A 282,599-nucleotide genomic window follows, 5' to 3' on the forward strand; every position below is an offset into this window, starting at 1 on the left:
GAATTGTTAATGTAATTACGCCTGAAAGCCTCCGTCTTTTGCGTGGAGACTGGGTCAATGCACATATATGTATGTTCATATATATGGGAATGAGCGACGACTCGTAAGGTTGCCAAGCAGGTTAATCAAGTCAAGCCAAAGACAACTCAAGTCGATAAGCATGTGTGAGAATGTGAGTGTGATAACATGTGTGTGAGTTTAAAACCAAATTCGCACTGTCATTGGAGAGCATGTTGGCAATTTGCCTAATTGCTGTTTTGGACCCATTCGACAGAGAGAGAGAGACTGAGAAAAAAATACAGAAACAGAGACCGAGAGAAAGCGACAGAGAGAGCCTTCATCAGCATGCACATTTTCTAATCAAGTGACGAGTTTTTCTTCATTTTCACACTGTATAAAATAACTTTGCAGACAACAGCAGAGCGTGCGGAAAATTCATCAACCCAAAGGCAATGAACGAACGTTGTAGCAACTAAATCGAGGCAAATGCCGCGTTCCAGGGGCAAGCAGCAAGCAAGAAAGTATTCGCTTTGTGTGTGCGTGTGAGTGACATGGAAAAATGGTTACAAAATGGCGGCAGCTGGCTTAACAAACACATGCATGCCAATGCGTATGCGTGAGAACATGTGTGTATGTGTGTGTTGGACATATACAACGTATTGGCCTTGATGCAAACTGTCGTTTGTCTTTCGCGCTTTCACTTGGCCTTTTGCTTTGACATTTTATTTGTGTCCTCTCCATGTGGCTTAAATTCAACTTGTTGGCTTCAAAACTTGGCAATTTCGTATACGCTATCGAAGTTTACCCATGAGTATTTAATTTGTTTTAGCATTTCAAATATCACTTCTTCTAATTAGAGCACTTTTCAAATAGCTTAATATGTTTTAGTTTGGCTGCACGCTTAAAGAAAGCGTATTAAAATAGCGCAGAGTTTTCATTTACGCCGAGTTGGCCCCAAACTTAACCTCGCAACCATGCCGCGTGCAGCAAAAACACAGACATATAGTATATACGTATAATTTCGTTGCGTCTTTCGGCTTGTTTGCAAATTTTCAACTTGAAACGTCAGCGCCAGACTGAAAACCGAGCGCAACGAGCGCAATTTTCTTTATTTTTTTTTCTCTCCCTCAGTTCTCAAAAGTAAAAGTTTCGCTGCGTTTGGCAGCAGCTTGCAGTTGTCACCGTGTAAGTGAATGTGAATGTGAATATGATTGTGTGTGTGTGTGAGCATATTAACATGTATGTGTGACACGATTTACCAACAGCAGCCACCACAACAACAACTGCTGTTAAGCTGTTTTGTTGCTTTGCCATTTGCAGCCACTTCATAAAATAATGTTGCATACTTGGAGGGGTCGCAATTGCACTAAAAACTAATTAAATGCTAAACGCACACACAAAAGCAAACAAAGTAAATGTACATAATTCGCTTCCATACACACATGTTGTTAACAGTGTTAACAAATAATCAACACGTGCATTTCTAGAGAAATTAATTACATTTAATCAACTGCCAGCGGTCAATGTCAACATTAATTTGCAAAAGTTATTGGACCAAATCTGCTACACCAACTGAAGCTACATCCAGATCCGACACAATACTAGAAGACATATGCTCATATCCATTTGTGTATGTGTGTGTGTGCTTAAGTGAGTGTGCGTTTGCGGCATCTGGGCAAACATTCGCTGGCAAACTGGCATCTCTCTCCCTTTCTCCCTTGCTCTCGTTCTCTTTTAGTGGCGTGTGTGGGTGACAGGCGGAACAGCAGGTGAATTGCTGGACAGCACGTTTAATACCAAAATTGACATTAAATTGCTTGTGACCTGCACCCAACAGCAACGGCAGCAGTAGCAGCAACCGTCTCGGCTCCAGCTGCTGGCTCTCTGTTATCGACTTTTACGACAATTCCAATAAAGAAACAGCCCAGACGACATTGTGATTGTGCAGGCCGCGATGTAACGAGCAGCGACCCCTCACCAGGGAGTTAGGGGCATGGGTAGAACGTGTCCTCAAAATGACAAAACGACTTTTGGGCAAATTATTGAAAGATTTCTATTGCAGCCAGTTTTGCGAAGGCGTCAGCAAAATAGTGTGACCACAAACCAAGGCCAATAAAATCTTGAATTCAATCAGCGCAATTTTTGGTGAATTATAAAAATTAAAATTAGGAAATATTTGCAGTTTTTGAGTTCATAAAATCAGAATGATATTACTTTTCAATAAAATGTTGTGAATTGATAAACCTGGCCACACTCTGCACAACTGGGGCATGGACTGACAGGTGGTCCAAGTGTGTTACGCACTTTGACGATGTTATTTTATTATTACTTTTTGTGACATGCACAACAATTGTCAACAATTGGATGAGACTCCCAGACTCAACAGCCATTAATTTTCGCATTTTGGTCCAGCTTTTAGGCAAAATGAAGTTGTTGATATTCTCAGACACTCGAGCACGTGGACCTCAGACCTTCTTCCTGTTCGTCTTCAACTCACTATATATACTATACATATTGGCATGTCATCCTGAGTGGCGCATTCCCATCGCCAAATCGAAGATGGCATGAGTAAGCTGTTCTGTTGACCAGTTGAGAGCAGCATGAGTTGAGATTACTTTGGCATTGCGTATATAAGCTGGCTTCTCGGTTCACTTACGTGACGCAAATGTGTTACGTAATTGTCATAACAGCCACACTCGACGCATAAGCAATATTTTCACACAAACAAACACACACACTTATACACTCGCGCCAAGCGCAATTCCCTGGATAAACATTGTCAAATACTCGTATACGTAACTAAAGCCCAAAGCCTCAACAGTCGTCCACAAGCTGGCGGAAAATGTAGTCGTAGTAACTGAAAACGTTGCCAAGAAACAAAAGAAAAAATAAAATACCAAAAACTAATTTAAAATGACCTTCCCAGGCTGCACAATGGACATGATGCCGCATTACAAGTGCGGCTGTGTGGGTGCGGCCATGTTTGCTGGCCACACACATACTTAACTTCATTTGTTAACGCGAGGGTTGGTCAACAAAGTTCCGAGTGGTGTGAATGATGAAATACTTATGAATTTAAACTCAAACTCTTCGATTTATTATTATATTTATCTAATTTTCAGCTGTAGTAACTATATCCCACGTTACTTGCCAGTACTCAATCAGCTCACAACATATTTTTGTTGCCTACTTTTGGGTGGTAGTCGTATATTGCAGTTGTTGCTTTCATTCATAGCTTGGCCAACTGACCGCCTTGATGAAAAACTGTTTAACTTTAACTAAAACTAAATTATTTAAATATTAATGTATTTATCTAATTTTGAATATATAAATAAAATATTCCTACTTACAACCACTTCTCAATATACCCGCATTTTTATAACAGCGATTTTTCGTTGCCTACTTTTGGGCGGCGGTCGTATATTGCAGTTGTTGCTTTCATTCATAGTTTGGCCGCCTTGATGAAACACTTTTTAACTTTAACTAAATCTAAATTATTTAAATATTAATGTATTTATCTAATTTTGAATATATAAATAAAATATTCCTACTTACAACCACTACACAATCAACCCGCATTTTTATAACAGCGAATTTTCGTTGCCTACTTTTGGGCGGCAGTCGTATATTGCAGTTGCTGCTTTCATTTATAGCTTGGCTTAATGAAAAACTGTTTAACTTTAACTAAAACTAAATTATTTAAATTTAATGTAATTATCTAATTTTGAATATATAAATAAAATATTCCTACTTACAACCACTTCTGAATATACCCGCATTTTTATAACAGCGAATTTTCGTTGCCTACTTTTGGGCGGCGGTCGTATATTGCAGTTGTTGCTTTCATTCATAGTTTGGCCAACTGACCGACTTGATCTTAGCTTTAAGGCTCTCATACGGCTGACCGTCTGACTGCTGATAGGTGCTGAGGTCTGAGGGCTCTAGTATTTTTTTCTTATTTTTTTTTTTTTTGGGGCAAATGGCAGCGACGGTCTACATTTAATGTTTTTGCAGCCATTGCCATTGCTATAATTTTTTTTTTTGGTTTTTTCGCTATGCTTTTTCGCCTCGCCTTACTTTGCTTTGCATTGCGTTGGCTTGGTTTTGGCTTGTTGTACTTTGGTTGCCTCTGCTTTGCTTTGCTCATATTCTTTTTGCTATTTTAGTTTTCTAACCAACAAAACAAATTGAATCACGTTCGCCTGGGAAAGAAACGTGAGTATTTTATTTTTCCCGTTAAACATTTTCATTTTTCTTTGCCAGCCAGTGAGCAGCCAGTCCAAAAACAAAAACAGCAAAAAAAAAGCGGCAGCAGCAGTAGACGAAGAAGAGGAAAAGACCATTCCAGCTTGCAATGCAAGTTGTTTTGTCTGATAATGATGCCGTGGGGTCATCTCAGCTGTTGTTTGTGTATTTGTTGTTGCTCCCAGTGGCTGTTGAGTGTTGGCTAGTGAACCATGGCCAACACAATCATTTGGCCCATATATTCTAGTTGCCACTCTCTCTTTCTCTTTCTCTCTCGCCGTGTCTCTCTTTCTTTCCCCAGTGTATGTATTTTGTTTATTAAAAAGAGATTGGCGAGCGTAGAAAGATTTTGTCATGACCAATAAGAGATTCTGTGGGCACCACAAAACGGCCTAACCAAACCATTCATCATCATTCCAGCCTGATGATTTTATTTTGATTTCGGAAGCGCAAACGTCTGGGGATTACCAGTCTAATGATTTTATTATAGTTCTCATACGACTTTCGGCCTTCGGTTTTGATTGATGGTTGCCAGCACCTCAGACGCCCTTTCGTATTCATATCATTGTCTATCATTTCGTTTTCATTCATTGTCTACTCAAGTGAGCCGCCATTTAAGTGTGCCTTCATTATATTAAAAGCACATTAATACGTCGGTCGTTTGTCAGTATATGGAAAGTCTTCTTAAAAATTGAAATAATCCCCCCTTCAGTGGGGGGTACTTGCTCCAAACAATGGCCATACACCAAAGCTGAAATGTCAAACAATGCAAGTCTAAAAATCAGAGCAAACCCTACAAAGTTTTATGTGTGAATATTTTTGTTATTGTCTCGGGTTAGTTTAGAAAGATGTCAGCCTAGCAGAAGTATGAATAAGCTGCACTTGCTTAAAGTTATTGAAACCGAAATGAAATAAAAAAAAAGCAAAAAATTTATAAAATAGATTTCCAATTAATTATATAAATTGAACTCAGATTAAACTTACAAAACTACAAACATTTTCCACTGGGAAATTTGAAATGTACCCGATACAACTGAGCGTAGGGTATCCAATACATAAACTAAACGAAGGCCCGCAGCGAGGTGTCGTTTTGACTGTCACCCCGAGCCTCCTCTCTCTCTCTCTCTCTCTCTCCCTTTGGAACTGGAGAAATTCTAGTTCAACTTCGTTCACACGCTGTGCCCGCACATAGTCGTAATTACGCGCAACTTTCGACAAGTGTCGCCTGAAAATCGCCAGTCCTTCGTGTCCCTGGAGCGGCTGCAAAGTTTTGCAATGGCGCCTTTTGATGTTGCCACCGTCACGGTGGCAAGGGGGTGCCGGGGCAAACTGAAGCGCACATGGCGACCAAGGCAGCTGCGGTTTAATCTTCTTTTAAATTGTCCCCCCGGTCCACAAACCCGGCTCAAAGCAGTACAACATCATGGGCAAAAAGTTTGCCGCCACTTGCGCTTGATAACTTAGAACAAAAGTGAACAGGAGTGAAGCAGCCCAAAAGCTGGAACAACAACAGGAACGGCAGGAGCAGCAGCGGTAACAGCAGTAGAAGGACCACAGCTTGAAATAGTTGAGAATTCTTTGTTGCAAAAGTCATTGTTACACTTGCGGCGCTGCTGTTATTTTTCACTCTAATTAGCCGTCATTGGTTTGTGATTTGTGGACATGGGCTGGAGAGACCAGTTGAACGGATGGAACACCTGCCTCAAAAATGTTTCTGTGCTTTTCGCCAAAAAAAAAAAAAAAAAAAAAAACAGAAAACTTTTACCAAATGCCACAAAATGGTACTAGTAATTTTGTGCAGATTTTGATTTACTTGCGAAGGCAAAAAGACAACGGTCAGCCTCATAAATCTTTGGTCCAGTAAATGGTCAGCACGCCTTTTGCCTATGTGGCATTTACTTAACCGATTTCCAGTTTAACTTCTGCTGCAGTCATTTTCGCCAGAAGCCAGAAATGGCCGCAAATAATTTACAGCAAATGAGTTTGCCACAAATTTATGCAGACCACATTAACCATTCAGCAGAGCCAAAGACCAAGTAAAGTATTTAATTAAATTAAATACAAAACAGCTATCTAGCCTTCGCTTCGCTTTGCTTTGCTTTGCTTCGGTTATGGCTTTTATGGTCGGTCTTTAAAACGTTCGTAAATCATTTAAGACCCAGTCCCCACAAATACGCTGCGAACAGCCAAACAGCTAATGGCCAATGCTTCCTGATGCTCATGATTCAGCTCATGGTCATACTCCTGCTCATTGTCCAAGCCGATCACGCCTGCCATTTGTGCGGCCACATTAAAATAGACTAAAATGTGCAGCAGCCTCTGTCTTTATGGCCACTTAATGTAAAACAGTTAATTAGCAACATACACCCACACTCACACACACACACAAGAACCCACACATACTCATAAGGAGCGACCACAAGAAAGAGAGCGAGAGCGAGAGGCATATAATGTCCGGTGGCCATGCAAAATGGCCGTCATTTTTACTGCCCCTGACATTTTTACCATCTTGGCCGGCAGGTGGCGCTCGATGGCCTTGCGAAAAGGCGGAAAATTACTTTTGATTAATGAAGCGCAATGAGGCATGTAGAATTTTGTTTTTAATTTTTAAGAAAATATAAAGGAAACCAATCAGAGGTCACATTTATGGAAAGCTTTAAGCAAAATACACTTCCATCGTTAAAATAATATATTAATTAATTAATTTACGCTAAAGTACCTAATCAAAATACTTTACAAAGCATAAATTAAGTTATAATTACAATAGTTTTTAGATTCAGTTAGATACCTCAAAATCTTGATTGTATATATGTATGTTATATAAATATATTAAATACTTTGAAATTACTTAAGCAATCATTCTATTAAACTTTAGAATTTTGTGTTTCAGTTTGAGCATGAAAGTTACAAACTTGTTTTGCAATTTTCATTTTTGGCTTCCTTAATTTTATTTTTTCAAATTCCTACTCAATACTTATAGTTTAAACTCATCAGACCGTCTAGAAAATTTAATGCAAAAGTTAAAGTACCTCTTATCAGATTCATGCAACATTCTGAGTATAAAAATGTTTACACCTTGCCTTCTCTATCGACATTCTTTCTCTGCTATTTCTCTCTTCGGGACAGCACTGATAAAAATTGCGCTGATTGCATGTAGCTACTCAGTGGCAATGGCAGGAATCACAGGACGTCAAAAATTAACTTGCTTTTGTCCATACAAAATGATGGCTGACATCCCATGACATTATTATCCTTGTTGTTGTTGCTGCTGCTACTGCTGCACTTTATTTTTAATGCTGATGGAGACGCAGATACAGAAGATAGGGAGACTGAGAAACAGAACACCAGAGAAAGAGAGATTGGAGGACAGTGTGGCACGCTCAAGGCATGCAATTTCTTTGGTATGCTACTTTTGTCGCCTTGTCCTTGCCGTAATTATGAACTTAACAGGCATCCCGGGCATGCCGCCTCCGGAAGTAGCGCCGTCAACGCCATCGGGGCCAAAGGCAATGTCATATTGTGTTAATATTTAATGGACGCCATCCAGCGTCGCGCTCAGATTTTTAATTGAGCAAATGTGCAGCGCACAGTATTATTTATTTACTTTTGCTTTGTTTGCATGTTCGTTGAACTTTATTACACTTAACAAACTTGTCTTAATATATGTGTACATGTTTGTGTCAATATTATGTATGTTTATTTAATCAAAATGCATTTCACTGCCGGAATTGGTTGATTAAATAAAATACTTGACATTTAAATAAGTGACCACTTCCTAAAAAATCTCTTTTTTCACACTATGAAGTTGAAAACAATTAATTTAATTGCAAAATATGGATACAAATTAATTCTTAAGTTTAATTGTAGTTACATACGTTTAAATAATTTATATTATATTTGCACAGCCAAGGCTTCTTTTGGCAAGTAAGAGCATAATTAAATTTAAACCAATTTCATTACTGACAAGTACAGACTATGTTACTACCGACATCCTTGATGTCCTTTGCGGTTAACTTGCTTATTAATGAAGAAACTGCAAATATATGGTTTCCGTGTCTGCCATGTTGAGCTTGACCTTAATGAAAACCCAATTAATTTGCAAGTAGCTTAAATAAACAAAATACGTCCTTACCTTTTACAAGGCCTATTCATTAAATTAAACCTATAATATTTAACATTTTAAATGTGCGCGCCAATTGCCGGACCGCATTTGGAAATGCTGATGCTGCCACATAGTTGTGCGTAAGACAGTTGGCAACATTGCTTAAGGGTGGCAACTCGTCGCGGCTAACTTGTGTAATAAATACAACATTCGACTTTAAATTATTGATAAAATTTGAATTCATGTAATTTACGACTTGGCGGTGTACACACAATCTGTGTTTGTACTGTCGCCGCTCTAAAGCATCCAGAAAACAACCAATGGTATGATAACAATGATCAGTTTTGTCACAGAGGGGTGTCAATAACCACCTGATTGGCCAAGGCCACAAGATGACAGCAAATAAAAATAAATTCAATTTGTTTATTGGCAGGGCGTAAACAAACAACATTGCAATCACTTGAAGCTTATTAAATTATTATCAAAGTGCTCCAAACTATAACCAAAAATGCTGCCTGCTATCGTTTTTCGGCAAATGCATGCCGGTGGATTGCACCATGGAGCCGCAACAACATTGAAGCACGTGCTGGGAGTAGGCGGCAACAGCTTTGTGAACTGTCTCAATCGCTACGCAGCTGCCACGGGCTTCATACGCATTTCGTTCTTGGACATCAATCAGCGTCGAAATTGGGATGTTGCCCGGTTACGATTGTATGCGGACGCCAAGAAGCAATCTTTGCATCTGCGTACGCTACAGGGTCGCGATCTCCTGCAGAATGCCATCGACAAACAACGCGCTGAATTCATTGAGCGCAAGAACTTCTTGGTCGATGACATACGTGAGGCACGACACAAAGTACAGGAGCGTGTGCGCGAGAAAATCGACGAGATTCGCGAAGAGCGTGAAAACATTATGACCATACCCAATATGTTGACCATAAGCCGTGCAATACTCTCGCCCTATATTGGCTACGTGATTGTGCAAGGTGACTACACGATGGGCATGAGTTTGCTGGTCATTGCCGGCATCACAGATCTGGTAAGCAAGTTTATTTGAATTATAATGGCAGTCGTTTGCTATAAAAGTCTTCCTTTGTAGTTAGATGGACAGATTGCGCGTCGTTGGCCATCGCAGGCCAGCAAGGCTGGTTCCTTTCTGGATCCCATGGCTGACAAGCTGTTAATGGGCTCCTTGGTCATTTCTTTATGTTACAGCGAACTGCTACCAATGTGGCTAACGGGTGTTGTTGTCTTCCGTGATGTCTTCCTCATTGGAGCTGGTTTTGTTATACGCTACATTAGTCTGCCACCGCCAGTGAGTATTTATAGATATACAAGATTTAAGTGTACAGTCTCCTAAATATATGTTTACAGAAAACGTTTTCGCGGTACTTTGATGCCACCCATGTGACTGCCCAGTTGGAACCAACATTCATCAGCAAGGTCAATACGGGAGTGCAGTTAGCCACCATTGGCATTAGTCTTGGTGCTCCCATATGGAACTATCTTGGTAAATATGCCTCATTTCCCTCAATGCTTGTACTAATAGAAACCCATCTGTAGACCACCCGGCTCTTCATGGACTTTGGTATCTAACAGGCGTCACAACCGTTGCCGCTGCGCTCAGCTACGTCATCAATAGACGTGACACTTTTAAAATTATACACAAAAAATGAACTGAAAACATTTACTATTTGCTATTACACAGAACCATAGTAATAGAACACCAATTGCAATGATTAGTATGTAACGACTTTTTGTAATTAAGTATACACAAAAACTGCTTGAATTAAAAATTCTTATTTGTTTATAAACGGCTTCTATTTATTTGAATACGCATGAGTTGCTCAACAGTTGAGCTCTATGAACGCATGTCTTGCGCATATATGATATATTGCTACATTCCCTTTTTTTAGAAACTACAACGTCAGATTTTATGCTCACAGTATTGTACATTTATTTAATTCATTTTCTTCAAAACTTTTTTTACTTTTACGTTTACGATATCACCATCAAGTTTCAATTATTATCGAAATATTTATCGATGTTAATGAAGAACAAAATTCACCATCGCAAGTGTTGTATAACGTTGGCATTCAAGTGACGCGCTTATTTGCTTGCATTTTTTTTTAAATGAGAGAACGCAATTAACAAAGGTGTATGCTACATAAATTGTCAAAAACATAGTGCTGCATTAAAATGTAAGTGTATCGAGTGACTAACAATTAAGTGAGTGCAAAGACAAATACTTTAATAATCATGGCATTTTTTTACAGGGCGAAATTAAGCGACAACACAATGCGCGAGTTGGACGACATCTTGAATGAGAGTGCCTCCTATGGGGATCGCTTGAATGAATTTCTTAAACTCAAAACGACCAACAAACCACAGAACGGAAATACTCCATTTGTGCTCGGAGGACCCAATTATTCTTTTAACATGGGCGATTTAGACGTTGACATGGTGAAATTGTCACCAAAACCGCAGCCCAAAGACGCAGAACAGAATTCGAAGGAGATTAAAAAAAATGCGCTACGCGACTCAACAAACAATGCTAATGCAGCGATACTTCAGTCACCACCAGTTGTCGAAGCGCCCGCCTCCCCATTATTTTCGGAGAATGCGCAGCCATCTCGCTCTCTTAGCAACTCGCCGAGGAGAAACCTGCGGCGAAGCGGAGGCATTCCAGGATCAGATCGTCTGCGACGCGTGGCAATACAACGGCGGTCCAGGAGCTGCGGTCGTGATCTGCTTAAAGAATTCAACGATGCGGAGCCTCGAACATCGAAAACCGTAAGTTCAAAGATATTTCCGGCCAATGAATTAGGTTTTAAAATTTAAATCTTTCCTTTAGCAGCAGCAGGAGGAAACTAGTTCTGAATCCAACACTTTGACTTTTGTAAGTTTTTAATTAGCTTCGAACATTTTGCATTTGTGTATTAAATATGCATTTATTTAGATACCTGCCATTAGCAGCACTCCAGCAATAGATGCACAGGCTAAAAATTCAACAGCAGCTTCTGCTGTTGCTGTCGCAACGGAGCAGGAGGAGCAGGTTGGCGCAAGCTTCAAGTACTCTCAACGACGCGAAGAGGTTCTGCTGTCTTCAACATCACAACGCTTCGCAAACGCAAATAATGGAACTGTTCAACGCACTTATTCTGTCGAAATGGGCCCCGAGCCAGGACAATTGCTGCTCTCGCCATCGCGTAAAAACAGCAACAGTCGTTTGCATCTATCGCCGTCGCACTCGGTTCATAATGCGTCGCACAGATTGTCCAACAGAACATATGCCCCTTCACCAGCTAGAGCCGAGATACTGGCGCCAGATACGCCACCACGAGTGCTGGCGCATTCGCTACGGGAGTCGGAGTTCACTGTGCCGGAAACGCAGCCACAAGATGGTATTCAGCAGCAAGTTCTGCAGACTATGACAAACAGTCCCAAAGCGGCTCCGTTCGTGGTCATACCATTAGCATGTCTCAGTCCAAAAACACAAAATTCAATAAAAGACCAACAACAATCAGCAGCAACTTCATCATCACCAGGAGCAGCTTTATCAGCAGCAGTTCCAAAAGTTGCCAGTCGTAGTATGCAAACTTCTGACAATTCACGTAACATGAAATACTTAAACGCGCTCTTGACTGACGACGACAGCGATGATCAGCGAGAATTGAATTCATTACTACCATTAAATTTAGCACCCCCGGGTGGCAATACAACACGACAGAGTCGTCTAAGAAAACGGGGGCAACGCGCAAAAAGTCCCAATATGCTGTTGGATTTGCAAACCTCACGGACGCAGCGTCAGAAACCTCTGAAAAAATCTGTGCTCAATAAACCATCGAAACGGCCCATTAATGGCGAAGAGTTTGCCGAGGAATTGGCCAGGATGAGCAACTATGAAATACTTGATTTACGCAAACGTAATTCCCTTGGCAAGTTGAATCCTCTGAACGGTCGGCGCCAGAATCCAAAGGAGCAACAGATCATTGAAGAACACATCAAGTGGGAACTAATGCGACGTGATCGGGATAATGTCAGTCCCAAGAAGTCGCTAAGTAAAGTGCCATTGCCAACAGCATCACCATGCGCCAAGTCACCAATTCCAAAATCGTTGACAACTGCAATCAGCAAACCGACCATGAATCCGTCGTTCAGAATGTCGCCAGCTGCAGCACCTGCTGGATTCAGGGATAGATCTATGCGCGAACGACGGCGTTTACGACGGGAAAGCGAGGAAAATGCATTGGGAAATGATTCCTTGGACAGCTCACCGGAAAATGCTTATCAACAGATATCAAAGCAACAAAGGAAACGTATCAGACGTCGTAAGTCAAGTGTGGTAAGTGACAATAGTCGTATAATCGTATATCCAATAACAATTTTTTTCATCATGCAGAGTGAGGACGAAATACTAGCTATTTGCACGCCACCAGCGCAGTTTAGACGCTCTAAGCATAAGCAAAAAGAGGAGCCAAGCACGACTTCATTGGCAGAGCCACCATCCGACTTTCGGCGTTCGAAGTCAATTGTGCAGCTACCAGATTCTCCAACGCAGTTGGGCAAATCCAAGTCCAGGCACACAGAAGAGTCGAATAAGACTGTGGTGGCAGAGCCGCCTCCAGACTTTAGATATAGATCTAGTCAAGGGATTGAAGATGACCACAGCGACGAAGATGCACTTCCACAACCAACAGCACAGCTTCGAAAGTCGCGACACTTAGAACAATTGGAGACCAATGAGACTGTTCTGCCAGAGCCGCCTGAGCAATTTAGAAAGTCTAAGTCCAGACATGTAGAGCAAGAACCTGAAGGTGTGTCGAACACTTCACCATTGCAAGAGTCAAGAATTTACAGATCTAGATTGCGCATTCGAGACAACGAATCCCCACCTCTAGAGCAATCTGTACAGCTCCGAAAGTCGCGGCACTTAGAGCAACTAGATATCATTCAGTTCAATGAAACTGTGATCTCAGAAAATCCCCAACAAATGCGAAAGTCAAAGTCGAGACGCTTTGAGCAGCTGGATATCGTAGAGTCAACCGGTCATTGCGAACATTCTAAGATCACACACTTTGAGATGCATACTGAGGAAGTATCTGCACTCCCAGAGCCACCCGAAGAGTTTAAGCGACATAAATCTAGACTACGCATTGAAGATAATGACTCCGATGAAGCTGCACCACCAATGCCAGCTTCGCCTGTACAGCTGCAAAAAGCCAAATCTAATGACAAGAAGAAGAATCACATATCTATACAGCGCATTGAAGATGACGATTCGGATGAGGCTGCAATGCCGGATCCGCCTGCACAATTGCAAAAGTCCAAAGCGAAGCATTTAGAACAAAATAATATAGTGGAATCTTATGAAACTGTACTGGCAGATCCTCCAGAACAGTTCAAAAAGTCCAAGTCGCGTCAGAGACATGTAACAATTGTGGAACCAGATACGAGTGATATGGAAAATACACAGCCGCAGCTTCAGCGTTCCATGACCCGGCAGGAAGAGCAGCTGGTGGTTCCAAAGTCAAACATAGATGAACTGGAAATGCCGTCGTTGCAATGTGTTGATGAAGTGAGATTGAATGACGTAGACACTGGTCCAGAGACAATCATTAATTCGCCACCAAAAACATTCAACAACAACACATCTCATATTAGTTCGCGGGAGGAAGTGATGCCGCCTTCGCTGCCCATTGAAACTGACTTGGATGAGATGCCAAGTACAAGCAATAATACGAGCAGTAATCGTCGCAGAGGTAAAAAGAAGAAGGCATCGAATAACGACGTCAAGATAAAAAAAAATGAAGCAGCAGTGTCGCGTGCAAAAAAAAGTCGCAGGGAAGAGGCCAAAAAAGAATTGGATAATCTTGCTATTAATCTGCCAAACCGGACGCTGCCTCCATCCGAACACGATGACGATCAAAACACAAGTAAGCAAAATAAACACTTTACCCTAGCATCATATGCTGAAAATATTATATTTATTTTTATTCAATTAGCTGGAGTTCGAAAGTCCAAACGGGGACACATTCCATTGTGCAACACCTGGGTGCACACAGTGGATGATCCTTTTTTCTTCCTATATAAAAAACCCTATCAACGCAAAGTTTATCCCCTACCACCGAAGCCAAAAAAGAAATTACAAATTAATAACACGGATTTATTTGTGGACAAACCGCCGTTGGCCAGTAGCACACCAAGCAACGAAGCCACCAACGTCACAAGCAGCGACACTAAAGCAGACAAACAGAATCGTAATAGAAAGCAATTAACCGGAATAACATTGAGTAGCATAGCTGAGCAACCAGAAGAACGTTCTATGGAATTTATGAGGCAGGAGCAACTGCAAGAGCAGCCAATTGAGACGAAAACCTCTAAGCGGGGACGACCAAAAAAAAATGATCCGATATCTTCCAAGGATATTGTCACACCGAAAACATTGGTCTCTTCAGCAACACAAACAGATTTTGAACCTGCGCTGGAATGTCATCCCACGGTCCAGTCAACAAACTCGTCGCAAAATGACGGATTTCCTCTGAATTGGCTACGAAATTTAAATGATCAACCCATTCCCAAAGATAACAGTACACATCAAGAATTTAAATCAATGAAGATTTGTAAGCTTCTTAACCGCATTCAATCCTATCATACAGATTCTTAATTTAGCATTCTTGTTTTGATTTCAGCTCGTGCATCCAATTTGCAGTACTCGAAAATAAGCGGACTCGACTATGCGTTTTATGGAGGAAGCGATAACACTATTGGGTTTATCCGTTTTCAACCCTTCCAAGTCCGAGGCATTAATAAAGCTAAAAGCAAATTGGTATGTATTTCAGAATAAAATTTTGATATAAGATTATTGATCTACTTTTGTATTGTATCACGCAGCAATTCGTTGTTTTTTATGGTGAATTCGAAATTGAAACTAACGATTTGGAAACCAAAACAGACCCGAAGAAAAGTGAACTACTTCCTACACGCGACACTATAAGCGCTGGCGATTTTTTGCTAATAAAGATTGGTAAGTTAATTTCTTATTAATTCCTTTTATTACAATTAACATTACTTACTAATTATTAATTAGGTACTCAATACAATATCAAAAACTGTTTAGATGCGGAAGGCGTTCTACTTATTAACCGCTGGTAAGCCAGTTAAAAATTCCGGCCATTTTAATCTTACTGATTTTAACTAATTATTTTTTTGTTTTCCAGTTCTTGAATACATACAGGCATGCTCCGGTTTTCACTTTTCGTTTTCGATTTGGGACCAAAACCGAGATTTTCGTTTTTAGGTGCTCCGGTTTTCACAAGTTTTTAGTTATCGTTTTGCTATCGAAACGTTTCATTTTTTACTGCTAAAACAGCTGACTTGTGTTTTGGTTAAAAGTAAACAACGCGAAAAAATGTCTTTTGTATGTCCAATTTCGTGCGTGGATTGAACTCACTCAGGATTTTTTTATCCTGCATAGTTTATTTATGCTTCCCATGAATGAAATATATTTGCCTTTTGTCTTTTTTGCAAAGAAAGATTTGAAACTTTCTTTAAAAAAATCAGTTGAACGGCCAATCAGCTGTTTCCCACAAAAAATGGGGATGCCACCTTTTTAATGCATTTCATTCCGGTTATTCCAACAATTTTTTTTATACACTTTTAGCACATAACTAATTAAATTAAATTAATTAATTTTTAAAAAACATATTTTACCCAACTTCAACAAATTTATCGCCATCCGTTTGATTATACAAGTATTTTTAACTTGCTTTTTCATTCTATCGAAAGTATGGCAGCTTAGGCGATAACTCATGGTGTCGGACCTATCGGTCGCTCACCAAAACGAAAATTGTTGTTGCCGACGGCAAAATTTGATATTCAAATTTGAGGTGGGGTCAGAAATTCGTTTTAAAAATAATTACAAGCCTAATTGATCTGCTGGCGGTCTTAAAAGAACGACAATAAACCAATGAGTCAACTACTTTTTTTCCTTTTGCAAATAAGATCCAATTTAATATAGAAAAAGGCATTTACTTTTCATTTCGGCAAGTCAAATTTTCTCGAATTGCAATTCGAAAAAATCTTGTGAAAGTGAAAACGGGAGCACCAATTTTGTCGTTTTCGATTTCAAAACGAAAACGAAAACCGAAAGTGAAAACCGGAGCATGCCTGATAGTGTTGTTTTATTCCCAATAAGTAAACAAAGATGAATTGATGTTTACGTTGTATTACATTTTTGATTATATTATGTTTTTATTTTCAATAAGAATCCAATGAAATGTAAATTTGTTCTTCAATATAATAATATTAAAATAAAGTGGCTAATATTTTTTGTTGTTAAATGAAGGTATTACTAAATGCTTAAAGAGTAACGGCTCTTTAAATGGGTCTTGTGGCATGTTTCAGTATTTTTATACCAACAAACACAAGAAACAGTATGGTCTCACTGTGCTGTTTTGTTAGTTCGCGGAAGGAAGTGATGCCGCCATCGCTGCCCATTGAAACTGAATTGGACGAGATGCCAAGTACAAGTAATAATACGAGCAGCAATGGTCGCAGAGGTGAAAAGAAGAAGGCATCGAATAACGACGTCAAGATAAAAAAAATGAAGCAGCAGTGTCGCGTGCAAAAAAAAGTCGCAGGGAAGAGGCAAAAAAAGAATTGGAAAATCTTGCTATTAATCTGCCAAACCGGACGCTGCCTCCATCCGAACACGATGACGATCAAAACACAAGTAAGCAAAATAAACACTTTACCCTAGCATCATATGCTGAAAATATTATGTTTATTTTTATTCAATTAGCTGGAGTTCGAAAGTCCAAACGGGCACACATTCCATTGTGCAACACCTGGGGGCACACAGTGGATGATCCTTTTTTCTTCCTATATAAAAAACCCTATCAACGCAAAGTTTATTCCCTACCACCGAAGCCAAAAAAGAAATTACAAATTAATAACACGGATTTATTTGTGGACAAACCGCCGTTGGCCAGTAGCACCCCAAGCAACGAAGCCACCAACGTCACAAGCAGCGACACTAAAGCAGACAAACAGAATCGTAAGAGAAAGCAATTAACCGGAATAACATTGAGTAGCATAGCCGAACAACCAGAAGAACGTTCTATGGAACTTATGAGGCAGGAGCAACTGCAAGAGCAGCCAATTGAGACGAAAACCTCTAAGCGGGGACGGCAAAAAAAAAATGATCCGATATCTTCCAAGGATATTGTCACACCGAAAACATTGGTCTCTTCAGCAACACAAACAGATTTTGAACCTGCGCTGGAATGTCATCCCACGGTCCAGTCAACAAACTCGTCGCAAAATGACGGATTTCCTCTGAATTGGCTACGAAATTTAAATGATCAACCCATTCCCAAAGATAACAGTACACATCAAGAATTTAAATCAATGAAGATTTGTAAGCTTCTTAACCGCATTCAATCCTATCATACAGATTCTTAATTTAGCATTCTTGTTTTGATTTCAGCTCGTGCATCCAATTTGCAGTACTCGAAAATAAGCGGACTCGACTATGTGTTTTATGGAGGAAGCGATAACACTATTGGGTTTATCCGTTTTCAACCCTTCCAAATCCGAGGCATTAATAAAGCTAAAAGCAAATTGGTATGTATTTCAGAATAACAATTTTGTTATAAGATTATTGATCGATCTACTTTTGTATTGTATCACGCAGCAATTCGTTGTTTTTTATGGTGAATTCGAAATTGAAACTAACGATTTCGAAACCAAAACAGACCCGAAGTCAAATGAACTACTTCCTACACGCGACACTATAAGCGCTGGCGATTTTTTGCTAATAAAGATTGGTAAGTTATTTTCTTAATTCCTTTTATTACAATTAACATTACTTACTAATTATTAATTAGGTACTCAATACAATATCAAAAACTGTTTAGATGCAGAGGGCGTTCTACTCATTAACCGCTGGTAGGCCAGCTAAAAATTCCTGCCATTTTAATCTTACTGATTTTAACTAATTATTTTTCTGTTTTCCAGTTCTTGAATACATAGTGTTGTTTTATTCCCAATAAGTAAACCAAGATAAATTAATGTTTACGTTGTATTACATTTTTGATTATATTATGTTTTTATTTTCAATAAGAATCCAATGAAATGAAAATTTGTTCTTACTTCAATATAATATTAAAATAAAGTGTAAGATTTTTTTGTTGTTAAATGAATGTATTACTAAATGTTTAAAGAGTAACGGCTCTTTAAATGGGTCTTGTGGCATTTTTCAGTATTTTTATCCAACAAACATACAAGAAACAGTTTGGTCTCACTGCGCTGTGTTGTTGCGTTGAGAATGGCGAACGCGCTTTGTGTTTTGACATGCCAGATCGTTTGATTAAAAAAAAACTTAGTGGCAACTCTGCGCGTGCTGTCAAACTGTCGCAATTGCTGTCATCTTTTCTTTCTTTTCCGGTCAGCGAACAGACCTGTAAGTTCGCGTATATTTTGTACACAAAATAAAATCGTAAAATTCTGGTGATTTAACAAGACAACCACAATTTTTTCAAGCGCAAAATGAATAAGAATAAAGTGAACTATTCGAGTAGACAAGTATTTCAAATGATGAACGAATTTTAAAACACTTGAACGGATTGTGAAAATCATACAAACAAATGCAAATATAATGCAATTGATTCAGTCGCATAGTTGAAACATTCGCGGTCAAATTTGTTGGAAGCTTGAAATCATAATATACAAAGAAGTTTTATTGATTTGTGCTAATTACAAATTTCTTCCATTTTTCATGCACCCTCGCTGTTTACGTCGACTGCGCTGTCAACATATCTCAACAACAACAACGACAACAATGAACTATAGCCGCCAAAATGAGGAAAATTATGAAACAAGGCAAGATCGTAATCGTCCTTAGTGGACGTTACGCTGGTCGCAAGGCCATCATCGTCAAGACCTCAGACGATGGCACCCCGGAGAAACCCTTCGGTCATGCGCTCGTCGCCGGCATCGACAGATACCCACGCAAGGTAACCAAGAAGATGGGCAAGAACAAGCTGAAGAAGAAGTCCAAGGTCAAGCCTTTCCTCAAGAGCTTGAACTACAACCACTTGATGCCGACTCGCTACACAGCGCACGACATCAGCTTCGAGAAGCTGTCGCCCAAGGACCTGAAGGATCCTGTCAAGCGCAAGACTCACCGTTTCCAGACCCGCGTCAAGTTTGAGTCGGTGTACAAGGAGGGCAAGAACAAGTGGTTCTTCCAGAAGCTGCGTTTCTAAACAGCTGGAGGACTCTTGATTTTTATGTCGCCGTTTTTTTAAGGTTAAATAAAAAAACTAAATTCTGATAAAATTGACCGAAATAACGTAAATTCTTTTTCATTTTAAATGGATAAGGCGATGCCAGAAATTGTGATTATTTTCTTGACAAAACTGTAGAGATGAGTTATAGGGAAACAATTTCTAGTAGAATGCAGCTATATTCCGAATAACATATAAATAATGTGTACAGAAGAAGCAAGAAAAAATTATCAAAAGAACTTTGGGAGATAGTTTCATATCATTCATTATTCATTGCAAAATCAAATTCTACTTAAATTAAGATACAAAGTATTGCATATTTGATTTAGATTAACTCAAATGAGATAAAAATGATCTTAATTGCGATTTATAATTCTTGTCTCAACAAAATGATATACGATTCCAAAAAAGAAAACGAACTCGGGCTTGTTTTGATTATTATTTCATCTTTTTTTTAATTTTCTAAATATTCGAACAGAATAATACATTTTGTTTGAATTCAGTTTTAATTTTACAATCGTTTGAAAATCAATTTACAATTCTATTGTTTATTGCTTCATTTGAACATAAAAATTCTTGATCTGAGGAGACATTGTACTTAATTCTGATTTAACGAATGAGTAATTTTATCTTTTTTGTCTTAGGATTTATGAATATCTAATGGGATAAGAAGTAAAGTCAAAGTAGGTCAAGAGTTCAAAGCATTCATAGGGACCAGGCAAGAAATCTGTGAAAGAAAAGTGGATAACACGCGTGTCAATAGATAGTTTATATCAACTTATTTAAAATAGATATCAATTTGATATGGGTTTAAGATTAAGTTTACCTGTGATTCAAAACTTTGGACATCGGAAGTGTGCACAGAACATATAACATTTAGCCGGGGCATAGGGAGAATATATATAATTGTTTTTTTTTTTTTTTGGTAAAGCAGCGCATAATTTTGACCAGCTTATAAATAAACTGATAGGTTTCAAATTGGTTCTTGACATCACAATAAACATGTTATGCATTTTGGCTTGTTGTTGGGGGAATCTAACACTTTGACTCTGATTGGCTTAGTTGTGTGTTAATATAATTTGATAGGAGTTTTTCTTTGCTTTGCTGTTTTTTTTCTTTTGGTTTAGTAAGGCTCTGTTTTTGCTTTGCCTAAGACTGGTTGAAATAGTTCCCATGTGGCCTGTTGTAAGCACCACGGTTAAGCATGGATTTGGGGGAGTAGAAAAATAGATGTAAACATATCGGTTAAATTTGAACATAAATAAATTGTTGAGTACAGTCAATTTCGAAATTGAATGGGCGACGCAGCTACATACGTACATACATGTTTGGTGTGTGTGTATTTTGGGTGTTTCTGTGTGCACTACGGGAATACTACAGATGTACTTACTATATATAAACAGATAATTCAACAAAATTCAACTTAATACAAACGTTAGTAACTGGGTGTGATTGTGGTACTTGTTTTGTGACGAGGGTTAAACACATTTTCGGTTATAACAGCAGCTAGTAAATAATATGTTACGAAATAAACACTTACAGTTCTGTTCAAGTTGAAGTGGAAACAAAAAATAATACAAAAGAGCACGAAATTATAGATAATACAAAAAAATATAGACAGCAGCAGTTGTGAAGTAAATAGAGGACAAGCAAAGAGACGATACAAAGTCTCTTTAAAGACTAATTTACAGCACTAATAGAAAAAGGAGACGATCTCAAAAACAAAGTAGGCTTAGCTTTAGGTTCATTGTCAATTATTTTACCAATTCACACGCTTGGCACTCAAAATCTTAAGGATGTTCTCAACCACATCGGTACTGGAGTGATTGCCGCCCAGATCTATATGGAAAAATAATGTAGTGAATAAATTATGTTCATCTTATTGCAATAATTTAATTTAGATTTACCTGGGGTACGAATGGCATCGTTAACAATGGTTTGGTATGTAGCATCATAGATGACCTTGGCGTGCTCGTTGTGTCCCAGATGGTTCAACATGTCAATGCTGGCATTTATCATAGCCACCGGATTGGCAATATTCTTGCCAGCAATGGCTGTGCCTGTGTTACGGGTACCGGGCTCGAAGATGGCATACTGCAAAGCAGAGAAAAGTTTAGAATTGGGAAGGATTAAGTTAAATAAATGCCACCTACGTGATCACCATAATTGCGTCCTGAAATAAGACCGGCTCCACCGATCAGACCACAAATCACATTCGACACAATTGTACCATATAAATTGGTCATGTTCATCACATCGAACTGGTGTGGATTGGAAACAGCTTGCATGCAGGTGTTGTCAATGATCATGTTGTTGTGCTCCAGCTCGGGATAATCCTTGTGTACACGATTCGCCACCTCCAAGAACAGGCCATCGGACAGCTTCATGATGTTCGCTTTGTGTATGGTCGTTACACGCTTGCGATTATTCTGACGCGCATACTCGAAGGCATAGCGTGCCACTCGCTCCGCGTTCTCCACGGTGACCACCTTCATACTCTCGACGACACCGCGCACCGACTCGTGCTCCAACATCGCGTACTCGCCATCAGTGTTCTGACGGATGAGCACAATATCGATATCCTTGTGGCGGGCAGGAATTCCCGGATAAGATTTGCAATGCACCACATTCACATAGAGATCCAGCTCATTACGAATGGCCACGTTGCGGGAGACTTCGCTTAGACTCTGCGATTTAGTTTCAATGTTGCCCTTGAGTGCGACACCGTTGCGTTTAATGGATGTGATGGCATACTCCAAATCTTCGTTGCCCTCAGTGGATGGATCAATGTCAATCACCTCAAAGTCAATGGGTGCTCCGCAATAACGAAAGATTTCACGCACATAGCCCATCAGCTCGGGACCGATGCCGCCACCCGGCAGCATGGTTACACCATGGCGGCCACCATACTGGGCCGAGGGTATGTCAGTTCCCTGGAATATTATTGATAGTTGGATATACATAAGTAAGAAAATGCCATATAACCTCAAATACGGACCGTTAATTTCTTTTGCAGAGCCGATTTCGTGTGAGCCACATCCTCTGTCTTCTCTTTGGTCACGAGCAGCGGATAACCCTGCAAAAAGTCCTTTTATTTAGCATATGTTGGCAAAACTGGTTGTTGTCACTCCATCCAAAGACGCATTAGCATTATGTAATTTGCTGTTTGCAACTGCTCCGTTGGCCACTTCAGAGCTGTTACCGCTCTCGGCATGAACTTACGCGGGTAAGGAACGGCGCCTGGGTCTGCAGCAATCTTTGCGTCAATCGAATGGCCATGTTTGCAATTTATTAATCTTTTCCGCTGCACTGCAAAATGTTTCAACCCTTTTATTGCTGCTGGCAAAGATTGTGGCCAAAACGCAAAATCATATGTTCGTGAACCGATAACGTTTTTCGATAACGTGCACTTATCGAGTTTTGCAGTCGAGTTGGCAGCTCTATTAGCGTAACATCGCTGTAATTGAGAGGGTATTATGGTTATTTAACAAACTTAATTTGTTTCAAAAACAAATTACAATATTACCTATAAATTAAATGATTATAATATATATTACGGTTATACAATTGTGTTTTTATCTTAAATAATTTTGCACTACACATATAAACTAATTGTGGAATGAGAAAAGGTTTCTAAATTCAAAGAGCATCCATATTTCGGTGTATCAGAAAATGTTTTTCCTTCTGTTGCTGTTACGTTAACAACCGCGTTCGTCTTGGGAGGTTTGTTTTGAAATAAAAACAACTGTCGTGCAGCATGTGGTCATAAGACAACTGGATTATTATTATTATTAAACATAAATAAAACCAATATCAAATGGCAGCAGATTTAGCACCAGCTGGGATTCCAGTGCAATCGGATGTTTATCATTCGCCGATTCCGAAGTTAAACTTTCTACACGCGCTTGTCGTAAGTCAAAGAATCAAATATTTATAGTGGAACTTGAAAAGCTAATGTACTTATGATCTTGTAGGCTGGCGGCGTGGCGGGTGTTGTAGTGGATATAGCTCTATTTCCTATTGATACGGTTAAGACACGCCTGCAAAGCGAATTGGGATTTTGGCGCGCCGGCGGCTTTCGCGGCATCTATAAAGGTCTTGCGCCTGCAGCTGCTGGCAGCGCACCCACAGCCGCCTTATTCTTTTGCACTTACGAGTGCGGAAAGCAGCTACTTAGCTCGGTGACCAATACCAAAGATTCTCCCTATGTGCACATGGCGGCAGCATCGGCAGCTGAAGTGGTAGGTTAAGGATACTAAGCAAGTTACCTAAACTAATCAATTAAACTTGGAACTTTAGCTTGCTTGCCTCATACGTGTGCCCGTGGAAATAGCCAAACAACGTTCGCAAACGTTGCTGGGGCACAAACAGCATCAGACTGCCCTTCAGATTCTGTTGCGCGCTTATCGCACTGAGGGATTGCGTCGTGGTCTCTATCGAGGCTTTGGATCCACAATTATGCGCGAGATTCCGTTTAGTTTAATACAGTTCCCCTTGTGGGAGTACTTTAAGCGTCAATGGACACCCATGACAGGCTATGAGTCGACACCGTTGACTGTGGCATTGTGTGGTGCCATTGCTGGTGGCATTTCGGCTGGACTGACAACGCCTTTGGATGTGGTCAAGACTCGTATCATGCTGGCAGAACGAGACAGCGCGACACGGCGTCGCAATGTGCCTAGCATCTTGCGTGGCATTTACGTTGAACGTGGCCTAAGCGGGTAATTTGCTTAACAACTAAAATGTATTACGAATTTCTACAGGGTATTAATGTATTATATTTGCAGTTTATTTGCGGGCTTTGTGCCGCGCGTGCTTTGGATTACGCTAGGCGGTGCGTTCTTCTTCGGATTCTATGATCTAACAACACGACTTTTGGGTGCTGCAAATCCCGACAACTAACATCAATGTAGTCATATAATCGTAATTGTAATGTACAAAAACGTAGACAATAAAATGAAAGTGTGCATGTAAACTTATATATACTATATATAAATGATATTGATAATTAGTCTTTTCTCTTCAACTTTTCCAACGACGTATCAAGCAAGTACGGCGACGTCTCTCGCAACTGTTTGTTGATTTCCCTGGTATCAAGTTATAATAATAAATTTACATATGTATAAGCAGTAAATAAACAAGTATACTAACTGGAGATATGTGCAGACGTGCATCAAGTAGATATGTGATGGAATTTCGTTCTCCAACCTCATCATTATCAGCTCCCATCATGGATACATCGGAGTCTTCTTCGTCGACATTGGTGTAACCGTTGCGCGTGGCAATATTGCGACGCTTGAAGTGCAAACAACGAATTCGTGACATTGCATAAACCTTCAATAGTTTTCATATGCAAATACACAAAAAGGGAAATGCAGTTGTACAAACATCAAAACAGATAAGAAAGTTAAGAGTGTGCTTAATTACCAGACCAGCGAGAATGACAACACCCACAAGTACCAAAAATGGAAGCCAAATGTATTCTGCGTCCTCCGGATGCAATAATTCGGGCGTTGCTGTTGTTGTTAGATTAACTTCCATTATTATTACTAATATTAGCTGCTGACTGAAGCGGGGTTTTGAACTGTGGGGATTTAAATGTCACAACATAAGCCGGTACCAGTGTGACCGCAGTGCGAACATTGTCGTTATCGATAATGTCGGACTAATGAACGATAGTCAGTTGGCTCTTGGGTGATCAGTGTCATTTGATTCAAATTTTTCGAATATTGTGAATTATTTATAAAAATCAGAAAAGTGCGAGGAAAAATGTTGAAATTCTTTGAAATCGCATAGAGAGGCAGTTTAAAAAGATTCTTAGAGATCTCTATAGGAGTGTAACTAGGTGGCAATTCTTGGCAGTTGTGTATTTGGTTTGGTATATCCCATCAGCGTTAAAATGTATGTTTTGAAAATGTTGTTTATGGTCACATCTTGACATGTAAACAAACAGTTTTTGAGAAACAAAACAAATTCGGTTAAAAGGGATATTTATTTCAATCTATCAATATAAAATGTAGTAAATAATATTATTGAAAGAGTCGAATCGACACTGTCGATGCTCACCTTAAAAAAATTGATGTTCGTACCGACTATGGCAACCATTACTGACATGCTGTTTGACAACTTGAGCAGCTATTCGCGTTTGTCTTAAAGAGCCGCATCGTGCCCAAATGGTGGACATGAATGAGATATAGGACTAGGAGGTTCAACTTACATACTGTGATTATCTGTGCTAGCATTGTGGCTGCCTTTTGAAAGCAGTGTGTGTCATCAAGGATTTCCGGCGCGATAAAAGTTGCTATATTTCTTTTTTTGTATTTCTTTTACTTTCTTTACTTGCATTGCAGACTTCGGTTACACGCACTACATAAGCACTCCTTGCAACTGACACTCGAGCAATTGGAGACAATGCGAAAATTTCATATAATGAATTCTGGCTAAATTTGAAACACAGCACAAAGAGAATACGGCAAATAATGTAACATAATGAATAAGTCTGCGATGAACTACGTACTCCTACTAATAAGTAGTTCAATAAAGTTAGCTCAATATAATATAAATATGAATATATTTGATATACTGAAGATATTCACATTAAGTTATATAGCAGATATATGTTTGTCAAAATTCCCTTCCTTTAAGTTGAGTTCAAATCTACAAATCCACTTTGTCCCCACTCCACGAATTAAAAATAAATCTGTTACAAATATCACAATGAATGTATTTCACGCTTTTGTTTGTTATGGTTAACAATGACTTGGATGCACATATAGACATATAGTACATACATACATTTATATCCACGTATACATGGACAGCATATAGACATAATAAATGAGGCCAAGCAATTATGACTTGACTTTGGCATACTGTATTCGACTATTCTCAGTGGCACTGATCACTGGCTCATGGTCAGCGATAATGGCATCGATTTGATGGCCGTTGTTGTGGTGCAATCATCCGGTTGCTGAGACGAACCCGTCGCCGTGCCCGTTGTGGTGGTGGCGGCATTACCATGTCCGGCATCGGTGCGTTTTCGTGATGTGATTTTCTTCCAGCCACGGAGCAGAATTTGATTGCGATACTTGGGCGTGGTGAAGGTGTAAAGCAGCGGATTGACAGCCGAGTTGAGGGGAAGAATGAAGACGACCAGCCAGGCATAGATGTCGTTCGATATATTGTACTGGAAGAATACCCAAATCTTCATGGCAATGATGGGTGCCCAGCACAGCACATCGGTTAGCACAATGAAGAAGAAACGCACCGCAAATTCGCAGTCCAGCAGCGAAAGGGGCGTGGCACTGCGCGTACGCCAAATGGAGATGAGCAGTGCCGTATACAATAGAGCAATCATAACGAGCAGTAGCAAATTAATGCCCAGAAACACAATGGCCGAGTACTGCCAGCCCAGCGAGAAGGCTTCCCGGATGTGCAGGGGAAAACAAGTGCCAGAGTTTTTGCCATAGAATTGTGTGCTCGAGCGCCAGATGAGCACGGGTGTAACGGCCAAGGCAACGCCAGTCAGCCAAATGCACAGCAGCGAGAGGTAAATGATGCGTATGCTGATGCTGCGATGCCCACGAAAGGGATCCGCGATGAGCAGGAAACGCTCCAGCGACATGAAGGCCAGTATGAGCATGGATACCTCCGAGGAGCTGACCGCCAGCGTTCCAGTTGCAATGCATTGCCACGAATTGGTCCAATCATGAGCCACTCTGCAGGAGTAACAATAATCAATAATCAAAAAATGCGGAAATGATTTCAACTCACCTGTGATACTCGTGCCTATAGCGATAGTCTTGCACTCCAATGATGGCCAAGTAAACGCCCATTAGCAAATCAGCCAATGCCAAATTCCGAATAACCATCGTGACAGCAACGTTCTCATCACGATAGATGAAGCGACCCCAGAGCACCATGAGATTGCCCACTATGGACAGCGATGCCATGAACCAGGTGGAGTAACGCAACGATGGCTTGGTCAGCAGATCCTCAAAGGAACTCACACCATCCGTTTTGGGGCTGCACATCAGCACTTTTGGGGTCATGGAGCAGTAGAAGAAGCGGTCAAATACAATGTACTTCAGGCTATGCATCTTATTCAGCGCCGTGAAATCAATGCGATCGAATTCTATGCCACTCAAATTCAAAAAGGATACGTTCAGAGACTCCACCAAATTGCGATCTATGGGCAGAGGCATGTGTGCCAGTGAGCTATTAAAGGAGAAGTTTTAGTTTTAATGTTTAAAGTGAAAATGAAATGTTTATTGTAAATTTAAACAAAATAAAGCTTCCCCTTGAGGTGAACTTATATCACGAAATTTACATTTAAGCAGCTTGTAATTTAAGTAAATGTTTTGGAAATAAACAAGCCGCACTAGGCACAAAACATATTTAAAGTCATAAACATAAATTTAAGTTAACATTTAACCCCAAAAGAGCTACCTTTTCTATTATTTTGTGGTTGTTGTTCTTTACTTACAGCGCTTCGAGGCGTTTGTTATACAGAAATATTTCGCCAGATAATTCCTTAATGGGATTGCCAATGAGGAGGCTGTGAAAGTAAAACAAAATGCATGAATACGTTGTACGAGAGTCGGCGCTGTGTTTAAGATTGCGTATACGCCGCATAAGCTCCAAATAATGGGGCTACGTTTTGTGCTGATAAAACAAACCCAAGGCGATGCTTTCAACAGGCACATTACATATGTATGTGGGTGTGTTCGTGTGTGTGTGCACTTAAATATTGCAAGTGTGTGTGTGCAAAGGATGCCTTTAAAAAGTTGTTTCTAGTGCTAATCGCATGACTTAAAAGTCGCACAATAAAAGCACACACTCCACAGCAATGTCAGACATAATAACGAAAATTCTTATTTAATAGCTGTGAGCATAATATAAATCACTGGAGCACAACCACTGCACAGTTGCTAGTTTTGCATGGAGGGGCGAGCACATAGTGGGGAGGGGATCTTGGGGGATGTTGTGGTATGTTTAGCTGGTCAGTCACAGGAAAAAGCGCATCATTCATGACAGCGTGCAGACAGCTGTGGATAGGGCCAAAAGGAAAGGTCCTGGCTCCAGTCATCTCCTTAGCATCCACTGTCCACCTTCACCGTCAACGTCTTCTCTCAACGCGTCTCCGTCTTCTTGTGAAGTGCAGCAGCTGATACAGATGCGACTGCGACTGCTTTTGCTGCTGTTGCTGTTTAGTTCCATTCGTTGCACTTGTCTGGTCAATCAATGCCAGCGCAAAGTGAAAACAGTTTGGTTTTATGGCATGCCGCACAAAGACAATACGCCACGCCCCCTTCCTCTCTGCGAACACTCTAGTTGGTAATTGCTTGCCAGCTATAAAGTTGCATTGTGTTCTCGTTGTCGTTGTCGTTGTCGTTGTCGGTGGGAGTAGCTTAGCCATAAAGTAAATGTTTTACTTAAAGCATAAATTGCTTTTTGATATGTCCCAAAATACTGACAGTTCTTCATCTCCATCTCCATCTCTCTCAACTGCCTTTTTCTCTAATGAGGCTTATCAAGCAATTTTATGTAAATTGCAATGGAATTTAATTCCACCAAAGCTGGCTTCATGCGGTATGCCCACGGCATAAATTCTTTACTTAATAAGTGTGTACATAAGGCCAGCCGGCCAGCCAGCTGTTGTTGTTCGTTTTGGGCCTTTGACAATTTCAGACGACAATTAACATATTTTCTCTGGCCATAGCGGCAACAAGTTGCTGGCACAATCTTCTTCAACATACATAAGTACCCAAATAAGCAGCAAATAATGTCTGTCCACTGCTTTAGTCTCGACACACACACACACACTCATACATAACACTCACACACACGTGTCACTCAATGCTTCAACTCGCTCTGTGGTTGCCTGCGCACGAAAGTAGGCAATGTAATGCGTCTGCAAAGCTTCAACGTTCGCGCTCACGCCCACGTTCAGTCCAGTCGCAAGCAAACAGCACAGAATATATAGATACATAGTAGGGTATAATACTGAGAGAGGGTCAATGCGCAGTTAACAACATGTCAAATAAATGTGCATAGTTGTATTAGGAGTGAACTGCGAATTGAAAGCAGAGCTTAGGCTTAAACGAACAAGTTTATGCTCTATAGTTAAATAAATAGTGTTAATTATTTGTATTTTATTAAATCACAAATGTTCGTCATATATTAAAGAATAAATCAATTTGATTTAATGGCATCTTAGGCATTCTTTTTAATATTTTTAATAGTCAATTTAACTGATGATTTTCTAATATTTAAATTAAGTCATCTATCACTCATTTCCCCTTTTAAACAAACGTTAGCGAGTTGGCTCAAATTATTGTCATTTTGCGCAATTAAAATGGTGGTATTAGGCAATCGTTGGAAATGGCACGTTCTGCTGTTCAATCCTTTCGAGCAATGTCCTCGCGTGCGTCATGTTTACAACGGGATTACAATCATTGGCCGCAATTAACGTCACCAACGGCAACCAGCGGAGACACCCTGTATGGCAGCAGCAGCAGCAGAAGTCGAAGTAAAAACAGCACTCAAATAGAAAGATGTCAGTGCGTTTTTGGCACAGAAATCAAATTAGTGCTGCGATTTTTTATGTGCCATTTAAGTAAGTAAGGAACACACACACACACGCTGGTCAAGCGAGTAAGCGAATAAACAACTCAGCAGAAATGTGAGTCGCATGACAAGGAAGAAAAGTACAAAGACACACATACGTAGATACACTTGCACACGCGCATCGTGTGAGCAGTATTAAGATGCGTAACTGAAAGATACAAAACGTAGTGCCATAAAGGTCACATTTGTTTTATGAACTCGACGCTGGTAGCTGCTCAAAAATTCACAGCACGCTTGCAGGCGCATTATTTGCATGCAAACACCCAACGACATACACACAACCACACACACACACAACACACAGCTGGACAGACGAAGAAAGTGGGTGTGCTTGTGCCCGGGAGGGTTAGAACATCATCAACATCAGAGCGTTGTGATTTCAAAGGATTTTACTTACAGCCAACAATGACTTTAGGGATAATAATGACCAAAGCAAGACCAAAGGCAGCAACAATTTCAATAAACTCCTTCATTATGGGCTCCGTCAACAGGATAAGCAGCAGGACCAGCAACATCAACAGCAACAGTGCCAAAGCCAGATTCATGGCGTACATCAGCGATGGCGAAGGCAAAGGCAAAGGCAAAAAAGCAGGCGCTGCTTTGTCGAAATTGTTTTCACATAAAATACAAATTTATTTGCATTTTTATTTGCCCATAATACGGTTTGTTTATTTGCTGTTGTTGCTGTTTCTGTTGCTGTTACTGTTGCTGTCATCGCCTGAAGGCGTCAATTTCCCCATGGCAAAAGTCAAAGGGGCAGACAGCGTCCCAAAAGATACAAATGCAGCAAATACCACATTTGCTTAAATATTTTGCGTGCCAATTTTGGTCAAGTGACAACAACAGCAACTGCTTGTGTGTGTGTTCACTTTGACATGCTGATGCTGATCTATGTATGTGTATCTTGTGTATGTGAGTTGGTAAAATTTATGAACGCCACAGCCTGATGCCAAGCAGACTCCGTGGATGGCATTGCCGGCGACGTCCTTTTATTAAATATGATATTGATATATGTATTTATGTGCAAGCACACCACTTTACTAGACTATATACTACATATATACTATGTGGCCACAACATGTAACCGTCATCCTTAAGAAATCGAAGCCATAAATTCTGCTGTGCGGACCGCAACTTTAAGAGGCTTCTTTGCTTCTCGAGAGCATAAACTACTCAACTTTAAAGTGCGCTGTTTCTAATAAGCGGAAAGCATTTATCATTTCAAACACACAAATTAGAATCTCATCTAGTTTATATTAAGCATACGCCACGGTGGTTTGTTGTCTTCATGGCTATTAACATTTTTATGAGCGACTGCAGAGTTTCAGCGCTTATAGATTGTCCGCTTAGTACTCATTTTTGTTTTCAGTTATCGCATATCTTACTTTTTATATTGTATATGACTGTCATAAAGGCAGAGCTAATAATTTATGCAATAAATACGCGAAATTAGTAGGCGTGGTTGCGATCATAAAATAGAAAATTGAAAGTTTAATCGATGTAGTTTATTGATCGACTATAAATCGATCTATTAGCTAACACTATTTACATATTCGCGAGGCCTCACTATTAAATAAGCTATAAAAGAAAGTTAGGAGTTTATTTTTATGATATGAGAAACTTTGTAGCTACTAATTTCATTGCAATTATATACATCAAGAAATGGTAGAAGTTTTATTCCAGTTCATTGCATTTTTAAGCTGATTATGCTAATTAGCATCGTGATTTAATAATTCTTACTTAGCGTCAGCTACAAATTAAAATTTATTCTTATACTCACATGTCTGATATGGCGGTTAGATTGGCAAAGGCTCTTAGATGAATGTGCGTAATTAAATTGTGCTGCAGGTCACTGAAATTAGAATATTAATAAAGCAAATTTTATTCTTTGCTAAACAAAGTTAAAGCATTTAAAAGATCAAAATATTAATCAATTTTAATTCTATACAAATTTAATATTTCGCTAGCAAGAGGTCATTCTTTATGCATATTTGAATGTTTTTTCAATCAATCGGCTCGCATAGATAAACTTACGAAATATTGCGTATACGCAGCGTGTCAGTTAAACAGTTTAGTCTTTGGCTTTGGCTCGTTTATTTTTTTGATCTGATCAGGGGAGGGCAAAGGGGAGGTGACCTAACACATTTATTTACGTGCGGCAATTTGGGATGCTGATTTATTTTCACTTACCAACGCGCCGGGTGCCCAGACGACCCATTGACTTATATTGTCAGCTATTGATGCATAAATTAATGATTATGTGCGCCGGGCAGACGAAGATGCCTGATAAATGTTTTCAAATTGCCACACATATATGACTAAAGCCTACACATCACACTCAGAGAGCGAGACACCCACACACACTCACTCACAAATACATAAGCAATTTACATGACTCGATTTACGTTTAAATATTTGCTTAGCATATGCCATGTGTAAACAATTGAAAGTCAAATTTATGCTTATTGGCGCATAAATTCAAGCGTCTAGGTGTCGAATTCAATATTATTTTGCCTGCAACTTGGAGTTGCCATGTCATGTCAACTGTGCGTATGTGCAATTTGTTTGAAGTTCCTCTCGTTTTGTATTTTGGTATTTTGTGTTTGTTGTTGTTATTGTTGTTGTATTTTCTGCTGACAATGTGCCACTGGGATTGAGGCAAATGTAACCCATATAAATCTTTGTAGAAGCGCAAATGATAGCGGCAGCTGAAAACGAAAGCAAAATGCACTCAAGAGTAAAAATTACGCATACGCACCATAAAACCTAAGTACAACATATTTCAATAGACTTTTCGACACTTTTGCGCCAAGAGTCAAGGGGGAGGCAATACCATTTACCATTTAAAAATAAAAATAACAAGAACACAAAAACAAACGCAAAGAGAAATGGCCAAATGTAATGGGAGGCTGCCTTGAAAAGTGGCGTGCACATCGCACATTGTCTGGGGATAGGGTAATATGTACAACTATGTGGGGGTGGGGTAAAGATAAAGGGGGGTATCTTCCTTTTACTTTACTTACAGAAACTCTAAATTATCCAATTGTGCAAAAGTTTTCTCGCCAATGTATTCGATTCGATTGTGATCCAAATAGCTGTAAAATAAAGTGCAGCAACGATGAGTACAAATAAAATGCATGAATTTAAAAGTCAATTACAATGCAACGAAACAAATATACTCTCAAGGGCGTTAAATCAAATATTCTGAGAATATTATTAACTTCTCAAACGGAATTGTTTTCTCTCTATCAATAATGCTTTTTGTTAATGCTAAAACTTATTCTTCACCCCATTTTTGCTTGTTTCGAATTGTAAATGTACTTATATACCCTTTAAAGAAATGAATTTTATAGAGTATAAAGATAACTGTAAACTCCAAGGATATGCTTGATGTATGTGCTGTAGCTAAGGAACTCAACTAAGCCCATTGTCTGCATCCTTGCATGCCTGAGCACGTAACTGATAGATGAAGGTTTTGAAAGTGGTTAGTTATTAGACTAGTAAGTTAGTTAGATTGATATTTAGTAGTTGCTGCTAGGCAATAAAATGCCAGATTAGCCAGTTATGTTGTCAAGAGATTTAAGCAATGCCTCATGAAGTATTTATTGCAGTTATTCGTATTAATTAACATGGTATTTTTAGCCAACGCTTTGCTTGAGCGTTTGCGTCAATTTCTTTATTAAGGTTGAAGTTGCTGTTTATTTTTTTTTGTGTTTGCTTTTTGGTTAAACGTTTTAAGCGTTTTTGGCTCGAGATGGTTATTATGCCATCCATGGCACATCGTAAGGGGGATAACTGCTGCCCCTCTACCTTGGCATTTATGTGTACAACACATGCCCAACTGCACTTGATAGTCGCCCCCGAACCGGAGAGGGTCCAGCCAGTGTTTCAGACAGACGAACAGACGGAGACGGACAGACACAGACACTGTAAAGCATTTTACGCTTGAATACATCAACTGAACGAGTACACAACCCATAAAGGAGGAGGGGAGGAAGGGGGACACTGTGTGCTACACTGGGCAGAGGTCCTTTTTTTTTAATCTAACAAATAGCAGCGACATTCTGCCCACTCCCAAAAAAAAAAACTAAACAGAACAGAGACCAGAAAACTTTACTTACATTTCACGAAGCTCGGGTGCCTTGGACAGCTGCTCGTTGTGTAGTGTGAGGCGATTATGGCTGAGGATGAGCCAATCCAGTTTGTGCATTGAAGCCAAATGCTCCATGGGAAAGTAGCGCAGTTGGTTCTTGACCAGAAACAGCCACTGCAGACCATGCAAATCCTTAAGGATGCCGTGCGGCAATTGGCTAAAATTGTTGTGGCTCAACTCGAGGCGTTCCAAATGTGGCAAGCCGCCAAAGCTGCCCGGTGGCACACGTGATATGTTGTTGTATTTGAGCGTGCTGTGTTTTATACAAAATCTATGTTGAAATGCCGCTGATGGATATGACGTGAGTGTAGGAAACTTACAGCTTTTGAAGTCGCGTCAGATTTGCAAATAGATTTTCTCGCAGTGTCAGGTTATTTCTGATGATAAACAGATTGGTTACCTCGGCGCTAATGCGCGGCATGCGACGCAGCTTGGCGTATTTGCCACAGTAGAGCATTGTGCCGCCACCGCATTGGCACTGGGGTCGAGGATATGTGAGGATAGCTGGAATATGTTTGAATAAAACAAATAAGATTGGCGCTGACATCACGACTATATCCGCATTAATATATTTGTAGTACTTGCCACACGGAATTGACGTGCTTTGATTTCTGTTGCTGTTACCCGCCGCCGCCGATGGCGATAACAAATCCCCGGCGCTTACATTTGACCCACCAACCATTGGGCGTTGATTTTGTTCCTTCTTTTTCGCAATCGCATTACGCACAAGTTTATCGGCAAACTCCCTGCTGCCATAGGTGTTGCCACATTCGACCGGATGCTCATCGCTGCCATCTGTGCAGTCGGGTTTCTTGTCGCATATTTGCCGCTGCGGCACGCACTGTATGCCATTGTTGCAGGCAAAGCTGCCCGTGGGGCACGGTCCTTGAGAAAGCGTAGAAAATAATTAATATCACAAGAGTTCGCTGCCACATAGACAACACAGACAACAACAACAACAACAACAACAACAACAACAACAACAACAACATGACCTCAATACCCTTAGCATAATAAAGTGTTGCGTTTATTTGTTTAAAGCTAAAAACTTTTCATTCAGCTACCAAAAAAAGAGGAATATTTTCGACTACACTGCGTATGAGTAATCTTAGCAGTGAGCGGAACTAAAACTGTTTATGTCTTTCATTTGTTCAATTCGATAACCAAAAAAGAGTTCAATAGAAGTCGAGCATAGAGAAATGGCCAAATCAATTAAAATTAATGTGCGCAAAACTTTTGATTGCTTTTATTTGGCTTGGAATCGCTTTTGTTCTGCATTCACTTATTTATGTATGTATCTATTTCCAATTCAAGTAATTCAATTCAATTCAAATCGATTCGAAAAACTTAACAAAAAACATGACAATAGCATATCAATTAGCATTTCTAAAGAACTGTCGCCTCAATGTCCTGCAGCAGACAATTCCTAATAGTTTTGGCAATTTCTTTGGCCCTTTATCATATTTATGATAAGTCGTCAACTGTTTTGATGTCCCAGCCGAGCACCTTGGCCAACTTATGTGCAAATTGCGTCACTATAAACAATCTTAGTCGCATCCTTGAACCTGTCCCGATCTAAATGAAATGAAAGCGCTCGGCTTTAGGAAACACTTTTCAACTTCAACTTCAATTTCAATTGCAATTTATCTTGGCGGCTGACGCTTACTCAATGTGCTTGGCTTAAGCTGGCAGATATACAAATTCTTTAATACAAATTTCTTGTTGCTTTGATAGTATTGTTTGTACGTGTTTATTGCAAATAAATACATCATACGCCGCGTTAAGCCAAAAAATGGCATTCATCAAGTATTTGTTTGGCGTTCCGCTCTCGTTTTATTCTCGATAGCAAATCAATAGGCAAATTGACCATAGACGCATAAGAAGCGAAATATAGATGTAAAAAACACGATGAAAATGTGTGTGGACCATAAAACAAAATACGTACATCAAGTATAGAAGCCTGCAAAAGCAGAAATAAATGTGCAAATTGTTTTCTTCCCTAGACAAAGTTTGCACATTTTTTTATGGTTTCGATTTGGTTTTTTTTTTTTGCTATCGTATTTTACAAGAAATTACTTTCAAATACTTTTGAACGCATCGATTTATGAGCGTTTGCTGTTTGCGATTTTATTTTCAATTTTAAAAAAGTTGTTTAAATGGATCAGGAATTTAATAAATACAGATTAAAACTGATTTGATTTTATTTTTAGACTCAACTGAGTTTTCGGAAGTAGCTTAATAAATATTAAAGTTTTATCCATTCTTTCGGACTTTAACTTACCTAAGCTTAGATAAAACATCAGCACTGAGTAGAGCACAACAATGGTCATCAGGCAAATGCCCACGGCTATGCTCCTTCCGTATACCATTTTGTCAGTAGTTCTGTTAACTTTATCTTATCCTTATCGGTGGACTCCTGTTTTTTTTTTGTAGGGTGTTTAATTACTCGACTGCCGTTGCAGGCACAGCCTCTGGGCGGAGTTGAATATTTGGACAGTTTTCCTTGGGCATGTCCACAGATTCACAATCCGCTGACTCATTGAGTTTTAGCTTAAGTTTGACACTTCATTGAGCTAATTTTGATTGCTTCAAAGTGATTAAAGCTACATCAAAAAATGCTATAAAAATATGAGCAGATAATACACTGAAGAACATAATAATTTTCTTCTCGAAATCGCTGTCTAAAAAATTACTAATTTTTCTCTATCGGCTTCTTTTTTTAATGAAAATTCTATATATATATACATATATCAATTTATTTAAAGAATACACCAAAATGCACATCCAACACATTGCTTAAGACTATTTATTTGGTTGATTAAATTCACAAATTGCGAAAAGCACAAGACAAAAATGTGTCTGCCTTATTAATAAACGTAAGTCCAAGGGCGAAAAGACATATTATAATTTCCGCAAAAGGTCGTCGACGGCACACATTTTTATTTGGAATGTATGCCAAAACGGTGGCTCATTATTTCAATCATCACAATAGGACAAGCATTTGGTGTGGAAAAGTGTCGTAAAAATGTAATATTTTTTTTGTGTGTTTTCTTGTTGTTGGGATTTTCGTATTCTGTTTGCTTTTGAGCACTTTACCGCTTTTGACCAAAAGTAAACGCACATTTACAGATTGTGTGAACGCGATAGGGGCCAAGCACAAGGCTAAAAACCGAGACCCCCAAACGACAAGTCAATTGTGCGGCAAATATTGTCAGTGCCCACAAAAGTAGGCAATGCAATCTTGAAACGCGTTTTAAAACGCACACAAAACGCGCGCGGCACGACCAAATTGTAGATAAGCCTTAAAAAGACAACTTAAGACAGAATAGGACTAGACAAGTCCGTGCACGGCGGCCAACTGAAGCTGTCAGCAGCAATTGTTGCTGATTTTGTTTAACCGCTGCACCGAAGTCCGTGCTTCGGGTATTGTTCGGCCTTGGCTGACCGTCGCGGCGCATTCATTCGTACGTATTGTGTGGTAAGAACTTTGGCAACACACGAGTTCGGCTCTGTACGACAATAGTTAGCACATATGTGGTTGGTTGAGTTAAGAAAAGACACGACAACTCTTTTAATATTCGGAGAAAAAAAACATAAAAAATGTGTTGTTTATTAGCTAATAGATAATAATGCAATTAGAATTTGTTCTAAAAATGTTTCTTTTAGTTAATTAAATAGTTATATATGTGTATTATATGTATATAATAAACATATGTATGTATATTGCTGTTGCTGTTTAGCCCGAGGCAACAAAATTAGTGCCATGCTTTCTTTGCTTAATTATTTTATTTTAAAATATTACTAAAGTGAAGAGAATGTCTTTCGTTTTGCTGCATTTTGCATTAAAAGCTACAAATATGCATAAGAACTAACTGTTTAACATTGTTTTTTCAATTGCATTCTATTGTTTTGTGTTTTCTAAACACATTCAAAACATTTGAAACATTTTCAACAAAGCATTGCTACGTTTGTTTTGCTAAAGCTGCGCTAAGTGCTAAGTACAATAGTTATAAGATAATCTAGTACAATAGTTCTTATTATCCAAAATGTATATTATTAGTTATTATGAAATGTGAAAAATATGATCACTAACAGCACAACTTAAATGTATTAAAAGGCATTTATAGTTTTCTAATATTCAATTATTGCAACAATTTACGTTTCGTTTCATTTCATTTAACAACTAATGGCGCATTGTGAATGATGATTGAAAACATTTTTTATAGACTAGCAACATAAAAAATTTGTTATAATAATAATATGCATATTTATGTTAAAATCAATAGATATAGCACACAATGTAAGTACATCAAAATTATTAGTAATTTGTGGAATGATTTTGTGGTTTAGATTTGATAACCGTGTGATATCGAAATTCATCTAGTCAAGTTAATAATATAAAAGTCTAATATAATTTGTGCTCTAGTTTGTAAATAAATGTGTGGAATGTGCGTAGGTGTACATAAATTTGTAACAATTAACATTGCTTTAGAGATCCATTAGGTATTTTGGAAGAATAAAATATGCATTCGTGTATCGTTGTAAATTTGTGTCTTTGTGTTTTTAAAAATTAAGATATATATAAGTAAGTACATATAGAGGCTATCAATCCGCGATTTCTATTCTGTTGCTCTGTGCATACAAGAGATATGTAAATCATTTCCTCGTCTTTGTTCCCCAAGTTTTGTTGTTAGAGTTAGAGTTACTTGTAGAAAAATACTTCGTTGCTTTGTAAATGTTTAGTTCAAACCCAAACGCCATGCGGATTCTTGCTGGTTGGCACAGCCGTTTCCAGTTGACGCGGAGAGCCAATGATACGGCGACTGCTACCCTGCTTATTGGGTCCTTCTAGCAAATGCTTAATTTCCTCGGTGGTAGTCACGGTCAGACTCTGTAAGTTCACCTCTTTCATCTCGTTGACCAACTGCTCAACTTGACGTTTCTTCTCTGCAATGGCATGTTCAATCATCAGCAGCTCCTTCTTCAGGTTATCGGCCGTTTTGTTCGATGAATCCGTATTGTGGAGCGCTTGATCTATATCGCTTTGTATGCGTTCCATTTCCATTAGAAAATCACGCTCCACAGTTTGCCTGCTTGAAATATAATACAATTGTTACAGGTGTCAATGTAATTGGGGCGTTAAAACTCACCTGTTAGTTTGCTGTTGCTGTTCTAGTTCTATGTCATCCATTAGCAAACGCATTTTGTTTTTGCATTGCAGTAATTCCGTCTCGCAGTTTGCCAGCTTTGATCGTAGCAGCGCAATCTCAGATTTAAGTGTCTTCTCCTGCTGTTTAACCAATTCATTTTCCTCCTCCACATATTGCAATGTTTGCAACTGCTCGCTGCCCTGTCGAAAGATTTGATCCGCCTTGGATATTTCACGTGATATGGCTTCCAATTCATGCGCATGATCTCGCTCCCTGCTCTCTAGGTAAACGATTTCCGTATCAAACTGCAAAAATAACAATGTATTACTATTAGATGCTCATTACACAGCATAGCTGAGTGTAATCTCTACCTTTTGCAGCTCCAATTGCTGTGCTGTGATTTTCTCGCGCTGAAACTTGATTAGCTGCAACAGATCATTATATTGCGTTGCCTGGAACATGCTTTCGCCTTCATCCATGCACTGATTATTAACGCTGTTGTTGCCACTATTGTTGTTGTTGTTGTTATTGTTAATGTTATGTTGTTCGTAGTCGCTGAGAAACGGATTTGTTGACGAAGATGCATTAGATATGGTCTCTGAATTGCTGCTGGGTGGCAAGCGTTGGCTCTGGCACATGGGACTGCCACGTGGAGGCGGCGGATCGCGATATGGTGGCGGTACTAAAGCTCCATTTGATGAAATCGTTGGTGTTTGTTTATACAACTCTGGCGAGTTATTATTGTTATTGTTGCTAATATTGCTATTGGCATAAATGTCACATAAATGCTCGCTGCTGTTGTTGTTAATATTATTGTTGTTACTATTATTGTTGTTGTAGCACAATTCATTTGGACTGGCTCGACGCAGTTCACTGCTGGATTTGCTCAGCTGACTATAGATGTGCTGATTGCTATTATTATTGCCATTGCTGCTGCTGCTGTTGTTGCTGCTGCTATTGTTGTTGTTGTAGAAATCGTTGTAGTCATTTAAAGCGGGCGCATTGCTGCTGCTGCTTGTCATATCCAATGGATTCGATAGCGATTTCTCATGCTTGGGTACCAACGGAGCCGCTTGACTTGGCGGCAACAGCTGCTGCTGCTGATGTTGTTGTTGCTGCAGCAGCAGTTGCTGCTGCTGTTGCTGTGGAATGCCTTTAACTATGCCAATATTATCGAATTGTTTGGCATCGTATCCGCTGGAAAAATCAGTTACACATTATTACAACAATTTCAATAATTAGTTCAATTTTTTCTACACACCCAAAACTTTTCTTCAATTCCTTTGTGCGATAGCTCAATTCCACGCTGGACTTTTGCTTTTGCAACGAGGGCATAGGTAATTTACTCTCATTATTGTTGTTGTTATTGTTGCTTGGGCCCAGCGGTTTTTTTGTGGTCATAACAGCATAATTGTTATTGTTGTTGTTGATCTGCTGCTGCTGTTGTGGCTGCTGCTGCTGCTGTTGTTGTTGCTGTGGCTGCGATGACTGCTGCTTGTTCTCGGAACGTTGCAATATAAATTGCACATCATTTGCATACTCGCCCCATTTAAGCAGCAGCTTCATAGGATTTTCATTGGGAGCCAAGTGTCGCTCATTATTGCGCCAACGTTCGATTAACGTGAATCGTCCCACTTTGCCAGTTGCATGGGCCAAGGCAAACACCACATCCTGTAATAAAACGTGGAATAATAGATATAAGGGCATTAAGTACTAAGTATAAAAATCAATAATCACTTACCTGACAGGTTGTATTCACAGTTACGCCGCACACAATACGCTGAATGCCCTCGACCCAAACTTTTAACTCCATTTTGACGAATGAATTAATTATGTCGAAGTCGCTGTCGATTTTTGATTTTTCTTCTCCGTTACCAGCAAATTACTACTAAATTGGTGTCTAATGATTTCAAACGCAGCGCGCAGCGATGTCGATGACTGAATTGCTGTCGCGACTCGCGAGGGCAGCGAAGCGTGCGGTTGCCGTTGTTGTTGCTGCTGTTGTTATTGTTATGTTGTCGTTGTTAGAGCTGCGCCATAGCGAGACTGCTGTTTTGTCGTTATTGCTGCTGCTGCTGCCGCTGCAACACCAAATTGGGGGTGGAGCTGCACTTCCACTTTTGCTTGTCGTTGTCGTTCTCGTTGTTGCGCTTTGTTCCCTTTCTTTCTGCAGCTTTGTTGCAGCTTTTTCCCAATTGCTGCTGCCTGCTTGCCGTTTTGTTGTTGCTGCTTCACTTGCACTTATTACTGGTTTCAGAGCGCGGTCGGGGTGCGACGGGTTGTACAGGTGTATGTGTGTGTGTCGAGGTTTTGGTATGTGTGCGTTCGTGTTCTGATTCACTTTTTATTTGCTTTTCGTTTAACAATAATGCTGCAGTTTCGACGCGCACATAGTTGATCACATGTACGCGTGCTTTTCGAGTATTTTTCGCTTTGTTTCGCGCACGAAAATTGTATTATTTATGGATTTTTTATAAGCGAAAAACAAATGCACAATGCGCGCATTGTTGTTGGCATGCACTTGTACTCGATACCTAAAGACAGGGCTGTAGCAATAGTTGCTTAACCAGGGATGGATATTCAATATTTACTACAGCTGGCGCGTGATTGTGAATACTTTTAAATACAAGATTCAAAAATATATAATCGACAAATTAAAAAGGTTGATTTTACATATAAATTACTTTTATTATAATATCTATCTTAGGCTGAGATATAATAAAAAAAAGGAAATAAATATAAAGCCAGTAATCGATATACTCTACAGCTGCTGCCAGTGTGTACACACTGATAATTCTCAAGCACACTGAGACCTATCGTGGTCAAGTAATCGACTTGGCTTATATATCGATATGATATCAACAATCCTATTCGCAAAGCTGAACGAAAACAACTGCAAGTGTCGCAGCGCAGCAGCAGCAGCAAGTAGCTCTCGAGAAAAAACTTTTCATACATTCGTATTGATTTTAGTGCATTCTCGTTGTGTGATTAACCAAAACCCAAAAAAAAGCAGAAAGCTAAGTGTTGTAAATCCGAATTGGCTGCGAGGCAACTCCAGCAATTGTTGCTCCAAAAAGGGGCCCCTTAAGTGTTTCCACATCGTGCCTATGTATGTGTGTCCGTGAGTGAGTGTGAGTGTGTGTGGAGCAGCAAAAATGGCCAGCGAATGTTTCACAGCTGCATAAACATGATGAACTCAAGTTAGTCGCAACTAAGATAAGCATCTGTTTTTGGGTGCAAGATATATATATAATACATATAACGCATATTACTCGTGGCTGATTTTTAGGGCGCGGCGTCAGCTGCTCCTCAGCAGAGTAGTTTGTGTCTGAGAGTGTGTGTGTGCGTGCGTGTAAACAAAACAAAAATTCAAAAAGTGGAGCGAAGAGGGGCAACAACAACTAGCACAATGGCCAGTCGCAGTCGCGCTATACTAAATGTTAATCTCGATACGGTCATGGCCAACGATCCGTTGCGTGAGCTGTTCGAGGCCTGTAAAACAGGTGAAATAGCCAAAGTGAAGAAGCTGATAACGCCACAAACGGTTAATGCTCGCGACACAGCAGGGCGCAAATCGACGCCATTGCACTTTGCAGCGGGTAAGTCACACACCAAGTTTAGTTTTAAGTATTTTCATATCCATCATCATCATTATCGTACACCGTTTCTCAACGGTTCTGTCTGTCTATACAAAAGTGTAGCAAGGTTGAAGGACTCGCTTGCAACCCCCTCGCATCATTCCCCTCCCCCTTCAAAAAACAGATACACAGTCAGTGTGTGCATTCGTTAGCTGGTAGTTGGTTCTGCTCTGGCCTTGATCTACTTTACACACTGGGTGTGTGTTGTGTGTGTCTGTGTGTATGTGTGTGTGACAAGCGTCATTGTGTTGCCTGGGTCTGGGTCTGGGCCTGGCCTAGGGTTGGGGTTGGAATGTGGGATGGAGGTTGGGGAGAAAACCCCTCCCTCCCCTCTCCTCACTTGCTCGCCATTCGGTCGGACACTCGCTGTTCGGTTCGAGTGACGGCGTCGAGAGTTGACCTACTTTTCTGCTCGGTTTGTTTCCGGAACCCTCCACACTCCTCGTTGCTCGACTGTTTTGCTATGTGTTGCACTTTTGCAACATGTTTTGCTATTTTCAAAATTTCACCCTGGTCAGCATCAAAGCCAAAGGGGTTGCAGCAGCAACATCATGCTGCGTTCGCTTTGCTGACGTCTTTGACAATCAAAATATTTTGCATCTTTTGCGCTGTTTCGGCCTTGTTTGCAACGGCAACGACAGAAACAGCAACAAAATGTTGTCGACTTGGGGCCCCAAATAAAGTTCAATTACAAATTTCACTTTTTTGTGCTTGAAGCTCTCCAAGCTTGTCGTCGCTGTCACGCCCAGCTGACAACACTGACAACGCTGCCAAAACCGTTTGCAACGCACTCCCCCAACTCCTTATCTAATTAAAAAAAACCTTTTGACTGCTTTTGACTTTGGAGGAAGTTTCACGCCCTTTGCATATCAATTTGTGGCTTTTTTTTATATTTTTTGTTTTTTGTTTTGTCGTCGTCTATGATTCATGCACCGTTTTTTTTGTCGTTGTTGTTGTTACTGCTGCTGTCTTTCTAAACTGGTTTGCCATCCATTTTGTCATGTCTTTTGTCACGTTCTGAAAAAAAAGTGAGATCTCCAAGAGGTCTGCTTTATTGCGACTACTATTGTTGTGTATTGACAGAGTTTTCACCTTGTTGTGCTAGCAATAGCTAACTGGCTTACAGGCCAGCTCACTCACCCCTCTCACCCTTCACCCCTCACCTGTTGCAAATTGCAACACGTTTCCCTACGAAAAAAGAATTCACATACTCACACTTACTATTCATTAAATTGTTTATCCGACTCGCTCGGTTATCTCTCTTAGCTATTTGCACAGCTTTCTCATTTATCTGGACGATAAGAAACTTGATAAATATTTCCAACACGTTCGAGTATGTGCTGATATAGTTTCAAGTCCCTCGCTCTTATACATGTTAACTCTAATCAAATACATAGCCCGACAAACATATGTCTGAAGTATAACAACTGTTGAGCTAATTAACCTTCAACATTATTATTAAAGTACGGGTATTTAAGCGTGTTGTTATATTAAGTTTATTGTTACCGAGTATAAAACAATCCTCAACAGCGCAAAACTATTTAAAGCAATACATATTCAATTGCTTAACAACTGAGTAGTTAATAACATTTTCCATTCTATTAATTTTCACACACAACTTTCGTAATTGTTTAACCAAAAGTGAACGGCAGCAAAAACAAAAACAACAACAACAAAAACAGAAACAGCAACAGAAAAAAGTGTTTGCATTGATTTCGTAAAAAGATTTCGGGGAAGAGTGCATAATACTAATTTCGATTCGGTTCTCATTGCTATTCAAGTCTTTGCTCTATATTTAAAGATAATTAATGAAGACTATTTTTAATTTTTGAGCTGTTTCTTTGTGGCCAGTAATTATTGCAATCGTTTCTTTGCCAGTATTATTCGTTTCCGTGTTGAGGATCAAGAGATCAAGAGCTAAGGCGAAATTTCATTAATTATTTTGCACGTTATAACATAATCAACAGTTTAACCATATTATATTTAGGTTAAATTCGTAAAGCAACTCAAAAATAATGCACTTTATGAACTTGATGAACTTAATGGCAATGTATTGTAAATACAAGCATGCTGGGAAACATTTACTGAAATGTGATTTGAGATCAGAGTAATCTTTAATATATAACGGGGTTTGACTTGATTTTTGAATGATAAATGAAGCTAGATGGAGAGGAGACTATCAGCATACTATGTATAAGATCACAGGCTAAAAGGTATCACCTAAAAAGAACATTCTTTCACATCAATTTGAAGTAAATTCCGATGGAAAATTGTCATAAACAAAATTTTTGTACAAATAAATATGTTTTAATTGAAACTGGATTGTAGTTTAAAAAATTAACACATTCTTAAAATAAAAACATTTGTTGATACGTGACTTAAGATTAAAAATAAAACCAAGTTCATATATTAAATGCAAAACTAATGTTTTTTAAATTAAAGCATTTTTAAATAAAAACGTTTGTTGATACGTGGTTTGAGATTAGAGTTAGTATAGAATACAGTTGATGAACCGAAACGAGTCGCGATTGAAGTCTTTTGATAATTTGTTTTAGTTTGAAACGAAACAATTAATCTTTTAGTTAACTTTACTCTTTTGTTAATTTATTTCTGCAATCTTTTCGGTTTATTTATTTTCGTTTGTCCTCAACACGTATTCAGAGATTCGCCAAAAATGTTAACTAGATCAAATAGGAAGTGATAATGGTTAAATCAGGGGGTGTGTGTTGACAGCTGCTTTCCTTCACTGCTTTTTATCTGAAGCATGTTTTGCTTGCTTTTATTGTTTAAACAATAAGCAAGGCAAAGATTTATGATGCCAACAAGGTCACTCGACTGCTATTAGAACCAATAAAATGCTGCAAGGTGCCGGACTGCCGGAAATTTATGTTAGCTTCCTCCCTCAAGGTCTCCTCCAAAGCATTCCCCTCACTTGTCGAACAATGGCAAAATGCAGATAACCAACGAAACAACCATGTGAGCCACTTTTAGGGCTTGCTGTCATTGCTGTTGTCACATTATTATTAGCATTGAGTCTAACACTGAGTACATGTTTCTTTCTTTCTTCTCTCTCCCCCTTTGACAACCTCACAGGTTATGGACGTCGCGAGGTGGTCGAGTTTCTGTTGAACAGCGGCGCCTCGATACAGGCCTGCGATGAAGGTGGACTGCATCCGCTGCACAACTGCTGCTCATTTGGCCATGCCGAGGTTGTGCGTCTGCTGCTCAAGGCCGGAGCCAGTCCGAATACCACCGACAACTGGAACTACACGCCGCTCCATGAGGCGGCCAGCAAGGGTAAAGTCGATGTTTGCCTCGCGCTGCTGCAGCATGGCGCCAATCACACCATTCGCAACTCGGAGCAGAAGACGCCACTGGAGCTGGCTGACGATGCCACACGTCCCGTGCTAACCGGGGAGTATCGCAAGGATGAGTTGCTCGAGGCTGCTCGTTCGGGTGCCGAGGATCGTCTGCTGGCGCTGCTCACACCTCTCAATGTCAATTGTCATGCTAGCGACGGACGTCGCTCGACTCCGCTGCACTTGGCTGCGGGCTACAATCGCATCGGCATCGTGGAAATACTGCTGGCCAATGGCGCCGATGTGCATGCCAAGGATAAGGGCGGCTTGGTGCCGTTGCACAATGCCTGTTCGTATGGACACTTTGATGTTACCAAGCTGCTGATACAGGCGGGTGCCAATGTCAATGCCAATGATCTGTGGGCCTTTACGCCGCTGCACGAGGCTGCCTCGAAGAGTCGAGTTGAGGTGTGTAGTCTGCTGCTGAGTCGCGGTGCTGATCCCACGCTCCTCAACTGCCACAACAAGTCGGCCATCGATGCGGCACCAACGCGAGAGCTGCGCGAACGCATTGCCTGTAAGTATCCCATGTATATCATCGAAAGAACTGCTTTCTCATTTGTTGTTTCCCATTTCAGTTGAGTACAAGGGACACTGCTTGCTGGACGCTTGTCGAAAGTGCGATTTGTCGCGTGCGAAGAAGCTCATCTGTGCCGAAATAGTTAACTTTGTGCATCCGTATACGGGTGACACTCCGCTGCATTTAGCCGTCGTCTGTCAGGATGCCAAACGCAAGCAGCTGGTCGAGCTGCTGACACGCAAGGGAGCGCTGCTCAACGAGAAGAACAAGGCGTTCCTTACGCCCCTCCACTTGGCAGCCGAGCTGTTGAACTATGATGCAATGGAGGCGTTGCTTAAGCAGGGCGCCAAGGTCAATGCCTTGGACAGTCTTGGCCAAACAGCACTGCATCGTTGTGCACGCGACGAGCAGGCGGTGAGATTGTTGCTCTCCTATGCTGTGGACAGCAATATTATCTCGCTGGAAGGCCTGACAGCCGCACAGCTGGCCTCCGATAATGTGCTAAAGCTGCTGAAGAATCCACCAGACAGCGAGACACATCTGCTGGAGGCAGCCAAGGCCGGAGATTTGGATGCAGTGCGACGCATAGTGCTTAACAATCCACATACAGTCAATTGTCGTGATCTGGATGGACGCCATTCGACGCCGTTGCACTTTGCTGCTGGCTTTAATCGTGTGCCTGTCGTTCAATTTCTGCTGGAACATGGCGCTGAGGTTTACGCCGCAGATAAGGGCGGTTTAGTGCCGTTGCACAATGCCTGCTCGTATGGACATTATGAGGTAACCGAGCTGCTCGTCAAGCATGGCGCCAATGTTAACGTATCCGATTTGTGGAAGTTTACGCCGCTGCATGAGGCAGCTGCCAAGGGAAAGTACGACATATGCAAGCTGCTGCTGAAGCATGGCGCTGATCCCATGAAGAAGAATCGTGATGGTGCCACACCGGCGGATCTTGTCAAGGATTCGGATCACGATGTTGCCGAGCTGCTACGTGGTCCATCGGCACTGCTGGATGCCGCCAAGAAGGGCAACTTGGCGCGTGTGCAACGTCTGGTGACGCCAGAGACGATCAATTGCCGGGATTTGAATGGACGCAATTCGACGCCACTGCATTTGGCCGCCGGCTACAATAACTTTGAGTGTGCCGAGTATTTGCTGGAGAATGGCGCCGATGTCAATGCTCAGGATAAGGGTGGCCTAATTCCGTTGCACAATGCCAGCTCCTATGGACACTTGGATATTGCGGCGCTGCTGATCAAGCACAAGACCGTGGTGAATGCCACCGATAAATGGGGCTTTACGCCATTGCATGAAGCTGCGCAAAAGGGACGCACACAGCTCTGTTCGCTGCTCTTGGCCCACGGTGCGGATGCTTATATGAAGAATCAGGAGGGTCAAACACCCATTGAGCTGGCCACAGCGGATGATGTGAAATGCCTGCTGCAGGATGCGATGGCCACGTCGCTGAGCCAACAGGCGCTTCGTGCTTCCACGCAATCCTTGAGCAGCACTTCGCCAGCACCAGATGCCGCCTGCAGTGCTGCAGCTGCAACAGCAACATGTTCATCGACATCAGCTGCAGCTGCCGCAGCATCAGCCTCGATGCTCTCACCCACCACGGAGACGGTGCTGCTGCCGTCGGGTGCTTCCATGACGCTTAGTGTACCAGTGCCACTGCCACTGAACAGTTGCGCCACTCGTATCAGTCCTGCGCAAGGCGCAGAGGCTCATGGCGCTGAGAATTCGGGCAGCGAGGATCTGCTCTCCGATCCGGAGTCCATTACAAATGTCTCTGGTTTCTTGAGCAGCCAGCAGTTGCATCATTTGATTGAGCTGTTCGAGCGGGAGCAGATCACACTGGACATACTGGCCGAGATGGGTCACGATGATCTCAAGCAGGTGGGCGTGTCCGCCTACGGTTTTCGACACAAGATACTCAAGGGCATTGCCCAGCTGCGCGCAACGACAGGTGAGTTGAATTAATGTGCTATTAAATGTGAGGCTATTATTAAACTTTTATTGTTGTTTAATATTCAGGCATTGGCAACAATGTGAATTTGTGCACGTTGCTCGTCGATCTGCTGCCGGATGACAAAGAGTTTGTGGCTGTCGAGGAGGAAATGCAGGCAACAATACGCGAGCATCGTGACAATGGACAAGCGGGTGGCTATTTTACACGCTACAACGTAGTGCGGGTAAGTGAAATTCGATCTTGAGATTTACATTTACTTTAATTGCCTTCCATTCGCAGGTACAAAAGGTACAGAATCGCAAATTGTGGGAGCGGTATGCTCATCGCCGCCAGGAGATTGCCGAGGAGAACTTCTTGCAGTCAAATGAGCGCATGCTTTTCCATGGCAGCCCCTTCATCAATGCGATTGTGCAGCGTGGATTTGACGAGCGTCACGCCTACATTGGCGGCATGTTTGGTGCGGGCATTTACTTCGCTGAGCACAGCTCCAAGAGTAATCAGTATGTGTATGGAATTGGCGGTGGCATCGGTTGTCCATCGCACAAGGATAAGTCATGCTATGCTTGCCCCAGGTAACTATTGCCTATGTTATTAAAAAACTTAAATTAATTACTTTTGTTTGCTTGCAGGCAATTGCTGTTGTGCCGGGTTGCACTGGGTAAATCGTTTTTGCAGTATAGCGCCATGAAGATGGCTCATGCGCCGCCCGGGCATCATTCAGTCATTGGACGCCCTTCGGCAGGCGGTCTGCACTTTGCTGAATACGTTGTCTATCGGGGTGAACAGGTAACTATTTCTGCTGCTATTTCATTGTATGTTTATTAATCATTGGTTTTGCGTTTGCAGTCTTATCCAGAGTACTTGATAACCTACCAAATTGTCAAGCCCGATGACAGTAATAGCGGTGCGGAGGAAACAAGATGATGGATGCCCTCTGTTGGCTCGACGCCTACAACGACATCGCCAGCACCGCAACCACAACAACAGACCTCAGCTCCAGCGCCGGCTATAGCTCCAGCTCCAGCTCTGGTTCCAGCTCTATCTCCGAATCCAGTTCCAGTTTCAGTTCCAGCCACAGTCACAGCCACAGCTCCAATTGCCAAGAGGCGGCATCGGCACGCCAAAACGAACCAGCAACAACAACACCAATACCAACAACAACCACAGCAGCGGCAACATCAGCCTCAACAGCTGCCATTGCAGTTGCAATATCAACATTATAAGCCGCAGCAATCGACGCCGATGGTGACCACGACACAGCCAACACCAGCGGGCGTCTTTACGCACAACAACAACAACCATAGCTATAATAGCATTAGTAATAACAATAATAGCAACAGCAGCAATAATAACAGTAACAACAACAATGATATGTCACCAATATCGAATAGCAATAGCTACTCATCGGTGGACACAAATCAAACGCTGCTCAATTCAATTGCCAATCAACGTGGTGGCGGCGGCGGCGGCGGTGGAGGTGGAGGTGGCGGTAACCAACGTCTAAATCATCATCAGAGCCGCAAATACAGTCAATTTATGATCATAACGCCCGCCGTTTCGATTGATCGTGACTTTGAGTATGAATCGCATTTGGATTTTGAGGACTTTGCCAATGCGGCGCACAACAATGGCAATCTCTTTCGCCTAGGACTGCGCCGAAGTGGCAGCAGTAGTGACGACAGCGGACACAGCAGCGACAGCAGCTTTAGATCTAATTACAATCCCTATTTACATCACAGTCGCCAGCATTTGCTGTCCAACAACAAAGGCAACAACAACAGCAGCAACGCTCGTCGCTTCTACACGTTCTCATCGTGGCGCTGGTGCACGTTGCTTTGTGCGGCAATGCGATGCTTTGGTGCTGGACATGGGAATCAGGCTCCATATAGCAGCTCCTTTGTGCAACATCATCGCTTGCGTCGTTGCTCATCGTACAACGGCGATACCGCCTATGATTATGAGCATTTTGCGGCACCGTTTAAGGCTCGAAAAACACGCGATCATATGAATAATATTACATACGAGTTGTGACGGTGGCCGCTTTGCAAATATGAACAGCATTTTGATCTCTTTGTCGCCGTTGTATTTGTTGGTCTACTCCTAAAACTTCTGCTCCTTATTAGACTTTTATTACAATTATTAGCTATAAATGTCGTGTACTGTGTGTCGTCGTCATTGTCGTCGTCGTTTATTCTATTAGCATGTAAGCGATATAAATTGATCGTCAAATCAAAAGAGCAGCACATTTTTTGAGTGATTTTAATTCGAAATACGAGTAATTATATAATAATAATAATAATATTAATAGCGATTATACACAAACGATTATACAGACGAGGAAAGTATAAATATGAAAATGAAATAATGCACGCGCGTTTACTTAAGTGTTTAAACTTTAAAGTTAGCTAATTAATTTAAATGACAACAATTCAAACTCCAATTAAATTTAAATATACATAAATATACAAAAAAAACAATATTGGTCTTTGAATTAATTGACTTAAGCAGTACAATGCAATTTTGCTATCAGCAAAATACTGATAGGTTTTTTTAATTTATAAATACAAAAATGTCGCATCGGCAATAAGCAAAAAAATGTGGAACGCTTCACGATTTTGCGTGTCATCCTTGCGCAGGGGCCATGCTAATCTTCTCTGTATCGTTCCAATTTTAGTATATGTTCTGCCGAAGCAAGAACGAATGTATCTCAACAAGCGCCCTATATAAATCATCATCCCCGAAAATAAGAACTTGGGAATTACAAGCAAAACAGAACAATTCCGTGATAGCGCCATCTATGTTCTAAGTTGTGTACGAGATAATACAAATCGGTTTGAGCATCGACTAAGCGGGAAATGGTTCTTTAACTGACTAAGGACTTTTTGAGGTTTTTTACAATAAGGTAATAAAATGAGATACATATTTTAATTTAAAGTTGAAAACACAAGTTTTTTTTATTTTTGGACTACAATCGAGAGTTAAGATTTAGAGGCACGACTAATAGAGTTTTTGGTTATGACCAATCAGGGTTTCTCAATAGGAATTATAAATACAATTTATACACATAACAAATACAAAAAATTGAGTGCAGCTTGTAAAAAAGTGTTTAGTGTTCAGTATGATTGTGCTGTTCGAGATTCAGATTTCCCGCTGTCCACGCTCTCGACATTACTCGTGCTTCAGCTCTGGTTGTAGATCGAACCAGGACTTCAGACCAGCCGGCGTGGTGATATCACTGTCATCCAAAGGTATCTTGAGCTGCAATAAAAATAAATAAAAATGTTAGTTGGGTCAACAAAAAAATGTGGAACGCTTCACGATTTTGCGTGTCATCCTTGCGCAGGGGCCATGCTAATCTTCTCTGTATCGTTCCAATTTTAGTATATGTTCTGCCGAAGCAAGAACGAAGTTAGCAAATTGCAGTCGCTATTTATACTGCACTCATGGCAAACTACAACTTGGGAATTACAAGCGCGTGTATGTCTGGCAAACCTCAGGTAGACGCTTTCTTAACTAGGGGTGGATTACTGAATGCTACTTACCATGCCAATGATGGGACTGCCACTGGATAGAAAACCCTTCTGTGTGCAGACGGTGACCTCGAGCTCGGTGTGTCGCAGCTCGGCAATTGAAATGAGGTACTCGAAGGACGCATCATAAGTGGGATTGCAGTTGTCCTTGATGACGCTGGTTTTGCGCTTCGACTCCTTGCTGCGGCCAGGTAGCAAATACAGCTTAACATATGGATCAGGTATGCTGCTGGGATCGCGCAGAGGTATATGACTTATTTTGTGTATGGTCACGTCGAGTTTTTGCCTTTGTGCTGAGTACGTGAGAGAGAGCTGAATGCGACCCAGACCATGTTCGCCAGCCGATGAAGTCGTTTCGGGTACGCGATGGGTTAGCACTTGGCTGACCACTTCACTGATGGGTTTCTCCATCGAAGCGGAGGCTGAAATAACTGGCGTTACTTTAGTGGGTTCTTCCTCGATAATGGGCGACTCTGTAGAGAGGCGCTTGTTGATGCCTTGAGTATCCTAAAATGAATAGAATAAGAAGTCTTTAACGTATTACTCTCAGTTAATAATATTTTACCTTAACAGCTGGAGGAGTCACCGTGGCTTCAGGTGTCTTAACGGAAGCGCTGCGTGCCAAGGCGGCAGCTTGTTCCAGAGTATCGGACTCCTCAATCTCACCGGCCTTCATAATGCGCAGAGATAGTGACATGTACAGCTTCGATTCAGGTCCAGACTTTTGCAACTGGAAGGGTTGCTGAATGACTTCCATGTTGAACTGTTTAAGAAGCGTGCTCAGAGTATAAGTGTATTGACCGATATCATTGCCAGTCTTCTGATCATAGATCTTAACATTCAAACACTCGTTGTCAGGATTTGTCACGAGGAAAGTGAATCCTTGCTCCCAAACAGGCGAATCATCACGCAAGATCATTGCAGTTTGCTTCTTTTGCTTGTTGACGCTGCAAACGAGGTAGGGATCAGGTTTGGAGTTGGCACGTGCTTGCTGTAAACAAATTTGGTTTAGTGAATAAAAAAATATAAAAATATCTATAGAGAACTCACCTTCAGATGTCTGGCGGAGTCGATGAAAACGCTGAGCACAGCAGAGCTCATGGTTGTCACGCGCAGCAATTGAGTTTCCAGAAGAATCTGTTGCAGATCATTGGGATCGGCTGTCAGCTTATACCATTGCAAACGCACATGGAGATCGCCATGCTTGGCCTCTTCCAATGGAAGCCACTGTGCAAAGATTAAGGGATTAATAATAAACTATTATTTTTTATTATAATACTCACAGTATCGAGCACGCCCTTTTTGATGACGCTGGATATATCGATGGAGGCTCTAAAGTTGATAAATATAGCATTTAGTGTTTGGATAAATATTTATCTAATTTATAAAAAAGTATATTTGTTAAGTGTTTTAAGCGGGGTTTGGGTCGAAAGTGGAGTTTGTTTTAGGGAGTTTTGAGTAGAGTGTGAACTGTTCAGAAGTTCGGGCTTGTTTGTTTTTAGTAGTAATTGTGTTTGGTTTATTGAAGACTCATGTTAATGTGTTATCGATTGCATTGCCTAACCTGCCGAGCGACTCATCATCACTTGTGCGATCCCAATCAAAGAGTCTAAGCACCAGTATGGCACGTTGTGAGACCTCAACCACCGCCTTCTCCGATTCAGGCAACATTAATTTATGGCAATATGGAAGATATTGTATTAATACTGTTAGTTTTGCGCAACGAGCTTGACAAAAGGCTCTACAGTTGGTTATTGTATTTACAGTTAATCTGTTATTATATCTACTAAATACGATTCTAGAAATTCTATACTATATACTTAGCATGCAGTGTTCAATACAGGGTGCTGCAACTGGTGGCGAGTGTTTGCGAGTATAGAATGTGTGTGTTTCAGGGCATGCAACAAGAATTAGTAATAGGCTGTAGTTAGTTCAATACATGGTGAGCATTTAGTCAGTCTCTTAATGTTGTTGTGAAAGCGTTCGATATCAAATGTGAGGTTACAAAGAGAGTCTACGGCAGTGACTAACTCACTTGAGTCACGACTTTACTTTATAGATAGGGGTATTTTATTGAGAATTATTCTAGAATTCATCATCATAAATATACTTTTCTATTTCGTTTAATGTTATGATTGATAGGATCAAATCTTTACTTGATTTCGCAGTTGGTTTCAGTAGAGTTTTAAGTCAGTAATTAGTTAAGGAGACGCAACTTGGGAACAGATAAAAACGCAACAAGAGCTCATAAAGCAGTAACAACTAGACGTTAGCAATTAGAACACAGTATCATGCCGCAATACAACCTGCCCAATATATCATCGGCCTGTACGCCTGGCATACTTTGATCATAGTCCCACAATGAAATACCAACCAAGTGGTTGATGGTGGTAAAAATACTCGCCTAGAAAAACAAGTGTGTGTCGTAAATACGTGAGAGAAAGATACAAAATACAGATATATAGAAAAGAGAGTGAAAGAGAGAGAGAGAGAGAGAAAGAGAAGATACCATATAACATATAAGTCTTTATTGGAGTTAGATCTTAACATGCAAGCAAGCAGTTGAAAGCCATCATTTCTAGTAAACAAACAATTAACTACGAGTATTACTCACATACTATTTGGGAGAAGAGGGAGAATTTTATGTTTGGATAGGGATTTGCAAGTTCATCGTGTTCAAGAATAACCCCAAGCCTGATTGATTGATTGATATAGTTGGGATATAGCTTACCTGCCGAGGTCTTCATCAGTTTTGTTATCATCCGAGTCCTTCAATATTATGTCGACCCATTGGCCCATTTCAATAAAAACTGCCGTCTATAGTTTTCAGTGGCGCGAGACGCACAAACAAAATACGAGTACATAATGTCAAGAAATATGCATGGAAATCAAAAAATGAAATGATAATAGAAAGATATAAACAGAACAACAAAAGGCTACGGCATCAACAAAGTAAGTGATATAAATATATATATGTGTGTGTGTGTATGTGTATGTGTGGCATGCAGCAATCGATTGGCAAACGGCAACAATAGACTACAAAAAAGCATACGCTGTGTTTTCTTTTTTTTTTTAATTTTCTTTTGCATTGCATTGCACTGCATTGCGTATACGCACCTCGCACCAATAATCCCACTTGGGATTCACATTATTATCAATGATTTGTGTTCTAAACTCCTGGGAGCCCACATTGATAATGGCATATGGATCAGATTTGCCCTTACCCAGCACACTGATGTCTTTCTTCATCAGGTTCTTGGCCTCGACCACATGAATGCGCAGCAGACCCTGTGGAAAAAACAAGAACATTAAAATACCATCTGTTTAGGTTCAATACCTATAACTCACCTCTGGCTCGGGCATCTTGAGTGCCACAGCGGGCACCTCGTCGCTGAGTGAAATGGGCAATTTGTTGGGCAACACCATCACATTGCCAATCTGCTCCACAATGATGCGACGCAATAGATCGGACAAACCAGGCATGTCCATAAAATCAATCACTCCCACCAGATTAAAATCGATATTGGGATTGTTGAGGAAAAAGATCTGCAGTCCACCAACCAGCGGCATGGAGCGAATCAATGGCTTCATCACCACACGCACCCAGCCGTGTATTTGGAAGTCCTTGATGCCACCCTTCATGCCACCCAAATAGAAATTGATGTCACAATCGCTGGCATAGAACAAGTCCAGATCCATGATAATCTCGTTGCGGTCCACATTCTTATCGTAGATCTTGACGCCACCAATGCGTGGCGGAATCGTGCCCAAGATGATGCGATCGAAGCGAAAGCCATTCATCTTGTATTGCGACAAAGCGAGCGCCACATTCGGTTCGATTGTCTCCTTGACCAGGGTGCGGGCAAAATGATTTGCATTCGGCCAGACTTGCTTCAATATCTGTACGAAATTTGTCAAGCATTGTGCAGTGTGCATAGATAGCTGAGTTTCTTACCTTATTCAGCCACTCGGCACGCTCCACATCCGGGAAATAAACCCAGGCGGGAAGCTCATCGATGCGTGCCAATATTACATCTTTCTCCGAGGCCAAGGCCGAGGCCTTGGCAATGTCACGTTTCTTCTCCGACGTCTTGGCCAGCTGATCGCGGGCCACAGACAGAATGACGGGTGCAATCAGCCAGGCCACGGACCAACCCATATAGCCGACCATATAAATGGAGCCCACAATTGCGATCTTTTTGCTCACCGAATACAGCACCGAGAATATGCTGTTGTCATCGCTGGTGCGTGCTTTTGCCACCGTTGTTGTTGTTGCAGTCGTTGTTGTGGCTGTGGTTGTTCCATTTGCCGTCGCTGGCGATGGCGACACTTCACTCATGTCGGCTAATTTTGCCAGAGGCACAATGGGTGTCTCCTGGTCTGGATCCGGTGGCACAATAAACTCAGCCAACGGCACAGTTGACCCTTCGGAAGTTGTATCACTGCAAACAACAAGCATAAAATGAGCACAAAGAATAATACATATACTATTTATTTTTATAGTTTTTAGCGCCGTTTGTTTAGCCGGGTGATAAAAAGTATTACACATAGGGCAGCTGATTCATTAGCGTTGAATGCCGCCTCATCTTGATGCGTCCCGGCATTCTGCTCGCTCGATTCTCGATGATGATGATGATGTCACTTTTCTACGTTTAGCAAAAAGATGATTCTAAATGTTTATGGTCTTTATATGGTATGTGTTAGTTATAAACTTTGCCGTCGTAATTCGTTTTTATACCGTATATTCACTTTTCACGTTACGAGCAATTTCTTTTATATGCCTTACGTATTACGCATACGTCGCGTGGGCTAGCGAAATTGACATACTTTCGTTTCGACGGGGGTCGTACAAGTGGCAACAACAACAAACACCTGTTGAGTTCAAAGCAAGTTAGCATCCATAATTCAGCTTTATGGTGTATATTTACTCTGTTGTGTTTGTAGTTTTTGATACTCTAACCCGCAGAATGGCATCATGATAAAATGTCTAAGGGTAGTAGCGAAGGAGACGAATGCCATAAAGTTTACATGCAAAGGCGAAAGCAATGTCGACACGACCCCAACATTCTACAAGTATTTTTATACACAAACAAAAACAAACAAACAAATTAATCCGACAGCTAGTGGAAACTTGATAGAGATGTTGCTCTTTGTTTAAAATAAAGTACATGCTCATGCTTGGGGTTTTTGCAATTAGTGGAGAAAAATAAATATTTAACATGCTAATAAAATGATGAAAATATTTGTGGTATTCTCTTTAACGATTTTTCAATTGCTAGAAACTAAATATTTGTATAACATAATTATTTATACAAATAATTAGCAACAGAATTCTCTTCCTTTGAAAGGAGAGCGTACAAATACTTCGCTTTGCCACAATTGGCCACAACATTCTGCCTTCTTTTGGTCTCATCTATAATTTAAAGCTCTTGGGCAAATTTACAAATTGCTCGCTGCCCTGTCGCCCCCTTGTTGGCACCGTCATTATTGCCATCATCATCATCGTCAGCGTCGCTGACTGTTGACTTTTCTTAACAAAATATTTTGTTTATGTTTTAATTCATTTTCGTTTCAAGTTGCTGCTGCCACGCCCCCATCTCCCACCTCCTAACGTCTTCAACAACCGAGTTATTTTGGAGCTCATCCCTTGACTTTAGCGTGTATAGAATAACTTTTTTGCCATTGTCTTAACCTGTTCATTGTTATGCCATAAAGTTGAAGTGAGCTTTTGTTTTAACGATAAAGTAATGAGTTCAGTTGATGGAAATGTAAGCGGGTGGTAAGTGGGTGGCTAAATGGTAGCTAGGCGTCGTCAATGTTGCCGTTACTAAGCTATGCTAATTTCCGTACGTTTTATTTTTCGAATTTACTCAAGAGCTCGGGACATTTGTCATGGCAAATGCGCTGCTTGGGATTGTGGGAATTTGTCTAGGTCTCTGGGCACCTGTTGAGTGCCTTCTAAAGCCAGCTCAAAATAAACAAAGAGCGAGGGGGAGATAGAGAGCGAGAGAGAGAGACTGAAAAGAGAGTCGAAACAGATGGGAGGTCATGTCTGACATAATTTTAGCTGTCTGCTGCCTTCAATTGGCATCCCAATGCCAGTCAAGCCAAGAACTTGAACTCACTTAACAACTATTCACATATGAATTTTGATATTTATTTCTCTCTCACTCTCTATTCTCACTCTATTGCTGGCTCTCAATCGGTCTCACTTATTCACTCGGCGTTTTTATAGAATGACGTAGTCGACTGATTGATGTAGTTGCTGTTGCTGATGTTGTTGCTGCTGTTAAATGTGCGATTTCAACATGTTATACGGGTGACCTGCTTGCTGGCCATGTGCTTAGTGTTTCTTTGATAGTGTAAATAATGTAATGAATATACAAAAAAAAAAAAAAATAGAATACGTTAATTGTTGCATCACCTCATCGTTTTGTTAGTGTTGTGCACGTCTCAGTGTTTTTTGTTTGTTGTTTATTTGAAGCTTCTGCCGTTTGTGTTGTCTGTGTGCGAGTGCTAAAAATGAAAATTGCAATAAATAAACAAACAGAAATTCAAAAAATATGTGCGAGCACAATAAATAAAATATTGATAAAGCACACAATAGGGGTAAAGTCTCTAAATTAGTTTAAATTGTTCATGACTCAAGTATAATTGAATTCCATTAAATGTATAATTGATTTATGACGATTAAATGTATGAGTTATTTGAACACTTTTACTTTTCGATTATAGTTCTATAGACATTGAAATGACAAATTATCAAATCAAATCAGCTGTGAAAACTTATCAGCTATAAAAATATTTTATTGAGCTGTCGCTGCATGTTTCCGCTGTTTCAATTTCACTGAAATACAATTTCTGACCTTTTTCAATTGCAATTGTTAATAAATTATGTGTATCTAGTACATTCTGCATATCTATAAATGTATTTTTAACCGCTCACACACAAAATGTTATTCATTTGAAATTCACAAACATTGCCACACACATACACACATTCACAAACAAATGTTTTCAAGTATCTGAAATTCTTAAATATATAGTATACAAAGTAGATATAAAAAGTTGCCAATATGGAATACTGTTTGTGTATTTTTGTCAAGTTCTATTTCTCGTTCGTTCTCCAAACAACAACAAGTAAACAAATCGCATTTGTCTTTGGTTTTTGCGGCTCATTTGTTGAATGTTTTATTTTGGTGCCTTAGAAACCGGATTCTCTGATTACGCATCAAACAGAAACCAAAGTTTGAGCAACAACAACAATTTCAGAAATCGTATTACGCACCCAAGAAAACAACACTTTATAAACTCTCTTTGGTTTTTCGTTTTTGTCGTTTTTTTCTTAGATTTTTTTTTTTTGAAATATTTTTTTTTATTTCTTGCTGATTGCGCGACGCGCTTGACGACTTGGCGCCGTCGACGACGTTTTGAAAACTGAACGGAAATTCTGAAGGCGGCAGCCAATAGAAGATGTTTGAGTAAAAGCTTCGCAGCGTTTGCCCGTTTTGAGCAAAAGCTCCCGCACAGCAGCCAGGCAATGCGGTTTCTACGGGTATTACCAGTAGATTCTTTGGCGCCATGCGGGGTCCGATTCAACAAGGCTGGGCGACACTGTACAGCAAATCAGCTTACAACACATAATGATACATAATTCCAATTAAAATTGAATTACAACTAAGCAACTAAGAATTGAATGATTTATGTAGTTGCCACATTGTGAATTATGTTGAAGAATTCTTAAAGTATTTTGTATTCTGCTTTGTACCACAAAGAAGCTTACTCATAATAATTCAAATTCAATTGAAATTGCTTTGTAATCTGTTTATTTACCACATTTTGATTCATTGAATTCACTGAAAAAAATCTGAATTAGGTTAAAGAAATAATAAAGTATTTTGTAATAAAACAAATCCGGTTTCCAAGACTAGCTTTAATTACTCTCTTTATGATGTTTGCTAATTACTCAACAAACAGCATAAAACTAAAACATTAAACGTAATTATTTCCCTTGAGCTTTCTTACTAAACTAAAAGAAAGAACGTAATAAAATTTCAACAGCTAAGCACACTCCAATTTATAGGCATTAAGAAGTTACATAACAGCCAGTAAACGTAATTATGTTGCATAGTGTAAGTGGCAGAACAATGGCTAAATGGCTAATTACATAGACAGGACCTAGATCAACGGTTAATTGTTAATTGTCACTATTTGTGGCTGTCAAGTTTTGCGGAAGCCGCAGAAGCTGCCTGATGTTGCAATTGATAGCTGTTTGTCGTTAGTTTGGGCAATTTGGCATATGCGTTGAGGGAACAGACCGCAATAAGTTGTGTCGGATTAAAGCTAGAGTAGCAGCCAGCATGTGCTTTTTCATAAATAACAAATGGGCGTGTAACACATGACGTATGAGTAATAATCGCATGGCGTATGCATTTTTAATGCCGCCAGCAGATTAAAAGGTAAACTGAGAGGAAGCGCCACAAAAAAAAAGCACAAATCAAACACAAACAAACCTACACCTGGTCCAGCTTTAATGTGGCCTTCAACACACACACACACACTTGCACACGCAACACACTTTAGTGCACATTGTTTGCCTGCAGGAGGGCTTGGCATGCATGCTGTTGAAGGACACTCGGCTGCTGCTGCTGATGTTGTTGCTGCTGCAGGCAATGCCAGTCAAATGCCTGCATGAAATTCCGCTCCTGGGGAATTTTGAAATTTGCCAAGCATTTGCCTTGTGCTTGCTCAGGATATGTTTAGTGCCTCCGGTCTCAAAATGATTATACGCCAATTAGAGACGACAATAACATGAATATTTACTGGACACAATTTCCTTGATTTTAATTCTTAATTACTTTGCAAATTTCTTATTATTGCTCATACAATTTCTACTAATTTTTTTTTTTTTGGCTGCTTACTCACGTATCACGTGTCACGCCTTCAGCTTTATTGTTCAGTGCATGTGATTTGATTTGTAGTAATTGTTCAATAAATATTTGATTTACCCTATTTTCATTTTGTTGTTTTTTTTTTAGTTTGAATTGAGCATACGGGTCGTATGTGTAATAAGGTCTGGGGCACAAGTTTTGCCCCTTAAACTTTAAGTGAAGCATTTGTATACTCATAGCTTTAACTGTGATGTTTGCATATTGATTGTCGTCAGTGTCGTAAACGCTTTTAAGCGCTGCCACGTCGACAATTGTGCCACAAGAACTTGCAACATCAATTGGGGTCATGAGGTTGAATGGTTGAAGCCGTCAACAGCGAACGTCAGCCAAGCAAACAAGTTGAAATTGTCCTTTAAGGCATCTAGGATGTTTGTTTGCTTGTTTTCTCTCATATTTTGCCAAGCACTGAGTTTTTTCGTGCTTGGATAAATGACGTCACGTTGCCGTAGTCGTTGATTTATTGGGTGTGCAGTAAAGCACAACGATTCGATTTGAATCGAAGCGTAAATGTAACAAATTGTCAGCCCATAGGTAAGAGAGAAGAAAATGGAGGCGATTGTGATTGTGAAACAAGACAGTTGCGCATTGATTGCATGCCACGCGCTCGTGCGACTCATAAATGAAACTAAATTGAGTTAATTAGCTGCATTAGCTTTACACATGTTGAATAGATTATTAACGGTGAACAGCATGTGATTAGGTTTCTCCTGTTGCTGGTGCGTTTGGTTCCCTTTTTATAATATAATAGTAATAAACAGGACACGCGCAGAAAACTCAATTAGTGCGCTGCAGCCAGCTGGGAATATTCCAAAAAGCACACACATAAATATGTAATGATTCAGGCAAAACTTATGCAAGATTGTCGCATGATTTCATGTTTGAATCTCAGCGAGTCTCGCTTGCCACACTTCATATGGAATTCACATACATACAGAGCGAAACATAAGTATTATATGCCTGACTTGCTCTCACTTCGTCAGTTCATTCAGCTCGCCAACTCGCAATACAATTTGCATCCACACATCGCATTCAATATTTAAACAAAGTTCTTTACAGTCGGCCGCAGAAGTGCTTAAATCCTTAAAGCCGTCGGCTATTAAAGCACAAGTTTTCCACCGGAAAAGCCATATGAAAATTTGACTCTGCCACAGCATGTACTCGAGTACTCGTTTCCTGATGATGTTTCCGTAAAATGGCCGCAGGGATACATATAAAGTAAGCAAAAACTCGATGGCAAATGAAAGCACACAGCCTCAGCCTCAACCTCAACCTTAATCTAATCCTCAACAAAAACTGAAACCTGAGCCAGACACTTATGTGGGCCATTAAATTAGCTAACAAATATGCCAGCTTACGAATATTGTGTATGTATTCACAATTTCTAGACCCCAAAAATCCAAATGTTTCTCTCCTCATTGCGGTTAAGTCAGGATGGGAACTATTAATAGACATTATTATCGCTTCAATCAGCCGCCTTTGCCGGACGGCAAAACACAAACCGACACCGAGAAAAACCCACTAAATGCACAATTCGAATGTTTGCTTATGAATTATACAGAAGTTGTGCCCCGACAAGTCCAATAAAAATGCCACAAACAAGGTAAGTAAAAACAGGACCACAACAAAACGGGCAGAAAAACAATTGCTTCCAAAAAATTCTCAACAACAACATGGAATAAAAATGAGAAAGAAACAAAAGGAAACACGCACGGAAATCGTCGGCGACCGAGGAAAGCAATTAAGCGGCTGATGGCTTTAAGAGATTGACTACAAGATATCCTCGAAAAAAATGTGATACCATATGGCAAGCAAGCACAGAATTTTAATCCAACTATAAAAAAAGTCTGGCCTAAGCAACCTACTGGACTTAATTATTAAACAAGTCCTCTTTAAGTTTGTCTTAAAAATCTTATTTAATATGCCATAAATTATGTCAGTTAAACTTGGGGAAAAGTCTGTTCTTAATTCCACTTAAAATTTCCAACACGTTTGCAGGTGGATTAGAATACACAATATATATTTTTAGTGCATCTTTTGTGCGCTGCTGATATAAAAACACATTTTGAAATCTATTCTTGATGTAGAAGTTGAAGAAATTTAAAATGAAGTGAAACATTTATTATATTTGTGTGCACATAACTTAATAACATTTATGTTTAATGACAAAGAAGTTGTTGTAATAAAAATTAAATTATATCTTAAGTAAAATAAAAAGTACATCCATAAACTAAGAATGTTTGAATTTGGGTACAAACAACATTAAAGCATTTAATTTGAAGTGAAGTGAAAATTCAAATATTTTTGTGAGGAATAAATACATTTTGTAAGAGTAAATAAAAAATGCATTTTCATTTTAAAATAATAATATTGAAATAATAATATTGTAATCTATAAACTATAAGTAGTGATACGATCCTTTAGCGTTGACTCTCAATTGCATAGAGTATTTATTTGCATTGCTAAAGTGTAAAGTGAAAATTCGCTGTAAGCTTTTCCTTTCCAACAGAGACGTCTGTCACAGTTGTCAGCTGTAAGCTGTAACCTGTGTGTGTGTGTGTGTGTGTGCGTGTGAGTTGTGAGTGTGTGCATTTATCATACCGAAAAAAGCAGCGTACGTGATCAACCACAACAGTAATAACAATAACTGTCACACAAAAGTACACCCGCCACCACGTGAGAGGCTTCTTCTGCCTTCTGTTGGTTGCCCCTGAATGTGGTTTTTACTTTAATTATCCTTGGCGTCAAGTGCAAAAAGCAGCCATAACAAAAAAGTTGTTATCCTTCAACGGGCTCGTCATAAATGTGTGGATACAACGAATTGTCTGTCCAGCTGTCTGCCTTTCTGTCTGTCTGTCTGTCTGTCTGTCTGTCTGTCTGTCTGTCTGTCTGTCCGTTGTCAGCTTTGCTGTTGGGTGACATCTCTGTTTGTGTGCGTTTTTGTTTGGTGGCGACACTTCAAAGCGTTGTCTCACTTGTGCGCTGACAACAAACGCACTGCGTGCCATAGTTTGCCACAATTTCCAGAGTATTACGCACACACAGACACTGTTACAGTATCCTGACAAGAGCAATAAACAGCAAACTAAAGCGATAACCAAAGGCTTGACCCTCCACCACTTACATCTACTGCATTTTTAATGTTGACTTGCAAATTTCGCATACAGTTTTGCAGTCCCAGTCCCAGCCTCAGATGCTTGCTGCTGCTGCCACTTGAGTAATGAAAGGCGGTCTCGCAAGGCGCGACACAGGGACACAAGAAGCCAACGAGTTTTGGCAGAGGTAAGAAACCCAACACCACAATTGCTGTGCCACACTTTTTTTTCCACTTTTTTCTCTTTGATCCTTTCACTTAGGCTATTGATTCGAAGCTGGCAAACCGGAATTTCCACAAAAGAGAAGCGCGCGCTTCGTTCTTGTTTGGTTAACGTCACAGTCAGCGACAACGACAGCGACAGCGTTTTTGTTTTTCGTTTTTTTTGGGCGACGTAAGGACGACCTTAACAGTTGCTCATCGCACGCGTCTCGCGCATAACTGACTGCCGCACAATGTCAGCCGCACAAATATCACTCATACGCAGCGTGTGACCCACATTTCGGGCAGCACAGAAACGACTCAAACAATCCCATTGTCAGAGAGTCGCCAAGCGAGAGAGAGAGAGAGAGAGCGAGCTTTGAGCACATTTGCGACACAGCAGCTTGACGTTTGTTTACATTTTATGCTATTTTTGGCGCCAAAATGTGGGAAACAACTGTTGCAGCAACTGTCAATTGGGGTGGCTGCCACAAATAGCAGCACATTAGGCGAAGTGCAGCCGCATCGCTGCGCTGTATTTATTTTCAATTTCGGTGGACATTTTAAAATTAGCAGAATGCACGCGAATAATCGTTTGGGCATTAAATGCTTAATAACATTTTATAAATTTATAGCTACATAAATTGTAAATTTGAGTTAGAACATTGCATTTAATCATTTATTTTCTTATTTTAAATGTGCTGCACAGTTGTTTCTTTTATTTTGTAAATATACTTAAATATGTTTACATTGTAATTTAATTGCAAGTTTCAATTTGAATGAAAGCTCAAGCATGCGCGCGGTTTGAGAAGCACTGTGCGCTGCTAAAATGGCGAAGCTCAAACCAATAGCGAATAGTTTTGCAGCCATTGAAGAAATGCTAAAGTTGCCTAAGCGATTATTTTTAAAACGCTTTTTGATTTTTAGAGAATTCAAAAACTTAAATAATAAATTTACAATAAGTTTTAAATATAATTAATTAGTTTATAATTTATTTAATTTATTTAAGTTATATTATGTATTCAAGTTATTTAACTTAAACAATACCTTTCCAACTATTTGTAGACATTTTTATGAAGTTTATACTGTATTTACTTTATAAAGAGCAAAAAAATAATTAAATATTTTGTTTATTTTTTTTATCCACTTCAGAGCAACATTGAGTTGTAGATTGACTGCCACATGTCGTCTTTTGTACACGTTGAAATGAAATAAAAAAAAAATCACACTCCAATTATTTTCTGTCTGAGGTAAAAACTATTTAATTTTTTGCGCATAAACTTCATGAAATGACTTTGTACATCACATCGGAGCGTTGATGGCATTACGAGTTAACTCTATGACAGCTACAGACTCTCAACAAGTCTGCCAATAAATTGTGTTTATTCTTACTTTATAACGCGTAGATAAAAACCTTTTAATAGCGCCATATTTTGCATGCCAGTTTAGTTGACACAAAAAATAAATCAAAATGCTGCACAGAAAATATTATATGACAAAAAAGACGAAAGCATAAACGAAAATAGAGAACAGGAGAAAAAAACACAGAAAAGAATGCAAAAGCAAAAGCGACAAAAAACAGTTCGCCATCAAAAATCTGACAGCTCACAATGTAGAACAAAAACTAAAAAGCAACAACAATAGAATCGTGTGATGAACAAATTTATGTGTTAGCCAATGGAATTTTATGTGCTTTTATATTAATAGACAGTTTTTTTCCTATAAAATGTATAATGATTTCGAAATGTTGGGCACAACTTTCATTTTCTTACAAATGAAATGTCAGTGAAATAAAATATATATTCCTTCAATATTTACGACACATTAAATGCAAAGCCAAATAAAGTGTAGCTCTCCTCATCCCTCCCATCAATGCGTCACGGCCATCATAAAGGGTTAAAATATGGTTTTTTCCTTTTTTTTGGCGACAGCGCACGCCATGCATAATAATAAATATGAGTGGAGACAACAACAATTCATATAATAATAATAATAATAAAAATATAACAAGAAATTCAGTTGGTAAAAACAACATGTGTATAACATCAGTCTCGAAGCGTTTGTTGTTTTTGTTCTTTTCGTACTCCCCTCCCCTCCCCTCGAGCGCAATTCCCAGTCAGACCCTCGCAGACTTACCCACTCTCTTTACTCTCTCTACTCCCTTCCATTGCGTTACAGACGGCAGCTAATGCAATAATAAGAACATCGGCAGTGCGGTTTGAGTATATATACACATGTTCATATATATATATGTATTTGAGAAGCTCAAGCGAAGCTCTAACAAGTTGAAGGCAATTTATCATATATAATTTTGTCAGTAAAAATACCCTGTCAACAAATTGAAATTAAATTGCCAGCTTTTAAAAAAATAATGCTTAAAATAATAACTACAAATTAGAAATATACTAAATTTGTATTTAACATAAGATTTTTACTTTACTGCCTCAACTAATATATCCTTACTCAACTTCAACACAGGGTATAAACAGCATGACGCCATTTTAAAGTGATGCCTTCCGCTTTTATTATATTGCAGACGTTCGAAGACTCAACGCTGAGCCACTTGCTGAAGGTTCGAGACACACACACACACACATAAAACACAGTCGACATATAAATAAGATTTATTGTAAGTGGAGAGCATATATTCATATATGCATAATATATATATACAGAAATCAGCATATATGCTTTGCAAATTGTGTAGGAGTGATTTCTTTAAGATCGACTAAAGAGAGATTTATGAGTAAAGGTTTCACCTATAACCAGATATCTTGCTTTATCTACATAAAGAAGCCAAGATAAATTGAATCGTTGGTTGTTAAGCTCTGGCAAATACTTGACATATCTGCTGCTTGTTGGCTAATCTAGTGCACTTTAAATAACTCGCAATCAGTCGGATTTCAAAAACACAATCTCTGCTCGCACTGCATGAGATCCTTTTTTTTCCTTTCCTCTGCCACAGCAACACACACACAAAGAGCACAGGGAGAACGATAAACCGGAAGTGCTTGACGCTTTTGCATATCCTCAAGTGCCACTAAGTGGTGCTATTGCTTTCATTTGTGGTGCTTATCGCACTCTCACTCAAAACAGAGAGCACCCTTATCCCCCCTCCGCAATCCCCGCACAACTCCTGCTGTGTCAAGTGCACATGTGTTTGTTACTATTCTATGTTAGTTTTTCCTGCTGGCAGCGTTCTATTCTTTCTCTCTCTCTCTCTCTCTTTGGTTTGTGCTTCTATTTTTGTATCGCTGACCATGACAGTTTTTAGTCGCAACCCCATGGCCCCCGCTCTCTCTCTTTGGCCCTTGTAGTCGTTGCAAAGCTGTCCAGAACATAAATGACATTTATATTGGTTATAGAACGTATTAGAAGAAATTGTTGCTGTTGTTCCCTCTCTTTTTGTTGCTGTTGTTATCGTGTACGTGCGGCCATTTTTGGTCATAAAAGCGTAACAATAACAAACAATTTTTACGACACAAACGTTGGCCAAAAAGGTCAAGTTATGAAAAATGACAAGAGCACCAACAACAACAACGAAAACAACAACAACATAAACGCTGCCAAGCCAAAAGTAATAGTTAAGATTTCTGCTGGGAAAAGCATTGAAAACTCTTGCACAATATTGGCAAAAACAACAAACAACAAACAGCAACTTTAATACCGAAAAAAGCAAAGAAAATAAAACGAAACAAAAATCATTAGTTGGTTGCATGGTCAAAGCACAGGTTAAGCGTTAAAAATTGCGTATACGACACGTGGCAAGCGAGCCAAACGCAAATGTCACAGCGAAAGGTGACGTTTCTATATGTGTGTGTGTGTGTGTTCGTGGCTTAGGCAATACGCGTGCTTTTGGCATATTTGTGTGCTCACTCGACTGACACACACACATAGAAACACACGCAATCACAAACACACGTAAACACGCAGGCTGACAAACACTTTGGGCATTTAAAGCGCACGTTGAGCGATTTAGCCCATAAATCCATCGCCGCAGCCAATACAAATAAACAAGGCAAATGGTATGTCGAGAGTGGGCGGGGCTGTTGGTGTTGTTGCCGTTGTTGCCGCTGCCTCAACGATAGTTGACTGGACAGATAACCACACTCACACACACTCACACTTGACTACTGCGCATAGCATTAAAAGCCTCATCCCTGCGCCTGACGCGTGCTGATTAAACTCTTTTTAATGTCCTTACATGGTACGTGATAAGTTTACGCTCAAATTGAGCACAACCACACACACACACACACACACACACGCACACATCGGTGTAGGCAGTTACACTGCGCAAAGATAGTGACATTGGATAGCAAGGATAATATATTGAGCTCATCAATAAATAAATCAATTGTTGTGTCGTATGTCAGACAGCTTTATAATTCTCTTGGTGTACTAATATATATCAACTATATATAAAGCTCTTTCTTCAAATGAACTTTCATCTTTGATTCACATTCATGAATAAATAAAGTTTACAGTTCTTCGATACTTCAATACAAATAATTGACAGCTTAATATTTACTTACTTCTATTTATTCCATTTTAGTTGAACTTTAAATGAACTTCAATATTTGATTTGCTTTCATGCATAATTAAAACTGTTTGTTGTGCAGTTTTTAGATACACTGAATGACAGCCTAATAAAATCCTTTTTTTTTATTTTTTTAGATCTATTTTATTTTAGGTTTCAAGTGAACTTTAGTTTGCTGCACAGCTTGGTTAAACCAAATAATTGTTAGCTTAATAAAATTGAAATATTCATTTCACTTCGTGCAATAATTGACCCAAGTATAGAAAGCTGTAGCTTCGTTATTTGATTAGGTTTCATAAATTAATAAACCATTTTTAGCAGCTTTATAATGTTAATTTATTGCTCTAATCGACACAATTATTAAACGCTTAGTTTTCCAATTGCTCATGTTTCAAGTGGTCTCTGCTTCGATCTTAAATTTGCTTTCATAAAAAAATGAATTCATTTATTGCGTAGCTATGATATAGTGAATAATTGCCAGCTTAATAATATAAAAAAAGATAGTTTGAGCTGCGAACTTTGATTATTGATATATGCACTTTATTTACAGTTCAATACTTATTTCATTTGTTGCTAAACTCAAAACAATTATTAAAAGTTTAAATTTATGATTGCTCAGGCTTCGTGTGTTATCTGATTTTTTCGATAATTAATGTGTTTAATATAAAATAAATTAATTTCGCTTTGTTCGATCTTCGATTATTGATTTCTGCAATAAATTGACAGTTCAATATTCATTTCATTTAGTACTATAATCGACCTGAGTTTCCACTTCATGTTGCCCATGCTTCAAGTGTATTTTCGTTCGATCTTTGATTTGTTGTCGTTATCCTTTTTGTGTGTTCTGTTAGTTCACCTTAACGTGACAGAATTGCCATAGATTTGAATTATTTTCGCTTTCATTTTTGAGTTTTTTTTTTTACTTTGCTTCAGCTTCGACTTCAGCTTCCACTTCGACCTTTGCCCTGGCCACAAAAAAGGGAAAAGGGTTGCCAAAAGTCAGTCATGCATGGGGCGTCGAGACCCAAACAAATACACATAAATAGCTTCCTTTTTTGTTGTTGTTGTTGTTGGGCCATGTTACCCTTTCGCCTTTGGCTGCCATCTTCTCAATGTTGTTGTTGTTGTTTTTGCGCTCGAGGGGCCTAAATCATATTAATGAATTTTCATTTGGCCATGTTATGGCCTGTAGTGCGACATTAATTATGCAAAATTAAATTTTATATCGTCGCATTAGGAGAAAACAAAAATACAGGAAAAAAGGGATGCACGGACGCCTCTCGACATTTTTGTCGTATTTTTTTTTATCCCATTCTGTTTTTTCTGTTGTTACTGGGCAGCGGCTTATTTAAATTTATGATTGAAAAAAAATTAAATGCCAACACAGTGAGGCGAAATCCGCTTTGGTCAGCATTTTTTTAACACAGACACAGACACAGAATGAGTGTGAGAGGCAGCTGTGACTCTTGGTTAAGCGGTTTTCATGTTTCATAGCACTTTTTCAATGGATTTACGAGGTATTTGAACCCCAACTGCACTACACTATATGTAAACTGGGCAACCTCAGAGCTCATTAGCACAGTTTCTCTGCAATAGTTTTTGGTTATATTTTTGCTGTTTATCGCATTCGCTTCATAAATCACATCAAGATGCAGCAGACAACAACGAAACCGGCGCCGTTGTGTCGCAAAATTCTGGGATGACTTTATCAGAGTAGCACACTAATTAGAGGCACACAAATATACATTTATATATGGAACGAGGCTGGTCGCTCTATTGACAATGGCAGTGCGTAAATAATGCTGCCAAATGTTGTGGCTAACAGGGCGTATGAGCGACAAAACAGGTAACAATTTAATGCAGCTGTTGCACACAAAATTTATGCATACTTGCATTGCAATACAATTTAATTTTGGGGAATTCGATTTATTTGAATTAGAGAATCAATGAACAAGTTTGGTTTTTGCAAATGTGAAATGTTTAGTGAGTGTTATTTTTATGAATACTTTATTCTCTTCAAAAATATATGTTTTGTTATGTTTACTCTTTGTAGAAATATTTTATTCTGCTAAAAGAAATATATTTTATTTAGTGTTTTTTGTTATTTTTTTCTGTATATTTTATTATGTTTTTTTCTTCTTAATTATGTTTTTTACTCAAAGGAAATCTATTTTATTATGTTTTTAGTAACCTCTGGTCAAGTATTTAATCTTATATTGTAATTTCAATTGATATTCACTTGTCAAATGTTTATATTTTTGATATTAGAAATTCTAAGTAAACAAATGCAACAACTAGCTGTAATTCCTAAAGTGAAATTGAGTCATTTTCTTTTTTAAAGAGCTTATTTTCCAATTCAGGAAAAAGTTCAATTAACGTTCAATTCATATCAGCTTCAGTTGCTTGCAGTAAAAGGGAAAGAGTCAGAGAGGAAAAGTCTGTAACATCTGCTAATTATGCCTACCAAGGCCTTCTAATCTTTGTGCAATTCTCTGGTGAAAGGTGCTAACTATTTTAGGCGTCTGACCTATTTTTGGAATTGGCAAAAGTCTATGGCTGCATTTGGCCAACACTTTACCAAAGTGTAGCCAATAAACCAATAGAACACCCACGACCACACACACACTGAGAGAAGTAGCCAAAATATCTAAGCTCTACCCCCAAATGGGAGCAATTTGAAGCTGTGTGGCAAGTACGCATCAGCCAGACAGTTAACTAAGAACTAAAGGTACGATGAGTATTAGAGAGCATTTTGGGGGGCACATGCAGTTGCGATTAAAACTTTTTTTGCTGTTGCCTGTCATTGGTAAAATGTCTGTGGCCAATCAATCTGCATGAGTGCATTCGTTGCCTCAGACAGGAGTTGCAACTGCTGCTGCCACAACCATTGCCACTGTAACTGCAACTTCAACTGTTACTGCCACACAGCAATTTTAGTTAGACATGCAATCTGGCCGCACATGTGTAGCGTTCGCAGCATCATTAACGGCCTCGATTCCGACTCCGACTCCTTTGACTGATTGCCTTAGCTGCTGCTGTCTTGTTGTCTTAGTTGATTGCTGTGGCTGTAGCTGTGGCTTAAATTGTAGACCTGTCAAAGGACCATCGACTGCAGCTGCTATGGCAGCCATTTCGAAATGCCTTTGACCTCAACCTTTGGCACGTTGCCTTAATTATTGTTATCAATATGCCAGCGAACTGTAGCTTGCAGCGGCATACGTTGCGTATGAGCAATGTGGTATTGCATTCCACTCTGTGTTAAAGTGTGTGTGTGTGTGTGTGTGGATAATATTGTGGGATATTCAATGTAGTAGTAATCTCTCATGCTTGCCTCATTGGCAGCTGAAAATCGCTTTATGCTAATTCAATTCAATAGCCCTAAAATATGAGTCCTGTCAATGCGTTTGTATATGTGTTTGACAGCGCACTTGTGTATGTAGAGTGTGTGTGTGTGTATGTGTGTGTGTATGTGTGTGTGTGCTTATCAAAGCCTGCATAATTCGATTGCAAATTAAATTGTTATTAGTTTGCGCAACAGGCAGCGAGGGCACAACTGGCAATTGAATGAATTTAGTACAGTCCGCTCCCAGATCTGGCCTGGCATAAAAGCTGCCTCATTAGCATAGTGCCCAGGCGACACGCCACACGCCGCACGCCGCAGCGTCAACGACGACGTCGAGATGCCGCACACACACAAATTTACATACAACACTAAAAATAACATAAATATTGCCAGGCGCAAGTCGCTGCGACAGCGTCGCGCAACAAGGCGACAAAATAAATGGAAAAAATAACAGATAAAAAAAAAACGAAATGTGAAACGCAGAAAAAAAATATACGACGCAGCCAAAGAGAGCGCAGAGGAAAAACTACAAAAAAATGAAATTCAAATAAACCTTAAAATTGACTTAGCGACAGCAGCGACGCCGGCGGCGACAGTGACAGCGACAGTGGCAGCGACGCTGCTTCTGCTTCGTGACAGCCGGCAGCACAAGAAATTAACACAAAATCAAAATACATAAAAAAAATATAGCAAAAAAAAATAAAAAGAAATAGGAGAAGAAACAACTAAAATGCTAAGCGAAAACGTCAGCATGGCTGTCGCCAAAGCCAAAAGCAAAACTCCACACAACAAATGTGGCACAACACTAGTGACTACGATATACTCTTTGAAAACTGTTGGATCAATTACTAAATTTTTCATCTCAGCTATGTAGCAAAACGTATTTGGAATTTAATTGACCCGAATTTACACTAAAACATGTCACATCTGTGCTCTTGTTGCTGTTGCTTGTGTCAGTGCCAACATGTAAACGTATCGTCGCAAATGCAGCGTATCGAACTCGAACATGTTGCAAGCAAACAAGCGAGAGTTGGCATTAAAGTTGTGCGACAGTGGTGCAACCCAATATAATCAGCAACAAATTATAACATCATTTTATTATCGTTGAACTTTATTTATTGAAATATATTTATATTATTGGATTTTTTTATAATTTATTTCAACTTATTTTATTAACAGCTCAATCAAGTTGCTTTGTTACACTGTGCCATGCGTATCCAAAAGCCACCCACTCACACACAAACAAACGTGCATACCAATACAGAAGCAGCAAACAAGTTCTCGTCCAAAGTTCAGACGCAACCTGGTTGGCGTTGGCTGCCGGCAATGATGGCGCTGACGCCGACGTTGACACGAACACAAACACAGACGCGGACGCCAATGCCAACGTCGAAGCTCAGTTTGTTTATAAACTTTGTGCTGTGCGGACGTCAGCGCATCTTTTTCTCGCATTCTCATTCACATTCTTATTTGTCGTCTTCGCTGTCTGTTCGTCAACGTCGCGCGTTTACTGCTGCTGGCTCAACCCAGCCAACTCCGTTGTGCTCCCCTCTACCCTTGGAGCTACGCACGTTTTGCCGCCTACGCCGAAGCAAGGCGCGCACGACAAGTGAAGCGCACAGGTTATACATACATATATGTATGCGTATGAATAAGAACGTGTGTGTGCGTGTTATGAGTGTTATGCCTCTATTTGTATTTGTGTATCGTGTTTGCCGTGTGTCGCGTTGATTTCTTTTGTTTGCTGGCCAATTGTTGGGCTTAATTAATTGCAAGTAGCATATGGCTTAACAGAAGCCGTAGCAGCAACAGCCACAGTACCAGCAACAACAACAACAACAACATTAACTTTAACGAGTGTATTTCGCAACCACTGGAAAAGTATTGAAAAAAAGTGCTTACTTCTCACTCAACCAATACCAACATATGTACAAGCAAGAAGAAGCAAGCATTCGAAGTACCACCAAAGACAACAAAAAAAACCAGTTTTGTCAACGCTGCAAGCAGCGCAGTCGCAGCGGCCACTGAGGTAAGTTTACATGTATTTGTGAGTATATGAGTTTTGTTGGCTTTGTCTGTCTTGCGTCTGCTGTAGACAGCCGTCGTTGTCGTTGTCGCTGACGCTGTCGCCGTCGTCGTCGGCATTGCCGCCTTTGTCGCCCACACGTCTTCGTCGTGATACCGAAACTGGCTTCAGCGCTTTGGCGCTCAGTACATGAAATGTAACTTTAATTTGATTGAACAACAGACTCGCGCTCTCCCCTCTCTTGCTCGCAGCCTCAAACTCCTTCGCTCTGAATATTTAGCGACAACTTGTTGAAAGAATTTTAATTTGTTAACTATTCAAACACATGGCATTCGTGGAGATCTGATGGCAAAACGAAAAGTTGCTAAAGGACAAAGCACAAAAGAGAAATAATTTAAATCATGCTAAATTAAAAACAAAACTAATTTGCACAGTTTTGCAGTTTTTGGCAGAACTTTGTCTGCGCTGCTTTGTTGACAGAAAAAAATACTCATTTAGACAGCCAGCAAGAAGAGCAGCAACAACAACAACAACAAACAACGATAGCGACAGCATCAACAACAAGAGTAAAAGCAACAGAATCACAGCAGCAAACTTTTTAATTGTCAACTTTTAGTCGAGTCGAACCCAGTTGAGTTGAGTCGAGTTTAGGCGCAGAGTTCGAGTTTGAGCAAAAGGAGACAGAGAGAAGTTCGGCAGTACTCTTTCTTTTTTTTGTTTTTTTGTATTATCTTTGTTGTGTTTTTTGGTGTACTCCCTAATTGAAATTTCGTTTGTTCATTTCTCTTATGCACTCTTCTTTTGAAGCAAACAAAGTTTACGTTCATTTTGAGTGGATTATTTATAAGCTCAATCAATACAAGCTCAAAGCAATGCAACTTGATATACTAGAAGAAATAACAGTCTGAAAAATAACTATGTACAATAGATTGATTCTCTTCTTATCAGCTGCAATCCGAATTGGAAATGTAATCATGCTATTATTAGTAGAACTGATTGTTATTGACACAATTTACATACTATATATAATTATAATCTTTTAATTGATGTTTGCATTTCATTTAAAAAAAATCAAATGACATCACACCCTCAAAGCAACAATGACTATGAATCAAGCTTTTAAACCACACAAAATTTACTCAGTTGCATTTATTTTCAACTGTTGCTTTTCGTTACGAACTTTTCTTGTTTTCAATTCATTTAGTTTCTCACATTTCATGCTTATTTTTTCTCCATTATATGGTCTCATTACGTGAAGTTATTTTTTTGGTGTCCAAACTAATCGGCTTTAATAGTCAAGCTCAGTTGATGGGATTCATTTACTTTTTTTTTTAGGGGAAATTAAAAGTTTCTGTAGATGAGGATGGCAAAACATACTTTTAATAGAGAAATGCATTGCTGTGTCGACTTAGACCAACTACAAATTGGACTTAATATGGGACAAAATGAAATTAAACATATATATTGTGGCAAACATACTCGAGTAACTCGTAGTATACTATAGTATATTTTATTAACGTTAGAAAAGAGCAACACAACTAGCGCAAAAACTTTGTCGTTGCCGAATATTTGATGCTTAGTATATTCTGGCTCATCCTTGCAATATATCCTTGCACATACATCCTGACACATCCTTGCTTTGCCTGAGGATCTCTCGACAAATATTCAACACTTTCGCCAGCCAAATATTTGGAATACATTTTGATGTGAGCTGTGGCACAGAGTTTTGCATAATTTATATGTGCAAAAATGCTAATAACATGCGAGGCCATCACTCAACTCAACTCTGAGCTCACCTTTCCTCTCAACTCCCCACCTCTCAAGTCACCCATTTCGTAGCATCTCTCATGTCATCTCATCTCGACCTGGCTCCGACAGTTTATATTTTCAATCAGTGTCACAGCCTCTGACAGCTCGATAACTTTTATTGCTCTTTATATTCCCCAGAGCATGGCATTCTTTAATTGCATGGAATTTCATTAGATGTAGCATTTTTGGACAACATGAAATAATTTGTGCAAAGATACAAAAACAAATGAAAATTCCCCAAGTTGTCTCTTTTACAGCATTTTAAATTGGAAAACGAATTTAAACTTGTTGTGTTTTTTTTTTTCTTTGATAGTAGCATCCAAATGTTTTCTTTAATTATTTCTCTTCAGTAAATGTGCAAAAATATTTTCATAAATTACTGCGTAAACTCTTTGAAAATGTTATCCAGGTGAGCTCGGTTGTAAATGACACTGCTCCATTGAGGTATTTCGGTTTTGCTGGCTTTGACTTTGGCTTTTCTCATCCCACTTTTGTCTGGCTTTAGATATATGTAGGTATGCTCTGTAGTTGCCATAAAGATGCAGATTGAAATGTAAATATACACTTAGTTACAAAATATGTACGTGAATTTGTAAAACTTGTGGCTTTTGCTGCTTCTTGGGAATTCAATGCGGTTGTTTGAAGTATTCGAGTTCGTTTTAAAGATATTTAACACGAAACTAAGACAGAAAGTTTGCAGCAATTGAAGTTGAATGAAGCTTAGATTGAAGTTAACGATCTTTGAAAGTGAAGTGAATTCATAGTATTAAAAATAAATAATGATAAATAAATGAACTGCTCATTATGAAATAGAATAGTCCTAGAAAGTAGCGTATTTCTCTCGCCAACAGTTGTCATATTTCATGGTCCGAAAACAATCTCAACCAAATTGCAGGCGAGCAAATGAAAAGCGGAGACTAAGAGCTGCACATTTTGCATAGCCATGGGAACAGAGCCCGCACAATGTGGCAAAAGGGGTACGTGCAACAAAGCCAGCACCAGTCACTTGCACGACTTGTACACAGGAGACAGACGGGACGACAAAGATAACCGACAACAAACCAACAGACTGGAAGCAGATATACAACAATAATGTATACTATATATATACATATGTCAGTTCGTTATATACAGATCCCCCGGTGAGCAGAACTCAACGCTGATTTCAGCTCACAAATATTCTCCGGCAGCTTGAAAAGATACAATATCTAGAAGTAAGCCTTAATGAATCATTGTAGCCAGACCGACAAAAAAAAACTAAGTAAATATTTATAAATTCGCAAATTAGAACAGAACGGAAATTAAATTTAAATAAATTTAAGTTTGAAGTTGTTCAGCCAAAAGCTGGGCCCACAAATTAACATAAAATATCAATTACCTGCTGCCATTTAATCGTTTTGTATCTTAAAGATACAATGTAAATTACGGCAGCTCATTTTCCCATTTTTCGCGTCATCGTTGTTGTTGTTGTCTCCCCGCTGGTTTTTATGTGCATATTTTAAAATGTTCAACATTTTTTTTTATCTCTGTCGCCACACCACAAGGTTGGTTGAAAAATAAAAATTGAGTTTTAAACGAGGCGTTGAAGCGAATTTATTTTATGACTCATGGCGGCGTTTTTGTTGGTGTTGTTGTTGTTGTTATGTCTTGCAGCTAACAGCAATGCAATTCAACATAAAAACAGCAACAACCGAAACAACAACAACAATAAAAGTAACTGCAACTTAATTGGCGCGCGTGTCGAAGAGGTGAGTTATAAACAAGCCCTTGGAAGAAGCTAAATAAAATTGCAACAAATTTTTTGAAGTGCTGAGCGACGGCTCGAGTAAAATGTCTAGCAATTTGGCTGCGAGGCATGCCACAAGTGGCCAGTGGCAGCAACACTAGCCAGCTCTTGTCTGTCTCGCTGTCTCTCTCTCTCTGCCGGTTGTTCCATGGCGCGTCATCAGGTGTGGGCAGAACGTGTCAGCAGCCGATGACAGTGTCTGGCAATTTTCTTATTTTTTCAATTATACCACGGAGTAAAAGAAGGTGAGGGATATGCCAGGCTATAAAGAAGTCGAAACTTATTTTCTTTTTGAAGAAAATAAAATTGAACACTCTTAAATTTATATGAATACCTTGCCGAATGTCAGAGCTATGAAATATTATAGAAACTCAAAAAATGTTAGCACGTTGCGTAGAGAAAATAGCAATACAACATTCAAAACAATATATTCTATAGTCTTTTTATTAATATTTAATAAATGAAAAACAAGTTTGAGAATGCTTAACTTGAGCTGAGAAAATTGAAATATGGTTGTGAATAAAAAATAATATTTACAATTCTTTAATTTAACTGATAAAATATTGATATAATAATAGTTTGCGATTAAGATAGAAAGCAGTTAAATGTATCGCATCCTGAGAAAATATTAAATTACGATACAAAAGCTGTTTCTAATATAAAATAATGATTAAATCACTTAACTTTAATTGATGAAATTTATTGAAATTGAATATTCTTTCAAATGCATTTGCAATATAGATAGAAAAAAAAACACTCAAATTCAGCTGATGAAATTTATATAGAATAATAATTGAATATTCTTTCAAATGCTTTTGCAATACAGATAAAAAAAAAACACTAGCTGATGAAATATATATAGAAGGATAGTTGAATAATATTTCAAAGGCATTTGCAATACTAATAGAAAACAGTGCAATCTATCACATTCACTCCCTGCAGATATTGAATTAATCTTAAACAATTGGTTATTATCATGTGGGTATTTTAAAGTCGAAAAACCGCAACAGAGAGTTCATTCTCTATTGTGTGGTTTGCTGCTGTTGTTGTTGCTGCTGTTGCCTGTCTGCGGCTTATTTTGTAAATTACGGCACGGACTTCAGAGAGCTTCGGGCGAGAGGCGAGATGAGGAGAGGAGAAGAGAGGAGGATAAGTGAGGCCGGGCAGAATGGAGAAATAAGCAGGAGGATTACAGCTGTCAGCTGGATGGAGGCGCCACAGGCCAGCGACGCCTTATAATGTAATATGTGAAAAGGGGAGTCGGGAATGGGGCGTGGCAAGGCAAAGCACAGACACAGAAGCAAAAGCAGGAGCAGAGGCTTGACTTTGGCCTGGGTAAGGTCAATGCTACACAGGCGATGTAATAGTCGAAAAGTCGAGAGAGTGCTCGACAATCGCATGAGCTTCGAAATTTACATTTAATTAGACATAATTGTAGCAATTTATACAGCAATTTGTTGTGTTGTTATTGTTGTCTTTGTTGTTATCTCTTTGGTTTGAGAAAATACTTTAAAGTGATTCATTGAAGTGTATTTTCTGCCCTGATTTCAAATGCCAGCCAAAGCCATGAAAATTGCTCTAAAATGTTTAACGCACTAAACAATTTCAATTGTGAGATGCATTCAACGATTTTATCCTATCGATTTAAGTAATTGCCTAATACATTTATTTATTGTATTTCATAATGCACATTGACAGCAATTTAATTACAAAATATTTCTTTAGCAAAACTATAATTTTGATAGCTTAAATTTTATAAGTTTACATCAATATTGCTAATTCAAGTTACCTCACAACTTTGCTTCGGTCCACAAGTTGCAGCTGACCTCAAGTCCGCAACTGACCTCCCCTCGTCTCCTCCTTTTCCCACTTTGCTAACTGCATGCCCATTATTCATTAAAGTTTGACTATGGCACACTCAAACACACACACACACACAGACACGCATGCACTTGGTCGTACATCATTAGAGATTTCCTGCCTTCCTCCCATCCATCGACTTGTGCAAAGTAATTTCCTAGCAAACTATTTTCGACTCTGAACTGAACTTTTGGTCTTACCCGAAGGTAACCGAAACCAACAAGAATAAAGAACAATAACAACAACGTGAACTGCAACGGCAATAGTCGAAAATTGAAGCACTCAGCAGCGATCGTTCACCTGAGTTCTCACCTTTCCACCTGCTGCTCTTCCCCTTCGATATTTGACTCTATTTAATTGCAATTCGATTTGAGTTTTAAATAAAATTTGAGCGAAAAAACCCCTAACAACAACGGCAGCAACAAATGTAGAATGTAGAAAAGGGGCGTGGCATTTTTTTTGTGTTTGTGTTTTGTTGCTTTAGTTTTTTTTTTGTTGTTTGAGTTTTTGGTCGAGTGCATTCTACAGATAGTCAGAGAGAGAGAGTGCTCGTTATCTGAAACGTTGCAAACTTTTTTTCGGGTAGTTATCCTTGAAATTGTTGTGACACGAGACAAGCTAGGAGTAAGGGCAACGAGTTGCACTAAAAGTTCTGCCACTGCAGAGCGAATAAAGGGGAGGAGATGAAGGGGGAGTGTCTGCCGGTGTGTGCACAGCCGAAGGCGGTGGCATTTGGGGGAAGGCCGTGCATTTAATATTTGATTACCTGTCATGCGGGGCTGCAATATGCCAACTGATTGCCAATGGCAAATACCAAAATGTCAGATGTTTATTTATGTCTATGTATGTGTGTGTGTGTGTGAGCGTGTGTCTGTGTTTAGTGTGTGTGTTTAAGTGTGCGACTCTATGCCATATATTAGCAGCCTGCATTGCATAACTTGAGGCGTAGCTGCAGCATCAATTTTGTGCCTTATTTTGCTACTTTTTCATTTTCACTTTCTGTGATGCTCAATTAATATTTTAGCTTCGCAAGACTGCAACAATCTATACCAATCTGTATGTTTTTTTTTTTCAATTTAATCTTTGTTTATTTAAATTCAAATGGCAATAGACTTGCCAAGTTTTCGAAAATAGAATTAAACTAATAAATAGAGTTTTGCATAATTTCTAGCAAACTGATTTTCTTTCAATGCTCTCAATGCAAACGCACTTTGTTTCTTCGTCTGTTCAAAACTTATTTAATACGCAATTTATTTAGCATTTATTTTCTCTTGTTGTGTGTTGTGTCCTGGCAATGCCATAAATAAATCAGTTACACTTGTACATTTTTAATCATAGCAAGCGGAGTTTATTTATGACTGCTTGACTATAAAATAAATAACTATCACAGTTATTTCTCTTGACATGTTGACCATTAAATCATTTATATGCTGGTGGATTATTTGAACGTCGGCTTGCATCAAAAATGCAATTACTTGCAAGTCACCACTCAGTATTGCACTTTACATTACACCAAGGATATGCTGTTGCCTTTGTCTATTCTCTCTCTCTCTCTCTCTATCTCTTATGTTCGACTGTCCAGTTTGCTTTGTCAATATCTTGGACAGCTTCTTTTTCTTGTTTCATCTGCTTCTCTTCTTCTAGTTTTCTACTTCTAAGTACCTTCCACCTAATGGCAAACATATTTGAGTACTTCCGGTCGTCGCTTCGCTCCATGCTTCATTGAAAGCTGTTTCTCCAACTTGAGCGATTTATTTGCTTTAACATGGTGTAGGAACTCAAACCAGAACCCCACATACCAACTCACACACACACACTTGGATGTTGCCATAAAACAAACCCAAAAGTCAATAGGAAAAAACGTATATATAAACCGAAAGCAAAACTCGTAAAAAATCATTTCTTATTTATTTGAGCGTTGAACGCGAAATGAAAAATTGCACAAGCAATGAAATTACATTTTTGTGGGCATCATTAGCGGAGTTCTCAGCGGAGAGGAGAGGAGAGCAGAGGAGAAGACGGCAACAGATTATGCCTGTCGATGCAGCGTAAATATTTGCACAAATCTAATGAGCACTTGGTGGTTTTTGTGGCTACGTTCAAGTGCTTGGCATTGCGAGTACTAAACTTAAAGTTGACGCTCAAAAATGTTTACAAAGCTAAGAAAAAAACGCCAAACGCAGAAAATATGAGTATCTTTTTTCCATTTTCGTTTGCCCATTCCCCAAAGGCATCTGCTTGCTCGCTCTCTTCCAGCAGGTCTCGATAAGAAGCTCAAGCACTTTGCCGCCTCTCGTTCCGCTCACTTCTGTTACCTTAGCTGCTGCTCCACCCACCCACACGTTGTCCTTTAGGCTACGCCAAGTCAGCCAGCCAGCCAGCTAACTTGGGCCATGGAGTGTTGTTCATGTGCGTTGTTCCATGGCAATATATAGAGTACTTCCCACTAGTGCCCATGCACAATACAAACACACACACACATATGTGTGTGCTTTTCCTTGTGGCCCTGTCCATTGTGTATGTGTGTGGCAGCTGCTGCTTGCTGCTCCATAATCTCAGTTATGAGCTTTATGCTTGTTGTCCTTGTCCGCCGCTTCGCCCTCTGACTCCAGATACAGCCAGATATAGAGAGAGATACAACAACACATTGAGAATGGGGCATGCCAACTTTGTCATGCTATAACTAGTTGCCAAGTTCGTGTAGTGTTGAGTTTGCTGTATCATCAACCGAGGACTGAATTCACCTGAGCCATTTCATAGAATTGAAATAAATTGGGGATTACGCACAATAAATAATCGAAGCAGCTTTAAGCTGGCAAATATGCTTTAAATGGTTTTGTGATTTTTCATATTTAGCTTAAGGATCATTTATAATACTTTAAGGATAGAATTTTTGATTTGTAGTTTAACGATTATTTATAATACTTTAAGAATTGAATCTCAACTTTTTTGCATGCATCATTAAGTAGTCAGAAAATTTGATATACTCACTCAACTCGTTTGCGCGCCTCCAATATCCTTTCGAATTCGATACGTTGTCTTGACCAAGGTCCGCGCTGCTATACGTTTATTGCGTTTTCTGTCCGCAGGGGCCATCCTGACATCCTTTTTCGCTGCAGTCCTTTTGCTTGTCGCTGCTGTTCCTCTTCATTGGCTTTTTTTATTATGCGTGTGTTGTGTGTGCGAGATGTACATTAAAAATTTACGTCTTTTTATCGCATTCCGCTGCCTCATCGTTGGCTGCATTATTTTCGCCTGATTAATTTTCAACTTGAAGTCGAAAAGCAAAGAAGATGAGGACGAGGAGGAGGACATTGCCTCCTTTTCTCACGCATACAGTTCTGTACTCTGGCATACTCCTTTTCTGGCCCTAATTGCGTATTTTGGCCTTAAACGTTGCGGTTATTATGCGGCGAACTGAACTTATTAATTGTGTAATTTAGTTTGGTGTTCGGGTGCCGGGTCAATATCAAAGCGGTCATAATAGCAGGCCAATTCAGGTTCATGCACAAATGCGTTTATGCCTCTTAAGATCCTCAAATGGACTTAAGGCCTTTTGTTGTTTGCCCTTTCGATGTGGCTGACCGGATGACGGTTGCCTGTTGCCGCTTAGCCGCAAAACATATTTCAAAGGCGATTCGGCTTGTTGAACCTTCTGGGCGTGTCTAGATTAATTTTAATGATAGTTATGGATTACAGTATGGCTTTTCGTGTCCGTTAAATGACCGTTAATGGCTTTTGGAGGCCCATGAAACAATATGTTCTAATGATGATCTTAATAAATAAACTTGGCACATTGTTAAAATGTCTTGATGTTAAGCATGTGAGCATCACATTTAAGTTCACGTTAATTTCTCTCTTTGAGCAAACTCAACTCTTGAAGCCTTTTGTTTTTCTTTAAAGAATCTTTAAGCCTACTTGGGCACAACTTCCGCAACGCGCACTCAACGCTTTTGTCGATGCTAAACAGAAATTATTGAATTTCTCGCCTAATTTACTTCGTTATGATGTAATTTTTATGTGTGCACGTATATGTATTGAGCCTTATACTTATTCATAAGCGAGCATTTTGTGCGCTTAACCACATTGCGTATACGTAACGTAATTTATAACTGCCAACACAGCCACCCACTTTTGCACATACACACACATATGCAGAGGGGGTAAAAGTTTGGCAGCATCCCAACACCAGATGAAATGAATGGGCTGCTCTTAAGGCTCAGCTTTTACCCCCGCTTAGCCCCCACCTCCCCCTCCCCCGCAAGACTTCAGCTTAACTCCGCCTGGGGGTAGCTTATTAGTCTTATGTTTTTATCGTTGTTGTTGTTGGTGCTGTTGTGCTTGCTGCTTGCTGCTTGGCGCTGCGGTTCGCGGCTCAAATTCAATTTGGAGTCGTTCGCATAAAACTTTTTTTGGCTGTGTTTTGTGCATTTGACGAGATGACAAGAACATAAAATCCGAGTACAATATCCATTGCAATCTATTTTGGACTTTTAATAAAGCAACTTTCGAGAACAGATTCATAACGAAACAGAAGAGAACTTTTTTTTTTGTTTTCAAATATGAGAGCTCTTCTGTATTCCGTGTGTAGCAGCAACATGGCAAACACTTATTAAGTGCCTGTGAACATGGTCACCAGAATGAATCTGCAAACAATTCTCATTCTCATTCCCAGTCTCAGTCTCAGTCTCATTCTCATTCCCATGCTCAGCATAAGCCACGCATTTCAGTCTTTCTTTCCCCTTCTCCTGCCCCTTCCCTCTGTCTGCTGCCAACGCAGGCTCAGAATATAAAAACTTGTTCTACAGCATTTTTTTAGTGGCAACTCGAGCCACTCGATATGGGCAAACGTGTCGGAAAGGAGCATTTACTAAACAGAACGCGAAACAGAAACAGAGCAAAAAGCAATGCATCGAATATGTGATGCTCTTTTTCTAGAACTTATCATTAAATGAAAATTGCAAGCAATTACTTTTAAGTAGCTGCATAAAAATTCACTTGACTTCTCACTCCACTTTCGTAATTTACTTGAAACTTTTGTTATTATTTAGAAAGTCTGCGATTCTCCATCGATAAGTAAATGAGCAAATGAGCTGTTAAATGCTGATTTCCTTTTTTTTCTTAGCTTGTCTACTCCTCCCTTGATTCCCTTGTTGCTTGAAAATCTTTTCATTTTGGTTTCTGGTTTCTGGTTTCGGTTTCAGTTTCTTGTTATGTTTTGACTTTGTTGTTTTTCTTTTTCTTGTTTTCACATCTGCCACGCCCTCGAACGCTCTGCTCTTATAATAAATGCATATTGGCGTACCATATGCCCAGTCACTGTGCAAATACAACACAGAATGAACACTGCAACTGCAACAACAACAACAACAACAACAGTAACAACTACAACAACTTTAACTCATGCGTTTTTCATGTCGAAGCCGGCAATTTTCGTAGAAATATTAAAAAATAAAAGAGAAAAGAGCATAAAAAAAAACACAGAGTCCGACATCTCGACGTGCTGACTGACCGATGTTGAAGTGCCCTTAAAAATTGTTGTATGGCAAATGCATTTCGGTTTTAACTGATTGGAATCGAACGGTGTTATCATCCCTTTCATTTTATTACATATGATATTTGCTCATATTTCCATTTACACATCGTGGATGGCAAAAGGTAAACGCTGCTTGAGCAAATAAAATTGTGCTTTATGGTTTTATTAAGTGAGTTACGCTTAACGTCCATTGAATACGGGAATGCAGCATCAAATTTACTTGCGAGGGGAAATTCGATTCATTTCCATTATTATTCGGATTTTTGTGGAATGAATAATTCAGTAATATCACAAGAAATTATTTAAATAGTGAGAAGCAAAACTGACAGAACTGTAAATACAATTTTTGAGCATTTAAATAATTCGAAAATGTAAAAACTATAGGAAAAGGAAAGAAGCAAGTCTGAAAAACTTGCTATTAAGACTTATTTTTTATTTGACTTTCTTAAAATTAAATATCTCAAAAATATAACATGATGAAAATGTAAAAACTATAGGAAAAGGAAAGAAGCAAGTCTGAAAAACTTGCTATTAAGACTTATTTTTTATTTGACTTTCTTGAAATTAAATATCTCAAAAATATAACATGATTCATAAAATTATTTAAGTTTTGAGACTCGCTGTTGCAATTGAAATTTACTTGCACGTAAAGATCGTTATATTTTCATTATTTCGCAGAATTAAATAACTCAAAAATATTACAAAGAGATGCGCGACTGACAAACTTGCAATTAAAGTTTAGCTCTTCACTTTCATTATACTCGCAGTTGATCTAATTACGAGTGAAACGCTGTCACTCCACTGACTTTAATACAAATTGACAACGCAGTTTTCTTCTTGCGAAATGACAGCATATTTTGCATATAAATGTATGTCTGTGTTTATTTCCTTTTGGCTTTATTGCGTAAAATGGCGCTTCAATAATTTAAATTTACATTTTGCAAACATAAACATAATTTTTAATTGCACACGGCGGACTCGTTCCAGCTGCAAGGATAATCGAGCAGCTAGACGAGCAGTTGAGTTCAGTTGAGGCTGACAATTATAACGCATACGCCACGTGTTTCACACGCCATTTTGTTTGTACATTTCAAATTATTGCCAACATCGTTTGCACAATAATTAGACACAAACAAATAAGCATAAACGAGTATGTACATTAAGATACACACACACACACACGCACACGTTGCATGCTTCTGACATTTGTATTAAACTGTTAAGCGTTTGCGGTTTTGCTCGACAGTCGCCGCCATTTTAGAGAATAAACGGCAAAAGCTTTAGACACAAGCATTTCATTTAAATTTTATATGAACAGTCACACACACACAACCCCACTCAAACACACGCACACACACTGGCACACACTTTGATATTCCACTCAAAGTGTGGAAAACTTTTGACCGAGATTGTGCAAAGATTTGTGCCCCGAAAAATTTAATTACTCTCTCTTTTTGTGTTGTTGGTATCAGTCTCATCGCAACATAGGGCCGAGCTCGGGACTGTCGGGGCAATAAAAAATTCAACTTTGCCAATTAATTTAATTTACATGCTGTTTAATTTGCACTTTAAGGACACTTTTAATTGCCACCCACCACTCACCATTTGATGTCCCGCAAATGTTTGCACTCTGCGGACATGAAATTCGCTTTCTGAGTGTGTGTGATATTCGTATCGTATATTTTACCCCCTTGCCACATTTTGTTGCATGTTAAAAGTGGAAGAAGGTGCTCGTCGTACACACGTATTCGGTGAATATGACAAAATTAACTTTATGGCTCGCTAAAATGACACTTTTGAGACCGGAGAGAAGGATCTTGTGAACGCCAACTTTGGGGACACCATAAGGGCACTTATTCATTTTCTTATGAATAGTTAAATGAGTGTACTCGTTGTGAGCAATAATTTCGGGGTATGTGATAAAATCAACACGCAAGTCTCCCAAGTATTTGCTTCATTTAATAGAATTTGTGCGCCATCATCACAAGTATTATAATCTAATTTTACTTTTAACACTTCTGAGGAAGACTTAATTGGATAGTATTTTCTTATTTGTTTTTTTCCCAGTTGCTTCATTCATTTCACTCATATTCTTTGTGTATAATTGCAATTAAAAGAAATATCTTTTCTTACTAGTCCAACTATAATTTTAGTTTGTGATTTATCTCTTCTCTCTGTACTAGCTTTGTTTCCCTTGCTGTGCTCAACTTCTTGAAAATGATTTACGCACTCTGTTTCAAAGACTATATACCTTAAAGAAAATCTTTCAACCTCATTTCCTGTCATCTCTTTGTCATCTCATTCACTTTTCTGTGCATCGTGAACGTGACCTAAGCGGCGCCCATTCATAGTGCGAAAGTAAATTACAAACTTTATCAACTTGGCAACACAGTATATTACTTTATTCTTTTCGTGTTTCCGTACTCATTATGTCAAATTTCATGAGAAAGATTACGTCTATGGGGACTATATGTAGTATATTATATATACGGTGGGATATGATGTGCTTTATAATACATACGTGTGCATGTTGATAATGTTACGCACTGACATTAATCATTCCTTGAGCCTGACGCTCAACTTTATAATTTCGGCAAGGCTTTATAACACACCCCAACAACCGACTCCAACTGCCGACTCCCGCTCCGATCTCTCTCTCTTTCTCCAACATTTCAGTATGTCTGTCTGTCTGTCTGTCTCACATGGTATATGCAGCTACGATTTTTCATACGAAATGATGTCATTAAACAAAGAACTGTAACGAACTGACGACAATAATGAGCCCGTGCTGCCGGAAACCGACGCATCGGTGCAGGACGACCAAAAATGAGAGAGGAGGAGCACGTAGGGAGGAGCGCAGTGAGGGGTGCATTCAGGAGTGGCGCCCAACTGGAGGTAGCACAAAAATTGTGCGACAAAATCCCAAAACAATTTATATGAACCAAGCGAAACGACACGCCAGCTACAACAGCAACAGCAACAATAATAATAAGAGAATTAACAACAACAACAACAGCAGCAATAAGAGTAAGCAAACAAATTCGGAGCAGAGAAAAGTGACATAAACTTGGTAATGCGGGGAGGCCATGTTCGTATAATGAAGCAACCGTGTGGCGAGCTAGTGAAGTTGTTGCAAAATAGGTTGCCCCTCTCTCTCTCCTTAGCGAGGGTTGCTTGGCAACAAAATAAAATAAAGAAAGACAAATATTAGTGTGCGAAAGAAAAATAAAATAAAAATCACAGACAATGAAAATAGCAAAAAAAAAAACAATGGAATACAAAATATTTAGAAAAGCATTATTTAAGTTAAGTTCTCTGTTTGAATTTTTACCCCCTAGGGTAGAAAGATATTATAACTTTCTGTTCACTTGGATTTCATACTATTAGAGTTAAAATTTCAATTTATTTTGTATCTAATTTCTGCTGCTCTTGGGTCTACATTTCTCGTATATTTTGTATGCTTTGATTTATTTTGAATGTAGTAGTATAACAGTATAGATTTCGGTATATTTTGGTAGTTTTCGTTACATTGATTTGGTATATTTTAACTGGTAATTATTGAAAAAGTGTAGTGTATATTCTTGTTGTTCTTGAACCTTTCTGTATACCTTGGTATATTTTGAATATAGTAGGTTATCAATATACTAAATACAGATTTCGGTATTCTTTAGAAGATTTCGCCATATTAATTTGCTATATTTGAACTGCTAATTAATGAAAACTGTATCTCGCAGATGCGCACACTCGACAATAGCTCTCTTACCTGTTATTTTAGATATAGAAGATATACATTCTTTGCAACAAGATCTTAATTAAACAGTCAAACAATATACAAAGTTTCTCTTAACGATCAACTTGTATCATAAACAATGCAATTTATTATTTATTTTAATTGTTTCCCTCGGAGTTTTGCTTTGACTTGTTCCCAAAAATGTTTTCAACAACTCTCGTCTATGGTGCTGCGCAAGCCAAAAAGTTGGCCAAAACGGATGCGTCAAGTTGAATGGCTATAAAAGCGTTGAATGATGTTGTGACCCGACGGCAGTCAGGCGATGACGACGATGGCGATGGTCACACAGGTGGCGGCACGAGGAGTTGAGTTGGCTACGATGCTTGGCACACTGCGTATTATGTATGCAAGTCGGCTACACAAAAACAAATACAGACACACACTCACACTCACACACATACATACATTATACGCTATACACGTACTTATAGAGGGCTTAACCGGGCCCAGTACACACCGACAACATTCCCCGTTTCCGTTCCGTTCTGCAACCCTCAACTTGAATCACGAGGCGCAAACATTTAGTCAACCAATGCCCAGCCCTGCCCCACTTTGGGGAGAGGGAGGGAGGCGGGAGCGTTGGCTCAGAATGAACCGGCGATGACGTTGAATGACGACGAATTTTGAATACGAATTTCATTATACGCAGCACTCAATTATTCAGTAATCTAGTTGCGACAACGGGGCCAACGAGGAGAGGAATGGCACAGGGATAAATGAAGAGGGGTGTCGAGGAGGAGTAGAGGGGAGAAGGGGAGGGTTAGCTGCCATGGAGCCATCAATGTCGATTGCTTCGTCGCCTCCCGCCTCTGCCTCCCCAAACAGTTGCGTTGTTGTGCTCGTTTTGAAATGTTAACAAAATGTTGCAGTTTCTGCTTCACGCAGCTAATTAACGTTGCCTACGTCGCAGTTGCTGTTGCTGTTGTTATTGTAGTGATTATTCCTGTTCCTACTGCTGGTGTTGTTGTTGTTGATGTATAACAGTGCTTATATAACACGAGCATGGCGCATATAAAACACAAATTGCCGCGTCGCAACCCGCACAAATTGCCAATTCTTTTGAATTTTGATGACTTTGTTGCTGTTGCTGTCGTTTTAGCTGCCACTATAATTGTTCGAGTTGTTGTTGTTGTTGCTTTCGTTTTTGTTATATGTTAGCTGTGTGACCATGTTTGGTTTAGCTTTTGGTTTAGGCAGCCGTTAGTCGCTGCCTCGTAATTATAATTATGCATGTGTACACTAATTAATTATGCATGCACCATATGAAGTTCGAGCTCATTTTGCTACCAACAACTCTGTACTCTGTATTCTGTACTCGGCTCTAGGGTTCTGTGGGTAGTTGGCAATGAACGAGGCCACACGTTTGTGTCACATCGTTTGATGATGTATCAACAGAGCTTATGGCGCATCGAGGCGAGCGACTCTCGTTGCAATCTGATTGCAAAAGCGCTCTAAGCGCTCTTTTGCAGCTTAAGCTATTGAGAGCTCACTTGCAAATAATATTTAAAACTAATGAGAAGGACTTCAGAATATGGTTGAATAATTCTAAAAGCGATTGCGTGTGTTCTGCACTTTCGAAGCAGAAATAAATAATTATTGCAAATATTTCTGCTAATTAGAAGAATATTAGAAAGTGAAAAATAAAATATGCTCTGGCATTAAATTAAATTTAATTATAGATTCATACGGTTCAGAATATGGTTGAATAAATAAGAATGCTGAAATATGCGCTTTCAAAGCAGAAATAAAAATTATTTCAAATGTGTATATCTGCCAATAAGAACAAAATTATAAATTAGAAAATTGAAACATATTCTAAACTGATATTCACTAAAATAATAAGATGAAATTAAATCAAATGAATTTATAATTTATACAAATGTCTTTCCCAACAACTTCATAAATTAAATTTTGTGTATAACACACTTTATTATTATGTGCCTTATTTATTATTTACACAAGTCTTGTCAGACAGCACACAGAGAGTACGACAACCAATTATTATGCAAAACTCAATCTTCTGCCCATTTAAATACTGTTTATATGGCCAAGTTTTCCTTCGCTTACTTATGCATACCTAGTTAAATGCGATTTGTTTATGGGGTAAATGCAAAAGCGCTTAAATTTATGAATCATAATTTCAGCAGTCATGCTGCCGCACCCCTCGCACTCCCTCCGCACCCTTTGTGGTGCATTGTGCAGCAGCCGTCGCTTTATTTGACTCTCGACTATTCCAACATTGGTAGCTCCAATTTCTTCCTTGAGTTTCCCAGTCGCAGTCCTGACGTCCTTTGCTTTCTCATTCATGGCTTGCGTGTGGCAACATTGCAGTTGCAGTTGCAGGAATATGCAAATGTAAATTATTGCAAATAATATGAGAAAACAGACTGCAGACTTCTGTGTTGTAATAAAGAGATAAACAGCGAGCAGCAATATGCAATATGCACATAAATAATATGTGCCATAAAGAGATGCAAAATGCCAAATACGATAAGTATTACGTATACGCACCGAGTATCTGTCTGTTTGTCTGTCAGGTGCAAGCAACAATTTAAGTGACTTTGTAAATATTAAGTTAAACATTACGACAGCCAATCGTCACACTATTTGAAAGTTGAATGCAGTTGCAACATTTATAAAATTGAAATAGTATACTTTTCCAACTTTGCATATTTCAACAATTTGCTTCATCTTTGTTGTTGTTGTTGTTGTTGTTGCTTTTTAATGGCACTCAACTAATTTCCGAAGTCAGTGCTAAGTAAAAATAAGTTGGTAACTTTTACTAACTTAAAGTTTGTTAAAGTTAAGGTCTAAAAGGAAAACTTTCTCGCCGTATTTTTTACTCTCTCTCTCTCTTTAAACATTCATTTGGTCTTTGTCAACTGTCACGTCTCGGAGGCTGCTGCGGCTGTTTCTCGTCTGGCAGTCGAAATAACTTGGCTCCAGTGCCAAGCTCTGGTTTCCATCGCCTGTCTGACTGACTGACGTGTGTGACAAATGACATTGGTAATTGGTACTAACAATTGTCAAATCGCATGCTTGCTATCAAAACTCACACCATTCAAGCAGTGTGTAACCATCACGTATACTTAATACGAGGCATTGTAGGAACATAACTATTAACTCTCTTAGCTAAGCCGCAAATTGTCATCATGTAGGCAATCGAAAGCCCAAACTGACAACAAGTTGATATCCTATGGGATATCCGATGGGGAATATATTTAGAGATGCATCCATTTGATTTATTCAAATACAATAGAATTTATTTACAAATCTAGCTAATCTGATGGTAGATAGTTTGTGAACGCAATGTTGTCCAGTTTTGATTAACGCTTTGTTTATTTGAATTGCATATGTTGCAAAATTTATGTTTTATAGTATTTTGGCGACAGTTAGCATTTAATTTAAATGCGGTTGTCAACGTTAAAATGATTTTTAATGAAATTAAATATCAACAGAGAACAATAGAAACAATGGCAAATTGTACAACAATGGCAGAGTGGCAAAAGTTTTAAATTACAATTTCCGCTAGCTGCTGACAAAAAGCCACAAAAACTACAAAAACATTTTACATTTTAATTTCTTTGATCATTTGAATTTTTAGTTCATCCCCTCCTGCGATTTTCATGGATTTTGAACTTTAAATATTCGTTCGTTTTTGGGAGGTGCCGCAGAAAAAAATAAAACCCGCTGCGGTCAACTAAATGGCCACCGAAAAAACAACCATGCAAATAAAATTATATTGTGTAAATAAAAAAACAAAAAAGTTGTGCAACAAAAACTGAATGGAAATTGATATCTGAATTTGAATGCAGCAGCAGGCAAATAAATTGTCGGGCCGGCAATTGAACTGGCAAATAAATCGCACTAAAGTCAATAGAATGCAAATAAAATGAACTGAATTTAAGGGAAAATTACAAATTAGGAAAGCGTGCAAAAACAAACAACAGCAACACAAAAAAAAACTATAATATTAAATAACAGTTTAGTTCTCACTCGAGCTAATTAGTTACAATTACATGTGGATGGCATGGAATTAAGACGAAACCAATTAATTAGCTTTGTGCATCTATAAAATATAAAGCAATAAATTAGATAATGCCAATTGCATTTGTAACAGTTGAAATTCTATTTCAATATTTAAATATTTTGTAATCTGCAATCCAAAAGAATGCCACAAAAAGAATGTCGAAAACAATTTGGATTTGCCAAGCGACATGATGAATCGTTCAAGATTATCCCAAATCAAATCAAATTGCAAAACGAAAAGAAAAAGAGATGGAAAAAAGAGAATTCTTTGCTACTTAACTCACCTCAATCAAATTTGGAATCGATGCCATCTCGCACTTACCATCAGCATCAACATAATGACCCCAAAAAAGAAGACAGCGCTTTGCTATTAATAGGCGCCAACAAAGTATAGCGGTAAATTGTCAGTGTGTGACACACCGAAGACCCCACTCTTCACTCCCCTCTTTGCTCTCCTATACCTCCCAAGTACGCCCACTTGGGCGTATGGCCAACGTAAAAACCCGTTGTCGCTGTGTGCAGCTTGTTTCGTAGCAATTTTCTGCTATCTGTATTGGATTTTTTCTAGCCCAAGTAGTCGAGCATCTTTCTTGACTCGCTCTAGACTAGGCAGCGTTTTCCTTTCTCCTCCCCCCTCTGCTCTTCCACTCAACGCTTATGTGTGTGTGTGTTTCTTTAGCGGCGTATGTCACCAAATGTCATTGACACGATTTGCTTTATGCTGCATTTCTTCTTCTACCATCACCACAAAGCAATGGGGCAGCCACAGCAACTACAACAACAGCAACAACAACTACAACATGTGTAAGCATTATATAGCTGGCTATATCTGTGCCGACGTTTTACATGCCGTTTACTTTGTGCTGGGCCACCTCAGCGTTTTTATTTCTCAGTGTTTGGCTTTCGTGTGTTTTTTTTTTCTTCCCTCTGCTTCATTCCATTCAAAGATAGCAAAAGTGAAAGGGGGAGGGGAAAGGTGCGCAACAACATGCGAGTAGATTGTTATCAGTGAGTGAGAAAAGTGCCGATACACGCAGCGACTCACACACACACTCACATACTAATGAGCAGCAAATGAAAGAGAAATGAGAAAACAAAATTTGTGGCTAAATTTGGCTAAAATTATTGGACCGCAATTGCGTAGCGAGAAAATGCACAGGTGCATTGGTAAATTAGCATTAAATAGCGACAAGAATGCCGTGAGAATGCAAAATGCAAATAACACATGCCAATCGATCAATCATCCATCAGTCAAGTCAATCAGTCAGTGAGTCAGAGTCAGAGTCAGTCAGGCATTGAGTCATTTGGTCACTTCAAGCAAATTAAAACTAAATATTTGATTTGCATTTTACGAAAACTGAGTGCATGTGTGTGTATGTCTGTGTGTGTATTTGTGGCCTGTGGCAATCGATTCATTCAACCATTTTGGCTTCGGCTTTACACTCTTTGTTGTTGATGCTGACCCCAGGCCGTGCGAAACAATTGCCGAAATGCACAATAATTGCATGTTCAAAGTTTACCATTTAAACATGACTGTAGTCACTTACCTACATGAATATTTCATGCATCGCAACAAATGTGAATGTCAAGCTTTAATCTACTAAAGCATTAAATATACATATATGCGAGTATCTGCCACAAAACCTCAAAGGAAGCTTAGAAATGTTTCCCACTTCCATTAAATATCCTTAGCTTAGCCATAAATATGTGCTTACTACATTTAAAAACAATTATGCCATTAATCATAGATGCAATTTGTAATTTTCAAGATGATTTAGAGTACATTGTTTGCTATAGTTTTCCATGCTTGTTATTGTTAAAGTTTCTACAAATTGCTGCAGCATTTAGTTAATAAAAATTAAACATTTATTATACGCAGAGCTGCCAGCACATTTTTTCAATTTATTAAATTTCATTAATTATTCAAAATAAAAGTGGTTTGCATTGTCGATATTAATTGTATACTCTACACAGAAGTGTGAGTAATTGAGTGTACAATTTTTTCCAACTGCTTCTGTGAATAATTTATAATCATCAAAAGAGTGGAGAAAAAATAAATTAATAAAAATGCCATTGCAAATATTAACTAAATCAAATTCAATCAAGACATAATCAAATTGTGATTTTAGTAGTTATTTTATATTACCAAAGAGTATTTGCAGGTGATCGTTTTTTACTTATTTCTCTTCCCTTTTGTTGTTACAAGCGATATTTTGTATAATTCAGGCTATTAAAAACGTTGCACGTCAAATTGATGACAAGGGCAATCGATTAAATTCGTTAACGAGACGTGTCAAATTGATTGACAGTCAATAAATGCTGATTATATGGAATGCCGAAACACACTTAACCCAATTTTTACTACGTTATAAATGCCTAATGAGTTACTTCGTGCATGCAAATTTTTGCTTTACTATTACTTTTGAGAAATGGTTGAGAACACATTTAAATGTCGTACATTTGTAGAACAGTTAAAAAACCATTTGCTCCTAATCACCGACCCAATGCGAAACTGTCAAAGCCAACCCGGTCGCCATCCGTTTTGTGGTTTATTTAAGGAACATCTACTACGTATGCGTTGCTCTTTGTATTTTGTATTAGAGCCGCGCGCAGAGTTCTGCAGACGGTAGAAGAAGCCTGCAGACAATCGTCGAACTCTCCACATAGGTACATAAGTTGTTCAGCATATACATATGCATACATATACATATACATACATTTATGTAAGTGTGTGGGCAGACACACATATCATGGTCTGTGAAATGTTTTGCATGTTTACTCATGTATTTGCATTCCGTGTGACATAAATCACGCACATGACACAACAGAACACAGCACGATGCGAGCAAGCCCAAGGCACAAAAGAGAAATGCCGAACCCGTAGCAGGCGAAGGGGGAGTGAGGGAGGCAGGAATGGAAGCCACCTACTCACACAAAAGGGAAGGCAAGTGGCAGAGAAAAGAGGGACGCCCACGCAACTCGCTCCCATTTTCATTTCAGGGCAACAGTCGCAGCAAAAGCAACAGCATCAGCAGCAACGGAAATGTCGCATTGCATTTTTCAATGAATGCGTTGATTATTCCACCAACCTTTAACCCCCACAGCCTCAGTTTGCCGCTGGCAGTCGTTCAACATTGCATTGCATTGCAGTCACCTTCAGCTCCAATGGCTGAGACAAAGCTTAAGAAATTAATTAAGCTGCCAATGGCGACAGCCTGTCAATTCAGAACTTCTCATTTTGCTTGTCGTGGGAGGCAATAGCTTGATAGAAAAGTTTGCTTAGCAGAAATAAGATGTAACCTTAATGCTGTGAGTGCAACTAAGTTATACGAATAGTAAATTACCTAAATGAAATACTATATAATGAACTCTACATAAGAAATACAGAAAATATAACTAGTATCTTATCAAATTTTGCAAAACATACACGCAACTTTGATTTAAGTTATGCAACATTGCGAGAGCATTGAGAATTCGACTTGCAGCATGATTTCTATCTGCATCATTGCCTTTAATTTTAACCTGAATCACTTTTCATTCCACCTCTGCTTCATTTTCATTTCGGGTGAGCTTGGAGTATATTAATCTTACATTTATACCATTTAATATCGTAAACGTTGCCGAACATATTTCCATTCACCTGACACTGATTGATGTGAGAGAATGTAAATTGAATTCAACTACAGCTTTTGGCAGTAGTAAGTCGAGCTTAATGCGAATATTTTCCCATTAGCAGCCGTAATCAGCTTTATTGGTAATGCAAGCTCAAGCAATTACCTAATGTGATGTTTTGAGGCTGTGACAACTAAGACCAGAGCTAATTTGAGCTTAGGACTTAGGCTTTCAACTGCAGCAAGGCATCAAATCATATGATGATGAACAATTTCATGGAGCTTTGCCTCTATTAACCAACTTACTTGGCTGCCTCTTCACTGCCCTCCCCCGACTAGGCACTTCATCAGCTAATCCTGCCCGCTGGCACTTGCAATTTAATTACAGCCAAAGCTTAATTGAAGTAAGTACAACGGCATTAGGTGCAGGCCAACGGCAGTTACATTTGGCCGGCTTCATCTGCATTTCTCTCATCCCCCACCCCAACTCAACTCAATGATCTGCAGCAATTGCGAGTAAACAATGAGAGAGGGATAGACGCACCTCTCAGGGTTTGCCTATGTAGGGTGAATCTAATCACAAAATCACGACCGCAACCCCAAGAGATCACGACCGAGCAAGAGACAGAGAGAGAGAAGGAAGAGAAACTGCACAGCCGCTAATTGAATTAGCGCCTCCAAATGTAACCCACTCACGAAATCGCTATTTGACTCCAACTTGTAACGGCTTGCGGCACTTATGTTAGCTCCCACCACGCAGCGCAGAGCAGCCGACAGTTCATGTAATTGGTTATAATGCGTGCATAAATCAAGGACAGACAGACAGAGAAGAGGCTGCTGAGAGTCTGCTACTGTAGTTACACTCTCATATAACGCATACCGTGCAATGCTACATGTCACACTAGGCAGCAAAGTTTAGTTATAAAAAGTGATTTGCAAGGGTGACGTATACGTAATATTGTTATGTACATACAATAAACGTTTCAGTTAATTGTAATATATATCAAATAGATATTTACGACCATATATACCAAATTAATATGCCGCATAAATACTAAATATATGCCAAAGGCTATATTTTGTTTATTGATATAGTACCACATTAAAAATATACCACAGAGTGCAAAATATACCAAATGCTATATTTTGTTTATTAATATAGTACCACATTAAAAATATACTATAGAGTGCAAAATATACCAAAGGCTATATATACCAAATGCTATATTTTGTTTATTAATATAGTACCACATTAAAAATATACCACAGAGTGCAAAATATGCCAAATGCTATATTTTGTTTATTAATATAGTACCACATTAAAAATATACCATAGAGTGCAAAATATACCAAAGGCTATATTTTGTTTATTGATATAGTACCACATTAAAAATATACCATAGAGTGCAAAATATACCAAAGGCTATATTTTGTTTATTGATATAGTACCACATTAAAAATATACCATAGAGTGCAAAATATACCAAAGGCTATATTTTGTTTATTGATATAGTACCACATTAAAAATATACCATAGAGTGCAAAATATACCAAAGGCTATATTTAGTTTATTGATATAGAACCACATTCAAAATATACCATAGAGTACAAAATATACCAGATTATCAGCCAAAGCAACTAACCATCGTAGTAATACGTACATTTCCTGGAGCCACAAAGTTATTACACCATTCTAAACAATGGGTAGCGGGTATAAAAATACTTTCTTTAAATATGTTAACGAGTATTACTTCTTTCCAAACAAACAAAAGTAGTTGTGCAACATTTCTCTAAGCACTTCCTTTGTCAGACAAATTTCAGTATATAAAAGTCTTAAATTTTTGTTGAACAGTTTGCATGAATCGTGGCAGCGAAATGCAAATTCAAATGCATGCAAATGCTTGCAACTGCTAATAATGGGCATTATCATTATGCTGATGGAGCGTGCGGTGGGGGAAGCCCGATAACTATTTCAGACAGGCAAGGCAGCCCAGCTTTTGCTGGTTACACAGCGGAGTGTCGGGAAAGTGTCAGTCACTTGGGCTTGGGTTTAGGTTACAATCTCACACACACACACACACACACACATATACACACAACCTCACACCCGCACACACACACACACTGACATAGACGCACACTAAAGTAGAGGAAAATCGGTTCGCGGCAACGCTCTGTCATGCATTTCTCATGATGCGAAATTTTGTTCACTTGACATTTTGACATTTGGCAGCTGGCTGCAAATTAACGCAACATCAGCGTCAGCCAACGCTTCGAGGGGTGTAGAAAAGGTGGTGGGAGGGGGTGAAAAGGAACCGCAGGGTTTTGTGGGTTGTGTTAAAAATGAAGTAATGCCATGGAGCTGTGTGCGCCAAAAAGAATGAATGACTTTTGTGCAAAGCAGCGAGTTGCTAACTAACACACACTAATTCATCATGTTCGACAGTTGTTATTGTTGACAATTTGACATGCAACTGGGCGTGGCCGGAATGCAGCAACAGAAGCAGGAAGACCAGACAATGACAATCCATTTAGTCATGTGTTAAATTTTTGTGACGTTGTACGAACAAGAAAACTTAATTGAAAGATAGCTACACACTGCCTGTGCTTTATTGAGCTATCGAAAGTGAATGCTAAGCCAGCAATTTAAATGAATAAAATATGAATAAAGGATTCAAACAGACAGACACACCGACAGGACTTAGGTATTCACAGACACACACGCTCAGAAAATCAATTTCTTGTCTTCTCTTGGACATGGTTTTCCAGTGTTTCAATTGATTGCACGAACAGCATGAGAACTTGATGAAATTGGAACGCAGTTTATAGGGTAAAATCTAAAGCAAGTAACCACTATATATGTATGTATGTATGTGTATATGAAGGGAGGTGGGAATTGTCAGAACCAGACCTAAATCCACCATAAAGCCGAACATAACGATGCTGGCGAGAACAACAATAGATAATGCATGTGGCATATGGACAGCAGAGACAGGACAGGCTCTCACAAAGAGCCAACCCACAAGCCGCATGCAAACTGCTTGCCATATAACAAAAGACGGACCCCAGACGGAGCCAGACTAACATGAAAGCCGAAAACAACAGCAGTATCTTCAAGATGAGCACGATTTATTGTTGCCACACAGAAGAAGCAACAACATGCCATACTCTATATCGAAGTCAAGCATATACTCTGTTTGCAGCTTTTTTCCATTAAAAGATGAAAAGCCGACCTGCAGAGAAGAAAAATCGAAAACGAAACAAAAATAAAAAAAAAAACATGTGGTATACTTTTAGGAGTGAAGAGGATTAATTCATTACCAGCTAATCAGAAGTTGAAGCGCAAAGTCATTGGAAAAGCGTCTTAAAATGTTTAGTATCAGCAAAGTGATAAGCTGAGAAAACGCAAAGCAAAGGCAAGTGTGATAATGAGCCAGGAAGTGATGCTGAGAACCCATCGTAACCTAATGTGCACTTATAGTTATCAACGCGATGGGAAAGAATGCTGTGGCTCGTCAACCTTATCGTTTACTTGCTGAGCACTACACAGGAATGATAAAAGTTTGCCATTCATTTACGCAATCAACGTTGCAGCTGCTCGCATGAACAGTGCCACACTTGGGAAAGAAAACAGGCAAGAGAGCTGCAGGCGAGTATGCTCGACTGTGAGATACCAGCTACCCATTTTAAATAAGAGGAAAACAGCACTGCGCTGCTCATAGAATATATATATTCTACTACATTTAAAATATGAAATAAAATGCAAGGAAATGTGCAGTCTAGACATCAGACTAAGTAACATAATATTAGACTACACCGAAGACTATATTTGGTATATTAATATACTAATATTTTCAAAATGTGCCATAGATTATCATAGTATATAGTATAAACTTTATGGTTACATAAATTTCCTGTAGGCACACAGTTATAATACTCTTCTGCCCTATGAGTAACGGGTAAAATATAAAGAAGGAAGTCCCGCAAACGTAGTTGTCGTTAATATCCGTGATGTGTCTAGCTGTCAACGTTGAGTTGTGCTCCACGCAAAAAGAAGTGAATCTCACTGGAGGACAAAGCTTCACTTGAACTTGACTTGCATCTCTCTAAATCTTTTTGTGCGAAACGTTGAGTGCATGTCAACTTTATACACATTTCATGCACTCATAAATTGGTTAGCCAGCAAGATGGAGAAAGTGAGAGAGAGAGAGAAAGAGAGAGAGAGAGATAGAGAGAGCTGCAAACGACAAATGGCCAATCCACAAACAAACCGCAAAAGCACAACGAATACTCTCGGCCAGTCGACGTGACGTATACGCAATGTGCCAGCCAACAGCACTTTGGCTAAGCACTTAATTTAAAGACGCCTTCATAAACAGGATGCAAACATGTTGCAGGCAGAACTAATAGCAGCCGCACACCCCGCTGCCCTTGCTGCTGTGCTCGCATTTCAATTAGGCTGCAGCTTTTCGTAAAATTTTCAGACAATTAGTTCCGACCATGAATTATGACTTGGCTTTTATAAGTAAATCATGGTCAGTGCAGGTCATAAAATAATTTAAAATAATAGCACTAAAGCAACCAGAACCAAAAATGAAAATGCTAACAAAAAAACATGCTCAAAATAAAGAGCAAGCAGAGAGGAGCTGTTGTGTGTGTGTGTGTGTGTGTGTGTGTGTGTATGTAGTTAACTATTATGGCTATGCCCAGGGCTAGCTTATGCTATGAAACTTTTGTGCTTCATTTCCGTTTCCGGCTGCACACACACACACACACATAGACTTTGGCACACATGCAGCTTGGCAGCTTGGCAGACTGGCGGCAAGTCAAAGGCTAAGAAGCAGCAGACATCGAATAGATGGCAAAATGAAAGCAAACGTGCCGAAAGTCAAAACTTTATGTCCAAAGACAATGGCAGCAACAAGAGAGTAAGAGATGGGCGGCAGCTGTGCAGCTGCTGCTTCTGCTCCTGCTGCTGTGGGCGTGGCAAACTGCAGCTCGTTTGTTTTGACTTTCAATTGGAGAGCTGTTGCTTCTGGCTGCCTGTCTGACTGCCTGGCTGCCTGCTTGCCTCCTGTCTCCTTGCCCGCCTGCTTCCTGTATCCTTGATTCTAGTTGCCCGCCGCCTGCTGTTAGCTGCCTTCTGCCTTGTGCTGTCTGGCTGGCTGGGCTGGCAGCTCCTTGCTCAACTTTGGCCATTTGTTTTGTGCCTTTTTCGAAATATAATAAAGACAGCACTGGGCACATAATGCATTTTGCTTGTTTACATAAATATTTGCACAGTATGAAAAGGACGACAGGATGCTCGCCCACTACGAAACACAATTTCAACCATTTTGTTTTGTTTTCATTCTTTCCCTATCCCTATTCTTTTTTTATTTTGTTGTCCTGCCCGTGATGGTCACATGTTTCCACTCTCCTATTTACAAGATTCCTATAAGTGCAGCAACATTAACCAAAAGGCGCATACATTGTGTGTGTGTGTGTGTGGCATGTTTGTTATTTTGTTATTTTCCATATTGTTCGCCGCTCAACTAGCTCAGTTTGCACATCTCGAATGCTTACCACAGTTTGTATATCTTTTGCGTTTATTGCTCTCGGTCTCCTTTTGCTGTTGCTGCTTATCAATTGCAAGTGTCTTCTATTCTTTTATTTTCTGTATTTCTGTATTTTGTATTTCTATTGCTATTTCGGTGTGCAGTTGTGTTACATTGTAGTCTGGCCAAGATAAGTCCAAGTCAAGTTGTTGCCATCTGCAGCAGCATATTATTTGTTTGCCCTCAAGAACCCTTGAGCTGAGTGGGACTTTTAACTGGGCAAATGTTGCTGGCCTTCGGATCTTAGGTCAGTTTTTGGATATTTATCGCAATTCTGTTTATTTTTTATGGAACTTTTTTATGTGACAGCAGCAGCAGCAACAGCAACAACAATAACTATAAGCCTTAAATGGGAAAAGTTTCATTTCATTTGAAGTGGGTGGGACGGTGTTAGACAGAAAGACAGCTCCCCAGAGAAAAAGACAGATGATAGCTTGTGTAGAAATGTGGACGAGTATAAATAGCAGCCTCAATGTCAAACTGAAAGTTGTTTGAAATAAATTAGAAATGCAAATATCTTGAGGACATTAATTGTATAAAACTTTTAAATAATTTATGGATTGCAGACAGAAATCAACTCAGAAGTGACAACTGAGAAGATGAAACTAAATTGCATTGCAAAAATAAACAAAACTCGTCTACATTAAACAACTTTTTAATGTAAATGTAATTTAAATTAAAACATTTTTAACTAACATTATTTTCATTATTTCTCATTACAGCAAAACGATTTGACTGCAAAGACGATTAAAGGAACGAAAAGAGCTCCATCAACACAACTTTTACTTAAGGTAAGGCAGCAGAAAAAGTATCCATTCATATATGAATCTGTCGAAGCAGTTAATTAATTACTCAAACAAGTCTGTCATGAAAATGAAAATATTCAATTTTATTTAATATCTGTCTGTGAATCAGGCCCACTGTCAATTACGCAGTCCCTTGGGGCTTAAGCAATCATGACAGCGGCATGCAGCACTTACGTTTCGCTAGAGAACTGAAAAGCACAGATAAATAAAAGATGGAAAAAGATGCAGCTCAAAGTCAGTTGCACTGTTTGGTTTCCACATCCGCAGTTCCAATTACGTTTTGTGGTCGCGAAGTGTTCGCTGACTGCCTGTGTGTGTGTGTGTGTGAGTGTATGTGAGGGAATCTGCTCATTACTTCAATCTGGCTTACAGGCATCCTTCGCAGTCGTCTGACACAGCCTTCACCCACATTGCACACAGATAAAGCCATGTCAGAGTCTCAATGATTTAATTACGCAAACATTCGGCTTGAACTGAGCAGATGGAAGAGACTGAGACGGAGTCAGAGACAGTTGCCAGCAAGTTGGGAATATGTCATAACAAACATAAAATTGCAAGTTGTAGCACTTGAGTGGAAAGTTGCTCATACGCCGCGTTGCCAGCCTGCTGGCTGTAAGGCGCATTCTCGGCAGCTCTGTTTGTCTATCTGTCTGTCTTGAGCCAAGTGCCTCAGTGAATACATACATCTCTCTCTCTCTCTCTCTCGCCTTTTGCAGTAACTTTAATCCCCTCTGCGACCCTTCATCAGTTGCCGTCTTGAGCGAAAAATGCAATTCAAGCAATTTTCAATTTTCGTTGTAGCTACTGCTGCTGCTGCCGTCGCGACCAGCTCAAGGCACAAGTTGTGCATAGTTCCCGACCCCATAGTGCTCTCTCCACCTCCCCTCCCCTCTACCTCACTCCGCTCAACTGTTGTCCGTCCCAGGCTGCTGCTTTACATCAAATTGAAAAAGCAAACTTGTCGCGCTAAAAATTTTTATCATTCCGCAGGTCTACTGCCAATTTTTTGCTTACAATCCCTTCCGCCTCCACTTCCACCTCCACCGCGCGCCCTTAGGCAAATTGCAGTTGGCGTTAGCTCTCTTGTGACCTGACTGGCATAGCATTTACATCCCTTTCTCCCCGCCCCTTTCCCAAGGCGGTACTTTTATGGCTTAAGCAGCGCTTTGCAATGCGTTAAAATCGTGCGAAAACTTTTTGCCCAAGATTTTATATATATATTTATTTTCTCTCTCTCTCTCACACTTTTTTTTTATTTTTTGTGTGCGCTCAAAAGTTGCTTGTTAGCCTCCGCTCAGCTTCTCGTCCCTTCTTCTCTTATAGTTGCCCTTGTGTGCTTACAACTTTCGCTGCTAAGCTTAAAATTAAGGCATTAATGTTGGTTTTTATGGATTTCTCTGAATTGGTTTCTCTTTCCTTTGGCACTGCTCGCAGCAGCAGCAGCAACAGTAACAGTCTTTGAGCTTGACAGTTAGTTAGGGAGCGGTTGGTGGCAGTATTTAAACTCCAGCAAACAGTTGCCAATGAGCTTGCTGAGTGTTGCAAGTGCATTCAAATAACAGTAAACTTAATGTTAATCCTCTTTCTCTCTCTCTACCTATAACACTTGCGTTCTTTTGCTCTCTTTCACTTCAATTGCGGGCTTTTGTGCTTAAAGTTGGCAACTCTTTGTTAAACGGAATGAAAACAATTTCAAACGGGGGGATAAGTATAAATATATATTTTCGAATAAATTGTGCTCAATGAAATGCAATTTATGATATCACCAAACATTTAGAAGCTTTAAATCGACAAATGAAGAAAAAAGCAAAACTTTATTTTAAAAGGAAATCTCAATTATTTTAAAGCAATGCTTTCCTCATCAAATGGCAGCATCCACTTTCGGTAAAAGCAAAGAGCATTTTGCATTATGGACCACAAAATTGATGCTGAGGAATGACAAAAAAAAATGGGAAAAACAAATGGAAAAGGCAGAAACTTTTCGCATTGCATAAATACACCTTCCTCCCCCTAGCTACCTACCTACGTCATGATTTTGGTCTGTCCGAAGCCTTCACACTCTTTTGAGCCCCAGAACACTTGTGAAACAAAAGCAATTTACAATGAGAGACCTCGACTGTGCCCTCCTCCTTCTCTTCCTCCCTGGAAATCCAATGCACAATTGCAATGCCAACGCATAGAAAGAAAAAAGAAAGAGAGAGAAAAAGAAAACAAACAGCAATAACAACAACAATAACAAAAGTAATACAAATGACTGCAAGTTGTAGAAGCAAAAAGCATAGAAACAAACAAAAGTAAAAACAAAAGCAAATGCGCACACAAAGCCCATAAAGAAATGAAAAAGATTTTCCAAAGTCGTTTGGCGAGCAAAACGAACAAAAAGCAACGAGATGCCGAACGCCGTGTGACGAGTGTCAAAGCAACGATAAAAGCGAGAAAGGAAGTAAGAAATTTCGTTTATGGCTTCACAACGAAAGCCAAGATTAATCAGAGAAAAATCGAGAGCAAATACAAAGTCATCTAAGAGACTGCATTTGCTATAAAGTAATTACTTCGATTTGCCCTCGATTATATGAGGTCATATGCCTAGATAAGTTGACTGACCCATGTACCAAACAAAAAAAAATAACTAAATTTTAGTTAGAGCGCAATGGACTCTTGGCATCCTTGGAGGCCAATCAATCTTCTGGCCGAATCCAACAGCCAAACTGGCAAACTAATCCAACTGCGTGAGTCTGAGCCTGAGCCCCTGACCATGTCCACATCCATGTCGATGTCCACATTCGAGTTTACTTTATGCTGCCTGCTCTAGTACTTCATCTTCATTCATCTCGCCAATTGCTCGGGCATTGCCTCTTTTTTTATTTCAATGACCTGTAATTGGAAAATGGAAAAGGGGTTAATAGAGAACTAGAATTTTTTGGTTATTAAAAATACTTTCTGTAAAGACTTTAATAATTTCAACAGTCATCCTTCAGATCATAGTTTATATCTTTAAATCATTTGCAGGATATCTTGCAGTCCTACATACCCTGCTGCACACTTGTGTTCACTCCGTCGATGTGTGTGTTTCGGCTATGGCGACAATTGCAAATATTTTGCAATTTTCCTATTTCTGCTCGCCGGCCATTTTTCTCTTGCCACTCTTTCTTTGTGCTTCTTCGGTTGGTTTTCATTTTTGGCTTTCGCTTTGCATTTCAGATTGAATGGGGAGGAAAATGGATGGGGTTGGCTTCCCTGTTGCTTGTTTGTTTCCTCTGACAAGGACATGCAAGCGCCTGAGGACAAGTCATGCTTCAGTTCCGCCTCTTGCAGCACCGAAAATATGTTGCAGCTGACTATACTTCCGCAGATTCTCGCAGCTCTTCCCTGCCTTCCCCTTCTACACCCCTTTTCACTTCCTTACCTTCTTTTGCCTGTTGGCGGCGACGGCGCTGGGCCGCCAACAATGAAGATTGATCACAGTTGGCGCAAGTTGAGCGCCGTTTTTACAGCCTCGACTGCAATTTTTATTTGTGCCACTTTCCGGCGACCTTCTGCTGGCCGTTTTACACTGCTGCCGCCACTTCCCACACCATTGCACATTGCCTGTCATTTAATATGAAAAATTGCGCCAAATATTTGCGAAGCGTGGAGCTCTAATTGCAAGAATTTGTCAGTATTGTTAAGAGGGTTAAATATTAATAGTGCTTCCGACGACTGCCAAGCAAGAAGGCGAAATAGTTTACACTTGGCTCCATAAATAATGCTAGTTAGGCGAGTGAAAAGAACTAAGAAGGATAAGCATTTGTCGCACTTTAATTAAATTTAAAAAATTGTGTATATATTTTGTACCAGAAATAATATTATTTTACTCAAATTGCTGCATAGTCAACAATTTAATGTTTGCTTTATCAACAGCTTGCCATATTACGTATACGCAATGTATAGCAAACGCACACTCATAAAAGGCGCAACAATAATGTGCAACGGCTGCTAGCAAACATTTTTCCAGCTACTAAAGCAACAACAACAAGGCACAACAATAAAGACAAGAGCGTGCACGTTGGCCACTTTGTTTGTGTGCTTCGAGCCTGACCAAATTGCCGTGTCGTCGCGGTTGTCATTCTGTTCTGTTTCTGCACGCTGGGTACCAAAAACCCTAAACGAGTGGCCAACCAACTGTTGCGTCCATTGCGAGCGACCATTGACTAACCGACTGCCACACTGACCCCGCCTGCCATCTGGCATCTACTTCTTCGTCTGCCGTTGCTGCTGCTTTAACCTTAAGTGCCGTTGGCATAGTTTTAGCAACTGTCAGACGACGACGTTCCCAAGGCGTCTGCTAGTATTTATAGCCATCTCACTTCGCCCACATTTTGCTATCTTATTGCAGTGCCGCTCAAAGGTATACTTTAGCTTCGTCGTTACCCTTTCGCAATGCCTAAAGGGTATGTTGTATTCATCATCAAGTTGAGATAGGCTGCAAAGATATTTCGACAAATTTATGTTCATGTTTGTTTATAGATTTGTAAAGTTGAGGTTACTTTTCAATTTTTCATTTTAATATATTTTAAAGCTGGCTTAATTTACGTTCATGTTTGTTTATAGATTTAATGAGTTGAAAATATGCTTTTCAATTTATATTTTTAAATCACGTTTAGCTTATGTTCATGTTTGCTTATAGATTTATAGAGTTGAGTTTTCAATTTCCTAATTTAATATTTTGAAAGCAAACGTTTCTGCAACTCATTTTTTAGAGTATTTCATGGTGTTTATCCTTCAGATTCGCCAGCTTCCTTCTTAGGAACCACTTGTCAACTGTTGACGCGCCTTTGTTGCTGCTGCTTCCACTTCTTGCTCTACTTCTAGCCATATTTGTTGACGTTGTTGTTGACTTTGCCTTGCCCACCCCCGTTGCATCCCCGCTTCCCCATTCGGGGTCTCACGGGTGCTGTCCATTTATCTGTTGGACAAAGAGCAAAAGCACACTGCAGACGTCTAAAAGCTAACAGCTAACAGTAAAAAAGAGCCTTGGACGAGCTACTCTACTTGGGCTTGGGCACCAAAGACGGGTCCGCGGAAGGCGGGGCATGCATGGCTATCCAATTATCATACGCCCCGTGGTAGAGACTCTCTAATTGGAAACAAACAGCTGAGAGTCAAAAGCCGAAAGCGCCAGCATAAAAACATTTGGCAGATTTACATTTCTCAAACAAACGCCCGAGTTTTGTACATTTCATATTATTTTTTCGTTTTTTTTTTCTCTCTTCGCTTTATTCCTTTTGCGTCGTTGTTTTTGTTTTATCAGCGCATCGAGCTTAAAAGCAAACTCAGCAGCAGCAGGAGCAGCAGCAGAGCCAGCTGGAAGTGGAGCTCGAGCTGCTGCACAAAATTTCAAATGCAAAATATGCCAAGTGAGTGTAAAAAACGAAAACCAAAAAAACAAAAGAAAAAAAACCTCTGATCCCTTGTAGTTGCACGCTTTTTACTCGAGCTGGCATTTATTAAAAATTCATTCATTCAGAGTTTTTATAGCGGGCAAATTGACGCCCAAGCTTGGGCAGCCGAAACACAAAAACCCATTTCCTGTCAACGATGAAATCGAAAATATTGTATTTGAGTGCCGGCTCCTCCAGCGTAACACACACAAAACCAAAAAAAAAAAGAAATAAAAAGAAACAAGAAAAGAATAAAAAAGAGGAGGAAAAACGCCAAAACAGTTTATACATTTCGAGTGGTTTTTTTAGGCAAGGAAAAAACGGAAAAATAGAAAAAAGCGGAGAGAGTGCAAAGTTTCCATTAGAAGCCACAACAGATGTGAAACTGTTTAGAGGGTCGATTGAAGGTTCTACAAGTTTAGACACCGTTTGGCCTTCTGCTCCACTCGAGTTGAAAGTGTTGCGAATTGAATGGGAGCAAAACACAGCTTAAAGCGTTATTTGTTATTCGCTAACAAGCAACAAAACGGCAAATAACATAATGAAGGTCGACGTCTGGCTGTTGAATGCACACATAAATCAATATTTGCAAAATGTTTTGTGTATTTAGTTTATTGCTCTCTGCGGCAGTTATATTTCAGCATATTTTGACTACATTTCAATGAGCATTAATTAAAACTGTTTTAATTGCCAGAGGCAAAAGTAATTAGCTTGATTTGGCAGGCACAGGGACTAAATCAATCTCGTTTTTCCATTTATTATGTGGAAAGCTTTCGCCCATCAAACTCAATCGAAATAGTTTTTTATTTAATGGAAGCTTTGTTCGCTCGCCGAAACTTGCAAAAGTTTTCAGCTTTTCAATTTGAATTGCGAGGCAATTCCCCTTAGTGCAGAAAGGACGTCTAAAAATATGCAAACGAAAAGCATTGCTGCCCTAAAACAACAACAACAACAACAAGAACCACAACAATAGAGAAGCAAAAACAAATATGTAATACAATATTCAGAGAGCTAAATGCTGTGTTTGCTTCCCAAAAAAGCAAAAGCGAATTCATGGCGCGAGTTTTTAATTCAACGCGGTCGCTTTTAATGCAATTTGTAAGTGTCGCCAGAGCGCGTTTGCCGCGTTTCAGGCATAAATTTTCCAAAACAAAAACGCGTGAGATGAAAAGTGATAGAGCGAGAGAGCGAGAGAGAGGGAAACAGTTGTCGGGTGCTGGGTGCAAGCGAGATGGCCGCAAGGCAACTGCATGTTGCTCTGTTTTGTTTCGATCTGCGAAAACGCTGTTTGGTCAGGCCAAGCAATTTGAAATTGTCGCCCACAACTGTTCCACCACATGCCCTTTTTCCCCCTCTCCCCTGACGTCGAGCATCGAATTTTTGACAACAATCGTGGAGTCTGGGAAAACGCGTCATGGATCAGAGCTGACAGCTGTCTGCCGGCTTCAGCTATAAATGCTGTTCAAAAACGGATTGCGAATGGCTGTCGTTTTTTTGTTCTTTTCCCTGTTGCAACACGTGCAACAGACACACACATACACAGGAATGTTACTACGTGTTTTTTGGGGTGCGGACATCAGAGTATTGCCAGTTGGTTGCTTGTTTGGCGTGAGATCCGTTTGTTGCGCTTTATTCCAATTACCAATTTGAATTCGATTTACGCTTTAAAACCGTGAGGCGTCATTTCATTGCATTCATGCCAGGTGGGCCAAATCGACCAACTGAGAACCCAACTGCCTTCCACTTGCTAAATGATTGGCAGGCAAGGGACATCGAGAATCAGGTGCAGATTGCTCTTCTACACATTTTAAAGTGTATTGCCATTGCATGCTCGGCATTTTCGAAAGAGAGAACAAGAAAAAGAGAGAGAGAGAGCGAAGAACTAAACGACATTTTTATGGCTCAATACGGTTGCACGTACACAATTGCATGATTGGACTTTTTGGATATATCCATATGGCAGCACTTGATTCTCCTATTGTATTGTCAAAGTTTATGGCCACAAGTCTGCTGCATAGCAGACTGTTCTCCTATGCCAGCCAGAGATTCACATATAATCCTTATGGCAAACCAAATCATACTTGCAGCATGCAAAAGATGCACTTTTTATATTGTGTGCACCAAATTTTTAGTGGCACGTCATAAAGTGGAAGCTTGGCTTGCTTTTCCTTTCGCTTCACGAAGCCACAAGCCACACACAGAGAAATGGAGAGACTGACTGGCAGACAGACAGAAGAACACACACAGGACGTCAGATAATTTTTCACAACTTCCGTTGTGCGACTTGCGTGCGAGAAACTTGGCAGACCAAAAAAAAAGAAGAAAGAAAGATAGGAACGGGAATGAAAAGCACGCCCAGAAGAGCAGCACTTGGTAGCAAGTGGCAGCTAGCAGCTCCCAGTTACTTTTACTCCGCCATTCAAGTGCAATTAGCAGACTGCTAATTAGTCTAAACGGACGTTGGCCGGACCGCGCCTTCAACAACGTGAGGCAGAACTTAACACTGGACTCGGACTCCAACTCAAACTGAGTCTCGCACTCGGACTCTAGACACACCGGCGCGATGCCGTGATGCCACGATGCCGCACTTCTGTGCGCGCTGTCTCGTAATTTTTGCTTCACGCGGAGCAGTCATAATGAAATTATGAAGCCAACGTGCGCCAATTTGGTATTGTATGCGACCACTACCGCGGGCCGTGAACGTGCTGCAGACATGCCCCGTGGCTGTTTGCTGTTTGCAGGCACTACAGTGGCAGACGTGAGCATGGGCAAGGACATGGCTCTGGACGTGTCCCCAGTGCCGCACACTGCTACTGCGCAACTTTACTAATTGAGTTTGGAGCAGGCTCGCAGTCGCACTTAATTGCATATCAAAAGAGCTGTCCTTATTGCATTTATTTTGGCACGGCCAACCAAAATGTTTCATATGCCCAATAACTTCATTGAGCGCAACAAGATGAAGGCAAGGCCACAAAAGAATAAAAAGAACACTTCACACTTACGCATGCGCCACCCGCAAAAAAAAGAAAAGACCACAAACACGCACACAATGCAAACTCTTAGAGGAGAGTATGAAGTGTAGAGGCCACAGCCGCATAATTTATGGTTAGCCAACAACAGTTAGTTGCCACTTAGCCACTTTTGTACTGCGGCAGCTACTTTCAGTCCATTCTCTTCGCACTCTCTATTCCATTTTTCTTCTTTGGAGGAGGAGGGGTGGAGGGCCAAAAAGCTTTTAAACTTTTTTGCTTAATGACTGCAGTGCCAAGACATTAAACGCTTGTTGCCCGCATTAGCATTTCCCTATTCCAACTATTTCCGTAATGCAGTTGGCAACGCGATTGCCGCAGTTGCCAAAACGGATTTTCTCAGCTTCAGTGGCAAACAAAATTACTTTAATGCAATATGCAACACTGGCTGCAATGCATTTTAAGTATTATTAAAGGGCACAATTTAGTTATTTAACATTTTTGAGTTCAATTTCAAGAAGGAAAAATAAAACACAGTTTTAGTAGTAAATATACAAATGAAAAGTTTGCTTAACAAAATGCTTTAAAAATATTTAAAAACAATTTTACAGAATGCGGAATTTCTTAAATTCAAATTTTCAAAGTTTGGACTTTCAAAATGTCTTAAATTTTAATAGAAATGGTAATTTACCCACAGTGCAAACCGTTTGGCGTGACTTGGCCTCAAAGCAAACTGACGCCCGAAAGTAGGCAACGAAATGCTGCAAATCAGCACTCTGACGCTTTAGAAGAAATTCGCCGCAGCAAATGGTGTCGAGTTGAGTTGCACATAAAAAAAAGAATGTAACATAAAAGAAATAAACCCGCAAATAGCTTAGAATTAATTGCATTTGAATAATGCTGTGAAATGTAACTATGAGCGTAGCATGCCACATGCCACTGCTTAATGATGCAATCCGTTTGTGCCTTATCTACACGTGCTTCGCCATCGTGTTCTCACTCTCTCTCTCTGTCTCTCCATCGTTGGCATCCTCATCCTCAGTTTTACCGTCATCCTTTTAACCACTCTACGTTTATGCTCTAATTAGACCGCACACAGACTCACTAACATATGCAGAAAACGCTCACATCGCGTGTAACAAATTGAGTGCCCACCTTTCATTAACCGTGTTCCGTTTCGTATTTGCCGTTTCCTACATTCTCCATTCCATTCAACTTCCTCGTACCATCTGCCAGGCAACCGCAATCTACAATCCTCAGTTCCCGTTCGCATTTTAAGGCAGCGCTTTGCAAATGCAACTGTTAAGTGTCCGCCACTTTACGACTAACGAATTAAAAACAACAAAAAAAAAGCACACGGGGTATAAAAAAGGAACAAAATTGTGAATGCAAAATACAAAACTCACTTTTATTATTACACTTGTGCTGGTTATTATTATTATTTTACGCGCATGCATAAATTGAAGCCCAAAAAACGTGAAACAAACCAACCAAAAGTCGAAGAAGCCAGCGAAAGTTGCACGACTTTTAAATACACTTGCCGATGAAACCATTTAACTTGTGTGAGATTAAACTTAAATTGGAAAAATATTTTCTAGTTGTAGAGGTATAGTAAATATTTTAGAGAAAATGTTACACACCAATTGCTATAGTTAAAATGTTTTGCACTTCATAGAGCACATTCGCATATAAAATATAATATTAAAAAGCGTGATGTAGGCAAAGAAAAGGTAAACATTTGTACGTCAGATGCGAGTTGTTGGTGGGCAGAGCACAAAACAATAGCGCAGAATGAGTGGAAGTGGAATATTATTGCAACAGTTAACACACACAACAGCCACACACACACAAAACACACACATTGCCAAAGGAATAAAATGTAAGCACAAGCGAGTTAAATTTTAAGTATGTGCAACTGCACAAGTGTGTGGCTGTTGCTTTCTCTCTGTGTTTTAGCCCAAACAGGAAGTCACCCACACATTCATACACATACATACACACATATACCTACTCTCAGGCGTAAAAATAAACGTTGAGTTTGAGTTCAAGTGCGCCGTCGTCCGCCATTTTGTTTGGCTTTGCAAAATGCTCGGCGCTTTTCTTTTGTTGCTTTGTTTTGGGCATAAAATGGCGTTTATGCCTTGCTTGTTCCTCAACAACAACAATCAGCAACTGCGGGTGCACAAAGTGTGAAAAAGTGCACAAGAGCTTACAAAAAAAAAATAAAAAAATGAAAAACAACAAAGCAACAAAAGCAAAAATTGCAACCAAAAGGAGCAACAACGAACTGCTCCGACTGTTTCCTGTCCGGTGTTGGTTAACGTCAAATTGACACGCGTTACTTCCGTTCATATTTCTTGGCGGCGCCACATTAAAGTGTCAATTGGTCCGGATAAAATATGTTGCGAGCTACACAAAACGTATTTACCATCAGCGTTAATTGGAAAGCGTGATGTGAGTCGAAGGCCATTAAAATGCCGTTAGCTTTGCAATGCAGCGACAGGTATTCGATGGCCTCATTAGCATTGAATGAGACTTGGCCACAGCTGGACACACACCCACACGCACACACACAAACAGTCGCAGCAGCAGAAACATGGGGCATCAGGCATTGGTGACTAATTGAGCCACACAGCTGCCCACAAAACGTCGGTAATCAATGGGCAAGAGAAGAAGATATTCAGCTTTATTTTAGCCACTTTTATAGCAGGCACACGACTTCACCATAAAGTCGCCTAATAATACTATACAGAGAGAATAGCATGCTAGTTGAACATAAGCATTTTGGCATATAAAAAGTAATTGGGACATTGCACTCACGTAAACTACTCGGCAATTGTAAAGTTTTTATATATGTACAATTCCGTGTAACATTTATCTTTTAATTAACGTTAACAATGTTTGCACAGCAACTGTGAGGCGTCCTTTAAAGTAAGCATCGTTTTTAGGTGTCGGGCATAATCTTTAGGTTTTTCTCTCATCTCTGAGAAGCACTTTGATTTTGTTTCGTAAGCTTTAAAAGAGGTTTTTTGGCCACGTCTGTTGCTTGGTTGCGTCTTCTTCAGTCGATGCTAAACAAATAGCAATAAAAGCCGAAAAATAATAAGGTTCAGTGGTGCCTGCCTGCTGCCTGCGGTCGAACTCTGTTCAGAGGTAGAAAGGTCGTGTGCTAAAGATGGAGATGCGAGATGTTAACTGAGGGGTAACTTTATGTGGATACCTCGTCAGCTCGCTTGAGTGCCCTTTTGGCGTTTATTGTGGCTGGCGCTACCGAACAAAAAAAAAAAAAAAACTTTGGCACTAAACAAAAATTACCCATACGCCGTGGGTGCCGTTGATTGGCCGCGGGGGCCAAAGCGAAGGAGCGGGGGGAACGACGACGATACAACAAAACTTGGGAAGTGGAGTCGAGGTGAATATGCTGCGGTCTCTGGTTTGAGGTTGAGGTGTGTTCGCTTTGCTGTTCAGCAATGCTTAGCCTTTCATAAACTCATAAATCTGCAAGTTGGGCAGCATAAATTTACAGCCATGGGACTGACTGCCTGCCTGCCTGACTGCCAGCTTGCCAACAGCACGAGGTTGTGTGGCAAGTGGCAGGCAACTGCATTTTGTGGCCTTGCTGGCTTTGGGTTAGTTTAAAATGCATTCGCAACTAATAAAACATTCCACTCTGCTATTAATTGCAGCCATATCTCGTGACGCAGTCAAAGTCGGAGCAAGAGCGAGAGCCGAAGCCGGAGCCGGAGCGGGAGCAGCAGTGAAATGGCCAACGAACCACAGCTGCAGCCACAGATGCTGCTGGTGGCTTTGCTAGCCATTAGCGCAGCACTGTCGCTGAGCAACGCGGAAAGTTCATCCAGCTGTGGACCCTATTTCCCAGCGGCCTGCGCCTGTGGCAAGGAGATGTACGAGGGGACGATTCAATATATCGTAAACTGCACAAACGCGGGATTGAATAACACCAGTGTGCTGGAGCATATGCCCGAGCAAGTGGAGATACTCATATTCACCGGCAATTACATCACCGAGCTGCCGTGGAATGTCTTTGGCAGCATCAATGACTACAAGCAGCTGAAGATTGTCGACATGAGCAGCAATCACATACGCGAGATACGCGGCAAGAGCTATCATCATGTGCCGCGTGTGGAGCGTCTCATCCTGAACCACAACAATCTTAGCATTTCGCGCAATGACGATGAGGTCAATCATCATCATCCGCGTGTCTTCTCCAACTTTGGCAATCTGCAGAGTTTGCATTTGACCGACGCCTTCGAGGATCACAGTTCACCGCAGCTGAGCGAGGATCTGCATGATATCTTCGTCAACAGTCAGCTGGTGAAGCTGCAGAAGTTGCATCTGGAACAGAATGAGATTACACACTTCAAGGATCGCAATGTGTTTTGCGATTTGCCTGCGCTGCGCGATTTGCATTTGGGTGACAATCTGCTCAAGGACATCAACTTTGAGGTGCGATGCTTGAACAATTTGCGCTTCCTCGATCTGGAGCGAAACAAGTTCGAGTTTGTCAAGCCCAGTGACATGCGTGTGCTCAACCAGCTGCAGGAGCGTGAAAATCGTACCGTTGACTTGATCGTGGACTTCAATCTCAATCCTTTCGTATGCGACTGCAAGATCTCTTCGTTCCGCACGTGGTTGCAGGCCACACGCGTTACGGTGCGCAACCAAGAGAGTCTGATGTGCTTCCATGGCATTCAGCACGTTGATCCGGCGCCGGCGCACATCCTCCAACTGGATATGGGAGAGTGTTCATCCGAGATGGCGGCAGCTGCTTCGTTCCTCAATATTGCTGAAGATGAGCAGCTTTACGGGCAGCTGCAACCACACATTAGTGGACACACGGCCACTCTGATCTTTCTACTGATCGTGCTCACCATGATCCTGCTGGGATTGCTGGTGGCTCTCGTCTACGTTAGTCGCGACAAATTGAAGTATATGATGACGCCGGTGTTTGATAATGTGGCCAAGAAAGTGCAGTACACATCAATTAAGGACGAAGACTGCCCGGAGGTGCACGTTTAAACAATTGCATTTTACTTGCACTATGTCCATTCTTAACGAGTACCACGTCCATATAACGAACAAAGGGAAGAAGCAGCTACACAGCTAAATGCAGTTTCGTTTTTGCCATTCGCATAGCGCAAAATGTGTGCCATTCACAGGGAACGAAGAGATATGGAGAAATGGAGGGAAAGCAACAAGCGCATTTGATGAATCGTTTCCGTTAAATCTACTTACAGACACACACACGCTCACACCCCAACACACACATACACTTAAACACTCACAAACGTATTGTTTGATAGTATATAAGAGAAATTGTTGCATTTAAGGTAATAAAACACACACACACACAAATGTGGCAAAGTTGATTACAAGCGAACAAACAAATTCAGCAATAATGTTAGCGATTTTCTAAGTAGCATTAAGTCAGTCTTGTTGTACGTTCTATGATTTCGAAAAAAGACCCAATTGCATACATACATATACGCATATAAAGCATACTTACATACATATATATTGTAACAAACACGTTAGTGTTATCTGTGATTTAAGTTTAGTAGCTTTACTTTGTTAAAACTCTGCAAAACAAAAACAAACAAACGAAAAATGAAAAGAAAAACAAAACAAGCAAAAAAATATTAATGCATATAAAAAACTTCAACCTTTATAACATATGACGTACTTACTTACTTACATCCAGCATACATTTGCGTTGAGATACTTAAAAATGTTATTAATCATTTGTCAATTGTACTACTTACATGATTTCATTTTAATTTTACGTAATTAACACACAGTTTTTATAAATAAAACCCCAAAAATGGTTTAAAGTGTTTTACTTTTTGAAAAATACCTCTACAGGCAGAATGGCACTCATGATTTTCAAATTTAATTTAACTATTCTTTATTGCAAAACATTACACAAACGCGTTGTGCTAGTGGATGATCCATCTGAACTGTTGAAGACTTAAAAATAATGGAAGCAATAATGGAGCAACAAAGGAATTATTACTTTTGAATGTATTTAAACTAGCAAAAACACGTCTTACGTAGCTCTTTCCTAGTATTAATATTTCAAAATAGTCTTCAAAAATTCCTTTGTTTCTAATTCATTTGCAAGATTTTAATACATGTAAGTTAAATAAATTTTGGTTTAAAAGTAAGTATTATAAATATTTGCATTTAATATCTTATATTTGATATTTAAAAGTAAGTATTATAGATATTTGCCTAATTTAATTATTTGAAAAATTTCAATAGCGCGCAATTCGCCACTTTATCGTTTGCCAACACTATTCGCGTTGCAAGTACTGTGAATGGCAAAAAGACGAAGAAGATGTGCTGTGATAAGCGGCTAATGTTATTGTGGTAAACTTTACAATATTTGACAATTAAGGCATAATTACGCTAACCGCAATGTTAATGAACGCTGCTTTATCTGCTACATGAATATACAAAAGCTGTCACAATGCCAATTTGCGCTACAGTTGTAAGAGAGCATTGCGAATGAGAGCAACGCTTGTGATATTGTTTTAGTTGTGTGTGTGATTTGTGTGGTGAGCGCATAAACAAATTGTGTGTTTTCGTCGCACCTTTTCCAACTTGGTATTATTTCAATAGTTCCATTATGCAACGTCACGCAGCTGCATAAGTCCATTAGAATATACTCATTCTCCAGAAAAACGATTGCATTTAAACATTTGTGATAGCAGACACCCAACATAAACCAAAACCAAAGAAAACACGCACGGTACGCGTGTCTCGTGTTTCTTGAAACTACTTCGTGTACGATAACTAAGCTCATCTAATTTCAGATGCTCAAAACCTGTCGCCGTGTCTGCACCTTACCCCGCTTCTCTGGCATTCGCACTTTAAACGCTGCGATCACCCAACGGCATCAGCATAAAGCAGCGAACGCAACCAAGGACACCATGGATAAGTTTGATTTGCCAAAACGCTTGCAGGGCAGTACGCCCAGCGTGTGGAACGAATATATTGCCCTAGCCATGCAGTATAAGCCATTAAATCTTGGCCAAGGTTTCCCGGATGATGCTGCACCTGACTACGTCACCAATGCCCTCGCTGATATTGCCAAGGATCCAAATCCACTACTGCATCAGTACACCAGAGGCAATGTAAGTGGACGAAGGATAACTAAGAGTTAAATTATTAAATGCGATTTCTCTCTAGGGCCATGTGCGTTTGGTGCAGGCTCTGGCGAAGCTTTACAGCGGGCTCATTGGACGCGAACTTAACCCGTTGAACGATATACTGATAACAGCGGGTGCCTACGAAGCATTGTATTCTACAATTATGGGACACGTTGATAACGGTGACGAGGTCATCATTATTGAACCCTTCTTCGACTGCTACGAACCTATGGTCAAAATGGCCAACGGAGTGCCGCGTTTCATTCCCTTGAAATTGGTAAACTGTCGCATCATTTATTCTTTACAATCTATTAAGCCTTTCGTTTTCATAGCGCGAGAAAGAAGGTCCCATCAGCTCTGCCGATTGGGTCCTGGATGAAGACGAGCTTGCAAAACTATTCAATGAGAAAACGAAAATGATCATACTGAACACGCCACACAATCCAACTGGAAAGGTCTTTCATCGCAAGGAGCTGGAGGTCATTGCTGACTTGTGTCGCAAGTGGAATGTGCTCTGCGTCTCGGATGAAGTCTATGAGTGGCTCGTCTTCGATGGAGTGGAACATGTACGTATCAACACCTTGCCTGGCATGTGGGAGCGCACCATTACCATAGGCTCGGCTGGCAAAACCTTCTCGGTGACGGGCTGGAAAACCGGCTGGGCTTATGGACCGCACGAGTTGATAAGAAACTTGCAAATGGTTCATCAGAATTCGGTTTACACCTGCCCAACGCCACTGCAAGAAGGCGTTGCACGCAGTTTTGAGTTGGAACTTGAACGTCTGGACAAACCAGAATGCTATTTTCATAGCTTGCCGCGCGAATTGCAACCTAAGAGAGATTTTATGGCCAAATTCCTAAACGAGGCTGGACTACGTCCCACAATACCCGAGGGAGGCTATTTCATGCTGGCGGATTGGACACCCCTTGCAAGCAAGCTGAACCTGGATTCGGAGACCGACAAGTACAAGGACTACAAGTTCACCAAGTGGATGACCAAAAACATGGGTCTGCAGGGCATTCCGCCCAGTGCCTTTTATAGTGAACCCAATAAGCATTTAGGCGAGGACTTTGTGCGCTATTGCTTTATCAAGAAGCAAGAGAATCTTAATAAGGCAGCTGAGCTGCTCAAGAGCTGGAAATAATGTGTAGTTTAAAACTGCTCAAACTCCATTTGTACATTATCAATAAACGAATTTGTTTTGAATTTAACACGAGTGTCTCGCAACGTTCGATTGTCGCATCATGCAGGCTTGAACGTGCACGCAGATTCATAACCTGCGCACGGTGCAATTACATAACCAAGAAACGAATGTCAAACAAAAACTATTGTTTCCGTGTAATAGCCTTACTCCAATCTCCTTTTATTTGCAATCCAATAACATGTTCATCCGCACCAAGTACATTGGATTTCTTTGTATGTGTGTTACGCTTTGTATGTGTGTGTGTATTAAACTAAAGGAAAAGTAAACGCTTTAGATATCGAATACGGACTTCAGAGCCAATTCGGGTTTGTCGTAGCCCAGCTCCTCGACAGTTGGCACTCCCAGCTCCTTCAGAGTTGGTGTGATCTTCTCCAACAAGTAGGGATAGAGTGTTGCCTTCTGGTCACCGCACTTGTCCTTGCAGCCCTCCAGCCACCTGATGGCCAAAGCAATGTCGTTGACACGACGGCAAGCGCGCAGACCGGACTCGATCACCTTTGGGCTGGGCACCAGATCCATGCCGAGCAAATCGTTCATGCCCTTGCGCACCTCCCAGCCGTCGATGCCTTCACGAGCAAAGTATTTCTCGTAACGCTTGTCGAACTCCTCGGCCGATTCCTCGGATCCGTGGACGCAACGCACGGCGGCAACACGCGAGGCTGTGGTGCCAACGGTGCCGCGCATGGCGGTGGCGAATTTACCGGCAGTAATACGCAACATTGCTACCAAAAATTATAAAACTTTAAGTTATGCTAAAATTTGGTTAAGTAACAGTTCGACTCACTTTTATTGCTCTTGCTCTTGCTATTTTTTCACACAGATGACAGAATAGGGATGTTCATGTAATATCGATGAATCGATTTAAAAATTATTTCCAGCGATATATGTCAGTGGCGTATATCGAATAATAACACTAGTTTAGAAGAAAAGTAGTATCGACAGTGCTGTGCAAGGCATTAACTGCCAGTCGAACGTTAACAAACACTGTGCGAGTTACTAAGCAGTCATTCTCATTTTGTGTCGGACAATTCAGCTGAAAATCGCATTTTCTGCTGAAAATAGACTTACAAGCAGTGTTAGCGGCTTGGATAATTGATAAATAGCCTTAACGTATCAACAATAAAATGTCGGCAGCAGGGTAAGTCCATGTGCTAGCATTAGTTAGTACAATTCAATATTATTGTCTCAGCTGTGTCGGCGGCTCTCTTCTTTTTGTGGCTTCTTTGTGCGACGCGTGCTTTTCACTACTGTGGGGTCATCTTAACGTCGGCGTCTATTTTTTGCAATGTGTGTCGTTCAAATGCTTTAGTTTGGTGATAATTGCATTGCGCTATTCGTTGCTGAGATGCATTGCTTGCCATTCTAGCGGTGGGCGTGTCCCATGCGCATTGCATTGTTGTATTTTTGGGACAGTACGCGGTGCCATCTGAAACGAAAAAACTCACTGACGTTTGAGGTTATGTTCGGGTTGGCGCTAATTTCTGTTTAAAGTGTTGCCCCCATTGTCGAAATTTCCACAGCATGGACTTTTGTTCCATGCAAATCAATCAAAAACGATTTGGTTTTGCACTTTAGAACTAGTTCTAGAAACATCGATGCCATTGTTGTTGCTATGGCCGAATTACCACCGATGCAGCAATAGTAAATATGGTCGGCAATGTCAAGACTCGTTTCCAAGCCGCGTTTTGTTTATTTGTAAATAAAACAAAAAAAGAAATAACAAAAATATTCAATACTTTCCCATTTCAGTTCTATTCCCCCACCCGTTTCGTGGGCTCAGCGCAACGATTTGGTTTACGTTATCATCGATGTGGAATGCAAGGACATTGAACAGAAGTGAGTTACATTTTTTGTAATAATACATTTCAGTGCAAATACTTTAAATTTTTTGTTCTTTCACAGAGTGACAGACAACAGTTTCACTTTCAAGGGTGTAAATGCACTGGATGCATCGAAGAAATATGAAGTCACATTGAATTTTTTGCATGCGGTTGAGCCGGAGAAAGTGACAAGCAAGAATATTGGACGTTGCCTTGAATTCACAATACCCAAGAAGGAGAGCGGACCATATTGGCCCACTCTGACCACGGATAAAACCAAATTGCATTTCCTGAAAGCCAATTTCGCCAAGTGGCGCGACGAGTCTGACGATGAAGAAGGTAAGAAAGCTGCGTTTTTCCTAAAAATTACGTTATTAATCTAATTGAATTATAAATTGTATCTTAAAGCAGATCCCAAGGATAACGGCATGTTTGGCAACTTGCTGAATAGTCCCGGCGGAGATTGGAACAACAAGTTCGACGATTTCAATGTGGACGAAGATGACGATTCGGACGATAACATCCCCAGCCTGTCGCAAAACGATGAGGATGATGAAGAGGGTGGGGAGGGTGACAAGAAGCAGTAATTAGAGTCGTAGCTATAGCCGAGACCCTTATATACCGTTAAGTCACACACATACACATACACATAGTCCCCTCTACTACTATAACATGCACAGATACAAAACACATACACATTCAAACCACAGACTCATGCGATCATAAACACTATTCCAAAAACTACACCGATAACCTTGCGCAGCAAATGCGCATTGTTAACGAGGGTAAACATCAAAAAGGAACAAAGAAGTGCATCAATATTTCGCTGGATTTTCGCCACAACAATAATAATAACAGGAAGAAAGCTACAACCAATTCATTGCGAAGTTTCATTTGCAATTTATTAATTTTTTGTTTCCTGTAAATAAAGAGGAAATTAAAATAAAAACAAAAACTCGAAATACTGTTAATTTCTGTTGAATTTAAGAAGAATTTTTATAGAGTTTAAGCAATTATTATTAGATTATCAGATTCAATTTTTAAATGGGTGAAATTGACACTTCCTAAAAGTATGCAACAAAAAATTATTTTCTCGGAGCATTAAGAAAATTGTCGAATTTGTAAAATCCTGGCTATCTCCGAAAGTTACAGGACGACTTGAATGTCCTTTGGCAAGTTGATAGTCCTCTTCAAAATACATTGTTTGACACTAGATTCAGTTTGATATCACCAAGGACTTCTGAGATATGGCGAGTTTATTATATGCGAAAATATCCTTTTATCTCGGTCGTTTGAAGGACTTTCAAGGATATTGGTTTGGATTCTGTATTCTTATATAAATATCTATCGATCTGGAAAAGGACATCAAAATCGTCCGTCAAATGGCGGAGTTACGCCGGAATAAGCATTTTTAGGACAATTTTTGCATGCCACCCACCCCCTTGTAAAATTTTCGATAATTTTTTCGGATTGATCCTGAAAATCTTTGAATGCCAATCGATAGAGTTGCCTCCTGTGAATACAAAAATGAGTGTCCCTTCGAAATCATTTCAGATTCTGCCGAGTTATATCAACAATTAAAATTGTTTATAATGGTACATCCTCAAAGTATGCTACAAAAATTTGTTCATTATTAAATAAAATTATCATAGCTCAGGCATATACAAGTATATTTTGACAGGATTAAATGCATTCGATTCATTGGATCGAAAACTATCAATTGTCATAAAAAAAAATATGGGGTCACCTAAGAATCCAACATCCTGGCTGGCTCCGAAAGTAGCAGGACGATTTGAAAGTCCTTTGGCCAGTTGATAGCCCTATTACAAATAATAATGTTTTTCATATCCTGACTACAACTAAGATGTGATTTATCGAAAATAGGTAATATCTCGGCATTATCCTTGTGGTAATCCTTGCTTAATACTTACCCTATAGCTAGTCCTTTTAACTTCTTATCCTTGCAAAATATAAATATAAGTTTATAGAATTGTCCTTACCTAACTTGTTGTTATGATCCTTGTGTCCTGCGGAAGCTTTGCCTAAAAAAATAAACTCGTAGCCCATAGTGCAGTATAAACAAATATTTCGATTGCTGCTTATAACTCAATTAAAAACATCTGGCAACTCTGGCAGCAGTCGCTTGGCAACGCGGGTAGAAGTTTAGCAGGCTTTGAAATGTTGCCCAAACAACAAAACATGCCAAGTGACAACAATCATTATAAACCCGCAATTAACATTAAAAACGAACAATACAAGGAGCGTTTCTTATTATTAAATATACAAAATGAGAGCACAGATGCAATCCACAAATCCGGGAAGGCTCGCCTTTGTGGCTGAATGGTTTCATGTCGAGGCAGGAATTACACACACTTATCTTTTAACATATTATTTAAGCGACGGCGCCGTCGAAGTGGTAAATTAATTTGAAATAATTTAAATAACTAACAAACAATAAAACTAACTTAAATGACAGTTTGATCAGCGTAGCAAGAAGACGTTTTTGCGACGAACCAAAATCCCTGAACTAAGTGATCGCGATTTCTTTGTTGGCTCGAAGATCAATGTGTTTGGACGGCAATTTGATATTGTTGACTATGGCGATGAAGTCACTCGCAACACTTTGGCCAAATACCGCAAGCGGTAAGTGAAAGTTAACAATATCGAAAGAGTTTTAATGAATACTGTCTTGCAGAGCCTTTGCGCTGCTTAAGAGCAGCATGTGGCCAAAGAATCTGGGTGAATTTCTGACCACACTCATAGACAACAAGATCAACATTAACAACGCCTTAATGGTTCAGTTCACACCGAAAACAGTTACACAGTTTTTGTCCAGCAAACAGGATGACGATGTCCACACATCGTAAGTTAACCACAATACATTAAGATCTAGTTGCATTAAACCTTTCAACCGTATAGCGTGCTAATGAATGAACTGCTAGCTGGACCTGCGATTAGTCTGGAACTGATCGGTGACAATGTGGCTGAGATCATCGCAGCCTGCTCCAAGTACAATACAGAGAATGCCTCCACTAAGATCGAGTTGTCGCCCAGCATGCAGCAACTCTTCGAGCGGGAAGAGGTGCGCTATGGTTTCTATTGTCCAGAAAGAGAAGAAAAGGTTCCCAACGATTTGAAGTTCTTTTTCGAGGAGCGTCACAGCATTATAAAGGATTGTCGCTTTAAGAATAGCACTTTGGCCATCATTAAGCCGCACTGCATCAAGGATGGTTTTCTGGGGCAAATTTTAAATGAGATTTTAACATCTGGCTTCAAAATCGAAGCAATGCGCATGCTGCTCATGGCTCGAGCCAATTGCGAAGAGTTCTACGAAGTCTATCGCGGCATCCTGCCTGAGTTTATTCCTATGGTGGCGCAGCTGGCCAGCGGTGTTTGCATGTGCCTGGAGATTGTCTGTGAGGATCCCGAGAAGAATTCGTATCAGGAATTCCGGAGCTTTTGCGGTCCAATGGATCCGGAAATTGCAAAACTGCTACGTCCTCATACTTTGCGCTCTAAATTTGGTGTATCCAAGGTGCTGAATGCTGTGCACTGCACTGATCTGCCAGACGATACAAATTTGGAATTGCAGTACATGTTTAAGATACTCGAATGATTTCAGTTGTCCGTGTTTCTTTTCTCCTGTGCATAAATTAAATGTAATTCTATAAAAATGATGTATATTTTATTGCTTCAGTTCTGTAATTGTTTAAAAGGTGTAAGAATAACTTAGCTATGTAGATTTGTTCGTAATTTTTCATACCATAATTGAAGTGGAAACCAATACTGGAGGTTTAACTACACACTCGCCCTTTGGCTGCTGGACGTGGGCATTTCGTCTGGATTTTCAGGCAACAGCACAACTAAGTCCCTGGCCTGGAAGTAACGCCTTCGATCCTGCAGCGCATACTCAAAGGCCAGCAGAGCAAATATGATAATGCTTATCAGCATCACCACTGCATAGAAGAAGTACTCGGCCTTCTGCGAGCTCAGCATATTTAATTGCGTAATAAGCACCACAATCAGATTACCGAAGGCATTGTTGAGAAACCAGGCGGCGGTAACCACAGATTTCATTGAGGCCGGCGCTTGGGTGAAGGCAAACTGCAGTCCTGGAATCGAAAGCAACAATTCGCCCATCATGAGCAGCAGAAACTGCGGAACTTGCCAGCCGATGTTGATGCTATTGATGGGTGCAGCCTATCAGAGAATAATTAGTTGATTAATCAAATCATTTCAATATACACTTTGTTAACTAACCATAATTCGATCTTGCAACGCTCCAGCACAAAAGAAAGCACCAGCAGAGCAGATTCCACCAATAGTGACGCTGTGCAGCGGTTGCAGTTCCCAGTCGAACAGACGACGCAGCAGAGGAGCTGTCATATATTGCCACAGCGGTATCAATATGAATAGAAGGATGGGACCCACAGCCTTGGCCTGATCGGGTTGTATAGTCACACCCATCACCGTAGTGTTCATCATGGTCGCCTGAAATGTCCAGCTTGAATCCTGCTGAGCGAGCAGCGCAAAGTAAATGGGCAGCGGAATGAATAGCTTGCTAATCTGCAAAGATAATAAAAATTGATATCGTGGTGATAGCAGCTAACTAACTGTTGACTCACGCGCAACACTTTGGACACATCGTTGACAAAGTCCACATCATAAGGACCCAGAGCATTCTGCAGCCAGTAAGTGTATTTCTTGTTGGACTTTCGACGTTTCCACTTGCCCACAAGCGCTGTCTTAATGCAGCCACAGAACTTGAAAAGAATATTATCCCCGGATAGCTTTTCCGACTTATAAAAGTATTTACCAACTAGAAAGATGACTGCAAAAGCACAAATTATAATTAGCTATTTAATGTTAAAGATACTTTCACTAATACTTACACCAAGCCATCATAAAGGAACTGCCCAATGTGCCAAACACAGCTGGATAGCAAGTTGTCTTGTCGAAGCACTGAGTGTTTGCTCTCACTAGCGGTGGAATAATTTTGCTTACAAATATGCCAAAGTAATAGACAAAATAATACAAGGAGAAGTACTCCGCTAAGAATACAGCTTGCTCCGGCAACTTGAACTGGAGTGCACCCAACGATGTGATGCAGGCTCGCACTGATCCATTGCCCACTGCTATAAAGGAAATGGATACCAGCAAACTGCCGATAGCGTAAGTTAGGCAATAATATTAGTTTGCGGATTCCACTTACAATGCTGTCACTGGCATGCCAACATAAGGCAACGTCGTCATCGTCAGCAGGAACCATCCAAAAGCATAGAGAAAACAAAATCCAGATATGGTCCGAACATTGCCCATATAACTATCAGCGAGCACGGCTCCAATTATGGGACAGAATTGGCCAAAGAAGTTGAATATGTGAAGTATGATCGTGGAGAAGCTTTCCGAAAAATTAAGATCATCACGCAAGAAGAGAACCAAGATGGCTGATGGGAATAGAAGAAAGATAGTATGAAAGGGACTTAATATAATTTCTTGTTCCTCTTCTATCCTTAACAAATTTGAATTAAAATCTGTAAAAAAATCATTCATTCATTCTCCTACATAACTTAACTTTATTAATGAATATTTAATGAAAAAATTCCAAATGCTTTTCCTATTTACTAAAACAGCTTTCGGTTGCATCCTTATCTTTTAAGCAAACAAACAAAAATTGCTGCTGAATCAATATATGTACAAATATCAGACTGCATCGCATTCTAGAGCAGCAGCCAATGATCTAAGATCTAAATTATCAAATAAGACCTCCCTCTGTGTGTATGCACCAAAGTCTGTCCGCTGATAAGCGTGGCTTGTGGAATATTTTTGGGCAGAACAATGCAAGATTACTGTCTAGCTAAGCTGTGATACTAAGCGAATTACCGCATTGCACTGGTAATAAGTGGGTCAGAGTTTCCACATTACACTTACTGCGCATGCCATTTGCCGCAAAAGCCTCAAAGAACTTGGTGGCCAATATGAAGTATACGGCACGTGGATACTTGTACTCAAGGCGGATGTTTGATATGGGTGCAAATCCATAGTTGGGCAGGGAACTGCGTGGTTTCGTCAGCTGTGATGCTTCTCCATCGGCTGTTGCTTGTGTTAGTTCCGCGAGAGCAGGCAAAGCTATAGAGTAAACAGAGAATAAGATAGGTGAGATACATTATCTAGCCTTATATCTCGTTTATCTTGAGGGTCATAAAAACTAAAAAACTTACTTTCTTCGCTGCCAATTTCAGTAGCTCGATACATTTTCCAGGTGTTTTTAACCGCTGTTTAAGCAACTTGCTTGTCGATTTTTGTTTTGTTTCTAAGTTGAGCCGATCAAGTTACCAGCGTTGTGTCCGATTTGGTTTTGTGCCTTGTGGCTTTTATGTCTGTGGTTTTGCACTCTCACAATGTGCTCGCTCTTTGGCAAGCGTGCTGCTCCCACACCAACGTCCGTTGTGTAGCACGGCACTACAGCTACTAACTGTCTAGTCGACGATGGCCACCGATGCTGCTGCTGCTGCCGCTGCTGTTGATGTTGCCTTGCTTTGTTGACATCGTGTGCACGTCGCCGTCGCTCAAGAGCAAACATTGCGATAAAAGCGGGCGACAAAGCAAATGTAAGTTGCATCTTGCAGCAGGTTATCTCTCTCTCCCTGTCATGTGCTTGGGCCCAACACGCTGATAACGAGTCTCCAAGTCTGGCTTAGTCAGGGAACTTCAAGTCACGGGACTTGGCCGGGTGATAACATAACAATAACAATATAGTACACAATAACAACAGTGATTGATCACATTTTACAAGTATTTTACAATTGATTTTTATTTAAATTAGGCTGAAAAGTATTTTAGCGCGGCACACGAAACCCCCAACTAGGTAATTAAAACTAAACACGCATCTGGATGATACATCGATGAAATTCGCGTTCGCAATTTGGTTGCGTCCATCAAAAAAACATTTACGAGACGAATTGATGAAGCCAACCAATAACCAATATAGTTGGCCAAGTTCGATTTGCCAATGTTGTTTACACCAGCTTCTTGGCCTCGAAGAAACTCTTCAAATGACGCATCTGCCAGAAACCCATCAGCACCAGCACCAAAGTCTGGACAAGCGACCACCACAACACACGGGAATTGGTGCTCTCGCTGGTGTGACGGAAACGTTCTTCGCGATAGCGTTGATAGTTCTGCTCCTTGGTGATCTGTTCGACTTGGTCGAGCAGCTGACGTATGCGCAACTGCAGTTCGGTCAGCTTCTCCTTCTGTGCCACATTGGCATAATCGATGGCGTGCTCGCCCACCTGAATGTCGAGATGGACACGCAATTGGGCTCCATTGAACCACGCTGTGCTGTTCGAGTACATGCAGATCACATGCTCGCCGGGTGTGTGCGATGTGAACGACATGCGTCCCTGTGAGCTGTACACACGCGATAGAATCACTTTGTCGTCGCTGTCGCGCACCTCAACGTGCATTCCAATGCCAGGCGACGAGGGCATAAAGCCATTGGAGCGCGGATCATACAGTTCTACCTTATAATTGACTGCAAGAAACAGAGTTGGCGGTAAGAGTTGTATACGTATGTTGGCCAACAGGGCAGTTGCCCAATTTGTTTGTTGCTTACCAATCACAGTCGTCTCATCGGGCACCTCCTCAATGAAGCATTTGCGCTCCGTTTCCGATATGTGAAAGTACAGGCCGCAGGCGGTATGCAGGGTGCAAAGCACCAAGGCCAGGCAGATTAGTTGGTTGCGCATTTCGGTTTGAACAAAATTCCACAAGAGCTACGATTATTTGTTTTATAAAAAGAATCTAGCTCGCCGACACGTCATGAGAAAAAGAGACAAAGTGGCTACAATTTGACAAACGCCAGGGCTGCCACCTGGCAAAATCACACACACACAAACGAAAAACAAACAATTATGCTGCTCGTCTGGCAGCATCAAATAAAACAGCTGGTACAGTTGCTGGCAACTGCCAGGGCTGCCATCCTTCGAACACAAACAATAATTGCGTTAATCTGGCAGCACCAACCTCAAACAGCTGACACATTTGTTGACGTTTAACTTTTTTGTCATACCTGTCTAGTGCAATCTTGAACAAATAATGGACCTGATATTACTTATAGGCATTGCCACTGCGCTGCTTATTGTGCTGCTCACACTTTACTTCCTGCAGAACCGAAATGCCAAGACTGGTAAGACACTGACAATGAATGAAAACCGCAACATCACACTGACCTTTGCAATTCTGTCAATTAGAAACAAAGCCCGCTGCTGCACAGGCACAACGTGGCGTCCCACAGCGTGCACAGGAAGGTGTTCCGAGACGTGCACAAATCGCTCGCAATCAGCGCAATCGCTTGCGTCAGAATGCGCCAGCAGCCGCAGCCCCAGTGGCAGCTGCTGCAGCAGCGCCTCCAGCCGATTCCGACGAGGATGACGCAGTAGCTGGCGATGATGGACAGCGAGTACCACAGGGTGCTGTCCTCGACGAGAAGATGGGCGCCAAGAAACGCGCCAAGATGGAGGCTAAGGAGCAGAAGCGCCTGCAGCGCGAACAAGAACTCCATGATCGAGAACAACGCAAGGTGAAGGAGGCCAAGGAGGAGGCCGAACGCAAGGAGCAGGATGAGCTGGAAGCGGAGGTTGAACGCAAGAAAGCCGAAGCAGAACGCTTGGCCAAGGAAGAGCGCGAACGCAAGGAACATGAGGAGTATCTGAAAATGAAGGCAGCATTCAGTGTGGAGGAAGAAGGCTACGAGGAGGGCGATGCCGAGGAAAAGGAAAACTTACTGGCCGACTTCATACAGTACATCAAGGACAACAAGGTTGTTCTGCTAGAAGATTTGGCCACGGCATTCAAGCTCAAGACCCAGCAAGCCATCGAACGAATTCAAGAGCTGCAGGCAAATGGAACCATCACTGGTGTAATCGACGATCGTGGCAAGTTTATCTACGTCTCGGAAGCGGAACTCGCTGCAGTGGCCAAGTTCATTAAGCAGCGCGGCCGTGTGTCCATTGCCGAGTTGGCAGAAAGCAGCAATAATCTTATTAACTTGACGCCCGTTGCTGCTGCTGAAGGCAGTGCCTAAGGAGATTTGTTAGCCATTTGTAAACTACATCTATATACGCATAGTTAAAGTACGTTAATATATATAATACATATATTAATATGTATGAACAAAAGTAGTCGTATTATTTCTATACATAAGTAACCATATCAAATGGGTACACAATGAATATCAATTATAAACTGGTAGCCAGTTTAGCCTATTCCATGTCATCGTCGTCATCAAACTCCATATCTTCGTCATCCTCTTCCTCATCGCTAGTCACATCTGGATCAGAAGCTTGTGCTCTGCACTTGGTGCACTGACAAACAAAAATATAATTCTCGCGCAATATTTTGTGCCTCGAGTGGCGACTGCGCTCCAGCTGACACTCGTCCAAATAGGAAATACAGATCTCATCGCCTTGCTGAATGGGTGCCACAGCTTTGAGTACGACCAGATCATTCGAGTAGGGAAACGTGGACTGCGCATTTGGTACGCAGCTATGATTGATTTTGCTCTGCAGAATGTATAAACCAGAGCCCTCGTTGTTCAGAAACTCGCCAACAACTATGAATTAGGTTGAATTTAGCAAGTCTGCCATAATAAAGGTAAAGGCAACTTACAATCGCCCACTTTCTCGTATAGCCCATCGATCACAGTGTCCAGTTGTTTCTTGTCCGCTTCGGGCAGCGGCAAGTCCGTTACCTTAGTCACCCACTGGGCAAGCACACTGGTGGCAATGCCCTGGCTATTGGTGCCCAATATGCCCATCAGGGTCTTGAATGCATCCGGTGTGGTAAACTGTAAAAGAAAGACAACTTAGTAGATGTGCTATACATGAACTTAACTTGTAACTTGCCATCGCGAACTCCTCATCATTGAAAGCATTGCAAAATGCGGTATATAATTGCTCCATTTGCTGCTCAAACTTCTCGCCCAATAATTTGTGATATATCTTCTGTTCACGGTTAACAATTAAAGCTTGAAACGATTGCAGTTGCTCAAGGAATTCTGGCTTATTCTTGCTCTGCTTATACATGGCCATCAGACGCACAATTAGCATAATTGTGCCGGTTTCTGGTGGATAGTGCATCTTCTTCCATGTCTCGTTGAGTACATTAATGGGATGAGTGTCGTCGCTGCGAAAGGCACCCATGCAGGCCACTTGATGATATTTATTCTTGGCGTATACTAGACAATCCTCGGAACAGTAACGAACCTTGCACCGTTGACACTGTGTAAATTGTGGCACCCAAACGGCTGTGGGATCGTGTTCCACCAGCGGCACAACTATAGCATTGTTATTGGCAAGGCGTCGCACATTTTCTACCAATGTTTCCAACTAAATTGATGGATGAATTAGAAAATACTTGGCGCATTCCAATGTTATCACATACCGGTCTCATACAATTGTCACACGCTGCATAGCCATAAGCTGCATTCCACGAGAACTGATGGGATACAAACGGTTCCTCTTCGAAAATTATTTCGTCGACAGCAAAGTTCTTGGTTGCTATCATCGCCCGACCTTTTCCAGGCACTTCACGTATCTCAAAATGATTCATTTTGTCCTTTTTTACAACATAAACAAAGAACCCGATGTGCTTTCGAATTGTATGCACGTGCAAGTTGTTGACGATGTGGCCGTATTTCCAAATTCATAAGATACTGCTTTACGTGAGGAAATATACCAACAAAAATCACCTGCAACATTTACCAGCTAAATTGGTTACACTTTATGAAGTACATTAATATTGGCGCTACTTTTTAAATAGCGTTTTGTAGACCACATTTAAACCAGCGTTTGTGATTTATAAAGAATTGAACCCAATTCTAGGCCCCGAATGGTTTTTTGCATTACTGCCCGCAGTCTCCAAAATCATCATCCAGACATCAAGTATTGTAGAATAGAAACAGAAACGACTTTGTTTTTGACTTGTTCTATACTATTATATAATAATCAATTACATAATTTAAAGACATGCTAATGTAATTTGTTGATTTTGTTTTGCTTCCTTTTTTTTAAATATAATATATATAAACATTTCTTGTTAACAGGTGTGTGTTTGTTGTTATGTGTTTTTAGTTGCTTTTTGTAAAATACATAATTATAATAATATTTCATAGTTGTAATCATATTTTCTCGTATATAATAATAACTTTTGCGCCTAACAACTAATAATATTCAAATTTAATGTTCTTTCTTTATTTTAGGTTTTTGTTTTTGCTTTTATTTCTTATTATTGTTGTTTGTTTCCTCCTCTTCTTTCTCTCATAATTGTATTTTTTGTTTTTCTTTAATTTGTATTTGGGTTGTTTCTTGTTTTTATTATTTATTTAAATTAAAAATTTATTCACTAACCAGCGCCATCTCTCGCGCCGTGGGCGTGGCCAGCGTCTGACCGAGCGCCGAGGCAGCCGAAACAGCACTGCTCAAGCCATCATCGTCATCTCCCGTTCCTGTTCCCGTTCGCGCCGTCGCATTGATGGCGACAGCGGCTGCCTTTTTGCGCTCCAATTCACGATCCTGATCCCGATTCTGATCAGCATCAGTATCATCATCATCATCATTATTTTCATCACAATTACTGCGCTCGACCTGGTCGTCGGCATTCTCTTGCGCCTCATCGGCAAAGGACACTTCGGTTGGACTGTTATTGCTATCACCATTGGGCGTCAGCTCGTGCTGATTATTATTGGCTTTGTCTTCACTGGCGGATTTATTGTTATCACTATCAGCATCGCCTTTTGGCGATGACGCTGAAGCTGGCGCTCCCGTTGCTGTTGTCTCCTCCTCGGGTATGTCCTCGATAAGGCTACGATTGCCGGAGCTGGCAGCCGATGGACTGCGTGGCGGCGCTTCAGCCTCCATTTCGGCGACCTTGCGCAACAGCACGGGATCAGAGGCACGCAGTGAACTCTCGGAGCCACCGACGCCCTCACCACTGGGCCGCAGCACCAGATAAAGCAATATGTCCGAAAGCGAAATGATGCCAATGACTTTGCGGTGCTCATCGACTACCACCAGACGATGCACCTCAGCGCGAACGATTCGCTCCATTATCGTGTACAGCGATTCATCCAAATTGCACTTTTGCACACCCTCGAACCACTCGTTGCGATGCTCGTTCGCCTTGCGCAGCGAGATATCGAGATCGTTGTAGGTTTTCTCGGCGGCGAGATTCTACAAAAATTGGAAAATTCATTAACTAAATGATTCTTCTTCCAAGTTCAAGGAATACTCACAATCACATCAAACTTGGCATAAATGTCTACGAGTCGTCCCTCGCTATCGACAAGAGGCAGAGCCGAGACACGACGCTCCACAAACTTCTTGAGCGCTGTGATAATGCTTGTGGTCTCGTCGGCTGTCTCGATGTTGTCGTAGGTGCCAATCTTCAGGTCGCGCAAACTCTTTTGCATATATGCGGGCTTTGGTAATTCATTAATCTGTAATCGAGCATGATAACGCTATAGTTTATATCTTTGATTTACATTGCATTTCAACTTACATATAAAAACAGGAACCTCAGTATGCGTTTATGTGTCAATATGTACAGGACATTGCCAGTTGCTGGATCAATCACCGGTAGTCGATGGATGCGGCTGTGTATGAGAATTTTAATGGCATCATAGAGGGAAGCGTCTGGCCCGATGCTGACCAATGGCATAACCTGGTTATGCAGCACACCTATAAAAAAATGTACTCAGATTTAATATACATGTGCTTGGCTAAATTGATTTTTTTGTTTATAACTTACTGCGCCACGTATCCAGTTTGTGCTCCTCCAGCTGTTCCATAGACGCATTGGGTGACTTATAATACATTTGCAAGATCTTGATAAAGTCCGTAATGGTTAGCATGCCCACGAACTGTTGCTTCTCCGAGTCCCAGAGTGGCGCTGCACGAACACCATTATAGACCAACGCATAGAAGGCTTTCTTCACCAGCAGTTGAGTGTCAAAGACGACCAGTTTGGCGGAGGTGGGTATCAGATCATAACACTTGTGAAAACGAAAGAACTTCACAAAGATCTGTGAGTCGTCCTCCTCTGCAAGTAGAGAATAAACAAACGAAATATTTTGTTAATCAGTCGCTAATAAATGTAAATTAAAATTTCGAAAGAGATCAATAAATCAGTTGGATCATAAATATGTACCGGGCCCAGCGCCTTTATTGAGCAACTGGGCAAGCAGTCGCTTCCATGCCTCAGATATTTGCTCAAACTCCTTGATGCTCTCCAAGGGATAGTAGAGGACATCGGTGGGTCGACCGCTGCCGCCGAGCACCAAGCGGCCCGCATGATTTGAATAGAAGTGCAACTGTAACATGCGTTTGATTTTCCCGATGAAATTGGAATGGGGTTAAGGCAAAGGGGGATGTGAGAATCAATCACCACTACGTTTCACCATTAGCTCTGACACTCTGATAGTCAGTGGATGCTGTCAATTAACTGGCACACACTCGATTCTATTTCAGGCCGCTAATTGAACAACTAATTAAGCCAGTATCAAGGCTTACAGTGACATAACAGCGGCTTAACAGCGACAGCGACGCTAACAGCAGCGCGCCCCTCGACGCGCTTCTCACTGTTACGCAGCGATAAACAAAACGCCAAACTGCAGCACTAACTAAATATTTATTCTATTTATTATTCAATTTGTTTTTCAATTTGAGGCAATCAAAAAATCAACAAAAACCACAGCAACGTTGACTATAAATTGTTCTCCTTTTCATTTATTTGTTATATTTTTTTTTTTGCTCGACGCGCGCGCTTTGTCTGCATTTCAATAAATTACATTTAGACATTTTAATTAATATAAATTTAGCGTAGAAATAAAAGTGTGTGGCGAGAATAGGAAAGAGGCAAACAAATAGAGGAACCGAAAATAGTTTATAAATTTATTCAGCCATAAATATAATCAACAATTTGGGTACAAGCACAAGCGACAATTGTCCCCAACATCAGAAATGGCAAACCGAGCATTGCACGGAGAGAAAGACAGAGAGAGAGGAGAGAGTGAGGCGACAATCTATGAAAACCAATTAATACTATACCAAACACAAAAGGCGGTACTGAAAAAGGGTGTTAATCAAATACATGCCAAGTTACACCCAAAGATTATGGGCCCTCGTCAACTGTCAGAAAATAACAAATGCAATATGCACAATAATACTTTTTGCATTGTCGAAGCGCTTACAAAAATTAGCTAAGCATTTGTGCCAAGAAATTAATTAAATTCTCATAGGCGGCACACGTTTAAAATATATCACACAAACAAATAAAAACAGTGGTACAATATATTATAATTTCTGACTTGAGTATTTGGAAAAACTATGTGGCAAACATTAAAATATGCAAATATATCATAAACAAACTAATTCCCTTGACACTACATTCGGATTAGTTGGCAAAAATGTATTTCTTTTCAATCTCTTCCTGGGCAAAAAAAATATCAATAATTCACATTAGATTATACATCCATATATCTAATACTCGAACATTTGTATATAAAGATTTTCACATTTTCTTCATAATAATTTCAGCTCCTACACATTTTTTAAACAAATTATTCGCTGTCCGCGATGACAAAGCTGCCACAAAATAAGGAAAGAGAAATTTAAAAAAATGCGAAGGCTAAAATGGATATTGAAATATACACGCATTTATTTGAAAGTAGTTAAAATAATTAGCCAACTGCCCTAAAAAGCAGCTGAGTGTTGTTGCCAAGGCATATTTATCAAAAAAACAGCAGCAAGTCTTTAATCGGTCAGATAAAATTTAAAAAATAAAAAACAATAACAAAGAGGCAGCAAATTGAAAAAAGGTGAAGGTCCCCCCTCGCCATTCACACACGCAATACAAATTGGTGTGTGCGTGTGTGTGTGTGTGTATATCTATTTCTTAGGTCTTATTGTTTTGGTTTAGTAATTGTTGTTGTCTCTCTGATTAGTGGCTTTTTATTTGCTTGTTTTTTATTTTTCGTTTTTCTTGAGTTGCCTCTGCACAAGTTAATTAAAATGCTTTTGAGTTTTTTTCTTTTTCCGTTTATAGTTGTTGTTGCTGTTGAATTTGTTGTATTTGCTTTTATTTTGCACAATTGCAAAGCAATTTTAATTGTGGTTTTGTTGCAAATTGGCGTCGCGGCGCCTCGATCGAATATATATATATTTATATAGTATTTAGTTAGTGAACGAATATATATGTACGATATATATATTCGTTTTCGTTTAAGTAATTCTTTTGTTCTTTGAATTCTTCACCAATGACTAATGTCTTCGATTTGGAAGGCGTTAGAACACAAAGAGGGGCGGGAGTGAGGAGGGGCGCGGTAGACCTTCAATTGCACTTTGAATTGTTTGAGTTATGGATACTCTTCGCGCAACGCGAGGTGAGTGGGAAAAACTATTATATTTTTTTTTTTTGGTTGTCTCGGCGGTGCTTTTCTTAATTTTCTATTTTGTTTGTCGCCCGTCTAAACGTTTCGAGATTTTATCATAAACTGATCCTCTAGTCTGTTTCTGTTTTTGTATTTTCTCTGATTTCCCACTCGGTCGGAAAAGCGAAAAGATTTTCGTTAAAGCGCAAAACAAAATACAACAAAACACTAACACAAATACAATACAAGAACGAAAAGATATATTGAATATATGTGTATGTATAGAATCGAGAGAAACGCATACGTATAAGTGTATTTAAAATCAATTTCTAAATTACTCGTATCTCAGCAGCCGAAAAAAACAACTCAAAAAAATCAGCGGAACCAAACGATCCACCGATCAGGAGAACTATCATATTGAATATGACGTTAATGATGTTCATGAAATACCTCAAATTGGCAACTAAATGCAACTGAGAAACGTTGAGTCCCAGCGAGAGAGAGAAAGAGAGAGAAGAGAAAGGTTGAAAAATATAAATCATTGTGGCTTGTACTTGGAACTTATAATTAGCCTCAAAGAAACCAAAACAAGGAGGTGTGTTCGATGTTTACGTCAAATAGTTACGCATCATTATTGAGACCCTACCCAAAGTTTATGATTCTCACAAGCGGAAAAGGGAGGGAAGATAGCGTTTTATAGCCAAACGGTATATAATGTTCTTGTCGTTGGGCGCCTACGCAAATTCTCTATTCTTAATCCCTCTAATATATGATGTTGATTAAATTAAATGGCGACATTTGTGTATATTACTTTTTTGAGGTTTCTATACGCTACATATGGCACATCCTAAATCGTCGTGTGCCCAAAGACTCACAGCACAAAAAAAAGTGTCAGCTTCTTGACAAGCTGCCAAAAAGTTGCCTGCTAATTTATTTGCAACAAAATTCGCATTTGTTTCTCAGAACGCCCCATGGGAATAAAAGTTTACTTACCGAAATCGGATAGATTGACTTTCTCGAGGAAAGGATCGGCAACAGGTAACTGAAAAGAGACGAAAATACGAAATTGTCATAAATATTCATATATTTTAAATTATTCTAAAATTTTAAATAGTATTTTACGACTTGCAGTAAAACGTAAGTCATTTGATACAATGTTTAGATAATCAACAGTCGCAATTATAGCACTTATCTGTTTATTAAATTAGATGCAAGCGCACACACTTGGTGATAAATAAGTTAAATATAACTATCTATTAAGTGCTTAAACAAATATCACAAAATTACACTCGTCTAACAGAGTTTTCAAGGTCCCACTGGGAACCTAAAATTGTATTTTGTACATTCATTTAGGTCAAGCGACAATTGTCACGTTTCCATATCAAGAGTGTAATTTAGCTAATACATTTATGCATCTGGAAATATACGTTGTATATATTATATATACGTGCATATAGTATAGTATATAGTACGTACTTAGATACATGTGTTGGAAAAGTACGTAAACAGTTCTCTGAGGCGTAATCGCTTAATCATAAAATTGCCGACGCAATCACAGATAAAAGAATGCAAACTTCAATGAAATATTTATGGGTGTCCCTCTCACGCTCTCTCTCTCTTTCTCGATCTTTGGGTTGTATATATAGAGAATATATACATAAATATATACAGTACATAAAAAATAATAGCATCGAAATTAGCATTGAAATGTGCAATTGTGGAACAAGTAGCAACAATCGCAAATGCCATAGACAAACAGACAAATTGAACAATTGCAATCTCAGTAAACAATTCGCCCTGATAGAAAAGAGATACGATTGACAGAGTGAGAGGCAGCGGGAGAGAGAGCTTATTCCTACTGCTGCTCTATAGCGAACTTGCTCTCTCTCTCTCTCACTGTCACGCTGTAATAGCTAAAATTGACCAAATGGGACAGACGTCAAGGCAAATGAACCGACAATGAGTGCGAAAGCTGTTAGGCAAAATAAGGTAAATGCAAGATAAATGAAATTGCATTGTCGCAAAAGCTAAAAGCTCTCTCTTCCTCTCTCATTCACATTCACACACACACACGCACACACTCGAGACTTACGCTAATTTTTCGACCAGCATGCTGTTGCTGCCGTTTCCATTGCTCGATCTGCTCAACACTGTAGTCGCTGCGACGTCGCAACAAAAGACACTGATGCACCGGTGGCGCGGGTGACGAATGGCGCAGGGGGGAATTGTGGGCGCTGTGACTGTGAGTGTGGTGGCTGCTGCGTCGCTGATAGACAAGCGACTGTTGCAGTCCAGCTGAGCCCAGCTCAATGGGGACTGTTGTTGTTGTTGTCGACGCTGCTGCTGTTGCTGGTGAATGACCCGCGTTTAAACGTTTGCCCGGTACGAGACCATTGGCAATGTTGTTGCTATTGTTACTGCGCATTTGTTTTTGTTGTTGCTGCTGCTGTTGTTGTTGTTGTAGTAGCTGCTGCTGCTGCTGTTGACTATTATTACTACTTGTTATTGCTGTTGTCTTGCGACGTAGCAGCACTGCCGGCATAGCAGCACTCAAAGTTGCTGACAATTTTCTGCAATCTTTTTGCTTTGTTTTTATTGTTTTGCTTGCGCCATTGTTGCTGTTGTTGATGCTATTGTTGCTGGACCCGATGCTGTCATCGCGTCTGCTTACGTGCTGCGAATGATGTTGACCGTCTACAAAATCAGCGAGATTCGCGCTATTCAGCAGCTGATAGTTGGCACTGGCCGTGGGCCCGTTGTTTGACATCAGCGTAGGCAGATGACTGTAACACTTCTTTCGGTTGAGTGGCGAATTGCTGAGAGAGCGCGCCTTACGCGCAACCTTCGCATGCAGACTGTCATAACTGATGTTCTCCCTGTGTCTCTCTTTCTCGCTTTTGCTTGCGCTCTTCTTGATGTTGTTATTGCTGTCATTATCGGGTAGATTTGGGTCAAAGCGCACGCTTAATTTGTTGTTTTTCTGATGATTATGTGGTAATTTGGCCTGTGTTTGAGCCTGAGCTTTAGCTTGAGCTTCAGCTTGTGCTTGGACCTGGGCAGCGACTGCGGCGGCTGAGGGCAGAACGCCAATGCGCGGCGCGCTCGACTCGAAGGCGGAATAACGACGACGATACATGTGCAAGCACCAAGACGAACGCGTTCTTTAATTACTAAGTACACACACTTAAGTATGTGGTATATATAGAAATACACGCACACACACACTATACACGCATGCACTGATAAACACTTTTGCCTTGTAATGAACAATGCGTAGATGTTAAATTTGCAATCGCCTGCTTTGCGTTTTGCTATTCTCTTTGCTGCTGCTGTTTCTGTTTCTATTCCGGGCACGTCTGCGCGCTCCCAAATGTAAACGTAAACTGGTTAACAGTTTTGTTGAGCGTCACCGCCGCCATATGATCGTCACATGTGTGTGCGGCGAGTGCTAAAGCTTAAGCAAACTCAATACACATACACATACATACAATAAATAAACACTCGGCGAAAGAGAGTCCAATCTATTTGGCGTATCGAAGTGTAAACACTCTACGGGAAAACATTGCGATAGCATCGCTCACACAGCAAGAACACTTTCAAATTCTGCGTACTAAATGAAAACAACTTTTGACATTTGAGCGTTACAAACTGCATTAACAGGAAGCATATACTCAGCTGTTTGCAAGTGTATTCGGAAACCAAAAAAATCATGGCGCTCGTTTGTTCGCATTCTTGAAGATTCTTCATAAAACAAACAGAGGGAGCAAGCGAGCGAGAATGAGTACAAAAACAAGAAGAGAGCGAAGAGAGTGCAGCACACCCACAAGTAGGATAAGCTGCGCCATTACAGAGCGCACTCAGTGAGTGAAAAGCTTCTTGTGTAAGTTTACTTAGAGAGAAAGAGAGAGAGAGGGGGGCCTGATAAACAAAATAAACTATGCCATAGATTGCCCCATGGACTCCTCTATTGAGTGTCGAGCAGACAGAGCAGAGATGAATTCAAATTGAAATTGCTTAAGCATTAGGCAATGAAACGTGAATTATGTGAAATGTACGCGCTAATTAATCATCATCAGCCAAAGAATACATACATTCATTCTTCAGTCACCCACTCGATTATATGGGTAATAACGCGGGGCTTTCACCACAGCTGACGTCAGGAATAAGCCAACAGTCGGCGTGAGAGCAATATTATTCTTGACATGTGAGCGTAAAATATTGTGTACTTGCATGTGATAAACAGACACATACACACACAAACGCGTGTAGTAGTAAGAGTACATAGTATTTAATAGTAATGATAAAAACCAGTTCCGCCTTAATGACCACATTGCGGAGTGTGAAAAAATTGTAAACAACTCAAAACACTGTAAGAACGTTTTTTAGCCAATTAAGTTGACCTTGCGTTTACGTCAACAACAAAGTGCTCATAGATAAAGCTAAGGTTGATGACAAAATACAACCAATTTGAGAGTTATCAGCTATCAGCTATTTATTGTGAACTCTGACTAATTCAATTAATCAAGGAAAACCACAACAATCATTAGTTTGCAAAAAATAAAGGCATGGCATAAAATACAAAAATATTCACTGATTCAAAAAGCTGTTGAACTTTTGCGGCTGTTAAGCGATGCGAGGCCAAAAAACGTTGCATACTTTCGGGCTGCGAGTAAAAATCGAGAACCCCTAAGCAGCTTACATAAAAATAAAAAGCTTAAGGCAGACAGGCAACGCCGCAACAAGTGCAAGTAAAGTTGTAGTTGTAGCCTTGAATAGAAATTATGGTAGTGCATGCAGCAAATGATTTAAAAGGAAAAAGTATGGGTGGGAAGAGAAGGATGAAGGAGCTCGTAAGTAGCTGCTGTTTCAAGTCATTCGTCAATGTCAAGAGGGTGAAAGAAAACCGCAGCGTTGAACTTAAGGAGAATTCCCCTATATTTATGCTGTATCTTATTCTTAAATTGAGTAATTTTGATAGATTAATTCGATTACTCACCCCTCTGGAGTCTCTGAATAGTATAGCTGCATGATGTGGATCGAGGGTGCCATCCCCTCGAAAGCTTCGACCAGCAGCACCAACTGATGCGCGTCGTTTCTCCAAGTCAGCGGAAGCACGTCGCATATGAGCACCTAACAAGTAAAGAAGTTAAGAAACAAGTTAATAACAATTTGTACTGAAAATATAATGCTATTAAAGGTATAAAGATGTATTATAATTAAAGCAGAAGCACAGCAAGTACCAAAATATAGTTTAGAGACCCAGTTTACCTTCTTTAACAATGCGATCATAGATCTTATAGGTGGCACCGCAATCATCCAAAATGCGATTCGGTCTGCTGAGTGTGTTCACGTCCAAACTCTTGGAACGTGTACGGAAATTCTCTTGCGGATCATTCTGTGGCGAGGTGCAAACACTCTGGGCATCGTGATGTTTACGCGGCCAGACATGAATCTTCTTGCCAAAGTGCTTTAACATCTCCTGAATGGAGTGATGATGATGGTGATGGTGCTTATGTTTGTGTCCCTCTTTGTGCGGTGACTGACCGTGGGCAGCATGGCCACCATCTGGGCCAGACTCGTCAACACTGAGACTTTTGGCAAATGATGCATTATCGAAACGATGACGCACAAAGGGACCGCCAGAGGGCATGGGAATGCAGCCGCTATCAGTGCTATTCATCGACTGACGCGATCCTCCCATGCTGTAATCATCCAGAGAAGTTGCAGCAGCGTTGACCCGATTAAATATGGATATGGCAGTGGGTCGCTCGCTGCTGCGCTGTTGTCCGCTGGCGCCGGTATGTGTGAAATACTGATGATCTGCCTGACTCTCGTAGATGTCGTCGAGATCGTGTGGAAAATATCCGCCCGATGGTTGCGGCGGCGGTGAACCAAAATCGGGAGCGCCGCGACGCATGCTCTGTAAGGAATTGCGTTGGTTAGCAACGTTGTCTGATCGAACAGACCCTGATTATACACCACAGCACTAATGATTTACAAAAAGTCTGATCAAAGAGAAGAGTCTGGACTAGTTGACAAACGTGATCTCAATTGCAAATATGATATTTGACAGGTTATTAATATAGGATGCGATAGAGATGGAAAAAATCCACTACAAGAAAAGGACTAATCGATAACAGTTAAATCGAGATTACTATCGAATGATGATAGAGATTTAAAGTGAACTTATCGACAAAAGATAAGATTTATTTGATAATATAGGCTAGAAGAATTGATGAAGAAAGGAAAAAATTATATTCAATGTAAAGAATATACACAAATCAAATCTTTTTAAGAGATCTGGCAATTATAGAGACATCATTTGAAATATTATTATTTTCAAATGATGATAATTGAAAGTCTTTTCTTTAGATGAAATCTAGGTACAGATTGAATATTACTATCGAATAGAGATGAGAAGAATCTTTGGTATAGATTCAATTAAAGAGATTCGAGTGCTGTAGAGTATATGAAGGGTGTATTAATCTCTGCTTACGCCATAAATAGCCGGACTGTGAGATCGTTCAAGGAAACTGCGCTTCGAGGATGGCGTGCGCTTCAAGCTGCTGCTGATGCCAGAGCCGTTGGTGTAGCAGCTGTCATAGGAGTTACGTGGGCCGCAGCTGGTGCCACTTTGTCCACCCGTTGCCTGATGATGTGTGGGCGAGTTGTTGTAGTGATGATTGGCCAGAGATTTGAGGGCATCCGGCACAGCTTGTGGCTGCGAGTGTCGCTCTGTCTGCCACTGTGCATAGGCGCTGCCTGTTACGCCGCCCATCGTCGAGTTGTTTGAGTTGTTGGAGTTGCTGCTGGAGCTACTTGAGGAGTCCACACTGTACAGGTGATGACTCTGCAGCGAGGAAGAAGGTTCATTGTTGCTGCCATAGCCATAGACGTTTCTGCTGTTGTTGTGTTGCGACCAGCTGTCAGCGCTGCTGCCGCCGCCGCTCAGCTGCTTCTCGACGGCGTGTTGCCGATAGAGATGGGAAATTCCATGCATTGCGACGGCGTTGTCGTTGTTTTGTTGTTTTTGTTGTTACACACTTTTGAAACAAGTGCTCTTTGTGTTTGTTGATATTGTTATTGTTGTTGTTGTTGTCAATTGCAGCTACCGCGTTTGTCAATGTATATATGCATATACTTAAATGTCTTAAATGTAGTAATTGTATTTGTGTGTCACTATTTTCACTCTCTTTCTTGCCCTTGCTTTGGGGTTTCTCTTTGCTAAAGTCACATAATCCTTGTAGTACTGTAAAACGAAAAGCACATAAGTTGCCGTTATTGTTGTTGTTGCTTGCACTTGCACTTGTCAAAGCTTTGTTGTGCTTTTTTGCTCTCTATCGCTTTGAAAACCGTCGTCGTAGTAGCCGCTGCAAGTTGAATGCACTCAAATTAAGTCAAAGCTGCAGACGACGTCGCCGTCGACGTCGATGCCAGCGTTAACGGCTGCCGTGTGTGCTTATGCGTATGCGTATGCGTGTGTGTTTTGTTTTGTTTTTTGTTTGCCGCGTTATTATTTTTATAAGTACAAGTGCATACAAATGCATGTATACATGTTTACGAGCATGTATTTTTAAACACTTTTGTCATTATTTGCGCAAGTTATTAACATTCGCAAATTCTGTTGGAAACAGCAGCAATGGGTGCGAATGCAACGGACATAAATAACATTTGCCTATGCTGTTAAGTGATTTAACAGAGGGAACGAGTGCAGGCAACGCAGTCTGTCATTGACAGAGCGCAGCGACTGCGCGAAACATGCACTTGAATAAGTTCACCACCCACATGGCCAAGTGTCAATGCGCGAATGGCTTTTATTATATTTTTTTATTTCATTTTATTTTTCGTTGTATAGTATTGCGGCAGCTGCTGCTCTGCTCTGCTTGTGGTTGCTGCTGTGGCCGGCATTGTTGCGAATTCTCTATGTACACACAGAAAAAAAATCAATTGCTTGCGACAATTTAGTCACATGATCCTCGTGCATTAAATAAATTTCCCAACTCGCGATGACTTTGTCACCTGAACACAAAAACGATAACGACAAACTTGTCGCCTGCTCACACTCTAGGCTCAAAGCACTGTACAAAGTCCCAGTTGATCAGCAAAACGATTGTAAAATGCAATAACACAAATATATGTACATATATACTTATACATATTTGTGTACATGTCAAACAAATACTCTTTGCATAAAGCTGATAATAGCTTCTTCGTAGGCTTGCATTTAAATAAACTTTATCGTTGTGTAAAAAACAAATAACACGAAAGAGAGAAACGACCAGAATCAGAATCAGCAAGCAGCAGGCAGCAAGCAGTGAAGCAAGCAAAAGTTCTATTTATATTTTTATTTTTATCAAAAACGCCACTAACACACGTCAAAAGACAAGAGCGAATAAAGTGCCAAGCGAGAGGCAGAGTCAATTACTTATGTATAAGAAATAGACGAAGGTAATTGATAAATAAAAATGGAAATGAAAGAAAGGTTGAACCGCACACAATATGAAATTACGATTATTGATTATAGAGTTTTTGAGAGGCGCTCGAAAGCTGATTAAATATGTTTGCGCAATCGACCGAGCGTAGGGTTCAATTGAGGTTAAGTTGCACCTATTCCATTCCCTCCCTCTCTCTATCAAACCACAATTCGTCTTGTCCATAAATGTAATCAAAATTTGTGTAAATTAAATGCGAAATATTGAGGCACACGAGAGCACATATATATATACTATATGTATATGGATACGATACGCACACAAACACAACCGTTTGCCTAAAAATGCGAACACAGACTGCGACCGAGAATGAAATGAAAAAGAAGACAAATATGCACGTGCAATGTGTAAACAAGTGATAGAGAGCAACATAAGCTGCGAGAGAGCGCCAGAGAGTCGCGTGGGAGAGTAAAAGACATCATAACATTCTGATGTCTGATGCTGCCGCTGTCACTTAACAGAGGGCTGTTAACCGTTCAATAGTGAAATATTGTTGCGGCTTAGTTACTGCTGTTGCTGCTGTTGTTGTGCCCATCAGTGTAATGAAGAGTACTTCATTAGAGAAATGACCTTGGGCGCATGCAATTGAACAGCAATTTCCCATGCGGTTTTGCACTCAGAACACTCGGAACAACATTAGCGCGATGGGGAAATGCGCCAACGAGACGCATTAAATCTTTAGGGGGTTGCTACCCCGTCTCTCCTAAAAATACTTTGCGAATTTTTCAAAGTCAACAAAAAAGAAAAAGAAAGAGAGAGAGGGAGAGAGAGACGCCACAAAGTATGCAAACGACAGGAACGTGACCTGCTCCACGAAATGAATCAAATGAAAGTGAAAATTCTGAAAGAGTAGCATCCACATGGACAACGCATGCGTGCTATGAAAGTGAAAGTATATAAACGGCAATATACTATATACTATATATGCACGTTTGATACATACTAAGTGTAGTATATTGGCTTGTTATGGTAGTAAAACGACAAGGAATGGAAATCAAACTGCGCATTTAGGTCAAGTTTGTGAAGTACTACTACGAGTATATTCAAAACTTGTCACAAAATTATCGTTGCCGCCAAATTAGTAGCTGATAAGCGCTTATCAAAAGGCGCAGTCTGTGACAGACCCCCACTAGACATTAGCACTTGTCGTAGACCTGAGATGTCAGACCTCACAGACCCCCAGAAATGGCGATAACAGAGGCAAGCGAGGGGGGACTATGAAAGGTACTCATTGTTGTTATTTGGGCTCAAGTTATCAACGAATTGATTGCGGTACACCCGTACTATAAATAACAGTTAAAAGTGTTTACGTATTTCATTTTCTGTTTTTGTTTTACTTCTTTTCAGCTTGCTTACGGATTATATCTATTCAAAAACTCAGAGGTAAGCAAATTTTTGTGTAGTAGTAGATTATTTTTATTTGCATGGTGGATATTTCGGTGCGGCGACAACTTGAAACCACTAAAATGCCGCTTAGCTGGCAGTTTGTAGTTTAAGTTGCGCCCCAGAAGCAGCAGCAACAGCAGCATTCACCTTGAACGTGATTGGGAATCGGATATGTAAGTGTAAGTATTTTGTTGTTCTGATATTTAGTTTTGTTTTGGGATTTGGTTTTTGGTTAGTTTCTCGACCCCCTGCGTCATGCATTGAACATGCGCCCAACAGTCGCCGTCACTTGGCTATAAAACTGAACTGAAAAAGTCCAGCGAAAACTTTTGCTTAGCTCTGCAAATTGTTTTAGTTTCTTCGGATAGAGAGAGAGAACACTCCAATTACGCTGACCATTTTGTTTATATATATATATTGTTATTGTCGAATTTGAAAACAAATATGTCCCGATTTTGTGAGTTCGATGACGCAGCGCTGAAGTCGAGAAATGCGATAACTTTTATTATATTTCGACTGAGATTATCACAGTGTGGTATTTTTGAAATGCGACATTTAATATTCGAGAAAATCGATATTGAAAAATGTAACAAAAACAATAATATTTATGAGTGTGAGCTTCAAGGCAAAGTCGCTGACCTCTGCCCTCAAACTGACCCCACACAAACAATTCTCAACTGCACATAGCCTTCAAAGCAAACTTTGAACTTTCCACTCGCTCGAATTTTCATGGCATACGCGTCGTATACTTGTCGTAGTCCAGCACCTGCACTGCGACCTTGGCGTTGCAAGGGTTGTCCTAAAGGTTCAGGCTAAAGGTACAAGCCCATAAAACTGTCATTACAATCTTGCATTTTGCAGTCGTTTTAATGATATACTACGCAAGCTTGTCAGCTTAATATGCGACTTGTTGTAGGCGTGTGCTTTCTCCCTCCCTCTTTCACTGTCTCTCTCTCTCTCTTTCTCTGTGTGGTTGTTTCCGCATCGTTGGAAGCGTGCAATTAGACAAATGCATAAATGCGACCGGAAGCAAGTAGAGAGACAATAAGACAGACAGCCGGACTTTTTGGCGTATATCATTTTCTGTTGTATTTTGTTAATTAGTTGCGAGTTTAGAGGGAGGAGAGTGGGGGAGAGAGAGTAGAACAAAAGAAGGAAACCTTCAGGGATATGCGTTTGCAATTTGCAACGAAAAAGTCATTGAAGATGTTTTATGCAATATATTGTTGTTGTGCAGTTTTTGAATCGTTGCCAATTCGTAATGTTCACAAAGATTGATGATCATCGAGTGCAGGCAACTGTTATATGAAAGTCATTAGCACTCATTGGCTAATGGGCTGCTATATTAATTGTCATACTACAGATTAAGGGAAAAACAAATGAGTTGATGTCCCTGCCTTATACCGACTGTTTACACAAATTCGAATTGAAATAATTGAATTTAATCAATTGATCGCCGACCGGTTTGACAAGCCCTCAATACTTGGCTTTCATGCCAAGCGTTCATTATGGGGAAGTAACAACATTGACACACGATAAACAATATAGTATAAATCAATAAGTTGAAGAAACTCTCTCTCTGGGGAGATAAAGAAGCAAATTTAGCCGAGACACGCACCTTTTTGTTCTACTACTGTTAACTCATCATCGCATGATTCATTTAGTGCATTTCACAAAGTGCTTCCCGAAAAAACTGCATAAAAAACGCGAGACCTTTGGGACCCGCATTGGATGATTATTCATCAGAAAACAACAAGTTGTTTCCCTTTCTTATATAACGGCCAAGACTACATCTATTTGCATTAGCAGTCGGACCGGCAACATTTGCATTGAAAATGTGCCGGCTGCGTTTTGTTTCTCGGGTTTTGTGTGTTTCTCGGTAAATATACTCGAGATACTGTGGCAAGTCGATTGTCGATTGTGGCTACTCAACACACTTGAGTTGAGCTTCCTCGGGGCGACACAATTCATTTAATGGGTTCGCTTTTCTGTTTGCACTTCTAATGGAACGCGACATCTTGACTTCAAAAATTTGTGTAATTGTTGTTGCCTTGTTTACGAAAACTACACGTCTTCAAAAGAGGGGCACGACTTTAATATATATATTTGTATATTTGTTTTTTTGTTATTGTTGAACACGTCATGCGACAGAAAAACTACTTACAAATTTGACATAGTCTCGTGGGTTTTGCTATACTCGAATCTATATCTACAAACTTTACGTCGTTCGTAGTATCAAAGGCGCCATAATAAATGCGATTCACGCGCCGTTATTCGTTAGACTTTTTGTTTTTTGCACCCGAGACCCAACAAAGAAATTGCCAACCTGCTGACATTAAGAAACGATTTATCAACAAAATTATGCGAGTTAAGAATCTATCATAGAAGCAGACAGCGCAATAATGTGTAAGCAAAAGCTACTGGAGGCCAAAAATTCGCAGCTTAGATACACTTTGCAAAGGTCAACAAAAACACATTTGCGGTAGAGAAAGATCTATTCAACTGTTAGTTAATGGTTTATGCTAAGAATACATTTCTTTGAAGAATGTTTCAAGCTAGTCACAGAAAATGTTACACAACAAGCATAGCTTAATATTGGAAATAAGCTTTGTTCGCTTTATTGTTTTTTTGTTGTTCCACGTGTTGGTAAGAATGAGGTAAGAACAGGATAATAGGGGCACACGCACTGTCCTTAGCTTGGCTAATTTATTATGTCCTTAGCACATAAGTCGACAGGATGTACTATATATATTCGTATATAGTATACGTGTGTGTTATGCTCCTACAATGTTTCAGAGACTACGCGCCATTGACGTCAATGGAAATTTATGTAAATGAGCCCAACGTATTTTGTAGTTTCATTTGTGAACCTCGAGAGGAGATACGATGATTGTAGATTTGTAGTACTTGTATTATTTGTATTACGTGGGTGCTAATTAGATTTGATGTGTTTTCACATTCGCCTCGTGGGCGTTGTTGACAGTTATTGAACTTGGAAATTGCAATCACAACAAAGAAATCGTACTAATAGCTACGAGGAGTGGGATAATGAAGATAGTAAAAAAGCAATGGGCCCGAGCTATTAGCAAATTACTAAGCAAATATTTTTTTCTATTTTCTATTTCATCTTTTTTCTCGTTTCGTTTCGTTTTCATTTCAAGAACGCCGCCTGTCAACATATTCATCAGCAACAAACAAAAGGCAAACAGCAGCCAAGGGAAATGGAAATACATTCTTCACACACACCCAAACTCATTAAAAAGATGTCAAATGAAAGCGACAGAGCAGGAACCTTCATGAGAGTAATGATTGTGATATGTCCTGCAGGCAGCATTGCAATGTCTGCGCATTCAAACGGAAATCGCAATTTAACGGTACAAAAATCTTTAAAGAAAAAAGGTTCAACATCTTAAGTATACATATAAGATATAAAGATTGTTTATACGTTAGTAAATACAGCAAAAAAACGGAATCACGGGTCGTGGGTTAAGGTTGAGCAAACTCCGACAGCTATGGGAATTTGCTTAATAGATTGCAATAAACGTTTTTATAGCTGTCATCTAGATTCCAGTTATCATTCACCCAAGGTCAAGCTATAGTATAATTTACCGCAAGTTTCACAGCGGTCAGTTTGTACTTTGTTCCCTTGTAATTGACAATAAAATTAACCTAAAATTTCGGTTTTAAATTTCCTCACAACTTTAATTTAGCAAATCCTCTAGAAATTTTGTTTAATTATTCAGAAAAGCAAAGTCACATACGACATCAATTACCCTTTCCGGTTTTTTCAATGTTCCACACCCTCAGATATTTTCCACTTTTTGCCAGGCGTTAGGTTAATTAATTTGTTGTGCTTTTGTTACAATAGTAGAAAACGACGACGACGACGACGACGACGTATGTAAAGAACTTGTGGGCAAGTAGAATTTATTTGCTTGACGATAAACAAACAAATAAAGTCAACATTACCAGGTTGTAAGTATTATAAATGCTGTTGTTATCAGGAAACAACAATAGCAACAAGAAGACGTGGCATTGCATCTGGCAGAATGAGGGATATACGATATATAAACAGAATGTGTGTGTGTGTTTGTGTTTGGTTTATACTCGTTTAATAGCTCAACAAGCAGCGCTGTGCAAATGTATTTCACGACACTCTCGGACAAAATACGAGCACTTACTGTATCAAACACACACATATCTATATTCTATACTTCATACACAAATATACACATATCAATATGCACTCATATTGACATTAGAATTGCCAATCGCCGTTAGAGAATCGCTCGATTCTGCTTTAGCTATTCAAATGTGTCGAGCGATAAAAAATAAAGCAAATGCTGTGTTGACCAACCCCAATGTGGACAATTCTTTTGCTTTTTCTAGTAGGTTAATGGTGTTCAAGGTTAGGCACTATATTGGATCCATTCCCCTAAAACACACACTTGCTCACTTGATCACATACAAACACACATGACACATCAAATCGTGCATGCTAATTAACGCCTCTGAAAGTGGGTGTGTGTTTTTGCTTTGCTCTGTTGCTTCCTTTATATTCCATATACAGATATGCCCATTTATATACTATATATATATATATATATATTCTATATCTGAATAAACCGTATCACTTGGTTGCGTGTCGAAATTTGCAAAGTGCATATTAAGTATACGCTGTTTTGTTTTTGTATTTAATTTATGGGGCGATTGGTTTGAGAATTGTCTAAAAGTCACGTTCACACGTTCAAAATCGGTAGAAAACAATTGAAACTTTCAGGATGTGTTCTTAGTCGAAATGTTTACAAAGTTTGTGGTCTATTAAAGTTTAGTTATGAAATTCGTTTCGTTTTCGGTTTCATTTTTTCTATAGGCAATCTTGAAATTTTGTGAGCTTATTTCGTTTAATTAAAAAAGAAAATATCTATCTTATCTTCAGTGATATGTACGGGTCCCTCACTTGGCAATACTTTTAATTGCCAGCGTTTAACGTCGCCTGTTTGGCATTGTCGACTAAGTAAAAGGAGAAGGAAAAGTATCTCTATAAGCTCATTTACTATATGTGATGCTTCTCATTCGCATTGTTTGTTCCCTCCCCCCTCTGCACATCCCTATTAACACTTATATGGCTCTTGTCTTGGTCGTTGTTCTTGATGTTCTTGCTGTTGTATGCTGGCTTATTGTTCGCTTAATCGCTGGCAAAGTTTCAGTTGGCTACCGAGGTTGTCACATGACACAGGATTAAGTTGCGAAAGGCCAAAACAGCTCAAGGACATTCGACTTTTCTTACTCGTTCGTGTGCATGTTGTTTACGACTTTTAATTGGGCGTGGTCAGGCTGAAACTGACGTCGACGACATCAGAATGAGGGAGAGACAGTGACAGAAGCTCGTTAAGAGACTTGAAGAGACTCAAGAGTGAAAAGCGAGGAAAGGGAATACAAAAGCAGAAGCAGCCAGGGACCGCCTGGAGTGTCTTTGTGGCATGCGATGCTTAAAGAATGAAAAAAAAAAATAGAAGAGAAATATATAAAACGTAAATCGTGGGACAGAAGAGAAGATAATTTGCCACTAAATATGATACTATTTCGTATACCTTTTTAGCGATTATTTTCTTCGGCTTAGACCAGAGTTAATAATAACAAGTTTATGCGTAGCATATCATAAACTTGAGTAGCCCCAACTTAGACACCCTGTATGTTAAGTACAGTATTAAATTTATGCAGTTAGCAACACAACAGTGAAGCGTGTTGCAATTAAGGCAATCATCACGGTAACAAGATTAATAACAATAATGAAAAAAACCAGCAAACAGCAGATATGAACAATATTTATGTTGTTCGGAATATAATTGAACAGAAATTTAATTACCGTTTTAAGTAAGTTCCTTCACTTGACCCAATTCTCAGTCGACCCCAGAGAGAGAAACGACAATCACCACAAAAACATGCGGTGAGTATTGTTTTTCTAGTTTCTAATCTTTCAAAACAACAATCGAGACAATCAAAAACTACAAAATCAACGATCGGAAAACTACAATCGGACATAAAAATGCAACGTCAAATGTTTCTCCAAAAAAGAATTTGATTGATGATCAAAGAGCGTGTTGAATAAATTTGTGAACCTCACCGAGAGTTATCCAAAACTGGTATTCCATAGAGTATACTAGATAAATATGACATAATTTCAAGTGCAGCTGAGGAAAATACTAGAAAACTTTCGAGAGTAGAGACAAAGGTTTAACGAACCCTTTCAACTAGCTTTCTGTTGATCTGTTCGAAGTCAGAAAACTGAAAAGTTTTCAAAACAAACAATAACTGGTTTCTCTTCATAGTTATCGCATAGTATTTATATCTATATCTATCTATAAGTATCTCAGCTTTTACGCAGTTTCAAAAATTTTGCTGCGATTTATGCAGCGCAAGTGTTAAAATAATTTCGCATCGTAAATTAGCTGGGTAAATTATAAATAGTTGCATGCAGCAAGTGTCGCGACGCTATTCGAGGGAATAGAATAGAATAGAATATGAAGGTCAGTTTGGATTGTATATATTTAATGATGTCTCGATAAAATAACGAGTTTGTCATGAAATTTTAACAAATTCAATTAAACTCCATAAAATGTTTGTGGCATGCAACGTTTAAGTCAGTCTAATTGCTTCTAAAGATGTTACATAAGAATTAGCTAAAGATTAGAGTGAGTTACATAAAAGGAATATGCTAATTTTTTAATGGCTGTTTATTATGGTTACAAAACCTTTAAAAGTATCGCAGCTTCCTAATCCGAAACGTATCAAGAGTATTTAACATATGGCACGGCTCAAGTTGAAGGTCTTCGCTTCGTTAAGAAAACACCTCATAGCTGTTAGATAATATTCTGCACTCCGTTCCCTAACACTTCCGATACATTTACACATACGCAAACTTCGGCTTGGGGAGATGTTTCAGTATATTTTCGTCGCAAATGAATTTTTGTACCTCCTCCAGCCGGCGATTATTTTCTGCTGGAGTGTTGCCGCATTGCACAGATTGCCCAGAGGCTGTTGTTGGTTCTTCTTCTTCTGTTCTTTGGTCTCTTTTGCCGGTCCAAAAAAAAAAAAAAACGTAGCGTAACCAACCCAAAGAGCAGAAGAGAAAACGAAAATAAAGCACGCGACCAAAGCGAAATGCTGAGCGCAATAGAAGAATTTACGCTGCGCAATTTCTTTGACGTGTTTTTGTTGTTTTCATTCGTCTTGTTTTCTCTTTTTTCCTTCGTTCTCAGCTTCCATCAAAATATTTTCAATCCCTGATTCTTATTGTTCTTATACCCTGCACGCATTAAAACTGGTTAACAACGTGGTAGAACTTTGCAAGTGAAAGAATAATGGAATGCAGGGTGTGTCATAGTCGAGCAGCATCGCATTTGGCGTTCACACTTGTTTTTGTGCGTTGTTGTTTTTTTTCGAAGCCGGCCTGGGCAATTCATGATGTTTTGTTATTTGTGTGGCATAAACAAAACAAGAGCATTGTGAATGTGTGAGCATAAATTTTAATTAAATTAACTTTGGAAATTTAATTAAATTTTTTATGTATGTTATGCGTTCTACGCTGCTGATGTTGTGAAAGATATAAACACTCATAATACAAAAAAAAAAAACTCGCACATAAAATCCAAATCTATTTTAATCAGTATAAATAACCCCTGCGAAAATAACAAAAAAGTGAAACTTATGGCGTTCTAGTTATAATCTCATATAGTTGTATTGTTTATAGATTCCTCGGGGTGTTTTCGTATGTATGTATTTTTGTATAGAATGCTATGTAGAACTGACCTATTCCAAGCGCATTTCAATTGCCAGACAGACATACAAATGTGTCGCAATTTATATACACATATAGTATTAATAAAGCTCATGATTGTAATAATGTGTAAATCATATCAGCGACAGCCTCAGACCCCACTTCTATATAATGCTGTGCAATTATTAATAGTTGCGGGATTATCACTTTCTTTTTGCTTTTAGATGAGCTAACAACTGGGGGGAGCTTCTTATCAGTGCAAGAGTTCTAGATTATTGCAAACTACAAGTAATTGAAAGAGATTAGAGTTTAAAACATATTTCTATATTTCATTTTTGCAATTTTTAAAACTTTTAATTGCTCACATAAATATGATTAATTGCTTCTTCTTAATGATATTGACTTGTGCTAATGACGCCACTAAAAACTGCCTATAGACAGACTTTTGCTTTTTTCTATAAATGAAAACAAGCCACAATCCAGAATATTTGCCTCATATATTCCTATATATATATACTTATATACTTGGAAAATCACTTGCTCGCACTTTGGCCAAATCAAAAACAGAAATTTTAACTGCAGCTTTTGCGTCACAGATGTCGGCAAAAGTCATATAAATCAAATCAATTTTGTGTCTTTTTCGTTTCTCTAATTATATAAACAACAATAAAATGAAATCAAGTTGACGCGGCACTAAAACCGACAAAATAACAGAATCTTTTGCCGGGTGTTGGCGCAAAATGTCGATTTTATTTTTATAAAAATAATATTTTATCACATGGTTACTCGCACAGCAAAGACACGATTCGATTTTCAAAGCAAAAACGACGTTGAGCGAATATATTTTTTCTTCTTTTTTCGATGTGCAGTTTTAACCGCAATAATTAACGAAATTAAATTTTGTTTATTTTAAGACTTGCGCAATTGTGCAGTGTCTTATATTTATATATACACATTTTTTTTAATGTCTGTTGTTTTGCGAGTTTTTGAATTTCATTTATAAATTTTGTACTGAAATTTCCTCTTCATTTGTGTTGCACTTTTCACACAACTTTCCACAATAATGTTTAATGGATTTTCCACTTCACGCACTCAGATATATATAATGCATACAATATAAACTGTGTGTAGTTTGTTTGCTTTGTTTATTAACTATAAAATGCCAGATTAAAATGCTCGCTCATGCATATTTATAGCAAAAGACAAGAAAAAAATCCAAATATTTTGTGTATTTTTGTTCGAAAACCGCTTTAGAAAATCCAGTTTGTAAGTTAAACGTTTTCTTTGTTTGAAACAACGTTAAACTTACTAATTATGATTGAAAATATTTCTAAAGTTATTATTAAATGCTTTCGGTATTTTTGTTTTTTTTTCTTAATGAACGATGTGCTAAACCTTTTGTCGAATGCTTATATTATGTGCTGATGATTCAAAAAGTGTCTCGAAGTTTGTTCAAGTAATTTCATTAATGCACAAAAAATTCACGTGGCGCTGTTAACGTCTGTCGCGGCCGGCGCTTCAAAATTAACTGAAAGGCGACAACGTAGCCGCCATGTGGCCAACCCAGTCCGATATACTTCTGAGTGATTGTATGCGTGTGTGTATTAGTGTAAGTGTGTGTGGAGAGCGCGAGTATATACATACAGATGCAGTTGTATATACGGTATCAGCTTGCAATTGTGTGCGAGTGCCAAACCGGCGCAAAGCATATACGCTAGACCCACAGTGTGCAAATGTGTGTGTGCGTGAGTATATGTAACAGCAGAAAAAGGTGAGCACAACAAAAATCAAGCTAGCGAGCGCAAAGCGAACATAGAAAGCCAAAAAGTACTCTGTTAGATAAGCTGTTTGGCCAAGTAGGCGTGGTCGCGTCGCTGTTAAGCATGTTTTGACTAATCTTCCCCTTTTTGTATTTGGTTTGTAGTTTGTAGTTTTGCCTCTGTTATGAACTTAAACGACCTTTGCTGTTAACTAACAGCGCTGCGTAGCCTTCTACTGTTGACTAACTGCTTATACTAAATACATACATACATACATACATTGTATTCACGCACTTTCCAGAAAGCGAAAAGTGTTGGCGGGTGTGGTTCTCCGCTTGTAAACATGTAAGAACATCCATATGTACTCTTCTACGTATTAAAGTATGTACATATGTATATGTGTAAGCAGACTTACAAGTGTTATGGTACATATAGCATCATCAAAGGTGGCTGCTCTTTGTGTTGTTCCGCATTGTTGTTGTTTACGATTTGTATGACATTGCTGCTGCTGTGTTTTGCATTCACTCAAATTATAAGACGTTTGTATTTACATTATTGCGATTCTAGTGGCTATTCTTGTTTGTGTGCGCTGCGTCACGTAGGCAGCAGAGGTTAGCAGTCAGTCACAGCAGCACCACCAAAAAGCGCCCTTAACATTGTCTATGCTCTGTTGCTCTTGCTCTCATTCTTGCGCGTTCGCTCTCTCTCTATTTGCTACTGGTCTTTTCTAGTTTAACAGAGTGAGATATGCTCCACGAACGTGTGCATATGTGTGAGTTTGGGGCGGCTTAACAGACTTTCGCTTATGAATGGGTTATGACAATAGAAAATAAACAACAACAGCTCACACCTACACTTACACATACACAAGCACATCTTTCGCGTCAACAACGTCTGGCTGCCTTCAAAATCAATGTCGGTTAATTGTCGTGGGTTGCGAATTATGTACGAGTATTTGAGCTTTTGCTTTTTAAAAGTCAACAATGCGGGATAGTAGTGTCTTTACACAGACTCTCTCAGTCATTCACTCACTCACACACATTTGTAAGTAGACGTGCCTCTCATCACCCGTCTGTCCACCCCTTCTAAATTAAACGCTCTGCACATGCTTCAAGATTACGTCATGGCCAGACACTTGATATGAAGCCGGCGACGAATAATAACAAAACAACATACAAAACCAAAGGCTTAAAAAGTAAAAAAAAAGTGCACAACAAAAACAAAGTTCCAGCGAACGAAGTCTGTGCATGCGAAGCGAAGAGTGGGGAGTTAAGAGTAAAGCGGGTATGCAAGAGCGAGAACAAACCAGGTGCTGGTTGTTTTTCTGTTATTCTTTGCATGACATTGAAAATGCAACCACCAGGAGCCACAATAACAACTGCAGTCTGTACATAAACAAGTCTCGGCTTCGGCAACGAAAAAAAGCTTTCAAGGTCAACCAAAGGGTAAACATACAGGCGAAGACCCAAAATGCAGCAACAGTTAGTTTTGTTGAAACGCATTCGCACTCGCTCTCTACCCTCGCTCTTTGCTCTCGCATTGTTTTCGTGCTGGGCGCAATGGCGTATGCATTAAAGTATGTGTATGTCTCTCTCACTCACCCACTCAGTAACTTGTTATTGTTATGTTGCGGCTTGTGTGGGGGAGTCGCTTGTATTTCTATGTTGATCTCTTGTATGCCGTTATCGCAATAAGAACACGAATATGACAACTGGGGCTTCATGCTTTCCCTCTTTCTTCCCTTCACCATTCTTGCGCCCAGCATGTATACAAGTTGTTTTTAATTCATCAGAATGTTGTTTTTGTTTACGACTTGGCGCGCTCGTAATTGTTATGAGTGATTGTTGCATATTCTATATTTATACAGTTGTCTGCCGTTAGAATGTGTGCAACTATAATTGTGGTTCAACTATATACAGTACATACATATTGAAATCAGAAAAGCCCATGTAGTGCTAATATATTATATCAGAATCAGCAGTGAACCCAACGATAATACAAAACAGCATTATTATTATCCCAACTCGCATTTTACACATGTAAAAATGTAAAATGCATGACAAACAAGTAAAGCAAAGCTAAACATAAAAACTGTTTATCTGCTCTTAACCACCTTTGGATACTTCTGCCCCCGTGCCCCGCCCCAACGACGCGCCCACTTCACACACAGCTACTCAAACTTCAGGTTTTACACATCGTTTAGTCATTTTGATTTTGTTTTTACTTATTTTTTTCAACATTCGTATTCGTCTTTTGCTTATTTTCGCGGTTTGTTTGTTTGCTTTACTTTGCGTTGTTTGTTTTATATACTGCACACATACATATGTATACGCGCCAGTATGTGTGTTGTTGTTTTAATTTTCAAAGTCAAGGTTAATTTGGTTTTCATGATTTGCATAAGTCGCGATTTAATACGAAATTTAAACAAAAAATAATATAAATTGCTGTAAGTTGAATCTAAATGTTAATTAAACATGTAATTAACATGTACCTGGCACTTGCTGTTTAACTTCTGCTGGATTAATTCAGTAAATAGTATGCAAAAAAATTGTGTACTTACTTTGCACAGCCAATTGTTGCTGATGCGCCGCAACGCGCTGCAAAGAAAAACAAATCGAAATCATTAATCATCAATTGTCTTGTAATTGTTGTTGTATCAAAATTCAAATATACCGCGCACTGTTAACAGACTTAACAGCGCAAAGCACAGAGTTTAGCGAGTACACAAACCATCGCATCATCTACAGCGCGCTGTAAAGACTTTAACCCCTATGCTGTACACACGGTTATATTACTCGTTTTGTACCTGTAAAGTGTAAATTGGTTTGCTTACATTTGCATTAGCTAACAAAGTGCGCACTCCACTGTTATGCAGTGACTGCACGTCCAGCGAATGACTGCGACCGCGTGGTGTTTTTATTGTGGGCGACGTGGGCGGTGGGCCGCTGTTGGATGAACTCGTTGAGTGTGTGTGGCGATAAAGCCAACGCTTGACCGCCGACATTTTGTTTCGATTTGCTTAAGTTTATGATTAAGTAGAATTATTGAGGTAAAGCACAGCCGTTTAAATGTGTCCGAGTTTCAGTCAAAATGCATTCACATTGTACTGCATATTTGTTAACAGTAACTACAATGTTACCGCCTCCGTACGTTAGATGGCGCTAGCAACAACAGTTTCCTGTTAACGCTTTAATTTGTTGTATTTTACGATACTTGTTGCTGCGGTTTTTTGTTGGCACCTGATATATTTTTAAATTTGTGATATGTTTAATTCTTTTGTTGTTACTCGCAATAAATGCGCAAATTACATTTATGTAAATTCAGCAAATTTATGTATATTTTTTAAATTGCAAATTGTTTTTTGCCTTATATTCGAGGAAGCAAAGAGTAAATGAAATAATTGCAACAAGGTGCATCATAAAAAAATATACAAAAATTTCATCGCCCTGACCATGAAAATGTCATCGTCTTTGTTTGGGGGGCGGCTGATTTACAGCACATTTCAAGTGGAGCACAGATGCGAAAGATGTTAAATACATTCACACACACACACATACATGCACACAGTGGCATTGTTTGGGTCAAAAGCGGACCACAAATTAATCCTTGACCCTCGCGCAAGCTTTTAATTGAAAGAGAGAGAAAGAGAAGAGAGAAGTGCAGAAGAACCAACTGAAGAAGCTGCATGTGACGCATCGACGTTTAATGGGCGGATGTGCACGTAATGGGCGTGGCACGTGCGGCTTATTGATTGTGTCACATAATTGAAATTGTAATAAAACCAAGAAGAAGAACAACAAATAGTTGATTGAAAGGTAGCAAAACTCTTGATGACCCAATAAACTGCAATTCAAAAAGCGCAGCCGGAAATTGATAAAACGCAATAACATAAAGAGAGCGCTGTTAAGTTAACAGTTGCCTGCTCTGTTAAGTGACACTTGCGATCTGCGAACGCAGAGATAAACAAAGTATGTGATAAGAATTATTACAACACAAGTGTTAAGTGTGAAGTGTGTAACTGGAAAGCTCAACTAAAGTGAGAGCAATGAAAGCAGGCATGAAATCGAGTTGAAGTTGTTGTTTAACAGTCGCTTAATTGCCGCTATTGTGCTTTTATAACTCATTCACCCATTCAAAAGCGGTTGTTAATGTGGGGTATAACGATTACGCAGTCACCTCTGATCTCTGCAGTGGCATAAGAAAATATATATGTGTTGGGATATAGTTTTAGTTATTTTACATTTTACAATTTAGGCGCAAACACGTTTAATAAATAAAAATTCTGGGGAAAACAATGTGGAAACAATTTGGAGGTCTCTACATTATTGTTGTTCTATATATATCATCTTATAGTTTTCTATTTTCTTTTTATTATTTTCGATTTCCTGCGGCTGTCTATCTCTGTATTTTCTGTATTTGCCCAGCGAGCAAAGTCAGGCGACAGCCTATAGCTTATACCTATGGCTATATATGGTCTGGGTCTGTATATTATTCTTGTCAATATTTGTGCAACGTTCTTGACGCGAAAAATTGCCATAAAAGAAAATACTAAGCGAAATAAAAGAAATGTGTAAGAATAACGCAACAAAAATAAAGGCAAAAACAATGTGCAACTAAACAATTGTGGAAAAATTCATTAAAGCTAATTAGACAAACTATGAAAAATGTCAGAATGTTGGTTAAGTTTATAGTTACTCGTAAGTGTCTGTAGAGGAGCTTAATTAATGAGCTTTCGTTGTCAATCTCTCAGTTATGTTTACTCAAATTAGCTAATAAATAATCCATGACAATTCTTGCTGCAACACCTCAAAGCATTTCGTAATTGGCAATTGCAAAAAACTAAAAACAATAACTTCGCATATGCAATTAACAGCGGAGAGTCCAAAACAAACATCTAAAGTTGCGTCAATTCCGATTTTATTATTGTATTTAATGCCATATACAAAGCCTACATGGAAATAAGTGAAAAAGAATGATGATGAACTAAGGAGATACCCTGTAATTTGATGTAAACTAAAAAGCAAATGGTTGTGCTTGTGATGTGATTACTTTTTATATTTGTATACACACTTTATAATTAAAAAGAAAAACAAAGACATTATTAAGAGACCGTATAGAATACTCTTCTGTCTCTGCTTTACAGGGTATTGTAGTCAAACAAATATGTAGAAAAAGAGAGAGAGAGCAAAGCACAACGTCGTCAAGTGGTTGACCTTTAAACGTGTGCAATAAAAATAAATAAATAAATCTGTGAACAGATTCCGAATACTCTCTCATACTCATATATAGAACATCATTTCAAACTTAGACGTGCTCAGAATTGTGGCAGCATCTACAACAACAACAACAACAGCAACAACAAGCTGACAAATGATTAATTAACAAGCTAACTACAAAGAAAACAAAGAAAATTTGCGCAAACAACAATTATTTCGTATGGCCAAAAAAAGTAATGAGAATGTTTTTGGGCAACAATAAATTTCACTTCCTCTACAACGAAAAAAAGGCGTTAACAAACTAAAGTGGGCGTGAACCAGTTGTAAAACGCCGAGATACCCTAGAAAAGTGAAATGCAGTAAACAAAATAGGAATATTATATACAGGTAAATTACATTTAGTTTGTTATAAAACAAACCCTTTTTTTTCATTTGTCTTTGGGTTCTTTCCCTTAGTGCAAGCCTATTTATTATAATATATATTGCCGGTCATATAAATAGCATTGATTTATTTACGGAGATAGTGGCGGACACAGATGGTCAGATAGTGACTTTGTACGCGTTTTGTCTACTTACTATATTAAATACTAATTTATAATAAGCATTATTTCAAGTCAATCGATCAGCGAAAAGGCTTTTCTATTTTTTTTTTGCTGTGCCCTCTGAAGGAATCACAAACCTCCCATTTATTATGCGCGTTATTTTAATTATAATCATTATATTCAATGTGAGGTATTTTTACTATATACTATATAGTCAGAGTTCTCTATTTGTTTTTTGAGTATATAAGTAGTATTAGCTATCTTATCGGTAATTTTGTGGAGCCGATGTATTCTAAATTAAATTTCTTCTTTTCAAGTATTTCTATTTGCCGAAAAGATAAAAGCTCCAAATTGATAACATTTTGCAAATGTTCGGGGGCAACTGTTGTAAGTTAAATAACAACAATCGAAGGTCCCCAGTTCATTGGTAGGGATTTTTTTTTTGTTTTTGCTTTTTTTTGTGATGTGTTTTCCAAACAGCTGTGTCACTTTAAAGAGCGTCGAACTATTTTGACAGACATCAACGGGTGGAAATACACTAGGAAAACTATATGAAATGTGCAAAGCAAAAAAATGCGTACTATTTATAAAGAATTATTTAAATATATAATAGTAGCTGAGTTACAAATACGTCTGAAAGGCACAAAGAACGAGTAAAGAAGTTACAGATTGGTATTATTTCTACAAATATATGCATATTAAATGCAACAAATGTACTAAAGGGTAATAATACCGAGGGTATTATTCATCTAAATATACCAAATTAAAATACCGATATGATGTTATATCGATATACTGTTACATTGAAAATATACCGAACTATATCGTTTTTAGTAATAAAATATACCAAATTGATATTCGTATATACTGATGTATCGACATACCATTTCATTCAAAAATATACCAAATTAATATACCGATGTATTGATTTAGCGATATACTGTTACATTGAACATATACCGAATTATATAATTTTAATAATAAAATATACCAAATTGATATTCCTGTATACTGATATATCGACATACCATTACATTCCAAAATATACCAAATTAATATACCGATGTACTGATATGGTGATATACTATTGCACTGAAAATATACCAGATTATGCAGTTTTATAATCAAATATACCAAAATGATATACCACTACATTCCAAATATACCAAATTATACTGTTTTTTGTCATATAAAATGATTTCTTTAAAATCACATTTATTTATCGGTCAGGATTTGTTATGCAAAAGAAGAAAAACACATGATTTGTGGGTGCTAATTCAATTAACAAAAGTTGCCAGCAATTTATTGCTGCAATTAAGGGAGCGCCTGAGATTTTAAAACCTTCTATCAATACGGTTTACAGGCCTATCTAATATCGATATGGCAGCGTGGGAGTGGAACTGAACAATTCGATTGACTGATTATAAAACCCGTCGAAAGAAAAAATAAAAACAAAAAAAAACTCAGCATAGAAGCCCCAAGTTAGACACTTGACAAATTAGCAACTAAGAAAATGGCTTAGAATCTTAACAAACTAAAAGCGAAAACATAACAAAATATTTAACAAAATTTCACGAATACGTGTGACACATCACATGTTTGCCATTTGTTTTTGTGCCGCTGACAGTTTTGATTTTTTTGTGCCTTTTGGGTTTAGCTCATTTCCATGCGCCGCTTCAAAAGTGCTTAAAATTCTTAATTAAACAAATAGAAATGCAGATTAGAAGCACACACACAAGTATTATTATTATATATTTTTATCGAGCATATTTCGCGTGGGTTTTTGGACGCCGTCAATGAACTTGAAAATTGAAAATTATAATAAATAAAACGTAAGTAAATCAAATTAAAATGCGCACACGCGGAAAAGATGCAAATATTATATACATAATTGCCTTAAATTGTCGCAATTGGCATATAAATACAATTTGTTTACAAATAGAACAGATTTTGCAGATTTCGTTCGTTTGATATTATATGCAAAGTGCTAAACGCTTCTTTAATTATGCTAATTCATTAAAATGTTTTTCTTTTTTGGGTCTGATATATTTATATACATCTATTTATGCTTTTGTTTATTTGACTTGCACTTTGTGAATTTATTTATTTTGTTTTTTTTCTGATGTTGTTTTCAATTTCGTTTTTCAAATTTCAAACATTTCCATTTTCATTCAAACACACACAAAACAAAGCAATAAATTTTCTTTATTGTTGCTTATTTCATTTTCATTTTATACTTATTTAATATTATATTTTGTTGCTCACACGCGCCGCACCGCTTGAGATTTATCAAATTGGTATTTCGTATTTTTTTTGTTTATTTGTAATTGTTGTTTATCAATTTCGACAAGAACGAAGAATGCGCGCGCGTTGTCTCTAGTATCAGCTGCCGTCCAATTGGAAATGCAATTGAAAATAAAAGCACACAAAACGCAGCAGCGTGCGAAAGAAGAAAACGGCAAAATTGAAATGACTCGACGCCATCGACGACAACGACAAACTCGCCGTATACGTAATAATAATACGTTTGTCGGTATATGTGTGTGTGTGTTTGTGTGTGGCACTTTTCCGCAAAGCCCAAAAACTGTCAGACAAGTGAGAGCGCCAAGAGCGGCATACGAAGATAGAGAGCGAGCAAGAGAGAGAGAAAGTCGTACAAAAGCTCATTGCTGTGAAGAGCGTCGCATCGCACAGCTGTTGACGCCATAGATCACCTGTTGTGTTGTACTTGTTGCTGAGAGCTTTCTTCTCTGTGTTGCTGCTGCTCTTCCTCTCTCTCTCTCTCTCTCTCTCTCTCTCTCTCAGGATTTGATAATAAATAAAGAACTGTGTTCGCACAACATGATGCGGCACATTTCTGCAGTATGATAAATGCGTACATGACTTTATTCTGTATTTGTTATTATTGCCTGATTGTTCAATTGATTCCGTTGTTGTTCGCAGCAACAGATAAGCAACCTTTGATTGCGCAATTTTGAAATGTAACCATCGCTTATCAATCGAATCGCATTAAGCCATTATCGCTTATCAAATCAAAATATACAAAAAATTGCTCATAACTGTATTTTTAATGAAGTTGTCAGACTCAGCACAAAGTGTAGATTATAAATGACGCTCAAATACTGCTGATAATCGCTTGCAGACTGTATGGGTTTTTTTGCGAAAGATAAAGTAGCTCCTAATCTACTTTAAGTAACATTTAATTGATTTCCGATAATATAAAAATACTTTAAAGAAATTGAACGGGATGTTGAAAGAGTTGATATGTCAATATTGTATGAATATTGATATGGAAATAACTACAGTGTGAGTTGCTTTAGAGAGCACTTTCATAAGTCGTCAATTCCTATTTTTCGCCTTAAAATTGCTTGACCAGCCAAGCCAAATTTTATTGTATTCAAATTACGGCCAATAATGCTTTCATCTAATATATTTTTTTATCAATTATGTGTGAGCCAACTTAACTCATTTTTCCCATAATTTCAAATATTAAATCTTTCATTCAAAATGCGTATTTCTCGTTTTAACTGATTTGCCTTAATTCAAAATATCAGTTAACATTTTAGCTAACAGCGCGCTGTAATCTAACATAGCTAGTTGGTTTGCGCATTCGCTCAGCTGTGTTCTACTAAATTCACCACACCATTCGTATGTTAAGTTTAGCCGTGACACTTACCGCTTTACGCTTGTCTGCCTCGCTGACCGCTGAGTTTGAACGATGGCGGAACAGATCCATAACTTTGGTCATCGGCGATCGTTGATTGGCATTGGCGTGCGGTCTCACCGCAGTCACCGTGTGGTAATACTATAAGCAAAGTATACATTTAACAGTTTTATATAGAATACAGTTAGTAACAAAGATTGTTTCGCACCTGCGCATCGCTGCCTTGGTGTAAATGGGCGCTGCCATCTTTGTACTTGCTCTTGGCGGAGACGGTGCCATCGGCATTGGTTATCGTTACGGCGGGATGCTGGCGATGTCCAAAGTGCTGCATGGCCACCTTCATGGAATTCATGATGCCACCAGCGCCGCCACTTGCCCCGCTGCCCGCCGTCGCTCCACCGGCTGGCGTTGCTGACGTCGCTGCCGCGGATGTTGCTGCTGCCGTTGTGCCACCGGATACGGAATATGTGCTGCTGGTGGCGCTGCTATCGGCGGACGAGGGATCGAGCAAATGTTTATCCTTGTGCCGTTTGGCATCCGATTTGGCGCGCGGTCTAAACACATCGAAGATTGTGGGCCGTCGATTCGGTGACGCAATCCCGTGCACCGTCGACTGATTGAGCACGGGCGAATCCTCGCCACTGCGCCGACGCTCCAGCGAACCGGAACGTGAGCCACCGCTGCCCACCATGCGTTCGGTGCTACGTGAGATCTTTTCGCTGTGTCGATTAAGCTTCTCCAGCTTGGCGGCTTCTCGCTCAATGCGTCGCGCCGTCTCCCGTTCCATTTTGCGGGCTTCCTTCTCACGACGCGATTGCTCCTTCTCCTGGCGGCTGCAAGAGAAAGTTATTTAATTAGTTCACGCATTGGATTAGTTATTATTTCTTCACTTACCGCTGCTCCTTCTCCATCTTCTTGTAGGCCTTTTTGGCCGCCTTGGCGTTGGGTTCCGCGGGCGCACTTGAGGGTCGGGAGCCGGGCACACGTGGTAAACCATCTTGTTCCTGAAAGCGAACATGACGTTTTTGATTAGAATGCGGTTTGGCAATGCTAACTGTAATATTGGGATCTTCTTCGACAACTTCTTGCATGTTTCTGGCAGCACAGGCCGCAACAAACTGAACAGACAGAGCAGCGGAACACAAAAAGAAATGAAATTACAACTACAAATACAAATATAAGGACCACCCACAGCGATTATCCTGGCTGTACTGCAATTATGCCGAATTGTCTACAAATACAATTTGTGAGCTAGCCACCTAACCCACAATTGAAGAATCAACACAAGACGCAATTTGCAGTGGCGCAACAAGAAACAACAAAAATATTAAGTATCGAATGTGCTTTATTAATTGAAGACGCCGTCGTCCTGTGGCGTCCTTTAATCGAATTTAATCAATTTATCTATGGATTACGCAAAATTTCCGTCAACAGTGAGAAGTGGGTTCAAAAACACGCTGCGTGCAAAATGGTGAGTTGTCAGGCAGCCAGAAGGTTTGTGCCCAGGTTAAAGCAAGCAGTGCACTGCAGCCAGAGAGAGGGAGAAAGAGTTATCAGCGCAGCTGAAGCTTAGCTTAGTGAGAGAGCGAGATCAAGTTACAGTTGTTGTGATGTCAATGGGCTCAGCTGACTAAACATGCAACAGGGGGGAAAAACACACAAACAAACAAAAGCTCTGCAGCGGAAATTGCGAATATCCCAAAAACGCTTGAAAAGGCAAATTTTGCAAAACAATTATAGTAATTATATGATCACGGCGTATGCTAAATTTATAGAAGCGAAATGTATTAATTAAATAGCTAAAAATAATTTCAACTAATTTCTGTGCAAATAACAAAAAAATAAATCATTGACAGGGTATTTACAAGTTGTGCATTTGCAGCACAGCTTGTCTAACTTGTTTGCTGTAAATACACGTACGTAACTTATTGATAATTGCTAGGCACAATTAAATCAATTTACTCCCCAGTTACATAAAGCTCTCTAACACAACTCTTTTCAATTGCTAACCTCAAATATCTGCAGCTCAAAAAAATTGAATTTCCTCTCAAACTGTTTTTCAAACCTTGCCTTAGAAAGAGTGCCGGCTTAGTTTTAAACCCTAACTATTGGCTTAACCCATTTAATTGTACGACCTTTCCGACAACTTTCACAAAAATGTTCAAAAACGATCAGACGAGACAGTCGGACAGACAGACACCTGCGGTTGGATTCCGATTTATTTTTAGCCAAATCCAAAATTGTGCGACGGCAGTTTCACAGTCAACAGGTCAACACATTAAATTTGGCTTTATATTTTTTTGCTTTACTTTTTTTCGTCTTCTTTTTTGCACTCTGCTGGAATGCCAAGTCACGTGCCTCGAGGGCTGTCAATATTCAATTGTTGTTGCTGTTTGCTGTTGCTTCGATGAGCTAACAACAACGCCAAATTAATGGACGCATTAAAAGTGTTCAAGTAATCGAGTGTGCCGATGATTCCGTTGATTCCAATGTGCAAAGTGGGTTAAATGGGCGAGGCAAAACAGAGAGAGAGAGAGACAGAGAGAGAGTAGAGAGAAAAAAATAACAATTTGGAAAAGCTATAACGAACTAGAAATACACTTTGAAATAAGTGTGATCAGCTTTAATACTACGTCTTTCATTTAGATGAGAAAAAGACAAAGAAAACTAAAATCCCTACTAGTTTTCTTAGCACAATTTATGTGAGTCATTTCTTCTAAGAACAATAAAATAATATATTACTTTATATTATTACAAATGATACTGCATCATGCTCTAATATTGCGTCTTTTAATCAGCTATAATTCGCTAGCTCACATAGAACCGTATAATCCCCCGCTTTATAGATAGTGTATGAAAACAAAAACCAGAAGCACTTCACGCTTTTGTTTGTGTATCGCGGAACCGAGCAGAAAACTGTGGGCAGAGGAGTGTTTGGCATCAGCTGTTGGACATTGTCTACGACTAGCTCAATATTTGCATTCAGCGGAGCGAGATGGAGATACAGAACGGAGAAAAAAGAGTGCGAGTGTGACGGAGATGGGTAGATGATAGAGTATTCAAGTGATTTGCATGGCAGGGCAAACAACAACGACTGTTTAGATATATATCTCACTCTCTATATATGTATGTATGTATATCGTACATCCAAGTAAGTATCTATCTATAATTGGGTGTGGTGAGTGCCCCATTGACGTAATTGTTTGCCCAGACACAAACACACACACACGAATAGAGCCTATGTAAATAGAGGAGTACATGGATATATGTATTCTATATAAACTAGTTCTCATATACATAAATGTATATAAACAAAATAAAAAATTGCTGTTGATTGTGTTTATGGCAATTCGTGAAAAAAAGTGAAAAACAAAAATTGAGCTTTGTTGACAAATTGTGTCATTTGTCAGTTGATAAGGTTGGTCCCTCCCCGAGAAGTCAACATACGATACGATAAATAAAAAACCAGCTGAGGGAGAACTGGGCATAAAGTCCAAAAACACCAAAAATAAAAGGTAACACCCCACAAAGGTAATGCATCTTTTCCCATTCAGCCCACACACCGTTTACAAAACAAAGCCAAACATAAATTTTTTTTTTTTTTTGGCTGTGTGCTAAAAATAGCTCAACGAATTGTGAATGCTCTCTGGCATAGAGTTTTACAATATTTGTCTTTATAATGAAATTGTAGTACCCAAAGTGGAAGACCAGACAAAGTTGCTTTGAAGTGTCTCACTCACTTTTGCTTTGCTGCTTCAGACAGTTGAAGCATCTTCTGCACACATCGAGTGGAAGATTCCGCCTTATGATAATGAATGTCGAAAAAACGCAAACTGCGAAAGGAATCAAAATGCGTAAAGCATAAGATAATATTTGTCTGCAGATTCTGAAAGAACGGAATCAGAACAACTTAAGCCTTAGGCTTGGATTCTTCAAATTTCGACATCACATTTAATTCAACACGTTGTTTGCTCATGACTTGACACTCTTTTCAACACCAAGAGATTCATTTCATTTTTATTGAATTATCGCGAAATGATGATTGTAGAAATGACGTCAGCTGACGACGTGTGAATTTAGAGATAATAATACAAATCTTTTTGCTTGTCGCTTTTTTTTGACGACACTTTTGCAATTCTCTTTGAAGTGAGTTTCTTTTATTTTAATTTCTTTACTTTTTTTCTTAATTTGTTTGCTTTTTTTTTGCGTGAATTTGAAGTTTACACGAACTGTTAATTTGATTTATGGGGCTTTTGTGCCACTTTTAGCAGGTACGTTGCGCTTTTTTGATAAGAGCTTTAAAGAGATTAGACAACAGATTGACAAAGTACGTCATAAAATTAAAAGGTAGTTTCCCCGCTTCTTTGTCTGAGGAACCAGTCTGGGGACAACGAAAGAGTCGCACATTTTTAATTAGAGCAGCAAACTGGGAATCACTTTCAACTACAGTATTGAAGATTATATTATTTTAGTTGATATCAAAAATATCACAAATTGGAAACGGACAGAAGAAAGCCTTTCTAGTCAATTATTGGAGTGAAAAAACTCACTAGTCTTTTTTTTATAATATGAAAGATATCAAAAATAATCACTTGAATTTTTTTCTCTATTTCAAAGAAAAGTTGTTTAATATTGAACAAATCTTAAATTTTTCTATATTCCTTACTTTACGACATTTTTAGAGACATTCGGCAATAGAATTCTAAGCTGCAGCCTTTTAATTAAACACACAAACAATAAGTATGGCGAAAAATTACTGAGAATTTTATTTTGATAATGCATTTTTAGACCCTTCATTTTAAAAGAAACATGAAAACAGGCCTTTATGTAATTTTTATGATTAAAATTGTCTATTTTTAGTAGGTTCTCAACTTATTGAAATATTTAGATTAAAATTTAACCAAAGCCTTTCAACATTTCAATTGAATAATACAATTTTTGACCCTTTAGTGATAAAGGGTCTTTTAAGTTTCTGAGATTGAAATGGTCTTCTATTTTTAAATACTCCCAGTAATGTACGTTAGTTTGAAGCACATTAACAAAAATAAATTCCAAAGCAGAAGCCCTTTAAACATACAAGATTCGTGAACAAATATTTTTCAACCGCTTTACTTTTAAAGAAAAGTTTATCAGCTTAGAAAGAACATTCCCAATGAAATGAATCAGCTCTAAGTTTCACACTTAGCTCATACTTGAGCCCAATTCCGATCGTAGTTAGTCACTTCAGAAAATGCCCCTCCCAACAACAACAAATTCCCCGCACTTACATCTTCCGATACGGAGACGGAAACTGAACCGGAGGCGGTCAATTGCCTCGATGGACTCGTCGCCGAGTGGCTGCTCTCATTGCGCTGCAGTAGGCGTGGCATTGTGGAGACGCCACCCAAGGAAACGGGACGTGCAACGGAAACCGTGGCAGCTGCAGCCGATGGCGTTGGCGAGGCACCATCAGCAGTGCGTCTTGCCTCCATTTGAGCGGGCAATGCGGGAGCACGACGTATCCAGATGTCGTCCAGCTCGCGTTCGCTGGGCGTGCGCGGCTTATTGGCCAAACTGTTGCTATCACAATTGAGACTTTGGTTCTGGCTGCCGTTGTTGTTGCTGTTGTTGAGGGACAACTGCGATGGGGCGCGTATCTCGACCAGCGACGAGTCGAAGAACTGCTTGGACATGTGCGGCGCAGCGACCGGAAACCGATTGCTGCCATAGCGTTGCGAGAACAAACCCTGCACCGAGGAGTAGCCACCAAAACTGGAGGGGAAGCTGATGGTCTGAGCATTGGCGCTGGGCTTCAGTTCGCGCAACTGTTGCGCCTCCATGCGCAGCTCGGGCGTCTCCTGGGCCCGTGACACCTTGAACTTGCCCTTGATGATGATTGGCGGCTCTGCCGCATGTGGCAGCTGCAATGTGGCAGCCGGCGATGTGCCGTCTGTGGCCACCGTAAACTGCTCGGGAATGGCCAGTGGAGCTGGTGCAACTTTGGGTGCTGCCGGAGGCGTGGCAACCGGTGGTTCACTTGACTGCAGCAGCTCCTTGAGTGCCTTGGGCAATATAGTGGCCGGTATGGGAGGCGGTGGAGGCGGCGGTGGTGGGGGCAACGATGTGTATTGCTCCTCGATGTTGCGCGTATTGATGCGATCGATTTTGTGCATAAATTGCTGACGCAAACGCTCCAGATCCTTGAACTTCTCCTTGGAGGCGGCGTCTTGAGGCGTTGGTGGGCGTGGCGGCGCCTTTGAGGCACGCTCCAAGCGCGGTGCATCGTTGCCGTTGCTACTCACCGGCGGCGACTTGTCGCCATCGTCCTCGTCATCCTCCTCCTTGCACTGGGAGAGACGACGACGCTCCATGAACGGTGGCAACAGGTAAGGCGGACGCTGATGATACGCATCGTAGCGTGCATCGCTGCTGCGGGCGAATTTGGCACTTAAATTCAGTGCACCAACCACACCCATATCATCCACATCATCGTCGGCATCGTCATCGTTCTCATCGTCACTGCTGCTGCCGCTGCTGCTCTGAAAGTCAAACGAATTGACGCGCGGCAACGTTTGCAACTGCAACTCCATTTGGGGCGTCAACTGTTGACTGTACTGCAGCCCTCCAATCCCCGCCAGCTGGCTCAAACTTGAGCCCGATGATTCACCTGTAGCCTGGCCATTGGCACTGGCCTCCGAATCGGATTCGTAGCCATCGCGCACCGCCTGCTCCAGGTCGTCCATGGTGGACTCAAAGGCGCACTCGAAGCTGTCCATTTGATTGTTGCCACACAGCATTTGCAGCTTCTCGTTGCCATCCTGCTTCTCCGCGTGCTCGCTCATCGTGGATGAGGCATTGGAGCTGACGCTCGTTCGATTTACTGCGTCAACTGCTGTTGTTCCTGCTGTGGTTGCTGCTCCTGACTTTGTGATCTGCTGCTGTTTCACATTATCCTCAATGTAGTCGCAGTTTGTGGCCATTTGCGGTTTGATATTCGTTGGACTTTGGATTTATTATTGTTGTATTTTGTTTTGTTTATTATTCGAACAGTTCGTTAGGCAAATGATCTGCTCGGTGGCGACATTGGATTTGCCGGAAATTCACTTTTGTTTCGTATCTGCAATAGAATTTCATGTGTTGTTGCTGAGTGGCATACTAGAGTTTCATAGCCAGCAGCTTTCGTTTGTGTTGATATGAGAGAGCGACGGAGTGACGTAGCAGCTAGCAAATTTAACTAGAGTTCTTTTACAAATTTCACAATTGTATTTCTTAATGATTCTCAAATTCTCAACAAACCACAAAACAAGCCACATTCAACATATTTTCAGTCTTAAGAGACTTATGTTGCTGCCACACAACGCAGTCGAAATTCTAAAACAACGCGAGAAACGACAAAAACGAATCCGAAAACAACAAAAAAATTGTAGCACGAGGTGAAGGTCGACAAACAACGGCGTAAAGCATTTAGAAAAAAATGGCAATTTTCTGTTTCGGTATTTTCAAACTCATCGAACAGCGAATACCGAACACCGAACCGAGAACCGAGCATTCGTTGTCATTCATCCAAAACAGAAGCAGCGAAAGAATACAACAAATGCGTGTGTATATTTTTTTTGTGTATGAGCAGCAAGAGCAAAACAAAGCGCTAACAAAGCTAATTTAATTATTTACGCGTCGTCGTCAAAACGAAAAGAAAAAAACAAATGACAACAATACGAACTTTGATTGACTTGCAAATACCCAGCAGCAAAAGTTTTCCTTTTATTTTTATACCTAATGTTCTAGGTAATAAGTAAATTTGTTTGCGTCTGCCCAATAAACTCTTCCTCAATGACTAATTGCTTACAGGGTAAACGAAAAAAACCAAACAAACGCCACAAGAAAGCAATATTGGGGAATGGAAATACAAACATATGGCAACCAAGCATACACACAACCCTCCCAAAAAAAATGACTCAGAAGCTAGCGTAGAAAAGGCAGAAAACATTTGGATCTTTTCCTCCAAACTGAAATGCTCAATGAGCAGTTGTATTAACTAACAGATTTACAACTAAATTAAATGCTGACAATCATAATTTACACCTCAACTTTACAATATCTATATCTCTTAGTTGCTTTTGCTAATAAAAAATAAAGAAGATACAAATGTATCTAATACTCATTTGATGTCGAAATCAATTCGCCAAAGCTACTTCAAGGCAAATATCGCCAAGTTTTGCACTATAATTAAATTTAATATCATACCGCGTTTCGTTGTAAAGTGAATTTGCAATGCAGGATACAAAACTATAGAGTACTTGAAGACAATATTTGCGACCGCAGAGGCGTTGCATTTCGTAGAGCTTAAATGCCAACCGCAATTGAGCAAAATAAATGCAAACGATACACCCAGCAATTAATAGCAATTAGATACATATGAGTTCGGTTCTCGAATATCCGAGGGGGGAGCGGTGAAGTGTTTGTCTGTTGGAGTGCTTAAGTCTGCGGTTTTCCACAAAGTGCAATGAATAATTAAAGCATAGCATTTTGAACTGGCAGCACGGGGCTATGCGTCAGATACATTTTCAAGCATTAATTAAACAACCAAATCCAGCTGGGAGACTTACGAGTGCAACGTTGTAACTCAATCGTGCAGTTGCAACAATTAAAGTAGTTTATAGGTATTTTTTTTTATTTGTATATATATAAAACATAGTATTCCCGTCAGCTGTTGCTGACTTTTAATTATAGGCCATTAACAATTGCAACAGGCCACAAATAATTGCTAGCAAATCGAACGTCATGTTGTAGTTGAAACTATTAATCAATGACGAGTGCATTCGCGATTACAGAGACTCACAAAACGAGCTAGACAAACTGGCGACTCGACTCGACTAAACTCAGCTCAGTTCAGCTCGATTTTCTGTATGGTTTTAATGCTGCATTCTGTTAACATTTACTATAATTATTTTTACTGTCTGTTCTTAGAATGGAAACTGAACAGTTTAAGTATTTTATGTAAGAATTAAATGAAATTTAAATGACAATTTAACAGTATAAAGTATTATACAAGAATCATTTAACAAGAAAAAGTGGGAGATATGCGCTACCTATTTTTAATAAAGGCAAGCTAATATACTCAAGACTATATTTGGTATATCGATATTAAGAACATATCATAGAGTACATATGTAAATGCTTTGACCATAAATTTGCTGATAAATATTTGGCCTTATGAACACCTTGCTTTACATGTGAATCTTGAGACAATTATTAAACTTATAGTTTATTATACCCGCTACCCATAGGGTAGAAGGGTATTATAACTTTGTGCCGACAGGAAATGTATGTAACAGGTAGAAGGAGGCATCTCCGACTCTATAAAGTATATATATTCTTGATCAGCGTCAACAGCCGAGACGATCTAGCCATGTCCGTCTGTGTGTCCGTCCGTATCAAACACTGGATCTCAGAGACTATAAGAGACAGAGCTATAATTTTGTTTCGACAGCATTTGTTATGTTTGCACGCAGATCAAGTTTGTTTTAAATTTTTGCCACGCCCACTTTTGGTATATACAATAATAAGTATAGTATTTATGATTCCTGAAAATTTGGTTGCGATCAGATAAAAATTGTCGAAGTTATTAAAGAAATGCTTTTGTATGGGCAAAAACGCCTACTTACTAGGGGTCTGAGTTGCTTTGTCTATTTGGAATGGTGTACTGTATCGATATACCAAACATATCATTTGGTATATTTTTAGTATTTTCGGTATATTTTGAAAATGATACCGCAATATTTTGCCTGTATTAAAAATGGGTAGCGGGTATGTCACAGTCGAGCACACTCGACTGTAACTTTCTTACTTGTTTTTTTTTTGTTTTATGCAATAATCATTTAAAATTCTGAGTAATTAGCATTACAAATAGTTTGCTGGAAATAAAAATCTCGATTTAAACGTATCAATTATAAATATTACGGTTTATTTTATTATTTTATTTATTCTACATTGATTTCAATGAGTTGTCAATAAATTCAACTATCAATATTAATCATTTCAAACACTTTGCTTCAAGCGTAAATTTCGCGTTAAAAATATAATCAAATTTACAGTTTATTCTACCTGTTTTCAAAAAGTCAGCCACATTCAGAGAATACAATTCGAATAATTAAGTAAATGACATTAATTGAATATTATGAAAAGTCGTACGTGTTCTTTGACCTTTATGGCCGGCTATTTAATATCGTGTTTTCGTAAATAATTTTTACTTCGATTCAGAGGCTATGCATAATGCAAGATTGAGCGACTGACAAATGAGTTATGACAGTCACGTAATTAAAATAATTCTCTAATTGTGAAAACAAACAAAAATAATGGCATTCAAACACAATTTGAATAATTCCATATGGGAATGTTTCATCGAGAGCGTCAGGCAAAAAAAGTTCTCTGAGAAGGCATTCACACTCGGCATGATGACAATAAATAATGCATAAATTATATAGCTGATTAAATTAGGCAGACATGTAAATAACTATATTGATGAATTACAAATGCGAAAAGCAAATTGTGGTTGACTTTGAGTACTCGCTGATATAACTCTAGGTGTTTCTGTGTGTATGTGTGTGGGTCGTAATTGCTGTTAAGTGATGTAAGGTGCAAGGTTTATGCAATCGATCTGCTGATGGAAACCACAAACACACACGTGAACAGCAGAGAGTGAGTGATTCACATTCAATTGATAGTAGATTGTGGCGCGTTGGAAATAATCAATTAATTCCTGTTTGTCACACGATATGTGCCACGAAAAAATCAACCAATTAATTGCAAAAACAAAATACTCGGCGGGAAGGGAACAAAGAGCAAATGATTCAATAGTTTTTAGCCAACAGCATTTTGTTCCTTATCGCGTATAGATCGAAGATTGTCTGCGAGCTAACAAAGAGTTGTCTTTGTTCTCTCATAAATTAATACACAAATTAACGATGCGGTGTTGAAATTAGTAGGCGGCGATCATGGAATTCGCTAGATGATCGTTAATTGGCATAAAGTGCCGACAGTTTGTTGGTTGAAATCTTAAGCTTTGTGACTTCAAGTGTAGGCAAAAATTATCGTAGGCAAAAGTTATCGTGAACAAAAGACTGCAAGCGCTTATCGTGCCAAAAGATTGATAAATATTTACAATGCATTTGGGTCAAGATATCTTGGCAGAAAGCAAAGAAATTGTGAAGCCAAAGCTACGTATTTTCGATGTATTTAAAAAGTGGAAATCATTAGAAGATTCGCAATTGAATAAAAGAAAATTCAATATTTTATTATTACTAAATTCCAGTACTATTTTTTACTAATTTAAAAAAGACGCTTTATAAAGAGTAGATCTTTTACGAATACAGTAATAAAAGAACCTCCCTGCACTCAAAATGCAATTCCATCAAATTATTATAAAATGTTTGTCTAATTTTGGAGAATTTTAAAGACGACTCTTCATTCTTCTCTTAGCATACTCTCGAATATAAATAAATACAAGTGCAGCTCGTATTTGAAATGCCAGTGACTTGACTTGACAAGATTGACGCTCAGTTTGCAGCTCAATCATCGACCAGCAAATAATCATTTGCTCAGCAAAAAAACTGAATGAATTTTAGAGGCCGGCTCGAGTCTCTCTGGCTGCAGAGAATTGGCATTATTAAGTCTGGCTGTTGTCAAGCGAATATCTTGTTGTTTTTTATCATTATTTATGTAAATATTGACTGTGTGTTTTTTGTACTCGACTCGACTCGACTCGATTTTCTGTGTCACTTGGAAAAGATATGCGCCCCTCAGTTGTTCAATCGCTCAGTTGCACAATTGCTCAATTTTTCAGTTGTATCGCATCGACGTCTGCGTCACGTGTTTTGCTTTTGCCTTTTTGCTTTTTTGTCATTGTGGAAGTTTCATTTTCGTTTGCTGTGTTTTTTTTTATTGTTTTCTTTCATGTTTTATGCAGTTTCGATTTCTGTTTTATGTTTCTGTAGACGAACGACATTTTAACGACTTCTGTTGTTTCCCCTCCAAGGTGGCAACAAATCTTTTGTACAACACATGTTGACGCAGTCCAGAAGCGGCAGTAAAAATGCATTGCAACTTGGGGTTAAAAACTGCCTTTGTTAAGGTCAAGATGTAAGTCGTATTGAACTTTGAAATATAACATGAAATATCTGTCATAAATAAATGTATTTATGCTTCAAAAAAAACTATCCAACTATTTATTCTATTTTTCTTTAATAACAATAGAACATGGTACTTCAATTCTCACTATTTTACAGTTTAATTATTGCCACACATCTCATGTAAAATCCAAAACAGTCTGTTGTTTCAACAATGCTAACTAGAATCACAAATCTGACTTTGATTACTAGTGTAAGATATTTATTATGTACTTAACTCTATTTTCAATTTACATTCACTAATAATATATAGTAAATTTACCGTACTAACTTTTTATTAAAAAAAGATAAATACGGAGTAAGAAAATCTTAAAAAATTGTTTACTTTTAAGACTAAAAAGTCAAAACAAATATATACTGTCCTATACAGCCTTTTAAAGGCAAAACTGCTGGACACTTCAAGTATGTCATAAAATTATTATTAGATCATTTATTGGCCTTTTAATACCAAACAATTTGCCTCTTGTTAAATGGTCAAATGAGCTGCATTTCAATGTACGTTTGTAGATGTCGGTTCAAGAACAAGTGTTATAATTATGGAATCCTTAGCAGCTGTTCTGGGTGTCGCTTAGGTCAATGCAATTTCCATAAATGGAAAATAGTTTTGCTCTGTTTATATCATTTTGCTGATTGCCGCAGCCTTGTGTGGCCAAGTCATGGGATATTCACGCAATGAAGAGAGAGAAAGAGAGAGAGACAGAGAGAGAGAGAGAGAGAGAGAGACTATTCAAAAGTTGGGTGGGTAGCTCAAGCCTAGCTAATAGATCAAATGAATATTTATTTACTCTGAATATACCCTATGGCTATGGACAATAATAATAATAGGCAGCCGTTACACACGAATGCATCTTGATAATAGAGAAGTAGATGCCACTTTTGGCCCATTGTCGTTAACGTTAATATTATGGCCAACTGACGTTTGCCAAATATTGCAACTTATATTCATAAAGTGTTGTTTCGACTTTTATTTAAACTCGTTTTATCGATGCCGTAGTTCATTCAACTGGTTTTCAGCACATCGTCAAGCAATCGACGAATCGTGATGTTTTTTTATATTTATTTACTGCATATCTAAATAGGTTTAATGGAGCATTATATATAATTCTAGCAGTGCCAGTTGGACCAGTCAATTTGGCTGACCAAAAATACATTATATAACCGACGCAATACGAAATAAATATTAGAGAAATAATATTTGATGACACGTAGTCAAAATTCCACTACGAGGATTGATGCAGAGATAATATGCGACTAAAAAGTGCCCTGTTTATTTATAGAAATGAGTTTTAATGCTTTAATGAAAACTTGTTAAAATTTAATATACTAAACTCTAATTTCTCAGTAGCAATTTCATTAAAACTCCGATATCATATAATATACATTAAAAGTTCCCAATAACAATCTAATTTAAATTCCGATTTAATTAGATTCTTAAATCTTTTTTTATTTATTATCTGATGTTTAATAGAAATAATTTTAATGCAAATTTGTTAACGTTGAAAATACTAAAATCAATTTTATGTAAAGAAATTTATCTTTTAAAATAATTTAAGTATAAATTATTTATCTAAAATCTATGAAATCCCTTTTTCGTTTACTATATTTTCTCTAAAAATAATGAGCTTTTTTAATAATGGTTTTGATGACAATTTTCGAATCTTAAAAAATTCAATATTTCAATTTTATGTTTAGAACACTTTTTCTAAAAATGATTTAATTCAAAGTCAGGTTTAGGGATATTTGTAATTTTCTTTTTCTGCTGTTTAATCTAAACATATTTTGAAATTAGGAAAACTCAAAAATTCAACGTATGTTAGAAAAAATTCTTTAAAAAGTATTAAAATGAAGTTCAGATATTTAAAATTCATAAAGTTCATAAGAAATCACTTATTCAATCATTCTCAATAATGATGCTATATGGGTATCTCGAAGTCGATAACTATTCAATATAGGGGGGAATCGCGAACGCAGCCTGTACTATTCTCACACGCTTGTCTCTCCGATTTGCTGAACTATGGAGTACTATGCGATTGGCTTTAGGTTCGAATGGGGCAAAGTGGGAAAGGCAGCTTGCAATATTCTCACATAGGCCTTATACGAACCGAGTATGAAATGTATTTGATTCTCCAATTGTTTTGCAGCGTCTAGCATATAAAAATATAATTAAATTGGTTGGGCGACTGGATGGTGGGGGGAGGAGGAGGAGGTTTGATTTATAACGACATTTGCCACATGCGTTGAGAGAGAATTTAGCACGTAAGCCTTGCGAATCCGACTTCAGAACTGAACCGAACGTTGAGCGAATCAAATCAGTTTTTTATTTTCGGATAACGATTCTTTGGTCACACAACGCGAAACTAGTCAAGAAAGAAAGATGCAAGTGCATCGTTTGAAATTATTGATTGCATCCGCCAGCACTTTCATATTCGGCATTATATTCGGTTGGGTTATATTTCCTAGTATTCTAAGGTTTATGATATCAAAGGTGTGTGTTGAGTGATCTTATAATATTCCAATTCCAAGTAAATAAAAATAAAATCCACAGCAAGTCACGCTTAAGCCGGGCACTGATATTCGCGATTTGTGGTCTGCAACACCATTTCCGTTGCATTTCTACATCTATGTTTTCAACGTAACCAATCCCGATGAGGTGGCTCAAGGTGGAAAACCAAGAGTTCAGGAGATCGGACCTTTTGTCTTTGAGTGCGTAAAATAATTTATCAAACTAAAAAGTGATTGGGTGATTTAAAAATTGTATTTATTTGCCAGTGAATGGAAGGATAAATACGATTTGGAAGACGATCCCGTTGAGGATACGGTTAGCTATAACATGCGCAACACATTCATCTTCAATGAGAAGGAATCAAGTCCGTTGACAGGCGAGGAAGTGATCAACTTTCCACATCCATTGATACAGGTAACGAATTCTTGAATTTTCTCTTACTTTAATGAGATTCTACAAAAATTTCCTCACAATCATTGCAATTTGAATGCTTGCTAATTGCGAGTTTGAAATGCATTTTGCCATAGAACCCTTCATTTAAATAAAAGTTATCAAGCAAGCTTTCATTTGTTATGACAGTACAAAAAAGTGCTACTTAAAAGAGACCTCGTAATCTATTGTTAGACTACAAAGCCCTTGTAAATTATGCAAATCACTTAACTGGCGTTCCCAGCAAGTCAAAATTAATCTATCGTCGCAAGGAGAAAAAATACTCAATTTAGCAATTTGCAAAAACGTGAAAAAAAAACGAAAAGAAATAAACCAATCACATGTCGTATACTGAATTCGTCCGTGTTTTTTTTCGCTTCGCTTTAGTCGCATCCATTTGCCTTTTGTGCATCGTAAATGAGTTGCAATTAGCTTGCCATTTATCAAACTATACGTTAAGAAAAAAACTGACTCGTCATACTAATGACTCGGAGTGCATTTCACTCAACGACTCTTTCCTCTCTTCTAATCACATTTGACAGCCCGTCGGCATAACTGTGCTGCGTGAAAGGGCGCCCATGATGGAACTGATTGCCAAGGCATTGACGATTGTCTTTCCCAATGGCAAGGCATTCATAACGGCCAAATTTATGGATTTGTTTTTCCGCGGCATCGATGTTGACTGCTCCTCGGATGAATTTGCAGCCAAGGCGCTTTGCACGGTGTTCTACACGGGCGAAGTGAAGCAGGCGAAACAAGTTAATCAAACGCACTTTCTTTTCTCCTTCATGGGTCAGGTAAGTGAATGAATTCTTTCAATGAATGAGTTATAAATACAGAACTATTTAAACCGAAGGCAAACCACACGGATGCGGGTCGCTTTACAGTTTGTCGTGGTGTCAAGAATAACAAAAAACTCGGCATGGTTGTAAAGTTTGCCGATGAACCCGAAATGGATATTTGGCCGGGTGATGAATGCAATCGTTTCATTGGCACCGATTCAACGGTGTTTGCTCCTGGCCTCAAACGTGAGGCAGGTTTGTGGGCCTTCACTCCAGACATTTGTCGCTCCCTTGGCGCTGTTTATCAACGCAAATCGTCCTATCATGGAATGCCTTCTTTGAGGTACACACTCGATTTGGGTGATGTGCGTAAAGATCCAAATTTGCATTGCTTTTGCAATGATCCCGAAGATCTGGACACGTGTCCGCCCAAGGGAACAATGAACCTGGCGCCATGTGTGGGTGGACCACTTATGGCTTCAATGCCGCATTTCTACAACGGCGCCGAGAAGCTGCTGCAGGATGTGGACGGTTTGCATCCAAATGAAAAGGATCATGCGGTCTATATAGACTTTGAATTGGTCGGTTTAAAGTTTGAATTAATTTAAGTTTAATATTAATTCTATATCTTTTTCATTACAGATGTCTGGCACTCCTTTTCAGGCTGCCAAGCGTCTCCAATTCAACTTGGATGTGGAGCCTGTAGAAGGCATTGAGTCGCTGAAACATTTACGTAAACTCATCATGCCGCTGTTCTGGGTGGAAGAAGGCGTTCAGCTGAATAAAACCTACACAAATATGGTTAAATATACGCTGTTTCTGTGAGTATCTATACAACTTTTAACTCAAGAGTTATTTTACCAACTCTTGTCTTCCATTCAAGGGGCCTAAAATTCAACTCTGGTCTGCGCTGGACACTTATAACGCTCTCACTTGTTGGTTTAATGTCGACAGCATATTTGTACTATCAGAAATCGGATAGTCTGGACATTACCATGCCACCCAAGATCATCAAGGAGCCGAACAAGGTGGCCAATGTGGCGGCAAATCCAAAGCCAGAAGCTACTCGAAATGTTGCCATACCGGGTCTTAATCTATCTAATCCCAAAGTGGAACCCCGAGAGCGTTACTAGTCGGTATCATATCGAAAAAGTTGTCGACGATGTTGTTGTTGATGTTGTTGATGTTGTTGTTATTGTAGTTCAAAGCACTTGTAGTTTGAGCACGCGCCAATAAAATGGCCAGAAAAATATACGTGGCAAAACTTATCAGCTGTTTAGTGGAGCCGTCAAACTGGTTTAGGCCTAGATCGCTGCACTTGACAAGCGTCTCCAATGATTGCCGACGAACAACAAACGATCAAAACGATCGAGAGATGAATGACAAGATCTCTGCGTTCTCATGACACCAATAATAAAATGTGCAACGATCGAAGATCGTTCACAGTAACTGTACTTATCAGAGCGTTGATCAACCATGAAATGGATTAAGTTTTAAACGCATTTAATATTATTATTAACAACATTTATTTGTCAAATCATGTCTATGATATCGTCTCGAACCCATCTCCAGTCCATAACAATTCATCGGCTTCACCCACTTCGACAGTTGGACACTCTCCCGTCTGCTTATCACACAGCCAATCGTTATCATCCAACTGCTCAACGTTATCATCATCGTCATCAATGAGGAAAATCTCACGTTCCCCGTTGCGTAAAACATCCAAATACTTCAGCTGCGGCATTTGTGATATAATTTTATCGGTCCAATCGCCAGGATTATCACGTGAAATGCTCAAACGTTCCACCAGCTTGGCTGGCCAGGGATTCGGCAACACCGGCAACTTCTCCACCCCCGACAAATCCAGCTCGAGTAAATTTTGTGCACTGCGCAGAAAGTCGAAGTTGCGCAGCTTCGAATTACTCAACTGTAATTGCTCAAGCTGCTGAGCTTGATCGAGTTTGAGACTCTTTAAATTGCAATTGTTTGCCTCCAACTGACGCACTTTACCCTTGAGGTGCAAAGTGTGGAGCTGGGGATTGTCAGAGAGGCAGAGACGTTGCACAGTTGCGAATGCATCGCCTGCAACTTGCTGCAGTTGATTGCCACGTGCCGAGAAGTCCTGCAACTCCTCTTGTTTGCCACACAAGCCCGCCGGCAACTTTGTCAATTGATTGTAGTCGACGTTGAGATGTTGCAAGTGTTGCAACTGCACAAATGCATCCGTTGGCAGCACTTTCAAGCGATTACCTTGCAACAATAATTTCCTCAGTTGCCGCAGGCCAGAGAATAATTTCGCTGGCAATTCCTGCAGCTCATTGTCGGCCAACTCCAATTCCTCGAGCTGCGTCGCCAGTGCAAATGTGTCGCCATCGAGTTTGCTTATCAAATTGCCACCCAGTTGCAATTTCTTGAGTTTGCCAGCTGAACGAAAACATTCCCGCGTTACATGCTGTACCTCGCAGCCATAAACATCGAGAGTTTCCAATTGCTTGAGAGTTTGGAATACATTCAACGGCAAATGAGTCAACTGGGAATTATGTAACACCAGCGACGTATAATTGCCCAGTGTTTTGCCGATTTCATTTGAAAAATATGCCACTTGCGAGTCGAGTGGATAGTTCAATTCGGTGCACAGATTTTCATTACATTCGAGGCGAGACACTGACACTTGTTTGGGTGCTGCGTTTTTCACTGTCGACTCACAGCTGTTGAGCCCCATCATAAGCCACATCCATAGCAGATACAAATACAAATAACAGCACATCGCTGATGACATCTCAACCGTTGACTAAAGCTTCCGCAACTAAAATGTGTCACCGGTTAGATCAGCCTTTTTATCGGCAGCCATCAAAAGCGAATCTCGATCTAACAAGAACTGGTCTGAGCAAAGGAACAATCGAAAGCTGATCATAAGCACTTTATAAACAAACATGTTACGCTTAACGTGACAAAAGTGTTGCTCTCGAGATTCGATTTGATAAGTCTTACCGCGTAATCTGACTGATATAATAGGAATTTAGTTCAATTCAATTATGAACATTTTGATTTAATGTTCGTTTAATTGTAGTGTGTCCAAGTTTCGTTTTAATTCAGTTAACTTTTGTTTTGCCTTATGTCACAAAACGAAAAGCGAAACTAATAAAAATACGAATATTTCGCCAAGTTTGAGGTTGTGTATAATAATAATAATTTTCGGACACAGGCAACAGCGATAAGCACGTTCTGAATACAGTTCCCAAAGCATGCATACAATATAATATTATGGAGCAAGTTAGGCAACTGGTTGGTGTATATGTATGTATATAGTATAGTATATATATCAGCTGTTAGATATGAGTATCACAAACAGTTGGAGGACACATTGAACTCGCACTACTTTGGCTGGCTTTGTTATGTGGGCCAAGTTCACTGGTCAGCGTTGCCATCGCGGCTGATAAGACTCTTTATTTTCTTGCAAAGATATGTAGCAACTGCCTTAATGTAATTGACATTTAAACGGGCTTGTCAACTTAAATGTGAAGTTAAAAGAGGAGGATTAAATATATAGACGATCTCTGAGTTCAGTTTCCTGTAATGTTTGCATATGTTTTTATATCTCTTCTTTAAATAGCAATGTGCAATATTGATAGTACAAATATTTGCAATTAAAATAGCACAGAAATATTTTTAGAATCTCAAACGATAGCACAAACAATTAGAGTATCTCTCGAAAGTAAGTGACTGTCATTTATTTACGCAATAATTGCTTATGGAAACGTACGTCTGCGTATTAATTATAGTTATTCCGTTTCGATATTGCCAGTTCTCCATTCCAAATTAGATTTGGCCACATGATGATAAACTTAGCAGCGAAGCCCAATAAAATATTTAATGTCTCCACACATATGAAGGCGCCATAAAACGTCACAAACATTTATTGGGCATGACGAGAAGACCGACGGACCGACTGACGGACTGCCTGACTGATTGTTTGTCATACGACTATATAATCTATATAAATAAACAAATAAAACGCAGACAGAAACACAAATGAAATATTTGTTGTATATAGCATTTGTTTGCACAGCAAAACTATTGAGGAAAATTTGATTTAAATTAAACGCAACAAACAATTTTTCAGCGCGACGGCCGAGCACAAAGTCCCGACTCGGTTATATTAAATAGATGTAGAGGGGAAGACAGAGAGAGATAGGGGTAAGAAGGGAGGACTGTGCTGGTATGCAAAGTAATTGGCGGCAAATTGAATTGAAAGAACGTCGACGACGACTACGAAAATTTATCGCTAAACGAAGTCATGCCGTTTCAATTGACTGACAACAAAAGGGCAAAACAGCAGCAATCGCATCAGTCTATATCTGTATCTATATCTTATCTACATACATATGGTACATATATAGTATAAGCGAAAGTAGATATATGTATGCTTTTAAAGCTACAAAGCATAAGCATTTCAAGAATGTGACCAATAATTGCCAATAAATAGATCGATCGATAATTATGCGTCTCAAAACAAACACTTGCTTTTTTTTGTTTTTAGTTTAAATGCAAATTGGATTATTTGGTATTTGTTTATTTGTTCGTTGAGCGCTTATCGGAAACTGTTTTGGCAAAAGTTAATTGGCTGCCAGCAGACACAAATGTATAATATATTTGTTTGCTTTTTACTTTGCATTTGTTTAGTTTTGTTCAACTTTTGTTAAGCACTGTAAAAGCCCAATATTGAAAGCAGGTCGAACGTGTTTTCTTAAAGCCATTATAATTCTAATTTATTTGTTTACTTCTTGCATAGAAATTTCTACAATTAATTAAAAGCCTTAATGTCAACACACAACACATTTCAATTCGATGGAAAATTTCTCATCATTTATCGCACCTGTAGCCTAATGCAATGTCAACAATTTATGGCCGATGTAAGGGAAGGAAAAAGACGCTTTCAATTTGGCCAACTGTCGCTCATAACTTGTTGAACAAATGCCAAACTACTGCACACACACACACACACAGACACACATGCAAAAGCTGTATTCTAAATAAATAATATAGAAACGTTCACATTCGTTAACAATATTTACATATGCAAACAAGGCGTGAAATTGTTTAACGCGAAATTTTCTGACCCAAGTCGATTTGCAAATGCTCTAAGTTACTTTTATGATTGTTTACAAGAAGACGTGGACTAAATATATAAATAATTAAACACATGTTTCTCATATGTATTATTATATTTGTTTTTCATGTACAAATTTGGTAAATAATTTTATATTCTAACCAAATAAGTGTATTTTACCAACGTCATTTTCTACTTAATTAGCTTATTTGCTTATTTTATTTTGGTGAATATGCTTAGTTAGTGTTTAATTTAATTGGCCATTTATTTAAAAAGAATTCAAAATATATAATAAAAGGCAAACAAACTTAAAATGTGGGCGGCTGTCAAGGTTGTACTACAAGATGGAAAGCTTATTAGATATTTCTCAGATATGATTCAATGATTTTCTGTAAATAGTTCCATCTGGCTGAGGTTGACAGTGACACATTCTTCATTTGACAAACTCTTTCACCTAGGCAAAAATATTTGCTGTCCAGCTGTCTGCTGATGAAGTAACACAACGTTATCAGCTGAATATGATTTGTTTCTCTCGCAAAGCGCAAGGTAAACACAGGAGGAGAGTGTAAACAACAGCTAAAACTATACTAGAACTGTGACTCTGATAAGCTGACAACGACAACGAGAAATACATCGTTAGAACCATTTTGAGTTTACTGTATTACTCGCGACTCGAACAACAACAGCGACACAGTTCTCATTTACATATGAAAAGCTGACTAAGCGCTTGTGGAAAATGGTAGGTATGAAAATGAAATTATTAACAGAAAGTCACAAGCTGTATTTCATTGGAATTATATAAATAGTGGCTGCGTTAAAAGTATTTCCAAGCACTGCGGATGTGCGGCTTCAATTAGCTAGCAACAACAACGAGGTACAACAAAATTATTATACATATGTCAAAATGATGACAATAAAAAATAAAATAAAGTAGACTATACACATATTCAAAGCGTATCTATATATGTAATCAGAATAATAAAGCTTTTCCTATATACATATATATATCCACATATTTTATGCCCTGCCATAAAACTGGCATATGAAATGTGTCATAAACTTTGCATCGTTAAAATATTTCAGATAAAGTAAATCATTTCGGCAATATGCATTAGATGAAATAAAATAATAATAAAAAACAAAATGCGAAAGGTGTAACGCAGGAAATGGCTAATTTAACAGCTGCCAACTTAATTGAAACATAAACACTCGATCGGAATATATCTAATTAGTTTATAAACAAAAGAAAGCTGTGCAATTTGTTTACGATTTAAAGAGTAAGCATAATTTATGGCCATTTCCTAGAGAATCAATAACAAAAAATGCTTTTCTTCTTAGAAAGAGTATTTCAATTATTTGTAAGCGCAAAGTTCTATATATTTTTGTAGCAATTTGTTTTTCATTACTTTTCATTCGTTAATTTTTTTTTTTGCAAGATCAAAACACCATGAATAGAACAAATGATTATATAGAGCTGATGAGCATGTGGACAACAACAATAGCAAAGCACAAATTTTATATTTTGCTCGCATGCGAATCGATGGCGATGATCGCATTTTCAGTTGCCAGTGAAACGCGTAACCCGAAACACGCATACGCCATGTTAGCCCGTGGCTTTACACTTGCCCAGTTGCTCATCTGGACGCTGCTCGTTGTATCAAATGTCGAGGGTCGCACCGAAGAGGATGCGGACTGGGAGACGACCTCAGAAATCTATTTGGAGACAACAACAGAACAACAGCAAGAAGACAGCAAAAAATCCGTGTTGGTAAACATTGAAAGTCTGCACGATAATTGTAAAATTGATCGACTAAATATTGGTGGAATATGTCGCTGTCGACACTTTAAATACGATCTCCCCGGGGAGACGGCATTCTTTGAGTTGCAGCAACAGAGTGGCAAGACTTATGAACCTCAAGAGAAGGAACATATCGAATCGTTGATTATGGAGAACTCGACATTTGTGAACTTTCCATTACATTTATTCTACGAATTGCCAAAACTGGGTGAACTGGACATGCGTCAATGTGGCGTTCGTCACATTACCTGGGAATGCTTTGTTTCGGCGAGTAAATTGCGAATTCTGCTGCTCTCCGACAATGAGATTGTCGAGTTAGGAGACAGCGTTTTCAACTATGCCACAGAGCTGGAATATTTGTTTCTCAACAACAATCAACTGGAAGTTTTCCATCCGGATGCCTTCAAGGGATTGCGACAATTGCGTCACCTCGATCTGAGTGCAAATCGATTGGATTCGCTGCCCGATTTAGTTTTCGAGGAGCTGGTTTCACTGCAGGAATTGCATCTGGCGGAGAATCAATTGCGATACATAAGCGATGATCTATTGGAGCATAATACTCGACTTCGTACAATCATTTTGCATACGAATCATTTGCGTAGTTTGGAAGAATTTGCCTTCAGTTCAGCTACAAATTTGCTGCACCTGGATGTGTCCAACAATCAAGAGTTGAAGGTGCTGCTGTTGAGTATCAATGCTGGCTATTTGATGGCTAGGAATTGTTCTTTGAATCGCGTGAATATATTTGGTGCTGTGACCAATGTGGATCTGGAAAACAATCAGCTGCAGGAATTGTATTTCAGCATTTCGGAGGCACTGCAGCATTTGGTGTTGCGCAACAATTCGTTGCAGCAGCTTGCCGCATTGTCACATGTTCCTCGTTTGCGTCATTTGAATGTCGCCGATAATCCGCAGTTGGGAGTTCTGCCAGCTGATTGGCAGACGCCGCAATTGGAGCGTTTGGATTTGAGTAATACGGGTTTGTTGGAGGTGCCGCTGGCCGCATTGCGTGGCATGCCACAATTGCGTAATCTAAATGTTTCGGCGAATAAGATTAGTGATATCGATCCACAGGTTTGTCTATCGATAAACGTTATTTCGATAAACTAACATTGAATTCTCTTCACAGCACTTTGAGCAACTCAATCTTCTGACACACTTTTATATTCATGCCAATTACTGGAATTGTTTCAATCTCAGATTGGTTATGGATCTGCTCATTAAACCACGTGGCATTTCCTACACAGTCGATACCTACGATCCCGAATATCCCGGTGAATACTTTGACGGCATTGCCTGCATGTATCGTCTGTCCGAATCAGATCAACCGACTCCTCAACTAGAGCCAGAGTTCACGTCCACACAGCGTAGCGCGGAGCTTGTTGAGGAAAACGAGGTGGAGAAACTGAGACGGGAATTTAAGGCGGTGGTGCAGCATTTTGAGGAACGCATCGATATGGTTAATCTACAACTTCAGACTTTGAATGATAAAATGCAATCCCTGGAGCGTTTGAATAGCTCAATGTGGAACCAGATCTCGATTACGGTTTGAGTTGTCAACTAATTAATTAATTACTCTGTATTTTTTTCATTTATTTTGTGTGTTCAAAAGTAAGTTAACAACATCCGGCCTATTTATAAATATTCATTTAAAGTTGTATCGATCAATAAAGAAAATATATCAAAGATCACTTTTGACATTTTGCATCAAGTTGGCAACGCTGCAAATTCAAAAGAGTTGGCAGCACTTATGCACAGTTTGTTTGCAATAATTAGCTTTGAACACGTTTAGTCACATTCTGACGCAAGTGTTTAAACAAAAAACGAGAGAATTTGCTGCAGTAAATAATAATCGACTTCAAATACTTTAAACACGTAAAAGTCAATGACAAAATTAAATGTTCGAAACGAGAAGATTTTTAGTAAAATTAGAATTCCCTGAAGTGTTAATCTTTTAGAAACCAGAATTCATTTATTTAAAAAAAAAACATAATTTACGTTTCTTTGTATAAATAGAATATAGAATTAGAATAAATTTATATATTTTTTACCTTTAGAACCATTTGCCTTTTTTAAATGTTTCTTATTTACACATTTCTAGAAATTAGAATTACCTTAAAATCAAATTTCAAGTTCATAAATATGCCTACTTTAAAAAAAATTCCTCTAGGGTACACAAATCAAGCTTAAACGCCAACTAACAAACACTTCTCACATGCTAACAAATATTTACAGCAGAATATTGATTTACGAGGTAAGTAAAAAGGCCGAAAAAGAGGTTCATTCAACTTTGAGGAAACAACGAAAACAAAAAAAAAAAACAAAAGTGAAGACAAACCAACGCAGACAAGAAGAACAACAAAGCTTAAAAGGGGCCTCGAAATGAACTTAAGTGCAGTACACGAATAATTACGTAATTGTTGAGAAATGCTCAACCAACAAAATGATATTTTTTGAAATAGCTTAAAATACTGCAGAGTAAAGTAATTTTAAAAACATGTAAAACATTGTTTAATAATGGCAACGTATTGAAAAAATGTCTTCGATATTCTATTTTTTTTTTAAACCTTCTCTGCATGTAAATAAACAAGTTCATTTTAGTAATTTAGCAAAGTATTCGTTGATCTTCAAGTGTTCTCGTGCTTTCAATTGTAATTTATGGCCTACTAATTGTTCAGATAAACAAAAACAATTCAAACAGAATTCAGAATCAGAATCACACACAAAAAAAAACAAAAAAAAAAAACGAAAACAACCTAAAATATTATTATTATTGAGGGTCATTCTTGCCGAGCACTTTGGTGGGTATCGATAAATCTGATCTGAATGTCAGTTCGTTTCGGTTCGTGTGCTTTTATATAAACATGTGACTGAAATAAACGATCTAAAACCCATATACACGCAAGGTTCAAATATGTGTATCTACATATGTATATATGTAGTAGTATGTGGCTTTCTATTTAACGGTAATTGGCGCAAACAGCTCGTGCCCAATGCGCAAACGTTAAATGTAAACATTTCGTATTATCATAAAGTATTTAAAAATCAGACGAACAAAAAAAAAAAAAAATAGAAACACAAGCTGAAACTCTGGCGAACTAAACGTAACACAGAAGTCTGGATAAATAATAGGTAATATACGATATTTGAGCAAGCAAAACTCTGATAAAGAAAAATGAGATAAGCTAAGAATTATTATCTGGGGAGTGGTTTCTCTTCTTTTATATCGAATATTGAGATTTATTTTCGTTTAAAATTCTGCATTTTAATGAGTATAAATTAAAAAAACTCAATTATATATTGCTGCCATCGATTAATGTCGGCAAATACAGGTTGCTAAATGATTTATAAACTAAAGTTACATTAAAAAATTAAATAAAAGGAACACGCGCTTCTCATATCAACACAATGAAAGTAAGGCAGAATATAAAATAAAAGGTTGTTGTGTAGAAATAAAGTTGAAACAAACCTGAGATTAATCACAAACTGGAATTCTTGATTATGCAGTATTTGTTTGAATTTCTTGTATTGTTGATATAACAATTACTTTATCATATATATGTATGAATGTAGATTTGTATTTGCGTGTATAGTATAATAAAACTTAATTGAATTGTGAAGCACAGACACACACATGCGTGTATAACAAAATAAAATACACTTGACGAACTTTTGTAAACACTTTAAGATTACACTGAAATAAGAGCACAATTTTGTTGTTAAACTATTTGCTGAGAGCGAAATATAAAGATTAAAATTAAATTATTGTGTTTTCTTTCTTTTCGTTTCGTTTCGGTTTGTTTCGTTTTTTTCTTTGTTTTTTGCTTGCTTTGTGATTGTTGTTGTTGTTGCCGTTGTTTGCAACACTTGAAGTGTTGACGTCTGATTAGATTAATTTATAACAAACAGAGCATTTTACTAATGTCACTAGCTATTGCTTGTTACTTGTTGTTGTGGTGGTTATTACTGCAGTTGTTGTTAACAATTATCAGACATTTTGTTCGACAACCGAATAAATCACACACGCACCAACAATAACAACAACTACAACAAAGCCAGGAACAACAATCGATTTTAATGCAGACGCGCGCACTTCCACTTTGGACTTTCCAATTGGAACACGCATCAGAAACTGATCAGCAACAACAATACAATGCTAAAGAGAGCGTCAGCGAGCGAGAGTGCAAACGCGAACGCGTGAGCGCGAGTGGGAGAGGGAGGTTGCGCCTGTGATGCCTGCATGACAGGCACAATTAATTTCGTATTGCAATTGTATTACAACAGAGACTGGCTGCTATGGGAAATTTCCATTAGTCGTTTTGTTTCTGCTATTGCTGTTGTTGTTGCTGTGTATGCGTATAACAGCTGATCACAGCACGCAGCAATGCAGCTGATGCCGCTTATTGATTTTTTCATTTTCATTTATTTATTTTATTTCTTTTGTTGAATAATTCGCTAATCGTTTTGCGCATTACAAGTGATTGTTGCCTTTACTTGGCAATCATTTCTTAGCGCAGTCAACGGGCAACGTTAAAATCGCGCTGTCGACGTTGACGTCGGCGTCGGCGCAGTAATAATGCACAAACACAATTAAAAGGCTTTATCACAGAATATTTACACAAAAAGCCAATTGGATTTTCACTTTGTAACAGCATTGACCAACATTTTTGGATTTGATGCGCGTTTTCTTGTTTTTTTCTATCTTATTCCTTTTTTTCTTTCTATTTGCAAAAAAGGCGCAACAGGTAAACACACACAAATACACGCACACTCACACCAATACACTAACAGGCAGCGTTGGCGCGCGCGCTTTGCCTGCAGCTTTGATGTGATTGAAAATTTACGCACAATTGTTGCTCTTGTAGTACATTTAACTTGTTGCTGCGAATTGTAACGAGCAGAACAGTAAAATGACTGAGCGGACGACCGATAAAAACGTAACGTTGGTGACAAAATAAAAACGGCACAGAAGCTAACAACTTAACACGACAAAAAATTTATTGGTACTAAATTGTTTTTGTGCGCAGTATGACCAGATGTGGCAAGTTGCAGAATGACTCGCGATTCACATACTAAAAATACCAAGTCAAGTTAATGTGTAATGTAAATAATTGTAAATTTACACAATTTACACTGCAATTACTGGTAAATATAGAAACTTTATTGCTTTCCATTTTTTTTAAAATTAAATTATCTAGTTAATGAACAGATTTAAGAATATTACACTCTGGGCTTTGGCTTTGTCATAATTTCAACTTTGCTTGAACGTGTAGTGACTCCATCAAACCATGCGCAGTGGCAGCAACAACATTTAGGTGCTGCCAGATGTGCGCGCGAGTGTCATAGCACTGAGCTCTTAAGCCGCATAATAGAGGCGCCAATTTGGCTGCGATTTGAAATTACGCAAAAGTGAGAAAGAAGTAAACAAATCGAGAATTTACGTGTTTGATTAATTACCGCGATAATGTCAAAAACTAAACATCAAACAAATAGGTGTAAAAGAAATTTGCGCTATAAATAGTTGCTTATTTTTCCACTCCTATTGTAACCGACTCCCCCTGCGGAGTCGCATGCAAAACTCGACTAACTTCACGTAAACATTGTTGGCCCAGTCGAATCAATAAAAATGGCGCATTGCAATGAGCACAATGCTGACGACATTGGCAGGAAAAAACGCAACCTACCCCCAAAAGCCAACACCTTGGCTCAGCTTGGCTTGGTCTGGCATGACGGCATATTTTTCTTTTTTTATTTTTGTTGATTGCTCACCTGCTCAATGTCAAAATCCCATTCCGGCGAGGGCGAACGTCTTTCCGATGCGCGACCGGGTGGCGGTGTGCTAAGCGCTGGCGAGCCCGCCTGTGGCTCCTCTGGGATGACGGCAAATCTGCCGCGTTGCAGTATGGGGGAAATTGCGCCATAGTTGGCTGCAAAAGTGAAATAGATGCACAGTTCATTAGATGAGCTAATACATATACGATAGATGAGGGGAAGTCACTGCTTACATGTGGGCATCAGACGAAAGCGTCCCAGCGTCGTCTCTGGCGGCCCCGCTGGCGTCGATGATGTGACCCGAAAGCGGCCGCGGCGAGCGGCGGTCACTTCCTCATAGTCACCGCCACTGGCAGCGGCTCCTCCAGCGCCGCTCTGCATTATTCTATTTAAAGCTCACACAGATGGCCCAACAGCCTATAAAATATATGTAGAGAGACCAAAAGAGAGTGAGTGAGAGGAGTTAGAAATAGAGAGAGAGAGAGGAAGAGAGGTAGACTAAAATCGATAGGTCAACTTCAGTTTGCATTTTATGGCCAAGCTGCATGCAATGTTGAATGCTGACCAAGCAGGCGCCATGTTAGCGCAAGAAAGGAATGGAAGCATTTCCTGGGCGCCTCAAAGTATGCTGCAGTTTTCTAGCACGAAATATTGCAATTATCGGAGAATGCCGAAAAACTAATGGTAAGAAATGTTTATGTAAAGCCAAAAGAGGTGTGTGCCATTAAACTGCTGCTCTGAGCATGAGAGAAAGAGACAAAGGGAGAGGGAGAGAGAGCGAGCGAGAATGTGTCTTAATGCCGGCAGACAATGCGGCGTATGTGTAATATATATTAATATTACGAGCATATTCCCTGGACACGACAATTTTGATATATGAGCGTGGACTGAATATTATGTGAATATTATGTGTCACGAGTTGAAACAGTAGACTTGTTAATTAAAGCACTGCCAAAACTAAAGTTTTCAGTAATAATATTTGTTTAACTCAGTCAGAGTTTAGTTTATTTTTTAAATTCAACATCTGCTATGTTTGCACTTGTAGCAATTAAAACTTTGTGACAATTTCAATTAGGCAATTCTAGCGTCGCTGCGTCATCGTTTGAATTGCTTGTGTTTTCTTGAATTATAAATATTTATTTTAATTTTTCGTCTACTCTATGTGATGACTAATTTGTGTCATAATTTTCACGTGAAAATTGTGAAATGTTTGACAAGGAAAACGTATACGAAAGTTTTTCGTGAAAGTTTTTGTCAACCGGCATTTGTGAATCATTGCGGTAATAGTTGAATGAATAATTTATTGATTGATAGTATTTTTGTTTTGTTTTTTAGACTTTTGCACAAATTTTACAATGCTGCAAATTAATTACCTAATTAAATCAATTAATGTAGCCACTTATCAAAGTGATTTTTATGTGTATTATAAAGCTATTAATATCACTTATTCGTTTATTATCTTCACTCAACTTTAATTAGACACAATTTGAACAGTGATGTTGGTTGTTGCTTTTTTTATTGCTCAACATTTATGACACTAGAAATAATAAAATGAACATTTTCTTGTATTTTATTTTAGGCACTTTTCGCCACCTTTGCGCGCTTTTTAGCGTTGCTTTCTGCCATTTGCTTTTTGCCGTTGTTTCTGTTGTTCACTTTCGAGACGAATTCGAATTCGTTTCATTTTCAATACGAAACGTTTGCATAACACGCACAAAACAAACTAATGAATTAAGCACAATATTTTGTTTCTTTCAACTGTTTTATTGCTCCGTTTCTCTTGTTTAATTGTTTTGTGTTGTCACAATTAAATAAGAAATATGTAATATATATAATTTTTATTGATTTTTATTGTAAACATTTTAATTCAATTGCCTTACAAATTGAGGCAGTCGCAGCCGAATTTCAAATGCGATTTCGCGTTGTTGTTTTATGCAACTGAGCAGCTGCACTCTGCAATTGGCATGGCCAGTAACAACAACAACAACAACAACAGCGACAACGCCAAAAAAAAAGAGCCGAAAATGCGGCCAAAAAGAATGCAGCACCAAAATAAACCGAAGCCACAGTCACAACGAAAACGAAACGAGTCGCAAGCGAAATGCAGTCGACACTCGACAGACACAGTTCGCAACTTCGAGCACTAATTGGCAGACAGAGAGACGCGAGCGACAGTGAGAGAGTCGTCAAATAGAGAGCACAAAATTGTAGACAGTCAAAGAAAGCGAGAGCGAGAGAGGCAGAGAGTGGACAAAAGCGTGCCATAGCTGGGGTTCATTTACTTGTGAAACCAAAACAAATGCAGAAAAACAAAGCCAATGCAAACACATCAACCCAGTGTGACAGAGAGAGAGAGTGAGAGTAAGAGCGGTAGAAGACTCTCTCTTGATGGAGAGAAGATGCCTGAGTGCATACACATGCATACATATGCATATATGTGTGTATTGCATTCGTGCAGTTTTAATTCATGAAAGCACAACACAATAACATCAAAAGAGTACACAAATAAAGAGCATAAAGAAGGAGAGAAACAAGACTCACGCCTCTAAATTTATTATCGTGTATTTCTAGAAGCAGCTAATAAAATAATGCAGAAAATTAATAAAACAATAAAATATGGCATATATGGGAAATTTATTGTTGGCGTTCAAAAAGAATCAATTAAAAATACAAATAAATAAAATATATTTCTGGAATTACAGGATATTTTGTACAGATAAGAAACTTAATTTTTTGGATACATTGGTTAATAAATGCAAAATATAAATATAATACCCATTTAATGGGTGCTTGAATGCTTGAATACATCAGAAATATATGATTCAAAGAGAGTAAAATATGAAAATTACAAAAGTTGTAGATATATTCTTGTTAGCAACTCATTATTAACTCATAACTGTTATTTAAGAGTAGCCAAACATTTTACGAAAGCATCTGGATTGCAGCAGTAGGTAAATCCAAGTGTGGCCGAATCTTCCAACTTTAATGGACATGTCATAACCTTGCAGCACTTATGAGCTGTCGGCTTAGTTTTCTTGAATATGTTATTGTAGGTGAGGAAAACGTACAGCAATTCATCGTTCATATTTCGAACTATTTTGTACATCCATTCAGGCACAGGATTTTGCTTTTTATCGGGAATCAAATAAGCAGGTTTCAGAGTTCGCCGCTTTTCGAAGTTGAGAAGTTTTAGAATACCTAGAGCTCCGGTGCGAACGTGGAGCACAGATTTACGGGGAATATTATTGCCCACCCAATGTTCAATTTGCAACCAATTGCCATTGTTAATGGAGGTGAACTGTGGCACAACATTCAGATACTTAAAAGTGCTGTACATCTGATCATAGAAGGTCATGTCACCGGCAGCTGTTAAATGTCCTCGATCTATCACTAACTCTGCCCTTTTTTTGATGTCCAATTTAATATAATCCTGTTCTATGCCATAGATCGTATTGAATGTGGCATATACTCTTCCAGCTCCAAAAGAGGCGACCTGCCACTGATTGATTAGCTTATCAGCATCGAAGAATGGACGTGGACTCTTGGGATCTAACAAAACGCAGCAAATAATTTTGACTCGTTGATCAGGGATTATTTTGTTACTCACGTATTGGTTTCCAATAGATAACTGCATCCGAAAAGTGCGATTGCACTTTCACTTTATCGTAGCAGGCTCGATATAACTCGAAAAATTCATTTTCGATCACGATACCAATACGATACATTGTCGCCGGGCAGGTCTTATCTGCATCCGTTACCTCAACATTAGCATGGATTGGTGCATCACACTTTTCTGGATCTTTTGGATTTACTATACCACGATGACATTCCAGATTCTTAACCGAAATTTTACGCTGGTTGAGACAGTGTAGTTCAAGTTTATGAACCTCATCAAAAGACGGGAATCTCTGTATTTGTAGTTTTCCATGTTCATCGTAATAAGTGAGAGTACCGTTTGAGTTCTCAATGTAGTTAACATTCAGACGACATTCACCGTTGACATGGAACGAACTCTCTACACAAAAAACTAGTTGGCATATATTCTAAAAAGGTTTTTATTTAACGTATTTACCCAGTAGAACTAGGAGCAACAGCAGAATCCCTTCTTTATACATCGCGCAAATATAATAAACTGAATTCTTTTCACTTCTGCTGCCTTTTTATAAGGCTAGCTTGAAGTTTACATGCATAATAATCTTAAAAAGCTTATCTTAATTCAGTCGAAAACGAAAATATGTCATACTTCATTTAAGGGTAGGAAAGCAACGACCCACATCGGCATAGCTGCGATTAATAAAATCATTAAAATAGGTTCTAAATATAAACTTATAAGGGCTATATCTTTCTACTTAAATCAAGAAAATAAAAACAAATTTAAGAACATTAAGAAATAAATATATAAATGAGAATTCAAAGAAAACATCGCCAAATCACATCAGAGTAAAATAAAGAGTTAAAAGCCAAAAGTCGACAACAGAAACATCTCGGAATTTCGAGCAGACATTGACAGTCAGGAGACGAGAATCAAAACAAGTAAGAAAGTTACAGTCGACTGTGCTCGACTGTGAGATACCCGCTACCCATTTTGAATAAAAGAAATATATTATGCGGTATTTTTTTATCAAAATATACCGAATATACTGCAAAAATACTTAAAAATATACCAAATGGTATATTAAGTATATCGATATAGTACCGCATTCAAAATATACCATAGACGGAACAATATACCATAGTAAGTAGGCGTTTTTGTCATACAAAAGTATTTCTTTAACAACTTCGACAATTTTTATCTGATCGCAATCATAACTACTATAGTAATTATTGGATATGCCAAAATTTGCAACTCTAGCTTTAAAATTACGCTTGTTTTTCGATTTTTTTGATTTTCGGGGGCGGAAGTGGGCGTGGCAAAAATTTGAAACAAACTTGATCTGCGTGCAAACATAACAAATGCTGTCGAAAAAAAATTATAGCTTTATCTCTTATAGTCTCTGAGATCTATGTGTTTATACGGACAGACGGACACACACAGACGGCACGGCTGTTAATGCTGATCAAGAATATATATACTTTATAGGGTCGGAGATGCCTCCTTCTACCTGTTACATACATTTCCTGTCGGCACAAAGTTATAATACCCTTCTACCCTATGGGAAGCGGGTATAAATACGGAGGCAATTGAGAGACGGACGAAAAACTCACGCCTCTAAATTTATTATCGTGTATTTCTAGAAGCAGCTAATGAAATAATGCAGAAAATTAATTAAAAAAAAAAAAATATTGCATATATAGGGATAATTTATTGTTGGCGTTTTAAAAGAATCAATTTAAAATAAAAATAAATGACACATATTTCTGGAATTACAGGACATTTTTTAAGAATCGGACATGTGAAGACATGTACAGATGAATGAAAAAACATAAATTTAAAAACATAGTTATGCCTGTCCGCAAAGTTAACATATGTAGTTCTGCTTTCTTGCCAAACATTGAACAAATTTTTCTAAATTAGAGAAAAAAGTAAAGCAAAGTCTAGCAGAGTCTTCCTAACTTAAAGAACATAGAATAACATCGCAGCATCAAAAAGAGTAAAATATGAATATTACAAAAATTATAGTTATATTCTTGCTAGCAACTCATTATTAACACATATTTATTATTAATGAGAAGCCAAACATTTGACGAAAGCATCTGGATTGCAGCAGTAGGTAAATCCAAGTGTGGCCGAATCTTCCAACCTTAAAGGACATGAGACTACCTTGCAGCACTTATGAGCTGTTGGCTTAGTTGGGTTAAATATGTTATTGTAGGTGAGGAAAACGTGCAGCAATTGATTGTTCATACTTCGAACTATTTTGTACATCCATTCAGGCACAGGATTTTGCCTTTTGTCGGGAATCAAAAAGGCAGGCTGCAGAGTTCGTCGTGGTTTGAAGTCGGGAAGACTGAGAATACCCAGAGCTCCAGTGCGAACGTGGAGCACATTTTTATGGGGAATATGATTGCCCACCCAATGCTCAATTTGCAACCAATTGCCATTGTTAATTGACTTGAACTGTGGCACAACATTCAGATACTTAAAGGTGCTGTACATCTGATCGTAGAAGGTCATGTCACCGGCAGCTGTCAAATGTCCTCGATCTATCACTGACTCCGCCCTGCCGGATCTATCTGCCTTAATATAAGTCTGTGTATTGCCATAGATCGTTTTGAATGCGCCATACATATTTTGAGCAGTAAAAGAGGCGACCTGCCTCTGAGTGATTAGATTATCAGCATCGAAGAAAGGACGTGGACTCTTGGGATCTAACAAAACGCAGCAAATAATTTTGATTCGTTGATCAGGCATTATTTTGTTACTCACGTATTGGTTTCCAATAGATAACTGCATCCGAAAAGTGCGATTGCACTTTCACTTTATCGTAGCAGGCTCGATATAACTCAAAAAATTGATTTCGGATCACGATACCAATACGATACATTGTCGCCGGGCAGGTCTTATCTGCATCCGTTACCTCAACATTAGCATGGATTGGTGCATCACACTTTTCTGGATCTTTTGGATTTACTATACCACGATGACATCCCAGATTCTTAACCGAAATGACACGCTGGTGGAGACAGTGTAGCTCGAGTTTATGACCCTCATCAAAAGATGCGAATCTCTGTATTTGCATTTTTCCATGTCCATCGTAATAAGTGAGAGTACCGAGTGAGTTCTGAATGTAGTTAACATTCAGACGACATTCACCGTGGGCATGGAACGAACTCTCTACACAAAAAACTAGTTGGCATATATTCTAAAAAGGTTTTTATTTAACTTATTTACCCAGTAGAACTAGGAGCAACAGCAGAATCCCTTCTTTATACATCTCGCAAATGTAATGAACTGAGTTCTTTTTACTTCTGCTGCCTTTTTATAAGGCTAGCTCAAAGTTTACATGCATAATAATGTTAAAAAGCTTATCTTAATTGCCTTGACCGCAAGAAAAAGAAAAGTTGTTAAACTTCATTTAAGGGTAGGAAAGCAACAGTTAAAAATTTAATTTTCTTCTGACCCACATCGGCACATTTTATTTTATTTTATAGCTGCGATTAATAAAGTCATTAAAATTGATTCTAAAATTAATAAGGGTTAAATCTTTATACTTAAATCAAGAAAATAACAATAAACGATAATAAATATATAAATGAAAAGTGGAAGAAAACATCGCCAAATCACATCAAAGTCAAACGAAAAGTTAAAAGCAAAAATTCAAAAAGAAATATCTCGGAATTTCGAACAGAAATTGACAGTCAGGAGGCGAGAATCAAAAATACAAAGGCAATTGTAAGACAGACAAGAGTAAGAGAATGAAAAATGTGCCATAGTTAGGGTTCATTTACTTGTGAAACCAAAACAAATGTGCAAAAACAAGGCAAGTGAAGCTGCATCCAATGAGAGAAAATCCGTGCAAAGTCAAGAAGTCAGCAAAAGAGAGAAAGAGAGTGTGTGCTACAAAGAGAGAGAGAACACGAAGAGTATATTTCGCTGAGCTTTTTAAATGACAACAATATCTCTGCCAGCTGTTCTGCTCGTAGAAATACACGGCGTATGCGCAATTTTCTTCTGTAGATTGCCAAAAATCTGACCATATGTACAATACTGGCATACATAAGCATTAAAAGCAGCAGCAAAAACACGTGATCTAAAGATTGCTGATAATAATAATTTAAGTTATTGCATTTCAAATATATTTTCATAAACATTTATATTTTCAATTTCTACGAAATAAGCAAGAAAGTATTTACTGATATTTTATTTATATAAATATTGATTTTAAGTGACGCATACAACGTTTCTATAATTGAAAGTGGTGAACAACTTGTCATAAAAGAACATGTCATTGACCGCAACAAAATTTATTTAACAACCTTATAATACAAGTTACGTCGGGTTATTCCAAGAATTACACATTAATTATTATTAAACAAAATCATTTTATAATTTTTATTTATAAGGAGTTTAAATACTAGTTAAAATGTATATTCATATGTCTAGATTCTAAGTATTTTTCAGTATTTTGAAAATGTATATTCATATGTCTAGATTCTAAGTATTTTTCAGTATTTTGCCAATCAATTCAGTAGAGTGTCTGAACATTTCACAAGATATATGCGAAATATACCTGACAGAGATAATGCGAAAATAAACCAAAAAGTTCCGAATACACACAACTCTTGTAAACAAAAGGAAATTGTAGCGAATGAAACGTCATGACATATTGCAGATGCATGGCGAGTAAATTCAATCAATCAACAGCAAAATCAGTATCGCAATTAAACAATAAAATTTTCGCATTTCATGTTTTGCCGAAAGCGAAAATCTTTGCGAGTACAAAACCAAATAAATTTGTTTCAATTTTATTTTTTGCGTTTTTGGGCGTAAGCCCAAACATGTGACCGACTCGTGGATGACATCATTGGTGTGGGTGGAAATGGTGAAAATAGGGGAAGTGATGATGATGATGATGCCGTTGATAGTGGACGCTTTGAACAAAAGAGACCCCCCAAAAGAAATGCACAAAAACCGAAAAAACCAAAGCGAGCAGACAGTTGGGCACACAAAAAGTGAAATATGAAAAATAGACTTGTGTTTATAAATAGTAAAAGAACCGCTCGATATTCGTATGGCCCACAATTTTCTTTTTCTGTGTACAGTAAAAGCACAAATGACGTACAATGCTAAGTAGATTACAAGATGTTTGTTTTTGCTCAAAAGGGAACAGAGAATACAATTGAAGTATACAATATTTTATCGCTTTATTCACTTATTATTGTTTGTTAATTAAATCTGAACGAATAGCTTTATGCCATTATATTAAAGACTCAATCCAATAGATTTCCTCGAACTATTTACCGAGCTTTCACTGTAATTATGTTCTGTAAATGTCAAAAGCGTTTATTGGCCTCAGTTGAACCATGGCAAACGATGACAGCTAGAAACACGTGCAGAATCCAACTGAAGATACATTCCAAAAGGCATCTGCAGCAAAGACAACTTGTTGAATGTCGAAAAATTACTTGAAATAATTTTGTTGATTTTTTCAAAATGTTTTTGTCTCCATTTTATCTATTATCAAGGCGTTAGCAAAGTTTATTGCCATCAAAAAGAGGCTTAATTTGTTTAATTTACAATAACATTAGACATTATCTAAGTCAACATTCAGTTTCGGTAGCGCCTCGACAGACAAATTTTGTTTCATGCAAAAAATCGAACGATTGGCGTTGCTAATTACTGTTTTTTTTTTGTTATACTATATTCATAATTATCAGCGTGAAAAACCATTCATACTATGTATGAGGCATATATACAGAAATACATATGAATGTATTTGAACGTTTGAGTGGTGAGTGACGAGTACGATTCTTTGTTTTGCTTTTGGATTTATACGTACATATTCATTTTATTGTTGCTTGATAAGAGCGTCCAACAAATGCGATTTTCGCTATCTGCGGGCAATGGACGGGGGACGTCTAAGCATAAATCAGAGTCACAGTCATATACACTAAGAATACTTATTTAGCTTGTACGTATTTAAGAAAGAATCGTATAATTTACATAATACAAAACGAAAAGTTTTTGGGGAAACGTCTAGTTTACGTCACACACACAGCAAGAACAACAACAACACCAATAGCAACCGGCAAAATGTTAACGGTATCAACCACCATCTTGGCGATGCGAGAGAGAGAGCAAGAGCAAGAGTGTTCAACTGCCACTCACGTGTGCCTCTCTGTTGTGTGTGTGTTACAGTGTTGGGAGGGTGCCATTCCGTCATTTTCATTTGCAGATTCTGTTTTCAGACCCTGCTTCAAAATGAAAATCGCCACAAACAAATAAATATTTTTAAATAAGAGCTCTGTTGGCTATCTTATGTGCCAATCACTTTCCATTTAGTTTGCTGCTAAAATTAATCTTTCACACACACACACACAAACAAAGATATATAAATATATATGTACGCATGCACAGTGGCGGCGACCCTTGCAGTACACACAAGCAAACAGCTGGTAGCAGCAACAACAACTTACCGAATAGGAAAATATAGTATTTGTTTTTTTTTTTTACAAATTATTTTAATTGCACTGCTCTTATTTGCCGACACTTTTTACAATACACTTATTTAACACATTTGACACACATGACTTTTGAAGGAATTGCATAAAATTGATCAATTTTTCATTTGCACTGTTTTGCAATTCGCTTGTTTTATTTTTCCCTTTTTTGTATGCTACTTTGGTCAAATTCTTATTATGCAGCTGCCACGCACGTTGCTGCTGTTAACGAACACAAATTTATAATATATAGCATACGATTTAAATTTAAACACTGCGTCAAAAACAATAAAATCGAAACCGAGAGCGTTAAACGCTAAGTGTGCATAGCGAACAATTCGTTAGGCCACACACACACACCCACCGACACAGGAAAACAACAAAACTTCTAACAGTTTGCCGAATGTTAATTAACAGAAAGCATGCACGATTTTTGGTGAATTGCCGTTACACTTTTTCGATTAGTGTTTTATTTAAATTAGTATTTTATCTAATATAAATCTATGTAGAATAATTAGTCTTACTATTAATTAGGCCGAAAAAAATTATAAAATGAGCGAAAGACTAACATTTTATTAATAAAAACTAATGAATGTGTAGCACCGCAATAGTACTAACAGAGATGTTAGTAAGATACCAATATGTTATCGATATCACAGACTCAGCAAATTTTGCAACACTTAATATGTCAGGTTGCCACTTTGTTTTTTGTTTTGTTTTGGCTGAATGGCAACACACGTTCCAAATTCAAAATAGTGATACCAATTTATTGTGGTCTACTCTAATTCTAATGCTTTAATTTATATAGTTTTAAGATAAAAATCGAATGCAATGTTTCTCTTAAATACAAAAAAGTTAGCGTTTGTACGGTTTACAGCACAAATTAAATTAAGCTACATACGAATTTGTCTTGCATTTACATTTTGTATTGTGTGACGCAACACACAAAAAGCTACACTTGTATTAAATTCTAGGAAGTCAGTTTCTTTTGTTCATCTTTTAGTTTTCCCTCGCCGGGTGGTTTTTTGTTCGTAGTCGCTGAATTTTTACCATATAACATATCAACGAAGAGTGCTGCAAAAACTAAGAAGGCGCCGAACCATTGACGAGCAATTAACACGTTGCCAAACAACAGCACAGAGCAAAGCACTGTGAAGAACTTGCGTGTTGTGGTGACGACAGAGCAGGCCAAAGGACCAAAATTCGCAACCATTAGGAAGATGAACAGCTGACCCAACGCGCCGCACAGTGCAATCATGGATAGATGCAGCCAAACTTCCGAATGCCGAAGCGCAAATTGTATAAACGCCATGCCTTCGCCTGGAAAAGAAATGAAATACATATATGTAAATATACATATTGATATATTTATAGATTGATATAAATAAATTATTTTCTTAATAAGTGCATCTACACTAACAAACATATTAAAATAAAATTTTACCATAATCGCAAAATAACTTTCAAGTTAGACCATTTATCAGCTCAGCAAAGAAAAATTTATGATCATTGTGACTGTCAGTTATTAGTTCGCATGTTCGTTTAAAATTAAAATAAAGCCAAAAACATTTTATGTTTATTGCATACTGCAGATAGTGAAATAATTTGTTGTGTTAAAGATTAGATAGATGCCATTATCGGTTGTCATTATTAGTGTGCAAACGTTTAGCGTAAAAATCAAGTAAAACTATTTTTATTTTAATTGCGCATTGCAGATAATTGCATCATTATTTGCATGTGCGAGTATCAACAATTTACTGCACATATAGCATATTTCAATAATCTCCACTAACCTGTCACAATCATGGCACCTCCCAGCATCAATGTGCTCCAGTAGTTCATCGACAACATCATTTGTTGACCAGATGGCGCACTCGAGGCACGCATCCGTTCCTGCACAGCACCGGTCAAGCCATCCATGGATAAGCTCAAGAAGAGGAGCAGTTCACCCAGTCCCGTTGTCTCAGCGGGCAAATTGGACACTTTGCTCTCCTTGAACATGAACAGTATGACACCCAGCACAATCGTTAAGACACAGGCATATCGCGTCCAACTATACGATTTGCGTCCAATGAGCACGCCCAGTATCATCACGGGAATGGGTTTGGCTGATTTGCCCACCACAGCTGTTGGATAGGGCACCCAACGCAGAGCCATGTTCGTTGAGACCATGGCCAGGAGGTAGGTGAGTGAGCTGGCCGCATAGTAGCCCGTATGGGTGGTATCCTCCTTCTGTGGCTTCACTGTTAGCATCCCTTTGTTGTGAAGCAAACAAGTGTGTGTAAGAGAGGTTTCTATGCATGCGTATTGCCGGCATACAACTTACCTTTAGCGAAAAGGTAATTGCAGATGCATTGAACCCAGACAAGCGCCAGCGTATAGGTGAAACGTTCGCCCACATTGCCATCGGGTTGCACCTGATCCCCATAACGGCCGCGCGTTAGCTTCTCCTGAACAATTCCATACAGAAAGTAAGAGAAAAAGATGCCCAAGGCATAGATCGCAAAACGACTTTGTTCTGGTATATTCATGGCTGCGTGGCTTCGTGTTGGTACTTGTACGCGTTCCTCTAAGTGCACTTTTCACTTAAACAACTAATAATAATAGACTAAACATCCAACATGGTACATTGGACGTGTAAAATCCGCGAGTTTACAAAAAATATCAGCTACGTGGAGCTTGGGAGCGTTGAAACTGATCCAGTGTGACCGCAACATGCTTTTCAAAATATACTTTTTTTCTTTCGAAATATTCAGAATATTCTGTTACTACTATTGACTGGTTACACTGGATCGTGCCTAGCGCAGTTTTTCGACATTAATTTAAAAGCTATATTAAAAAAGGCGCAATTCTTTTAGAAATTTCATTTCGTTTATTTGGTTTAAAGTATGCTTGTAAAATATAATAAAGTATATTAAGCTGGTCTTTTGTTATACGTGTAATGCACTTATGTTTTTCATAAACCGAACACGCTCAAATATCCAATAACTTGAGTTATTTCTTCTCAATCAGTTATTATATACATACACACCCCACATAATAGTATTAATTGGTATGGTAATGTTTGCTTAGATTAGTTACTACGTACAGGTCGTAAACTGAACAACAACAAACAAGCAATAGATTAGTGGAGCGACTAGAATTTAAGAGCTAAGTAAATGTAAATGCATAAGAATTCGGGTGAATGGTAGAAAGACGAAAACAAAAATAACAATTCAATAAGGTGAAGAAAAAAGTTAGTTTCAATAAAGAAATCCTAGTTTCTATATAAAGTTTGCTAACAAGTTCCTTTTAGTGGCGGCAGCCAAGTATAAAATAATATATAAGCTGCACTGGAGACAACATTCGATGATTCCAAAGGCGAAACAACTTGATCATCGAATTTAAACCAGCGGTCATATTTAGCGCTCTTGCAGAATGCCGTATAATGGCCACCCTCCATGGTGCCGTAGTGATTTGATACGGCATACAATCTGAATGTCTTCGGTGTTGAGGACATAGATTCGACACGTGCTAGATATGGTTTCATTTCCAGGTTATCCAAAGGAAACTGTACATAATTTTGTTTCTTAACATATCCACCGCTATTACTAGGATCCGCATAAAAGCTATAATAGGAAACAAACATATAAAAACATGATTATTCAAATATTTAAAACAATTCTAAATCTTAATCCGTACCGTTTCAGATGCACTACCAAAATTGGAGGCAACTTAGAAATGTCCAATTTCTTAATGGCATCACGTTTCGTGTTGCACTTGGGACAGTTCCAGCCGTAGATTTTCTCACCACTGAAGTACAAGTCCATACACTGATTTAACTGACAAAGATTTGCATTAGGCGGCAATTCCATGCTGAGATTCGAAAAGCACTCATATGTAGCCGACTCTTTGCTGCAGGTAACACACTTGACTGTGCTTTTGATTTGTCCATAAAATAAATGCAAGATCATACTCTCCTGGGATTTTGTAAATTCCAGCCAGGATTTCTCCCAAGCTAGCTCACTATTGGCTCTACGCCGCACTTTAATTGTCTGCAAATCGGAATGCAGCCAATCCATCAGAATGGTTAGAAACTCATGAGAGTCCTGTTGATCAACGCCTCTAAATGTTTTCTGGTACTGTCCCACAATGTACTGTAAACAATTATAAGCAAATATTGAAAATCGTGTATTATAAATAATGTATTTGCCATGACTTACGCGTAAATCACGACTGGCGACACACTTGTATTGGCCATTCCACAGTTCCTTGATAAGTGCGGCAACCTCTTCGATGACCTGTCCATTCGTTTTATTTTGACGACTTATGTGCTTCTTGTATTCGTTTGATACACAAAAATCTTGTAAATGTGACGTGTTACTTAGGCACTGTAGTATACTATTCATATAGCAAGTGTTGCCTAAATTCTTAAGACCAGTTAGACCGAATCCCTGCAAGCAAAAATAAATATCTATTAAAAAATATGGTCAATGCATACTTATCTCTTATACTATATTAATAGTTTAGGCTTATTGTCAAATTACACGTCGAAGTGGAATAATGGATGTGTAAATATTATAAGTTGCTGGCAGCTGAAGTTTGACGCCCGGAACGCAAGTTGTCAGTTGTCGCATTTGGTGCACTTCGAAATTGTATGTGAAATTGGCTCGAACATGCTTTGTGTTCGGACAATGGGCGACTGAACGGTGTTATGGCAAAAACAAATATGCAACTTACGCCCACAAAACGTGACGTGACAAGACGACCCCAAAGCTATTGATTTGCAGAAGGCTATTTATAGGCCTAGCGACCACTCACCACATTGTGACCAATAACTGGCGAAAAATCTCGGATTCGCGACGCTTCAGTCTCGGTGACGGCAGCTCGACTTTCGTTCCGCGGCTTCGTTGCCCGATCGTAGACGGGACGCGAGTTAATTATCGACTGATCATTGAGAATTCTATGCTGCATTTCATCGATTGGACTGAGTGGTGGTGATTTGTCATTGGGTGCGATTGTTGGCTCAACTGCTGGCTTGTAGTGTGGCTTTGTCTCGCGTGCAATAGCCAAAAGACGTTCCCGTTCGAGGCGATCGCGTTCATGCTTCTCATCAAGCCTTTGACGTTCCGCAATCTTGATCTCAATTTGTCTGGTAGTCTCATTGTCATCTTGCAGCACTTCGTCTTCTTTCAATTTCATGATTCTATCGCGTATACGATAGTTTTCAAGTCTCTGCATTAAAATATATGGCAATTAAATTATAGTAGATATAATTAAATACTTCCAACTCACATTATCCTTGGATTCACTTTCGAGCTGAAGCAGATTATAGAGGCTTTCCTGTCCTTCGCTGCTCTGGGAAGCACCCGCTGAGTGCAGACGTCGCCACTTCTTCGATGCATCTTCGAGGAGCCTATCGTTTTCTTCCGCCCGCTGTAATAGCGTTTCATGCTGATCACGAAGTTCCTCAATAATTTGAGTGCTTTGTGGTTGTTTCAAATGGTTTTGTTGGGTGCGCAAGGTTGTGGGCTTATTGGCGCGATTGATGCTGGGTCGTTGGTTTTCTTTGGAATCGAAAATTACTATGTCCTCCTTCATGGTGATATCATTTATTGATGGATATTCAATGTCATCGATTGCGTCATTGTCATTGTTGTTATTAATTTTAGGCGCCGATACCGAGGGATTGGTGCAGTACGTTGGATATCGGATAAGAAAATTTTCATAGCCACCTTCCAGAATTTGTAGGGGGGCACGATAGTTTACATCTGGATCCCACTGCAAAAGAAAATGTTGAAAATTAGAATACAAAATTTAATAAAATGCGTTTTAGTTACATTTTGCAATATGTCCAACAACACGGCAATAGGCGTGGAGCTACCATCCTGCACCTCCGTCGTGCTCCAGTCCATAAGCACCACAGATTCCTTCACCGAACGGGATGCCCAAGAGGCCTTGTCTTTGCTACTGAGACGTGCCTGTAATCTGCCCGCGGACATGCTGCAAGATGAAATGATTTTTAATTTACAACTAATTACAAATGTTCATAGGAAACTTAAATCATGGATATAAGAATATATATTTAAGAATAATATGAATAATTTGACCTCATTACTTACCCTGGTGTTATCAGCTCCTCGGGAACATTGAATGAACAATAGTAGTTCAAATGGGAAGCGTCGTAGTCGGCGCTACTGCGACAGTCCATGACCAGCACAGACTTCTGTTGCATCCGCTTGTACAGCTCCTCGCAGCTAATAATACCCAACTTCGTATATGCTTCTGGAGCTGACAAGGAATTGATTACATCATTGCTCATTGATTGGGCTGATGTGCTTAGATTTGAACTTGAGATTCTGCTCTTGGATGTCTCCAGCTCCTTATAGCGAATGGATAAGGACTTATAAATTATTTCCAGTTTATCCATAGCGTTACGATTGTCGGTATTGTCGCCAAGTATCTTATGTACCTCTGACTTGTTCTTGGAATAATCAGGTCTCTTGCGTATAATGGACAGCATATTAAAGTACTTCACGTATGTGATGTAAACCAATTCCTCATCGCCATCTCGCATACGCTCATTGGCAACCTCGAGCAGTTTATTTGCCGTATTCAGTAATCTAAAAGCAATTGAAAAAATTGTTGACATCAGCATAATGTGCACATGCACAGCATCGTTTGCCAAGCGTCTTCTGAGACAGCTTTGGGCGTGTGTTGAAGTTTCCACTTACGTTTTCATACCCACGTTGCGATGTTCTGGTATTGCAGTGTGCTTGTCCAGATCGTCTAGCGATGTGCCTAGGTAAAGCTTTTTTAAATGGGCCATTGTTCTCAATGTTCGACGCCGATCGACGCTGTAATTTATGAGCTGCAATTCTTTTTCCAAGAAAGTTGCCGAGCTAATTTTTATTTAGCGCATGTATGTGTGTGTGCGTGTGTCTATGGAATTTAGCATAACAGCGGTGATAACTGAGCATTTGTTGAACTGATACACTTGGCACGCTACTATTAGAACTCAACGATTGACTATCAAACCAAGCTTACTATTTTAATAAATACTGCCGTTTTTTTAATTTGACACAAAAAGTTTTGAATAAAAATTAGTTTACGAACAGCAGTTAGCCACTTGCAATTATTATCGATAGGCAAATCAGCTGTACCCAGGGCTGGCAAAGTAAACTGATGTTATCGATAACATATGAGTAATTTTGTGGTGGTTGCTCGACAAGTTGATTGAAAAGAAGAAGAGTTCAAATATGCAGTACGTTGTTAACGCTGCTCCTCCTAGTAGCGCGAAATTAATAGTTATTTGAATTCACAACCACTACTAATGCAACTTTATAAAACAAGTTACAACTGAATTCAACAATTGCCAAGCTAATTAACTGCAAGATGATAAATTACAAAAAAATTCATCTTATAAAGAATAAAAAACAATAAGTTTTGGTCGAAGATGTATTGGTTTAAATTTGAAAATATAACAGTTTTAAAAACTATTGCTCTAAAACTTGTTTTACAAGCTTAATAATTATTTTCTCCCCATAGAGTTCTAACCATTTTCCGGCCCTTAGAATCTTTTCTAATAGTGTTTTCAATTTCATTAATGTAATTTTTTATCTTCATGATGTCCGTATAAATGGCAGGCGTCGAAGTATTCTGGCACGTGAAGCCAATCGAAGCAATGCCACAGAGTTCTTGTTTGTAAACCAGCGGCGAGCCGTCGTCGTAGAGGCAATCTCGACGATCCTTCGGTTGAACTACGCACAGAATCGTATCCGATAGAAATCCTGCTTTGTACTTCGTTGCACATTCTTCCTTATTCTGAAACGGAACAACTACAGTCCTCGGGTTCGTTGATGGTTTCTGCACAACGATGCTGCTATATCCCCAGCCGAATGTATTATAAAAGATGCCCGTATCTGGCGGAGTATCGCACAGTTTGATAAACTCTGTCAATCTGCCTTTGATCGGCATTCGCAATAGAATCAGTGCTATATCCGATTTAGTTTGGCCAGCCACAAAATCATCAGGAATATAAACGTACTCGACTTCGGCAAAATTTTCGGTCTCATCTTCTTTGAAGGCGGTACCCTCGGCAGTGACGCCAGACGGATTCCAACGGAATGGTTCCATACAATTGGCCGATGAGATAACCAAATGATGCGAGTAGTAGGCACCACAGCAAGCAAATGCACCATCGGCATTTGTGATCCGAATCAGCCATCCGCCCATATTCGGGCCCGTATTCGATTTCATGCCACCCCACAGTCGATTTGCCACTTTTACTTTTCTTGTGATTGATTTGCGATATACTTTACACCATATCGATGATAGTGTACATAGAACTAACACTGACAACAATAATAATTGCGCTCTCATTTCAACAAGTGTTTATCTATAACTGTTGCGAAATTTACTGTTTCGTTAACCATGTAGAACTTATTTGTATTAGATTCGGTTTTATTTGGGTATTAGCCGATTCGAAGTAGTGTTGTGTAAGATTGACCTTTCGAAGCTGTGATTTGGTTTCAAAGAAGGTTTTTACAAAAATCAATATATAGGATCAGCCCGCCGAAGCTCTCACTTCTTCATCAATCTTATCGATAAATTGCCTAACCTGATTGATATTGGTATAAACGCCCGGCTTACTGGGATCCACACAAGTTGAGTCGATAGACACAATGCCACAAAGTTGATTATTCCAAACCAATGGACAGCCAGGATCATAGAGACATTGTCTACGATCGGTGGGATGTGTAACACAAAACACACTCTTGGAGATTGTCACTCGACGATATTTCGCAAATTTCTGTTTACACATGTCAATGTTCTGAACGGGCACAGTGGAATTTCTGGGATCCAATGAGGGATCTTGTATCGAGAAACTGCTGTAGCCCCAACCAAATGATGTCATCATCATGGAATCGTTAATCTCCTGTTCGCATAGCTTTATAAACTCGGTCATTTTGCCTTTGATGGGACGTCTCAGTCTGATCACAGCAATGTCCATTAAATTCTTCGTCACTTTGAATTGGTCGGGAATGTAAACGGTTTCAATAAATGAGAAATTATCTTCACCATCCAGCATGGCAATCCCTTCAGCTGATGCATCAGCTAGATTATTCCGATACGGCTCAATGCAATTGGCTGATGTGACGACCAAAAGCGGTGAAATATATGCGCCACAACAGGCAAAGTGTCCGTTGCCATTGACAATACGGACCAACCAACCGCCGAGATCATCGTGGGTCGATCGCGTCCATTGGCGTTTATTTGGTACCGTTTTTGTATTGATTTGGAACTTGTAGACTTTGCTAAGGACCACCGATGTCCAGTTGAATAACAGCAGACACAGCCAAATGTACAATCGCATGATGTATTCAGCTAAATCAGTTGAGAGAAACTGACTTACCATATCATATTTGCAGGTGCACGCTTTCTTTAAATTTGCTATACCTCTAATTGGAATTTAAGTGCATATTATATACGTTATACCCAATCGGACAATTTTCAATTCATTCACTTTGTTAGCGTATAAAATAGAAACTTCTTTAAAAGTTTTTATTTCTAAATTTTACTTGGAAACTGGTTCACGTTAGCATTTTTCACAAACAACAAGCAAGTTTGACCCGCAAATTATAATTTAATCTCTATAATACATTTTTGATAATATTTATTTTACTATTCATTTGCTTTTGTTCTTAATAATTTTTACATTATCTTACTTTGTAACTGGTTGTAGGATAACATATATCCACATATCCTATCACGTTCGTATACTTTCGACCCTTGAAATTATAATTTAATCTCACGGGAAAAACACGTTTTGTGCAACTTGACTGATTATTTCGCCAGTGTTTTTTTTTTAAACTTCAACTTATTTTTATGCATGTGTTAAGTCGTTTGACGTCGACATACCAGTAGCGTATATAATTTTGGAGCGGGTGCTTAAAGATCAATTCGGTTGGATATTTTTGGCGTATTCTCGAGACTCGCTAAAACAGTTAATAAGTACGTCGGAGATGACATCACAGAGGGTTGGGTTGCGACGCCCCACTTGCGCACTTGTTGTGTGTATAGCGTATAGCGGTACTTTTACTTACCAACCAACCAACCAACCAACCAACCAACCAACCCTAAAAATAACAACAACTGAGCATATTGGAAGATGTGTGCGCAGTTATTTTGGGAATTGCGCAATTTGGGTTTCAAGTGCAAAAACTGGACGCTGAACTCGACAAAAGCGAATAAGACACACTTCCTGACACCTAATTCGATTTGTGTGCGTAGGGCTTAGTTTAGTTTAGCTTGAAGTGCGATCTTCCGGCATTGGCAGACGCGACATGAGGCACGTAAGCACCCAAGAAAACGTTGACCAGCTGCTGCCTGTCCGTTGGCAACAATGGTTTGCTGCCTAATTGTCAAATTGAGACACGCATTTCAATACAATATGTGCCCATCATGATTGGTCATAGATTCGCAACTGACTGCCCCACAATTTGCCATGCCCAACATGTCCAGACAGCCGTGGTTCGCACGCCCAGTTCAACCTTTTGTCAGCTCTCTCACATATTTAGCATAATTTCGGCGTATTGCCGTCATAGCGTGTGTTATCTGCTGCGCATTCCAAATGAGGCGGGAACGCGTGCGCAATCCGCTTCAATTTTTGTTTGCTGGGCATAGCCTATTTGCCTATTTAGAGTGGGGGTTACTTTAACCCTAGAGTGCACCACTTCATAAAATGAACATAATGTAACAGAACTTTTTAGGAAGTTGTAGAATAAAAAGTAGTGATAGACAGACTGACAAAATCAGAGGAATGATTGAGAAAACGTTAGTCAAAATGTCTTAGAAACAAGTTTTTGGCTTTCTAGTGTTAAACTCGCTTTATGAGTTCCCCTTTGTATTATCCATTTGGCATACAAATCGCGTCTTAATTTGTACAAGTTGCAAACATTGTTAACACAAATTGCCTTCGTTTCAATTGCTTAGAACTTCCTTCTACGACAATAAACGGGGCGAAAAAATACTACACGCATTTCAAATGACTTCTATAGAAATGGAGGCTTCACTTTCAGACTCCAATTCATTTCGTTTATCTCGTGCATCGCTTCTCGGCTTATGTTTAATACGCTTTTTTGTTTTACTCCTGCGCAGGCAAAAACACAACTGACATCTCGTTATCCCCGCCGTCTACAAGTTTCTTTCACTTACTCGTATAGTAAAAAACGAGAAGAGAAAAAATGAAGATGCAGAGGTGCTGTCTGGAGTAATCGGAGATGGTTAGTGATCTTAACTGGGCCCATCTGTTGCTCTCGCTCGTTTTGTTGATACAGGAGATGCGGCGCATAGTGTAATTGATTCTTCCTGCCCGGTTGTCAGGAAGCTAAGAAAAAACGTGGACATTGCGATCGGAAGCAGCGATAATATTATTTTGTGGCTGTCCATTGATCAGTGTAATAATCTTCCTTTGATCTTGAATTACATTTGCAGGCTGCAACTAAATGAATGTATCCCTTTTTTTAAGAACCCTCTCTTGGGTGTTCCAATGTTTGAAGAGTTACGATTTAGAAGTTCGTTCTTAGCACAGCTTCTTTTTTTTTTGTTTAATCTTTTTTGGTGGTGAACGCAGGTTAATAACTTGACTGGCTGCGGTGTAACCTGATATGGCATACAGGTCCATATATGAGAGGTGCTTGACCCATAACTCACACAGACTCTGAGTCATAGTTGGGAGCTCTTCGCATCACTTTTTCGTATTGAAATCAGGTAAATTGTAATCGACACTTTTGTGAGAAGTGTCTGCAGTAAAGATGCTGCTTACCCCCATTTTAAATGACCTCAAACTTATGACTTTTGAACTTTCAATATTTCTTTCCCCCCTATGCAATATACGTACGTTGCGTATACGCCGCGTTAATTGCATTGATGCACCCCCAAAGTCGATGGCACCTCATTTGCACCCGGTTTCTAGTTGAACTGTGTTTAATTAACGCGCTGCTCTTCGATTACCTAACGCTGAGGTTGCAATGAGTTGGTCACACTTTGCATAACCGGCGAAAATGTTGCGGCTAACCGCAAAACGCATTTCCCACTTCGAACATGTTGAGGCGCAACTAGAGAAAACGTGTTGTAAAAGGACCGCACAGTTCGATGTAGTTGTGTTTGGTTCGTATTGGTTCGTTTCGGTTCGATTCGTTTGGTCTTTTTGGCATTTTTTGGGAGCGCCACGTGTAAGTGATGTATTGACTCCTAAAATTTAGAAGAAGAATAGGAAATTGCAAAAAAAATAATGTGTGTAAAGATTATATAACAAATAAGAATGTTGTTGGAGTTGCTAGGCTAAAAAATTTGGCTACCATAAGTTTGTCTAATAAACTGGCCGGATTTAACAAACTAGCAAAACTTTGAGAATGCCAAGTTCTTAGCCAACATTCTTCACGGCACTTTAACTTAAACTACAGCAGCAGCAACAACAATAAGTACAAGAACAACATGCCAACAAGTGGCAAGTAGAACTTACGTCATTTTGGAGAAAGTGTGTTGCCAAAGTAACCGCAAGCATGTTGTGTTTACCACCCCTTGGACCACCCTTTAAGGCCGTCGTAAAAACAAAAAAAAAAGCGAAAACCAACCCGAAGTGAATCGAGTTGAGCGAAAGCCGCATCACCGCATCCAACTCGAACTTGTGCGCAGGAAGTCAGTTGCTGCTGCTGCTGTCGGTGCTGCTGCTGCGAACGAGACGAAAGTGACAAACCAAACCAAACCAAACCGAAAAAAAAGTGAAAGGAAACCAAAAACAGTTTCGCAACGAACGCAGCTCGCAGCAGACGCAGCGGCAGGCGCTGGATTTCAGGTCCGACATGCAGGTGGCATGTCCTCCGAGTCGAGTTATCGAGTCGTTGTCGTTGTCGTTGTTGTCGAGTCGTCCTGTCGTCAACGTTCAGACGTTCAACTCATTCTCGTATCGCCGCTCGTGTTTCTCGTGTTCGTTTCCGACGTTGCAACACTCGTCGCCGTCGTCGTCGCTGCGTTCAAGTTTTGAAGTTTCACTTTGCCGCACTTTCGAATCAGTCGCTGCCGACTTGTTGTGTCATTTGCATATTATCGACAAAAGGCGACAAAACTCTCTTTTCGATTCTTCCAGAGAATAAACACAACAACAAACATAACGATAACAACAACAAACATCATCAAAATAATAATAAAAAATGCATTAAATTTTTAAGTGTCATTTAAAATGCATAATTAACACAACGCTTTGTCAAATTATTACACAAAAAAAAAGTAATAAAAAATAATAATTATTTAACGAACTGTCACGCGTTTCATGAGTGAAATTATAATTGTTTTACGTATTTGGCGCAGAACCTTCAACTGAGTGAGTTTGATTTGAATATCAATTTTAAGAAGTTTTTTTTTTTTTCCGTTTTTCTGAGTCTATTGCTTTGATCTCAAACCATTTTTGCAAAGTGCTTCGAATTCAATTGTGTGACGCTTAACCCAAGATAAGCCTAATTTGTGGTCGAAAAGTTGTGCTGGCATCTGGCCTGTTTATTAATTAACAAAAAGTTTTGCTTCCGCTGTGGCAAAAGTCCATTAAACGTGAAAAACTTGGGAAATGCTTAGAATTTAGTTTTTCTTTAAAACAGTTTTTTTTTTTTATTTATTTTGTTCTAATTTGAAATTGCAAAAACACATTTTAAGTTCAGTGAATTGAAAGTAAATTTGATTAATTGATTTGAGGTTTATCTTCAAAACGGAAAACAATTGGTTTTTATATAAGTTTTAAAGTAAATTCATTGGAAGAGTTTACTTGAAATAAATGTTAAACATAATTTAAAGGAGTTTTAAAGGACTGGAAATATATTTTGTATCTCAACAATGAATTATTAAATTATTAGTTCACAACAAATTATATTACAAAATAATATAAAAATACTAAAATGTTTTCAAGAATAGTATATAATTTCAGTGATCGATATTAATAAATAATAACATCTGAAACCTATTCAAATTTTCACCTCTTAAAGCATTTCTAGTTCCAAGAAATTTCTACTTGACATACCCATTTTATTTATAAGTAACTAGACTTGTCAACGCATTTTGAGGCCAAGTCAACATGTAATTGAAGCCATTTAAAAAGGTTTGCAATCAACGCTGCCATAAGCCAGTGAATATGGTAAACCGCACGTAAAGATTTGCGGAGTTTGCTGGCGTGCTATATAGTTTCCTTGGAACCAGATGATTTGATTTCATTCGCTTCGTAGTGAGCAAGGAATGGATAAGGTTTCGAACTGAATGTGCGCAGCCATGAAATTTTAATTTAACTTTCTCCTGTATAAATGTCTCCGGGTGTGTTTGTGTGTGTGTGTGTGTGTGTGTGTGTGGAAAAGTCAAACATTAACATTATATGCCACGACATGGAACTGAAACTAAAGACTAAAAATAAAGACAATGCAATTTTATTGCGCAATTTCGCGGCGGCCCCAACGCGACTTAGGAATGATTCGTTTCTGCCGGGTTAGTTGAGGTTTCTGTGCGGAGCAAAGGAATAAGGATAATGCCCAGGTCCGTGTAGGCAATGCGCAGCGGTAATTTGCCAATGAGACGTGTTGGTCCTGCTGCTTAATGTTGCCTTTTAGCGCTCACTTTTTATTGGTTTGCTTACATTCAATTAGGCCAACGCACGAGCGAACTCCACCTCGATGCGTCTCGTCTCGTTTCGTCTCCCGTTCGTCTCGTCACATTACAAGTCAATGAAGGGATAACACGAAAAAGAAAAAAAAAGGACAAAGGCCCATTGGCTTGGACACAAACAGGCCCACAAAACTGTTGTTGTTGCCATTCCACCGACAGTCCTGCCGCAATGTGTGTTTAATTGTATATTACGTATACGCCACATTTGACGCATTGTGGGTGTCTCCTCGCATGGAGTGGTTTGTGTGTTGCGTTGTGTCTTGTGGCATGTACAAGTATATTTTAATTAGCACATGCGACAATACATTTACATGTGTGTAAGCACACATATGCATATGAATGTCTGTTTGTGTTAGTGTGCGGATAGTAAATTGTGTTGTCTGTTTACTTGAACGCAACACAGTTGTATTTGCTCGCATTACATACTCTGTATTTGCAAACTGGATTAAAGGAACTCAGATAATCTAGTTAATAGTTAAGCAAGACTTTTTTGTATATATTTATTGTCGAATTTTTTCTTTATATATATAAAATTGTGTGTCCTGACTGACTGTTTGATTTACTGGCTTAACTTGTTAGACTTAGTTTGTTAGATAACTTATCATAGTTTTCGTAATTCAATCTTTCAATATTTAAATAATTAAGTGAAGTAGGCGAAGCTACCCGACAAGTTGCATATTTTATTATACAATCTAAATTTGTTTTCCATATTTATTTATTATTTATTTCCGACACCTTTCCCCAGGGTATTTCATAGTCTTCGACCAATCGATCTATGCATTACGCTGGAATTTTGTCCAAAAATGTTGTTGTGCCTTTACGGCCTATGAATATAATTGCGCCGGTTTAATGAATTGCAATGGCCACATTATAAATGATAAATTGTTGAACAAGCGAGTGCGAAATTTATGATCAAGCAAATGGAACTTATAGTATAATGTGCTTAATGATTGCAGGCATTTAATAGGCCAAATGGCTATTAATTCATGTGCATTTATCAAAATGATTTTCACATCTCGTGCAAGTCATTAGTAATGCACTCCGATTTGATCTCTTGAAATTAATTTGTATGAGTATGCATTTTGCTCTTGTTGTCGAGTTTGTTGTTGTTGTAGGGGAAATACCAGCAAAAATTATAATGCGTTGCGACAGTTTTTGTCTGGGCTTTAAAATTAATTCAAGTGTCCATTTGACTTGCTTCAATAAACACATAAATTCATTTATTTTCCAGTGTGTGTAAACATTTTTTCATATCTAAATCATTTAATGATTTTTGCAAATATTCTAGTAATTCAATTTAGATAAGCATAGAAAAAAGTGTGCTTTATTAAGTACATAAATAACTGAACTGTGAAATATGATAACAATTAAATTGAACAGCATTAAATGCAATTATATTTTAATGAACATTTATTAATTTAGTTGATATGCTATTCGTTTAATGCATCGCATTTCAGCTTCAATTATTCCAACTCTTAATAATTTGTACTTTTATATATATATTTTTTTTCGGTTTTTCTGGTTCAACGCACTTGCAACTTTAATTTGTTAGGATAGGCAACAAGAAGGACAACACAACAAAGTGTCCTAAACCCATGTCCATTTAGATAATATTTTTTATATCTGCGCAGCAAGACACAATAATTACGCATACCTTTGGGCACTCTTAAGAATGCTTGAGCGCATTATTTGGCATTTAGGACATCTTTTTCTTTCGTTCGTCTTTATGTGTAATGGAACAAAAATAATCGTTTCTCCAAGTGAAAGCCACTGGCGAGTACCTGTTAAATTGTGAAATACAGGTTGTAAGTGCGTTGCAAGCGATTTTCACGCTTGCATGGCTTTTCACGCTACACAATCAACGATTTATATATACATACATATATATATAAAATATATTCGTATATCTTTTCGGGGAAACCTTCCATTCGCGTACGCTTTGTGTTGGCTCCGCTTTGTCTTCTTTGAGTGTGTCTACAAAGTCAGAATCATCGTAAAATATTTAACAACCTGAATGCACTCACACATTTATGAAAGTGTAAATATTTAATGATGAATGCCTTTTGCTCCACCTCGTCAGTCAGCCAGCCAGTGAGCCATTAGTTGCATGTTATCGTGCTGGTAGTGTTTCCTTTTAGCCTACTTCTATGTGTGTAAACTGGGGTCTACCTACACTTTTAATAGCCCGGGCAGCGGTTTATTGTTATACGCGGCGTATGCGTAATGCGTTGTATTTTGCTTTCATGCATGGCAAAAGGTTTTGCATTATTAATTGAAAGTGTTTTTTGGCGGTAAATGCTTCTACAAAATGTTCTGGTCGTCAGTAGTCGCTAATCGGTTCCTGTTTCATGCCGAAATATATTTGAATATTTTCGACACGGCGGCCAAACGTTAAAATTGCTTTCAAATTACGTTGTCCATTTCCTAATTGCACAGAATGTGCACTTTCAAATGTCTTTCATTTGCAGCTCTAATCTCAACCCTTTCGATTTTATCGATGGCAATAGCAAAGCAATTATTATAAATTAGTTGCACGCCATTTGATCGATTACATTGGCAATAAAGAATAAAAGCTAAAGCTTAAGCTTAGCGGTTTGAGATGAGCAGGATAATTCATCAACTTTCTCTTTCTCTTTTGCTTCTCTACTCTACTTTAGTTTGCCGTCTGATTAAGGTCAAATGTTAACCTTTTAGTGTGATGGCAGACCAAATTAGTCGCAACATTTTGTAGCACTTATAGAGTATATATATATTTTATAATTAATAAAAATTATGCACATCGCGCGAACACGGCACTCATAATTAAATTCATGATAAATGAAAGTCGACGTAGCGTGAAAGAGTTGCCCAAAGGACAACGTCGCGACTGTTAATCAACTCACACAGCTCATCGCTGCAATTTTCGGCGGAGGTCGGAGTGAGACGGGGGGGGGGACAAGAATAAGACAAGCGCAAGTAATGAAAGCCATTAAAAATGGCGGCGGTTTTAAGTCGTGGAAAATCGATAGAGGCGAAGAAAAATGTTTACCACGAATGTCGTCAAAAGTGAAAACTGATAAAATGTGCAAGGCACACAGAGAGAGAGAAAGAGAGGGAGACAAAGAGTTACTATAAGTGTTGACCTGGACATGACGTCGAATCGAGTAATTTTTTATAGTTAGCACACATATACCATCGGGGCTTGCCAGCAAACTGCTATTATTCATATAACATGGTTGAACTTAACAAAAAATTGCTAGTATATGGTACCTAGATAGCGACGCCCAGATAATGGCCAAGTGTGTGTTGCAACAAGCTGTGGCATGTGGCGCGTTGTCACAGCTCACTAACGCAAAATAATTGGCTCACCCGGTTAGCTGGCCACGATATCAATTTCTATTTCCATTTTCCTACAGTTCACTTAGTCGAAGAGCACGCTGTAAATATGCAACAGAATTGCAATTTGCTTTCACTTCTGAGAAGTGAAACTAATTGCAATTACGAGACACATTTTGACAGCAAAACAATATTAAGTTGATAACAAAGTGCAGCATACTTGGAATTATACACTGCGAAGGTCCTTTTAAAGGACTTATGATTTGATTGCGAGGCAAGGTTCCTATTCCTTATCTTTACACTCGACTGTGAAACTTTAAAGCAAATTCGAATTGGAACCCATGCTGATCTGCTGAGATTTCACAAGAGAATACGAATAGGAAGTTCGTCATGCATTTAAATGAAGCTGACGCTGTTATTTTAAATATATCGCCATTCATACAACTTCATTTATCAGGCTAAAGGTTAAGCTAATCAATTGAAGCTGACAAACACCTGTGACCTGACCCTGGGATAGCATTGCGTATGCGCATTTTTCATGTATTTTATTTTTATATACATGCATATATATAAAACACGTCTCAGCTGAAAGCTACTAGTTGACTAAGACACACCCAAAGCTCGCTGGCTCACTGACTGGCTGACTGACCCTCAGCGAGTGTCTCCAAGTTGACAAGTTGGCCAACGCAGCGCACTCAGAGTGCAAGGTCAAAGTGTATTAAAAATTCATTAGATATATGCAACTATATGTATTACTTGCGCATAAATATGGTTACAGTGAGGATACTACGCCACAGCACACAAATACACAACAAAACTTCTAAGGAAAAACAAGTTGAGGGAGGCAAAAACAAAAACAAAAAAAAAAGGAAAACAAAACATTTGATTTACGCAGTTTGATGCGAGGAATTCTTCGCATAGTCTGGCGTTGACAAGATGCCACCCATGGTGCTGGACAAGGCGCCTTCTAATTGGCACAAATTTTGCAGTGATGCTACTTTGCTAGTACATGCCACATGCCGCATGCCGCACAGCATGCCTTGTGCGCTGTGCTCTCGCTCTCGCTCTCTCTCTCTCTCTTGGTATTTTAATGCAAAGCACGTAACTCAGACTCAACTAATGGAATTAAACAAATTATTTTATGGTCTGGCCAGCAGGAAATGTAAATTTTGTAGAGCGTGACACAGCAGCAGCTGCTGCCACAGTGTGGCGGCAATGGGGCAACAGCTGAGGTGGCACTCCTTTTTCGCAGCATTTTGTTGCAATTAGATGCTATTGGCACCTGGCACAAAACCCAATTGGCCAGACGCTACACTAGTTTCCCATTGCCACTGACAAATTTGTACGTGATGTTGTCGTTTTGCGTTTTCTCTTCTTGTATTTTTCTGTGTTCAATTTTTGTATTGTGTTTATGTTTGGGTTTGGGGTGACCAGGCGAATGTCCTGGCAATCGTCAAGTTCATTTGGTTGTGTTGTTCTTGAACCTAATGCCACAACGAAGCTCGCAACAACTGTGTGGCAAATAATACTAGTACTGCACTTTTTCCACTCGCTTTCAAGGTTCAGTGACATTTGCCAAGCGCTCAATTTGATTAAGTGCGGAGTGTGCACAGTTGGGTAGTTGTGCTCAAGGCGACCAAACGTCGGGGGTGATGGGCACGAGTCGCTGACGAGAATGGCGTCTAAATGCAATTATCTGCAAGCATGCAGGCGACTCACGACGCGTGCTCAATGCCAAGCCAAATTGCATTTGAACACTTGCTGGTTTATCAGCTCAGCTACGTTCGACCATCTTCTCCAGTTGTTTTTGTTGCATTTGTTGCACATCCACAACTTGAGGTTGCCCCTTGATAATGACCGGCATTTGAATGGCACAACACTGATTTCGTTTTGACGCGTGCCCAGCTCACAAAGCCATTCAAATTGTGCTCAACGATTTCTTGGCAACACTTAAAGTCAAGCAGCAACTCTTTAAGTCCTTTTCTGTTGCTTCTCCGTTGTCTGGCATTTTGGAATTTTATATAGCATACTTTGCTGCGAAGGTGAAATGTCCGTTCAAGTGGCTGCTGGCTGCTTCTGACTTTTTTTTTTTTGTTTAAATAAACTGCTACTAAAACAAAATATGCTACTGTCACACTAGCAGCAAATGCCTTTGTCCCTGTCCGTAGATAACAGCAGAAGCAACAGCAGCAACTACGCCAAGGGACAGCACAACAACAGCAACAACAAAATGGAAGCCTGAAGGTTTTTTGTCTCTTGTGTCGTGAGCGGTTAGAGCAGGCCAGCGGTGGTGGTGACAGTGCCACAGTGCTATGTGGTGTTGGTTCCATGACCCCAAACCACCAAACCACATTACAGCAACACACTTTAGTCGAATGGAAAACGTTTTTACATTTTTTCTTTTGCTGCAGTTTTGTGAGTATGTGTTTTTTTTAAGGTTGCGTGTGTAATGTTCGTGGAGTGCTAGTGATGGCAGGTGCTTAGAAAACCAGGCAAACAATAGCTGTAATTTATTTGAAAATATTTTAAAATTTATCATTTACTGGAGAGCATAAAAAGAAAAATTTTAGCTTAAATTGCAAGAGATGTTAAAATTAAAAGGGATTGTATAGTTGCTTCTTTGATTATCAATTAATTTTTAAACATTATACAACACATAAACTAAGTAATCCTAATGCACTAATCAACACTTAAATGAAGTAATAATTATGTACTACACAACACTTACTATAAGAAAGTATCGAAAAGAAATATATCAGAAATCGATAGTATGAGCGCCACATTGTGAAATATGGGAAAGAAAGCAAATAAAACAATGTTTTTTTTTACAGGATAAATATATTTTACATTTCAGTTAAATTTCGTTAGGAAGTACTATTTATTATACTATTCAAATGAGTGGGAGCAACAGTTTTTAGATTTAAATTATATTTATTATGATGTTAATATTTATTATATTATACAAGTCAACAATAAAATTAATTCCTTGTGTCGACAGCGGCCAAAAGTAGCTATAAAAAGGCTAAAATAACAGCACTCACTTTGTAGTGGACTCTTAACAAACACAAACACTTGTGAAGCAATTACACAGACACGCACACACACATACAAGCACACACAGTAAACACTGCTACTCATAAGTGTGCGAGCGAGTGTGAACAAACACAAGTGTGGACAAGATACACTTGACGTACTTAGTATATATTTTAGAATTATTGCCACGCATAATTGCTTAAATAAAATACTTGACATGCAAAAAGGAATGTGTGTGTGTGTGTAAGTGGGCGTCTGAACAACATACAATGATATTCAAATTATTAAGGCAAAAGCAACAAAGCAACAAAACAACTACTATACATGTTATTTGATTCGTTTGCGAACAATACGCCCGAAATTATGCAACATGAAATTATGAAACCTAAAGAGGACAAGCTTACTGCGGATGGCAGCAGTGCTCTGTAATTCCTCAGCTGCTTGTTAAGTTCAACTTGACTTTGTTGTTGTTATTTTCCTTTTTTTTCTGTATATTCTCATTGTTGTTGCCGTTGGATGGCAAATAAATAAAGTTCCCCATGCAAAGTGGTTGCTCGGTTGGCCTTAACTCGGCCAACGTTGCAGCTTGAGCTCTGTTTCCAAAACACAAAACTCAGTCAACAAAACGTTTGCATGACTGCGGGCAATTTTATTATGATACTCTGTCAACTGCTCAAAAAATGGGTATATAAACTAGGAGGAAATGCATTTCCGACAATCATAAATATCTCTCTGCATCTATCTTGCATCCAGGATATTCGCAGGTTCAGCATTTGCAAGCTTCTCTTTCAGTTGTTTTATTTTTAAACTTTTTTGTTATGGAAATATTTTTGTGCACTGCTTTGACTTTTGTTCAACTTAACTTTTTGGACTGTGCTTTTTTTGGTCAGTTCGCAGCTACTGGACCACCTCTGTGAAAATAAAAGCAGCTGCAAAACAAAACAAAATTGCGAGTATAATCAAATTTCGTGGTATTTATTTTTCATTTATTAATTGCCCCAAGGCGTTTAGACACGAGGCAACATGTACATTATTTTTTGTGTGGGTCGCAACATGACAGTCTTGTTATGATTTTCTTTATTACAAAATAATAAGGGGTGCGCAACTGCGTTGTTAACTATAAGACACTGCCGCTGACCTTCTTAACATAACAACGAGCTGGAGCGTGGGCTTTCATTCATTCAACATGAATGAAATTTCCATCAATGAAAGAAAATAATGTGTGTCATAAGAATGTAGTTGGATTAGGTGCCAATTAACTGCAGAAGTAAATCAAAGTACGTTCCACAAAAATAGAAAGTGGGTGGGATTTAACTTGTGATGTGATTGATAGTATTATGTGATATTGCGTAATGGAGACAACTTTTCTCTTATTATTATATAGAATATCTTTACTTCCTTTTGGTATTTGTTACCCATTTTAAGTGAGTAAAGTCAGCTTATCCTTCAGTGTTCCTTGATCTTTATTTTTGTTCAGATTTTTCTTTGATTTCAATATTTAAATACATGCAGTTTTACTCTCAAGCAACTTAATCTACAAACTTTATTTCAAACAAAGTTTGCAGTTTGTGTCGAACTGTCGATAAACAGATAAAACGAAGAGAAACAAAAACTGTTTTGATTTTATTTACACATATTTCCATAAATATTTACATTGCAAGTTGCCCCAAAGCTTGTTCAGTTTTGTCAGACAGCAATCAAGATTTATGAATATGATGATATATACAATAAAATGTAATATTTGATTGTTTTTTCGGTGCTTTATGAAAAGTTTTTTGCCTAAAAGGCAATGATTCTTAAATATTCCTTTTGTGTGCGCCGCCGCTCGAGAGTCAGTCGCCTGCCTGAGGCACTTGATATGCAAATTGTTGCCTGTCATGAAAATATGCACATTAATTTTCAGGGCTTTTTATTTGGAAAAGAAAAAACTTTACTTTACGGTACATACGTCAACTAACTAAGCGTGTTGTTCCCAGCTCACGTGTAAAACGTTACACGAAACGTGCGATGATGGGAAAATTGAAAATAAAAATACATACATGAAAATATGGAAAGCAAGTTTGCAAATGGGGGCGGAGGTCGTGGCATCAGTTGTTGTTGTGTTGTTGTTGGGTGCGGGTGGCCAAACTCGTGTGTCAGGGAAACGCGACAGTTGCATGCGGGCGTTTTGTCGACAATGAGGCGTGGCTTGTTGCCGGTTGTTGGTTGTTAGAGGCTGCATACGCGTAATCATATGTAAACGTTTATACCATAAAATAAACAGTGGGAAGCAACCAGCCCCAACTGTCAGCCACAGCTAACATACATTGAACAAATGCGCTTTGTTGTTGTTCAAGTGGCGTATGTTGTGTTGTTTGCCAGTGGCAACTTTTTGCGTATCCCGTTAATCAGCTTTGGTCGCAGCATGTCATCAACTGTTGAGGGAGAGAGAGACGTCAACGATGCGTATGAGTGACGCTGTGAAAAGCAGAGAATGGAAATGCATAATGAGTGAAATGTGAGTTAGCATCAATCACAAACAGCCACAACGAACATCAATGTGCGTTCATATAAATGGCTGCTCAAGACCTACGACGTGTTTGCAATACTTCTCTACGCAATAAACACGTTCAACGGCAGCATTTTTTATGCTTCACCCCATTCACAACCCAACAGGTACATAGAGAGAAGGAACAATGTCTGTCTAGACACAGCCGGTGGCTAGATTAACACGCTTAGAATGTAAGGTCGTGTAATCGAAACAAAGTCATGAAGAATTGTTTCAAAGATGCTGCAATTGCTTGCGGCCAGGTTAATTGGCTTTTCTTTTGCCATAAAACTTTCCCTTAGTGCTTAGTTAGTTTGTGTGTTATTTATGTCTATGGCTGGAACATGTGGCGACAGTTGGCTTAACAAAACAGAGAAGCACAGCTTAAGAATTTCGCTTTTATTTGATTTTTATTAATTGCATCTGTTACTTATTTGTCTTGCACTGAATAAATAAATTTCTTTCTATATTTTTCTATGCTAAATATCATTTTATCTCTATCTGGCTATTGTTTGTTATTATGACCACGCGAATTTTCGTTTCACAATTTGCTTTCCATTGTTTTCCTTTCTGCTTCTGCATCTACTATTGTTCCATTTTAAATTGAGTTTTCTCCACTTTGTTCTTTTGTCTATTTTAGTTGCCCTAAATTACGAGTTTGCATAAACTTTTTGCAGCTTTTATTTTAAATAAAATGCTAAATATGTTTATTTTGTTGTGCTATATTCATATTTCTATTTTTAATAAAATGCTAAAACGTTTTTTTCCTGCTAATTCCATTTGAGGCTCCCACACTGTGTGATTCACTAGATTTTTTTTTATAAATCCTCTAATACCTGTCATAAATGTCTTCATCAAGTTAATTTCATGACCCATGTCAGCCCACTGCATCCTGATGAGGCATTAAAATATGAACAGCAAATTCAACATTTACGCATTCAAGAAATTGTTGTATTTTGTTGTTGTTGTTGTTATTGTGGTGGCTGTTTATATAGCACGTGTTGCTGTTCTTCGCTTGCTTTTGCACAATCGGCTTGTGCGAAGATAAATGCTCGTAACGACATGCTATTTTCCACTAAATTAACAAAAAGTTTTCTGATATGCGCATTTGCTGTCAAGTGGCTGGCAAACACTTTTTTGCTCCTAGTAGTTGCCCCACACAAATTATAAAAAATGACATTAAAGCTCCCTGACTTACTCATGCTGTTGCTGTTGCACAATCTCATAGGAGTCAGCAGGAGCAGTTCGTAAAATGTTTGCTGTGGCTGCGGCTGTGGCTTCAGTGCAACATGGCGTATGAGTGACATATAAAACTTTAATGCATACTTTTATGTGCACAATTTTTTGGGTTTTCACACAACGTTCCCAGGGATAGAACCAGAAAGGGCGTGAGCGTGTAACAGCTTGGGGAAAATGTCAATGGGTATTTTGGTGCTAGGATCATAAATAATGCCACCGACACGACACCGACAAGACACACCCATGCCATTCAGAGAGCGAGATGCCTGTAAACAAAGCTATAAACTAACATACATCCTGATGTCTGTCTCATGGCTTAGTCGTAATCTAAAAGCGTCAGCTTAAAATCTACGAGATGTCGTTTATTGAAGCTCAACAAATGCACGCTGCTAATTGCGTTCATTTATTGTGCGTTCACGTGACAGGAAATGTGACTTTCTCTTAGTTTTCCCCCCGTCGCTGCTTTACGCATTCTCTTTTGCAATTATGGCTACTCAATTCGACTTTGCCATTTGTGCAATCGTTTGTGCATTAAACTAGTCGTGGTGCTTTGAGTTTAGAGTTGTTGTTGTCGTTGTTGCTGGTGCAATTGAGAGACGTATACCAAGCCGGAAATCCGTGCGCACTTTCAAGTGCATTTCCGCTAGAGTACAAATAGCAACAACGGCAAGAAGTGCGAAAGTAAAATAGAAAGGAGAAGAAAAAAAAAAAACGCCGGCAAAGTGGTAGAGAAATGTGAACACTTGACGCTTGCGGCGCCATTTCGCTGCAGATGTTGGCGCTGCAAGTGCTGCAAGCACGGAAATAAAATTGTCATCTTTACGGAACATTCCAAAAATGTGTGACGTGCCGGAAATGGCTATGAGTTGTTGCCAGTAACTCGAGTTGTTGCTGCAAGCTGCTGCTCCCGCTGCTGCTGTTGCCATTTGCTGCTGCTGCGAATTCAATGAATTTGGCCAAAAGTGCAGGCGCGTGTGCAGTGTCAAGTGATGCTCGAATGTATACTGAGCATATTGTGAAAAACACGTTTATGTCAAGCTGGAAATTGGAGAGTCCATTGTCTCCTTCTTTGGCAGCGACATAGCAGTAAATATTGCTAACGAAATTTCATTTTTAAATTGTGCTCCCTTTGGCAGACAACATTTTGGGGCATTAGTTAAAGGTCCTTGATGGCAAAGGTTATATAATTTATTCACACATCCTCAGGTGGCATGTTGACTTACATAAAACTAATGACCTTGTGCGCGCATGCTGAGGGCATACGAGTATATGAGTTGACTTTTAGCCTTTTGCTTTATTACAAAATAAGCTTGACTGCAGGCGGCTATTTTACGCTACACTCATTAATCACAATGAAGCTTCTCGAATGCGCAGTAAAAGTTTGTATATGTGTGTGTTTTTTGTTGTTATTGCAAGCTGCAAGATGGACACTGCGGCACCAACGAAATGCTTCTCATTTCAAAGTTGAACTAATCAATTTTGCGCATGATTGATGCCCAATTGTGCTGCATTCTTTCTTAGCAAGCATTTGTCATTCACATTTGCTTCGCCTCCGGGCAATTGAATGGTGTGAGACGGAGGGAAGGACAACAACTTTAGCAACTTTGTTTCAGTTGAGTGCGTGGCCAATGGCAAAAGTTGCGAGAGCTGGGAGAGTCTAATCGTATCATTGATGCGGCTTCCAGTCACTCAGCCCTTTCACACAGACGTCTGCTGGCGTCTATTGTTGCCAGTGACTTGATTGGCTTTTTTCACTGGCTGCTGCTGTTGCTCGTTGCTTCTGAGCTGAGCAATTTTAAATGAAAATTGTTTGTCACATTTCTGCACGTGGCGACAAGCGAAATGTTAAAGAAAAATAAAAATATGTGCGAAAAATAGAATATTGAATAAAGAAATAAATGCCATGAACCCGATTTCTGTCATTTGCGACAGTTGACTACCAGCTGTCAAGCAATCAAATATGATAAACCACACGCTGGCCAGCACCTGCTGTCACTTGGATATTTAATATCATGAAAGCCATTTGGAAATGTCATTGAAAATCAAGGCGTTTTGTTTGCTGCGGTCTTTTGCCGACCTCTGACATTAAAGAAAAGCTCAATGGGCAATCGATTTCAAATTTACATTTTAAATTTTTGAACTATTGCGATACGAGAATCGGGAAATGGGCAAAAAAATTGTGCTTATATAATGAAATCGTTGGCGCACATTAAAGGCCAAAAACTATGCGAAATGACAATCGCTGTGTGTGTGCAACTGTGCGTATACTTAATGTGTATGGTGCTACGGTTAATCAATCATTTGTAAAATCATTTCATGCACAACAAAACAACATGCTCTTGGACTACACAGCAATTTGTGTTGTTTTTCTCGTCAAAATACCCTGTAACCGGAAGGTTTCGAAGGGTATGCTTAATAGAAAAAATATCTTATTAATTTAATGATTGCATTTAAATTTATGTGATGTTAATATTAGAATAATCAGAGATTATTTTTATTTAGCTTATAAAAAGTTTAGTTAATCGTACAGGGTATACAATCTAGGTAGCTTAGCTAGCAGCGATTACACTCTTATCGTGCTCCCAATTTGCCATGCCATATAAAACCAGAAACGGGTTCATATTTTGTGCACGCGTCGTGTTCGCCTCTCTCTCTCGCTGTATTGTTTGCACATTTAATTGACGTGTTTTATTTTTGGCAACAAATTAAACAATGCATATGCCGCTGCCGAACGGCAATGCAATAACAACAATTACCGCAGAGAATTTAGCAATATGCGTAGAAATCGCTGTACATGAGCATGTTAAAAAGCTGGACAAACATTTGGCTACCGCTGGCTACTACCACTCTGTTGGTTTGGCCACTGTTTTCTTGGCTTTTATGAATATTTATTGCTCAAATTGATTAAATGAATAGCAACAAACAACAACAAAAGTCCAACACCCGCAATCACATGTTGACTTACATAAAAAAAAAAAACAAAAACAAATTTGAGGAGGAGCAGCAGAGTCTATATGATTATTGTGTGTGAAAATTGTACGCAAACTTTGACGCGTGGCCGTAAATGGATTAGGGGACTGGGCCGGAACCTCTTCACTGGTTTGGCGCTTGCGATTGGGCCATTAGCCTAATAGTCGATTTCACCTTGAACAGCAGTGAAGTGCGAAATGCTGAAGAATGCTCAAGACAGCTTTTGAGTGTACTGTACTGCAGTTAGTGAGCTGAAAAGAGACTTAAATATGGAATCTTGTAGAGGGGTGGGAATTTAAAATTTCATTTTTAATTTAGTTGAGCAGTTAATTTTATAGGATTTTTATACCCGCTACACATAATATAGAAGGGTATTATATCTTTGTGCCTTCAGTAAGTATATATTTTGGCTGACAATCTGGGTTATATTGCAATGGGACGAGTATCTCACAGTGGAGAACACTTGACTATAGCCTTCTTACTTGTTATGATAAAAAAAGGTGATGAAAAAAGTTGATTTGCATTTTTGCTTTGTTAACATTTTATGTCTAGTTGAGACTTAATCTTTAAAAATCCTTCAATCCTCTTCTATAATAAACAGAATTTTTGAAGTTGTATATTTTTTATTGCTGACCTACACGAGTTGTCTGTTAACAACCAAATGTGTGTGTTTTTCCCAAGTCAACTAGTTGATTTCTGTTCGACAGCCAGCCAATTTCCACCTTGAACTCACTTTGACCAGCCATCAGCCCGTCAATGCGTTCGGTATTTTGAAGAAAAACAGAATCGACCGCACTCGTGCGCCCTTCAACCCAAATTCAAGCCAAAAATAGCTGAAGGAGGAGGGGGGACGTCTTAAATGCAATTCTTGGCTCGATCCAGAAGAGTGAACATCGAATGTGGTTGCCAATTACATGCACATTTAATTTATCGTATTATTAATTATTAACAATATTTACATACCATATTATTTATTTGCACGAGTTTAATGAACTGCACCAATGCAAATATGTGCGATTACTTTTCACTCTCCCTCTGTCTTGTGCCCCCTGCTGCTTGCTTGCTTTTAACAGAAGGCAAATAGTCGAAAAGCGTATCGTTTATTCTGCCCTCACAGTTCCACTTCAGATACTCGAACTTACATCTCACACACACGGTTCGTGTTCGTGCTTGTACTTGCATGTAAATATAATAAAAACCTGGACGAAAATTCAGTAAAACTTAATCAAAATGAAATTCAATAGTAAATAAATTAATTGCAATTTAACTCGGCGAGAAAATGGACTGTACATGTGCATCAAGTGAGTGTGACGGAGCCTTTGTTAAAAGCCCTTACATAAAGGGTAAAGTGATTTGCTCGTGCTGTTTGTGAATGATTGCAAAAAAATCAATAGTATAATATAACTATTTAAAGCATATTAATACATGTTTAAATTCAATTTGTTACTAGTATAAAAAAATACATTAGTAAATGAATTTAGCTATGACTTTTAGGCTTCTGTATTCTGTTTTGAAAGGGTGATTATAATTGTATTGAAATGCTTTTAGGACTAAATACCACTTTGGGCCAGCTGCGCTGTGTAGTTAATAAATCAAATTTGCATGTATGGAACACTGTTTGCATTTGTGCGTGGCCTGCGCGGCGTATGATTGATGCGTACTTTGTGGACAACATGCATCCAAAAACTGCATAATTCGATTTGCAATCAATAATGCTGCACACGCTGTATTAGCTGTCAATGCGACTAGCAACAACTAGCACAAGTTTCAACCAATTTTATGTGGCAACAGCAGAGAGAGATAGAGAGAGAGAGAAAAACGAAACGAGAGGAAACGCAATTGAAGCCTTGCAACAATGCATTGTGCTGGCGAGTGGATTGGTTGGGTCAAAGGCTCAATGGGCTTGTGCTACTAACCCAGTTAAACCCAGTTGTATTAAAGCTGTATGTAGAGGTTAAAGCACGCCAGGACATTAACCTACTTAGAGGGCACTCATGCAAACCTTTTATACATTATTTGCTGCCCTCTTACGCTGTACTCTCCAGCTCTGTGCGCTGTGGTAATTTAATCCTTTCGTTTCACAGCATCTTGCGGTTGATCGCTTGGCCATAAAGATTAATGGCCAAAAAAATGGGTATTAAATTCGCTTTTGCCACGTGTCATTCGTGGGCATCGTAAACACAGCCAAACACATTCATATCACAACAATATCATTATCATCATCATTTTGATTTTTTTGGCTTTCCTTCCTCTTAATGATCGATCGCTGAAACGACGCGTGTAACGTGGTTAGTAAATATCTCTATCTCTCTCTTTTTTTATACTGCGCTCTTTATTTAACTCTTTTCTTCATATTCCTTTGCTTGTTTGTCCATTTGATGACGTTACGGCCTCACATTTCGCTATTAACCATTAGCACCTTTCAAGCAAAACCGCACAATGGAACTTGTATCGCGATTTTTTATGGCTGTTTTGATGTTTTCACAAATTTTACATGGTCGACAAATATTGCATTGCATTGCGTTCAACAAATAATAATATTCAATATTATTGTTTTGACTGTTAAACATTCTATTATTGTTAAAAGCGAGAGAAAGCTTCTGGAATATATACTTATACTTAGGATACCTTAAATATTTGTATATATAATTATATACATTGAAAATGTTTATTGGTTTCATTTTCACAAATTTTCAAAGCAATCATTAATTTTCAGAAATGCATTTGTTTCCACGAAAAAATAAAAAAATAAATAATAATAATGCTGATGAAATATATTTTGTATCTTTTGTGTAGTCATAAGATCATTTATCTTTTCGTTGATCTATTAACAGATACGCCTATTGTTAAGTTAATTTGAACTATCATATACTTTTACCTCTATATACAAATCGATATCTATTCTGTACAAGGCATGACAGAGTAAGCAAAGATTTCACCCTTGCGCCATTTATGTACTTATAAATAATATAAACGTAATTCGCAGGTTCGCACATCATAAACAGTATAATTTTCAGATGCGTGACTTGAGTTTGGGATTTTTCACTGATTTTTGTATCTTTTTTTTACTGTATTTACGATCTGACTATCACGTTGTGATAGCGTGCTTGATCTGAATCAATCGATGATATTATATACAATACAAACGTGCAGCAGTTCTTTTGTGGCGCCTTTAAATTTCATATATTTTATATTGATTTGTTGTTCGTAAAATTCCGAAATTTATGTTATTCGTTTGCCGTTGAACATGCAATTACTGCCTTAACTGAAGTCAATTAGAAATTATGCCACAAGATTTGATTCATGGGTTTGCTCGGTAAAAATTTTCCTTTAGGAAATCGACTTAATTGCCAACCCAGTCGGCAGATTTTTAATTGCTTTTCAATGTCACAAGCACAAGAGCAGAACTAATTTCTTGTGTTCATATTTATTTAACGTTGAAACAAAAGTTGGCACAGTTTAAAGTTCAACGTGTTGGCAAAAGCGAAACGTAAAAGTTCATTTAATTTGCTAATTGTTGCACTTGATGCAAAATTTGCGTGCTGCCACTTAAATCCACATCAAGGCGTGGCCTCTTTGGTCTTTGGCACCGTCGGGAAATTAGTCAACAAAAGCAGCGGTTTGATGTAAGCGAAAATACATTAAGCTGTCAATCTTCATTCCGCACACACAACTCGCAGTTAGAGCAGAGAGAAGGAGAGCGAGAAACCATCAAGTGTCAGGCACTGAAAATATTTTAGCAAATGCTTTAGAGTCAGGGGGGTAAGGAAAGGCGGGATATTTTTCTGTTCCTTTTTTTTTTGGTATTTGGGGTTTTGTGGTATTCGAGGGTCTCGAGGGAAGTGTGCAGAGATGCCACAATATCGTTGAGTGGCACTTTTGAACTTTGACTGTCGCTGACGACGCGTCGTTTTGCTTCAATTGATTTCTGTTGATGCAGACAGACAGAAAGTCAGTCAAGCACTTGTCGCCCCCCCAAAAAAAAGGCAACTGAAATTACCTTAATGTATGGCCCATAAATCCCTCTTAAGTGTGACTATTGAAAGCGCTAACCTCCCTATCACATTGTGTATCAGAATTACAGAGTGTAGGTACGAGTGCAAGTACATACTACGAGTAGTTGCAAGTTCATCACAATTACGACGATTTATTTACTACACATACACACACTCAGGGTTGGCTAAGGGTTGAGCAGTTTTGTAGTCGATTAATGTTTACGTAATGCTAAACAAACTGTTGTGGAAAATAGGGAAAAACTAATGGAAATCGACTTCATCCATCATTAGCAAATACAATTCGATTCTATTGACGAATAGTAGATGAGTTCACTTGGCCTTGACCGTAGGCATTAGTGCATAGCCCCCCTTCCTGAACCATGACTTAACTAACCTACCCCAAATGCCACGGAACAAATTCTTTTTTTTTTTTATTATATTCACATTTATATTAGCATTTTTGTTTGATGTGGAAATGCAAATCGAAATGTATTTTTTATGAACTGTGCAACATTTGCGCTTTTATATTTGAAATACTTTACACCATTTCAAATTGTGGTAAAAGAAAAAGATAAAGGTACGTGAATTTTCTTTCGATCATAATATATTGCAAAAAATGAAGATGCTTTGAGAATAAAAAATAATATACAAAAAATGAAGTATGAATGCTGTCTGTAGTTGACATTTTTAATGCAGTCCAACTGCTGTCTTTCCCTGCTCAAAAGGTTTACTGTCAACCCTTTTTTTCTGCAGACCGAAACTGATATTTATTGATTTAAGCGGCGGCCATTGTTATTCGGCATATTTTCTTTATTTCCAAAAGAGGGGAACAGACTGTGCCTACCTGACCTCTAGAGTGAACTCACAAGTAGTATCTGTTGGAGTCTGTTATTTATGAGCTGTATCTTAAGGTTGTCTTACTTCAACGTTTTCCACCGTATACACAAATAGTGTTGGTGGCATTTATTTATTGCAATATATTTGTATTTCTGATTCTGTTTTAGTCGAGTTTCCTAGGAAAATGCTAATAAGCCAGCTAGCATGAAAAATATCACAAGCCGATTGCCATTTCTTAAGCTGTATAACGTTTGCCTATCTCAACTTCATATTAAAATGTTGCTCTTTCTTTTTTTGCTTACTTTGCAGTTTTGCCTGCCGCGCTGTTGTTGTTTGATGCCAATGCCATCACATTGTTGCTATTTTGTAGCTGGCAACTAATTTCAACAAGACTGGGAGAGTTTGTGCTACTGTTGGGAAAAGAGTAAGTTGAGATTTTTGTAATCAATTCTCAATGTTAGCAAACTAGCAATCAAATATACGAATTGTTTTTATACTACACTTCTCAAGCAGCTTATTTTATTTATCTTTTTTTTTGTATAAGCACTTACCGAAGCTGTTTATAATTATTTTTAAATTTAAAAAAACGTTTTCATATGCTCCCCTTTAATTATTTATAGAAAGCTATAATTATAAATGAGTGATGTCTCATGAACTTGACTTTAACCGATACTTGACACAGATCTGAGTCTGGAAGCAAGGCATGCATAACCAAATCAATAAATGTTCGTTTTTATTACTACCTATTATAGCTACTTTACTTAACAAATTGCCAGTGCTCTTAAATTAGATATGTTACATATCCCATTTTGCTCTATAACGCACTTAACTACTTTGTTTAGTGTATCTCAGTTAGGGAAACTTTGCAGGCAAAGTTTTCGTTTGCTTTAAGAAAATCTTTGGTGAAAATTTCAATCTGAATTTCTCTCTCTCTATCTCTTTCTGTGTGTCTGCACCGGAAATAATAGTTATTTTGTTGGCACGTGTATGAGAAAACATAAACACACAAACAAAACAAAAACATTCATACATGTACGTATACGTAATATTTATTGATATTTTCATCCTGTCAAAATGCATGAAATTCTCCTGACAGCAATTTCGCCAGTAAGTAGTTTACGTTCAATATCTAGATTGCTTATTGTATTTTGTTTTTGCTCGAATCGTATGGCCAATGAGTTGGCCAATCAAAATTGCAGTTTTTGATTAGCACATTTATGTAATAATCAAGTTGTGCTCATCCTGCGTCAGGAGCACTCATAAATATTTGGCTGATTGATGAGCTCAGCTCGGCTTCGCCTTTTTATGTACACACATATTTTTCTATTATTCTGTCTCTTTATTATTATTATTATTATTTCGTTGTCGGCCTTTTGAAATGCAACTGAGTACTTGAGCTTATTTATTGTCCCCATTCCATTGCAGTTGCTGTTGCTGGGGGTCCATACTATTTGCTGTGGCTGTCAAGTGTGTGCATAGCTCTGAATTCTAAGTGCTCTTCTCTATGTTAAAATAGCTAAACAATCCGCTTACTCTAGTAGTAGTTGTTGTTGCTCTAGCTAAGTTTTCGTTTAGTTTGCCTTAAGATTTCCGCTGCTCATTGAGGTTGTGTGTCTAGCACTTGGTCAAGATTTCCCCCATACATATGGCTGAATTTAAGGAACTACGCATGTAGCACAGTTGACTCAAAAGTGGTTAGTTATGCAGACAGAAGTGCTTGGTGAAGTGCGTGGAAGTGTTTCCTCAACTAAATTGTTTGCGAATGTGTCTGGCCTGTTATGTATAAGTGGGTTATATGATCAATAAATGCGATGCGAAACAATGTACTACAAATTTGAAGTATGAAGGATGGATAATTAACAAAGTAGCTCATCATATTCGAAAGCTTTATGAATGCCCTTAAAGTTTGCAACAGGCTTCCATGAACTTGTAAAACTCGTAATAATAATTGGTAAAGGGAAAGGGACTCGGCGTGTCTCAAGTTTCACAATACTGAGTGTGTCTCAGGAAATGCTTTTACTGCTCAATAACTTGGCTGATAAAGTTTAACCTACATTTGAAATGCGTTTGACATTTATAAATTATCTTACTTCCCGTCGTCACAAGCATTGGGTGTAGAGTACACAAACACTTTGAAAAGTGCAATTAATAGAATAAGTGCATCATCTTTGTGTCTTGGCCATCGGCAGACAATTATGTGCAGAATGTTTCATTTTATCTCTTTTGATAAGCATTAAATGTCAAATAAGATCTTTTGCATTTTACGCTCGACTTGCACATTTTATGGAGTGCAACTCATTCAACATAAAAATGGCTTGCAGCTGTTGCTGCCAAGTATCTCATTTATAGAGCTGCAGAAATACCCTGCAAACATAAAGAGAAGGTATATGAGACTGATAGACTTGTAGTTGACAGTTCTGTAGCGTATCTTTTGAGTTGAGCTATCTAAGCTGGCTTGCAATGTTGTTTTATGATGATAAATTAATGCTGCAGCCATAAGGTGCCATAAACTGAAGCCACTTGAAAAGTGAAGCACCCACCGCAACAACGACAACAACAGCAACAAAAGAAACAACGCTCGCCACGAGCAACAGCGTCAGCAATGTGGCTGATGTATCCGGCTTATACACAATGGCTATGACTAGCTAATAATACTATAAGTATTATACATATACACATTAAACGCATAAATGTGTGTGAGTTTAGTGCTTAACACTTCTTCTCTTCTCCCATTATTTATTATGCTTGAGCGTTAAATGTTTATTTTTTTGCCAATAAATTTTGATGGTTAGCTGGCACATAAATTCAGCCCTCGCTTAATTCGCCACCAAAATTCTCAAACTTTGGACACCAAAACAAGTAAACAGCAACAGATATATTGCACTGATCTGGCAAGTGCAATTTTCGGCGCCAGACGCGGCGATTTTTGCTTTCATATCATCAAATTGTTCATATTTAATTGATTTTGAATCATAAGCCAAAATGTGCTTGCTTTTTGTTTCGTTGTTTCTAAACAACAATACGCAAGCGCATCTCGCAGCTGTGTAAACACTTGATGATATTCAATGTGCTGGCACAGTCACTGTAAAAACATCTTTATCCCCTACACAACATCTCATTTTCATACCCTTTCCATGGTGCCGAAACAGACGACAGTCTTGTCTAGTGCTCCAAACATCAAAATTCATGCGTCAGCTAAGTGTCAACTTTTGAAATAGCTAATCATGCGACACACACAGATACACAGTCACACTTTAGCACACTCAATACATATAGACTTAGGGTGCGAGTAAAGGGACAAGCGAAATGACGTTATGAGTTTGTTAAATCAACAATCGTTAGCTATGAAGCCAAGCATAGGAGGGCAAAAAGCAAAATGATATAATAAGCAGGTATGCTCAACCTAAGAATACCCTAAGTAGCGTTTAAAAATAGCCTATGCGATTGTACTAAAAATGATTTATATACCAAATACTATATATAAAATTACTAATAAAAATACATATGCATATGTGAATACCCTTTAAAGTGCACGGTTTTGTTGGGTATTATCAGAATTTGTGAATTTCTGTTTAATGTAAGGAATTCCATTTATATTCATCCCCTCTTAAAGTGTCAAGTGTAACATAATTTTGGGCTTAAGGCGGCTTTATTGATGTCTCCCTTATTCATAAGGGCATAATACCCTGCTACACATTGCTAATGGCTGAAGAGTATACAAATTATGAGCAATATTCTGTGTATATATTTAGGTTTATGAACAGCAAAGACTTGACTGACTAAAGCGAAATATTTAGTCATGTGTATAGCAATATGGAACTAGAAATATAGCCATCGCTTAAGCAGAAAGAACTGGGTCATCGATCAGACAAGTGTATTAGAATTCCCCCCGCAATTAAACAAACTTAAATGAGCCAAGGAAAAAATTGAATTATGTGCTTTTTAACACAAGCGTTAAAAAATTTAAATCATAAAGAATTTAATTAAAATTGAAATGACCTTCAAACATCAACAGTTCTTGCGGTCAATTTGAAAGATTTGACATGTAATTTGCAAAGATTATTTTGAGCATATCCATGCCATATTTCAAGTTACAGACGTCAAAGCATTATTGGCCATTTCTATTGTTGGAAGAGCTTTTACAACACAAGTCTGCGATACGTAAATAAACGCGCAGCGCATTCAAAAAGTATTTACCATTCAAAGTTGTATATTACATTACGCATACGCCGCGTGTGCACAACTTGACTGTGGCCCGTTATTAACTCACGCTGTGTGAGAGCCATATTTCCTGGCACTGCATAGTATTCATTCAAAGACAGGTAAACGAGCACTCACACACACATACGCACTGACAAGCGTCCATTCATTAGAAAAATAAATTTCATTCTAGGCACAAATAAAATGAAAAAAAGGTATATATAGATAGAAAAAAGAGCACAAGAAAAAGTTTACCGCACATTGTTGGCCACAAGCCAACTGTAAACGTAAAGCAAAAGAACTGAAACAAAAGTTATTCACGTTTTGAAATGTTTTTGTTGGTCGGACTCTTTTTTTTTGGTTGGTTGTTTAGTTGTTGCGCTGATATCAAATTCTCAACAGCAAAGTGGTTTCATGACGTTATCAGCTGGAATGTCGGGTAGTCAAGAGCGAGAGAGCTTTTTGGGCCTATAATTTTGATGGTTTCGGGCGAGAAGCCCAGCCCCAATCTGTGGCCTGACCTACGACCCCAAACAAGAAGATGCCCTCAACCCATGATGACTTGACTTGACTTGTGGTTGTTTGTCAAAGGTTTGGCAATTACTTACATTTGTGTGTCATTATTGTTGACGCTTTCTCTCACTCCGGTTGCCAAAAAGTCAAAGTTGGCCTCATACATCACTGTTTGACGTGAATGGGGCAGAATGTGGCTGCACACTCTGTGCCTTGTGGCATGTGGCCTGGCCTGGCCTGGTGGCTTGTGTGACGTTGACACTTTGCCGGCCGGATTGCCCTTGTTTTCCTTCATGTCATATCGATTTTCAAATTTTCGCCAACTCGAGAATTGGACCTCGTGTCCAAGTGTCATTTCACTTGTCCGTCGGAACTCGTGTTTTTGCCAAATTGTTTGCCTCGTTCTTTTCTTTTTTACTTGTTATTGCTGTATCTTGTACTTTTTTTTTGCTGATTTCCTTTTCGGCTTAAAGGTGTTAACTTTATCACACGGCAGTGCTCGTGGTCACTTTCAATTGTAAACAGTGCTTTTACATTTTTTTTGTGCTTTTTCAATTTCACAAGAACTGAAAGACAATTCGATATGACAAGCGCAAAAAAATGTAAATTATACGTATATAATCTCTTGCACAAGTTATATAAATTGCTTTAAATGGCATTTGAAATTCAATTCCCTTGCATTATAACTTGGCACGTACCATTTGAAGTAAACGGCAAACAGCATTAAAGCGAAATATTTCAGTCTTTAAAATTCCAGTTTCTTTTCAATTTATTAAATTAATATTTTTTCATAATTTTACATTATTAGCTGCAATTAATCGTTTGCCTAAGTATAGAGCCACTGAACGCATTCAAGGCTCATCCATAATTCAAAAAGCAAATGATAAGCTGACTTATTTATTAGCTACTGTGGATATTGTACTTTGTTATCGCGCTGCTAGATTTATATACCCTGTAAACAAAGTTAAGAAACTATTTTAATAACCGAGGGAAACACCGGTTGAGTCATATAATGCGACTGCTTGCGAGGTATTCGCTAGTCTAATACTTAATTTAATTGACTTGATGCTATCAATTTGATCAAGTAGGCGTTGCAGTCTCGTATTATTCTTAGCACCTCCCCCTATTTGTTAAACTTAGTGTTAGTTCATTGATTTATAAATTGCACATATGGACGTACAAACCTGACTGCGCTCATTTTGTTGAGCGAAAAAAAAAACCAGCATGACCGGTTATTATGTGCAGTTCAATAGAATCGATGGCAGTTAATAGACGAACTCTCACTCTGCCAGCTTTTTACATCCGGTAAGGGTTCCATTAGCGCCTCAATTATAGAAATTGTTGCCGTTTGAATATGTTATAATGCGAGAAGGTTTGACAGATTAAATGCTTGGTGATTTTTTTTTTCTCTCTCTCCTCCGAATACCTCAGAGGTCAAAGCTTACAAGTAAACATTGATATGGACTTCTAATGCAGTTTTGATTATAAGGTTTTTGGTTTTATTGCAACCTTGCAATTTTCTACTTCAATGCATTTTATGACCGCAGACAATTATGCTTTTATAGTTAGTTGGTAATCGTTTGGGTAATTCAATGCCCTGACTGCCACGATTCGCCTTTGGTCAATTCATAGAACCCAGTGCAATGAACTCAAGTGGCAAGTTTGAAAACGCAATTCGATTATGATGACCACAATAACGACTACGATTACACGCCCAATTGGTACGTCACAACAGCGCCGCACACACAAATGTCTGGCAACAGCATATTTCAACCATTGAGTGTGTTTGTTGTACTCTATGAATTGGCTATTATAATTTTGTCATGCAACTGACTCAAATGATAGATAATTGTTACTATGTTTGTCATGGCAATAAAGATATAATCTCAAATTTCGGCAAAGAAATGTCAACTAGATAAGCATTCTTTAAGGTGATTTTCCATTTGGGAAAAATATTGCATTATTTTTTTTTGTAGGCAATTCAATGCTCATAGTAACATACCCTTTTAAATGTGTGTCAAGCATTTCTAACGCTGAATCATCAGCTTGCTAAAGATGAAGAGATAAAAAGCATTGCAATGAACAGAGATAAGCAGTCGGTTTTGTAAATCTCTGATGAAATTGTCTATTGAAAGTAGTTTTCAAATTAACACTTGCTTCTGGAAATTTCGTATTTTTCGTGTGAAGCTGAACCGCAAAACACATTTTTTAAATGGAAAAATCTTTGTTTTGTGTAAATCATGCTAATCTGCAAAAATTCCTCTACTCTGTGGATTAGCTAACAATAAAAATGAATTTATGGCACCACGTTTAGCAACAAGTAAATTCGATTTTAGTTTAGGCTTCTGTTTTGTAGTACATCCGAGTTTCGACTTTGATAAATCGACAATATTTTTCGTTATTGTTTATAGTAGTAATTAAATTACATCTACACTTTAAATACATATCGAATGCAAATCATTGAAGCGTTTTTTTCGCAAATACACTAACGGAAATAATTAGCGATCCAAGTGCAAAATGGTCAAACGTTGCAAGTACAGGCAATAAACTCAGTCAACACCATTTACAAGAAAAACCAACAATGGCTCATACAACAAGTTTACGAGCACACAGACCGCAAATAAAAAAAAGCATTCGCGAATAAAAGTTGAACTTTGGTAACGACTTGCAACAAGTTTCTTGCCATGGTTGGTTCAGTCAGTTAGTTGGGCACTCACTGTAAGGCCGGCAACAATTTGTTGAAAAGTTGTAATGGCATTCAAGTGGAGTTAATATCTGTAATGATGCTTAGTTAAAGTGCAGTTAAATAAAATGCAAATGCTCTATAAATATGCATGCGTACATTCTACTTTTGCAATATGAAAGTCATACTCGCTGCTTAGTCATAATACTATCTATTATTGCAGTTAATTGTGTTATCTTAAAAAAATTCCCGACAGTTTCTGATATTATTATGAAGTTACAAAGTCATTCTTTATAATATGTAATTATTAATTATAACTGTATGAATTAAATTCCCCATTTGATAGCGAGGGTATCAGAACTTCGACATTCCACAGTATTCGCTTCATTCTTGTTGCTTTTTAACATACTTACATCTTTTTATGAAAGATTTATGCCACTTGATGACCTTGTACATGGTATTTTTCTCTCTTGTTCCACTCTGACTATAAATAGCGTCAGCAACCTCCAAGAGGTCACAGCAATTGCAACTCACACACACACACACACATACACAAAACATTTAGCAGCTGAAAATTAACCAAAAATGAATAAAAAACAAAAAGTTGTTTGTTGAATTGTTTTACAGGCCAGGTAAAACTTTTTAAGTGCCTGCATGCACAGGCAACATAAAAGGGCAAACAATAAAAATACAAAACATACAAAAAAATTAAAAATAAAAATGTATAAAAAACCAACAAAAGCCAACAATAATGTGGTCGGATATATGGCCAGCTGTGACCGCCAGAACAGAAACGTTTAGTTTTGAACAATATCAATTATTCAGGCCAATAAAATTAAGCGGCCCATTTAGTTGGCCATTTTCCTTAAAGCTGTGTAACGATCTGCAATTGTGCGAGAAGATCTGGGAATTTCGTAGATTAACAACTGAATAAAGAAAATTAATTAATCAGCACCTAAGACGCGCCCACAGAAAATGTTTATAGTAACTAGCGATAAATGCTACAGAATGGGGGCCAGCCTGCCAGAGTGGTAAGTGCCTTTGATTTAGATAACACTGTTGATAATTAACTAGACATCTAGGCCACCTTTTTTTTTTGGGCAGCTGAAGGGCAAAGCCCAGACCCAGACCCAGACACATAGCCAGCCAAAAGCCACTGCTAACCCCACTAACACTAGTAGCCAGCCGCATTAAGCCACAAAACAAAAGCAAATATTTAACCAGAAATAAGTTGCGACTATCTATCTTATGGGTTCTCTTTTTCTCTCTCTCTCTGTGCTTATCAGTTCACACACTTTGCTGTTGATAGGCAGAATCTGATATCTACAAAGATATTATCAAAAAGTTATTTGACTGTCATGTTTGGCGCCTCGAAGGGCCCCATTATCATTGACAGTCAACAGCCGCGTGCATTGTCGGACGGCTTTGCTCTGATTTGTGATAAAAGAAGACGAGCTCAGTGGGGTGCGTCTTCAATAATAAAGTTGCATATCACTGTGGAAATTAACCAGACACTTGGGCTATTGAGTCATTGTTGCTTGAAGATAAGTTGTCTACTTAGCTGCAGCATTAATGAAAATTATTTTATGAACAAAATTGTAGCGTTTATTTGGCACATAAAATTTTGAATATTGTTACCATTTAAAAAAGTGAAATTAGAAATGAAATAAATGAATAAAAACTGTAAATTATTAAACGAACAATGCTGAAGAGCTCGTTTATTTAGCAAAGAAACTTTTGAATTTTGTTGCCAATTCATTTATTTTGCCTTAGCTTTAATCCATCTGTTAAGAAAGTATTGTATCAATTCTACTCGGCATTTGAATGTGGAGTGCAGTGGCAAATTACCTTTTTATTATCGGTAATTATGGTGCCTTCGGGTAAGCCAAGTTTTCCCATGAATAAACAGCCATGATTCAAATCATAGATGGTATAAAAGAACGGATGATCGGCGTGAAATGTTTGTGGCTCTGGATCATGAGCTGGCAAACTTCTTAATACCATTACTGCGGCAGTGGCTGCGGCTGCTTCGGTGCCCTCTTCATTGACCTCAATGAAAGCTTTATGTATGATGTGAGACACTTCGATACTTTCGTTGACTACCAACATTTTGGGTAATTCTGCTTGACTATTGAAGATCTTCTTGATGTTCAATTCCTTGAAAATCGGCGTCAGTTCTTGACTGTATTCCGTTTTAAATTTGGGCAACTTTACAAAGACTTTACGCGAAACTAGCTTTCTGGTTATATCGTCCAACGTTACTGTTTGCAATTTCTTCTCCAGTTGCTTGAGACCCGTGTAGATATTCGGCAATACGAATAACATGAATAAATTTGTATTGCGATAGGGCAATCTTAAGACTTTTGCATCCAATTCTGGCAAATTTGCGTAATAATATTTATTCGATGCATTCATCATTGATACCCTTACTCTACTTTCGTTCTCTAAGTGAAAATCCTCAATGCGCGTCTCATTCTCATCGAATTTATCTATCCATTCGCCTTTGAAGTGAATGGCATTGATTAGCACCAATCGAGTATTTTGATCCAACATATTGGGACTTATCAAATTTGTTATCAAATTGTTCGTTCTGGACTCTACCCATTCATTGATGGTTGCGGCTGCTTCATTGTTAGCTGAGAAATCAATACGCTCGGCTTCGGAATGAAACTTTTCGGTTAATGTATCATGAAATTCCTTGAGCGCTTCATAGTTCTTCATGAGATACATTTTGTTGGCCATTTTCACTACACTGTAGTGTTTGTAGGCAGCTAAGACATTGTTGAAACTATTTGCTATCTCTGTGGCCTTATTTGAACTGAAGCTGAGTCCTTCGTCCAGCTCCTTGGCCGTATCACTATCATCCTCGGCTCCCATACGCAGCATTCCAACACAGGTTTGAATCGAAAGCGGCGAACATATTAGATTTTGTGTGGGATTCAAGTTGACCAATTGATTGTATAATTTGCGGGAGAAGGAGTCCAACGAAGAGTTAAAGCTTTTCCGTTCAGATTCCATGTTTTGAGCAATTTTGATTATGGATCCATCATAGCGCAAATAAATAATAAAATTTGGAAATTGAATAATATGGCACTTTGACAAATTTTGCAGTGTTAAATTATTCGAAAAACTGGTTGAGTAAATAATTTTGATAAATTGATCAGGTTTTAATCTAGAAGTTTTAATTTCACAACTTATTTTAAATACACAGCAAACATATTAATTATCGTTAACATTGTGAATTCCAATGAATGGCAAATGAATCACAATTTGCCCATATGCAAATATTAAATTTCTCCAAATGTTGCCGGATCGCTAAAGCCTAGACACATCAATCAAAACTTGAAGTATCAGAGCTATATCATTGTTTCTGTTGCTGAATACCTTAACGACTTGGTGGTCGTCGGGCACGTGCCTGGGCTCATAACTGTTGTTATCTAGGGTGAACAGTCGTTGGTATAGACGGACAAGGACAGTTGTCAGTTTTGGCTTGATATTGGAATTTATAATTAATGTTCAATAACTTTTTCATTTAAGCACATTAGTCAAAACATGTATACGAAATATTTCGGAAATATATTTTCATTTAGTGTAAATATGTCAATCAGCATAAATCAGACACAATTCTTGACTAGTTCTTGGCTAAGGTCAGACAAGTATTTTATATTTTTTTGTTGCTGTCGAACATTATGATTAAAATTTTTACATGTTCTATACTTGAAGATGAGATACGTGAGACACGGAACACAATGTAGGTCAGTTTGCCGTGCATGGCAAAGTCTCCAGCTATAAATAAATGCATTTTTGTTTTCATTTCGGTATTGCCTAGTAAACAAACAAAGAACTGAACGGAACAGAAGCGGTGAACAAGCCGTAGGCACAATTTTCCAATTGAATTGCGTGAGAGTCGCTGACCTTGCAGGCAAAAAAAAAAAAAGTAAAATTGAAATCGGGGGCATGTCCATATGCGTCAATGCGTTTCAATGTGGAAGTGTCAAAGCCAATGGCCTTCAGCGTGAGATGACAAACGTCAAGACTCAAACTGGAGCTGAGCGCTTCTTTATTGTCCAGCTTTCTGCAGAGATAGATTGTGTGTGTGTGTGTGTTTGGCGTTCGTGTTGATTTGATAGAGCGAGAAAGTCCAATAACCCCGGGTAAGAAAACGGACACTTCATCCTTTTTGGCAGTGATATCAATTCATATGCAGCAGAGCAAAGCAAAGTGGAGAAGTATTTTGATATGGACGAGTGCTGGCCGCAGGCATTTCTCGCTATTGTCTATGGCCACTCACATGTGGTGGCAAGCACTTTGACCTCAACATGTGTGGCACAGTCTTTTCCTCCCTTTGTATGCTTTTGTGTGTGTGTTTGTGTGTGTGTGTGCGAGAGTGTGGGGTAATTCGATGCAGCTAAACTGAAATCAGACAATGGCCCAAGCGCAAGTGCAGTGAACTCGTTCGCTAAAATTTGCACGATTTGCATAAATTTGAGAGCCATCACATTACAACACATTATAATGTGGCACCTAATGCTCATCGGAGGTGTTTGTCTTTGCACTCTGACTTTACTTCACTTCACTTCACTTGACTCGACTTGACACTCTCTAGACAATGTGCTAATGTAATTATAGAGAGAGAGCCACAACAGATTGTCGCTCCCATGCGGCCAGGCTGTCAGTATTAATTACATTTACTTCTAATCGATGAGTGAATGTGAATGTTAGTTATTGACTGATTATGCACTTCTGCTCTTGGCCCTTTGCAACATGGCCAGGTGCAACACTGACTGTTCTGTCGGGGTTGCATGTTGTAATTGATACTGCAAGGCAAGTTAACTAATTAAGCTGGTTTGAGGGTCAGCAAAATTGATTGGGCAAACTGTTTATTGGCCTGGAAATGCAGTTGGTTTAGCTAAGGTCGCATAAACTAGGTCAATTGCCAACAGCTTACAATTTACGATCTCATTCCCAAACAGGAGTATTAACATTATCGCATAGAGGAAATGTAAACAAGTGCAAAGAATGTTCCGCATATTCGGGGGAATCTATAGAAAACTCCCCATATCTGAAGTGCACTGGCATATTTATATCAAGTATTTATTCAGCATATCATCTATGTCAACTGTTTGATATTGATATGAATGTGGAGTGTAGTTGAAATCGCATACAACTCATTTCAATTTCACAACTTCTTTGTCTTCTTTGTTGAACCTGCGAGTTTAAATGCAATCTTGAATATTGTATTCAGTTATATTATATACTTAGTTAGTTGTAGTTGGCGATTGTGATTACGGTTTACCTCGACGTCTGTTGTCTGCTGTCTGTAGAAGGCTGTGGCTGGCATATAGTTCCAGTCTGAGACCACGTCGAGGTCGCATTTGTTCAAGCATTTTAACCGTTACGCTGCGTAGTCTGGGAAGATTTTGTAATGGAGCAAGTCATTCTCGATCTTCTCATTAGCGAGCGTGTCTGATGTAAGACATCCACATTGCAGAATTCGTCTGGCAAATGACTCCATAACTGTGACTACATTAACTGCCGCCATATCAAATTAACCACACGCTACTGCACGTTTGGCATTCTCAATTAGAGACGGAGAGATGACAACTTACATAAGAAATCGCCAGACTGGAATATCAAATCTGTATTCAGAATCGGAAATATGCAAAATACTTATTATGGAGGAATTTATGAGAACCGTATCTTTGGCATTTCACGTTGCCATCTCTGATTAAAAATCAAAATGAACTTATTGTATTTTTAAGTGCTCCACTTTTGATACCTTATAAAAAGTGTTCTACTGAAATACATACATTAAATTTAAAATTAAAAATTTAATAAAATACAATAACTGTAATTTAGGATTATTTAATATACGGACTGTCTCATACTTTTTTACTACGTTTCTACCCTATTTTTCTAACGTTTACAGGGTATGCCTAAGCAAATAATAGACAACTGGTAATCACGACAAAGCGTCACAACAGCTAAGCGATTACCGAGCATTTGCATATTTAATTCATGTTTACATTTAGCTACATTTGTTGCAATATTTTTCCACTGGCCAAATAGGGGAGGGGAAAAGTAAAAAAACGTCACCAAGCTACCCGCCAGACAACGATGAATGTGAATCGATGACAGGCAGACGACGACGATGCTAATGTGATTGCGTTTGTTATTGTTTTTGCTTTTTCTTTCGATGTTTTTTTTTGCCGTATTGGCTATTGTCGTGCCGGCGAGCTAACGAGCTAATGGAAAAGTTTCAACTTGTATAGAATTTATAAAGACTCTACACACACATACATCCATACACAACTATATTTTCGCATGTGGAAACATGTGTAAGAAATGTGTAATGGCCTTGTAAGTTTCCATGTATTCACAGCTTGAACTACAATTAAATTATATTTGTCTTGCATTTCCCCCAGCTGGCACACTTAATCTGGAATATTTTGTACTAGGTACCTATTAAATTAATAAATACATTAACTGACCCCAACTGCCAACTACAGCTTGAACTTGTCAGCATGTAAGCGACGAGAGTCTGAAATATTTTGTACTAGGTACCTATTAAATTAATAAATACACAAACTGACCCCAGGACAACTCGAATATGAACTAAAAACATGTTTACAATATTTTGTACTAGGTTCCTATTAAATTAAGAAATAAAAGTTGATCCCTGCGTCGAAACTTACACGAATTGTTTGTGTACTTCATGTTAGTCAGCCGAGTTAATCGAAAAAAAAAGATCTGAATGCATCACGTGAAATGCGTAGTTCGAGACTGATGTAAATTTGAGTTTGGCAATTACATGGCTGTGTAATATGCAAATATTTATAGCAAAAGTTGAATGCCTTTGGCTGAGCTATAACCCCGCATAGTGTAAGAGTATCTGCCAGTTAACTGCCAACGATTACTGAGCCAATTTTGTTGTACTATTTTCTGTATTTTTTTTTGTGCTGAACGATGACAAAGTTCCTAAGCCCAGATAAAAAGTTGCGCCAATATTTGCCTTTTTGCCTTTGCTTTTGATAAAGCCGTCTTTTATTCAATTATAGGCGGATAAAAAGAGAGCACACCGCATGCTTATACTTATATCAATTTAATAGCACACACAAACTTCAGCTGTCTGGCTGTCCAGCTAGATTGCATGAGGAAGGTCCAGAGCTAATTAAATTGGATTTATGTTAATGGCATTTGGCTAAGCCTTAGCTTAGTTTTTGATTGACTATCATCCATTGTGATTACTATTAGTATTCGCTTTATCAGTTTGCAATCTTATCGTATAGGCCACAACCCAGAAATACTTATCACAAAGACAAGCGAGTGAACGAACAGCTGATGTAATGGAAGTGACCGCATTAACGGTTATACACATAAATATATATGTAGAGAACGTACTTATTCGGACATTCGTCATGCAGTCTGACATACGTCTGTCAGACTTGTGGCAAAGGTGTGTGCCTCGCACCTGTACAGGTGTCGCTGTCAATTAGCCAAGGCTTAGACTAAAAGTCTTATGAACTCGTATACTTGTCACTGCAAAATAAAAACACAAAATATATATAACAACGTGTGAAACCAATTAGCAAACCGTTAAGGAAATGCGACACACTCGAAGACCTTGTTAAAGGTGTAACAAATATTATTATTTTCTAATCGCTTTGCGCATTTCATAAGCGAAGCGATCGTGCAATAATGTTCAGACTGTAATCCTTATAAATCCAAAACTTAATGTAATCTTTAGCATTGAAGCCTAAACTGCGCATTGTTAATAAAAATCAAGTTCACTTAGAGCATTTACTAGTCGTTAATTGTTTGGGGAAATAATGAAAGTCGGACTACTTCAATATGAGGAATTTAGCACACATAGAAAATGGCATTCAAGTGCACTGAAGAGGGTAAAATTTAATAGAGCAAACTAAGTAAAAAGTAGTTCGGTTAAAGTGCAATCACTTATTGCAATCATTTTTTTTTTTGCAATTTGCAATCACAGAAAATGCAAATCACATGTTTGCCAATAATTAAATCGAATACGATATTTTCAATGCCAGGCTGCATAAGAAGTGCTTTGCAAAGTATTCTGCAATTATTTAAGGCTTATAGCCGGGGGGCTTTTGAGTGCAGATCATATTGCAATCAATTGTCGATGTGAAGCCCCAAGTCATCGTGACTGTGGCCATTACTCGCCCTGTTACCAGCTCAAGGACATACGTATGTACGTTCGTAACGTGGCCTAAAGTCAAGAAAGACAAAAAGTATACGAGTTTACCTTAATGACGCTTGCCTGCCCATTTTAGGTGGGGGCCGGCTCGCAGCTCGCAGCTCTGCAGCTCATTGTGTGTAAATATTGGAGCTGGTAACAGCAATCAGCCAAAGGAATTTCACGCCCTTTTTTGGGGGGGAAAAATTATCGTCAGCAACAAATATGGGTTAAATATCATTTATATCAAATTTATTTATGGACTTATGAAGCTTAAGTGCCTCAATTTGTACGATAGCGGGACAACAGAGTGACTGCAAGGCGTCGGTCCAAAAGTGAGTGCAAAACTTTATATTTAAATATAGCTAAAGCGCCGATATGTCGAACGTCAAAAGTGACGTCACATTTTAAGAGACGGCTGCCACAAAAACAAAAGAGCACACAAAAACCGGCTTCTCCAGTCGCGTACATTGAACATTGACTGGTCACCGCTGCTGATTGCGCGCTTTGTTGTTGTTGTTGTTGTTAATGCTGCTCGTTGGTTTTATATGTGTGTGAGCCATAGTTTAGAGTTCTTTGTGCACTGGGAATCACAGCCTGATCAGTTGTTTACAACAGGTTCGCATTGATCCATCTAGATCGCCTCATTAAGCATATCACGTGTTGAGTAAACCCCCAGACGAAATTAAAAACGAGCCGTGCCTCTCTTTTCGTGTTGGCTTCTTTTCGTGTATGGCTCATGCTTTAACATCGAGGCTATATATTTTGTGGTTAAAGCTTGTTGGTTGGCTCTTCTTTCTGTGCATTTATTTTTACCACCACTGCGTATGCGCAATGTTAGATGGGCAAGCAGGGGCCACAACAGGAGGCGCTAACAAGACGTTTACTCACGCCTCATGTTTATCTTAATGTGTTCGACTTTGCTGCTGCTGCTGCTGCTGCTGTTGTTTCTTGCCAAGTCATGCAAATGAGCGCATTCTCTTCAACTTGTTTACACTCGCGCTGTTGCGATTTTGGGGGGAGGAGTTGTTGCCGATTCTCCAGAACAAAATAATAAAGTAATACAAAAAAAAAACGAACTATGCCCTCCTCAGCAGACAAATAAACAATAAACCCAGCCAGACACTTGTTAGCTTAAACTTTTGTGCATGTTTCTTTTAGTCACAGTACTTTGATCTAGCCGCTTTTGTTATGCTATTACGCGTATTAGGCGAATATTTGTCAGTTGCTCTTTCAAAACTCAGTGTGTGTGGTGCCACGCGAACGGAAGTTCCAATTAAATAAATGAAGCATACAAAATATATTTGATGACCTGCTAAACGTATGTTTAATGCTAGTCATTGATAATACGGTTGTAAATATTTGAGCTTGGGAAAATTGTCTTTGTTCCGTTATTGTGTATTATCATCAGTCTATATTCAAGTGTTCAAGCAATATAGAATCGCATCGCATCAGTTGAGCCCCTCAACACACTGATAAGCGTTTAGATTTCCAAAGCAAAGCCATCGCCAAAGATAGAGGCAGAGATAGAGAGAGACAAATACACAATTATCTGTGGTTATAGCACTTATAAATCATAGCAAATAGTACATAAGTAAGTGCGTCCGTCATTGCCTTGATTCACTTTTCACGTCAATATTTGCCGGTCGTACACAAAAGCGCAAAAAAGCAGGAAAGTGTACAAAGCAAGCGTTAAAATCACACCCCCTAAAATGCCGCTAAGAGTTTCTGCCAACTAAACTAAAATGCACTTGAAAGGCATATTAAATTTCAAATATTTCGTTGATCTCCAGTCAATTATTGTCTGTCTGTATTTGTTGACACAAGATCACAAGCAAACGATAGTTGTGTTCTGTTGGCTCGTGTGTGTAATTGATTGGGGCGTTGCTTGATATCGTCAGAGCTGCCGCTTGGTGATAAGCCACATTTTTGATGGGCGTTTAATTCTATTGGCCAGCTTGTAGGGTGACTTCTAATGGGACACTTGATTTACAAACAATTCTAGAAGAAACTCACGAGTTTCACAATTAATTGCTGAGTATGTATTTAATTTTTTGAAATTCTTTCTTGACTTCACTTTCTTGCCAAATTCGAGTTAACTTTCAATACAACTGGCAACAACTCGACAGTTTTTTTGTTTTGTATAATCAACAAAAGTTGCGTATTTATAGATCGACTCTGAGGGTTAAGTAGGGCATGTAAACGGCGCTCAGGCCGACACCAAAAATGATCTTTGTTTACATTTGCACAGTCTCCGGTCGCGTGTTGAATTCTCCATAGAGCGAACTAGTAATAGTAGCTATATGGAGAGAACACTCTGATCTTATTTGAAGCTCGTGTGCGAGCTTTGTGCTTACCTGGCTTTGAAGCATGGAACGCACCTCTCTCACTCTATCTAGTTGATGAGCTCATGCGCAGTTCAAAGTTGTGTCTCTGTTTCAGTAGTAGCTAAGGGGCGGAGTAGTTGGTCATGTTGAAAGCAGCTGATTGTTCGATTGGATCAACTTTGATGCGTAGTAAGTGGTAAACAGTAAATTGTAAATAACGATAGTTAACCGAGTTTTACATGTGGTTTTTGCGTGCAGACGTCGTTTGTCTCTCCTGATTTGGCATTAGAATTAGTCAGCTCAGTACGTGTGGATTTTGGGTACATTGGTCATTGTCGCTTATCGACAACAACCTGTTAGCGTCTTGCTGGTCATTGTGTGTAATTCCCAGATAAGAAAGGGCTTACAAACACTCGCAATTAATGGAGCATAAGGAAGAAGCGTGCCCAGTCACTGTAAGCCACATGCAAATACATTTCAACAAAAATTGACTTCATTTCTGACTCATTCGAAAGCAAATTAACAAAAAAATTAATGGAAGAAAACAACATTTTCATTATGTGCAGTGTCATGGTCCATTGCGTGCCTATATTTATTTTTAATTTAATTTCATAATAAAAGCAATCTGTGAAATATGTATGCATATAGTAGCACATAAATATATATTTTTTATTATTAAAATAGCGCAAGGGAGTCTCTTATCTCGCAATGTCTAACATCTGTCTCTTTCTCTCTTGCAGTTGCTGGGCTGAGAATTTCATCAGCTGTTTGCTTGCCCACAGCGACAGCGACATCGACAAGCAACACAAGCAACAACAGCAGGAGCAACAGTGGAAATTGTTTACTTGCGACTAATAAAAATGCAATTTTTATGGCATAGAAAATAGAGCGTGGCCATTGCATTGGATGTTGTACAGAACCCAAATGAAAATGAGGTTTGGAAAATATGCCAGCAGCGGCAGCAACAGTGGCAGCCAGTGGCTGCAAGAGATTGTGATGTAATGAGAGCGCAGCAGCAAAAGTGAAGCCGCAATGCAATTGCAATTGCAAAAAGATTATACAATTTGTGAGCTTGCTACGAACTAGGACAACAGCAACACGGCCTCAGACATAGTCTTAAACTGATAAATACCGGCTGGCAACAACGAGCAAACTAGCAACATAGTAGCGTGCAACAGCAACAACAGTAAGAGCAGCAGCAATAGCAGCAGCATAAATTCAAAGTCGCTACGGTATTAATTGAGCGGAGCGTGGGAACTACAAATCACAGCAACAGCAACAGAAGCAGCAACAACAGCAGCAGCAACACCAATAGCAGCAGCCAGCAAATCACAACAAAAAAAAATTGCCGCTCTGCTCGCTCTTTGCTCTCACAGTGCTCGCCAAGAGTTAAGCGACAACAACAGTTTGCCGACGCTGAGAGCTCTCATTCGGACGCCACGATTTTTTGTTGTTTCTCCTCATATAATTTGAGGCGCTTCGGCAAGCGCACACGACAGTTGTGCTTGAAACGCTTCGTAGTGAAGATCGTGCTCGATCGACGCGCGGAAAACAATAAAATAAAACAAATCCCACAAAAAGAAGAAATACACAAATTTGTTAAACACCAAATTGGCGTGTACAATTTTGTACAACAGTGAACAAAAACAAACAAAACGAAAAAGAAATTTTTTTTTAGAAATTTTTGTTCAAATATCGACGACGAGATTCGCGTGGAAATTAGCAAGCGTTTACAAGAAACAAGCCAAAAACAAGAAAAAAAGCAAATTCAATAAATTGGAAAACTTATCGAGAAGCAAAAAAAAAACCAAGAAATAAAAAAAAGAAGAAACACAACGTGTGCAACGTGTAAACCAAGTGAAATTTTTCGTGAGTGCCCAAAAAAACAACAACAACAAAGCAAAACATAAACCAAAAGAAAAAAAAGCAAAAGCTACAAGCTAAAGCAAAAGCAACAGAGCAAATACTTCAGTTGATCGTATCAAAGTGGCTCTCAAACTGTAAAGTGATGTGCGTGCCAAAAGCACAACAAATACAACACAAACAACAACCGCAACAACAACAAAGACAATTTGTTAAGGATAAGGAAGTAACCATTAGGCAAACGTTAAGCGCATAAAGAAATGGCCATAGATTTTTTAATATTGGCCCTGCTGCTCATCTCGTTCATCATCAACCTGCTGGCGTTGTGCGCATTCTGGATAACTCCCGGACTGCGCACCACAGCGAATCGCTTCACCATCAACCTGCTGATCATCAATCTGATCGGCTGCTGCATCTTGGCACCCACCCTGGTGCTGAGTGGCGTCAAGAGTCTGTCGGCCCAGACAACGGGAGCTACAGCGAACGGCGATAGCATCGAGTACTACTCAAAGCCCGGCAATCATCAGTTGACCATACGTCATCATGGCCAACTTGTCGAGCAGGAGGGCATTGTGGAGAGTCACAACAACACCAATACCATTGAGATCTTCAAGTGCAATCAATCCCATTGCCGTGAACTGACCATCAATGAGCGTGGCGATGGCATTCTCGTCACCGAAATCGAAACCAAGGAGGATAATCTGAGTGCAGCGGTGCACAACAACATTACGCCGCCGATGTTGCCAGCGGTGCAGCTGCGTTGCTGGTCCATTGACATGGCCGCCGCACTGGGTGCTCTGGCCGTCCTCCTGGTGGTGGGTGACACCTGGTGTGCTGTCACCGATCCGTTGCGTTATCACAGTCGCATCTCGGGTGTGAAGACCTGGATATTCATCACACTCACCTGGACGGTGGGCATACTCTTTGGAGCCTTGTCCGCATTTCGTGTGATCGACTTTGAGGCTGATACGCTGCTCAGTCGGCAGCGACGATTGGCGGCCACGTACTTTAACATCAGCAGTACCAACAGCATCTTTGATGTGGTCTTTGCCAGCGTCTATTTCATTGTCATCATCCTGCTGCCGTTTGGCTTCGTTTGTGGCATGTATTGGCGCATCTTCAGCGAGGCACGCGGCAATGGTTTGCGCATGCGACAGAATGGATCATCGCCGCTGCTGCAGAGTGCACTGAATCTCACCAATCATGCACAGGCCACACAGGCGACGCCCTTCTCGAACAGCTTGTGCGTGCATCGTCATTCCATCTCCTCGGCGAGCTCACATGGCGGAGGCGTCATCAGCGGTGGACTGCAGATGCAAATCGATCAGCGACCACGCAGCTCACCGAGTTGCCTGCGTCGGGATTCAGCTGCCAAGGTGTTGCTGCCCACCATCTCGGACGATGGCTCCGATGGCGATGTGGAGAGCAACAGCGGAGCTGGAACACATCAGCTGATGAGTGTGCCGGAGCAAACGCTGGCAGATCGCAATCAGAACATTCTGCTAACACTGCAAACGGCCAGCGGTGAGATCAAGCGCAACTATTCGGCCAGACAGTTGCCTCTGCTGGGTACTTCATCGCAGGATCTGCGCGAGTTGCATCGCCTGCAGGGAATACGTCAGGTGCACAGTTCACCGAATCTGCACAAGTACACGGAGCTGCTGCAGGATACGTTGATGGGTGATGAGTGCAGTTCGCCGCATTTGTTGCACGCCCAGCGACAGCAGCAACACTCACGGCAACAGTTGCAGCAACAGCAGCCGGCACAGCAGCAGCAACAGCCACTGCAGCAGCAACAACAGCTGCACACACACTTCAATTCGGGACGTCAACAGAGCAATGGACACGCCCTGCAAATACCCGCCATACACGCCTCGCCCAAGGCGCTGAGCTACATGAGTTCGCTGCGTCATCGGCTAAGCAACGCCAGCTCGCTGTTCAAGTATCGCGAGGAATCACGCGCCGCACGCATTAGCATCCTGGTGGTCGTGATGTTTGTGGTCTCCTATCTGCCCTATGGACTGTTGGTGCTGCTTCAGTCGCGTCTCTCGGCCGCCAACTTTGGCGGCTCCACACAGTTGGCCATCTTCATGATACTGCTGGCCAATCTGAGTTCACCCTTCATCTTTGCCTACCGCAACAAGCGTGTGCGACGTGGCGTTAAGCGTCTGTTTGGTCTGGATGCCGCGAGCACGTTGCAGCGTCATCACAGCAGCAGCATGAAGGCTAATGGCAACAGCGGTGCGGCGACTTCGACAAGTGCGGCGCAGTTGCAACGCAACAGCAGCAAATTGTCGCAGTACAGCAGCAACAGTTGCCGCTATCTGACGCCGCAGAGTTCGGTGATCAGTCAATGCCAAACGACGCCGGTGCACACGACGTTGACGCTGCGTCCCAACAGCAGCTGTAGCACCATCATCAATTTCGGTGGTGCCACCAAGGGATCAGCGGATTCGGATGATGTGCCCTCGCTGGAGGCAACACCGCCGCCACAACAGCGTGCCACACGGCCCAAGTTGCAACGTGGCATCACCATTGTGGAGCATATTCATATAGCCGGGTCGCCGCCAAAGTTTCAGGCGCGTCGCGGACTGTTTGATATGTTCTTTCGCGGCTCGAAGAAGCTGCAGTCCAGCTGCACACAGTCAGCGCCAACGGAGGTCTAAAGCCGAAATCTAGTGTTAAGTAATAACTACTAAATGTTGATTGCTTGCTGAAGAATTCGCAGAACAGTATTCGTAATGTCTTAAGTTTAGAGAACTAAGCCAAAAACAAAAACAAAAATAACACAAACACTTATAAACATGCTGTGCTAGAAGCTTCTCATGCCAAAAAATGGAAAAAAGAATATGTAATATTAAAGAAAAATAACAAAAAACACACACATTTTATTGAAACTCTCACTTACATATGTAATATGCCTGTGCTTGTCAAACTGTGAGTGCTGCAAAATGCACAGGCAACAGCAACATGTACCTTGTCAAACAAAACAAATAATCCAAAAAAAAGTAAACTCTGTACAAGTCGCTTGAAAAGAAACAAATAATAACAAAATGTTGAAAACATATTTTAAAAAGTAAATAACATTAAATTGATATCAAACTGTAAACGGGAACCAAGCAGCCAATTTCAAGTACCTAAAACTGTCTAAACATATGAATAATAACCGTCAATTGCTTGAGACTCTTAAAAAACACACTCTCACATACATAAAAAACAAGCACGACATCTTTTAATTTATTATTACTTAAGTCGATTATACATACAATATTTATTAAATAAACACGACAAGCTTTAACTAAAAACGAAAAAAAAAACAATACAACACAAACAAAAACATTCTGGCTAAAAGAAAAAACCCAACGCTAAGCATTCAATTCATAAGTTTTAGATTAAGTCAATGTGCAAAGCATATATAAATGTGTATTATATTTTACTATAGATTGTAACTTCTAGAACTGGCACTTAGTGTCGCTAAAAACAAGGAGGAGAAAACCGAATCGAACCAAACCGAACCGAACTAATTCTTGGCATTGCAAGCGGCAGTTTTCATATTGAAAACTTGTATCGCCGGTCTATGCAATGTTGATTTTTATCAGTTTGTCAGTTGGTCAATGAGCGCAACTTTATAATTTCAACAATTAAAGTCAATTTCGCTGTCCAAAACTTCAGTCATTGCATGTGCAGCTAAATACCTCATTAGTTTTAATTTAAACAACAAATATAATATACAATAAACAATGTCTTAATGGGTTTGCAGTATGTGCCACAACTTGTCGGTGGCAAGTGCTGCACCATTAGCATTATGCCAACTCAGACCGAAAGCTTTATAATACCTAAGTTCAATTCTATTCTATTTTGTCTTTCTTTCTTAATTTGCCGCCATTCGACTTGCTTATAACTAGAAATCGCCTTTTGTAATATTATGATAAATATGAAACACAAAACACAAAAACAAAAACAAACCTCGAATTTATATTTCTAAAGATTTACATGAGAAATTTATATGTATGTATTATGAATATACTATATTTAATATCTTTGTGTGTAGAAAACTAAAAGAAAAAATTATGAAAAACAGTTCCCAGAAATTGCATAAGAAAAAAAAGAAAAGAAAAGAAATTCATGTGATGTTAAGCCGACAGAGAAAGAGAGAAAGCATTAAAAACTAACTAAATCATGTATTAATAGTTTATATATTACATACACCAAAAACACAAACACACACACACACACATACATTCATATATGTCCAAATATATGTATAAATAGTACTATTTCCTAATTAATGCAACTGTCAAACGCTATATACGATTAATGTAAACCAAAAAAACAAAAACACAAATTCGATGTGACAAATTAGCTTATAAAGTGAAAGAGAAACAGCAACAAATGCAGCAAGCCGAAACGAAATGCAAAAAAAGAAACCAAACAACAACAAAAGCAAATGAAAGAAAAATACAAGAAAAATACACTAATTAACTACAGTACAATTACAATTGGTAGCTAACCACAGACATCAATTTAATCGAGTATTTTCTAGTTATGCTGCTAAATATGATTAAAAACAAATACACAAATACAAAAAAAAAAAAAAAGAAAAAGCTATTCCAACAGAACAACTATTTAAATAAAAGAATATGTGTCTTAAAAACCATTAATTATTATGACTTTTTTTTATTGCCTGAACTTTAATTCATTTTTTTTTGTTGCAGCCAAACTTGTTTGCTCAACGATTGCCCACGCGATCTTCATACACACATATCGAAGCCTGAGATAAATAAGTGGTAGGGGTGCGATTCAACAGTTTTGAAATATTATAATTGCAAAATACAAAAGGAAAAAAAACTAGAGCAGTTGAAATATTCACAAGCTAAGAAATTTAATGAAACAGTTACTCATTTAATGAAGAAACATAAATTGGGTTAATTGTGAGAAAATAAAAGAACTATAAAAAGTTTGAGTTATTGTGGAAAAATTCTGTTCATAATTATTATTTCTTCATTTTAGAAGCCACGCTTCAGTAATGGGAAATAACTAAAGATGAGAAGTCTGCACGTGTTTGTATAAATTTTGTTTTTGGGGAATTTATTATTTAGCTTGTTAGCTTGCTGGCAAATTGATCGATCGAACCTCTTTGATAAAACTCTTTTCAACTCTCCGACTCGCACAGTGAACAAGAGCTCTAGAACACGAACAAACACTCGAGGAGAGTGTTGACTTTAGGGCGCACAAGTTCAACATTTCATTTACTGTTGCGAATACTTTTCCATATTCGTGACCATATTAATTGATTCATTCCACTGGCTGCTCGATAAAAAACAAACGCGCTTACAGTTCCTCTCTTAATGAACACAAAAAATATTAATAAGAAATGAAGTATGAATATTGTATAACAACTTTGATTGTCACAAATGGCGGTGGCATGGGGCAGCAGACACCAGCCACCAGACTGGCAGCTGCCAGTACATTTGGACTCAAGTGGTGCCGAGTGGTGACGAGTTCCAACCACCACGGGATACAAGTACATACTACTGTCAACGGGTTTTGGTTGGCTTGCTTACTAGAAGTTTAGCACTCAGCAAGTTTGCGGTTAAATCATATTTGGTGGCAACGGGGCGTATGGGCGTTTCGAAATGTTTGGCAATATGGTTTGGCGATCGATTTCGAGTTTTGTAAGCTGAAAAGCGATAATGATGGAGGGCGTGACTAATCATTTGGCATATGTCGAGTACTGTTACATTTTACTTACCGTACAGGTGAGTCACCTATCAACCATTTTGGCGCTTAAGTTTGATATCTTGCTGCAATGGGGTGACAGCTCTGCGGCACTCACATCACACACATACATACAAAATATTAACATAACCCCAGCGACCCCTAGAACGGTGAAGCACCCCATCAGCACCCAACTCAGCTCAGTTTGCTCAGCTCCAACGGATGCGTAGCTGTCACTCAACCAAACAAGGCACAATAACCGGCAATGTGGAACCGAAGCCACAACAGAAACCGAAACCGAAAACGAAATCAAAACAGAAATCCACATTCTCGCACTACAACATACAAGCTACTGTGTTTATTTATTTATTTTATGATTTACCGCATCCAACTATGCGTGAAAAATGTCACACACACATACAGAAGAAAAGGCCTCTCGCAATTTAAAATATATATGTATATGTTAGCTGCGGTATGTATGACAATCAAAAAAGAGGAAAATTGTTGCTCCAACATTTGCCAATTGTTGCGCAAAATTGCTTGAAAACAGAATTTTGAGTATATATGGATGCGAATGTATACAAAAACAACACGAAATTTAATCTGCATTTTCATGAGCTCTCTGATAACCATTGGATACACAACTGATTGGAAAGGAATTTAAAGCAGAGATGAAAGCGAGAGAGACAGAGAGAGAGTCAAAAATGTCAATTGAGTATTAAAGTTGCCATTTTCAATTTAAAAATGGAATTAACTCTTTGTTCAAAACGTTTTCTTTAAGCAATTAACTGAGTTGTCTATAATCTATTTTGTTAAAATTGAGTGTATGAGCTCATCAATCTTGCTGACTTATTGCCACAAGTTTTGTCAACTTGACTGCCAAATAATTTGAATTTTGTAATGTATTTGTAAAAGTCATTTGTGGTAGGCTATTGATTCACATCTATTGTTGTTCACACAAATAAAAAAATCGAGTTCCTATTATTTAAACTTCCCCCATATTGAAACTTTTTCATTATGTATTTGTTTCTAAAATAGTTTGGGACTTCCTTTGCTAAACTCTATTGATTTAGTAACTGCGAATAACTAAATAAATAACTAAAATTTGGTCGATCCATTCTATTTTTGTACGTTTTCTGCTGAAGATTGACTCATAGAATATATATTAAAACGATTTGCGTACGCTCCAATAATTATGCATAAAAATTTGAATTAAATTTTTATGATAATTTATAGACGATATTTAACGGTTAAGCTCGAGCTTAATGGAATTGAATTGAATTTCTTGCATTTCCAGAATCCAACGTGGCTTGCCTTTTAAGTCAACTTGCTTCCGTAATGTCAAATAAGCCATGTTAATAAAAGCCAAACCTAATTTGAATAGCTGCATAATTAAATAAAAATTTAGAAAAAATAATTTACCGATTTTTTTTGACTCACCCGCCGAACAAAAGCTGAATTCGTGGCTAGATGCATACATATATAGTAAGTATAAACATATATCAAAAGTCATTAGAACAAAATCTGTTTGTTGGCACAGCGGCCCAGTTTTTGTTTTTTGTTTTTTTTTTTTTTTTGTGGTTGTGTGCGCTGACGAAATAAAATAAATAAATTGAATTTAAATGCTTAAAATTGAGTGAATGAGCAAATTTTGGCTGTCAGGTGAGGGAAATACAGAAGACGACAGCTTCTTGGGCTGCTCATGTGGGTGGACAAGTTGGTGTCAACTTGAGCAAATTTGTCGATTAGGCACGAGGAAAGAAAGAAAATTTGGTGCGCAACTCGAGGATCGAAGTGCGTCAAAAATGCGAGGCAAGGCGAAGGCGCAAGGATGTGAGGGCAAGTGTCAGTAGCTGACACCTGACACCTTGATATTTATTGTCTAATACGCTGTATTCTCTTGAATATACATATATGTAGATTAACTGATAAATGTTGCGATTGGCTTTGCCAGCCTACAACAAGCGTTTCGATGAGTGTCAATGAACCGCATGGAAGTTGCGGCAGCTGTCAAGCAGCGTTCAGCATAGAATCGTATGACATAAATCACACTGATGAGGCCCGTCTGTGTGGTAATCATTATCATAAATCTAATACCGCCAATTCTGGATTCGAATTTGCATGTGAACTTGAAAAGCAAGTGCAATGACTTGAGTGCACACACACACACAATACACACACGCACACAAATACACACGGAACAGAAACCTGGAAAAGCCTTGAGTATGGCTCTCATCGCTCGGTTGTTGCACTGCCTCCCTTGGCTGCTATCTCGCCATACACCCACCCAAAAGATTGATATATCTATGTTATGTTTATATAGTATTACAATTTTACCTTGTTTTTCCGCATTCTGTTCAGAAACAGAATTTACGACAGCTGCGCCAAAAACACAAAAAAATTTGTTATTTCACTGCGGTTGCCAAGCTGAAAGTTAAGTTCCCGGCTCAACATTGAACAGATGTGGTTAGGCTATATGTACTTATTGAGGTAAGTACTCGACCTAATACTGATACTTACTTATAGTGCTTACTGGCTCACTGGCGAGTAATATGCAAATATATGGCCGAGCTTATCAACTGGCCGCTCTGCTTATCGTACTGCAAATCTAACAACAGCTTGATTTAACATATTTACTTACAAACAAAAGTCGGCTGATGTTGTTTTCCATTTATAATTATTATTATTACGCATTATTATGTCTATGTATGCATGTGCTGCAATGACAAGCACTTCAAGTAAGCATTGGGGGTCTATTTTTTGCTAGTTCATTTTTAGAAATTTGAAAAAATTAATTCCAATTCATCAAAACAATAATATTTTTAACATTTTGAACTGAACTGCCAAAGTAATCTCTATTTTCAATCAAAGGGTAATTGTTAGTCGAGTAAACTGAATTAAATTTAACTTTTGTTTTTGCAAATATGTATTTCTAAGCAATCTTACTCAATCTTAAAGTACACGCGAATCTTTTCATATTTTCGCAACATCTTGGCAACATCCCTTGCAAGATAACTGTGTCATTCTCACGCAGCTTAATATGATATCTTTCTACGGATTTGCAGTAGAAATGCGCTCATAAATATGCTCACTGACTATCTGACTTCGCTGACTGACTGCCTGACTGGGTGACTGGTTGACTGGGTCTTATCGCAACTTTCAAAGTTGACTCTCTGATGTCTGATGTTTGCCATAGGTGACGTCATAACTGGAATAGAAACATATGCACATACAATCTGTTTCAAGGAAAGAGGCATCTATAAGAGTTGCCCGACAATATTTGAACTTGTGTCGTCTGGAGACCAAGGGATATTATCAACGCTTGCTTGACGCTGTCAACCGGGCCCTGGCTTTTAACTCTCAGTTCAGTAGCTGGAATATTCCATGACACGTTTCAAATATTATCACAGCGCAAGCAAAACGTGGAATCTCTCTCACTTTGTTTACAAGCCTCAGAGTTGAGAGGGTCTCAGAGGCTGCACTGTAAGTTTTCCAAACAGCGGAAAACATGCTTATCACCGCCTCAGTTCTGTTACGCCAAATTGAGCTGAGCGTGTCGTATATATTTTGACACTTTTCTATTAAGTGGTTGGCAATCTTTCATCTATTCGCAATCGCAATCGCATCTGCATTTAATTTATTTTAAGTGCTCCTTAGCAACGCAAGTACCATAAAATTTATGCATTCGCAGACAAGTGATAAATATATTTAATACAAACAAGAACTACAAGATGTGCCTGATGCAATTTTTGTTTTGGCACCGGTGAAAAACAAAATTTATTATTATACTATGGCAGGCAAAATGTTTTTATCGCTTATTTCGTAGAAAATGTCGCTGTCAAGACAGACGAGATCGTGCTCAAGTAGAAACATCCGTTCGTGGTCCCTTAAACATTGAAATCTATTTTCCATGCTGTTCGTTCAGTCAATTCAGCCGAAGAGACATGCTAAGTGGTTCCAAGAAGCAAAAATGTTCAACTCTTTTGGGAAATTTTGCGAATTTTAATGAAGACATTTCAAATAAACAGTTGCCGAATTAATTTATTAAACATTAATGAGAACAACTACATGTAACGATGACTTAACGAAAAGAATATAGTACATCTTGTTTTTTTTTTAGTTCATTAAATCCTAGGCAGGGTGTGTCTGAGTAAATAAACAACAAAATGAAATGTAATTGTTGTCTGGTTTAGATCTTGGGTATTGTGGACAATAAACACTGATTTATTTTACTTACCAAGCTAATAAACAGCATGTTAATTATTTAGTGACATATATAAAAACTATTTTTAAATGCAATTTTTTCCGCTTGCGGTGTTTTTATGTTTCTTTTGATATTTTTTGTCATACCCTCTATAATAATCCAAGTGTATATATTTAGTCAGAATATTAAACTAAAAGCAAATATATCATTCGATCAATACTTTCTGAATGTTATTCTTTGACTCTTCTAACGGTGAGTGACAGTTTTTCTGTCATTTTGTCGGCCATCTGGCCGTTTGTTATGGTTGCTGCCAAAATAAATACTTGGCTGTTGGCAGTGGGTAAGTGCAGAGAATGCAGAGAGAGAAATACTATTCGATGCACATTTTGTAGGTGGATAGCATTCTCCCTGTCTCAACGCGTTGACTAGACATACGCCCTCTTTGAGGCGGGGGGCGGGGTACGCAACACTTGTGTGGCTAAAAGCAGCACAAAAATAATTTATTTCCGCATCTTTATAAATTTTGCAATATGCCAAGTTGAGTTGCCGTTTAAATATTTATTAACGAGAGGCTTGAAAATAAAAACAAGCGCAAAAAAGAAACTGAAAAATCGTCAAAGAAGTGGAGGTTTATGGATGGGTAAACAGTTGAAAAAACGTTTTGAGAAACGTCTGCAGGTATTTGCCAATAATATTGAATTTGTGGCAAATTTGCCGTCAGCTTGCAGTTGGCTTTTTTTTTCATTGGTTCCCAAGTCAATGCTTGGGGATTATTGCCTACAGTTGACTGCGCTTTTCGCTACTTTGGCCGGAGGCCAAGTAATATTTTTTTTCTTCACATTGCCGCTTTTTTTCTGTTTTTTCATCTCGTATTTTACCTTCTATGGAGTGGGGTACAACAACACGGTAGAGAAAAAAAAGTTTACAACCTGCTGCTGGCTTTTACAGGGAAATATCATAACCGTAGCTCTCAAACTGCTGTTTGATTTGCTTGTTTGCACAAAAGCGAGCAGAGTTGAACTTATTTTGTTGAGAAACTTTAACAGGCATTACTCACACACAGCTAAGCAAATATTTGTACAGCTCAGTGCCCAGTGTTGTCGACGAAACATCTACAACAACAACAACAACTACAACTATAACTACAACTACAATAACGAAAACGAAAACGACAACGAAAAGTACAGAGTTAGCTTCATGGGTTGTCAGCATCAGGCGCCATAAGAGACCGTATTATAACCGTTAAGAAAATACTAGTACACAATAACATTTCTTTATACAAAAGTAGCAAATAAGTTTTTCGACAGTTTTTGCTGCCTTTTCATTCTATATTTTTGTTCTTATTCCTTTGTTTTTTTACTTTTTATTTTTATTTCATTCGGGCGCCACGACGACGACTGTGAGCCCAGAGCGTGAAGAGCATAAAAAAAATAGAGAGAAAATCTACTACTAAAAGAATTACACATACTTGCACATAGATATAGGATATTTGTGTGTGTGCTAAACTGATTTCACAGCACACATTGGGCAAACGTGCATCATTCGTGTGGCACATGTGGCGTATACGTAATACGTGTAAACTGTATAAATTCAGCTTAGAGCCGTCGTCCATGTAAGTCCAACAATTTTGCACAAAGCTTGAATAACGTTTGATGCGCTCCAACTGCAATTTACATGTGTGTCTGAGCAAACAACTAATCGAGACTATTTAAATTTGGCTTTAAAATAAATGCAAGCGCTTGAAGTGTAAATCTGATAACGAATTTAATGACTGAATTCTTAGATTGCAGTATTTTACTGTTATACAGTATAAAGAGAAGACGAAACTTGTAATGAAATGCCACTGTCAATGTTATAAATCTACTATCTTTACAATCATTCTAAATGGTCAGATAGCCAAGATAAACGAGCCAAACAGTTGCCAATTTGTAGTGCCTTTGGCATTTGAATATGTAATTTTTCAACACATTCGCATTCGACTTCTTTTTACTTCGCTTGTCAGGCAAGAGAACAAAAAATAAATTGCTTAAACAATGGCGCTGGCGTCAAATAAATTTTTTGCCTTCAGTGAATCGCAAATGGTGGATGCTCTAATTAAAGTTGTATGTGTGGAGGCAAAAAGTGAGGCTGGAATTGCGCTTAAAGATGCATTCGTTGTAAACAGCTGAGGCCACATGTGGCACAAGGGGCGTAAACTAAACAAGCCGAATTCACATTCACCAACACACTTGCAGCTCGTTGTCGTTGCTGTCGTTGTCGTTACTGGTGCACTCTCTTGGCTCTCTGCTCACGTCAGCTGCTGAAAATTACAGAGTTTTGCTGTTGACGCCAAGCGGCAGCCAACAAAGTGGCAATGAAGTGAACCGGGTGCAGCAGGCGCACGACAACACTTAGGGGTTAACCACCAGCCGCAGAAACCACCGAGCCACCCAACCAACCAGCCACCCAACCACACACACATACACTCACACATACACTCAATGAAGTGCCAGGCTTTTACTTTTGTTTTTGCTGTTGGTTCATGCTTCACAGCATTTGCGTTGTTTTTTTTTTCTGTGCTTCTTCTGTTGCTTTGCAGGCGTCATCGTCCAGGAGTTCAAGCGAATGCAGTACGAGTAGACTCGTAATCATATAACAGTGATTGTTCCCCGTGATTTCCCTAGTTACTTACTAGCATTGTGATTAATATTTCAACATATACGAGTACTTATCATAAAAGAACCCCCAGTGAATTCCCCTGAATACTTTGTGCGTAACTAAAGTAATGCAACTCAAACTCCAAATTGCAAGATTTCTTATCTGGGAATAAATATCTTATATAAAAAGTATATAATTATTTTCATATTAAATGAAGTGGTTTTAAAAGCATTTTCCAATTTGGATTGTCACTGTCATGGAAAGTCACAGTTGCCAGCAGCACTGTGCGGGAGAGAAAAAGCACTCTCTGAGTGCAGATCCCTGCGGACAGAATGCACTGAAGCAAAAATCATATTGTAGACTATTTTTGCCTGCCTTTTGCCTTTTGCCAGTGATGCAGTCTAGCTTCACTTCAAAAAACGGAACGAACGAAAGTGGGTGGCAGGTGGCAGGTTGGCGTGTGACGTGTGGAAATGAAAAACGACATCGATTATGCAACAACGCTTGTCGACCTGTAGAGGGAGATGGGAACGACACGCTTGTAAGGATATTGTTTTAAAAATATGGATAGAGCTTGTTGGACTGTGGCTAACCAAACGAATTGGCTGAGATGGCTGTGCTGTGCTGTGGATGGTGCTATATATTTTATGTGTTACCTGTTTTTCTTGTATGGCTCGTGGCACGATTGAAATTCAAATGGCGTCATGGCAATCGATATGCAAGCTACTGCGGTTTAACCATTTCTCACTGAAGCCAGGCCCACAAAACTGAAACTGAAACAGAAACTGAAACCAAGAGTAAAGCAACAGCAACAAAGTAAGAAAAACCGAGCAAATAGCGAAGCAGTCAACAAACAAACATCGTACATTGTGCAGTTATAAAATCGAATGAGGCAATGGGCCGAGAGTCGAGAGTCGAGCAGCCACAGCCAAGTCGGCCATTGGCAGTGGCAAAGTCAAGGTCGACCCAGGGTAACGTTGCAGCTGTTTGTCGTTTGGGTTTGGGCTAAGAGACTCGACTTCGAGGGGAACGAGACATTGACGTTTGCGTGCGGTTGCATTTTGCCCTCAAAAATGGCAGAATTTTCAGTGTTTTTTTTTCTTTTCAGTTTTTATTGCATTGTCATGCGGCTGCAATTGAATTTACAACAGCAGCTGCAGAACATGCAACAATTTGTGGTCAAGCATACGACACGTGCCACAGCGTTAATTTCTATATATGTACATATTCTTTTTCTGGGCGTTTCACTCATTGCACTGAACAGTGGGTGTTCCATATGAAAAATAATTCTGACAGCTGCCCCTTTCGCCAACAAAAGCAAAAATTCGACAGTGCTGCCGAAAGACATTTCCGCTGCTGTCAAATAAATGTTTGCCATTAGGTAAACTTTTCCGCACTCAGAATGAAAGCACTTAAAACATTTCTGGTGATTAATGATTCGTTTTGAATAAAATTGTTAACTTCTGGCGCTACTCAGCATGATCTTTGCCCTTCTACATGGCGAGTACAATTAACTGGCAATTATGTATTTAAAGCATTTGTTAAATGTTTATTCGCTAGTATAGTTTTATTTCTCGTTTTTTTTTTGTGTATTTTCCACATTCATGAAATGGTTTCAGCCTATTGTTTTGGCTCCACGTTTATTGTTTATCTTTGCGCATAAGACAAATAACAGCATTTTTTCCGTTTTTTTTTCGGGTTATTTCCGATTGCGTTTTGTTTACTTCTTTTTTTTATGTTTTATGTATGTGTTTTTTTGGTCGATGGGGAAAAAACCCAAACCAAAACCAGAAGTCAAATGACTGTAGGAAAATAATAGTGCGCTCTGCATGGAGTGCGCAACTGAAGTGACCGGAGAACACTTGAAAATCTTCACAGTGGGCAATAAAAATGAGAACTCATAGAAAGTGTTGCTAGAAACTAAAGCTGTCAATTTCAGAGCAATTGCATAAGGTTTAAAATGTTATGCAATGCTACGTTGATTGGTCTACAAATACAGATTGCCCTTTTCAAGCTTATACTTTAATTACATTAATTATAAGCAATTATAAAAATATTTAATTGTAAGCTCGTGTGTATACAAATATTTATAAATTCTTTGGCATTTTTTGCACACTGTGCTGTGGACTTTAGGTCAAAGTGTGAATAAATAGCGTAAAAATCGAAAAGCAAACTTGTTTGCGAATTAATTAATAATTAATGTTGAATCATGCTGAGCTCGAAACAATCAATTGTTGATATTTTATAAATAGTTTGCATTCAATATTGTTAATATTCTACTACTACTGCTTTGTCTTATCGCTTGGTAAGCATCTTTTTGTGTGAACATTAAACTTGACACTTCAATAGTGGGTGTCGTATTTGGACTGTGCCTTATTAGTTTCAATTTCGGCTTATGCCAAGTGATAACAATCGTCCTATTAAAGTGACAAATCGATCGACAGCAACAGAAAAAATATTGTGGGTGGAGCTGAAGCGCTTGTAAATCATTCAGCATCGTTTTTTTGTTCCGTATTGTGTTTGCTTTTAGGAAAGTTTAAACAATTGATTATTCGCAAAACAAAAAGACAACAAAACTGGAGGTAGAATAAAAACAAAACCAAATAATCAGACAGACAAAAGTGGCAAAAACGCCCTCCGTATCCGGCGACAATGCACTGAAAGGGTCAATTTGGCTCAGACTGATGGAAGCTCGATGTTGACCTGGCCGAAAGAGTTGAGCGACTTCAGACGTGGGTGAACACGTTTCATGCTTTTTTTTTGTCTTTTTTGAAAATCTTGTATTCTCGAGCATTGAAAATAGCATTTAATTGCGTACGGAACATAAACTTTTTTCAGTTTAAACAAATTTTGGATCTATGACGGCTTTGAATTACGGTCTTTTCTGCCAACATCCGGTGTGGCTATGAATAGACTTGTAAGACTTCTATGAATACTACACAGAGAGTGTTGTCTATTCAAACTGCTTGGGGTACTTGGTTAGCTCATCGCAAAAAGTTCAGTGCACCTGGAAATGCAATTTGCTGGGGCCATTCAAAAGCACTCGACACTCGTTTCAAGTGGTTCAAAGTGACGTTGACGTCGCTGACGTCGACGTTGTCGTCGACGACGGTTTGCCATCTCTAGATGGTACGTGAAGTCATCAGCTAGCGCTACCTAACGACGTCGCTTCATGAACTTTGTACCTCGACGGAGTATTTGGCTGATGAGACAGAGACAAACGCACAACATGGGAACTGGCAAACAGACAACTGGCAACTGGCATTTCTATTAGCAGAGAAGCGTTTAGCTCCGGATCTGCTGACCGGCGACAAGTCGTCTATATAACCACAAACACCGGACTCTGACCGAGAGAGTTATTTAATTGTCCAACGTGTCTGTCGCTGTTTTTATTTCTGTGTGTCTTAGTTTTTATGATCATCGCTTAGTTTTCAGTTTTGCTGTCTGACGAATGCTTTTGTCTCGCGTTTGAAATTCTCGTTAAGCGTGCCATATGAAATGTGGGTAAAGGGCATTTCGTATATAAATATAAAATCATTATTTTTAATATCTTCTCGTTGGTTGTTGTTTTCTTTTTTTTTCAACAATTTTCAAATGAATAATTTTGTATAGTTGTGCGACATTTATTACAAGCAATTTTGCTACGCATTTGAATAATGAATGCTGAATGCAATTATATTGGCACTGTAATTGGGTTGACAATTTTCATTATTTTATTGTGAGCACCAAATTCGAAATATAAATGCATTTCAGATAATATACTCTTATTATATTATTGATTCAATGACACTTTTAATAACTTTTAATGCAGCTTACTTCATTGAAATTAATTGTGCAAGTGTTTGTTATTTAATTTAATTTCAGGAATTTCAATTAAATATTAATAAATTTGTATTATTTGTAAGTTTAATCATAACAAAAAAGTAGTTGATTTTTGATGTTATTTAATTTAATTACAGAAATTTCAATTAAATATTAAATGATGTTTTCCATTTATAACTTTAATCGTTAAAAGTATTTGTATCTATTAGTTTGTTACTTAATTTAATTAAATATAATATTAACAAATTCACACCAGTTGTAACTTTAACGTTCAACGTAGTTGTGAATATGTGATGCCAGAGATTTAAATGAAATATTAAATAATGTATTAACTAGATATTTGCGTGTTTTTAAATTCGCACTTTAATCGGTAATGTACCCAATGAAAAATTTACATTTATTTTTGTAGAGCAATTTATTTTCATTTCCTGAAAATATATTTAGATTGTTAACTTTTTTTGTATATATTTGCTCATTTCCACAGCATTTGCAGTGTTATCTTTAGCAATTTCCATAGACCATTTCTGATGTGTCATGATGCGAAAGGCACAAGCTCGACTTCCGCACACTTACGAGTCTCTCTCGCTGACTGTCTGTTGCTGAGTGTGTTGCTTTGTGAAAGTCGGATTACAAATGCAAAAGATGTGCTCAGGGCTCATGCATTTCCATGCCGAACTTCGTGTGTCTGTCATCAATAACAACGCAACAATAGAGCCGCGAGATGCGGCACGCGAATGTTGCGCAGAATGCCAAACGAATTGCCAAAGTGATGCAGAAAAAAAAATGAGAAAACACTTCCGGTTGTCCGCATCACACACACGTTCCTCTCCACACTCTTTGCCCTTGTTTAGCCACAGTCTGAGCTGAGCCTGAACTTGGTATATATGTGGGGTTGTGGTTGGGGTCGGTGGGTGCACAGTCAATAAGTGCGACAACTGATTGGCATGCCAAATGAGACGCTGCGCGTGCAGGGCTCTCTCACTCTCTGCTCCACTCATGGGAAGCCCTCAGACTGGGGGCGCACACACAATAATAAATGCCATAATGATTTCATGCCACCACATACGAGACACACACGGAACGACGAAGCTCGTATAAATAGCGCAATCAATGGGCGCGTCTCATAAAAATGGTTATTTTGGACATCTATGCAGTGTATTGTGCGCTAGTTTACTATACTTTTATTTATTTATTTTGTTTTTTTCGTACGTTTATTTTCCTGTTGGTTTATTTATGACACACACACTGCGTGCTAATTATGTGGCTCGGTTTTTACTTAGCCGACCAACCGCAACATTTCGCTATTAAACAATTTAATTAATATTTAAAATGTTCATATTGATAGCCACATAGATGTTGCCCGAGTGCTTTTAGTTATGCCATTTGGCATTTTATGGTTACCCTTTATGAATTTTGTAAGCATTTTCATAAAGTGGATATTAGTGTGTTGTTTATGAAAATACTTCGTTTATATAAAATACGTATTATTATTTTTGTAAGTTGTGTCTAGGGTATCAACTAGACGAACTCGTTGTGTTTTCGCAGTAGCAACACGTTTTTTGGACTTTGGTAATTAAAAAATCAAAATGTTTTAGCATAAATTAGCAATGACTGTATCAGTTATACGCTATGTTAAATGCTTGAACATGGTAAAATTTTCAGCAAAAAAAACCGAGAAAAAAAATAACACAAAAAGAAAAACAATTTACCGACAGTCTACCGATTAATGGCCGCACATTTGGTATTGATTTGTTGTATGTATTGTGAATTTGGGAGCCGCAAACCGCAATAAGCAGAAACATGTTTACACACGATCTAACCTGAACAGGTCCAGCTGGTGATATCTGAATTTCTTCGATCACAAAATCAGGGCTGAAACTCTATAGTGAACCAATAAAGGGAACTCTGGAGTACAATTTAATAATAGAATTATTTTTCGATATTAAGAATGCTAAAAATATATTTTATGTTTTAGGATAACTAGCGTAAGATTTTACAACAAATGTGCATTTGGTATACAACTAAATAAATAATATTAGCACCTTATTGAGCTGTGATAGTCTTTTGTCTGAGATTTAAGCTTTTGTTTCGGTTACGAAATTATGACCTTTAAAATTGATTTGTTTGATCTTCAAGCTGGTTCAGTTTGAAACCAGTTTTAAGCTGTTGTTTTAGTAAGTAGCTAAAGAGACACCAATACGTTATATAGTTATAATCACAGCTCTGTTGTATTTCATGTGAAGTAAATACAATGCAATCTCAGAATTCTTACGATTTTTGTTGATTTCCCAGAATTAACAAGTTGGCTTCTGTTTAATAGCCCATCTGTAAACGAAAATGTTTCACTGATTTCCAATAATAAACAGTTTCATGGAATCTACACCTCAATTTATGTTTGTCTATTGCTCTTGCCCTCAAAATCTGTCTTGCAGCCCTCGCCGTACGAACATGTGTGTGCATAAAATATATCGAACGAGCGCATAAATATTTATGATATCGAAAGAGAAGCAGCAAAAGAAAAAAAAAAAAAAATTAAATATATACAATAAATATAATTAGATTCATTGGATTGCGGTTGCTGTGGCGGCAGCTAAAAATAAATAATAGCAACAACAATAAGACTTAAAGATACGCCCCGCGACTTGAGTTGATTCAAAATCAAGAATTTAAGTCTGCATATTAGTTTTACATATCCGCTAGACAACTTGGCGTCGTCTGTCGTCTGTTCCAGAGTTGGCCATGGCATTTATAAAGCTGGCCAGCTGGAGAATCGATTGAAAGTTGTTTCTAAAGACTTTCAGCTGGCAGCTGTGCCATAGGCACAGAGAAATAGTATTTCTATTTGGGGCTTGGTTAGTTGGTTAGTTTGCTTGATGGTTGATGTGCTCGATTAATTGCTAATGATGACGAAGCCACATAGCCCTTGGCAATGCCCAGCCGTCAGCTAATGCTTGATTCAGCTCAGCCTCAGTCGCGTTTGTTCTACTTAATTGCTGGTTGATGCCGGGCCATTGTTATGCCTAATTTTCCATTGAGTGCCACGCCTCACAGCCATAAAAAGTGCCAGCCATAACGTGTCGTTGCCAAAAAAAGTCACAAAACCAAAAAAATAAATAAATAAAAGCAGTGAACTTTCATGCACCGAAATCAAATCTAATTAAGCAGACTGTCAGCCAGAGAGTATCAAACACAATGCTGGTCAGTATCATTTCAAAAAGAGAGAAAAGTCAGCAGCCCCGACGGCTTATGTCATTGGAGGTGCACAGCAAGCCATTAACCAAATAAGCAACTTGATTCTAAGGGAGAAAGCTCGACTGTTTTATACTTAATTCAAATATTGCAGTTAAATTAAATAAATTGTCGGAAAAATTAAAAATATATTTGATATTATAAAATAAATATTTAGAGTCTATAATTTGGAAGTATTTCTAATACTTGAATTTGCCTAAAGGCATAAACTAATATCACTCTCTGTCAATTTTATATTCTAGGGTATTTGTAAGAAAGCTATAGTCGAGTGCACTCGACTTTGATATACCCGCTACCCATTTTGAATAAAAGCAATACAGTGCGTTATTAATTTTTAAAATATACTAAATTCAAATATTTTAAAAATACTACAAATTTACCAAAATATACCAGATTGTAAGCCAAAGTAACTACACAATTTTATTTGTGTTATATTTATATGTTATATACCCTATAAATTTATAATACCCTTCTACCCTATTGATGGCGGGTATAAAAAAGACATACAAAGTGTTGTGAGAATGAAACAAAGCACATTTCAGGCACTAAAAAATGTGCATAATGTCTGTTGAATGGTGTATACAAAATTGGCAAACAAAACACAAAAAATTGAAGATTATAATCCTCTCTTAAATGATTCAATTGCCTGGTTTTAAAGTATCGAAATAAGCACTCAAACTCATTTGATGAGTGTTTGTCGATTCATTCATTCAATTTGTCAAAAAAAGAGCAGCTGTTTAAGTGTTATGAATAATGTGTTGCACTGTGGTTAAGTGAATGAATTTAGTACTAGTGAAGATAAACATCTAGAATTTCAGTTGACTCACAAAAAGCATTTAAATAAAGCAATACAAAGTCCAATGAAGATGTAAAGATTTTGATTAGACAATGTTGTTGTGCAGACAGCAGTTGTCATTTGAGGTCAAAGAAATTAATTTAATGAATCTTTGGCTGAACTTGGCATTTGCAAATTGCATTTTCGCTTTGAGCTTTTCACATTCAATTTCCAGTTGAATTTGCAATTGCAATTGCGTGCTGGCAATAAACCCTCCACCCACGCACAATTTTGTGATGGACAATTTCCAATGGAATAACGTATTTACTAACAAACATATATCAATAACAATAACAATAACAACGGAATATTTGAAAGTGTTTACAGGCATTAAAGTAGCACCAATTCAATTAATTATAATTTGTTTATAAAAATAGCTGAAAGCTCATTAAACCACGTGTATCAACTATAGTATTTTTAAATATATATTAAGAGCGTGAAATGCATTCTGCAGTGTGTTGAATGCGGCGTATGCGTAATATACTATACACACACAAACAAACATGCAAAACAAGTTTTGTGGGTCAGCCACATGCTTGGCTGGTGCATGTGATTTTTGTGGCAACACGCGCAGACACCAACAACCAACAACCAACACCGAACAGCCAAAAAGCAGCAGCCATCAACAGAGCCAACAAACAGGGGAAGAGAGACTGACCTCTAAATTTTGTTGTTATCTGACAGTGACACTACTTTTAGCATGCCTTATTTATCGCGCATACGCAATGTGGTGCAGTGGTAGAACACGAGTATTTTGAGAGTGTGATAAATAACGCAAGTGAATGAGTTTGCCAAAAACAGCTGGCCCAATGACTGTACACAAGCTTAGAACGAACGGCTCCAGCTGCAGATGCTGCTACGACAGAAGGCTGAACTGAGGCGTTAATTGATGTTTTGTCAGTTTTGTTGTTGCTTCTGCTGATCAATATATTTTTTGTCGCTTGTGGGTTTGGCGCCTGCAGCGACGTCAGCTGATTTGCATGTGTCAATCTTTCCGTCATTCGAGCACTTAGCCAATTAAATTTTGTGCTGTAAGTGCCGTCAATTGTATTGCCTTGAGCTTGAACTGCACTCGCTTTCAGCTTGTTCCGCTGTTTTTATTTATTTTGATATTCATTTAAAAACAACAACGTTTGCTCTACAAATTTGACGATTAATACAGTTCATTTAACTCATTCACAAATCGCTTATCGCCTTTAATTTCACAGAAAAACACAAATACAAAAAAAAAGAAAAATAATAAGAAAAGCAATTTATGGCGCGTGGACTATAGCGTAGAAACTAACGGTTATTTATGGGACCATAAACAGAGCAGCTCTCTTCGACTTTTCTACTTATTTATGGCGTTTCTAGTGCTTCTGACTTTCCGCAATTCCCCTAAGCGCCGACAGTGGAACTTTATTGATTTCACTATCTGCTGCTGCTTCACGACATTTCCACGCCCAGTTAATTTTGTTGTTGTTTTGCCATTCTGCTTGTTGTCTCATTTTCTTTGACAAATTTTGACTTAGTTTTTTTTATTTCGGTTATTAGCCAAGCCGGCGGCATAGTGAAAATAAAAATCAAAATCAAGAGCAGCAGTTGAATGTATGCCAACGAACTTTAGTGTTTGAGCTAAGGCGACTTCGAAGTACCCTTAGAATTATTCTATATATACTTTACACAATTCCTCATTAACCACTGGTAAATACCCGATCATTAAGCTATTCATATCTTTGTGGTAAATTTATAAGTATTATTAATTTACAATGGAGTCTATTTCTAGCTAAAATTGAGTAACACTTTGTTTGTAGGGTGCATAGCAAATTAGCTGACAACTGCTTTCTTCTTTATACTGCCCACCCACAATCGCTGTCACGCTGTCACGCATTCACAGCCTTTGTTACGCTACAAACATTTGGACTGTCGTTGGTTGATGTCATGCTCTTGCTCTCGCTCTTGCCGTTGCCGTTGCCCAACACAGTTAATGTTGAAGCTGAGACTGGAAACCAAAGCCGCAGACGCTGTGGCCAGAAGAGCAACCAGCCAAATTTGGTAGCCGAAGAGTGCCAGAGTGTCAATTGCTGTGGGCGTTGGCGGAGCCGCAGACAAAAGCCGGCCGCCCATTTGGTAAGGCACAAAAATACAACAGCAAGAAAAAAAAAAGAAGTGACTTTGGAAATTCCCGTATGGAAAATAACTGCATTAAGTCAGCGGCCAAGTCGATTGCATTGGAGAGTTGCATAAGTGCAAAGCGTGCTATATATAGGGCAACCAGCTCCAATCAAATGACGCACACGGAGAATACTAAAGAAGTTATGCAAAAATTGCCAGTCAAGCACATTAATGATGACAAAATCAAAATAAATACTAAAAACAAAAAAAAAAAAAGAGAATAAGGGAAAAACACTGAAAAGTATTGTTAATTAAATGCATGTTGTACATTGGCCCATTCATCAATATTTATACAAGAATGCTGATGGGTTTGTTGGTATTGGCAGTTGAAATTCGCACAGTCAATTGACAAGTTTGTAGTGCTGAGTCAGACGAGCTCACTTGTATGTAGGCTCGCTTGTAAACTGAGCCCCAAAAATTGCCCCAAAGTCAATTCCAACAATTCAATTAGTCAACTCAAAAGGCAGGAATGAGACAGAGACAGAGAGAGAGACGACGACACTTTATGACCTTTGGGTAAGCTCAGCTAGGTACGTTACGTATACTATATTGTAGATAGTATATATGGGCAATCAAAAGGAAATGTGCTCATCGAGAAGTAATTGGAACAAACTAATTTCCGTGCACTATAAACTGTGAAGCCCATTGCGTGTAAGAGTCCTTGATGTTGTCAGTTATTGACATTGAACGTATATGACATATCTGGAATTGCAGCGTGGGATTCCATTCACATGGTCAATACAAGTATATGTGAGCTATTAATAGACTTGTGCACTTCGGAAATATTTCATATTACCCCAGTTCTTGATATTGCCTACGGATTCCGTTCCGATTGGCCCTATGCCGGCCCAACAATTAAAAATGCAAAATTGTCACGTCATTGAAATATATTTCAGACACGCTCACAAATAAATCAAATTGCATAATGTAAACGCAAATAAAGTGGAAGAGCGGCAATAGCAAAGCACTTTGAGAAATTTCAATGACTGCGAGAAAGTAGAATAGAATGAGAGAGAGAGAGAGAGATTGTAGAAAGTCGCGTACGAATCGAGATGGAAAGTGAAAGAGCAAATGACTAGAATTTATGGTAATAAATAGCTTGAAGAATACGAATTAATTTTGTGGAGCATGAATAATAAATTTGAAAAAAAAAAAAACGATATTTACAAGCGCTATATTTTTTTAACTTCCTTCACATTAATTTATTGGCTCTTACCAGATTTTTATGTATAGATAATGAAGAAAACAATTTATGCTGTGAATCTGAAATCCTTCTCGTGGATAACTTCAACACAACTTTAGCGTTATTTTTAACATTTTGCGGAAATTTTTTGCTCATTAGCGATTATAGGCGAATATTACGCGTAATTTTATTAAGGCTACTTTTTTTCCCTTGTTCTTGTTGTGGGTTATTTGGGCTATGCGAACTTTTATGTATTTGCCACGTGCGCTAAGTTTACCAAAATGTTCTCCCGTATTTTGGGATGAAAAAGTTTGTTGATAACAAAATTTATTTGCGAGTAAAACAATTTCCGCCTGGGCCAAGAACAAAAGCCACTTGAACGCGGCCAGAGTTCAAGGAGTGAAAGTGAGCTGGAAAAGTCGCATCGCCAAGTGAATGAAGGTGGCATTAAAAGTTAAAGCAGGCAAATGCCGGCAGGTGAATTGTGCTACATTCCGCAAAACTTGGACATTGTCAGACGCATGACACAGAACGATAGAATCACAACAGCAGCAGCAGCAGCAGCAAAAGTAGAAGCAACATGACAATGCTCATGCAATTCACAACAATACTTTTCTATTCATAGAGTGCTTTTGAAATGGAAATGCATTCCAACTAATACAATAAATGTGTGTGCAGAGTCGAGCTATGAGAATTGATATTGATAAAATGAGAGAGTCGAGACTAGTCAAGAAACGAGATTTTACTGAGCGACTGAGAATAATTCCCCTCATGTTTGATATGCGACTATGCGAAGCGCGCGACTTTCTTGAATTTGTTAAGCGACTGCTCGGAATGGAATTTAATGGAATTCATTCGATGTCTGTCTGATACTGATTTTCATTTTCATTCCCAGTCCAAGTCCCCATATTCGTCATTTGCCATTTCGATTCTGTGATTCCGATTGCGATTTCGATTCAGTTCGATTTGCGTTGTCTGCTTTAATTGCATCGTTCAACGACAGCGCTATTTGAACTTGAGCAATTGTCGAGACGTTTTAGCAATTTTCGCACTTTATGCAAATAAAATAAAATACAATAAAAATGTATAAATCAGCGCATATCAATCAAAATAAACTGCTGCCTGCAGACCCTCAGACAGTCAGTAAGTCAGTCAGTCAGTCGGCTAGTCGGGCACTCATTCAAAGGTTCAAAGCTTCGATTGAAGGCGAATGCAATTTACAATATTGAACAATGCATCCCAAACTGTAAGCCCCATTGACAATGGCAATGAAATTTGTTGTGTTTTTGTATCTTATTTTTATTTTGTTTTGTTTGTATGTTGTATAGTGC

At 38.8% G+C, this 282,599-nt stretch overlaps 32 protein-coding genes, 2 long non-coding RNA genes and 2 other non-coding genes across 54 annotated transcripts; 15 read left to right on the plus strand and 21 right to left on the minus strand.

The window, feature by feature from the left end:
• The first annotated feature begins 8,498 nt into the window (after positions 1-8,498).
• LOC117576359 (probable cardiolipin synthase (CMP-forming)) lies at positions 8,499-10,161 on the plus strand. The gene is made up of 5 exons (XM_034261049.2): positions 8,499-8,670; positions 8,781-9,386; positions 9,447-9,662; positions 9,722-9,857; positions 9,911-10,161. The coding sequence occupies exons 2-5, from the start codon at positions 8,856-8,858 to the stop codon at positions 10,021-10,023; spliced, it is 996 nt and encodes a 331-aa protein (XP_034116940.1). The 5' UTR covers positions 8,499-8,670; positions 8,781-8,855; the 3' UTR covers positions 10,024-10,161.
• Positions 10,162-10,310: 149 nt separating this feature from the next.
• LOC117576357 (uncharacterized) lies at positions 10,311-15,684 on the plus strand. The gene is made up of 10 exons (XM_034261044.2): positions 10,311-10,548; positions 10,624-11,140; positions 11,202-11,246; positions 11,307-12,692; positions 12,750-14,283; positions 14,353-14,970; positions 15,040-15,176; positions 15,242-15,374; positions 15,438-15,498; positions 15,568-15,684. Coding segments are annotated over exons 1-10 (4,440 nt in total). The 5' UTR covers positions 10,311-10,546; the 3' UTR covers positions 15,575-15,684.
• Positions 15,685-16,782: 1,098 nt separating this feature from the next.
• On the plus strand, positions 16,783-17,423 carry LOC117576363 (uncharacterized). The gene is made up of 2 exons (XM_034261052.2): positions 16,783-17,081; positions 17,151-17,423. Exons 1-2 carry the CDS (start codon positions 16,785-16,787, stop codon positions 17,421-17,423), a joined length of 570 nt encoding a protein of 189 aa, XP_034116943.1. The 5' UTR covers positions 16,783-16,784.
• Positions 17,424-18,670: 1,247 nt separating this feature from the next.
• Positions 18,671-19,703, plus strand: LOC117576361 (60S ribosomal protein L27). Its single transcript, XM_034261051.2, has 2 exons — positions 18,671-18,812; positions 19,202-19,703. Exons 1-2 carry the CDS (start codon positions 18,704-18,706, stop codon positions 19,615-19,617), a joined length of 525 nt encoding a protein of 174 aa, XP_034116942.2. The 5' UTR covers positions 18,671-18,703; the 3' UTR covers positions 19,618-19,703.
• Positions 19,704-20,060: 357 nt separating this feature from the next.
• Positions 20,061-23,026, minus strand: LOC117576358 (isocitrate dehydrogenase [NAD] subunit gamma, mitochondrial). 2 transcript variants are annotated; one of them, XM_034261046.2, is made up of 7 exons: positions 22,861-23,026; positions 22,637-22,714; positions 21,792-22,571; positions 21,546-21,732; positions 21,402-21,477; positions 20,465-20,818; positions 20,061-20,365 (listed from the first exon to the last, which is right to left on the minus strand). In XM_034261046.2, exons 1-6 carry the CDS (start codon positions 22,915-22,917, stop codon positions 20,788-20,790), a joined length of 1,209 nt encoding a protein of 402 aa, XP_034116937.1. In that variant the 5' UTR covers positions 22,918-23,026; the 3' UTR covers positions 20,061-20,365; positions 20,465-20,787. The 2 variants fall into 2 exon arrangements, with proteins under 2 accessions (XP_034116937.1, XP_034116939.1); XM_034261048.2 differs by lacking the exon at positions 20,465-20,818.
• A 257-nt stretch (positions 23,027-23,283) lies between these two features.
• On the plus strand, positions 23,284-24,637 carry LOC117576360 (S-adenosylmethionine mitochondrial carrier protein homolog). Its single transcript, XM_034261050.2, has 4 exons — positions 23,284-23,548; positions 23,613-23,879; positions 23,938-24,359; positions 24,426-24,637. The coding sequence occupies exons 1-4, from the start codon at positions 23,456-23,458 to the stop codon at positions 24,538-24,540; spliced, it is 897 nt and encodes a 298-aa protein (XP_034116941.1). The 5' UTR covers positions 23,284-23,455; the 3' UTR covers positions 24,541-24,637.
• Positions 24,417-25,246, minus strand: LOC117576364 (uncharacterized). The gene is made up of 3 exons (XM_034261053.2): positions 25,066-25,246; positions 24,790-24,972; positions 24,417-24,725 (listed from the first exon to the last, which is right to left on the minus strand). Exons 1-3 carry the CDS (start codon positions 25,177-25,179, stop codon positions 24,681-24,683), a joined length of 342 nt encoding a protein of 113 aa, XP_034116944.1. The 5' UTR covers positions 25,180-25,246; the 3' UTR covers positions 24,417-24,680.
• A 1,131-nt stretch (positions 25,247-26,377) lies between these two features.
• Positions 26,378-36,890, minus strand: LOC117574849 (relaxin receptor 2). The gene is made up of 9 exons (XM_034258848.2): positions 36,702-36,890; positions 35,006-35,305; positions 34,741-34,924; positions 34,389-34,673; positions 33,291-33,362; positions 32,048-32,119; positions 28,124-28,195; positions 27,412-27,855; positions 26,378-27,356 (listed from the first exon to the last, which is right to left on the minus strand). The coding sequence occupies exons 1-9, from the start codon at positions 36,787-36,789 to the stop codon at positions 26,540-26,542; spliced, it is 2,334 nt and encodes a 777-aa protein (XP_034114739.1). The 5' UTR covers positions 36,790-36,890; the 3' UTR covers positions 26,378-26,539.
• Positions 36,891-37,996: 1,106 nt separating this feature from the next.
• Positions 37,997-42,106, minus strand: LOC117574912 (probable serine/threonine-protein kinase cdc7). Of its 2 annotated transcripts, none has more exons than XM_034258958.2 (5): positions 41,312-42,106; positions 40,832-41,241; positions 39,942-40,767; positions 39,571-39,875; positions 37,997-39,510 (listed from the first exon to the last, which is right to left on the minus strand). In XM_034258958.2, the coding sequence occupies exons 1-5, from the start codon at positions 41,381-41,383 to the stop codon at positions 39,165-39,167; spliced, it is 1,959 nt and encodes a 652-aa protein (XP_034114849.1). In that variant the 5' UTR covers positions 41,384-42,106; the 3' UTR covers positions 37,997-39,164. The 2 variants fall into 2 exon arrangements, with proteins under 2 accessions (XP_034114849.1, XP_034114848.1); XM_034258957.2 differs by having other exon boundaries at positions 37,997-39,513.
• Positions 42,107-42,431: 325 nt separating this feature from the next.
• LOC117574312 (poly [ADP-ribose] polymerase tankyrase) lies at positions 42,432-51,487 on the plus strand. Its single transcript, XM_034258121.2, is given in 7 exon segments — positions 42,432-43,169; positions 46,302-47,084; positions 47,146-49,056; positions 49,125-49,282; positions 49,339-49,631; positions 49,689-49,845; positions 49,906-51,487. Coding segments are annotated over 7 exon segments (4,677 nt in total). The 5' UTR covers positions 42,432-42,979; the 3' UTR covers positions 51,091-51,487.
• Positions 51,488-51,650: 163 nt separating this feature from the next.
• On the minus strand, positions 51,651-51,757 carry LOC117576997 (U6 spliceosomal RNA). The gene has a single exon (XR_004572993.1). It is a non-coding gene; the product is annotated as a U6 spliceosomal RNA (small nuclear RNA).
• Positions 51,758-51,995: 238 nt separating this feature from the next.
• LOC117574838 (extended synaptotagmin-2) lies at positions 51,996-59,970 on the minus strand. 3 transcript variants are annotated; one of them, XM_034258828.2, is made up of 11 exons: positions 59,877-59,970; positions 59,014-59,105; positions 56,545-57,031; positions 55,938-56,489; positions 55,707-55,877; positions 54,896-54,993; positions 53,873-53,921; positions 53,640-53,816; positions 53,155-53,580; positions 52,602-53,096; positions 51,997-52,317 (listed from the first exon to the last, which is right to left on the minus strand). In XM_034258828.2, the coding sequence occupies exons 2-11, from the start codon at positions 59,016-59,018 to the stop codon at positions 52,228-52,230; spliced, it is 2,550 nt and encodes an 849-aa protein (XP_034114719.1). In that variant the 5' UTR covers positions 59,019-59,105; positions 59,877-59,970; the 3' UTR covers positions 51,997-52,227. The 3 variants fall into 3 exon arrangements, with proteins under 3 accessions (XP_034114717.2, XP_034114719.1, XP_051862540.1); XM_052006580.1 differs by lacking the exon at positions 54,896-54,993 and adding an exon at positions 55,321-55,406; XM_034258826.2 differs by lacking the exons at positions 54,896-54,993; positions 55,707-55,877; positions 55,938-56,489; ... (1 more) ...; positions 59,014-59,105; positions 59,877-59,970 and adding an exon at positions 54,154-54,275 and having other exon boundaries at positions 51,996-52,317.
• On the minus strand, positions 52,358-52,464 carry LOC117576998 (U6 spliceosomal RNA). The gene has a single exon (XR_004572994.1). It is a non-coding gene; the product is annotated as a U6 spliceosomal RNA (small nuclear RNA).
• Positions 59,971-74,104: 14,134 nt separating the features above from the next.
• LOC117575807 (trophoblast glycoprotein) lies at positions 74,105-117,799 on the plus strand. The gene is made up of 3 exons (XM_034260198.2): positions 74,105-74,743; positions 103,481-103,549; positions 115,640-117,799. The coding sequence occupies exon 3, from the start codon at positions 115,716-115,718 to the stop codon at positions 116,991-116,993; it is 1,278 nt and encodes a 425-aa protein (XP_034116089.1). The 5' UTR covers positions 74,105-74,743; positions 103,481-103,549; positions 115,640-115,715; the 3' UTR covers positions 116,994-117,799.
• On the minus strand, positions 107,345-108,189 carry LOC127565843 (uncharacterized). The gene is made up of 2 exons (XR_007955242.1): positions 108,091-108,189; positions 107,345-108,026 (listed from the first exon to the last, which is right to left on the minus strand). It is a non-coding gene; the product is annotated as an uncharacterized LOC127565843 (long non-coding RNA).
• A 489-nt stretch (positions 117,800-118,288) lies between the features above and the next one.
• Positions 118,289-120,337, plus strand: LOC117575806 (kynurenine aminotransferase). Of its 5 annotated transcripts, none has more exons than XM_034260197.2 (4): positions 118,289-118,343; positions 118,790-119,110; positions 119,166-119,402; positions 119,458-120,337. In XM_034260197.2, the coding sequence occupies exons 2-4, from the start codon at positions 118,790-118,792 to the stop codon at positions 120,268-120,270; spliced, it is 1,371 nt and encodes a 456-aa protein (XP_034116088.1). In that variant the 5' UTR covers positions 118,289-118,343; the 3' UTR covers positions 120,271-120,337. The 5 variants fall into 5 exon arrangements, with proteins under 5 accessions (XP_034116088.1, XP_034116085.1, XP_034116084.1 ...); XM_034260194.2 differs by lacking the exon at positions 118,289-118,343 and adding an exon at positions 118,415-118,531; XM_034260193.2 differs by lacking the exon at positions 118,289-118,343 and adding an exon at positions 118,429-118,464.
• Positions 120,338-120,454: 117 nt separating this feature from the next.
• LOC117575815 (cytochrome c oxidase subunit 5A, mitochondrial) lies at positions 120,455-121,252 on the minus strand. Its single transcript, XM_034260210.2, has 2 exons — positions 121,115-121,252; positions 120,455-121,052 (listed from the first exon to the last, which is right to left on the minus strand). The coding sequence occupies exon 2, from the start codon at positions 121,048-121,050 to the stop codon at positions 120,601-120,603; it is 450 nt and encodes a 149-aa protein (XP_034116101.1). The 5' UTR covers positions 121,051-121,052; positions 121,115-121,252; the 3' UTR covers positions 120,455-120,600.
• A 50-nt stretch (positions 121,253-121,302) lies between these two features.
• LOC117575814 (uncharacterized protein CG16817) lies at positions 121,303-123,121 on the plus strand. 2 transcript variants are annotated; one of them, XM_034260208.2, is made up of 4 exons: positions 121,303-121,468; positions 122,080-122,166; positions 122,233-122,489; positions 122,559-123,121. In XM_034260208.2, the coding sequence occupies exons 1-4, from the start codon at positions 121,455-121,457 to the stop codon at positions 122,735-122,737; spliced, it is 537 nt and encodes a 178-aa protein (XP_034116099.1). In that variant the 5' UTR covers positions 121,303-121,454; the 3' UTR covers positions 122,738-123,121. The 2 variants fall into 2 exon arrangements, with proteins under 2 accessions (XP_034116099.1, XP_034116100.1); XM_034260209.2 differs by having other exon boundaries at positions 122,562-123,121.
• Positions 123,122-124,326: 1,205 nt separating this feature from the next.
• Positions 124,327-125,824, plus strand: LOC117575810 (nucleoside diphosphate kinase 7). Its single transcript, XM_034260202.2, has 4 exons — positions 124,327-124,566; positions 124,627-124,793; positions 124,846-125,013; positions 125,070-125,824. Exons 1-4 carry the CDS (start codon positions 124,438-124,440, stop codon positions 125,764-125,766), a joined length of 1,161 nt encoding a protein of 386 aa, XP_034116093.1. The 5' UTR covers positions 124,327-124,437; the 3' UTR covers positions 125,767-125,824.
• On the minus strand, positions 125,814-128,731 carry LOC117575804 (peptide transporter family 1). 2 transcript variants are annotated; one of them, XM_052006539.1, is made up of 8 exons: positions 128,372-128,731; positions 128,082-128,279; positions 127,363-127,597; positions 127,043-127,311; positions 126,776-126,981; positions 126,411-126,716; positions 125,914-126,350; positions 125,814-125,849 (listed from the first exon to the last, which is right to left on the minus strand). In XM_052006539.1, exons 1-7 carry the CDS (start codon positions 128,403-128,405, stop codon positions 125,949-125,951), a joined length of 1,650 nt encoding a protein of 549 aa, XP_051862499.1. In that variant the 5' UTR covers positions 128,406-128,731; the 3' UTR covers positions 125,814-125,849; positions 125,914-125,948. The 2 variants fall into 2 exon arrangements, with proteins under 2 accessions (XP_051862499.1, XP_034116082.1); XM_034260191.2 differs by having other exon boundaries at positions 125,814-126,350; positions 128,372-128,728.
• A 201-nt stretch (positions 128,732-128,932) lies between these two features.
• On the minus strand, positions 128,933-130,006 carry LOC117575813 (transmembrane emp24 domain-containing protein eca). The gene is made up of 2 exons (XM_034260206.2): positions 129,769-130,006; positions 128,933-129,687 (listed from the first exon to the last, which is right to left on the minus strand). Exons 1-2 carry the CDS (start codon positions 129,899-129,901, stop codon positions 129,170-129,172), a joined length of 651 nt encoding a protein of 216 aa, XP_034116097.1. The 5' UTR covers positions 129,902-130,006; the 3' UTR covers positions 128,933-129,169.
• A 124-nt stretch (positions 130,007-130,130) lies between these two features.
• On the plus strand, positions 130,131-131,330 carry LOC117575812 (DDRGK domain-containing protein 1). The gene is made up of 2 exons (XM_034260205.2): positions 130,131-130,341; positions 130,406-131,330. The coding sequence occupies exons 1-2, from the start codon at positions 130,251-130,253 to the stop codon at positions 131,236-131,238; spliced, it is 924 nt and encodes a 307-aa protein (XP_034116096.1). The 5' UTR covers positions 130,131-130,250; the 3' UTR covers positions 131,239-131,330.
• LOC117575809 (histone-lysine N-trimethyltransferase SMYD5) lies at positions 131,289-132,849 on the minus strand. Its single transcript, XM_034260201.2, has 4 exons — positions 132,597-132,849; positions 132,059-132,541; positions 131,823-132,000; positions 131,289-131,766 (listed from the first exon to the last, which is right to left on the minus strand). The coding sequence occupies exons 1-4, from the start codon at positions 132,762-132,764 to the stop codon at positions 131,417-131,419; spliced, it is 1,179 nt and encodes a 392-aa protein (XP_034116092.1). The 5' UTR covers positions 132,765-132,849; the 3' UTR covers positions 131,289-131,416.
• A 274-nt stretch (positions 132,850-133,123) lies between these two features.
• LOC117575802 (5'-AMP-activated protein kinase subunit gamma-1) lies at positions 133,124-205,336 on the minus strand. Of its 6 annotated transcripts, none has more exons than XM_052006537.1 (13): positions 205,056-205,336; positions 195,212-195,395; positions 194,976-195,133; positions 167,315-167,424; positions 166,629-167,253; positions 166,433-166,561; positions 159,559-159,595; positions 142,577-142,710; positions 138,574-138,622; positions 134,961-135,251; positions 134,712-134,890; positions 134,446-134,649; positions 133,124-134,383 (listed from the first exon to the last, which is right to left on the minus strand). In XM_052006537.1, exons 2-13 carry the CDS (start codon positions 195,357-195,359, stop codon positions 133,550-133,552), a joined length of 2,898 nt encoding a protein of 965 aa, XP_051862497.1. In that variant the 5' UTR covers positions 195,360-195,395; positions 205,056-205,336; the 3' UTR covers positions 133,124-133,549. The 6 variants fall into 6 exon arrangements, with proteins under 6 accessions (XP_051862497.1, XP_034116073.1, XP_034116078.1 ...); XM_034260182.2 differs by lacking the exons at positions 194,976-195,133; positions 195,212-195,395; positions 205,056-205,336 and adding exons at positions 171,688-173,516; positions 192,676-192,900; positions 193,825-193,892; XM_034260187.2 differs by lacking the exons at positions 166,433-166,561; positions 166,629-167,253; positions 167,315-167,424; ... (1 more) ...; positions 195,212-195,395; positions 205,056-205,336 and adding an exon at positions 159,832-160,175.
• Positions 144,763-146,970, minus strand: LOC127565844 (uncharacterized). Its single transcript, XR_007955243.1, has 2 exons — positions 146,333-146,970; positions 144,763-144,950 (listed from the first exon to the last, which is right to left on the minus strand). It is a non-coding gene; the product is annotated as an uncharacterized LOC127565844 (long non-coding RNA).
• On the plus strand, positions 180,865-183,574 carry LOC117575805 (sensory neuron membrane protein 1). The gene is made up of 7 exons (XM_034260192.2): positions 180,865-181,069; positions 181,130-181,287; positions 181,354-181,501; positions 182,059-182,313; positions 182,373-182,879; positions 182,941-183,119; positions 183,182-183,574. The coding sequence occupies exons 1-7, from the start codon at positions 180,959-180,961 to the stop codon at positions 183,429-183,431; spliced, it is 1,608 nt and encodes a 535-aa protein (XP_034116083.1). The 5' UTR covers positions 180,865-180,958; the 3' UTR covers positions 183,432-183,574.
• LOC117575808 (carboxypeptidase N subunit 2) lies at positions 183,815-185,139 on the minus strand. Its single transcript, XM_052006540.1, has one exon. It carries the CDS (start codon positions 185,075-185,077, stop codon positions 183,842-183,844), a length of 1,236 nt encoding a protein of 411 aa, XP_051862500.1. The 5' UTR covers positions 185,078-185,139; the 3' UTR covers positions 183,815-183,841.
• LOC117575803 (protein artichoke) lies at positions 188,949-190,890 on the plus strand. The gene is made up of 2 exons (XM_034260189.2): positions 188,949-190,280; positions 190,336-190,890. Exons 1-2 carry the CDS (start codon positions 188,949-188,951, stop codon positions 190,756-190,758), a joined length of 1,755 nt encoding a protein of 584 aa, XP_034116080.2. The 3' UTR covers positions 190,759-190,890.
• Positions 197,835-201,887, minus strand: LOC117575811 (uncharacterized). Of its 2 annotated transcripts, none has more exons than XM_052006542.1 (3): positions 201,811-201,887; positions 201,346-201,753; positions 197,835-198,527 (listed from the first exon to the last, which is right to left on the minus strand). In XM_052006542.1, the coding sequence occupies exons 1-3, from the start codon at positions 201,851-201,853 to the stop codon at positions 197,878-197,880; spliced, it is 1,101 nt and encodes a 366-aa protein (XP_051862502.1). In that variant the 5' UTR covers positions 201,854-201,887; the 3' UTR covers positions 197,835-197,877. The 2 variants fall into 2 exon arrangements, with proteins under 2 accessions (XP_051862502.1, XP_034116095.1); XM_034260204.2 differs by lacking the exon at positions 197,835-198,527 and adding an exon at positions 200,338-201,287.
• A 489-nt stretch (positions 205,337-205,825) lies between the features above and the next one.
• LOC117573930 (solute carrier family 35 member B1 homolog) lies at positions 205,826-207,774 on the minus strand. The gene is made up of 3 exons (XM_034257455.2): positions 207,406-207,774; positions 206,873-207,334; positions 205,826-206,399 (listed from the first exon to the last, which is right to left on the minus strand). Exons 1-3 carry the CDS (start codon positions 207,608-207,610, stop codon positions 206,050-206,052), a joined length of 1,017 nt encoding a protein of 338 aa, XP_034113346.1. The 5' UTR covers positions 207,611-207,774; the 3' UTR covers positions 205,826-206,049.
• A 167-nt stretch (positions 207,775-207,941) lies between these two features.
• On the minus strand, positions 207,942-212,207 carry LOC117573929 (ubiquitin carboxyl-terminal hydrolase 8). 2 transcript variants are annotated; one of them, XM_034257452.2, is made up of 8 exons: positions 211,793-212,207; positions 211,181-211,681; positions 210,899-211,061; positions 210,354-210,839; positions 209,880-210,293; positions 209,282-209,512; positions 208,761-209,215; positions 207,944-208,687 (listed from the first exon to the last, which is right to left on the minus strand). In XM_034257452.2, the coding sequence occupies exons 1-8, from the start codon at positions 211,885-211,887 to the stop codon at positions 208,357-208,359; spliced, it is 2,676 nt and encodes an 891-aa protein (XP_034113343.1). In that variant the 5' UTR covers positions 211,888-212,207; the 3' UTR covers positions 207,944-208,356. The 2 variants fall into 2 exon arrangements, with proteins under 2 accessions (XP_034113345.1, XP_034113343.1); XM_034257454.2 differs by lacking the exons at positions 209,880-210,293; positions 210,354-210,839; positions 210,899-211,061; positions 211,181-211,681; positions 211,793-212,207 and adding an exon at positions 209,606-209,710 and having other exon boundaries at positions 207,942-208,687.
• Positions 212,208-212,486: 279 nt separating this feature from the next.
• On the minus strand, positions 212,487-213,449 carry LOC117573931 (seminase-like). The gene has a single exon (XM_034257456.2). It carries the CDS (start codon positions 213,438-213,440, stop codon positions 212,583-212,585), a length of 858 nt encoding a protein of 285 aa, XP_034113347.1. The 5' UTR covers positions 213,441-213,449; the 3' UTR covers positions 212,487-212,582.
• A 175-nt stretch (positions 213,450-213,624) lies between these two features.
• On the minus strand, positions 213,625-214,434 carry LOC117574365 (seminase-like). Its single transcript, XM_034258199.1, has one exon. The coding sequence runs from the start codon at positions 214,432-214,434 to the stop codon at positions 213,625-213,627; it is 810 nt and encodes a 269-aa protein (XP_034114090.1).
• Positions 214,435-233,814: 19,380 nt separating this feature from the next.
• LOC117573809 (uncharacterized) lies at positions 233,815-257,440 on the plus strand. Its single transcript, XM_034257220.2, has 3 exons — positions 233,815-234,146; positions 237,987-238,101; positions 256,344-257,440. Exons 1-3 carry the CDS (start codon positions 234,125-234,127, stop codon positions 256,456-256,458), a joined length of 252 nt encoding a protein of 83 aa, XP_034113111.2. The 5' UTR covers positions 233,815-234,124; the 3' UTR covers positions 256,459-257,440.
• Positions 245,573-248,244, minus strand: LOC117574366 (alaserpin-like). 2 transcript variants are annotated; one of them, XM_052006541.1, is made up of 2 exons: positions 246,922-248,244; positions 245,573-245,641 (listed from the first exon to the last, which is right to left on the minus strand). In XM_052006541.1, the coding sequence occupies exons 1-2, from the start codon at positions 248,089-248,091 to the stop codon at positions 245,588-245,590; spliced, it is 1,224 nt and encodes a 407-aa protein (XP_051862501.1). In that variant the 5' UTR covers positions 248,092-248,244; the 3' UTR covers positions 245,573-245,587. The 2 variants fall into 2 exon arrangements, with proteins under 2 accessions (XP_051862501.1, XP_034114091.1); XM_034258200.2 differs by lacking the exon at positions 245,573-245,641 and adding an exon at positions 246,779-246,857 and having other exon boundaries at positions 246,922-248,239.
• On the plus strand, positions 257,097-262,127 carry LOC127564990 (uncharacterized). Its single transcript, XM_052006538.1, has one exon. The coding sequence runs from the start codon at positions 257,727-257,729 to the stop codon at positions 260,130-260,132; it is 2,406 nt and encodes an 801-aa protein (XP_051862498.1). The 5' UTR covers positions 257,097-257,726; the 3' UTR covers positions 260,133-262,127.
• The last annotated feature ends 20,472 nt before the right edge of the window (positions 262,128-282,599 follow it).

The sequence above is a fragment of the Drosophila albomicans genome, chromosome 2R (assembly GCF_009650485.2).
Source record: "Drosophila albomicans strain 15112-1751.03 chromosome 2R, ASM965048v2, whole genome shotgun sequence".
In the NCBI taxonomy this organism is placed as follows: domain Eukaryota; kingdom Metazoa; phylum Arthropoda; class Insecta; order Diptera; family Drosophilidae; genus Drosophila; species Drosophila albomicans.

Bases quoted from the DNA above. Each gene is read 5' to 3' on its own strand.
- LOC117576358 (XM_034261046.2), bottom strand. From the start codon at position 22,917: ATGGCCATTCGATTGACGCAAAGATTGCTGCAGACCCAGGCGCCGTTC. The intron at 22,572-22,636 runs GTCCGTATTTGA...ATAATATTCCAG, and splicing joins CTCTGCAAAAGAAATTAACG to GGAACTGACATACCCTCGGC. The intron at 20,819-21,401 runs GTAAAATAATTG...TGCTTACAACAG, and splicing joins AGTGCCAAGCGTGTGAATTG to GCCACATGGGAACTATTTCA.
- LOC117573929 (XM_034257452.2), bottom strand. From the start codon at position 211,887: ATGGCCCATTTAAAAAAGCTTTACCTAGGCACATCGCTAGACGATCTG. The intron at 210,294-210,353 runs GTGAGTTGGAAG...ATTTTAATGCAG, and splicing joins AAAGTGAATCCAAGGATAAT to AGACTTGAAAACTATCGTAT. The intron at 208,688-208,760 runs GTACGGATTAAG...TTCCTATTATAG, and splicing joins TTGGTAGTGCATCTGAAACG to CTTTTATGCGGATCCTAGTA.
- LOC117575806 (XM_034260193.2), top strand. From the start codon at position 118,444: ATGCCAATTTGCGCTACAGTT. The intron at 118,465-118,789 runs GTAAGAGAGCAT...ATCTAATTTCAG, and splicing joins TGCCAATTTGCGCTACAGTT to ATGCTCAAAACCTGTCGCCG. The intron at 119,111-119,165 runs GTAAGTGGACGA...ATTTCTCTCTAG, and splicing joins ATCAGTACACCAGAGGCAAT to GGCCATGTGCGTTTGGTGCA.
- LOC117573809 (XM_034257220.2), top strand. From the start codon at position 234,125: ATGGACTGTACATGTGCATCAA. The intron at 234,147-237,986 runs GTGAGTGTGACG...CTTACTTTGCAG, and splicing joins GGACTGTACATGTGCATCAA to TTTTGCCTGCCGCGCTGTTG. The intron at 238,102-256,343 runs GTAAGTTGAGAT...TCTCTCTTGCAG, and splicing joins GTGCTACTGTTGGGAAAAGA to TTGCTGGGCTGAGAATTTCA.
- LOC117575807 (XM_034260198.2), top strand. From the start codon at position 115,716: ATGGCCAACGAACCACAGCTGCAGCCACAGATGCTGCTGGTGGCTTTG.
- LOC117575802 (XM_034260182.2), bottom strand. From the start codon at position 173,379: ATGGCCACAAACTGCGACTACATTGAGGATAATGTGAAACAGCAGCAG. The intron at 167,425-171,687 runs GTAAGTGCGGGG...GTTCGCTTTCAG, and splicing joins CCGTCTCCGTATCGGAAGAT to GAACAAGATGGTTTACCACG. The intron at 167,254-167,314 runs GTAAGTGAAGAA...TTTCTCTTGCAG, and splicing joins AAGATGGAGAAGGAGCAGCG to CCGCCAGGAGAAGGAGCAAT.
- LOC117573931 (XM_034257456.2), bottom strand. From the start codon at position 213,440: ATGAGAGCGCAATTATTATTGTTGTCAGTGTTAGTTCTATGTACACTA.
- LOC117576360 (XM_034261050.2), top strand. From the start codon at position 23,456: ATGGCAGCAGATTTAGCACCAGCTGGGATTCCAGTGCAATCGGATGTT. The intron at 23,549-23,612 runs GTAAGTCAAAGA...ATGATCTTGTAG, and splicing joins ACTTTCTACACGCGCTTGTC to GCTGGCGGCGTGGCGGGTGT. The intron at 24,360-24,425 runs GTAATTTGCTTA...TTATATTTGCAG, and splicing joins GTTGAACGTGGCCTAAGCGG to TTTATTTGCGGGCTTTGTGC.
- LOC117575805 (XM_034260192.2), top strand. From the start codon at position 180,959: ATGCAAGTGCATCGTTTGAAATTATTGATTGCATCCGCCAGCACTTTC. The intron at 181,288-181,353 runs GTGCGTAAAATA...TTTATTTGCCAG, and splicing joins ATCGGACCTTTTGTCTTTGA to TGAATGGAAGGATAAATACG. The intron at 182,880-182,940 runs GTCGGTTTAAAG...TTTTCATTACAG, and splicing joins TCTATATAGACTTTGAATTG to ATGTCTGGCACTCCTTTTCA.
- LOC127564990 (XM_052006538.1), top strand. From the start codon at position 257,727: ATGGCCATAGATTTTTTAATATTGGCCCTGCTGCTCATCTCGTTCATC.
- LOC117575803 (XM_034260189.2), top strand. From the start codon at position 188,949: ATGGCGATGATCGCATTTTCAGTTGCCAGTGAAACGCGTAACCCGAAA. The intron at 190,281-190,335 runs GTTTGTCTATCG...TTCTCTTCACAG, and splicing joins TTAGTGATATCGATCCACAG to CACTTTGAGCAACTCAATCT.
- LOC117574365 (XM_034258199.1), bottom strand. From the start codon at position 214,434: ATGCGATTGTACATTTGGCTGTGTCTGCTGTTATTCAACTGGACATCG.
- LOC117576357 (XM_034261044.2), top strand. The intron at 11,141-11,201 runs GTAAGTTCAAAG...TCTTTCCTTTAG, and splicing joins AGCCTCGAACATCGAAAACC to CAGCAGCAGGAGGAAACTAG. The intron at 11,247-11,306 runs GTAAGTTTTTAA...GCATTTATTTAG, and splicing joins AATCCAACACTTTGACTTTT to ATACCTGCCATTAGCAGCAC.
- LOC117574912 (XM_034258957.2), bottom strand. From the start codon at position 41,383: ATGGAGTTAAAAGTTTGGGTCGAGGGCATTCAGCGTATTGTGTGCGGC. The intron at 39,876-39,941 runs GTAGAGATTACA...TTATTTTTGCAG, and splicing joins AGCAATTGGAGCTGCAAAAG to TTTGATACGGAAATCGTTTA. The intron at 39,514-39,570 runs GTGAGTTTTAAC...TTATATTTCAAG, and splicing joins CAGCAACAGCAAACTAACAG to CAGGCAAACTGTGGAGCGTG.
- LOC117575813 (XM_034260206.2), bottom strand. From the start codon at position 129,901: ATGCGCAACCAACTAATCTGCCTGGCCTTGGTGCTTTGCACCCTGCAT. The intron at 129,688-129,768 runs GTAAGCAACAAA...TGTTTCTTGCAG, and splicing joins CGATGAGACGACTGTGATTG to TCAATTATAAGGTAGAACTG.
- LOC117575812 (XM_034260205.2), top strand. From the start codon at position 130,251: ATGGACCTGATATTACTTATAGGCATTGCCACTGCGCTGCTTATTGTG. The intron at 130,342-130,405 runs GTAAGACACTGA...TCTGTCAATTAG, and splicing joins GAACCGAAATGCCAAGACTG to AAACAAAGCCCGCTGCTGCA.
- LOC117576363 (XM_034261052.2), top strand. From the start codon at position 16,785: ATGGTCTCACTGTGCTGTTTTGTTAGTTCGCGGAAGGAAGTGATGCCG. The intron at 17,082-17,150 runs GTAAGCAAAATA...TTATTCAATTAG, and splicing joins CGATGACGATCAAAACACAA to CTGGAGTTCGAAAGTCCAAA.
- LOC117573930 (XM_034257455.2), bottom strand. From the start codon at position 207,610: ATGAATATACCAGAACAAAGTCGTTTTGCGATCTATGCCTTGGGCATC. The intron at 207,335-207,405 runs GTAAGTTGTATG...TTCACAACAAAG, and splicing joins CAATTACCTTTTCGCTAAAG to GGATGCTAACAGTGAAGCCA. The intron at 206,400-206,872 runs GTTAGTGGAGAT...TTTCTTTTCCAG, and splicing joins AGGTGCCATGATTGTGACAG to GCGAAGGCATGGCGTTTATA.
- LOC117575808 (XM_052006540.1), bottom strand. From the start codon at position 185,077: ATGTCATCAGCGATGTGCTGTTATTTGTATTTGTATCTGCTATGGATG.
- LOC117575814 (XM_034260208.2), top strand. The intron at 122,167-122,232 runs GTGAGTTACATT...GTTCTTTCACAG, and splicing joins TGCAAGGACATTGAACAGAA to AGTGACAGACAACAGTTTCA. The intron at 122,490-122,558 runs GTAAGAAAGCTG...TGTATCTTAAAG, and splicing joins CGAGTCTGACGATGAAGAAG to CAGATCCCAAGGATAACGGC.
- LOC117574838 (XM_034258828.2), bottom strand. The intron at 56,490-56,544 runs GTAAGAAACTCA...AATTTCGTACAG, and splicing joins GTGCCGAGTGGCTGAATAAG to ATATTGAAGCAAGTCTGGCC. The intron at 53,817-53,872 runs GTGAGTATTATA...ATCTTTGCACAG, and splicing joins AAAAGGGCGTGCTCGATACT to TGGCTTCCATTGGAAGAGGC.
- LOC117576361 (XM_034261051.2), top strand. From the start codon at position 18,704: ATGCCAGATCGTTTGATTAAAAAAAAACTTAGTGGCAACTCTGCGCGT. The intron at 18,813-19,201 runs GTAAGTTCGCGT...AATGAACTATAG, and splicing joins TCCGGTCAGCGAACAGACCT to CCGCCAAAATGAGGAAAATT.
- LOC117574849 (XM_034258848.2), bottom strand. From the start codon at position 36,789: ATGGTATACGGAAGGAGCATAGCCGTGGGCATTTGCCTGATGACCATT. The intron at 34,925-35,005 runs GCAAGTACTACA...AACATATTCCAG, and splicing joins AAGCACGTCAATTCCGTGTG to CTATCCTCACATATCCTCGA. The intron at 28,196-32,047 runs GTGAGTATAAGA...TTACTTTCACAG, and splicing joins CTAACCGCCATATCAGACAT to CCTCCTCATTGGCAATCCCA.
- LOC117575811 (XM_052006542.1), bottom strand. From the start codon at position 201,853: ATGTATAAAGAAGGGATTCTGCTGTTGCTCCTAGTTCTACTGG. The intron at 201,754-201,810 runs GTAAATAAGTTA...TTTTTTGTGTAG, and splicing joins GTTGCTCCTAGTTCTACTGG to AGAGTTCGTTCCATGCCCAC. The intron at 198,528-201,345 runs GTGAGTAACAAA...GCGTTTTGTTAG, and splicing joins TATCTATTGGAAACCAATAC to ATCCCAAGAGTCCACGTCCA.
- LOC117575810 (XM_034260202.2), top strand. From the start codon at position 124,438: ATGAGAGCACAGATGCAATCCACAAATCCGGGAAGGCTCGCCTTTGTG. The intron at 124,794-124,845 runs GTAAGTGAAAGT...ACTGTCTTGCAG, and splicing joins TTGGCCAAATACCGCAAGCG to AGCCTTTGCGCTGCTTAAGA. The intron at 125,014-125,069 runs GTAAGTTAACCA...TCAACCGTATAG, and splicing joins GATGACGATGTCCACACATC to CGTGCTAATGAATGAACTGC.
- LOC117575815 (XM_034260210.2), bottom strand. From the start codon at position 121,050: ATGTTGCGTATTACTGCCGGTAAATTCGCCACCGCCATGCGCGGCACC.
- LOC117576364 (XM_034261053.2), bottom strand. From the start codon at position 25,179: ATGGAAGTTAATCTAACAACAACAGCAACGCCCGAATTATTGCATCCG. The intron at 24,973-25,065 runs GTAATTAAGCAC...AAACTATTGAAG, and splicing joins TTGTCATTCTCGCTGGTCTG to GTTTATGCAATGTCACGAAT. The intron at 24,726-24,789 runs GTTAGTATACTT...ACTTGATACCAG, and splicing joins CACGTCTGCACATATCTCCA to GGAAATCAACAAACAGTTGC.
- LOC117576359 (XM_034261049.2), top strand. From the start codon at position 8,856: ATGCTGCCTGCTATCGTTTTTCGGCAAATGCATGCCGGTGGATTGCAC. The intron at 9,387-9,446 runs GTAAGCAAGTTT...CTTCCTTTGTAG, and splicing joins TTGCCGGCATCACAGATCTG to TTAGATGGACAGATTGCGCG. The intron at 9,858-9,910 runs GTAAATATGCCT...ACCCATCTGTAG, and splicing joins TCCCATATGGAACTATCTTG to ACCACCCGGCTCTTCATGGA.
- LOC117575804 (XM_052006539.1), bottom strand. From the start codon at position 128,405: ATGTATCGAGCTACTGAAATTGGCAGCGAAGAAA. The intron at 128,280-128,371 runs GTAAGTTTTTTA...TTTACTCTATAG, and splicing joins TGAAATTGGCAGCGAAGAAA to CTTTGCCTGCTCTCGCGGAA. The intron at 126,717-126,775 runs GTGAGTCAACAG...TTATCTTTGCAG, and splicing joins ATGTGTCCAAAGTGTTGCGC to ATTAGCAAGCTATTCATTCC.
- LOC117575809 (XM_034260201.2), bottom strand. From the start codon at position 132,764: ATGAATCATTTTGAGATACGTGAAGTGCCTGGAAAAGGTCGGGCGATG. The intron at 132,542-132,596 runs GTATGTGATAAC...CCATCAATTTAG, and splicing joins GTGACAATTGTATGAGACCG to TTGGAAACATTGGTAGAAAA. The intron at 131,767-131,822 runs GTAAGTTGCCTT...CCTAATTCATAG, and splicing joins ATACGAGAAAGTGGGCGATT to TTGTTGGCGAGTTTCTGAAC.
- LOC117574366 (XM_052006541.1), bottom strand. From the start codon at position 248,091: ATGGAATCTGAACGGAAAAGCTTTAACTCTTCGTTGGACTCCTTCTCC. The intron at 245,642-246,921 runs GTAATTTGCCAC...GTTAATTTTCAG, and splicing joins TAATTACCGATAATAAAAAG to CTGCTAAATGTTTTGTGTAT.